General features: G+C 44.0%; 4 protein-coding genes and 1 long non-coding RNA gene across 14 annotated transcripts; 3 read left to right on the plus strand and 2 right to left on the minus strand.

Annotated features, from left to right (window-relative positions):
• Positions 1-2,098: 2,098 nt before the first annotated feature.
• Positions 2,099-28,576, minus strand: UBE2N (ubiquitin conjugating enzyme E2 N). Its single transcript, XM_090042686.1, has 4 exons — positions 28,430-28,576; positions 4,248-4,494; positions 3,906-4,046; positions 2,099-3,251 (listed from the first exon to the last, which is right to left on the minus strand). Exons 1-4 carry the CDS (start codon positions 28,457-28,459, stop codon positions 3,211-3,213), a joined length of 459 nt encoding a protein of 152 aa, XP_089898812.1. The 5' UTR covers positions 28,460-28,576; the 3' UTR covers positions 2,099-3,210.
• Positions 28,577-67,139: 38,563 nt separating this feature from the next.
• MRPL42 (mitochondrial ribosomal protein L42) lies at positions 67,140-76,805 on the plus strand. Of its 3 annotated transcripts, none has more exons than XM_090042688.1 (6): positions 67,140-67,361; positions 67,996-68,204; positions 70,195-70,252; positions 71,361-71,445; positions 74,226-74,389; positions 76,618-76,805. In XM_090042688.1, the coding sequence occupies exons 2-6, from the start codon at positions 68,120-68,122 to the stop codon at positions 76,661-76,663; spliced, it is 438 nt and encodes a 145-aa protein (XP_089898814.1). In that variant the 5' UTR covers positions 67,140-67,361; positions 67,996-68,119; the 3' UTR covers positions 76,664-76,805. The 3 variants fall into 3 exon arrangements, with proteins under 3 accessions (XP_089898814.1, XP_089898815.1, XP_089898813.1); XM_090042689.1 differs by having other exon boundaries at positions 68,011-68,204; XM_090042687.1 differs by having other exon boundaries at positions 67,144-67,361; positions 68,023-68,204.
• Positions 76,806-82,781: 5,976 nt separating this feature from the next.
• LOC149865940 (uncharacterized) lies at positions 82,782-95,547 on the minus strand. 2 transcript variants are annotated; one of them, XR_016441813.1, is made up of 3 exons: positions 95,410-95,547; positions 91,132-91,227; positions 82,782-89,725 (listed from the first exon to the last, which is right to left on the minus strand). It is a non-coding gene; the product is annotated as an uncharacterized LOC149865940 (long non-coding RNA). The 2 variants fall into 2 exon arrangements; XR_016441814.1 differs by lacking the exon at positions 95,410-95,547 and adding an exon at positions 92,214-92,315.
• On the plus strand, positions 94,612-112,871 carry SOCS2 (suppressor of cytokine signaling 2). Of its 5 annotated transcripts, none has more exons than XM_090042690.1 (5): positions 94,612-95,141; positions 95,617-96,025; positions 96,956-97,404; positions 108,499-108,568; positions 109,606-112,871. In XM_090042690.1, exons 1-4 carry the CDS (start codon positions 94,941-94,943, stop codon positions 108,511-108,513), a joined length of 1,074 nt encoding a protein of 357 aa, XP_089898816.1. In that variant the 5' UTR covers positions 94,612-94,940; the 3' UTR covers positions 108,514-108,568; positions 109,606-112,871. The 5 variants fall into 5 exon arrangements, with proteins under 5 accessions (XP_089898816.1, XP_089898818.1, XP_089898820.1 ...); XM_090042692.1 differs by having other exon boundaries at positions 95,845-96,025; XM_090042694.1 differs by lacking the exon at positions 94,612-95,141 and adding an exon at positions 95,371-95,505.
• A 3,086-nt stretch (positions 112,872-115,957) lies between these two features.
• Positions 115,958-225,714, plus strand: CRADD (CARD and death domain containing adaptor protein). Of its 3 annotated transcripts, XM_090042697.1 has the most exons (5): positions 115,958-116,313; positions 118,919-119,217; positions 120,991-121,035; positions 190,067-190,193; positions 223,918-224,054. In XM_090042697.1, exons 2-4 carry the CDS (start codon positions 118,920-118,922, stop codon positions 190,153-190,155), a joined length of 432 nt encoding a protein of 143 aa, XP_089898823.1. In that variant the 5' UTR covers positions 115,958-116,313; position 118,919; the 3' UTR covers positions 190,156-190,193; positions 223,918-224,054. The 3 variants fall into 3 exon arrangements, with proteins under 3 accessions (XP_089898823.1, XP_089898824.1, XP_089898822.1); XM_090042698.1 differs by lacking the exons at positions 190,067-190,193; positions 223,918-224,054 and adding an exon at positions 126,372-127,243 and having other exon boundaries at positions 115,959-116,313; XM_090042696.1 differs by lacking the exons at positions 120,991-121,035; positions 190,067-190,193 and having other exon boundaries at positions 115,967-116,313; positions 223,918-225,714.
• The last annotated feature ends 62,644 nt before the right edge of the window (positions 225,715-288,358 follow it).

The following is a 288,358-nucleotide window of genomic DNA, read 5'->3' on the forward strand; positions in this document are numbered from 1 at the left end:
CTTTACTCCACAACTTCCTTATTCCCAAAGTTCACTTAAGGATTCATTCATTGTTGGTAACACTAAACCACAATACTACACAAATCTTTTTTTAAAGCATTTAGGAATGGATACTTTTAATGGGTTTAAAATTATAGATACATCAAAACTATTTCCTCACAGGTTTGTGTTCTCCAGTTATATAGAGAGAAAGATTTGGAACCTATTCACTTACCAAAAGAACTTTCAACTATGTTCTTAGATGTTTTAACAGCTGACATATGTTGGCTTGTGTGTGATAGAGTGAATTGTACTGTAATTCAATCCTTTATTCCATGTACTGAATGGAGCAAGCATTTTCCCCCTATTCCATTCTATTTTCTGTGCATTCCAATCAAGATATACTGATAAAAGCAAAAAAGTAAGGTCTTTAAACATATCCAAATAAATGCATTTAACTAGCCCTGAAACTTGGGGTAAAGCTATTTGCTGTGATCCATCATTTATTATGTAAGGCTATATGATCATGGTGGGATACATGCGAAGGCATAATTAGCAACTTCTTCACCCTGGGCAACCCTGGTGGGCACTCTCATGCCCACATAATGGCCCTTTCCACCCACTCCAGCAATGTGTCCCTCTTTTCTTCCCCTCCACAGCACCCCAGCCCCTCCCTACTCTGTGCAGATGGCTCCTCTCTGATCTACTTTCCCTGCCAGACTTGTATGCAAAGAGACAATTTACAAGGCCAAATTTGGCAGCAAGGTTAAGTGACAGAGCAGCTGTAGTACTGTGAAGAGGGGTGCAGGAAAACAGTTTAAGAATGATGCAGGGTGGCACACTGAGCCAGAGCAGCCAGCAGAAAGGACCATTGGGGAGAAGGGGCAGGACACAAGAATGCCCACCAGGTTTAAGAAATGCTGAGCAGTAGAGACAAGCAGGGGGACCTTGAGGACACCCCGGGCTTGTACCCTGCTTGCATACCTCCAGTTACACTAGAGCAGTTTCTCAACCCGTGGGTCACGAGAACATATAAAAGGGTTGCGAACAAGCTTTAAAAATGGATTAAAAAACCATGAGAAACCATGGCTTCTCCCTTGCAGGCTGTCATAGTTCCAGCCTTCAAGGGGCTGCTTGGGGCCCACCCCTGCCCCACACTGGGTGGCTGGGCAGGGGCAGTGGATCAGGAGTGAGGGGGACTGGGTCAGGGCTGGCCAATGTTTACAAATGGGTCTTGGTACAAAAGAGGTTAAGAACCACCGCACCAGACAATACAGTATGTAACTAAGCATATCCAAGACAACCATCCAACTAATGACAAAAGAACTTGGCTGACTAAACCTCCGCACATGTTCATTTAATAAATGAGTTTTCTTAATTAAAGATGCCAACTCATCCCAAGTAAAACTACAACATCTGTTACAAGTCACAAATGTGAGCCAAAGTACCAACCAATATAGAAATCACTTTAAAAAGCAGTGTTTAAAAGTTGCATTGAACTTAAGTATACTGAACCAAGTTTTTCTTGTGTTACTATGCAATGCACTTTGGAGGGACAATACCACTGAAAGCATTTTTATGTTGAAAATGTAATTTTAATAGATATTCTTCATCTTACATAAGAGCACAATAAATACACCACATTCTATAGAAACTCCAGATGATACTAGAATGGGGGGGGAAGGGCTGAGAATACTGATGGGCAACATAACCATCACCTTAAATTGCAAGATGAAAAACAAAAAAAACATTCCCATTGCAAGCTGTTATTTATACAATTTAGATTGGCCAATGCCAAAAGCTTTGAAATCAGAAAACAGATCTGAGGGAAAAGGATCCAGTAAAAGATTATGGGAAGTTGGAGAGAAAGAGTAAAATGGGCTCCTGTTAACTAAAAAGAATCAGAGACAGGAAACAGAAAGCTATCCCGATTCACTTCTTCCAAATGAAGAAACCTTTTCAGTGCCGTTTAAGCAGACTGGTTGCTCAAGCGAGTAACTTAGTAAGGCTTGTAGATAACACCAGTGGGAAGTGGAGTTGTATGCAAGTGGTTTAACAAATATCAGTTGATTTGTAACAATTGTTCTGTACATGGTATTTTATATGCAGGTTTCTTTAAAAAAAAAAAAAAGACAGGAATTAAAAAAGTGTAGCCTAATACCTGATAATATTTACCACAAAAATAGACAAATTACACGCATACCCATCATTACTGCTGTCATTTGTTCTGTAAGCCTCCTGCTTAAATGATACTCAGTACTCCATGTATATATACATTAATGAATTGTCGCACCAATTGGATTACGCTAAATGATTACTGTTACCAGAGGCTCATTTTGAAAAACAGCTCTTACTGTAATTTTATATTATTTTGGCCAATTTATCAATCACTCTCATGACACAGGCTATTAACATGAGTCAGCATCAACGAAAGTAAAACACTGTAAATTCAACCTCTTATTTAATGTCAGAATGATGAAGACATGAATCACCAACTCTGGTTTCAATTTTTAAATACGATTGTCACATCAGAGAAATGAAAACACAGCAAAAGAAACCGTACAAAGGCCAAGTAGAATAACAAAAAATATTTTACTAAAACATAAGATTTACAGGAGATCTTCCAGACAAGCCATACAAAATGGTCACAAGCTTTTTTTTTTTCTTCTGAAGGGAGTTTTCTAACACTTGACAGCAGAATCACAATATTATTAGTGAAGGTGATGGATGTTCATTTAATGTTCCCGTTTTTGTTCAAAACAATGAAGCTTGTCCATCTACAGCGTCTAAGTTAGACTTGGCTAGAGGGTATATTCTAAAGTATAACAGGTTAGCTGCTTGAACCAATGCAATTAGCATCACCGTAAAAAGGGAGAAGGAGCCCACAAAATTAAAAACAAGAAAAGCCCCGCAGCTAACCCTGACTACCTTCATTCACAGTGCTTATACTTAAACCATGATGGGAGAAATGATTAAAAGCAGAGATGTGTTACTGCTTTTAAACAATTTCACAAGAATCCAGATGATACTTCTAGCCTCTGCTCATGCGTTACAACAGTGAATTAGGACAAGACACAGATTTGCTAATGTGCATTTAATCACCAAAGGATGTCTGGGCTTTTATTCTGTAATGTTTCTAAGACTGTGTCCATTAAATGCAAACAAAAAAAAAAAAGGAAGAGGTCTTGGCAGAACAGGAGAAGTGATGCACACTTGATGTTCAAAGCGAATTTAAATATTATTCATGGCATATAGCCTAGTCCATGCTCTGGCTGTAAAGAAAACAAAAAGATGAATACATTTAAATAAAGTGAAATAAACCTAACTTCCCAGTTACCTCTATTGTTAAACAGAGGCAACTGAGCATAATTTATGTCATGTTTTATACCACTGCTTAACAAATTTAAGGGATTTCACAATTCCAAATGCAGTTCCCAAAGATGCACAGAAACAGGCACCCCTAAGGTCAGGTGGACTGGCCGTAGATCCAGTAACAGAAAGGTCTGATGTAATCCCCTGACCAGTTACCACAAAAGTTACATTCTGTAATGCCCTGTCACAGAGCCAAGCATGACAATGCTGCAAATCTTTCAGGCTGCTCTTTATCATTCCTCAGAACTATGAAAATTGTTTTTCTTCCTCACTGAGAGGTCATATATTCTCTGGGATTTTTAGCAGCATGGAACTCATAGATAAAGCAGACACCCAGAATCAAGAGATTTACCAGCAGGCATCAACTGCTCTTTTATGCGGACACCATCAAGGACTCCAATACCAACTGAACCAAACTACTGCTCTTGAAAGGTACAGGAACAAAGTAAGAAGTAAGCTTCAAGTTGCATCCCAAAATGTTTAAAAGTTATCTGCAATCTACCTTTAATGTATTTCCACACAATAGTGAAATAGAACCTTGTCTGATACATCACCTGTTTCTATGGCTTGGGCTTCATTGGTCTTCCATTGCTCAGCTACATCATTTGCTAATGGATCATCTGGATTGGGAGCGCTTAACAAAGCCTGGATTGATAGCAGAACTGTACGGATCTGCAAAGCTGGGGACCATTTATCTAAAGAGACAGATTTGCAGTAATATGAAACCCCACTCTCAAACTGCAGCATGCTTCCCTTTCACAGATTACAAGAATGTATGATATAGTCTTTAAAACAAACCAAAATAGAGGTTTATGATCTTTTAAAGATCCAACTATTCAAGCTTAGTACATGAAAGAGAACATTCATTTTTCAACAGTTCAGAAGATCACACTTACCTTTCAAAATATCTAAACATATTCTTCCCAACTTGTCTACATTAGGGTGATAAATTTTGGTCATGAAACGGACTTTAGGAGCTGCCATGGGATATTCTTCTGGAAGGAATAGTTCAAGTTTAAATGTCCCACCCTCAAAGGGGGAATCCTGTGGACCTGCAATGACCACATGAAAATAACGTGCATTGCTTTCATCTGGCTCTGCTTTTATCCCAGGGACTGGTTCTGCCAGCAAACGCTGGGTTTCCTGGAAGAGAAGAAAAAATGCACTGTGTAAAGGAAAATGGAACATTCAGAAAAAAAGACCATAAAACATGCCCAAATCCATAGGAAACTTTCATATTGGTTGAATAGCTTGAAAAATCAAACTAAGACCAGAGCATAATGAGTAAGTATGCATTGCCCACAAGGGTTCTGAACTCAAGCTGCATTCAGTCATATATAATATAAACTAATAGCCAGTAATTAAGCTGTTCTTGGTAATTTTAGCTTCATATGTCTACATTTGTATGACTGGAAAACTAACACTGCCAAATTGCTCTGATATGCAGGAAAAGACGTAAAGTCTCAAAGGAATACCACAGCAACCTCTGCCTGAAAAACAAACAAACAAACTTGCTTCTCCTGTATATTACATAGGAAAAACCTAAATCAGAAAGACCTTGGGTATAATCAATATTTACTATGCAACAGTCAGAGGGTTAAAAGTGGAGCAAATCATTGAAATGGATATCTATATCTAGTTCACTGTCTTAAAACTAATTTAAAAGTACAGATTAAATTAAATATACTTAACCAATCCCATTCTCTTCTGCATTACTGAAGAGAACCTTAAAGGCAATATTAATTTTCAAAGCCCTGTGAGTTAAGCAATTTGACATATTTCTTTCCACATTTAAGATTACTGGAACTGAATCATTAGAAGGAAAAAAATATATATTCCACCTTCAACTTTATGCTGAGTGTTCAAAAGTACTCTGTGAATAACTAGTTCCAGTTTTACCTTTCTGTGCAGATCTTTCACAAGCCAGCATAAGAAAGGACATTAAGACAAAGTACAGGCAGTTAAAAAGCCCGAGCTTGAATCAACTCAATCTTTGCAAGTTAGTCCAAGCTGCAAGTGAACATATGTTCACTTTTGATTCTGGAAATGTAGCCAGATGCCTGCAGTGGCACAGGCCAGAAGCCAGGGGATGCTACAGCACACCTCCCTGCTCGACTAGAGTAGATTGCTTGGGCCAAGTTTAGCACACCCACCCTGCAACGCAGGGTTTGCAGGGGATGGGTAAAGTATCCTGGGATGCTGGGGGACTGAGTTAACTTGAATCTGGAGGGGATCTGGGACAGAAGTTCAATAAACCAATTTAACCTAAATCAGTTAAATCTGCTACAATGTCTATCCAGGTGTATCAGCCATTCTGAAAGTGATTTATGTATACTGAACTTCTGCTGTTTTACAGATTTGAACTGGTTTCCGATCACTTATACCAGTTTATGTGCAATTTCTGTCCCTAGTCAAGGAGAATTACAAACCCAAAAAATGATACCTTTTAAATTAAAATTTAACTACAAAATTTAAAGCATGCATGCACACCAACTTAAGTTTACAGAGCAATGTGCTGCCAGCTGCAAAAATAGGAGCATTACAAAAGTTTGACACTCCAGTAAAAGGGAGAAAATATTCTAGATAAAAATAGGATGCTTTAAGATTTCTTTAGGGAAAGTGTCTTTAGAGCCAAAAGACCATCCATCAACTTAAACAGAAAAGTCTCATTTATATAAAAAGCATCGGGTCATGGACAGAAGTAAAATCACCATGTTCATTAATGCCTACTGATATCAGTTACCAATCTCTGGGAATCCAGATTTTATTTGCCACGGAAAAAACACAGATTTTCTCCTCTACAGGAGAAGGCATTCCAGCCTGCAAGGAGCTGCTTGGGGCCAAGGGGAGGGCAACTGGAGACAAGGGGGCACCACATGCGTGCATGCAGACACAGTGGCAACATATGGCCAGGCAAGGTGATGGGAGCATCCCTGGCAGCTGAATACAGGTACGTCTATGGTGGGTGGGGGGAGAGGCAAAGGAAAGAGGGGGTTGGAGGGCCAGGGCTTGGGGCTTGTCCAGGGAACTTTGCAAGGAGTGTGCACATGTGTGGCAGGGTGTATGGGAGGGGTGACTGGAGGTCAAGAGTGAGAGGCACCAGTAGGGCCAGTGGGAGGGTGGGTTGTGAGGGCACCAGCAGAGATGGGGGGGACTATAGGTTGGGAGCGAGGGGCAATGCCATGGACAGGACACTGCCTAACAAGGCTGTTCAGTGCCACAAAGCAGCTGGAGGGACAGCTTCAGCTAGACCCACACCCTGATGAGTGAAGAGGGCAGGGGGAGCTTGGATTTTCTATAAAAAACCAAAAGCAAATGCCAAAATATATAGGTATTTATAATTTATTTTACTATAATGACCGCGGTACTGGTAGGCTCCCAAACTGCCTGGAAATCATAAATATATAAATTTAACATCAGGTTCAAGGCATACCTATATACACAGAGGTGTTTCATTTGCATTGTGGAAAAACATGGATGGGAGGGGGTGTTAATCAGAGTAATTGGATTTTCTGTCAGAGAATTTGGGATTTTTTAAACTAGGATCCCTGTGGCTGATCTCACACCGCCATTTGCTATAAATACAGTGCCAAATTACATCATCTACAAACTCTAATTTTCTAAAAAGCTCCAAACATATAAAAAGTGATTTATTCAAAGGCTGCAGTTAAGAAAACTCTTACTCATAAGTAAGAATCAATGTTCATAACAGGACAAAAATCCTAAACTGGATGCATTATAGGAAAGCAGGACCAAAATGAGTAGAAGTATCCAAATAAAAAAAGCCTGCATCATAACTACTGAAGGAAAACAGCTATTAAACATTTATAAACAAACACGCACACACACCCTTTTTTTTTTTTAAATAATAATACAGTAGATCATGTAACACTCTCTCTCTATTTCTATTTGAAGGGATTTTATGTGGAACTATCCAATCATTCTGAATCAGAATAATCCATCTTTCAGTTTATATGAAAAAGCAAGTATTTACAATCCAAGTGAATCTGGGTTCACCAAAGCTTGTGCTCTAGATCTCTCTCTTATTTAGTTAATCTATGAAGGTGTATATATCTACCCTGCCTTGAATCCAATTAAAGCCCACAGTGTTTTTAGCTATGAAAATCTGTAAGAATTTTGTAATTATTTTCCATTTCAAAATGTTTTAAAGCCAGCACTACAGGATAGAGAAAGAAAGCCAGTTTGGGATTTCCACTTGTCAGTTCATTGCTGCTTGACAAGCTTGCAGCAATACTATGCCTTCACTGACAATACAATGATAATAGTTATATTTTTGTTCCTCTCAAAAAATCTCATGTTTAATACCTTGGTGTAATAAACTCACTGTACAAATGTGTCTCCACTAGGACTTAGCCACACAATGTTAAGTCTATACCCCACGTCTGGAGTTAACCTTACCAGCTAGCTAAATCCAAGCAAGCATTAAAGAGCCTTGACTCTACCCTGGGTATTTCCATATGACCCAATGAAGTTTGGTGCCACACCAAACTAACTCAGATATTTCTAAATAGCTACAGAGCTCAGGTGCCTAAAACAGCACAGCACTCCATCCCAACTAAGACTTCTCAGTAGTCCCGAGGCATGCATCCTTCATGATCCTGGAAAAAAAGCCAAAAGCAAGATAGCCACATTGCTTTAGAAATGACATACCTTCTTTCAGTATGGAAGATAAGGACTTAATGGCTAGCCTGGTATGTGCTTCAAAGTTGTACCAGTGTCAATAGTCTGGTTAGTTTATTTAAAACAAGCAAAAAAACCCACTCAATATAATTTATACCCAAGGTAGCCAACTGAACTGGACTCAACTTGTGTGCCACATGCAGCAGATTGAGAAGCAGACAAGTACCACAGCAAATACGCAAGGAACAGAACGGAGAGCAGCAGGTCAGGCAAGGAAAGAGGACTGCAGTGGCATTTGGGGAGGATGCAGAGTTCATTTGTGGCACAACCGCCAAAAAGGTTGGCCCCATGACAAGGCAGAGTGTAGAAGCAGCTATTCTGGTATAGAATATAGGGACTGGGGCCCTGGGACCTGGCGCTCCCTTGAACTCCAGGATATAACGCCCCATCCAGTGCACAGAGCCTGTATCTTCCTCTAGGTCAGGCAATTTGGCAGCAGAGGACTGATGCCACCACTCTCTGGCCACCAAGTTTCCAGATCCATGAGGTACCCTGTGGGCAGGTGACATGCAGTCACAAGCCAGATCTGGCCTGCAGCTGGGGGCTAATGACCCCTGAGCTATACCAATAAAAGCAAACCGAAACTGAATCCACACTAGAAGACCACAAGTGTCATATTACTTCAGTGTTATACTAATTCAGCCATAACCTTTCTGTCTTTCTTGAAGTTAATATGCCAGGTATAGACAAGAATAAAGTATATTTTATTCATACTGGTGTCAATTTGTGGATTCTCAGGTTAAACTATATGTACACGTGCGCATGCACACACACAGATTAGCCAAGTACAAAATCAGGCAACAAAAACAACATAGGTTACTTTTAGCAAGTATCACAGATTAAACTATAAAACAAAAGATAACTATATTGCAATACAACACATAAAAAAAACCCACAGCACAACACATTCTCTAAGAGTGAGAAGGGGAAGATTTGATCTTCCACACTAAAAAGTGTTGTTTTACATAAAAAAAAAGTGCTCGTCACTTGATGTCAGTGGTGCTTAACCTCCAGCTTACAGGTCACCCCACAGGTCAAAAACCTTGGCTGTGGAAAAGCAGCAGCATTAATTGTAGTTTCCCTGCTGCCAAATTTTAGTGCTACAGGGAGCATTCTGGGACAGATGATGTGGCCCTGCACCCTAGACTTTGCCAACATGCGATGGGGCTGGGGCATAGGATCACCCCGGATCCAGTACACAGGGTTGGGCCAGCATGCAGCTGAATCTGGTACATGGGGATCCAGCTGGCATACGAGATTGGGCTATTATGTGTGGGGCCAGGCTGGCATGCCCAACTGCAACCATGGACTGGCCCCACACTGGATAAGACCCACTGACTGACCCCATGCACAGGATCCAGCCCCACACCATTCATCCAGCCTGTGCGGCCAGAAAGTTGAGCACCACCACTTTCCGTGTCTGTTGTCATGGACAGAATAAACTTGAGCATCTGCAAGTCCTATTAAAACTTACTCATTGAGGCTCTAATGCTACAAAACACAGTACATCAATAATGCCTTGGATTTCATTGGAATTATTCATTTTTAAATTAAAGCATATGCTTAAGTGGTTTGTGTGATCAGGACCTATGAATTCTAGCACTAATTTTTCTTCTGTGAATTACAACAGAAAAAATGCATTAAAACAGCCAACTAAATGCTTTAAACAAGATTTTTTAAAAGTTGCACTGACATTAGAAGAGATTACTACTTTTTACAGGTACATTGCAAAAATGCACGAAACTGAATCCAATACAGTGGATAGCTGAATTAACAACTTCTCAAAAAGCTATCAATTTAAAGCAAAATGTTTTTGCAATACCTGGAAAAGTGTGATTCTTTGAGACTTACTGGAAATTACGTCACTGGAATATATTTGGAGAATATTTTTCATGCTATTTGCCATAATATTTTTCATAAAATTGTAGGTAATTTAGTGCAGTGTATGGGGAATAAGTGCAGTTTAAAAAAAACACTGTAGAAGTGATATTTGAAATATTTGAGAATTCCTCTGGATCAGTCTGTTTTAGGGCTGGGGTGATGTTGTAGCTGTTTTAGGGCTGGGGTGATGTTGTAGCTGTGACAGTCAAGGGAAATGCAAGGGACAAGGATTTTTGTGGCTGGTATCTTTTACTGCCTAGTTGGGAGGGACACAAATGAGCTTTCAGGTACCACTGTACTCCTTCCTTGGGTTTCTGAGTAGGAAAGAAACCACACAAACCAGACATACCACAACTAAATAACAGAACAAAGCCTCATGCAAAACTCCTGTAAATAAAAACAGGATACAAGAGCTATTAGCAGGTCGCTAACAGACAAGAGAAAAGCAGTAACCTGAGGGCAGCCTGAGGAGTGGAAGAGCAAGACTGATCAAGAGGGTGGTTCGCTAATCTGTCTCGAGTTAACCGAGTGCATCTTCTGTTGCTGCAAGGAACTGCCAGAGCCCATGGACACCCTACAGCTCTACTACAGCAGTGGTACACTCTGCTGGTACCATGCACCACAGGAGCACCAACAGCAAGCAGAAAATATAGATACATCAACAGAGGTGTAGGCTGTAGCCATGTTGGTCTAATAAAATATATCATATTCACCCAAAGAACTTTGTCTGCCTAGCTACATCAACACACACTTTCCATCAGCTGCCAGGCAGCGGCAGAAGCTCTCCGCTGCTCACAGTTGATGTTATTCTGTCAGCAGAAAGGAGGAATTCTGCTGCCATAGGGGAGCTGCTAGCATGAACACACTCATCGTTTTGCTGGCAAAATTATACAGCAGGCTGAAAAGTGATGTTACTCTAAGAAACGAAAGCTTATTGTCCTGGTCAGTGATTTTCAACCAAGGTGTCACCCAGGGGTGCCCTGAGATCCTTTCAAAGGTGCCACAGGGTGCTACACAACGTTAGGTAAGGAAACATGATTCACAAGATAAATCCAGAGATTTTTAAATAGAAATCTATCAAGTTAAAAACATTCCACTATGTTGTGGTCTTTCTGAGTCTTTTCCAACAGAAAAATTGCTCTATTATTTTTCCATAGTCAAAAAATCTGAGCAAAAAACTAAGAGCTGGCATTTTCTAAGGGGTACCTAGAGTCTAAAAAAATTGAGAAGCATTGGTTCAGGAAGACCCTTGCACTACAGATCTGGGAGAGAGATCTTTTTAATTAGTCATCAGGAACAAGTCACAGACCCAGAAAAAGGGAGGGATGCACAAAACAGGAGAAATGTGAGAAGACCATGTCATTTTACCCACCCCCTTCAGGCATGTCTAAGCAGCCTCTCTCCCAATCCCAGGATCACCTCCAAACCATGCCCTACCTATTCACTCCTAGTCAGATACATCAGAGAACAGCAATCACATAAAGCAGCATTTCTCAACCCATGGGTTGCAAGATTTCAAAGGGCTGCCAGCTGTGGGTTGAGAAACGCTGATCCCAGGAAAGCGCCAAGTCTGCAGCAGGGCAGAGTGGCAGGGGGGGAACTGCAAGGGCAGGGTGGGTGCTCGCGGGAGCGGGAGGCTACTCAGGGGGCACAACGGGCTGTAACCAGACTGCCTGTAGGGGCTGCCACAGACCTCCCCTCCTTCCTCCAGCTCACTCTTCTGCCACCCACATGAGCCGCAGCCACCGCGCTCCAGCCCAAGCAGACAGGAGCAGCTGGGAGCCCCTCTAGCAGGGCTGGGGATGGCAGGGGGCTGCAGGTCAAGAGTGAGGGAGACCAGCATGCCGGGGAGGAGGAGGGGCCAGGGATTGTGGGTCATGCACCAGCAGGGCCAGGGGTGTGTGGGTCGGGACAGGCCATAAATCTTTGCAAATGGGTCCCAGTAGGAAAAAGGTTGAGCACCACTGATTAAAACATGTGACTAGGAGTACCCAAGTCCACGCTCCAGGGCTAAGCTCAAACTCTGTTTCTGGGAAGACACAGAACAGCCCCAGGGAGAGCATGTTCTCAAGCTATTCTTCTACCACCCAGCCACCCCCCCACATACACACACACCACCACTATATAGACATGGCTTTAGTCTTTCAAGAATCTTACTCAAAAACTTCCTCAAATCTGTTAAGAACACAACTCAGAGAACCAGTTGGAGGGCTCCAAGTATTTAAAAAGGGAAAATTCTTGTCTGCTGTGGTAATATACCAGTTTGGTATAGCTCCTGCTCAGCTACAATCCTTCTGAAATAAACTACAATTTCCAAGCAAAAGAAAGCACAATGCAAAATGTTGGCAAAATACTTTGATTGGAATGGCAAATTCAACTCTGAATATTTGTAAAACAGCCATCTTTTCTCTAGTAAAAAATACATAAATAAAAATCACACCAGCATGAAATGAACACCCTACAATATGTTATAGCATATACGTCTGGACTAGTAATGACTGAATACAAAATGTACTACATGGAATAAAGAGGTTAAGCAGTTGGGGGTAGGGGAGGACAGTTGTTTGTTGTTGTTTTTTTTCTTTTTTCCTTTGAGATGCAGCTCTGTATAGGCTGCCTGGCTAACCACCAGACACCTACTTTTTTCTATCTAGCACTTGAACACCATGTGGCAAAAAAGGCTGAGTAACCACAAATATGCAAGAGGGACTGCTTTAAAAAAAGTACAAGTAAAAGCTATTATGAAGCTTTTAGAACTTAACATGTATTTAAACAACGGCATTCTTGTTTCAGATTTTTAAAAACAAAAAATTAAATTCTTGTTCAGATTTTTTGCTTAGGAACTCCCTCAAACACAAAACCACCTCCAGTGCCCAAGCTCCCTGGCTCTTGCCAATTAAACTTTGCTTAAGAGTGACTTCCATGCCAAAAGAAGGTATGGACACAAATACTTCTGGAGCCATTTCAAAACTGTGAAAGTTTGCTCTGTGTAGCAGCTGTTACGTTCTGGGTGGAAAACCTGAGGTATACGAAAGTGGCAGAACTGTTCCAAGTTTAACTCTGCTTCATCCAGAGTTGAAGTCGGAGCTGTTTTGCTATATTTGTACTGCGCCCAACTTGTCCATAAGCAGGGCTGTCCCCAGGGTACAGCGAATCAGGGCGAACGCTCTGGCCCCCACCTCTCCTGCAGGGCCCACCTGGTGCTGGCAGCTCTGCCAAGCATTGCAGAAGTAGTGCAGAGAACCCCCTCCTCCAGCATGGGGGAGAACCCAGCCGGAGCCCAGCCTTTCCAGGGGTCCCACAGGTCCTGCACAGGCTGATCTGCCCCAGGCCTCATATCCCGATTATTTTGGGTGAAGGGCTGCTTACTGAGTTTTGGCAAGCCATCGAGGGCCACATGACAGGCAACCGGGGCAGATAAATATTCATTTTCTAAATTTTTTAGGGGCCCTGCAGGCTGGATAGAATGGCCTGGCAGGCCGCATCTGGCCCATGGGCTGTATTTTGCCCACCCCTACCCTAGGGTCAGCCCTGTCCTTAAGAAACTAGAAGTAACAGCTGTTGTATGCTTCTGATCAGGAGCTCCCCTACTGAAACATTTCCCTTTGGAAACTGCTCCAAATGGATGTGCGCCCATTCCCAGAGTTTCTTTACCCAGGTTCCTTACTTTCCACTCAGGATCACACATCTGTTTTCCTACCAAAAGTTTATGTTAATCCTAAAATTTTATGGAGCATCCATAACCACTATTCTTTCTGTGACCAGCTTCAAAGTTTCCTGGCCAAAGTCACAAAAAAATGAATAGTTCAACAAGCAAAATTAAAAAGTTTAGCTACCGAGAGACTACTCATTTCAGGATTTCAGAAGCAAAGAGAAAGAGTCTTCATCCACATAAGTATAGTCCTAAGAAAGACGACATAAATTCCTTATCATACGTGGACATTTAAGAACTTCTTAATATTTAAGAGGACAAGAGCAGCCAATAAGAAGTAGCTTCCTCTTTTTAAGGCAATGTTACAAAGCTAATACTTTTAAAACAGTACTGAACCAACCTGGAGACTAAATGAAGTGTCATATAAGCAACCCAAGACCCTGAGACAAACACTCAACCTGAACACTAAAAAAAAAAAAACCCTCCCGCCTCTCCCCCATTCAAAGAAAAAAAATTGGACACTATTTAAAACATTTTCAAAGCTGCCTTCCCTCCCTTCCTTTGCCCAGATACAAAAGAACGATCTTTCCTTTACAACATTTCTGTTACCAGTAAATACACTGCTGTCAAGACAGGTCAGCCAAATAAGCAATTCAAAATACCCGAATCTTTACAAGGCACACCAGAGAGCATTTCACTAGACATTCTAAGTGGCTTAATATTCTGACACCTTTCGCCAAAAGGAATATTAGCTCAGATACAGGGAAGTGATCAACTGCACTCCTGGGATTTAAAAAAGCTCTGTGCCACAAAACGGCAACGTGCACTCCATCCCATTCAGGAACAGAGCACCAGGGAACAGCAGACCATATCAAACAAGAACACACTGCACTTGGTTGAGTCTTTTGCAAAACAGTACAAGACATCCTGCCCTTCCCCTACCCCTGAAAATTTGATACAGCTTTGCAAGGTTTACAGTCGTGCCCCTCCTTTTTTGCATCACACATTCTTGCTTGCTGTTTATGCAATTTCAAGAACCACCCCTGCTTGCTGTTCACATTTTGACATAACCCAAACAATGCATAAGACACTTTATAACCAAAAAGTACTTTTCTTATACACTTTTAAAAAACTTCAAAAACCTGCACCATGCTTTCTGACAAACATCCCAAATTGGTACTGGCTGAAGATGAGAAAGAGTGCATTATGAAAGAAGAAAAAGTTTAGAAAGCAGTAATAAGAATCCTTTGATTAAGCTGTACAACTCAGCCAGTCTTGGCAAATATGTATGATAGAGAATCAAAAGAATCAGCAGGAGATCTTACTGTGTCAAAAAAGAAATTTTTGAAGAACAAAATTTTTTTAAAAAGCTCTGTATTTAAAAACTACACAATGCAAGTAGTACCAAGAGGGGGATCTGATGGTAGGAGTATACTATAGGCTTTCCTACCAAGAAAAGGAGAATGATCAAGCATTCTCCAGGGAACTGACGGAAACAGCCAGCACCAAAGACCTGATTGTCACGGGCGACTTCAACTACCCTGACATCTGTTGGGAAGACCATTGAGCCAGCTCCAGCAAGTCATCCAACTTCCTGGCAGCTACTGACAACTTGACACAGGCTGTGGAAGGACCAACTAGGGGTAAAGCCACTCTGGACTTCGATGCAAGTACCCTCTTGGCACTTACCATCAAGACATCTAAACTAGGTCTGTGCTTAAAGCAGTGCCAGAATACTGGTGGTCAGGTGTGTGGAGGAAATACTGCATTCCCAAGCTAAATACTTATGCCAACAGAACCCAGGGTAAGTTCAGTGTGGCTTTACCAGCACAGAAGTCCCACTATATATAGCACAGGGGCAAGATACAATCCTTGTTTCTGACTTTTTTTGGTGGTATGTTTAATGTAAAATGCATAAACAATGATGGCACTAGGGAGCAAAACCCAAGACTACCTTCATCCCACTACACAGGAGTGTTCACACCACTAGGCTATAGTCTTATTCTTTCTCATTCTCTTTCTAATTTATTAATCCTGCAATTCTTTTGCATAATTGAACTGCTTCAACAGGATGGTTGGTGAATTTTCCCAGTAAACCTACCTTCTTGGCTTCTACCTGCTGGTCAAGGCACTCTCCAAGGTAGAGGCAATGTATAGGTGGTGCACGTGCACCCCCAGACAGTGCTGGTGCAGCCCGTCAGGCCGCGTTCCCCGTTTAGCTGAAGGGCGGGGGGGGGAGGTCAGAGCACCCCTGCAAGCGCCAGCCAGGGAGTGGGACCACCAGCAAAAGCAGCTGCACTGCTTCTGGAAGCAGCACGGCCACTTTTACGATGAGTGAGATTGACCATATGGGATTCCCCCACCCCCCAAGCAGGATCAGCCGCCAGGGGGACACCCCACTCCAGCCACTGACTGGTGTTGGTAAGGCACTCAAGAGGCACCAGATACCCATGCTCCTAGATCATGGAAGTTATAGGTGTGAACTTTCATGGCCTGACAGCCTTAGACCCACTTTTCACAGTTCCTGTCTGAGCATTTTATCCACCAGGATACTGCAGCAACAGCTGAACACCTGTTATCAACTTCATCTCATGAGAACACCAATCTTTTCAGATTTAGATCTAGCAACCATCGTCCATGCTTTCATAAATTTAAAGCTAAACTACTGCAATGCACTCTGTGTGGGGTTGCCCTTGACCAAGGACCGTCTGGTAGCTGCAGCTGAAACAAAATGCAGAGGCCCACTTCTGACAGCAGTGGGTTGGCCACAAGTGCAGAACTCCAGTGTCTTTGAGTAGCTTCCTAGGAACAATTCAGTGGTGTTGGCTTTGACAAGGGGCTCTTAACAGTCTGAGCCCCAGCTAAGGGATGATGTTCTCACTATATTCTACCACTATCACCATTTTCAGCAGACTTTGTTTCATTACATATTATTTTATTTTAATATGTGTATGTGCTTTTATGATTTATTAAGCTTTCTTTATTATTGCAAAACCACTCAGTCTTTTCTGAGCATATAAACCCACTAAATTAACAAACAAAAACAACCCAACAAAATGATATGCACTACTGCTACTTTCCTCTCTTTATCTGGCTGAGTTGAGAAGAAAACAGTGAGATTTGCTCTGTAATGAGATGAACAGTAGTAGGTACTTATCCTTGAGGAGACTCAAGCTCTAGATTCCAGGTGAACAGAGGCATCTTCCTACAACCTTAATGAGTTAAGTCCCAGAAAGTGAGCAATCAGATGCATTTGTGTACCTAATATCTATTGGCTAGACCAGGGGTGTCCAACCTTTTTGAATGTGGGGCTGGATCATAAACTTTTTATCACCCAATGGGCCGGCAAGCCATATTCAAAGACCTCACAGGAAGTGGTATCACATCAGAAAGTGATGTCACATGACCTTTGACATCAATGAAGGTCTCAAGAATATATGAAAGGGTCACGAGCAAACTTTAAAAGTGGGTTCTCCTTTAAAGGAGAAAAACATAACTGTGGCTTTTCTCTTGTGGGCTGGCAGAGTTCCAGCCTGCAAGGGGCTACTTGGGCCCCCCCCATGCCCCACATACTGGGGCACTGGGGTCTGGAGGTAGGAGCAGTGAGGGACACTGGGTTGGGACTGTGAAAGGCTGGGACTCCCCCAGCACACACACAGGTGCCAGGAGCCCACAGTCACTGGCCCGGCCCCAGGGGACGAGTCGTATTCCTGCCCCGACCCTGGCCCTACCTGTGGCACCCAGGCCAGGCAGGAGATGGCAGAGGCAGATGATGAGGGTAAGCCTGGCCTCCACACTGCCCCTGCAGGTCCACATCACTGCGCTGCACCAGGCTGGAGGGAGATGGAGCCAGGCGGCACCTCGGGGCGCAGCAAGCGCAGGCTCTGCCTGAGCCCAGGGCCGCCCCGCACAGCGCAGTCAATGCCAACAGCCCGGCAGGAGGAGGCACCTGTCTGCACCGCTCAGCCAGTGACCCGGGGCCTCTCGCCTATGGGTGAAGAGCAGCAAGTCGCTCAGGCTGGGAAGCGGTGGCTTCCCCAGATGGTGCTGGGGATGGGAGGAGGTGGGCTGGGTCTGCACTCCTCTTCCCACACATACCGCATCGGCAATGTCAAGCTGAAGCTGTGTGTGTGGGAACCTTGTCCCTTTCCCAGACCTTCAGCAGCCATTAGGAAGTTACCGAGGGGCTGGGGGAGGGACAAGGGGCGGGAACGAAAGTAAACTGTGTTTACTTCCGTTTCCTGTTGCCGCACCGCAGGCCACAGAAAATGCCTTGGCGGGCTGCATGGCGGCCCGCAGGCCGTATGTTGGACAAGCCTGGGCTAGATCATGAAAGCTTTCTACACAATATGTGGATAGTTTTTTTAATCGCCCTTCTAAAGTATCCAAACCTGCATTTTGGATTCCACCCCAAGAACCCAAATTCAGGCATTGCAACAGCAAACCTATGGTCCCCAAGTATTTATTAACTCTACCCCTTTGTTCCTGTTCTCCAAGTTTATCCAAGAAAGGAGAAGCAATTCCTGTATGTCTCAGTCGCTAGTCAGATTACCTGAATGATCATTTAAAGAACTTTTAATTACCACCCACCTGCCACACATAGGTAGACATTAATGCAGATCATCTCTTATCTTTGTCCTGAACTCAATTGCTGACTTCCTGACTGAGTCAGACCCAATTTTCTCCTCCTGTTTGAGTCAAAGGCCCATTTGTCCCAGGCAGCCTCACTCAAGTCACACACTTGTTTCCTAATTTGTTTCCAAATATTTCACTCTGTTACAAAAAAAAATGCATGACCCTCATTCAACCATAAATTGCCTTGAGGATTTCTATTCATTCCTTCTTAATTTCCAATATGCTGCCCAAGTACATTGACTAACGAATCTTATGACAAACCTAACAGTACTGCTGTGGTACTGTGGCAATAAATATAAAACCTGTTTATAAGTCCATTGTCATACGCCCCGTTTATAGTCCCCCCTGTACAATTTTAAGAATCCCAACAGCAGGAAAAAAGCTTTTCATTATCCTGGTGCAGAAAATTCATCTCTTAATGAATTTTCTCCCAGTCCCAAGGAGGTTTGATTAAAGTGAAGGTTACTGTATCCACACTTTACTGTATCCAAGCATAAAGTGTTACTACCACTCTAACACCACCTCATAGTTAGAGACTTTACCTGAACTATATTGATCAGAACAAAACCTGCAACTGCTTGGGGAACTGTTGGGATTAAAAATGAGCGAACATACTGGCATGTGGAAAAGACAAGAATTAAAGATCTCAGCCAACAGCTGAGTGAACACTTGGTATTCTGTCAAAAAGTGTGTGCGAGATAGAGGAAGATTAAACTCTGGAAGGACATATAGACTGGTGGCAGCACATCAACTAGTTACAAGTAGCAGCAACAACATTCAAGATACAGCTACTCTTCACTTAGCACAGGGACGGGCAATTATTTCAGGCGAAGGGCCACTTACTGAGTTTTGGCAAGCCATCGAAGGCCACATGACAGGCAGCCAGGGGCAGATAACTATTAATTTTCTAAATTTTTTAGAGGCCTCGCGGGCCGGACAGAATGGCATGGCAGGACCCATCTGACCCACGGGCCACATTTTGCCCGCCCCTGGCTTAACGTCATAGTTAGGTTCTTGAAAAATACAACTAAGCGAAACAATGTTAAGCAAATCCAATTATGTCATAGTAGTTAGCTACTAGCAAGCAGCAGCCAAACAATATTATAACCCAACATTGTGCAACTTTAAGTGAGTATGTTCTCTAATAGATCAGCAACGTAATAACAAAACAAAGTTAACTGGGATGACATTAAGTGAGGAGTACTGTACCAATAGGAAAACAGTGTTTCTTACATAGGAAGATAGCTGTCTGAGGAAAACGGTCTCCCTATTATACTGGCTTTGACTGGCTTTCATAACAGTGGCGTTCAAACCACTTCTCCCTGCACCCACCCTCAACTCAAGCTGGACAAACACTAAAATCCAAAATAGGCCAAGGAATAGGAAAAGGGTGAGGGGGTGTGGCCACACCCTCTGGTGCACTTCAGCAGCAAGGGGTGGGGAAAAAAAAGAGGGAATGAGCAGTAACAGTGTTCACAGAAAATGAGGGTTGGAAGGGACCTCAGGAGGTCAGCTAGTCCACCCACCTACTCAAAGCAGGACCATCCCTAACTACATCATCCCAGTCAAGGCTCGGTCCTGCCTGCTCTTAAAAACCTCCAAGGATTGAGATTCCACAGCCTCTGTGGGGAGCCTGTTCCAGTGCTGTTCTACCCTCTTTGTGAGAGTTTTTCCTAAGAATCTAAACTTCCCTTACTGCAACTTGTGACTGCTGCCCCTTGTCCCATCATCTGCCACCACTGAGAACAGTCTCACTCCATCCTCTTTGGAACACCCCTTCAGGTAACTGAAGACTGCTATTAAATCCCCCCTTAGTCTTCTCTTCTTCAAACTAAATAAGCAAGCCCAGTTCCCTCAGGATCTCCTAAGAAGTCATATGCCCCAGCCTCCTGACCATTTTCACTGCCCTCCGCTGGACTCTCCCCAATTTGCCCACATCTTTTCTGTAGTGTACTCTAGATGTGGCCTCACCAGTGCTGAACAGAAGAGAAGAACCACTTACTTCCCTTGATATTCTGGCAATGCTCCCACTAATTCAACCCAGTCTGCCATTAGCCTTCTTGGCAACAAGGGCACATTGCTGGCTTATATTTAGCTTATTGTCCGCTATAACCCCCAAGTCCCTTTCTACAAAACTCAAAAGTTTTTACCTAAGACTGTAAACCTCAGTTAACTACTAAGTCAGCTTGAGAGGTCTGTGATTTTCCCAGAAGACAAATGGTAGTATAAAAATACATGAAAATGAACGGTAAAGGTCAAACAAAGGGGACTCCACACTGTTGCTTCTGTAGGCTACAATCGCAGCATATGCCAGCGTCACCTTGTGTCAATCCTTCCACTCCCCCACCGCAAAGCCTCCTGCTCATCATGTGCCACCCTCCATCTTACAGACTCAATGCAATAACCACATCCTCTTCATGCCAGGGTCACCATACATTCCTCTCATTCACCTGTAGTGGTCATTCCACTCCTTTAACCACATATTTAACTTTATGCCTTCTCTGTTCCCCGCTCCTCCCCCCACTATTCTCTTCTTTCCACCTGGAAGATCTCTCATTCAGGGGGGTCAGCTTCTTATACCCTACTAGCCAAATGCCCATGAAGAATGACGGGCAGGGGAGGGGGAGGCAGCCAGGGATAGAGGCTTACACTGGCCCCACTCCACCCATCTTTGGGGCCAGGCCTGCTCCCCCACCTCCCCTCCCCCGCCACTCTGGAGTCTAGACCAGGGTCAGCCGCGCTCCCCCCACTCCATCTGCTGGCCCCACACACCCCATCCACTCTGTCACCACCACCTGAGGGTCGGGGGGGGGGGGCATAGCCAGCAGCACTGGCCTTGCCACCCCCACCTCTCAGTCTACCCCATTTTTGCAGCCTTCAGGAGCAGGGGAAACAGGGCTAGCCCCCCTCTATCTGCTCCGCTGCCACAACCTACAGGGACAGGGGACCAGGGCCAGCACTGCTGGACTGTCCACTCCGTCACCACCAGTTGCCAGGGGAGGAAGGTGAGCAGGGACAGAGGCCTGGGGCCAGGCTTGCTCCCCCCACCCTTACCCTGCTGCTTCAGGGCAGAGGCCACTCCCCCCACCCGCAACCAGGGGGCCAGTAGGGACAGAGCCCAGCTTCCGGCCCTGAGCCCCCACTCCCCAAGTTCAGGCCTGACCCTGTTGTGTCTCCCCACCCCACCCATTTCAGGCCCAACCCCATTCCCCCTGGCAGTTTGGGGCCACCCCCCTGTCCCTCCCTCACTGTGATGGCCCCAGTCCCATTCCCCCCTCCCCCCTACACACCACCTCATCCACAGTGCAGAGGGGGAGGCCAGGCCTCACCCCATCCCCACTGTCATGGCAGTGCTCCACCACCTACTGTCCATAATGCTATATTCACACTCTGAGTGGCTGCCAAGAAGCCAACCAGCGTTACAATAAAGTGTTACAAACAGACAGACTAAGGCTTTTATATATATAGCCTGGGGCAGGGATGCAACATCAGTAAAGCAGAACCCAAATACTTTGCAAGGTTAGGTTCCAAAACCTCCAGACAAGATGAGGGATTGCCAACTAGCTGGGGATGTATACAACCGTATCAAGTAGATGTCCTAGGATTGCTGAATTGCTCTGCTGGTTGACATTCAAACTGCAAAGGGGGCTGTTTCTCTGACTTTCTACACAAGACTAAGGATGAGCTCCAACTGATCAGAAAAGCAGCTCTCTATGAAATAAAAGCAGAAGCAAACAGCTGAGCTGCTCACTTTTGATTGGGCAACTTGGTGTGAAAGCAGCAGTTGAAAACCACCATAAAACAAGTTCTCTGGGTCACACTGCATCATATTATAAAGGTGTTAACTGGTTCTTTGGTTTACAGAGGAACTTGAAGCTGTGCCTCTGCTAAACAGATGCAGGAATTCTATATCCTGCACCGACCTCTCCCCCCCACCTTTTTAATTTTATTTTCAACATTACCAGGGAGTATGGTATTCAGTAGGTACTGTGTTACAGTCCATCAGTTATGCCTATTTCCATCTACAGAACCAAAGACAGAAAGAGTCACCCTCTCAGACAAATCAGCCACAATTCAGATACTTACAAAGCTACTTAATTCCATTAGTACTGTACACACTCCGTAACAAGATGCTCAATTAATATCAGTGCCACTAGAAAAGAGGATAACTCATCACCAAAAATATCATGTTCTGGACCAACCTAGGCCAATCTTTTTGGCCAGCACGCAAAAAATTAAGCCTGCACACTCCGAGTACTACTCCAATCCCCTTCCTCTGCACTCCCTGCCCAATCTGCTATGTGCCATACAAAGCGTACCCATGCCAGAGGTTGGCTTCCCTCATTCTGGACAATTCCTCAGAAATATAATGCTTTTGAAGCCTTGTACATTATGAGGCAAGCTCTATGTGAAGCTTACCCACAGATGGGATATAATAGGTGCATATTCCCTCTGCTGCAAATGCATTGCTCTGGTGTGAAGTGGAGCTCACAAAGACAATTTACTGAACTACACTACAGCAGTGTACTGTACAGCAGTGTATTGGTGCAGCACATCTGAATTAGGGATTTACATCAACATACAGTATGGTGAACTATCTGAATGCTAATTAACCACTCAGGTTTCTAAACAAGCTTTTTTGTGTCCTCCTAAACACTACTGAGCAGCAGAATTTGTAATTTGCTTACCTACACCACTCACAATCCCTATTCACCTCCCAAACAGTTGTAACCATGAGTACAAAACAGAAAGTATGCCATTTTAGCATCAACAGACAAAATTAAACTGTTGATATCTTAGAAGTGGATGCAAAAGTTCCAAAGTTACAAGACAAGCATGGTATGAGAAAGATCTATGTGAAAAGTAAAATGTTGTTTGCAAGTTTAAATCAACCAATTGCAACAACATAGTAACAGCATGGAAACTGGCCAAAAATATGAATTTAAAAGTGGGGGGGAGGGGTTTCCTCTGGAAAGAATAGTGGTAAGTCCATATCTGAACATTTGCAATGAATGGCAAAAGCTACCAAAATAAATTTATTAGCAACCCACCTTGAAGATAAAAGCACATTTACAGAACTTCAAGTGATGTCAGAGCATCTGCAAGCTTCAAACACATAGCAAGAAACTGTCAATTGGCTATCCCACAGTTAGCAAGTTTAGAATTTCCTTTTTAAGAAATTATAGGGGTTGCATACTTGAGACCTGTTTGTTTTTTTTCCAGTAGCTGAAAACATCAAGCATTACTGGACAGCAGCAAAAACTTTGTTTGCCAACAGTCCACACATCATCATTCAATTAAGCTAGGGTAAACACAGCCCACGGGCCATATCTGGCCCACCAAGGGATTTTATCTGGTCCACCACAAGTCCCTTGGCCCTTCTTAGCCCAGGTGCAGGGGGCAGCTTGTGCCTTGGCACATGCTGCTGGTGTCATCACCACCCCTGGGTACACAGCAGGGCAGGACTCTGCAACAGCCGAGGGGTGGCTCCTTCTGGCTGCTGCTGCCATTGCCACCGCTGGACACAGCCCCACTGCTGGGCACCCCCACTCATCCACCCTGCACCCAATGCCAAGGGCAGGTGGGGTCCCCATGGAGACCTGCCAGGACCTTCATGGGTAGGGCACACTCGGCTGAGCAGATGGGATGGGTCCACAGGCAGTTGTGGAGTGGTGTCCACAAGTGGGAAGGTTGGATAAGGGTGAGATTACGGGGTATATTACGGGGTGGTGACAGCATGGAGCTGGGGCCCAGGCCCCAATCTGCTCCCTACTCATCCCTGCCCATGGAACTGGCACCCAGATAGGATCACTTTCCCCAGTTCACCACCCCCTGACACCTGAGCCCACAACAGCTCACCCAAATTCCTAAAGAGGCCCTCCAGCCAAAATAATTGCCCACCCCTAAACAACACTGTGCAAAACTAAGGATGGTACAATTAGGCTGCCAATTTTTGCCATCAACTGTAACTTTTGTTATTCAGTTAACTGACCAAGATGTCATCAAAACTATCAAGTGATACTGCAGAAAAGGAATTCCTACAACTGCCTTCTTGACAATGATACAGAATGAAGGGGAATGATAAGCCACACAAACAATTAAACATGAAAAACTGTTTACATGGTTGCTGATGCATAAACCAGCTTTGTCCACAACACTATGCATACAGAAAAAATTTGGTCCACAGACATTATGGCTGATGAATCAGTTAATGAGGAAGAGCCTGATGAAACACCAAGATCACGGAAATGCTTTGTTACATGAGCAGCTGCAGTGATTGTAACTGGCAATGTCAACAACTGGCCACATGATGATGATGAAATAGATCCTGGATAATAACTAATTAATGAGGATGAGATTCTTGTATCAGTATCAGCCATAAAAAGTTTCAGAAGATGGTGATTCAGTCGAAGATGGCACAACACAGTGCAGCCCATACCATTTGTATGCATTCATGCTGCACTTGACATGACAATGAGATGGTTTGAATGCCAGCCAGAATGAGATGCAACTCAACTTCCCACTCAAGAGGTTACAAGTTAGCAGCATGCAAAAGAATTAGAAAAATAAAAAGATTAAAATGTTTTAATAAAAAAGTTTAAGTTTACTGTCTGTGAAAGGTGAAGACGTCTCTTTTTATTATTAAGTAAGGGATAAGAAAAAAAGGCACATACTTATTTTGTAGTATGCTGAACCATGCTGTACTTTATCATAATCTGAACCGAAGATGATTTGGAAAACTGATTTTTCCAAATATACTGGGTTCTGTTAGTTCCTCTAGTTCAGATAATGCCTAAGAACTAGTTTCAGGCGTAGGTGGTTGGTATTTCCATTGCCAACCCATCTCATCCACATGAAACAAACTAGTACCTCTAGTCTCCCACTCTGAATGTACGGACCCAAAAGCCTCACTATCTTGCTGCCTTAACTCTATGCTCCCAAGCAATACTGACCCATCCTTCCCAAACAAGTTACTAAATTCTGTCCCTCTATAGCATATGCTTGGTAGCATCTCCATTAAAACTGACTTAGGCTGCTCCCCAAAATCCCCAACTGCAGTGACAAGACATCCATAAACAGTTCTCTGTTGAGAGAGAGGGCAGTCAGTGAACCAGCAGGGAGAGAGGCGGGCTGCAGAAAAAGGCTATAATTCACCTGAATATCAGACACTTTTCTGCTGTTGGAAGAAGAACTCTCTCATACTGAGAAGAATGCTGGATTGCTTATTCTATTATAGTCCATAGGCCTGAAATTTAAATTAATTATCTCTTATTCCCCTCAGTCCACTGCAAGTCTTCCACAGACATAAATAATTTACACAAATCAAGGATTTTTTATGCTAATGAAACCATGTATTTAGTCATGTACTGTTGCATTAAATACCATTCAGTGGGAAAATATATTCTCCCCAAAGCCACCACTATTTATGCCCCTTTGCTTCCTCCTGTTGCCATTACTCCCCATCTCACCTCTCTGTATTTCCTTTCCTGTATCTCCAAATTCCCACCACAAGGGGCTTCAGTCCACCTTCTAAAATAAATCAGCAATGGAATAATTAATATCAACGCAAAAGCTAGAAGGTATAGAGAAGTTAACAGAGTTATTGTTTCAGGCTGTCTGCAGACTCAGGCAAACAAGTTATAGTTGGTATATTCTCTTCAGACACAGTAGTTAAGAAATTTCACATATTAAAAAAATAACTTAGATTCTGCACAATACAAGTCACATAAGCTGGATTCAACCTACAGGCTATATGATACTTTCCAATTCATGCATAATTACAACCCTGACCACTGCAATCCATTATATGACTAAAGTTCAAATACATAACGTACACATGGAACTGCACACTTAGCCTAATGCACATATTTAAAATAAATAAATAAATCAGCATCCTCCACAACAGCATTCTACAAGAGACAGATTTGAAATTTCAAGGTCAAGTGAATTTTAAGCTATAAAGAGTTTAAAAAAATTAACTTTGAGGCATTGCATTTTAACCAATCTTAGAAATGAATTATTCAATTTACTATATACTTTGTAAAGTAGGAAGAAAAACAAAAATACAAAAGCACAGGAGGGAAACCTGTGCAACCTTGCAGATAGATCCTTTAATTTTTAGAAGTTTAGATAGTACTCAAAGGCCACATTAAAAAAAACAAACAGAAAATTCAGCTTCACTATAGAGTTTTTACAGGCCTCCAGAATAAGTTGTGTCTAGTATACTGCAGGACATTAACCACCACATGATATTAACCAACTGTAATATTTGCAGTGTTGGATAAACTGCATTGAGATAGCTAGCTAAGTGACATTATCAAATTATATTAAAATTTCTGTCTTTAAAATCCCTTAAGCAATTGTAAACATTAAGAAACTGGTAATCAACTTCACCATCTTTAATATTAATTCTGCACAGTTTAAATAGGTAATATAATAAGAGGGAATAGGGAGGTACAGCCTTACTCACTTTTGTTTACAGACAATCTGATAATACCTTTTACTTCAACTTTTTGCATATCCTGGGCCTTGACGTTTGTAATAGTTGCCAACTTTCAGCATGCTCTACCAAGAGCAGCTTCACAGCATAAGTTGTGCGCCAGATATTCATTCACTTCAGCAAGAAACAATGGTGCTATTATTTCCACTCAGAACTAATGGACCTTACTTTAACAAAGTTATTTTTACAGAACCAATCATCACCAATTTGAGGGCTTGAATTCACATCACTTTTCAAAACTTGGAGCTGTAGCTAATAAGACTAATATTTATATAATGCTAAAAGGAAAGATCCACAATAAAGATCACAGATTAATGTTATGCTGCCTCAAGGAAAAAAATGCATTGTGTTATTTCATTCGCATCTCTTCCTTAAGATGTAGAAGTCAATATAAAAACTGGCCTATTCGTTTATGGTCCACTATCGCTTAAAACTAAACAGATTTCAAAGGACCCATGTTACTATTAAAAAATACCATGAATACAAAGTACTTGGCTGGATCCCCTACAGTAGCCACAAAACCATAGTACGAGCTAAAAATTCAACATGACATAGCTCTAAATCAACACTGTCTTAAACAGACAGCAATGCGTATGCACATAAATACTGAAATAACTTTGATTTAAGGCGCCCGCAAAATTTAGCTTGTCATCATTATATCTTATTGGTAAAGCAGAGAACCTAGTACTTTGCATCTCAACCAGGGTGCTGCAGGGACCTGGGGTGCCTGGAGCTCCAGCCTTATGAGGTGTGCAAGCCCAATTCACCCAGAAATTTCAAACAGGAACCCACAGTGCCAACAACATCCTGCCCTGTGGTGGTCTTTCTGAGCTCTCTGTAAGACCAACATTATTGCTCTGTGATGTTTCCACAGTCTAAAAACAAGTGAAAAGGAAGAGCTGCCACTTCCCAACAGGGCCTAGACTAACAAGGGAGCCAGGGGTCGATCCCAAGAAGGATGAGAACCAGGACTCTAGCACCTGGCAGGCAAACCGCCCACCTTGTTACCCCCTTTTCCATTTCAGAAACAGTCTGACCAGGCTCTCACTTCCTGCTCCCTCAGAGCCACCTCCCCCAGGCCAGCACAGCCTCGGCGCTGCCCCTGGGCGACAGCATTCAAGGAGGAACAGGATCGGGCAGGCCACACGCTGCAGCCACAAACACTCCTCCCTCCCCTCAGTCTCTATTTTTAAAGGACCTTTCACGGGTGAAGCCAAGGCAAGGCCCGGGCCCGCAGCCAGGCCCCTGGCTGCTGTGGGGGGCGGGGGTCAGCGAGCCCTGAGTCATCGGGTGGGCCCCCCAGCAGCGGGGCCGCAGCGCTTGGTCCACTACAGCCCGGCCGCTGGACACAGGGCACGCGGGGGCGCCTCGGCCTCCGCGGTTCCCGACGCTGTCACAACCGCGCCCGCCAGGCCGGGCAGGGGCCAGGGCCAGGGCCAGGGCCAGGGCCGGGGCCGCAAGTTCGGCCTGCAGGAGGCACCCGCGCCGCGGTCCCGTTGCTCCCATTCATTCCCGCCGCCGCGGCGGAAGCCGCTACACCAAGGCCCCGCCCGGGCCCGGCAGCCGCCGCATGGGGCCTCCCTCGCGCTAACCCACACCTGCGCCCGGGCCCGGGCGGCGAGGGGCGCGGGGGGAAGGGCCCGGGCCAGACACCGGAAACCGCGCGCGGGCCAAGCTAGGGGCGGGAGCCGGGCCGGGGCCGCGGGTACCTTGATGATCCTGCGGGGCAGGCCGGCCATCTTGTCTGATCGGGATTCAGGCGCCGCTGGGTCTCAGCTCCGCTCGGGGGCTCGCGCACAACCGGAAGTCTCCCGCGACCCGCTTCCGGTAACGTCACCGCCCCCTCATCCACCCCCCGCGCGGCACGCCGGGAAATGTAGTGCGGAAAGGAGGTGTAATATGGCGGGGCGGGGCCCGCGGCCTCGGACTTGCGGGCTGTGACTTGCAGTTGGGGGGGACCGGGAGGAGGAACGTGGAGAGCCACGTGCACTAGTGTCAGGCTCGCGCTGCCCTTGCGGTACAGTCACGGTGACGCGTGGGAAGGGGCGTGGCCCTGGGAGAGAGGGTCCTCGTGCCGCGGGCGCAGCCAATAAGTGTAGAGCTGGGGAGGCGGGGCAAAAGCGTGGACTTGCCGCCGCCGTACTTCCTGGGCGGGAGAGATGGGGCCTGGTTTCTGCTGCCGCCCTGGAAGCGCTGAGCTGGAGCCTTCGGTCCCTTCGTTCCAGCAGGGCACTGGAGGCTCCCCGGGTGCTGGGCGGTGTTGAGCACTGCGTGAGCTTCCTTATCCCCATTTCGCGGCCGGGGCACCATCTGCCGACCACACGAGAAGAGAAAGGCACGTGGGTCCCGCTGCCTTAGTACTGTGGACTCCTGCTGCCCCCGCCCTTGCTTGTCTTTAGAGAAGTTGCTAGCTGTGGTAGTCTAAAGTCAGCTATAAGGTGCCTTTATACACGAATTAAAGAAGATATGCATATAAACAGGGAGCAAGAACCCGAGTTCACTCCATCCAATGCTGGTTGGAAAAGCTTAGTCAGGGACCGCCCTGCTTGAGCAAGGGGCTGGACCAGATCAGGGTTTCTCAGCCTCTTCCAGGCCAAGACACATTTACATGAATGAAATGTCTCCCTTGCATTCCTTATCCCACTATTTATGATCTCGCTGTAGGCCATTGCCAAGGCAAAATTCAGTGACACCCCTCTTCCTTTGTGATGGCATACCATTGTGTCACAGCCACTAGTTGGGAAACACTGGATTAGGTGACCGCTTGAGGTCCTTTCCAGCTCTACTTTTCCATGAATCTGTTAGAAATATTATTAAAAATGCATTATCAATAGCAGATTTAGAAAAAAAAAAAAAGAACACAGCTGCTACCCATCCTTGTCTCCTTAATGGGAGAGGGAAGGGGGGGGTTGGAAATTGAAGGGAAAAACCACCAAAAGCCCTTTGTACTAAAGGTATCACTCCCTCTCTGTCCTGCAAATTTACTATCTCTTTGTCACACTAAATCACACTTTCTTTCATGACCCCACATTCCTAAGGCTAAGATAAGAGCAAATGCCATTTTTTGCCTTCAGGATGAACCTTGAGTAACCTTGAGTCCCATCCACGCACGCGTGATAACCTAATGCATATTAAGCCTACCTGCCCCGCATACTTAAGTAGTTAATTGTAATGCACATGGGACGTATGAAGCGACATGTTTACATATATGTTTGTATGAACCGGAAATGAGTTGTAAAAATTCCTCCTTCTGCACACGTGGTCAGGAGAGAGGGGATAAAAGCCTGCTAATGATTATGCTCGGGGGGCAGAGGGATTTGATCTTTTGTCTTCTCCCTCTGACCCTATTTGCAAATATATACCTTTTGTATTGCTAATAAAGTGTGTCTGAAGCTGAAAGTTTTTTTCCACCTCCCGAGAAACGAACCATGATTTTTTTAATTCAACAATTGGCGCCCAACGTGGGGCTTCTCGAGGACTACCCCGGAATTCAGTGACGGAGCACCTCCGGTACCAGGGATTTGTGCACACCGAGCCGACTTTGGACTCACCCTGGTATTTGAGGTTTAAGTCCAAATATCCGGGAAGTTAAAGGAAGTATCCTATGTAAATTCTGAGTTTCTGGAGAGGCAGACACACTTTGGAATTTGGATCGAGATCTCTGGGGTATCTGAGTGAGTATACGAATTCCCTTTGCCTAATCTGGTGTACGGATCGAAAACAAAGGATGTGTAAGTTTGCTGAGAAATTCTAGGCTTAGCTCTCATTGTAAATCATCTGTTGTTGAGATCTTTTTGGTATTTGGTGTGCATTGGGCGCATTTTTGTGGGCAAATGGGTACGAGTAGCTCTCGTGTAGAAAACAATATTGATACCCCTCTAAAAGTCTTATTACGTCATTTTAATAAATTTGCAAGGCCGGCCGATTATGGAATAAAAATGAAAAAAGGTGATTTAACTAAGTTTTGTCAACTCGAGTGGCCAACATTTGGGGTCCACTGGACCCCGAAAGGATCCTTTGTGCTAAAAGAAGTGATAGCTATCCATGAAATTGTTATGCAAAATGGGTATTGGAATCAGTTTCCTTATATTGATTGTTGGTTGTGGGTGGTTCAAAATCAGCCACCTTGGATTAAGAATTACTTAGCAAAGTCTCATGTGATGCTTGTTAAGAAAAAGGCTCGGGGGGGCCGCCTGTACTTCCTGAGTCTAATGAGGGGGGGAATTCTGAATTGGCTGAGTACCGGACCCGTGCTCCGGTTGCCCTGTCGGGTAGCGAAGATGAGTCAGACGCCTCCTCGGCATCCAGTCCTTCTGCACCACCGCCCCCTCCCTTAGAGAGACCACCACCGACGTACCAATGCATACCTAATGAGTTAGAGCGTGAGCCTCAGCCAAGTGCCTCATCTGAATCAGGAAATAAGGGTTATTATTTGCGCAAGCCTGTAGAGTCACAGCCGGTGTTGAACTGTCCGATGCGAGAGGTTATTGGGGAAGGAGGCACTGCAACTTTTGTCTACACCCCATTTAGCACTTCAGATTTATTTAACTGGAAAAATCAGAGCCCCTCTTTTCGTGAAGACCCTGAAAAGATGAGGGATTTGTTTCGATCTATTGGGCAGACTCATCGACCCACTTGGGCTGATGTCCAGATGATGCTCCAGACTCTCCTAACCCCGGAGGAGAGGAGATTAGTGTTAGGTACAGCAGAGCGTATTGCGGCAGCCAGAGTTGAGTCAGAGGGTGCTGCTGGTCGTACTCTGCGTGATACCTACCCGGTAGAAGAGCTGGGATGGGACAATCATACTGCAGAGGGCAGAGAGCTGAGTGCACGGTATTTGGGAATTATAGTGGAAGCAATGGGAAAGGCAGTGCCTCGGATTACCAATCTGTCTAAATTGTATGAGGTGAGACAGGGAAGAGAGGAGGATCCCTCAGCTTTCCTTGGGAGGCTGTATGAGGCGTTTCGCAGGTTTTCGGATCTGGATCCAGAAGCCCCAGATAACCAGCGCATGGTAAATCTTATGTTCATTGGTCAATCTGCTGCTGATATCCGTAAGAAGTTACAGAAAACTGAGGGAGGTGCTGGGAAACCGATTTCAGAGCTGGTGGAAATTGCATATAAGGTGTATGGGAATCGTGAGCAAGTGCAGGAGCGCAAGGAGGATAAAAAGGCTCAGCGACAGATGGCAGCACTAGCAGCTGCTATAACTGGAGGGAACCCTGGAAAGGCTGGGATACAGAAGAGGAAGGGAGAAAGAGTGGGAGCAGATGTTTGTGCTTATTGCAAGGAGAAAGGACACTGGAAGAGGGAATGCCCGAAGTTGAGGGAGAAGAGAGAGGGGGAACCGAGAGGTCACCTCATGCGGGCAGAAGACAAGGGTGAGGATTCAGAATGAAGGGGACAGGGATCTAAGACCACTACCCTTCGGGTTGGAGCCCGAGAAGATCCCATGGTAACCATTAGGGTTGGTGGCAAAAACTTTGAAGCCTTGGTGGATACTGGGGCTACATTTTCAATGATTCCAGAAAAAACCCCCTGTGCAGGAACTAGTGAACAGCATGTACTTGTAGAAGGGATTGAGGGAATGCAAACTCGACTCCCTGTTTGTAAACCACTCCTCACCAAGGTGGGAGACCATTTGCTCGAGCACTCCTTTGTGTATTCTCCAAGTTGCCCGGTTGCACTCCTTGGGCGGGACTTACTCACAAAATTGCAAGCTGAAATCTTTTTCAGAGACGATCAGATGGTGGTCCAGCTACCTGTCAAGCAGAGCTCGAACTATCAGATGGCTCTCCTGGAGGACCGACGCCCTGCAGTAAGTCCAGAAGATCACATGACCGGAGTAGACCCCTCGGTATGGGCTGATGGAACCCCTGCGCGAGCTAAGTTCGTCTCCCCGGTAAGGATCGTACTCAAGGAAGGGGAGGGGCCCGTTCGGGTAAAGCAGTACCCACTCAGCCGAGCGGCCAGAGCTGGACTCAAGCCGTTAATAGAGAAATACAAGAGGTACGGATGGCTAGTGGAAGGGTCTTCACCCTATAACACCCCCATTCTTGGAGTGCCAAAGGCAGATGGGGTCTCATACAGACTGGTCCAAGACTTACGGGCAGTAAATAAGAAGGTCCTTTCAGACCATCCTGTAGTCCCGAACCCTCACACGATTTTGACACAAGTACCGGGGGAAGCTGAAATATTTTCAGTGCTAGATTTGAAAGATGCTTTCTTCTCTATTCCTCTTCACCGAGAGAGTCAAAAATTGTTTGCTTTTGAATGGGAGGATCCAGATACTTTCCATAAAGCCCAACTCATGTGGACAGTTCTTCCACAAGGATTTATAGCAGCCCCCCATATTTTCGGACTTGCCCTTCAGAAGGACTTGGGGGAATGGAAGGGATCACACCCCGCAGTGACTCTCCTCCAGTATGTGGATGACCTGCTAGTTGCAAGCCCAAACTTGCAGCTCTGCGAGGAAGCCACCAGGTCACTCCTAAACACTCTGGGAAAAAAAGGATATAAAGTCTCTAGAGAAAAAGCCCAAATATGTCAGCCTGAAGTCACATTTTTGGGATATAAGCTCTCAAAAGGAGTCAGAGCCCTGAGTGCAGATCGCATACAGGCGATTCAAGGTCTAACCCCACCTAAGTCACCCAAGGAGCTGCGAGCATTCCTAGGGCTAACTGGGTTCTGTCGACTATGGATACCAGATTACGGTGGGAAGGCTAGACCACTGTATGAATCCCTGACTAAGGAGAGTCTCACTAAATGGAAATGGAATAAAGAAATGCAGCATGCTTTTGATCTGCTGAAGGCAGCATTAACCCAGCCCCCAGCCTTAGCCATCCCAAACAGTAAAAAGCCATATCGACTGTATGTTCATGAGAATCGAGGGGTTGCATCAGGGGTGCTGACACAGCCATCGGGCCCGACCTGGAGACCCGTGGGATATTATTCAAAGGTTCTAGATCCAGTTGCACTCGGGTGGCCAGCCTGTCTTCGGGCTGTGGCAGCCACAGCAGTGGTTGTTGAAGAAGCCCAGAAGATAGTCATGGGTGCGGATATGGAAATACTCACTCCTCATGGAGTTCCCCAGATCCTAGGGACTGAGGGAGGGAAATTTCTTAACCCCTCCAGACAATCACGGTATGAGATATTTTTGCTCTCTAATCCAGGACTTACTTTCAAACATACTACAGCCTTAAACCCTGCAACCTTGCTGCCAGAGCCAGGGCAACCGACGCATGACTGCCTTGAGGTCCTGAATCAAACCACACAGGTGCGACCTGATCTTGCTGAGGACCCAATTGAAGACCCAGATGTTGAATACTTTGTGGACGGCTCCAGCTCTGTCATCGATGGAAAAAGACGAACAGGATGTGCAGTGGTAACCTTGGATAAGGTAGTATGGAGGGAGTCATTGCCGAGCTCATGGTCGGCACAGGCTGCAGAACTCACTGCGCTCACCCGAGCATTACAGCTGGGGACAGACCAGCGAGTTAATATATACACTGACTCTCGCTATGCTTTTTCTACAGTCCATGCGCACGGACTATTGTGGAAAGAAAGGGGTTTCATTACTGCCTCTGGGAATAAGATTGCTAATGGCCCCCAGATTATCAAACTACTAGAGGCACTCCACCAGCCTAAAGAGGTAGCAGTCATTCATGTGCGGGCCCATGGGAAGGCTGCTGAGAAAAAGCATAAGCTTGGAAATGCAAAGGCTGATGCAGCAGCAAAGGAAGCTGCATTTATTGGGGGAGAAGCGGAAGAGGTATCCAAGCAGGCTATGTCCCATGCCATATGGCCATACGTTCAGGATTTGGTCCCACAGTATTCCCCTGAAGAAGATAAATTTGCACAGAAAGCTTGTGCAGAAAAGAATTCCCAGGGGTGGTGGATAGTACCAGGAGGGAAAGTCATGATACCCAGGCCATTGCTTCGGGAGGTGCTGCAACAGCTCCATGCAAGAACCCATATGGGAGGTTTGGCCATGGGTGATCTAATGATCCGCCAAGCAGTAGCCCCAGGGCTATATGTAGAAGCTCAGCGCATTGCTACCAGGTGCATTACATGCCAGAAAGTAAACCCTCGAAGGAAACCCCCTGTGCCAATGGGAGGTAGACCCTGGGCAGCGTACCCTGGACAGGCATGGCAGATTGATTTTGCCGAGCTCCCACGATCCGGACATCACGGGTTTTTACTTGTCATGGTAGACCAGCTCTCTGGTTGGGTCGAGGCTTGGCCCACCAGGACTGCCACTGCAGCTGCAGTAGTGAAGTATTTGTTACAGGAGATCATTCCCCGGTATTCCCTGCCTGAGTCCATCGAGTCGGATCAAGGACAACACTTTGTGGGAAGAGTGGTTCAAGAAGTCGCACAAGCTCTCAAGGTTACTTGGAAACTACACACACCATGGAGACCACAGAGTTCAGGACAAGTGGAATGCATGAATAGAACTTTAAAGACTTTGCTCACCAAAATCTGTATTGAAACACGCCTTAAGTGGCCTCAAGCATTGCCGCTAGCTCTTACTTGTATTCGAAACACTCCCCGACGGGGCCTCAAATTGACCCCATATGAAATTATGTTTGGCAAGCCGCCTCGAGTCTTACCTCCTGGGATGCGAGAGAATGTAACTTTTGAATTAGGTAATAGTGAACTTCATACATATGTTATTGCCTTGCAGTTTGTCTTGTTTTCTCTTCACAGGTATGCAGCCTCCTTTCAGCGTCTGCCTTTAGATGTACCGGTACATGACTTCTCCCCGGGAGACTGGGTCTTGGTGCAGCGGTGGAAAAAGGAGCCTTTGACTGAGAGGTGGAGTGGCCCTTTCCAGGTACTTCTAACAACCCACACCGCTGTAAAGATTACTGGCCATGATCGTTGGATACACCATACTCGTGTGAAACAACATCCACAAGCGTCAGAGGACAACATCTCCCAAGACGAACTCACTCCGGAAGCTGAGTCGTCTTCGGAACAAGAAGCCAGCAAGTGGAGCTGTGAACCTACTGGTGATCTCCAAGTGCGCCTGAGACGGCTTAATCAAAGCTCAGAAAATTAGACAAGAAAGTAAAAGGGAAAATATGGTGGGAATCTTAATGTGCCTTGTTGTTATCTGCATAATGAAAGAAGCAGAATTGAGCAGCCTTAACCGCTGGCTCACACCCTCGCTTTCCCAAATTGCTCCCCCAGGGACAAATTTGTATGTTGATATGATGGAAAGAATTGCAGGTACTTTTAATCTTATCAACTGCTGGGCCTGTGGGGGGCTTCGGGAGGCCAGAGGCCAGTGGCCTTGGAGGGCTTTTCCTTTGGCCCCGAAATGGCTAGTAAGTAGTAAGGCAGATGTTAAGAGTACTAGTCAAAAATGGGATGAGAACCACAGTTGGGAACTTTCCCAAGTGGCGTTAGGAGAGTATTGCATCAGTAATAATGGTACAGGAAAAAGGTTGGGACACAGCCGTTGCATATGGACTTTAAAAGTAAGGTGGATGAACCTTACAAGATTAGAACGGCTTTATTATCCTAATAGCCCAGGGTATAATCGGCTAGTGTGGCAGCATCCCAATGGAACAATTGTGTGGTTTAATAAATATTGGAGTGCCACAAATCAAAGTGATGATCGGACAGATTGTACAGACAAGAACCAGGATGGGCTATGGGAATGTTCCATGAAAGGAGGCCACGCAGTTGCTGGTCCTTTGGGTCCAGAAGGAGGCTTGGGGTTTCCCGAGATGCCCTATGGTTGGGCCCCTCCAAATGCCACCAATAGAGAAAATAGGGCCTTAAGAGGATACTATTGGATTTGCGGACGACGGGCCTATACAATACTACCACAGGGGTGGACGGGAACTTGCTATATGGGAGTAATTGTACCAGCTTTCTTTTCGTTACCGTCTGAGGTTGGAAATAAGCTAGGAGTCTCTTTGTATGATGATTGGAAAAGGGCCAAGAGAAGTATTGATGTAAGTTTGACACAGGGTAGCTCCCAAAAGTGGAAGAAGGATGAGTGGCCCCCTCAGAGGATTATTGAGTATTATGGACCAGCTACATGGGCTAATGATGGGAGTTGGGGATACCGGACACCAATATATATGCTGAATAGAATCATCCGGTTGCAGGCAGTCTTGGAAGTAATTACTAACCAGACCGCCACTGCTCTCAAGTTATTGGCCCGACAAAGTTCTCAGATGACAGCAGCCATATACCAAAATCGGATGGCCTTAGACTATTTACTTGCAGAGGAAGGCGGAGTCTGCGGAAAGCTCAACCTTTCTAACTGTTGCCTCCAAATAGATGACAACGGGAAAGCAGTCTTAGAGATTGCCAAAGAGATTAGAAAAATAGCCCATGTACCAATACAAACGTGGGAAACCACATGGAATAAGGACTGGTGGTTTCAATTATTTGGAGGACCCTGGTGGAAAAAGGTAGGGTTTGTGCTTTTGTGTGCTCTAACTGGTTTGATTTTTATCCCTTGCCTTATTCCTTGTCTCACTAGATTGATAACCACCACAGTGGAAGGAATGCAGGTCGCAGCAGTCCCTCTAAAAGCACAGACTGCTGCAAAGGTCATGGTCCTCAGAAAAATTCCTCGTAATTATCTTGATATGCCCGAATGAAGTAAAGATCAGAAAGCATCTCGAGGGGGGATATTGTTAGAAATATTATTAAAAATGCATTATCAATAGCAGATTTAGGAAAAAAAAAAAAAGAACACAGCTGCTACCCATCCTTGTCTCCTTAATGGGAGAGGGAAGGGGGGGGTTGGAAATTGAAGGGAAAAACCACCAAAAGCCCTTTGTACTAAAGGTATCACTCCCTCTCTGTCCTGCAAATTTACTATCTCTTTGTCACACTAAATCACACTTTCTTTCATGACCCCACATTCCTAAGGCTAAGATAAGAGCAAATGCCATTTTTTGCCTTCAGGATGAACCTTGAGTAACCTTGAGTCCCATCCACGCACGCGTGATAACCTAATGCATATTAAGCCTACCCGCCCCGCATACTTAAGTAGTTAATTGTAATGCACATGGGACGTATGAAGCGACATGTTTACATATATGTTTGTATGAACCGGAAATGAGTTGTAAAAATTCCTCCTTCTGCACACGTGGTCAGGAGAGAGGGGATAAAAGCCTGCTAATGATTATGCTCGGGGGCAGAGGGATTTGATCTTTTGTCTTCTCCCTCTGACCCTATTTGCAAATATATACCTTTTGTATTGCTAATAAAGTGTGTCTGAAGCTGAAAGTTTTTTTCCACCTCCCGAGAAACGAACCATGATTTTTTTAATTCAACAAATCCATGAAGGGTTGGACAAGAGCAGCAGCATTTCTAGTTGGGTAGTTACTGAGTGAGGCACTTGGCTGTGGCTCATTAGAATCCACCTGTTTCCTTCTCAACCCCACAGGTGTTAACAACCCACCCTCCTTTTTAATGATCTTAATGTTCAGCTACTGTGAGCTATTCTTTCCGTTGCAGTTCTGCTTTGAGCTCTCCTGCTAACCCTGCTCTTGTTTTACTGTCCTCCACAGTCTGTGTAACTGACTACAGACATTAGTTCAGCCCTGCATGGGAGGCACTGCCAAGAGGCTCAACAGCAGTGGCCTTAGAGTTGTTGGGGCCCTGGGCAAGAGAGTCATTTGGGGCCCCTTAGGGGTATGTACTCAGGTAAATATTAACCCACCACAGTTGTCTTTTGGATCTTGTTAATGTTTTGGGGGGAATTAGATTAGTAGTTGAATGTGTAAAATGCAAGTAGAGCCACTTCCTTGCAAAAACTACCCCCCCACGCCAAAAAAAAATAATTGGCCCCCTTAAAGTGTGGAGGCCTGAGCAGTTGCCCAGTCTGCCCTCCCCTAAGGATGCTACTGGGCTCAAGAAGGTGAGATGTTGTTGGATGAATCTGAAAAAAATCTAATAACTATGGGACCTTGATTACATACTGAAGATGCAGGCAAAGTGGTGCATTTAAGCCATCATCACTTAAAAAGAAACCTATTTTGCCTCCCTGTAAGGTAATGTTATAGGTGTTCCTATTAGGGGGTGCACCAATAAAATTTTTTTTGACTGATATTGATGGCCAATTTATTAACCAACCATATTGGCTGATACCCATCTGATTGCCGATATGCAGCCTGCCAGGGTCTGGCCGGGGGAAGCTTGTGCAGGGGAAGGAGCATGGGGGAGGGAAGGGGCTTGAGGGCAGGGGAGAAGATAAGTGCCCCCACAGTGAGGGATGGAGTGGGGCTGGGGCTGCCCAGCCAGGGTACAGGCAGGAGCCATAGATGGCTCATCCAGGGGGTGGGGAAGCGGCTTCTGCCACTGTGTGCGCCCTAGGAGAGGCATGGAGGGACATATGCCCCCAGATTTGTGTGCAGGGCAAGAGTGGGCTTCCTGCTGTGGGCTCAGGGCTGGGGTATGTGCCAGCCTCTCCCTGGCAGGGGAGCTGGGCCAGGGATGCGCTTGGGGTGGGTGGGGGCAGGGTAGGCAGCTACGGCAAATTTTGGGGTGGCTGTAGCCCCCACTCCCAGCACTGCTGCCCATCCTGCCCCCCACCAGCACCAAGCACTTCCCAGCAGGGGGACTAGGCTGGGGTTGAGACTAGCATAGCCCCGAGCAGGCAGCCTCCCCTCTAACCCCACACAAATCTGGGGGGACATGCCTCCCCTGGGGGTACACACACTGGCAGCAGCTGCCCCCACCCCCAAATTAGCCCCCGTGGCTCCATCCCAGGCCCTGCCCTTCCCCAGCCCCACTCCTTACCTCAGTGGGGGAGTGTTAGTGTGCCTTCCCCCACTCCGCTTCTCCCCAACAGACTTACTGACCAGACACTGCTCTCCATACAGCCAGGCTACACTTCTGCCATGTGCATACTATGGCTGCACACATGCGTGGGGAGCATTTATCAATAACATTATCAGCCCAAAAAAGCCAATTGCCGATAATGTCAATTTTCCTTTTATTGGTGGTGATACAATATGGACCAGTATATCAGTGCACCTCTAATTCCTATTGGAGTTATGCGGCTCTGACTTCTGTCTACGTGGATTGTTTGTTGCTATCCCTTTGCTTTACCTGTGCTGGGTTATGCCTTGTGTTGTGTTGGGGTTTATGGAGTTTTACTAAGATGTTAGATCATAGATTCATATTGGATGGTTTGGATAGGGATGATCTTGCCTCAGGCAGAGGTTTAGACTATATCAGCGGTTCCCAATCTGGTACATGTACCACCAGTGGTACACGGACAACCTGTCAGTGGTACACATTTAACAGATTTATTATAATTGCTTTATATGACAAATTGGCTGGTGGTACTTAAGGTGGTATGCAATCTGTCAGAGTTTGGAAACCATTGGGCTGGATGACCTGTGGGGTACAGACAGAAGTGCAGCTCCCAGCCGTAACTCAGAATGCTTTCTGCAAAGTTCAGTGTTGGTTTCAGGGGGAGGGAAATCTAGCTGTGGGCTGGGAGCCTGCAGCCAGGTTCCCATAGCAATGGCCACAGCTCTCTGCCAATGTTGAGGGCAGAGAATGGGAGGGGGGGAAAGGCAATGAGGGGAGCTCTTTCTTGGGGCTCCCTAGCTGGTTTGAAGGGTGGGATGGGTGAACTGGAGTCCCCCCACCACCTCTACCACCTTGGAGTTCCAATACACCTGCTCCACTCTCCAGGGAGGGCCAAAAAAAACCCGGACTGAACTGCCTCAGCTCCCTTTTCCCACCCCACCCCCATTCTGAAAACAGCAACAGGCTGGGTGCTCACAGACGCAAGTTACAGAACACACTACATTTTGTGTGTGTTCTGTATGAAATGAGGGGGTCAGATTTTCATGGGAGCAGCCACTTTTGAAGCTATCTAGAGCTGCATGAACGACGCATGTCCCCGGAGGCTGGGGGGACACAGCGACTGCCCACAGGCGGCAGGGGCATGGTGGTGGTGAGTGGGGAGCTCCTGCAGGTGGCCATAGCAGTGTTGGGAGGCAGAGTGAGGGTGGCGAGCACCAACCAGTGGTCAGTGACCACCTGCAGTCGCTGCCAGCAGCGTTGACAATGGCCAGCAGTGATCAGTGACCACCTGCAGATAATGTTCCCCCTTTTGGTACAGCATGGAATACTTAGTTTCATAGTTTCTAGGGTCGGAAGGGACCTGAGCAGATCATCTAGTCCGACCCCCTGCCATGGCAGGAAAGAATACTGGGGAAAAATGACTCCCTAACCTCGTCTTAAAAACCCCCAGGGTAGGAGCCTGCACCACTTCTCTTGGAAGTTCGTTCCAGACCCTAGCCGCCCTGACCATGAAGTAGCGCCTCCTGATATCTAACCTAAACCTAAACCTACCCTCTGCCAGCTTGTGACCGTTATTCCTGGTCACTCCTGGTGGTGCTCGGGGGAACAGTGACTCCCCCAATGCCTGCTGATCCCCCCTGACTAGTTTATAACAGGCCACAAGATAAACAGGCCTCAGCCTTCTCTTTTGGAGGCTGAACAGGTTCAGGTCCCGTAGCCTTTCCTCATAGGGCCTGCCCTGTTGTCCCCTGATCATACGAGTGGCCTTCCTCTGGACCCTCTCCATGTTGTCCACATCCCTCTTGAAGTGTGGTGCCCAGAACTGGATGCAGTACTCCAACTGCAGCCTGACCAGTGCCGCATAGAGAGGGAGGATCACCTCCTTGGACCTGCTCGAGATGCATCTGTGGATGCATGACAAGGTGCGGTTGGCCTTCCTAACTGCCTCCCCACACTGCCGGCCCATGTTCATTTCGGAGTCAATGATGACCCCAAGATCCTTTTCCGCCTCCGTGCTGACAAGAGGGGAGTTCCCCAACCTGTAGGTATGGTGCCAGTTATTCCTCCCGAGGTGCATCACCTTGCACTTGTCTGTGTTGAAACCACCCATCCTATTCTCATCCGCCCACCCTTGTAACCTGTCTAGGTCTGATTGTAGCCTGTTGCATCCTTCCAGTGTGCCCATGTCCCCCCACATCTTAGTTTCATCAGCAAATTTGAACAGGGTGCTTTTTACCCCCTCGTCCAAATCACTGATGAAGATGTTGAACAGTGCAGGCCCGAGGACCAAGCCCTGCGGAACCCCACTGCCCACGTCCCTCCAGGTCAAAATGACCCATCCACCACCGCTCTCTGGGTGCGGCCCTCCAGCCAGTTGGCGACCCATTTGACTGTGTGGGTGTCTACACCACAGCCCCCAAGTTTCTTAATGAGAACGGGGTGAGAGACGGTGTCAAAAGCCTTCCGGAAGTCCAGGAAGACTATGTCCACTGCTACCCCTGCATCTAATGATCTGGTGATCTGATCGTAAAAGGCCACCAGGTTGCCACTGATGAACCCGTGTTGGTTGCCCCTAAGCATGCAGTCCCCTGCTGGCCCCTCCTGGATGTGTGCCAGCATAATTTTCTCAAACAGCTTGCCTAGGATTGAGGTAAGACTAACCGGCCTATAGTTTCCCGGGTCCTCCTTCCTGCCTTTTTTGAAGATGGGAACCACGTTGGCCCTCTTCCAGTCCTCCGGTACTTCACCAGAGCACCATGAGTGCTCGTAAAGCTGTGCCAGGGGACTTGCAATGACCTCGGCCAGTTCCTTTAGAACTCTAGGAGTTTAGAACTTACCAAAGGAGTGAGAAGCTTACCTCACCCAGGCCAGGCAGCGGGGCCTGGGGGCTGCAGGGCTTGGGTGGGCTCCAACCGGGGGCTGTGGGGCTGACGCGGGCTCCGCCAGCTCTAGGGAACTGCTCCACTCCCCCACATTGCCTCGGGGAGCTAGGAGGCACATGGCGTTGGGGCTGAGGAGTGGAGCAGTTCCCTGTAGCTGGCAGGGCCCATGGAGCAGTTCCCCAGAGCTGGTGGAGCCTCACTCGGGGCAAGCAGCAGTTCCTTCCCGAAGTGAGGCAAGACAGATGGAGGCTGGGCCAGGTGGCTGGTGTGGGTTCCGCAGGCTCCACTGGCTCCGGGGAAGTGCTCCACTCCCCAGCCCTAACAGCATGTGCCTCCTCGCTCCCCAAGGCAATGCGGGGGAGCAGAGCAGTTCCCCAGAGCTGGCTGAGCCTGTGCCAGGCCCCCATCTCCACCTCGCCTCAGGGAGGAGCTTACCTTCAGTAAGTGTCCCACGCCGCAGCTCAGCTCCTGGTGCACGGCCAAACTTTTACTCGTGCGCAGCTGCACACGTGCGCACCATAGAGGGAATCTTGCCCACAGATGCTCCCTTTCCATGCTACAGTGTCTAGGGGAGCAATGTGTTTGGATGATTTTTTGCCTGTGTTTTTTTTTTTAATATGTAAGATGTGATAGAGCAAATTTATATTAATCTGAATAATGTAGCTGTAGGCCACTAGCTCATTTGTAACGCTTTTAGTTTCATTTTGTAACTTGATAAAAGTATACATTTGTTACACCCAAGATGTCTCTGGGGGCTTTTATGTTACCCACAGATGTACAAGAGAAGCCAAAGCAAGTTTCTTCAAACTAAACAGCAGTTTTATTGGGATGTTATCCATCAGGCAGTATTAACAAGAGCAGCTCAATACAGCAGAGAATACACAAACATACAACCTGGTGGCAAGGTCTCGGGCCCTCATCTCAGGGTTTGAGGCAAGTTCCAGACTCCCATACCTCTGCCTTTTTGTATGGGATTTTATACAGTTTGGGTTCAGATTTCTGTATTCCTGCCCATAAGGAGCTCTTGGCTAATTCAGTAGAAAGTAGGGAAACTGAGTCTGTGCCCTTGACCATTGTTCTTTCCTAGGGTATCTTATTAGCAGTGGATGTGAACACTGGTCTGTGTACATCTCAACTCCCTTGAAACAGTCCCTCACAATCCCCTTCTCGCACATACTAATCATTGTGATTTAGGCTGAATTGTTTCTAGATCAGAGTATCTGGGAGGAGGAATGTAGTGATACACCCAGCACAGCAAAACATGGTGAGGAGTGTTCAGGATTCCCCAGCACATTGCGTTTATATGTGATGATGCACCAGATCATCTGAACCCCCTTTTCAAAATCTTAGACCTGCCCGTGTGGAAAGGGTTTTTAAACAGGGCATGTACAGACTGGTCTGTCACCTGTCCCTCTCCCTTAGTAGCCTCCAGCAATCAGAGGCCTAAGAGGTCATAGAATCATAGAAAATTAGGGTTGTAAGAGACATCAGGATGTCATCTAGTCCAGCACTTCTCGACCTGTGGGCCACAACCCAAAAGTGGGTCACAAGAATCTATGAAGGGGTCACGAACAAACTCTTATAAATGGATCAACTAACTTTAAAAATGGATTGTCCTGTAAAGGAAAAAATGTGTAAAACCATGGGTTTTCCTTTGCAGGCTGGCAGAGCTCCAGCCTACAAGGTGCTGCTTGGGACCCCCTGCTCTCCTCACACTGTGGCAGGGGGCAGCAGATTGGGAGTGAGGGGAGTGAGGACCACTTTGATGGTCAGGACTGGCCATCAAAGTTTATAAATGGGTCTTGGTACAAAAAAGGTTGAGAAACACTGGGCTAATCCAGTCCCCTGCTCGGATCAGGGTCATCCCCAGCTATCCCCAATTCTGAGATAGGGCAAGTGGGGACAGAGCTCACTGCTACCAACTAGGGAACCCTCTTGAGGACACTTGTTGGTGGCATGGGTGCAGACTGTATTAACTCCTGTCCTGTGCCCTGCCTGCCTGCTCCACTGCCTGGTCCAGATCTGGCCTGTGAGTCTCGTTGCAATCTGAATTTAGCCCATGAGGAACCCTGTGATCTGGATCTGGTCTCGGAGCCCAGCTGAGCTTGACACCCCTGCTCTGCCAGAGTGGGGTTAATGGTTATTAGCCATAGGAAGGGTAGTTTCTGTTCTACTTGTCAGCCCCACTTGCCACTGTTTTGAGCTCTCCTTCCTTTTCCTGCACTGTCAAATTTGTTAGCACCACAGAAACCATTAGCTTGCTTGGACAAAGTTGCTCCTTGCTGTTTGGTAGGGCAGTGCGAAGCTTTTGGTGGGAGATTCGGCCCGATTCAGTGGCCAAATCTCTGAGTCTGAATAGAGTCAGGGGACCAATTAAAAGGTCCGAATTGATTCAAAGCTCTCCAAATCTTCAGTGAAGATTTGGAGAGCTTTGATTTGGGCAGTCCCCGGTGGCTGCAGCAGGGAGTTCCCTCCCCCCCCCCCCGCTTGGTACTTTAAAGAAAAGCCGTGGTGCTCACTGGGTGCTGCCAGGCGGGGAGGTGATCCCTGCTGTCCCACACTGCATGGGGGGCTCTGTATGAGCCCCCTGACCCTCCCCACCCTTGCTCTCCCAGCCCCCACAAGTGCCCTGCCCAGGCCAGCTCTGGCCCTTTAAAAAAAAAAAAGAGAGAGAGAGACAAGCCCCTGGGATTTACTGCTCCTGCAGCAGCCTCGGGGCTTCAGGGGGCTCATGGCAGAGCCCCCCCACATGGTGAGGGCAGCAGGGATTGGCCCCTGCCCAGCATTACCTGGTGAGTCAGGGCTTTTTTTTTTTTCCTACAAGTGCCAGGAGCTGGGGCAGGCGGGGCAGCCATTGCCAGGCTGGGAGAGGGGTAGGGATGGGCCTGGCCTGGCTAATTCAGAGATTCAGCTGCTGCCGAATCTCCAAATCAGATTTGGCCAAATTGAATCGGGACAGTGAGTCGAATCACCAAATCAAATCACTGTCTCCTGAATCAGCCGAATCCGAAATGAATAGATTTCATAGGCTTTCAGTACAGAGGCGGAAAAGGATCATTGACTCATCATTGACTCCAAGACGAACATGGGCTGGCAGTGTGGGGATGCAGTCAGGAATGCCAACCGTACCTTGCCATGCATCCACATATGCATCTCAAGCAGGTCCAAGGAGGTGATCCTCCCCCTCTATGCAACACTGGTCGGGCTGCAGCTGAAGTACTGCATCCAGTTCTGGGTGCCACACTTCAAGAGGGATGTGGACAACATGGAGAGGGTCCAGAGGAGGGCCACTCACATGATCGGGGGCAGCAGGGCAGGCCTTATGAGGAGAGGCTACGGGACCTGAACCTGTACAAGGGAAGGCTGAGGGGGGATCTAGTGGCCTGTTACAAACTAGTCAGGGGGATCAGCAGGCATTGGGGAAGTCCCTGTTCCCCCAAGCACTACCAGGAGTAACCAGGAATAACGGTCACAAGCTGGAAGAGGGTAGATTTAAGGTAGATATCAGGAGGCGCTACTTCACGGTCAGGGCGGCTAGGATCTGGAACCAACTTCCAAGAGAAGTGGTGCTGGCTCCTACCCTGGGGGTCTTTAAGAGGAGGCTAGATGTACACCTTGCTGGGGTCATTTGACCCCAGTACTCTTTCCTGCCATGGCAGGGGGTCGGACTGGATGATCTACTCAGGTCCTGTCCAACCCTTGAAACTATGAAACATTAGGGCTGGAAGGGACCGCGGAAGATCATTGAGTCCAGCCCCCCACCCAAAGGACAGGAAGTCAGCTGAGGTCATAGGATCCCAGCAAGATGAGCATCCAATTTGCTCTTGAAGGTGTTCAATGTAGGTGCTTGAACTACCTCCAATGCCAGGCTGTTCCAGACCTTGGCTCGGACAGTAAAGAAATTCTTCCTTATGTTCATCCTGAAACGGTCTTGTAGTAGTTTATCGACCTCATCATCCCTTGGGACTCTCTGATGAACAAACGTTCCCCCAGATACTGGTGGTCACCCCTGCTAAACTTATAGGTGGCCATCAGATCACCCCTGAGCCCACGCTTTTCCAGGCTAAAGAGCTCCATGGCTGTTGTCGTAAGGTTTGTTTTCCTGACCTGATTATGCGCGTGGCTCTTTTCTGGACTCTCTCAAGCTTCTCCACATCCTTTTTGAACTGTGGAGCCCAAAACTGGACACAGTACTCCAGCTGTGGCCTTACCAAGGCTGAGTACAAGGGGAGAATGACGTCCCAGGATTTGTTTGAGAAGCATCTATGGATGCAAGCCAGCGTCTTGGTCGCTTTAGTAGCTGCAGCTTTGCATTGTAGGCTCATGTTCATCTTGTGGTCAGTGATGACCCCCCAAGTCTCTTTCTTCCGTAGTGCTGGGCAGCATAGCTGCAGGTTTTTCCTCCCAAGGTGGAGAACCTTGCATTTTTCGGTGTTAAACACCATCAGGTTCTCGTCCGTCCATTTGCTGAGCCTGTCCAGGTCAGCCTGGATCACCTGCCTATCTTCTGGTGTGGATGCTTTGCCCCGAAGTTTGGTGTCATCGATGAACTTGGCCAGTCCACTTCTGACTCCAGTGTCCTCATTGTTATTGAAGATGTTGAACAATATGGGTCCAAGAACAGAGCCTTGGGGGACCCCACTGGTCACAGGACACCATGATGAGTGACTTCCATCAATTACTACCCTCTGGGTCCAACCACAGAGCCAATTCCCCAGCCAGTGGATCGTGGTGGACCCAAGGCCACAATTGGCCAGTTTTGCCAAGAAGTGATCATGGGATACCAGATCGAAGGCTTTTTTTTAAGTCAAGATATTTGACATCAGCCTCTTCTCCCTTGTCCAGGTGATAGGTCACCTGGTTGTAGAAGGAAATGAGATTGGTCAAGCAAGACCTACCCACAACAAGCCCGTGCTGGCTATCCCTTAGGATGTTGGCGTCAGCCAGTCCATTAAGGACGGGCTCTTTAATAAACTTTTCTTAGATCTTCCCCAGGATAGAAGTCAGGCTAATGGGCCTGTAGTTAGCCGGATCCACTCTCCTCCCTTTCTTGAAGATCGGCACCACATTGGCCTTCTTCCAGTCTTCGGGCACTACACCAGAGCGCCAGGAGTTTTCAAAGATCCGTGCTAGGGGCTGGGCTATAACGCTCACCAGCTCCTTCAGTACCCTGGGGTGTAGATTTTCAGGGCCGGCTGACTTGGAGGTATCCAGCTTCTCAAGGTGTTCCTTCACGAGGTCGGCATTAATGGAGGACAGGGGATCACCCTCACCCGGACCTCCCTGTCCCATGGTCCTGGAGCATGCAGCCTCAGCCAGTTCTTGGGAGAACTCCTGGTCAAGCTCTTTCTTGTCTTTGGGTGGGTGGTCTGTAGTAGACTCCCACTGTTGTGTCCCCTGTGCCATGTTCCCCACAGATTTTAACCCAGAGGGTCTCCAGTCATCCACCCTGGTCACCAATATCAGCTTGCAGGGACGCGTAGCTTTCCTTGACATAGAGAGCTACACCCCCACCCCTTTTATCTACACGATCTCTCCTGTACAGAATACTAGCCGCTTCGCACAGGCCTAATATCTGGCACCCTTTGCTCCTGTGTACATATACCACAGGCAGAAGCTTACTGAAGTGTTGAACACGTCCTTGGTAGCAGCTACACATCAAGCTAATCCTCATGTCTGGGCCTTCTTCAGCAAGGCCTCTTAAGCTATGCCTCTGGCCCATGCAGCGTGCCCCCCATCCAAGTTACCCCTTTTACCTCTATGATCTATCCAGCCCTGAACCCCATACAAGGCATATATTTTCAGCTTTTCACAAGTTTAAAATTGTGTTCACTACAGTGCCCCCCTTGTCCCAGTTCTCAGTCAGGGCAAGGAGGGGCTCAGGCATCCCCAGAGGGGAAAAGTCCTCTCCTTTCAGGGCACGCAGGTAGGAGGAGATAATGTGGTCTTGAAAGTTGCTGTCCCTCATTTTTCCTACCACCAAACCAAATGCCCTCTACCATATCCCTTGCTCTATCCCTCCCCCATTCCTGACCTGAACCTCCTCTGCCCTTCTGTTCTCCTTTTTCACCTATTCTTCTTTACCCTCTTTCCATAATGTCCCCATCCTTTGCTGCAGCTACAACTTTTTCTCCTCCTGTTCCCCTTCCCATTTTGGTCCCTTCTATTTTCCTTCCAGCAAACATTCCAGTTGGGAGGGCAATAGAATGTGGTAGAATTATTTTGAAGAAATGCTATTATAAAGGGAAGGACTCTATCTGAGGAACCTTTTGTTCAAATAACCTCAGTTTTGATGATTAAATGTAGGGTGTGTATTTTAGACCACTTAAATAGTTGACCTTTAAATCGAAAATGTTTACAACCCTAACTATAGCAGAAGTTGCTCTTTACTTAATTGGAAACCAGTATCTCTTCTGTTGCAGTCTCCCATAAAAGTAGACAAATAATACAAATGTTTTAATTTGTGTAGCATTTAAAAATATATTTGTTTTCTAAAACTATGTACTTGTTCTGTCCTCAAGTGATTTTACTGGCAGGCGTATTCACCAAAAGAACACACTTTGAGAGACTCCGGTAACTGTTCTTTGCGAGTTCACAGAAAAAAGACTGATTGTAACTGTTTTCTGCTCCAAACAAAATGGAAACAATACGTGCAACTTGTGTGTTCATCCATAACAATCTGAATTCTGAATATGGAAATCTTGCAACTGCTTGTAAGTGAGCTACTGTCCAATATGATTCACGAATTAGTGATTTGACCAATTCTTTCAAATGACACACATTTTAAAAAAACATGTATATAGATTTAACTCATGAAATGAGTTTACCATTTGTTAAATAAGGTCCAAGTCACATAAAGCATTTATTCACCTTTTTTTAGCTTTATGCAAATCAGCATCTGCTGAGTTCACTGATCTCAGTTGGACGACTCATATGTACATGCTTGTCTTTATGTGCAAGTATTTGCAGAGCCAGGGTCTGTTCATTATGAGTTACTCACCCTCTGTTTCCTGTGCTGGTTGGGAAACATTCAATTCAAATCCTTTACTGAGCATTGTTTAAGCATGATTTTTAACACCGTTTATTCTTACAGTCATCGCTTAAAATGTTCGTGGATTTTTAATTTAATTACTACAATTTCGGTCCTGATCACAAAGGTAGAACAAACTTATTTGTTTAGCAACATAACATATTCATTGTATGTATGGCAAGTGGCATGATTGTGGCATCACACATTAGAGCTCATCATGCCTTATTGCCAATGGAAGGGGAGCCCAATCCCAGGCTCTCCCTGCAGCAGCAAGAAGCAAGCTCTCATTTGAGGGGCTCCCAGCTGCATGGGTGTCCCACATATCACTGGGGCTGGGGGATTACAACATCCGTAATCTCCCAGGCTCGGGGGTGTGTGAAAACTCCAGACCCAGGGGAATGCAGCAGCCGCAAACCCTGGGGCCCAGACCTAGGGGTTTCATACATCCACAAACCCTGGGGATTGCAGCAGTCATGATCCCCTGGGCCTGGGAGTTTCATGTTGGGCATGGTACACCCCTCTGGCTCGGAGCCCTGTGTCAGCTGACAGGGCTGCCAACTGTAGGGGAAACCCTGCTACCTGTGCTTGATAGCAACCAGCTATATAGTTAGTATGCATGTTTGAGGTCTATAGCTGGTTGGAGCTTTTTATTGTGATAAGTACTTTGCATATATAGGTAAGGTAATTGTGCGAATAACCAATAAATTGTGTGTTACCTATAATGTGTAGTGGGGGCCTTAGAGGTGATCTGTAACCTTGGAGACTTATTGGATTTAAAGTTTTCCAGCTATGAACAAGCATGGCAGATTTAGTACCATATACACTTTTTTAAGCAAATATTCTTTTCAAAACTTTTTCAGTATTAAAACTAGTATCTTAAGAAACCTTCAGTTAGTGAATTGACTCAGGGAATTGACTTTATTTAGTTAACTGACTTGGGAAATTTGGGAACAATACTTAACATACACTTCCAGCTATAAAAGTTAAATTGTCTCAAGTCTTAAACCCAAATTATAAAAAGGCATAAAGCACAGTTATGGCATCCTCAAGAACTTTAGCATTTGGGACAGGGCTTACAACTGAGTGAAAATAAAATGGAATGGTGGCCTATGTACAAAGATTTGTTTGTCACTGAGCAGCATGGGAAAAGTTTAGAGGATCCGATCACTTGAAAAGCATGGGATTACAGGAAGCTGATCAGGCAAGGAAAAGAAAGGGGTGGGATAGAGAGATGCTTACCAGAAAAATAAAGATTCTGATTCAAAATATCCTGAGGCAGCATGAGAAACTGAGAAGTAATAAGTGTTATTAAAATGTATACTTTATTTGTAATAATGATGTGCTCTCCACTGGTACTTATTTTGAATTGGTGGATCTGTTCATTGTGGAATATGGACTTATTTAGGTTATTTTTTTAGAGAAGTTTTTACTGTGTTACCTAAGCTATATGTAATCTCTAGGTGGCTTAATCAAAGACCAATTTCTAGTTCTTCCATTTTACAAACCCCTTTATTTCTTCTTTCTTTTGGCCATCTTTTTCTGTTCCCCATGTTGTCCAGGGAAGTGGTATTATTATTGGGTAAAGAAGCTTTGGGGGAAAAGTTAGTTTTGTATTTAAATCATAAACAAGGTCAGGCTCTGACCGATTCTTTTAGCTATAAGCTGCACAGCTTGCAGATAGTATTGTAACCTGTGTTCTCAGTCTCACTTTAAATCTAGCTGCAGCAACCCTATGAAGTGTAGGTGAGTTTGATGAATGCTGCACAATAGGATTTTGAATTCCGTCTGAGAGCCAGTGGAATACATAGTGTTTTGTTAATTGTCATTGCTTGATAGGTGGTGTGCCATCTGCTGGGTGAGTTGCGGTTTTCATGCCACACTTGTCCATCATTTTTAAAAATGAAATATTGTATTCTGCTTATTCTGAAGGTGGCAAAAAGCAGCTCACAATGGCAAGGTCCCCATCTAAAAGAAAAGGACATAGGTTCCTGATGTGTGAAGATGGACGTGTTTTGTCAGTATTGTGGCACTGCATATGCAAAGGAATAGTCTGTAGCCTCTGCACCAGTTCTGCTTGCTACCTTAATAGTCACTGGTTGCACAATGTACATCTTCAAGTGAAAGGTGAAGTCAGCGTACCAGGAAGCTTTCCAATTGCTGCCTTTTCCTGCCATTGTCACTTCTTCCTTTCTTGGGCTGCACTTAAACATTCTTTCTTACTTCCTTTCATTTTTCTTAGCTGCATAATAAATCTTGTTGGCTGTTTAGGTCTTCCAGCCAACAGTCATTCAAGGAGCTCCCCAGGTAGATTACCACTGAAGTCCTCAGGGCTGCACAAGTCCCAGCCCAAGTATCTTAGTGTAGGATTGTGGCTTTAAATCTTGGATATTTGATTTCCATATGTACTAATATATATCTTCTGCAAGGGATTTTACTTAAAATCACCCTTTGTTTATGGTATTTTAAAATCCTGCTAAGGTATCTCTTATTTCCTTAATACATATGCAGGTAGATATACTAGTATATTCTTTCATCCTGGCTTTCAAGTTTGTCAGTATCCAGTTGCCCAATTAGTTAATGCCTCTCTGTCTGATGATACCTTTTGAATGGTGTAGCAAAAATAGTAGCAGCCATATAGCCTTGCTGTGCCAGAAATTGTCTCTCTACTGGAAATATTAAGAGGTTTATTGGGGCAAATGGGGAAGAAAGAGAAGGCTTTCACTGTGTGTGTGTGTGTGCGTGTGTGTGCGCGCACATTTCAGAACAACACTTTTAAAAGAACTGCTATCACATTGGTGTCTTCTCTGAAATCAACACACATGTTCATTGTCCTTTTAGAACTTACTATCTTGCATTTAAAGCACATTTTGATTGTGTGCATAGCTAAATATGTTCTTCTCCTTGAACAGCAGGAAGTTTTGTATGGTAGCTGGTAGGCCTGTGCAGAAAGGGAAGTATTCGATTCGGATTCGGCCAATTCAGAGGACAGTGATCCAGTCTGGATCGCTGTCCCAAATTGATTCGGTTGAATCGGCTTCGGAAGATTCAGCACTGATTCGGATATTCTGCTCTAGACTATAATGGGGAATCACTGAACTGCCCGTAACTTTGTCATTTTTTAGCTGATTTGGATAAGTATTGCAGGCATGCTAGGCCCTGCTGAGGCCATTGAAGCCTGCCAGGTTTCAAGAATAGCTGGAGGGGTTTCTGGGAAACTGCACCTCAGGCTGCTGACAAGAGAAACTCGTGACATGGGTGACACTGTGTGTGTGGCGCGTGTGTGTTAAGGCACACCCTTACTGGCGCTCTGGCCTCTATACAACATGGTAGTGTGCCCCAATGAGGCCACCTCCTCCTCTACAGCCTCAGTTCAGTCCACCACTTCAAATAACAAGAGGTAAGCAGTGCACAGTAGCGCTAGCATCTCAGGCAGCCAAACTGTCACAGAGCCTTTCTTTCCTTTCCTTTAGGAGCTTCTTCTCCAGCAGCTGCCAGAGAGCTCTCCCTGCCAGCACCAGCCCTGGGGCTTAGATGTGCCCAGGGCCCTGCGTCCTTCCAGTCAGCTGACCAGCAACAGGTGCTAGGGGTGTTGGTCTAAGCACATGGCACTTGCAGACGAGGTTCTTTGTGTCAGTCTGGTATCTTTTAGTAGACCAACTGAATAGTTGCAGAAATAGATCTTGGCAAGCTTTTGGGTTAAAAAACCCTTTTTTGGGCTGAGGAAGCACCTGCAGTTGGGTTGGGATGGAGTACTGTCACCCAACACCCCATGCTGCCACTGTTCTGCCTCTTGCAAGGAGTGGGGTAAGGGATCTGAGGCCAGCACTCCTGGCCTTGGCTCCCCCAACCTCTGTCCAGTCCTCAGCACAGCATTGAAATCATGGCAGTTTCCCCTCCCTCTTCTCAGTTTCTGTTCCGCTGAAAGACCTGCCTTCCAAATCTTTTTGGTTTTTTTTCCCTTCTCTTCCCAATTCAATTTGGATTCGGTGATTCAGCAGCCAAATCTTCTCTGAATCGAATTGAGGACTGAAGCTTTGCGCCCCCCTAGTAGCAGGCTCCTTAGAAATCTTCGTTACTGAAATGATTCTGAAAGCAAGTTGTGGGATATTTCTTTTTTTTTTTCCTCAATTTTTGTAGGTATTATTCTCCACAGCACCTTAAATGTCAGTTCCATCATGGAAGAGGTCCTCTCTAGAAAGTTATTGCTAGCTTCTTGGGTATGGGGTTATCCTTTGCTTAAATCCATAACAGCATTGTATATTATTCCATTTGCAATTGGAAAACAGGGCTCTGCCCTCAGCAAAGGATATATATTAGTTTAACTCTTGTGAACGTGATATATATAACAGCTCATTGCTGTTATTTAGCATTTATATTATAGTGCCCAAAGATGCAACTAGGTTGTATCCAATAGTGCTGAACCCATCTGAAACAGAAACCTTTCCCCAAATAGTCTTGTTCTGCCTGAATGTCAGCTTGTATCAATTTTTTTTTTGCTCACCTAAGTGTAAGGAAACGGATCAAAAGGATACAGTATTCTTCAGATCCTTGTATCTGATTCTGCAAGGTAGTCCACACTGAAGAAACCCCACTGACTTCATAGAAACTCTACCAAAAGAAGTTAATAAATTTGCTCCAGCAAATACAAGTCTACTATGCCTTTTTCAGAAAAGTGATTACTGTGCCTTGAGGGATCATTTCCGGTAGATCCTGTGTGCAAAATGCTTTGGGATTCTGAACAAGAGGTGTTGTACAAGTCTAAAGTAGAGCTGTGCAAAATTTAAAAAAATAAAGGTTTGTTTAGGGTTGAATTACATGTTTCATTCAACCAGATACTGAAAATCACAGTTTGAAGGACTTGTGATAAAAGCCAGTGATATGGAAGGTTAGACTGATAAAACTGCTGGAAGGGGAGGTGGTAGTAGAGTGACATGCAGCTAGAACCTTATACCTGATAGTTAGTTAGGTCTCTCACCAAGTATATAGCAGATCACAGTTTTTCAATTCTTTCCTTCTTATAGTAATCTGGACCCACATCTACAAGAAAGGCATAACCACAGAATGGGAAGAGTCGCGCTCTTTCTCGGTGATTATTTAACTATTCCATGTGAAATGGAACCATTTCAACAGACAGCTTCCTGCATCAGAATACCTGCTAGTGTGGAGCTAGAGACACTCTCCTGAATGGGAACCAGAATTCCCACAAGCCGGAGGAGTACCAAGTAAATGGGTGACAGCTCCTCTTCCAATTGTGTGAGTATAGCCGTTCTTTTCCCTGCCTTTTATTATGGCATCAGTGCCTGTTCTTTTAGCAGTTATGTAGTCTGATGTTTCTTGCTGAATTCAATGTGAAATTTCTTACTAGAAAATTGTCTCCTGAATTCTCCTAAAATTATCTGTTTTTAAGTCTTTTAGCATTGCCAGCCTAAGTGTTTTCCCTAGTACATATGCAATGCACCACATAGCCACAAACGGAAGTTCTTGTAATGACGTGCAGGCATTCACACCAGTGCTGCTATTACACTAGTTCTGCAAACAGAGCTAAAAGTGCTATGTCATCTATTGCTGGGTTACTCTGCACAGCTGCAATCCTATGGTAGGGAACAAACATAAATAATAAATTGCAATTATGCAATTAGTACTCCGAGGGCAGTCTTGCAATGCTACTGCCTATCCTTCACTGACAGCCCTGGCTTTTGTCAAGTTACTTACTGATTGGCTGTATGCAGGAGTTGAGAGTTGCTGAAGCCCTATTTGATTAGTAGGAACCTACTTAAATTGCAGCAAGACAAAACATTTTTTGTGGTGTGCTTACAGCTTGCAGAGCCAATTTTGCGGGCATTTGGCACCCCTTGGCACTGATTGGAGGAGAGGCCGAGGAGGGACAAGGGATGGCTGCCATCTTGTTTGCTGGCTTCCCTTTGTGCTACCCTGCCCCTTAATACTGATTTTAGCAAAGAAGTCTCGACAGGGGGAGGAGGGACTGTGGCAGTGAAGATTGTGCTGCCAGGTCTAAGGATGGTCTGGGGCTCTGGGGAAAGGGCCTTGAGGATACCAAAGACCTAGTTCTGCGTCAGAGTACTTACCTTGGTGGGAATAAGAGTCAGAAGCACAGGACTTGCTGGAATCACAGACTACACACTTTATTGGCTCCTGACGGCTCTAATTCACTGGGCGCTTGATGAATGACATCAGAAAAGCGTTCCTGGCAACAGCTGCAGGAGAAGAGGAGAGACGCAGAAAAGGAAGAGGCTGTTGAATGAGTATAAGCCCTGGCAGAGGCAAAAGAAGGAGAGTAGTAATTTCTTCCCTTCTGGAGGCTCAGAGGAGTCTCCTTACTTACTAAGACTTCAGTGGTGAGAAAGTGATGGGCCAGTATTCAGAGAGCTGCAGGCTGCCAGGAGCGAGAATACCTGTAGGAATAGAGGAAACACCTAACAGTGGTTGTGTTTCAGGGCTCGCAATCTGGGGAATCCCAAGGCCAAGTACCGTGTTACCAACCTAAGGACTTTTTCTTTGATTTAAACAGACATACCCTGATATGGGGCCCCACTCCTGTAGGAAATTGAGTGGTACAAGCTCAAGGACTTAATCTGTGCTGCTATAAAAAGCTAGCAATAAGCCCCTGTAGATGGAGTCAAGGTCAAGTTTCCAGACCTGTTGTGAAAACACAGCTGTGATCCAAAAGCAGGTCAGAGTGTGTGTAGACTGTACCATTAGGTCGGTGCCAGGCTGGGGTGCATGGGGAGGCAGAGCCCCAAGGGACATCAGTTGGCCAGAGGTGGTGATATATTCTCAGACATGGACTTATCTCAAGGCCATACGGGCTATATTACAGGAACTAAGAAAGATAGGTATGACTGCTAATCCCAAAAGATGTGTGTTAGGGAAGGATGAGGTGAAATATTTGGGATTCTTGGTAGGATGGGGAGTGATTAGAATGCTGGCAGATAAGGTGGCTGCAGTCCAACAATTCAAACCTCCTCAGACACAATAGCAAATGAGGTCATTCCTCAGGTTAGCTAATTACTATCGACAGTTCTTCCCACATTTGGGGGAATTATCCTCACCGCTGACAAACACCATATGCGGAAAGTTGTGAGGTCCAATAGAGTGGATGCCTCAAATGAATGATGCCTTTTGTAAAATCAAGAGGACCCTTTGCAGAGACATGATGGTATTAACTCCTGATTTGACAAAACTTTTTGTTTCATCTTAGTTGATTCTAGCCCATCTCAGTAAGTCACTGTAATTTATAAGGTGTTAAAATCTCCTAAGGGAGAATTCAGTTGCTAAACAAATGTCCCCAGAATCCCTTCTTGCAGTTGATCTCGCTCTGTTGATCTTACCTGCCACGGCTTGATGTTGAAATCAGAGTTGGGAGGAAAGGTCTCTGTGCTGAGAGAGTCCCACGGAGCTTCCCTTAGTATATTGAGGGCACTGCCTTCCCCTTCATCCTTGCCCAGGCCACACCATTATAATATTCATGGTTTCAAAGTCAATATTTAACTAATTTGTAATCAAAATGAAATAAACAAGGGACCTGTACAATTTTCTACAAGGTGCTCACTCTGGCTCTAAACCTGAAGTCTATAGGTTATATCACCGGCTACTGACAACAGAGGGAGCAAGCTATAAGGGCAGTTCTGGCTCCCTGAAGTATTACCACCCATGTCAGGCATTGTATTAAATCCTCCAAAAAAAACAATTACCAGAAAAAAAATATAGCTTCACTGCCGTCGACAACTCGCTATTTCTGCTGTGCTCCCTGCTCATTGCTGTCTGTCTCGCCAAAATTGCTCTCTGCTAGTGCTCCCCTCTCATCTGTCTCTCTCTGCTGCTCTTCAGGCTGTCAGTGCTTCCCCGACAGCCTAGGAGAGAGTGGGGATTACTTCCTGCTCTTCTCTGCTTGGCTGTCACAGCAACTTCCGGTCTGGGGCTTTCAAGTTCTCTCCCCTTTTTCCCCGGTCTTTTCCAGGGATCTTTTTATGCCTATGCTCATGCTTCTTTCTCTTATCCTGAGGAAGCACGGGCTAGAAAAGAGGTCTCTTTCGCACAGCATTTGGCTGCGGCAGTGGGGCTTCTTCAATACTTTTCCCTGACCAGTCCTTCCCTCGCCAGCTCAGGTTGCCTCTTTACTTCTTCACACCTTTTACTCTACAGACAGACACATCTGACTCAGACATGGAAATGGTGCTCACTCAAGAACAGGAAGGAGTGGAACGTCCTACTGCTTACGCTAGTAGGAAATTAAATCCCACAGAGAGAAGGTATGCTACCGTTAAGTGGGAGTGCCTGGTGATAAAGTGGGCAATAGAATATTTTAGATACTACTTAAAGGGTAGGTAGTTTTGTCTAATAACTGACCTTGCACCCCTACAATGGTTATGTAAAACTCAAACTGATAATGCTCACATTACTTGATGGGCCCTGGCCCTACAGCAGTTTATGTTCTCTTATTCTATACAGGCCGGTTATGGATAATTAGGTTGTAGATTTCCTGTCAAGATGCGACACTACAGTGACGATGGCTGGGAGGCTAGACGGACTACACCAGAGAAATGAGGACATGAGCAACACCAGTGGCGGGGGAAAAAAGGTTATGCCCCAAGGTGATTTAAATGGGAAGGATATGTAGCAGTGAAGATCGCACTGCCAGGTTTAAGGATGGTCCAGGCTTGGGAAAGGGCATTGAGGACCCCAAAGATGGCTGGAGAGCTAAGGGCTAGCACTCACCTAGTTTCACTAGGAAAGTAAGCGATTTGCTCCAATAATCCTCTGTTGCTTACAGAGGCAAAGGGGCAGCCTCCATCTTGTCTGCTTTCCTTCATGCTGCCCCACCACCCAGCACCTTCCCCTCCCAATAGTGAGGACCACTGGTTCCCACTGAGAAGCCAGCATTTTATTTTTAAGGGGTTTTTTGGTTGACTTCACAGATTTTGTGGATAATCCTGGCTTTTCACAGATTTTGTGGAAACTGTAAACCACAATTTAAGCAGGTCTCTATTGATTAGTCTTAGTATATTATCATATCCTTTCCATTCTTATTAAAAATCTTATTGCAATTAAAATTCTATTTTGAAAACTGGATACTTTATTTTACCATAAAACATTTCAAAACTTTGTTTAACTCCCAGGTAACATTTTAAACAAAAATTAAAACATTTAATAAAAGGGCCAGCAGAAGCGTAGAGAAGTACATGCAGATATATACACATGCATGCTCTAAGATTCAAATCTAAAAAAGTGTGCACCAGTAATGGGACTCTGGTGGAATTTAGGTGCTGAAGTCCAAGAGAACAGTCCACAAAACCCACTCCACAAAATCCATTTAAGTTTACACCAGTAAAATAAGTTCCCTAAGCACAAAGTGCTGCTCCTACCCACACCCAGAACCGCTGCCATCTCAGCACTTATCTCCTGCCTATACCTGTTTGAGATTCACAGACTTGATGCCTTTGAGCCTATCACCTGCTTCATCTTTCTCCCATGAGTCCTACGTTTTTAGGAGACCAGCTTCAACAGAGAGTGTGGAAAGTGCCCCCACCCTAGCCTAGCCTGGTGATTAAGGTACTTCACTGAGAGATGGAAGTTTGATACTCTTCAAGTGAGGAGGGAAAAGTACTCAGGTCCCATGCTTTCTAGGCAAAGGGTCTAAGCAATTGGCTGTTATATGAAAGATAGGCAGCACCACCGCCATTTTAAAGGAAAAGAGTGAGCCAGTCATCCATTCTCAAAGGCATGACTTTAAACACCTAAGAAAAAATGGGATATGGAAAAAAGTCTTGCATAGATGCCCAACTCAGGGCTCTAGAGAAGCACCTAAATCCACGAGAGAGCTGTGATTTCAAACATGTCCCTTTCTCTAGTTTTTTATATTGGCTATCTTGGGAGTCATTTCCTCTCCTGTCAACCTCCGTTGCTTGCACCCTCACTCAGCGTGTTGGTGTCTCATTTGAGTTTGTGAATTCCACTCTAGAAGCCAGGGACCCAAAAGTTTGGTGTGGCAACATTAAATCCTGCTGTAGATCTGGGTTTAAATTCAGCTATGAATACTTACTCTGGTACAGTGGCATTTCATTAGTAGTCTCAGACCATTTTACTAAGGATGCAAGCACCATTAGCCCCATTTACAGATGGTACTTGCATGCCCACTGCTCATATGCTCACATAATACCACATGAGCACATTCATGGATGGATCTAGGATTTTGAAAAGTGGGATGCAGACAGTGTGGCACATCATCACATATAACAAAACATCCATTTTTCTCCCATTAAAGAGAAACTAGATGCTTTACTATTATGCTAGGGACTTAGCACTCAGTTTAAGATGAAGGCAAAAACAAATACAGCTATTGGAATGTGCATTCGTTTACTAGATTATATGTAAAGCTTATAAAAATGCAGCAAATTAAGCAAAAAATAGTCAAAAGATATTGTCATCAGTCTCATAATCATTCTAGTTAAATGTACTTCTCTTATTCAGATTCATAAAATAAAATATGGCTTCTGAGCATCCTGACAGTGCATCCAATACATCTCTATCAGTCATTTCTACATCTGAATTAATATAACCACATCTGATTTAAGGCTTTTAGCTAGAGCTAAAAATAGTCTGCATGGCCCTGAAACGAAGAGATGTTACCAGGAATGGCTAACACACAGGAAAATTGCAGGAGAAAGGATAGTTTGAATAGTGGAACATAAAAGCCATTAAAAAGGAGAGAGGGTCATTAACACCTACAGAGTGAAAAGAGATTAGCAGGAATCACAGAGATGAAAATGAGCCATGAAGCCAATTGACTCTCTTAACACTGCCTAAATAAAAATGTTGCTGTTCTTCCCAGGCAGCTGGTTTTAAAGTTTGGGTGGAGCAGAAATCAAAGTGGGGTGTACCTGTAGCACTATACCTTCCTGGTTTTGCCCTTGAGCTCATTTATGTTAGGACAATAGCAGAAGCTATAGTGGGAAAGAAAAATAGTGGTGAGTGAAGATGACACACTGTTATAATTGTGTAATTCATTTCACAAAAGTTTGAAAGTTAATTGAAAGTACCAGAGTCTCTCAACTTAAAGTATACAGGCAGTCCTTGACTTACAATGTTTTGAGTTACAACATTTTGCATTTACAACGTTTATAAATTGACACCCTGTTGCAATTTTATGATGTCAGTTTCGACTTCATAGTTTCATAGTTAGTAGGGTCAGAAGGGACCTGAGCAGATCATCAAGTCCAACCCCCTGCCATGGCAGGAAAAAGTACTGGGGTCAAATGACTTACAACGCTTGATCCAATGCAGCGCCACACCAGCGAACAAGTACGCTGTGTCGCTCATCTCCCTGGAGAACATCTATTCAAACTTGCTTGGACACTTTCTTTAAGAAAGCAGCCAAGACTCCAGAAAAACTTGCAGCCAAGACTCCTGAGAAGTCTCCAGACAAGAACCGTTCAAAAAGTCCAACCAAGAGCCTTTCAAAAAATCCAGCAAAGTCACCTCAAAGAAGTCCTTCCAAATCAATATGATTGCTATTTACTATATAAATATGTTAATGTAGCTGTATTACTCATCTATAATTGATCAAATACAAAATTCTGGGGTATTTTTGGTGAAAATAGGGTATCAGGCCTTGGTTCAGGAACCAATCCCCCATTTATGATATTGTTTCTTATGAGAAAATTTGGTCTGAGTTGCAACTTTTCGATTTAAGACATGGTTTTCAGGAACCATTTGTGTTATAAGTCCAAGGACTGCCTGTACTTTGGGAAGGTTAAGGAGCAATGCTTCTAAAAGAATGGCACTGAATTGAAAATATGTGGAATGGGATCAGGTCTGTTATTTTGGGAGTAAGAGCTTATTAATTTGTCACCAATGTTAAGGTACTACTTGAGTTGTTAAGGAACAACTTGGGTTGTTGACAGCCAACCCAAGCAGGGTGCAGGGCCCCGCCCCTGCCCCCACTCCAATCCCACTCACCTCGGACCTGAAGAAGCTGCCACTGCCATCTGCAGCAACGGCATTGGCAGTGGTGGGGATAGTGAGTGGCTGGATGCAAAGCTGGCAGCAATGGCACAGAGTTGCCACAGCTGCTCTGCCCAGCTTCACAGGGCCCCCCAAAGCACGGGGCCCAGGGTGATTGCCCTGATTTGCACCCCTCCCCACCCCCAAGGATGGCCCTGGGTACTATCATAAGATAGACTTATCCAATCATAGATAAGGTAGGATTTAAAATAGTTATATTTTGTAATTATGTGGCATCTTTTCCATTAATGTTTTGATGGAGTCTTAATACAAATTAAATGCAGTTTCAGTCCCCTTATAAGAAAGGGAACTTTTTAACCCATCTCACATATGGGCAAACTGAGTCTCAGGGCAGTGATTTCTCAAGGTCACATAGGAAGAGAGGGAGACGGAACACAAAGGTGTGACCTTCTGTCTCCTCCCATCATTGCTGTTTCCTGTTTGAATGTTGTTTTACTGTTAAATCATTTATTCAAAATGTGTCCTGGTGACATTCTCATCTGAATGCCTAGGAAAGTATAGATGTATTTTTGGTTGAGAAAGGGAGCCTATCTAGAAAAAGACTGATGTTTTCAAAGACCATATCCCTTTACATCGGCCCTGTCATGTCATGCTTAGTGAGTAGCGCAGTGTAGTTTATACATGGCCAACAGAGAATGCGAGATTTTTCTTCTTTGCTCTTCATGATCTGCTGAGGCATGTGAAGCAGTTTGCAGTTATTAATAACCTCATCTCCAGACATATTTGGGTAGTGTATGGTCAGGTTTATTAATGTCCTGAAGCAATTCCTGTCTCTCACCCAGGAAACTGCAATCTGTCAGAACCTGCTTCTAATAATAGATTTGGGGCACATTATCTGTCAGAGGTGGGCGGGATCTCAGATACTGCATCTTAAATATATGTTTACAGGAATAATTAAAAAGAAGTGTGAACATTTACAGAGGGAACATGATTATATTGAAAAATGTTGTAGATATTGCCAATTGTGACCTTCTAGAGTCCTAGGATTATGTTACAAGATTTCTGTCTTCACTTGAAACTCCTAAAAGGACACGTTTCCAAGAAAGGGATCATAACACCAAAACCCACTTAGAACTAATTAGGTAACATGGATGTCAGATTAGGGAATCTGAAAATGCAGTAGAATGGGAACCTTGTAAATAGAATTCCAGAGGCATTGGCATTTTCTGCAAGTAGAATGAATTTGTACAACAGGCAGATTACATTTCTACTGTGAAAACAACTGCATAGAATATGTTCCACCCTTTCTACTTTGACTGAAGATTTTCAGACGCCCATGTGGAATTCCCTCCATAAAAAAAAATCCAGCAATTGATAACAAAAGATATAGAAGGGAAAATAGGCAGTGGCAGGAATACTGGAAACAGCAAGACTGCAAATTCCCTCTCTTTGGGATATATTTGATGAACTGTTTTGTGAGCTATAGAGGAGTGCCACTGAGTTGTATAATCCTAGTGTTAGAGAGAGTGTAGTTCCACAGCTACCCGCTGTGTTCAGCCTCTGACATCAAAGTTAGGTATGTGCGTGCACATATAGCCTCCAGAAAATTCATATGGCAATATTTCAAGATAAAAGATTCAGTTTGTAAAGCAAATGAACTGATGCAACCTGCATTTGTTCTGTATAAGGTCTTGTGCTGCTGCAATCGTTGCAACTCAAATGCCTTTCACTGATATATGAACAAACATATCTAAGCTGTCATGTTGGTTTGTTTTCTCCCTCAAGCTATCTCCATGAGAGAACTGAATGTTCAGTGGAACATTTAGTTTTGGTGGACTTCCTTTATTTTAAGTTTAAATGTATGTGCTGCACCATATAGAAAAGGCAGGTCAAAGATGTACACCTTACACTTTGAGCAGAAACTGGTGAGTCCTTAGCTTCAGGAGAAAATCACATCACAGTGAGAGCATCTACACATGTATTTAATGCAATGTAATAAACTCCAGTGCATATTGTACCAGAGTTTATTGTTCCCAGGGGCCACATTTAAACGAGCACCCAGGACTACAGCACGTTGGGTCGGAGCAGCCCCAGCTGGCAGGGGCCCAGGGGCTCAGCCTGGCAGTCCAGGTTTTCTCTGACACAGCTCAATGTGCTGCGGAGGGGCAGGCTTGGACATGAGCATGCAGCAGCGTGGGACTAGCCTGCAGGCAGCCCCCAACACTGAAACACACTCATGCCCTAGCCAGCCCTGTCAGCATCTACACATGCATTGCTGTGCACTAAATGTCACTGTAGAATAATACTTGTGTTTACAAATATTAACTTACAGCAGAGTTGATTAGTTTACAGCGGCCTAATAGGGCTACACGTGTAGATCCTGAGACTTTACTGTGGAGCTAATTAGGCAGCTCTTCAGTAAATGCTTCATGTAGATGCACCCGGTGCTGTCAAAAAAAGGTGTTTTATACACAGAACAGCTTCACCCTTTTGTGCAAGAGGATCAGAGTTGTCAACCACATCCTTCATAGCAGGGTTTCACACGGTCTTTTAGAGATACCAGGCTAGGCCATAAAGCAGCTTGAAAATAAGATGGAGACCATGAACTTGGCTCAACTTCCCTAAGAGCCATGAGATTCATGGATAGGCCATATTACATGGCTGTAATCCAGACACAAGGTGACAAAGATTTGTAGAACTTAGGCCTGATCATTGTTCACCAGGTTGGGTCAGAAGCTCCAAGCAAGCTGGAAATGCTAGAAACATTATGAGCAGGTCCTGCTTTGTGAGACCTTAGCATTGGCAGAGAATCCAGGACACTCCTACGCTAGATTGAATTGACAAGTTATGCACGTGCACTTTGACCAAAGAAGACCACACCACTTATATAAATTCTTAGGAACATAAGGCATTGGAAGTGACTCCCAAGTCATCAGTGCAAACCCTGCAACCATGATGTTTGTAAATTTTTAATAAGGTCCACCTTAGAAACAGTCAGGTTTCTTGCCCCCAGTACTGATAGCCACAAACCTTCCAATATGTAGTCTATATTTATTCATAGCTAGTTTATAACATTTGTATTTGTGCCAGTGTTGTTCTCTAGCTCATAATCTTCGAAGATCCTTATGATGTCCACCAACTTAATTGTGTCTTACTTGGATTCAGCTTCATCCTGGCTCTGAACACATTCAAGTACTGAGTCATCTTTTTGGTAACAGTACAATCCAGTGCTATGAATGATGTAGAGAGCATCCCTCCTGTATCGAGTAATTGTAGTAACTCCCTGTAACCTGCCTCATGCAGGACTTTAATATCTGAGTCTTCTAGTTCAAATACCACAGAGAGGCCAGGAGGATGTGCTGGCTGTGTGCCATCTACCCATTGACAGGAGAAGATCCTCCTTCAGGGAGGAAGTATTTTGTTGTGGAAACTGAGGGGACATAATTCATAGCTGATGAGTTCTAGTTAAAAACCTACCTGCAGCCTGTTATCTTAGCAATGTGACCTCTTATTCTGCAGCAATGGATAAAGATGCAAAATGAGCTTAGACACTGGTGAGGATGTGAGGTGCCTATGGGTAATTGCACTGAAACTGCTGTTACAAGGATCAAAGGCAAAAAGGTAAAACAGTTTGAAGATGCTGAGTTCCTACAGATGCAGAACAGCCAAGAATCTCGAAGGCTAAGTACAGACAGTCAATAAGCCACATGCCTGCAGTGGCTCAGGCCAGAAGCTGGGGGGCCCTAGAACATGGCTCTCTGGTAGCCAGCATGGGTTGTATGTTTGCTTCCTCTTCCTACTGGGTCTCTGGGATTTACAGTCCAGACTCAAAGCAGCAGGACTTTGCAGGGTTGCTCATCACTTCCTCTTCATGCTTCCAGGTACCTCTGGGATTTGTAGTTCACAGTTGCAGCCAGCACTAAGTAAGCAGGGCAGGGCAACTTCATACTTGGGGGAAGGGAAGTTTAATCCACCTCCCTAGTTCCAGACCTCAGTAGGGGTTTGCCTGGGGGTGGAGGGCAGTGAGGCCAGTCCTCACTGTTCCAGCTAGGCAGCAGAGGGGCGGGACCAGCCCTGCTCTCTGGAGCAGACAGCACAGCTCAGGGCTGCAAAATGCTGGGGGGACTCTGATTTAACTTGAACCAGGAAAGGGTCTGGGACAGAAGTTTCATAAACCGGTTTGACCTAGATCAGTTAAATCTGATACCACATTCAACCAGGTTTATTGTAAACCTGCTTCAGCCATTTAAAAACTGGTTCATGTGCACTGAACGTCTATTGTTACATTTAAACCAGTTTTTGATCACTTAATCCAGTTTGTGTAACTTCTGTCCCTAGCCAAAAAGGGAAAGAAATTCTGCTTTTAAGAGTTAAGAGCTAGCTGACTGCTGGGATCTGAAAAATGAGGGCTATTTCGAACTGGAGGGGACCTGCTGGTTATATTGATTTTAGTTCCTTGCAATTGCAGGCACTCACATTATGTTATCCCTTTCACAAGCAGTGTGCTTATTGATCCTGCTCCCTTTTTTTGTAGTTTTATTATCATTGTAACTATAACAACAGACTATGTGAACTGTACCATGAATGATCAATCCTGCATTTGAGCAGTGACCAGAGAGTGACATTTTTTTTTCACAAAAATATGTTTGGTGGAGCCCCTAGCTGGTTTGCCATAGGCTTAAAGTATCTGAAATGCAAATTCAATATAAAACTCAGCGCAGGAGCACTTTTAACAGAGCTGTCTCTTGTTCCAGAAGCTGATAAGCATGATTGCAACCCCTCTTGACAAAATTACTTTACTTGCTGTCCGATAGAGCAGGAAGGCCAAACATATGGCATACAGACTGATATTGCCTGCAGAACTGCTCTATTCAGCCGACTAGGCTAGTGGGCTGTGGAGTTTGGGGGCGCAGGCAGCAGTAGGCAGAACCTGCTGCAGAATCTGGGGCTCTGGGCCCAGGTGGGTGTCAGCAGGGGGCAAGTGAGGGCTGTGTTTGGGTCCTGTACGTTTGGTTGCTCCACTGCGGTGGCCACAGCTGCTGCCCTGGGCCCCAGGCTGCATCCAGCCTGAGAAGCCCACCCCAGTCTGGATACTTAACACAGTCATCCACAGACCAGAACAGGCTGGATTGTGCTAAATACAGTTTAAACAGGGACTGTAGATTTTTATCTTGGTACTTGGATTAGCTGCTGTGACCCCTTTTCTTCAATGGGCTCTTTACTTGTTCACTTCCCCCAGCACTGACACCCACCACCCTCTCTTCCCCCGCCCCCCCCCCCCCCCCATGCAGTGCTCCCTGCATGTCCTTACGCAGCGTGTGATGGCGTGAGCTCTGCCCTGGAAAGCTTGTGCCACACATGCTTGTATGCACATAAACACACATGCCTAACCAAAGTATATACTTGTGTGTTTGTGTATGAATGTGTATGTGTGTGTGTGTGGATATATATATATGTGGGTACAGGTGTGTGTGTGGATAGATATGATGTGTGCATTTGCGCACATTATTCAAATATGCACATATACATGTGTATGTGTGTAGGTATACACCTGTGCATTTGTGTATGTGCATGTGTAGTGCAGTGTGTGCTTCCCCCCCCTTTGGCTAGTCTCTTTGTGTAATGTCTGAATAGGCCCCTCCTCCGGTTGATCTAGGACCTGCCCCCGCGTTGCTTCCCCGCCGGGGCCCGAGGCGGGTTGCAGGAGTCGTCGCCGCCGCCACCCCGCGCCGTTGCTGGGCAGTGCTGAGGTGTCCGTAGGCGCCGCCTTCCGGCCGAGATCGGAACCTGGGCCCTGCGGCTCAGTTCGCGCGTGGAAGGGGGATGGGGCGGGGCGGCCGTGCCTCTGCCCAGGACTACATTTCCCAGCGTGCCCTAGGGCAGCCCTGGAGGCGCCGGAAGGGGGTGTCGCGCTGCTTCCGGTCCCGGGGTGGCGGCGTGAGGTTGACCCAGGTAGGTGCCGGGCCGGGCGGTCAAATCCGCTGGGCGGCCGGGGGCGTGCCCGGCGCCTTCTGTGTACCTGTGTGTGCACGTGTGCGGGAGCCGCCGGCTCCACCCTGTGACTTTGAGGGTGTGCGATGGGGGTAGGAGACTAGTGGGGGCCTTTCGGCCGCGCCAGCCCCGTGCAGGGACACGAGGGCGAGGACCACGAGCTGGCCTGGGTCCGCCTGACAGGACGGAGGGGTGCCCTTGGCAGCCAGTCATGGCTTCCCCCTCCACAGCCTTCCAGCCCGCTGGGAAAAAATGGCTTAGGCTTTATTTTTAAGGCTTCACTTCCACGTCCCCATGGTCGCGGGATGAAGGCCCTGGTTCAAATTTTTAACATCAAATGAAGAAACCCTGGGTGGACTGGCTGAGTCTGCAACAGGGAAGTGTTTCCCAGCTGCAGCTGCCATGGAAACCATGCTTTGTCCTCTCCACATTCCTGTAAAGAGTAGTTCTTTCCCACAGAAAAGGAATATTGTTTTTACCCGGTCAGTAAATGCAGGCTAGCGCGGGTGTTTGTGACCAACATTCGAGAGCCCTCGTCAAACTGCACAGTGTAAAACACTCTCGTTCTGTAACTTAAAAATCTCTGACTTCCAAGTTGCTGATCTGTCAGTCTCCTGAACAGTGATGAAGCCTGCTCTTTCAGAAGAGTGACCTGCAGTAGAAAGGATACCATCTCTCTCAAGTACTTCTCCAGTAGCCATTTTCTGTTGGCTCGCAGCATGGCAATAGCATGGAAGAGGGCTACAGTGTTTGGCAAGATGTGGCTGCGTTTAGCAGCATTCACTAGACAGGCTACAGTACAGAGTAAGTAATGTTGGTATATAAAAACCTTATATTTAAAAGAATAGGAATGTTTCTAAGATTTTGCTGTTAGCATTTAGTTTGGAATACGATTCAAAGCAACACAAACCTGGAGACGATCGTTATGTGTGCAGACAGAAGGGCCATTTCTACCTTGATCTGGCCATGAAAAGCAGTTCATAGCTGTGACCAAACACCAGTGTAAGCTGCACAGCTTTGAAAATGGCCAGTTGGGTGAAATCCTGACCCCTCATTGCATGAGGTATCTGATAAAGATGTTACAGAATGTAGTGTCTTTTGTAACTTGTGTTTGTGGATGTCCCGGCCTGTCTGTTCTCAGACTGAGGTGGAGGGGAGAGGGAACAGAAGGAATTCAGTCTGGGGGGTTTTCAGCCCCTCCCTGCCACAAGGGTGGGGCAGGCGTATTGCAGCTCCCCAAGGTTGGGGGCTTCTAATTCACCCATCTCAGCCTTCACACCAGCTGAGGAGCCCCAAGAATGAGCTCTGCCTGCTGCCTTTCCCACCCCTGCCCCCATTCTGAAAACAGCCACTGCTATGGGAACCTGGCTGTAGGCTCCCAGCCCCAGCTAGATTCCCCTCTCCCCTGGAACCAACAGTGAACTTCTGCATGGCCCAGAATAACCTTGTAACTTAGAATGCTTTGCAAAAATCAGTCTGAGGTGCAGCTGGGAGCTGCACTTCTGTCTGCACCCAAAATTGCAACTTAGTAAAATTAAATATTACTCATGGAGAAAATATTCTTTGGTGAGAGATTTTTTTTATTTGTTTAAACTTGATTTTCCTTGAGGTGTCTAGTGTCTGCCTGTCAGCTGTATTTGTTATGGGCTTTCTGCCTGATTATTTCTTGGGAATATAAGTCAGCATGTGAAGCAGAGGAGCAGTAAAGTTCCTCTGTGCTCTGGTGCTCTTCATTTTGGGCTCCCTCCAAACTATGCTGGCAAAAGGCAAGTTTTGACAGTAAAATCTTGCGTAGTAAACCGGGCTGAGCTTTTGGTGTTTGTGCTGACTGCTCTAATACTATGTGGGAAGTAAGATACTTGTTTTTACACATTTACTCTTTTAGTAAGAAATGAAATTGTTAGATTAGAAGAGCTATGGGCAGCTAGTTTTTTCATAATCCTCTTCAGAGACTAGTAAGAAATGTGGGACCTTTATTCTTTGGCTAATTTCTCATGATTTTATGTATATCTAAGTACAGTTTTTATGATATTAGAATAATGTCTTGAAAAGGCCTTTATTTAAAAATAAACTTCAATTCATTTTACTGTTATGCAGGCTTTTTGGTGAATAATCCTCAAAATGGCAGCATACTGAAGACATAAATTGTGAAAAGGAACTACAGATGTTGAAGGGTCCATGACACGAGCTATAGAAATTATGAGTTCTTATCCTGTAGTCTTGCCAGACCTCACAGAAAATAACAGTGCACTAACCCATTAATTACCATTGAGCAGCATACAACAGGAGGAGTAAAGAAAGGTTTTGCAACAGCAGCAAAAAAGGAGAATACAATTTTATACTATACCAATACAATTTTTTTTTAAAGGAATACTTGGAATTGAGTGTTGTTTATAATGGATAACAAACTGTTAATATAAGAATATGTCTGCATACGATAACATTCTTTTTTGATCATAAAAGGACCTTATTTAGGGATACAGGATATTAATATGGTTGGCCTATGTTGTTTTCATACAGCCTTTTCAGTACATATCCTTATGCTGTACTAACTCTTGGATACCATTTCCCTGATGCACATTTCTAAAGTACCCAGTGGGATAGTATCACAATAAGATTGAAATACTGGTGAGGCGATTCAGGTGTCTAAAACTGAGCAGTTAAATGTAAAATTGGATCCAGTCATCTCTGGTCAAGAGCTTGCTTAATTCAAAGAACAGATGTAAATTTGCAGGTCTGACTTTAGCTGCAGGTTCACCGGTTTTCATGTGAGTTATATTATTTGTTTTTACAGATGGAGCTGTGCAGTGTGCTCGCCATAAATATTCATTGGTCCCAGAAGACTATAACTGGTACATACTCAAAGCTATTTTTATTTGCTGCAGACTTTTCTCTTGTCACCTTTACTTACAGATATATTTCAGAATAATTTGCTCTGCCTATTCTTTACTTGTGCTAATTTCTTTTATAACAGGCTGAAGAGCATGATATTGGTTTAGTCATTTTCAGAAGAGCTTCATGGTTAGCCATAATATTACAACAAAGTGAACCAAATGAAATGAATTTATTGTCATCTTACTGAATCCAAAGAAGGCCTCAATGCCTTTACTCATGTTTGGTAGTTCTGTCAAAAAGACTAGAAGAGTAAAATTTAAGTGTGGTCAGCTTATCTGCTGCTTCTCCATTTTAAAACAACATTGTGACACTTTCATGCTATAGTTTGCAGAAGCTCTGAGTAACAAAAAGTAGGCACTAAAATTCTTATACTGAGTATAAAGACTCAGTGGGAAAGGAAAGAATAGAATAGAGATCAGCCCCTCTGATTGAAATTACCAGGATCTAGAGAGGAAAGATAAAACTAGCACCTCCCTTCCACCAGCTTTAACTTAGTGTGACATCATGCATGCCAGTTTTTACACAATATGAAAGATAGTCTGACAATCCTACTTCCCTTTCCTTTCCACTGTATTAGAATTAGAGATTGTGGATTTCTTACTAACCATCTGCCCCTTTGACTTCACTGGTACGGGACTAACAGCTTTATAACTCTGTATCTGTAGTTGCTTACGTGTTTTATAGATTTTTTCAAGCTTTCTTTCAAATGCTTTTAGATGGGAAAAATATAGTAACGATGTAGAGAAAAGGAAGATGGCTAGAGACTATTCTACACTTCATCCTTCTACTGAGTACAATTTTCATGGGTACCTAGGCGACTCCAGACCATGAATTATACTGGCTTTTAGGCCACTAAATCACTCACCCTGCTTGGAAAAGTTTATGATCTAAAATTTAAAAAAAATTGTACACTTAGTTATGTACCTTCAGTAATGGGAACCTTTCAACATTTAACTGGTCAGTGGGTCTGTGACAGATTCTTCAGAGTGCTTTCTCCTCAGGGGTGGATCATAGAAGAATTGGGGGATAGGCTGATCACAATGACTTTTCTTTATCTTTTTATAGCAAAGTGGACCTTGCCTTGACTTCAGACAGGAGGACAATTGTCTGCCACCATCCTTCAGTTGAGATTCCATATGAGCATACAGAAGTGAGTTCAAATTTCAACAGTTGTTTCCTGTTCTTGTGAAAGCAAAGGATTCTTACTTGAATTTTGCATTCTTTGGGGCTGTTCATTTATTTACCTTTTTATATAGCATATCACAACACTTTATTACACTATCCTTGTGATGTAAATTATGAATTTTATTACCACTTAAGAGATCTTTCCCCCCCCCTAATTTAACTGGTATGATAACTAAGTGTTTGGATGCTGTGGCAATGGATGCAGTTTATAAGCTTGGCTAGAACACGCCAGTACACTCTTCCAACCTGCTATGGATTCTTTGTAAGGCTTTAGCAAGGTCTCTACTTCTCATTGCATTACAGTTTCTGTCTGAAATTCACTCCCATGAATGCAAGCAGTACAAATCATATTCTGCTTATTCCATGTACCTGTAGCTGTGGTGAAGAAATTTGTATTCAAGGGAGAACAGGCAAGAATACTGTTGAGCTCTCCCGTCCTTCTGGCACCTTTCAGATTCTGTCCAGGACTCTGCAGGAGCTAAACTGCATTCAAAATGTGTTTGAAACGCATCCTTCTTTCCAATGGTTGTGTCCTTTGTGTCTTCCTTGCATTCATTCAACGCTGACATTAGTAAAATAGATTATATTAATGTTTGTTTGGAGTTTCATCTTCCATTTGTCAATACTAGCAAAATGATGGATTGCAAAGTTTTCTAGGGCATGGATGCCTTTTTAAAAACTTGATTCTAAGAAATATTAAAACACTTTTATGGTAGTGTAAGAGTAGTGTTTTAACCATGTTGGTCCAGAAATTGTGCAGGAGGCCGGGATTTCTTAACATAATGTCTTTTATTGGACCATGTATGAAGTTGGGCATCATATTAGCACCTTCCTCTGCTCCTCCACTTCTGCCTCACTGGTCCCTAAGCCCTTCTCCCTCAGGTAGTCTGGCCCAGACCCCAGGGGACTCACCGGTCTAGGTCCTATCACTCTTTTCTTCTTAACACTCAATGCCTTAAAGCAGGGATGGGCAATTATTTCAGGCTGATGGCTGCTTACTGAGTTCTGGCAAGCCATCGAAGGCCACATAACAGGCAGCCAGAGGCAGATAAATATTCATTTTCTAAATTTTTTTAGGAGCCTCGTGGACTAGATAGAATGGACTGGCGGACCGCATCCAGCCACATTTTGCCCGCCCCTGCCTTAAAGGCTGCATTTCTGGGCTCAGACTGCCCCTAAAGCCATGCCTGTGCCTTACAGGTGTCGATAATCATTTATTTCAATGGGCTCTCAGCCCCAAGTCCAATCTCTTGTTTCTCCACTCCCTTATATTTTCAAGTCCTAGTCCTCTCAGATGCTGGGCCCTGGCCCTGCCTCCAATACTTTCAGGCACTAAGTCTCTGGCCCTGGTTCCTGCCTCCTCTAGCTATTTCTGCAGCTTAGGCCTGCTCCAACAGGCTCAAACCTCCCCATGCTTCTGTGACACTACAGGGACCTCTAGACCTCCCTTTATTAGTCCCTTCCTGATCCTCCAGTGAGAAAACAAACTGAAAGTCTGGCTCCCATCTTAACACAATGCACCCTGCCTTGGGGCAAAAAGGAAACAAGGGTATGCTGTCTCCAACTCATACAGCCCCAAGTCAGGTAGTCCTATAGCTGGCAGTAAAACTAGCCAGTCTTGTAGGGCAAAGGAAGCCTGCCAGAGCAACCCACTCCGGGGCTTCTCACCTGAAAGTTCAATACCCTACCCAGGTTCCTTAGCCTTCTCTCTCTGGCCCCATCTTTGCGAGTGGACTCCATTCCTCCTCAAGGCTTCCTACAGTCACTCTACTTCCTGTTCCTCTTCTACCTTCCTCCCTTCCAAGCAAACCCTTATCCCTTTCTTCCCATTATGACCTATGGACAATAACTTCCTGGTCCTCAGGTGTTAGTTTTTCCAATTATGGACTAGCAGTGGCTCCTTTCTTTCTCCCTCTCACCTGCTTTCTGCCTAGCATTTGTTATTTCATCTGCTTATTTACTCACCCAGTGGCCAGTTACAATGAACTTGATCCTGTTTCATAACAAGCACATCAGGCTCCCTGTTACAGACCAGCTAGGTAGAGTTAAGACAAGCTTTTGAATGCAAAATGAAGAATGTCTTGCACTCAAAATCTTGTCTCACTTTAACCCCGCTATGCAATTGGTCCAATAAAAAAGATATCACCCTAAGAAATTCTTGCCCAAAACACCTATTAGTAACTTTTAAATAAAGGTAGCAGCATTGGATCTTAGAAAGCAAATTGTAGCCCAGGGGGAAAAAAAATCCTTATTGTTTATAGTGCTGGCTCTACCTAAAGTGTCCTCTTTAGCTCAGTGTTTCTTTATATTAGCTGATATACAAACAGATAAGAAGAGAAAGTTGCTTCTCCAAGGAGCTTGCCTTCTTGGGGTGGTGGTCAAGGGAATACAACATGTAGGCAGAGCAATTGTAGTGATGATCTATACATCTTGGATGATATTGGTGACCTTTTGGGATTAAAAGATCTAGCAGAGGAAGGGATTTAAAGGAGGCAGACGTGTGGACTGGACTGCTTCTGGAACCTAGTGCAATGGGAGGGGAAGCAGCCTCATCTTTCAAACAAGTAATCTTGCTGAAATCCCAGGATTAAAAGTTGGCTTGAAAGAAAAAACTGGTTGTGGTTTTTTTCAGCAGCAGCAGATAGTAGTGTTAAGTACAGTAGTGACCTCTTGATTTTTTTTCAAACAAAGGAAAGAATGCAAATTTATTAATTCAAAAGTAGCATGTTGACTTTGTTTTCCTAGCCTGTACCACGACCAGACCCAGTGAATAATAAAGAAGAAACACACGATCAGGTATTGAAATCCAGATTGGAAGTGAAGGAAATGAAGAATGATAAAGGTCTTACAATAGAGGAACTCAGCAAAATGTTTTACACAACAAAACATCGTTGGTATCCTGTGGGACAGTAAGTAATTTCTCTCATTTTGCTGGGGTCATACAGAAATGAGACTGTGGTACTGATAATAACAGCATAATTTATTAGATGAGGCATAGAACTGTTTAGCATCTAGACCATTAAAATAATATATGTAGCACCACTTAGGTGCATGCAAATATTGTTTATGGAAAAAATTTTAACTTAAAAAATCTTTGTTGGCCTTCTGCCAAAGTGGGTATTTGTGTAGAAATGTTAAGAGTGATTTTGTTTCTTTCCACATCTAATGAGAGAGTTCCAGCACTTGCATTGTACAAATGAAATCAGTTCAAGAGACTTTCTTATGTAAAATCTCTTTCAACCTAAGGTCAACACCATACTTTGATTAATACTCTTGAGAATTCTTTCTGCATTATCTGGTCCTTTTGAACCCTATAACTTTTGATGATAAAAGTTTATAGACTGCTTCATAGATTTCAGAAACAGCTGGGATTTTTTTTTTTAGAGCCTCATACTTCTGTGAAAAGCCTCATACAGGCCCTTCACCCAGCCAATTACAGGGAATCTGTAATCTGTTATGACAGTGGTGCTCGACCTCTTTCCCCTGTGGGCCAGATGGGCAGTGCCCAGTCTGTCCATGGGCCAGATCCAGCTGGTGTCCCCAGTCTGGCACTTGGGACAGGCATGGCATGGTCCTATCCTACCGTGCAGAGGGGCAAGGGGCAGCCTGGTCCAAATCCAGCCATGGAAAGGGAAGGGCTTGGCCTGGTCCCCAGCCGGTGCAGGGAGGGGGCATGGCCCAGCTTCAACCTGCTGCACAGGGCTTGGAAATTTGGCAGTTGGGGAGCGTGGTGGTATTGATGGCCACTGCTCCCCCATCACCAAATTACCCAACCTGTGGGAAGCCCCATGGACCAGATGCCGTGGCTGCATGGGACATATTTGTTCTGCGGGCTGAGGTTGAACAGCCATGTCTTATACCTAAAGCTTATGGAGGAAATACTGCTGACTGAATTAAAATGTGGAATTATCTGTGGATGCATCTACACATGCAGCAGATGCAACCCAGTTAACTCCAGAGCACTTTGAGCTGGTGTACACTGCACCTGGGCGCAGCATCTACATGTGTCTTGGGAGCAGAGCAGCCTCAGGCTGGCAGGGAGCACCAGGGGTCAGCCCTCAGCTCGAGGTGGCAGCATTGGGCACCAGAGGGGCTGGCTGGGGCATGAGGGTGCAGAACCTGTGGAGCCTTGGCTGGTCCCCACGCTTCGGCACCCTCAGGCCCCAGCCAGCCCCTGTTACCATACTATCTTGCAGCAGAGTTAGTTAATTTACTGTGCCTAATACTGGTGCACATGTAGGTGGTGACACTTTACTGTGGAGTTATTTAGTCTACTCCGTACTAAAGTGTATGTGTAGATGTACTCTGTGTTCAGCTGCACCACTGGAGATGAAGCCTACAATAGCTTCAGTTACATGTCTTCTTTTATCTGGCTTCACGACAATTGAGATGTGAAGCAGATTTTTATTAAAAGTCAGTCATTCATGGCAAAGCACATACGGGATTAAATGAAAATCTATTGTAGAAACCTGTTCCAGCTGAAAATTTGTTCTCTCTCAATAAGCAGCAAAACTTCTCTCCCTTGTCTTATGATTTGATAACTTGAAAAGAGGGACTTACTCGTACTTCTGGTTTGTGTGTCAGTTGGAAAGATACTGTCAGCTTGAATTTTTAAAAATGGTTTGTTTTTTAAATATGTGATGTGTTAGACCATCCTTTAAATAGTAGACTCTGTAGTATTCATTAAAAATGGAAAGGTTTGATATTTATAAGGAACTTTTTAAGGAAGGGAAAAATGACCGTAACATTTACACTGCATATCACAATGCTTCTAATTTTGGGACAGACAGTTTTTATTCACTAATTGCTTTTGGTTTGAGTGATCACAGTTGGTCACTTGTAACTAAAGGAAGTACAAAATTCAGAGGGATGTAAACTTTCAAGTTAACTTTGAATATCATCTGTTGATTGTATTCCTGTTTTGCTACTGATATAGCAGTAGAGAGGGTTGTGTTTTTTACATGGGTAAGATGTCCTGAACATTGGGATAAATATAATGGGATATGTGTGCTTGCTGATGTATATAATCTGCAAAGTACTGGCTACAAACAAATCCTGACATGAAAATCCAAGAACAGCATTTTTTTGTTTTAACCAAATTATTTTTTCACTGCTGCCATTTTTTTTTTTCTTTCAGGTATCATAGACGGCGCAAGAAATACAATTTTCCTAAAGAAAGATGATTAAGAGGGTATTTTTTTTTGTTATGCCTCAATATCTTGTCATTAATCATTATTGGAAACAAGCTACAAAAATGCAAGAATTCTGCTGATTTGTTTCTAAATTAAACTATTATATCATTAAAATATTTTTTTCTAAATTAAATTTGTTTCTGAAATTATTGTGCTGTAACTGACTAGGAGGGAAAAGAAAAACCCATAATTTAAAATGAGAAAATATTTTAACACACGGAGGGTGTGTCTGCACTTCAGAGGACTAATGCATATATACCCCACACTGCATGTTATGTAGTTGTTGGAGTGCTGCTGCTTTGGTGTTCCTTGCTGTGGTCTTTTTGTTGTGACATGATCGGTGGCTGTGTGTTTTTAAGTCATGAAAAATGCAGGTCTGCTGAACAACAGGCAGGAAAGTTGTGATTAAAATCAGTCAGAATTCAAGGCCTAGCACTAGTAGGATATTTGTGAATAGGAAAAAAAGTTCAAGATGGAAACTCCTAGTCACAGAACTTATGCTGCAGGCTTCCTAGAAGACTAGTCAAATAATAGAAACACATGTCCTTGAATAGGTGAGATGAAAAAATATTAGGCTGCTACTGCTGCTCACGATTCAAAGCAACGCCAGTCTTCCAGTCACTACATTATACAAGCCTTACTGGCTAGCTATAGTTAAACCTTGGTTCCAAGGCATAATCGCACACTTCCACAACTGCGAGAAGTTTCCCAGTGTTAAAAATATTATGTTGTGTAAAAAGCCAGCATTCCATAAGAACATATTTAAGAAACATGGGATGTATTGGTTGTAGCTTAGTGAGGGCTGCTTAGTCACGTAAAGCACATGGGACTTTCTGAGGTGTCATATAGAGAGTCCCTGCCCTTTAAGAAGCACTTCACAGAGGATCAAAGTCTGAAAATGTTGATGTGTATATTCTTTCATACCTAGTTAAGGTGTTCAGAAATGCTCCTGAGTGGTTTTTATATTAAGTCCCCTACAACAGCTGCCACCTATCTCAGCAATATAAGGAGATATTTGCAGGGGTTCCTACTCCTGTAGTTGTTTTAGGCGCCAGTCCTGTATTACGAACTGCTAGTATAGATCCTTGAACCTTTTCAGGTTCTGTTAACTTGAGTGGAGTCATGTTTACTAGATCCTGATGGAGTATCAGGCTATTGGTTTCTACAGTAGTTCATAGATTAAAGTAGCACTTAAATGTTCCGAATGAGATCAGAGCCCTCTTGCCTTCCGTGCTCTACAAACAAACATGAGAGTAGCTGCTTTTGAAGAGTTTATAAACAAAACATAATAGGGCTGGGAAGGAAGCGGACAGAGAAAAGTGAAGTCACTTGGTCAAGGTTGCACAGCTGATCAATTGTAGTGCCAGATGCACAACTCAAGTCCTGTCAACATGGCCACAATGCTACTCTGTCACGTTGCCAAGGTGTGGAAACTCGATTTTACTAGACACTGAGTTCAGATGTTTACTCTTTAATTCATTCCAGGCAATGTTCATTTGTAAAAATTGCAAAGTACTGGTTTTTATTTGGTGGGGGGAGAGGGTTGGGGAGGGATCTGGAGAGTTTGTACCTTCTTCCTGAAGTTAAGAGTGATACTTTTTCCCAAAAGACTCATACTTAGGTGTGTTATAAATAACAACCGATGTATTAATGCAAGTCTGCATGCAAAAAGAAATACCATAGATGTTGTATGAAATTGCAGTTCCTGGAATGAGAATATTAGCAAAAAAAATGTTTCAGTTAACCACTTGAACATAAATGAAAGAGGTTTCTTTTCTCGCTCCTTTTGCATGTGCAGTGCCATGTCCTACTGGGGAAAATAGTTAAAATAGTAGAAACTATAAGCACGCTGAACATAAAACAGGCATCAGTCTGGCTGTTCTTTGGCTCATGCTGGCAAAAATGATTTTCTTGCTAGCAGAGCATGAAGTGGTCCCACTTCCCCTTGCTGCTGTGTAATCAAATTAGCCAGGCTGAAAATTAATTTTATACCAGAAGCGCATTTGGGCAGCAAATTATAGTCCACTGAAAACAGCATATAAAAGTAGGCTGCTGTGAAAAAGGCTCTGGTATACTTGTGAAAATAGTTGTTTCTTGCTTCAAACACTGAATGACTTTCCTAAGCAGAGGAGAAAGGGGCATTTGGGTTTTTTTACTTGCCATAATAGTATTCCCATCGTATGCCTCTTAGAAGTGAGTGGTATGTTTAAGTTCAGCATTCATAGTCATTCATATTTCACAGGGATGTTGTTATTAGTTTGAGATTTGGATCTTTTGCCAAATGATTTCAGTATCCTGTGTTGCAAAAGTTCATGCTTCCAAATAACAAAGATTGCAAAGGAGGCACTGTTAAAATGGGGTTGTCACAGTAAGAGAAAAAAGATGCAATTAACATAGCAATACTTGGAAACCAATTATTTTCTCAAAATATTGTGTATACCCTCTCAACAAAGAAACTGAAGCCCTATTATTGACTTTCTTCCTGAAACGCTTCTAAGAACTGATTTTTAATCTGTTCCTCAACTACTGTCATCTATCCTCATTTTTTTTAACTTTTATTATTGAACCCAATTTTGTAATTTCATAAAATAACAAATTGAACACTTAAAAATGTATCCAAACCCATACAATATACAATAGTCAGATATTTAACTTCCATCAACAGTGCTCCCTTAACCCAAATCAATGTCTACAAGCTTGCATTTTCTTTTCTTCCTCTCAATCTCCGACAGTGTTTCAGCTGACATTAAGCTTTTGTGTTTCTTCAGCGCCATATAATAATTCACCCCTCTTTTTCCTCAAAATTTTGCATATTACAGATCTCACTTTCTTATCCATCTGCTTTTAAATTTAAAATTTATTCCAAATTCGTTAAGCATAAACGTGTAGAACTTGCACTTTCCTTAACAATCAGAAATGTTTCTCAAACTTTCTGCTTTGGAGACGGGAGAGGGGTTTTTTTGTGCAAATTCCAAGAAATTCCAAGTAAGAAACTATTCAAATTTTCATTGATTGTGTGATACTGTTTCCCAACACCGTGATTCCCCTTGTCAAAATCCCCTGATAAAAACCTGAATTATGTTTGAGATTGCCTTTCACCTTTCCGTTTCCCATTATATCTAGTTTCCTTGAGTGTCTTTCGCCAAACTTAAACTTAGTGTCCCAAGTACTGGATGCCATAGTGATGTGCATTTTAAGAGTAATCTGCATCTTAAGAGCTGGATTGTTTCCAGTTTTCATTAATCATAAGTGTCATCCTGGTCCATCTAGCTCAGTATCCTGACAGTGGAAGAAGTGGATGCTATAGGAGGAGACCATCAAACTGGATCTCTGTAGAGTGATCTATCTATCCCCCGTTTAATACCCTCCCATTGTTGGTTTAGAGGTGCCAGACAAAACATCTCCATTACTGAAGTTACATCTAGTCATGCTTGACTTGCCCTTAAATTTAAAACTGACTCATCTTTTTTTTGGAGTGATTATTTTATCTACATTTTCAATATTTCCTCTAGCTCTTCCCCATCATTTTTTTTTAAATACTACCCAGCATTATCCTCCATTTTTTTCAAACTTTTTTTACTGAAATCCTATCCTAGTACACTGTGATTTTGCTACCTCTCCCCTTGCATCTCAAATTCAGTGAGTCATTTGAGACACTTTTACAGGTGCCCCAACGCGTTTGGATTGGAACGCCTCGGAGCCGCTTCAATTCGACTGGAGTCTGCCGCAGTGTTCTAATGGGAATGCTCCAGTGTGCTGCAGTGTCTTGTGTGTTCAGCACCCTGCACATCAAAATGGCAGTGAGGGCACTTGAAGTAAAGCTCATTGAACCAGCTTTAGTTAAAGCACCCTCACTGTCAATTTTGAAACATGGGACACTGAAGGCATGAGATGCTGTGGGCGTTTTAATTGGAGCAGCTCTCGAGAGCCGTTCTAATTATAATGCCCTCCCCCACCCCAACCCCGGAGCACTTGTATAGGCACCCTTGGTGGTCTAACATTTTCAATCATGTTGAAATTTTTAGGACTTCTTGCTGTTTTCTAGTAGATGTCTTTGGTTAATATTCTTTATATGATGCAACTAGTACTATCACAAAAGTATTTCTTTTTTTAATTCGCTGGTATTCAGGGGCTAAAACAGGCAACAATAATGTTTCTACTGTGTGGGCTTTTCCCTAACTTTATGATACTTTTGCTTGTTTCTGCTATGCCACCTCATTCTTTCACTCTTTGATTTTTTCAGGCTATATTCTTGTATCAATATCCCTGTTGGATTCTCTGAAATTCAGCTTGATCAGTTTCTTTGTATAACTGATCCTAGACTTCTTTCTGGTTTTCCTCCAGGGGTCAGCAGTCTTTCTAGGCAGTGTGCCAAAAGCACCTGCAACCTCAACATGTAAGAAGATGTTGGTGTGCTGGGGCAGGCAGTGGGGAAGCCTCAAAGGACCCAATCTTTGTTGTGGCAATGCTATCCCAGCCTCTTCCCCACTGTCTGCCCCAATGCATGCGCATTGCTGCCAGCAACAAGCCAGACTGGGGCTCCACAGACTCCAGTGCAGCTGCTTGTAGCCTCCTGGCTACTTGCCACAACCAGCCCAGGCTCTGGGCAGGCCCCTGCCACCCGCAGCAGGAGGTGGGGAGGCTGCAAGCAGCTGCACCAGAGTTCAAAGAGCCCCAGCCCAGCAAGTTGCCAACAGCAGGTATGCACATGCTTCAAGGTGGACAGCAGGGAAGGGCCAAGGCTGCACTGCCACAACAAGGATCAGGCCCCTCGTGGCTCCCTCGCCATCTGCTGCAAGTCGCACATGCCAAGCAAAATGCCTGTGCGTGCCACACTGGCACGCATGCCGGGAGTTGCCTACCCCTGCTTTAGACAGTTGTTTACAGCCTAGGGAGATGCTTTTCTCAGGCATTTTGCTTTTTTCCACTTAGAATTAAATTCTGCCTGATTTCTACTTGAATCCTAAATCAGCCTATCTTCAGCTGAGAAGCAGCCCCAAATTGCCAAAAGTGTTTTGCACTAGTGTTTTGTTTGTAGAAGAATCTGAAAGCAGGAAGGGCTGGTTAAGTTGCAAGTTTGCTATAGCAGTTTGTACAACTTTGAGCAGACAATAGATATATTCTGAATATTTGTATATCCGGCCTTTTTAGTTTTCTTTCAAGCCCTACATCAGCTATATTTTATCCTTTCTATCTTATTCCTCATTTATATGCCTGCTTCAGACCATCTCCAGCCTGTTAGCTAGCCCACAGTGAAAAAAGTTGTTCTTGAGTTTAACCAAAAAGAGATTTGTCCCCAAACTGACACCACTTAAGTCAAATGAATTTTCTTCATCTCTCCATGCAATAGAAGTGGTTTCACCTTTAGTAACTGTCCAAATCCTACAAACACAGGAGACACTGCAGCAAGTCCATAGAGGAAGCCTTTGCCTGTAAATGTGGCCATCTCTTCCCAAAATCTTGAAGCTGCTAGTAGAACCGCCAGAGGGCAGTCTTATACAAGAGCTCAATAAAAATTGTTTCAAACCAGATACATATTTTAGAGTGATGCAATCAAGCACTGTTGAAGGAACCAGGGTGGATGTTTACTTGATCAATTTTATAAAAATTTTAGGCAGAGCCTGGTCTTTGCTGAATCAGCCTTGTGGCTTAGAAATACCTGAAAGGACCACTGTAACAGCAAAGGCACGCCTTTGCTTCTGAGGCTTGAGGCTTTACATGGCATGACTGACTGGATGCTGGGGATTGCTGTACAAACTGTCTGCTAGTTTAAGCTGATTAGAGTTTTGTAATTTATGGGCAAAGAACTTATACTTTGCACAGATACTTAAAATGTGTGCAATATAATTAGTAACCTGGAAGTTTGAAAATTACAGTATGAAAGGCGTAGTGAAAAATAACTTGGCTTCAAGGAGCTTCTTCTGCCCCCAAGCCCAGCACCCTAGGGGAGAGAAGATGACATTCACCTGATTTTTTTTTTTGTGCTGCCAGTCTAGGATCACCTGGAAAACAATTACATTCCCTCCACACTACAGGTAGTGTATTTGCCAAGAGACATTTTTTATGACATGAATAACATGCTTTAGGCTATTTTTAATTCTGTGACCCAACCTTAAGAAAGATTTTATTTTTTTCAACATGCATGGCAAGTTTCAATGAATTATTCATACAGTAATATAGTAAAAAACAAAAAGGACATAATGTCCAATACAAAGAACTTCTCCAAAAATGCAGACCATTACAGTTCCTCCTTCCTTCCTCTCAGAAAAAGCTTGAATGAAAGGTTTTGCAGCATGTTTTAAAATGGAGATGTGAGCTGGGTTGCACCAAGGCAGTTTCAAAGAGGTTAAAGCCAGAGGGGATCATTAGATCATCTAGTCTTGTCTAATCATCACAGAGCATTAAATTTCACCTCTTCAGTTGAGGCCAACAAGAGCTTAATAGAAACATAAGGAGAAGCTGGTCAAATAGATCTGGGATACTTTCCAATCCTGTCATAGAGGGTGTCTTTTTTTTTTGGTGCAGTGCTCCTTGAACAAGCTTTAGATAAAGTGCCCCAGGCTACTGGAGCATGGTAATTACCACACTCCAGCAGACTTGATTAATCTGTAATCAGTAATTACAGCGTATTAGAGCAGCCTCTGCTTGTGTATAGGCACCCATAGATTTGAAACAGAAATTCCATAGCAGTGGTCTGAGTTCTTTGCAGCAGAAAAAACTTTTTTCTGTAGTCAAAAAAAAGAATTAAAATGGTCATTTCCGGGGAGGCAATACCATGAGTTTATCCAGGGATGTCTGGAATCTAACAAGTCTGAGAACCACTGCACTAAATGAAAATAAGGTTGGCCCTAAATAGGCCTTCATTTTTAAGGAAAGACCATTCTCAAAATACAATGTGGGAATTTCCATGTCTATGGAAATAGTATGAAAAATACAGAGAATATTCTTAACAATTAAGCATGGATAAAAAGGAAAACAGCTTTCTATTTAGACTTGTGATGGCATAGTTGTTTTTACTGTTCCTGAGTTTCACTAGCATACAACCCTCATATACTGACCCTGTCACATCTATATCTGCTGATTCTAAACTGTGTTAGGTGTTTTCTCCCACATATTCTTAAAGATAGGTAGGACTTCCCTGCTAACTTAATTTTAGAATGTTCTTTTTTATTTTCCAACACTACAGATTTTTACCATTTTCCACTTCTTTCCCTTTCACCCATTACTATTTACCCTTTAATTCTTAAAGATAACAGATAGTGAATAATTGGATTTTTGTGTTTTAACTTCCTTAAGGTGATTCACTTATAATACAGGATGGATTTTTGCTGTCTTTAGTCTATAGAGGACACAGGGTAATGGGCTCCTAATTTAAAATGTACAAAATAATGAAAAAAATAATATTTAATCCAAGCATTAAATTCAATGAATTTTACTATTACAATTTAGAAAAGTTCTTAATTCTGTTAATGCAATTATAGTATTTAGACTGCTGTGCTTGATGGAAAACATACATAGAAGCTGGTTGTATGAAAAGCATGATTGATCTGGAACTCTGATTTGTTTCAGAAGGAAGAAACAAGTCTGCTGTGCCCTATTTCATTGACTGATGCAAGGTATAGTCTAAATGGGATTTTATACTCTATGCTACAGTTTGTTAGCTTTTCCTATCACAAAAGGCAATGTCATAGAACAGAAGTAGCCAGGAGAACCTGACAGTTCTGTTAGCTTGTTACTATAAAGATCAAATAAGTAATGACAGATACAGGGAATACCTGATTCTTGTGATAAATGTTCACATTTTAAGAAGGATCCCCATCCTTCAGCTGTTATGAAAGTGCACGTATAAAACTCTCAGGAACATACTGCAATAGTTTCATGTTCCATGTTCACAAGAAGCTCTACAAAGAGGCTTCGTAGAAGCAGAATCCAAAGGTGAAATTTGGAGCCTACTGCAGTTAACGGGAATTTTGCCTTTTATTTCAGTACAGCCAGGATTTTGGCCCATGACTTCGCTGTATGAGAATTTATCAGTGTGCCATTAAAGATGCCCTGTTCTTACCCAAGGGCAGGGTGAATTTACACTGCTGTAAAAGGTGAGCCTACAGCTTCTGTAGACATACCCAAGCTAACTTTTTTTTATCCGAGCTAGCCAGTTTAATGACAGTATAGCTGTAACAGCACTGGGCTCAGTACAGGAAACAAATCTCACCTAGTACCCTGACTAAATGCTCAAGCAGTTCACCTGGGGAGTTTAAAGTTAGCATAATTATATCTGGTCAACAGAAGCTGTTGTTGTACATTTGGTCCAAATGTGCATTAACAGCTCCTGTTGACCAGATATAATCACGCTAGCTTTAAACTCTGCAGTGCAGGGCATGTATCTACAGCAGCACAGAGCTCAGCACAGGCTTACTGCTTGAGTGTTTCGTCAGTTAGGAGATGGTGGGGGCAGGAAGCTGCTGTGGGTCTGACTGGCCCCAGATCAGACTCAGCAGTCTTCTCTTCACTCTGCTTTGTATGCAAGTATAAGATGAGAGGCTTTTTTCCCTCCTGCTGAGGGGCAAAAAACCTCAGCTTGTATTCAAGTGAATATGGTATATGTAAATGAGTGGTTGCCTCCCTCACTCCTGTATGAGCCTTTCCAGATTCATTCTAATCCTCCTTAAATGGGGTGCTTCAGCCAAGAAACAGATGTAGAGCAGCAAGTGGCTTTAGGATTGTTCTTTATGCCTCACTTACCTCCCACTCCAACAACTGTATCTGGTAGTACTCACTGCTACAGAAATGAACATCCCTTTAAATAATGAACACCAGTATGAGCAAAATGCAGGAAAGATCACTAGTCTTTAATGTTTTTTATGTCTCAGTCTTCTGAAGATCCAAGGAAGGCTACTATAATGCTCCCAAGTAGACACATCTGAGAGAAAAATAAACAAAGGTTTTAAAAACTTGCTGGAAAAGTAAAAAGAAAAAAGAATTAGATCAGAACTCCCTCTACTCCCTTCGTGGGTATTTCTGAATAGACTTACTCTTGCCCTGATCAGTGCTACTGAAAAGTTACTGATAAGGTGAGGTAGTTAAATAATCTAAGTAGAGAAACCATTTTGGTAATTTTCAGAAAAGAAAATAGTCATTTAAAAAATGAGGCACTGGAACCGTTTTCATGTGTAAAATGCTTTTTCATGTGTAAAATCTTCTGTATACTTTTTTAAGTGTCCTGATTTTTTTTTTTTTTAAGGGTTTTGTTTTTTAAAGAGCAACCCCAAGAATAATGCATAGGCTTTGCTGGCCACACACATTACTTGTTCAATAGGTTTCATTTACCAGTTTCCCCCATAAGTCTAAAAGATTTTCACACTAAGGGCCTGTTCCTGTAGAGAAGAGTTTTGTATGAAGATCCCAGAGCTAATCTATTGTGCAGTATTCAGCATATAAACTATCCCCTGGAGCTTCCTTAGATTTTTTTCATTGCCTGACACAGGGAACTTTGCCACTGATGTAATCTGCTGAAGCGTACAAAGACATGAAGTAGTTATGGATTCTCATGTACAAATGTATAGTGAGTCAGATCCTCAGCTGGTGTAAATTAGTGTAGCTTCCTGGATTTTAATACCGCCACACTGATCCATGCCAGCTGAAACTCTTGTCTGAGTTATCTCTGTATCATTGTACAACACAGATACTTGGATGCCCATAGTAGAGATTCACAAAAAAAAAAGGCTAAAAAGAAAGGAGTACCAAATTAAGCCAAAAGAACAAGCTCTTTTTTCTGTGATTCATTTGTGTGGCCAATAACAGAAGGTTAGGAGTTTCAGGATCAGATCACTAGGGTGAAATCCTGGCTCTACTAATGTCAAAACTACCATCAGCTTCTACAAAGGTAACATTTCACTCCTCAGGTTTTGTTGGTTTGTGAGTTCCTAATCAAAGATAAAGCTGATTATTGAACATTTGTGTTACTCTTTATCTGTCCCTGCAACAAGGGCTATGAACAGCATGAGAAGGGGCAAAGAGGCACAAAAACAAGAAAATCCCTTAGCAAAGGACTGTCTTAACTACATATACTGTGCTTTTTTAAATTCTTGAGATTTGTAGGTATTTGAAAACACTCTATCTGCTTGCAGATGTATCTTTTCCCCCAAAATCAACCCCCCAAAAATTGTGGTGCCTGTCTTAAGCACTAAAACTGATTTCCTGCCTGAAATAGAAGCTCCCTATTTTGATTTCTACTGTACTGTGTAGCAGCAGTAGCCCTACTATTCAGGCAGCTGAGGGAGTCAATTGACTTAATGGTGTATCATTCTTCACTCAACAGGTGTTAACCATAGTCTCGCCTTTTTAATGGTTGTGATGTTCCATGCAATAAGCCGATCTTTGTTTGCCCAATTTTGCTGTCTGCTACCTGTTCCTGGTCTCTCTCCTATTTCACAGCCTTGGAGACTATTTAGCTCTTTTCACTATCAAACATCTATCCAAAACCAAACTTCAGCAGTAGCTAGGGTTTTAGCTTTAGTTAGGCAGGAAAGGGAGGGTGAGTTAGGTGAAATTAGGCTCTGTCCCTGTTCTATGCAGTTATAATCCTGGGAAAAAAATATTTTTTCTTCATTCTGCCTTCCCAGAAACAAGATACAGTAGGTATGGTATATGAGAAAATATGGCACCAAAGTCTTCAGGCATTCCTTCCTTTCACCTGAGATCACCCCTCCAGTACATCCAAAGTTTGTCAGCGTCTTAGGCCAAGCAGTTTCTTCTGCCCTTTCTCTGGTGCGGGTCCTGTGGACATCTGTCAATAATTACACAGAGCATCATCCTGCTCTCAGCATTTCTGTAATGGGTGACTGAATGACTTAGCCATTGGCCCATCTAAGTTAACCTAAGCCTATCTAAACCCTAGATACCTCTCCGTGATGGTACTCCTCCAAAGTATCAAAATTTATTTCCTGAGAAGCTAGTGTTGAGGTGATATTGTTGCCTCAACATCTCCTGATCCAGGAGATGTGCAAAAGGCAAGAATTCTTGTGGGTGGTATCTTTCATTGGACCAACAGTATGGTTGGTATAGACATACACAACTTTTCTGGTATCAGTACCGTTCTTCAGTCCTCTGAAGGGCTTCTGTTTCCAGGGAAGGGCATCTGTTGAGGATGTTGCATAATAGACTGTTCATGCACAAATTTAAACCTGTTAAAAAACCTAACAAAATAGAGTTCCTAATCTGATGTGGAAAGCTTCCTCTCTGTTACATTTGAAATTGGGGAATAGGAGAGAGATTTGGGGAGTGAACTAACTGAAGATACATCTGTTTGACTTCCTCTACAGCAATGTATATTCTTTTTTGTAATGAACACCTAAAGAACAAATACAAAGTTACCGGGACCAGCTAGAGAGAGTGTCTCCGGATGCTGGCACACCTGGGATGATCCTCCTCTGGCTAGTTCTGCCTGAACTGAGTTTGGTTTGTACCCCCAGTAAACATCAAAGCTGTCACAAATCTGGACCAGAGACTCCATTCTTGGCCCCCTTTCAGTCAGAGTCCTGCACCATATCCAACATCTTATGTCAAACAGTTGTTCCATGGTTTAATGCATCTTTCAGCAGTTTCCCAGAATTCAGACTACTCCACAGCAGATGGTGCTGCAGTTTCTTTATGCTTAAATTGATGTGGTCAGAAAAACAATTTGGAAAGTCTGCTTTGCCTTAGGCATCTTTCCAGATCAAATTTATTCCCAAAGGAATAATTTATCAGACAAGTGAGCTCAGAAGAGAAAATGCTAAAAATAGTGCTGAAAGTGTAAATGCATGACAATAGCCCAGAGCAAACAGAAATCTTGCCTGAACGTATATGTATGGCTTCTCATACATAGTGTATGGTTCTCATACATATTGCATGTATGGTTTCTCACACATATTGCTTAAAAAATGAGAGCAATCAAGCACATATCACATGACAGTGCCACTGAATTTGGTTACACTGGACCAAATGGTATCCCTTATTCATGGAAGAAATGGCTACCACAGCCACACATGCCAGTCATGTCTGAGCTAGACAATCCTGGGCATGGTCATGCTGAGTGAGGAGTTCTATACCCACCCTGCAGTCATAAGAAATAAGACTGCTTGACTGTGGAATCATGCAAATGAAGTCTTCACCCATCATAGGCAACACTCTGGGTTCCCACTCTATGGGAACTTTTTTAACATCAGAGGCCCCTTTTTCTTCATTCAGGCTTTCAGTTCCTTCACAGAACTGTCAGCTAAAGGACCCTGGAGTTGGGAACCTCATTCATTTTTTCCCAAGCTGTATATCAGCTGCAAAGGAACAGACCTCCCTGAGACCCAGGAGAAGCACTGGGCAGAAAATAGCACAGATGAACTATTCAGGGATCAGCTGTGTCTTAATACACATAATTAAACAAAAGTACAAACTGTTCAGGCTTGTGAGCATGATATTCCATGTCCAGCCTCTGTTTATAATGAAATGAAGGAAGTAATCCTTTGTCTCCTAAACCATTTGATGATTCACAGCATTCTTGGTATGATCCTCATCTGACTGTCTTTCCATGGTACTGCTCTAAAGAATTCACTGTCAGGAATCCATCTTCAAGTCCAAATAGTTCAGTGTGACTGAAACCATCTTAAGATAAGAATTAGAACAGCAGTTCGGCTTTCTAATACTCTTATTCTGACCAGAGACTAGTGAATCAGATCATGCTATCTCTCTGCTTTGTACATTCAGTCTTTCTTTGGTGCTGCCCGTTGTACATTCTGCTTTAATTCTCCACATTAGCTTCAGAGCTGACTCTTTGCCACCAACCAAATGGTAATTACCTACAGTTCATCAGGGCATAGGAAGGCTGCATGCTCATTATATGCTAGAAAAGCTTGTTTCACAAACATTTATACTCCTTTTATTTAAAAAAATAGGGCTACCAACTGAGACAAAAAGCTTTTGAGCTCCTTCAAGTATAAAGTCTTGCTTTTTTTCCTCTGGCAACTTCAAGAACAGCAGTGCTGAAATATCATCTGACTCCAGCTGTCCTATCTGTAAAATCTGTGGAGAGAGAAATGAGAGTGTGTATATACATATTTCTCAAAAATATCTGAACATCAAGGGAGTGTTTTTCTACAGAGAAATGTGTGCCCTCTTTAACATCCATAAACCAGGTACCTTCTTATGCATTGTGATCTGATCCTTAAAATTCAGTGTATATTTTCCAATGTTTGCTTACAAAGTGCTGTTTCTATTAATGTTTTTGCCAGTGAAGTCATTTGCTAAAATATCACAGAAAGAGAATGCCAGAGGTGAACAGATAGCCAGAGCAAATTCATTTAGAAATGTGAACAAATATTCACAGGTGCTTTCTGAAACATTTACCTATCTTGACTGTGTGTGTTTGTATAGGATTCTACAACATAGAAAAGCCAAGGAACAGAATTTGGCATTGTGTATAGTATCTTTATGCTGTGTAAATTCTATTATTTATATTTGGTTCTCTGTGCCATCAGATTCCACCTTCCATATGCTAGTACTTCTAATTGTAAGTTTATTTTACTTTAAAATGCTAATATATACCCACAAAGCCTATATGAAAATAGCCATTTTGACATGTTTCTATATTAAAAAGTTCTCCAAGTATGTTTCAGAGACCTAAAATGACACTAACCTGGTGATATCACATTATAAAACAGAAAGCACATCATGAAGATCACAGAAAATGTTGAGTGCTCTGCTTTACACATTCACACACTAACTACTTCCAATGCCAAGGCTGAAAAACTAATAAAAGTGATAGAGCAAGATAAAGATAATAGTTACAGTGCTAGACTTGACCCTCCAGCTAACCAGCAAGAAAAACCCAAACAGCAAGAGAAAATAATCCTCATCTATCATCACAATCTTTGCAGGAAAATAAGCTTCTTTCTTGTATTTTATCCTTTAATTCTAGTATCTCCCAATTTATATGTGCATATGTGTTTCCCCCCTTAACAAGTGTCTTTGAAAGCACCAGTGAGTGAAGGTGATGAAGTATACTGAACCACTAAGGATTCTTAGTTAACACAGTTGCATTCTTATTGAACATTAAGAATAAAGAGCAGCCAAAATAGCAGGAAATGTGTTGGCAACAGATTAACATGAACATTGTTTGGTAAAAATCATTGTTTGTTTAATCGAATCATTCTGCTGTTTTAGCAGCTCAGAACAGCAGGCCAATCCCATTTACACAACTATTTGCTTTTCTCTCTGCTATATTTATTTACTTTTTAGGAATGATTTAACTCAATCCATGGAAGCATCAGAAAGAACAAAAACAATCTGTGAAATATACCAACTTTCTGCTTCCTGCAGAGTGAGGCATTCAGTCTTTAAGGGTGTCCAGCACAACCCTTGTTCTCAGCATGCATCTAAAAACTGTTACAATTTGCAAGGAACTGAAACTTGATAAACACATTTCTCACCTCAGAAGATGGGCTGGTTGTTTTGCTGCTGTAAGGAGGCTGTGGCATGATCAGTGGTACTCATAATGTGTGATTTTAATGAGTTTAGCTAAGGACCTGCCAAAACACAGCAAATGATTAGTAACCGGGGATATCTGAGATGCAATACTGAGCCTCTTTAACCAGGAAAAATGTTTTCTGGCCATGGGCAGACAAGGTTCTTTGGGTAAAATGTGATATTTTTTATTAGACCAACTAAATAGTTGGAAAAATTGTGGCCATGGGGTGTTCCAGCAGTTGGAGACTATATCAGGGTACAGAAATGACCTGGCTATGTCCTGTGCTGAGGCTTAAAGAAGTAGGGACAGAGGTTAAGAAAGGCCCAACTACACTGTCTATGTATTCCACTAAGTAGCTGGATAAACCCATTTTATGCCTATTTAGCACAAGAAAACAAATTTACTGTAACCAATAATCTGGACTGAATTCTCTTCACCTCCTCCTCCACTAATTTCATATTACACAAGTAAAACACTGTCCTAACCTGCCAATAAATAGCATACTTTTCAGGAACAAAGTAAAATCATTTCCAGCAAAACATGTTATGTTTTTGCCAAGTGCTGTTACCTCCCTCCTCTGTTATGAGAAAGCATTCTCTCTTTTGTTTCTTTGCTTAAAGGAGAAAATATGAAAATAAATCATCCAGTTCCTCCACCCTCATCTTTGTGAATACATTCACTGAAAGCAAATCAGAAATACCAGTCCATTCTACTTCTGATTTTCAGTAGAGATTTGAACATGCAAGTATTCTCAGTATTCATCGAATATTGCTATAAGGTATATAAATAATTTCAACTAGAGGACAGAGAGCTGGACAGGTCAACTAGACTTATGCACTTTAGAAAGTGCCTGGTAATGGTGACCAGAGATTCCTAAGATCCAGGCTTATACATTTCTGGTTGGACAAACTGTCCTAAAAGCCAACTCAGAAAAAATTCAGAATATTAACTAGAGTCTGTATACTCAAAGAACTGAAACTAAACATGTGCACTAGATATTGCCCTAGAATTATTCCATTAAACTGAGGTAAAATAAAAAAATACCTTGAACCAAAAAGTGAATTAGGTTAAAATCCCTGTTCCTCTCTTTCTCTTCACATCTGTGATTGTTCAGAAATGGGGCAGATTAAAATACTTGTCCTGCCTGCACAAATAAATAGCAAGTCGTAAGAGTGAGTTCACTACACTGCTGCTTTTCTCCCATCTCTTTCTTTTCCTTTCTTCCTCCTCCTCCTCCATTCTTTGTGATTTTCTTACATAGCACAACGTCCACGGCAGACAAAAATTGTTTGCCTCAAAAATATAACTGCCAAAGAAGCTGAAGGAACACTGACTTGCAATGACAGCCCTTTAGCAAGGGAGTTTAAGGCAACTTAACTTACTGCAGTGTATGTGCCCCTAAATCCTACAGGCAATTTGCAATAATTTAATCACATTTTCCTATATTTAAAAAACCCAAAACCTTTTATCTTCCCCATGACTGACTGAAAGACTCATGAAGACAAGGCAAAACATCAGATTAAAGAAAGGAATAGTGAAGTATTAATTTATCCCACTGAAGCTGCAGTACTTACAGAGATCTCAAAAGAGTGGATAAACTTTAACATGTAATGAATGAGTCGCAGTAATGAGGTACTAAAATACGATTTAGAAATGAATTTGCAACTGTAATTTTGAATGTCATTAGTCTTATAAATTGGTCAGTCCCTTAACAGTTTCTTTTAAAATACATTAATTTCTCATGGAAAACTTGCGTGCAAAATACTATTTGAAACATTCTGCGGATTAACGTGCCTTTTTAATTTGTATCTATTGTATAGTGGCATTCAAATGTAAACAAGTTCTTTCTTTCTGAACATTTCCTCTGTCCTTATTTTTACCCATATTCTAGTACAATCTCCTTTTAGTGACATCATAATCATCTTCACAGCAGCTAGTAGTGGTTCAAGTGAGGAAAAAACAGCAGGAGCAGAGGAAGCCTGTCACATACATGACATAAATAAAATGGGAGAAGACATGCATAGAAGATCCGTAATAAAGGCTGCTTTGTCTCTAGATAGAAGGCATTACAAGCTTTTCTAAGATGATCAGAAGGCCTTAAAATGTAGTCCTAATTTTAAAAGCATCTGTATTAAAATAGTATCTCTTGGAGTAACAGATCAGCTCCCTGCATATACTCACTACTATTATTAGCAGCAAAAATACTTTTTTTTTATTGATTTTATTTTCCTTTTGTTACTACTCCAGAGCCAACAGAGCTTTGAAGAGGCGAAATAAATTCAACTCAAGCTCTCCCCTTGAGAGCAGAATTGTTAAATGCATTGGGGACCATGTGGGACATGTTCTTCCCCCACTTGAAAACAAGTGGATTCCATGGGAACAACTAAGGCTGCATTCAAATGCAGACTGCATTTAAAAACATTTTAACTGAACAGATGAAAGCAGGCTTTCACAACCTGCCTGAGGATGCAGGAATCAGAAGGAGCCCTGCTTGGTTTTTAGACAACATTTTGCATTTGAAATATTGGCAGCCAATTTTTGGTTCTGAAACAAAATCCATTTGCCCAAACTCAGGCAGACCTTACAGAAACCCACAATGCCAGAAGTTGCTGGATCATTTTGTGAAGTGTATTTCTGAGTCCCACGAATTGGTGTCATGATTAGCTAACCATTAACACTGGTCATTATCAGCTAGCAAAACTGAACACAACTAACTCTGATCCCTTCACTTCCTCAATATTATTTTTAGAGATTACAAATAATCTCTTTCACCACCTCTGTTTGGATCAGTTCCTCAGACTCTGATTTTGGAAAAACTGCAACCTCAGAAAAAGACAGCGGCCCTATAAAAACGGCCCATCAGGATTTGCCGTTAAACCATGTACGTTTTCTACCCAACTCCTTTTACCTAGTGAACTTTTTAGTAGTAAAGTTCACATCACCTTATCCGTGCTAGACTTCAAGCCTTGACTTGCTTACATACTGGCAGCTGCAGACTATGCCAGAGGCTCCCGTCTATACGATGTGCCTCCCCACAGAAAGGGGTTTTGAATGTCAGGATTAACATTTTGAATTTAAAGAGCATAAAAATTGCCGTTCCCTAGGTCAGCCCATAGGTCCATTTCCTGGTCTCTGGCAGCAAGCAGAGGCTGGAAGGGAGGGGGACCTGAGTTGGGCTGGGGTTTTTTCGCTGTCCCTCTCCCTCCCTCCAACATTCATGGGAGACAAAGCTCTGCCCCTCACTCCCTTGCCCCTTTCCTCCAAGAAAGGTTTTTCTGTTTGTTTGTTTTTATTATTATTATTTGTATCTCTGTCTTGTCCTCGTTCCCAGCGATTGTTTTTTTTATTATTATTATTTGTATCTCTGTCTTGTCCTCGCTGGGTTCCCAGCGATTGTCCCCCTCACCTTTAAATATTATTTTAAGTTTGACCAGGCGTTTCCTCCCAAAGCTCCACAAGTCTCGCCCAGGGAGGGGCTCTCAAGGGGGCTCAAAGGGTCGTGGCTCTTTGTCTGAATGCCCTGCTTTGCTGTGAGGGGCGGGAGGGCGAGCGCTCCCTTCCGCCGAGCCCCCGGGGACGGGGTGACACGGAGGGCCCAGCTCGGGGCCGCCTCCCGGGGGAGCCGGGCGCCCCTCTGCGCGCGCTGCCCTCCGCTGAGAGGGGGGGCTTCCCGCGGCGGGGAGCGGGGCTCGGCGGTCCCGCCGCCCCGGGGCAGAGGAGCGCAGCGGACCCCGCGACGCGGGGGCAGCTGCCGGGCGGGCGCGCTGTCACATGACGCGGTTCCTGGAAAGTTCCTGGAAAGCAGCAGCAGCGGCAGCCGCCGCCGGGGCGGGAGCGGCTGCTGCGGGAGCACTGGCTGGGTGGGGGGAGGAGGAGGCTCTCCCCTCTCTCAGTCCGCGCCCAGAAGCCGGCAGGCAGCCCTCCCGCGCCCTGTCCCGCCCCGGCTGGGGGAGGCGGCGGCGGCGGGCGAAGGTGAGCCGCCGGCGGGCTGACAGGCGCCTCCATGGCAGCGGATGCTTTGTTCTGCGCGCCGCCTGTTCCTCGACAGCGGCTGCGGCGCCCTCGGCGGAGCTCGGCCACCCCCTCCTGCCCGCGCCGCCGGCTCCCTCCTCCGCGCCCGCCTGTCCCGCCCGCGCGAGCTCCAACCTGGATGTGAGGCTCCCCAGGCGGGGGGCGACGCCGCCGGAGCCCCTGCGAAGCTGCGTGCGGCCCGGGCCCGCCTCCCCCGCACAGCTCTTACCTCGCGGTCCGGGTGAAGCCTGCCCTGCCCCGGCTCCACCGCCGCCCGAGTCCTGCCCCTCCTGGACGCGCTGGTGCCGGGCTGCTCCTTAAGCAGGTTTCTCTCAAGGGTTGGGTTCCCCCCCCCCCCAATGCCGTTTCGTTTCTTTTGTTCTGTGGTTTGTTGTTTTTTCTGATTTTTTTTTTTTTTTTTTTTTTTTTGCGCCAGGGATGGTCGCTTCCAGCCCAACTTCCCCCAAAGCGGCCGGGGCTTGCGGCTCCGGGGCCCGATCCCGGCAGAGGCTCCCGGGCCGGCTGCACCCCACAGCCCGGGAGGGTCGCGCCGGCACGAGGCGGGAAGGGCTGCCCCCGCCTCGGCCTCGCCCTGCATGCGGAGCCACGTGTGACCGCGCCGCCGCCCCCGGGGCTAACTCTCTCTCCGTCTCTCCGCTTGCAGGCGGCGGCCGAGTCCTGCACTGCCGGCGGCGCTGAGGGCTCCTCCAAGCCCCGTCCCGGCCCCGGCCTGGACCCCGCCCGCGGCTCCCCCGGCCCCCGCGTCAGCAGCCCGGAGTCGTCGGGGCGGCCCGGGGCCGAGGCGGAGCGGCTGGCCGCCGCCATGGAGGAGCTGCGGCGGGCAGGTAAGCCCGTGCCCGGTGACCCCCTGCGCCCCGCCAGGCGGCTCCCCAAGGCGCCTGGCCGCCCTGAAAAAGCCTGCGTCCTCCCCAACCAGGAGCCCTGCTCCCTCGTAAAGCGAAACCGCGGCTCCAGCTGCAGGAAAAGCCTCGGGCAGCGATTAGCCTGCGGGTCCCAGCGCGGACTGTCGGGGGAAAGGAGCTGCTCAGCCCGGCTTTGAAGGGCTCCCATGCGGCCACACTGGGTGCAGCATCCCTGCCAGTCTTTTCAGCCCCCGCTCGGAAGTCTTTGTTTTTTAGAAACAGATCTTCAAGGCGGACGCTCTCGTGTGTCTCAAGCAAGAAAAAGTTTGGTGGGGGGGAGGCGACCTAGCTGTAGAAGTAGCTGGGTGGGTTTATTTTAGCACATGAGCAGGGGGCACAGAGAAGGACTCCGCAATGGAGGTTTTTTGCCTTGGGTAGAGCCCTCTGAGGAGGCAAACCGGGTCTCCCGGAGCTGCAGTGCTGGGTTTGCAAATCCCTCTCAAAGCATTTGACTTTGGGGCAGACCAGGATGATTAAAAGAAATCTCATTCCTGGCTTCGAGAAATTATCTGGTGGGTGCAGAGTTAGGTTGGACGCTACACAAAACACTCTGATAGTTTCTTAGGTACTTCTTCCATTGCTGGCATATCTTGACATTTAAAAGTTCTAAGCATTAGCTCTTCAAAAGAGCTTCTTAAAGGTGGAAATAGAAAGTGACCAGTCATGACAAGATGACATGCAATGTACAGGAAACTCAATTCAATATTAAAGAAACAGTTAAAAAATGACTATGTTGTGGCAGGCACTTGATCTTTTTAGTGATTTGTTTATTTTAGCACAAAAAATAAAAGTATATACAAAAAATACTGTATAATAGAAGTAAATAACCTTTTTCCTCTCATCTTCTAACAGGGTGGTACTGGGGCAATATGAGTGTTGCTGAAGCTAAAGAGAGATTACAAGATGCCCCTGAAGGGACTTTCTTGGTTAGAGACAGCTCACATTCAGAGTACCTATTGACTATCTCAGTGAAAACATCTGCAGGACCAACAAATCTGCGTATAGAATATCAGGATGGCAAATTCAGGCTGGACTCTAACACCTGTGTCAGATCAAGGCTTAAACAGTTCAACAGTGTGGTCCATCTGATTGAACACTATGTCCTCATGTGCAAGGATAGAAGTGGGTCTGAAACAACGTCAAATGGAACCGTGCATCTTTATTTGAACAAACCCCTCTATACTTCAGCTCCGTCCCTGCAACACCGCTGTAGGATAACTATAAACAAATACACAAGTAAGATCTGGGAACTGCCTTTACCGACGAGACTAAAAGAGTACTTGAAAGAGTATCAATACCAGGTATAAATATCTTTTCTAAATATGCCATGTGAATCATTTTAAATGCAGCTCTTTAAAACCAGCCAAAGAACTGAGTATCTAGCTATACAACTCAGCCTGGAATTCACTATTAAAACAGTGAAAGTTTTGAGGGGAAAAATTGGATTTGAGATGCCACAAAATAGGGCTCTTTGCTGAATAATCCCAGCTTCTTTCTTTGAAGGGATGGAAGGGACTTGGCTCCAGCTCCTTAAGAAGGGACATTATTGGCTTGTGAAGGGTTAGGACCCTGTCCAGTTTGTATGGCCTTATATTGCAAGTTAAGGGCCTAGAGCATTTAGGTCCATCAAATAATATCTGAAGTGTTGACCCACAGGAAATGGAAGAGACTGTGTCATTAGATGGGAGATGTCTCCAAACAAGTCAGTTGGCTGTTGCCTGATGCAAAACTAGTTTGGTGCCGATACTGATATATTCATACAGTCTTAAGGGGATTAGGCTCGTGACTTGCCAAACTTATGCAACTAATCAAATCCAGTCAAAAAGTGGAACATCTCTCTACTTTTTACTGAACTGACAAGCCTGTGCTGGCTTTTTTGCAAGCATAGGAGTCCTGTAATAATCAATTTATTTTTTTTTCCAAAATTCTCTAAAAAAACGGATTTAAGGGGGAATGCTTCATTATTTTTCTTCGGAGTACAGGATGTCACTGGTATACTGATTCGATACACCAGGATCTTTGTTAATTTTTAACAGCTTCCATTTGTTTATATCCATGTTATTGAATTTGGCCTCTCTTTTTTTTGGATGGGGCTTTAATACTTTCTACCCAGCAGCTTTGGAGTTGCTCTATTCCAATGTCTAAGTATGGGTATCAGCAGTTATGGTTGTCTTCTACCATGTAGAATATTTACTTTAACTTGTTTCCCAGAAATGTGGGGAAGTCTTTTTCTTTTTTTTTTTTTTAAGCAGAGCGTTTACTCACTTTATCTATCAGACTGTATTCAATAAAGTGAACCAAGTTACATGAATATCTGTTTTTTGTATATACAAATGTGCCACAGTTCAGAAAGTAATGTGATGCCACAAATTTCAAGGCTTTTCCAACCAATGTGCAAATGACAGCATAAGCATCGGTACAGATTAATGTTACTACTCCACCAATTGCAGAGCTACTTGAAGGTATGAGTGGATTATGTTATGGTTTGGGGCTATGTGCTGAATTCTCAAAATGTAAGTGGTAGCAAGGATACTGAAAGGTGCTAGTTATATTGCAGTAGTGTTCCAAGGTAACAAATGCGATTGACACGCTATGGTGTTAGGTGATCTTCACCACGAATGGTCTTGCCTCAGTCTAAGTCTAAATTAGAAGCTTGTGCAATAAAAGGAAGAACTAAGGTAGAAGTAATACCTGGTTACATGGGGTAAATAGAGTACAACTTGATTCTCAAGTGACACTTAACCCTTTACCTGTGTCAAAGTAGAATACAGCTTCAGCAGGGACAACTGGCAAGATTTGCGTGGGTTTCAGTCAGCTAGGCTTAGATTGCAGCAAAACAAATGTAGCTTTTGTAGTCTGACCTTCTTGTGTGCTACTTCTAGACCCAGTACTCTATTATAATAAGTTCTCTGACAACTTTATGGCATCCAGAATCTCAGTATTGTGTATCCATTTGTTGCAAATCAGAATTGCAGTATTGAATAGAACAACAGGCTTTGTCAATTGGGAAGGAAGGGGATCTTTTGGAATGCTAGACACTGGTTCTGCATTGCTTTTCTTTTGGACAGGGTCAAAGGTGACACTGAGAAGGACTTCCACAACACCTTCTTCCTGACCTCTTCTTACTTGTTTATTTTCAATTCTTTATCCTTCTTTATCCTTCCTCTTGCATTTCTTGAGGCAGAGCTAATGGGGAAACAGTCTTCTCTTCCTGCAGTTTTTTTAGAATTTCAATTTTTTTCTGGTTTTGCACTGAAACAAAACCCCTCATTATGAGGGCATTTGTGGATCTCTTGTTTGCATAAAATAATCAAAGGCAGAAAGACCCATTCTGAAATAGTTAACAGTCTAGTGCATTCACCTGGGACACAAAGAAACACTGCTTTGCCTGAACCCAAGCATTTTATCTCCCTATAGCAGAGGTCAGCAACATTTTTGGGCAGAGTGCCAAAAACCCCCCACAAACTCGACTTCCAAGATGTTGTTGGCATGCCAGGGTGGATAGTGGGGGAGCCACAAAGCGCCCAATCCTTTACAGCCCAGGCCCCTTCCCTGCCATCTACCCCAAGGTGCACATGCTGAGCACCTATACCGGGGGTGCCAACCCTGCCCCATAGGATGACTGTCCTAACCATGTCATTGTTCAGGGGTTGTTGTCTCTGCTGTTGGGAAATTGCCTTCTGGAGCTGAGATGTCTTTCCCAATGAAAATCACCAACACTGGCACATATGAAGGTTTTAGTTTTGATCAGCTGGCATTTTTTGATTAAAAAATAAATAAACCTTGGAACCATGTATTGGAATGCCCATTGCTACAGCCAAGTGAACATAATAGTGCCTCTACATTAGCCATGTTAGTGCTGACCATTTGTAGGAAAGCTGATATCTGAAGTGTCAGGAAATGTCACAGGTCCCAGGCACAAAAGCAATGGACTGAGTCCCTGCACCAAGATTCTACAACCAGTGGACCAAAGTCATAAGACAAACTGGGAATGAGGCAGAGAGACAATTGAGGAGCTGGAAAGAAAAAAGCAATAGGAAGGTCGTGTCTTAATTATGATGAACACAAGTCAGTTCACCACTGGCAGGTGTCCAGGCCTCACAGCAGGGATACGTTCAGAGTTGGGATCTGAAGACAGATGAGGTAGGTAACCAGAGGGAGTTTTGTGGGATGCTTTCCAGCGTATAAGGGCAGCTACTGGTTGAAGGATGGGAATACTAGTGAGCAGAGGTAGTAGTTGATGTTATAATCCAAGACCAGTTAAGAGTGGAAGTAAGTCATAATATGGTCCATGCTTCAGGTAAGTAGACTGCTAAACATGATAGATAAGTAGGTGGAGTGGTAGTTTGTGATGTGTTGGAACCAAGAAACACTATTTTGAATGAATATGAGGGGGACCAAAGCTAGTATGAAATCAGTATAAGCCCAGCTTCTCATGGATGCAGCCCATGGGTTTTGCATCAATGTAATTTATTTTATTCTCTTTACTTCCATGTGCTAGGACAAAATCACATTGCATACTTATTAACAGGCTGTATGGGCTTTGTGAATTTTTCAGCAATTTGTTGATATGTAATGTTTAATTTCTGACTCTTTAGATTCAAAAAGTGATGGTAAACTAAAGTATTGTTTTGAATCTCATCCAGACTGGATTATTATTGTCAACCTGAAATAGGTGACAAGTATTGGTCAAGTCCACAAAAGTCACAAGACTGATTAAGTTATCAGGATTTTTTTAAGTGTTGGCTCTTGTTTTGTTGTTGTTGTTGTTTTTATATTGAAAGAGTCACATTTTTAATTGTTCTCTGCAGTTATCACTGCCATAAACTTTCTCATGAAATGAAAGTTAAGAGCCTCATGATTTTAAAAGGTGATGCTTTTGATGTGGAAAACCAATGAAAGTTCTCAGTTGGCAACACTACAGATGTGAACGCAAACTCTAACTGACGTGTCACTGAAGGTTCCATCTTGGTTGTTTAGGTATCAAGTATTGAAATGTTGCTTGTTCTATAGTGAAGCGAACAAATGGCTCTACTACAAAGTGGGTGGGTAGGGTGGGAATGCAACCAAGCAGCTGCACCCATTACATTAAAGTAATTTAATTTTAATCTGATCTCTCTAATATTACACTAATTATACTTTATATAACCACCTTCTACGTAAACAGTTTCTAATTACCATAGAGAAGGTGTGGAGGGAAAATGGTTCACTAGAAGGTAGGGGGTTTTTATTAGCATAAGTAGCTCACAGCCTGAAATACAAGATTTTAAGTCCTAGTCCCTAAATAAAATGGGAAATGCAACATCCTATTGGTAGCAAGAACTCTTAGTTTATCAAACTTTGTCATGTCTCAGGCAAATTTTCAGCAAGTCATTGTCCTTGCTATTAAAGCTTGTACATGATAAATGAGTTAAATGGAGTTTCTTTCTATTTATTTTTAATATTTTTCTAGATACATGCAGCAGAATATTTTCATGACAATTCCTGTAGAATGAGTAGGATTTTACTTTTAATAGTTTGGATAAAAATGCAGAGAATACAGATGACACAAAAGGAAAGTATTCAAAATTGAGTATTTCATCTAAATAGTCTTTTCACATTTTAAAAATGTTATTACTTCAGGCACTAGAATAAACTCCCAAATATCACATCGATGTAGCCAGAGTTAATGAATAAATTACATTAATTTCTTTAAATGTATTTGGGTCTCACCCTTTTTGTGGGAGGAGAGTCACTTGAATAGCTTTGTAGAAATGGAATGAAATTCTATCGCACACATACATTTTCTGTTTCAAAAAAAAGCAGTTCATCTACAGACCACTAGATGAGCAGAGCTGGTCAGTATACCTAATGGAAGTAGGTATGAGAAGGTCCTTCTACCTCAGTTCAAACCCTGCAAAAGCACTTTTTGGAGTGTTAACTTTTCCATGTTTATAATATAATGGAAAACACTATGCAAACAAACTTGAGAGTATACCTAGTTAAAGAGAAGATACCACCTCACAGCATGATTTGTCTGTATGCCATGATATACTTCAAATTCAGGTGGTAATATGCTGAACATACACTGAAAGAACCTTGAACCAACATCTGTTACCAACTACTGCTGTGGTCATTAATATTGAGCAAATGCCGTAGCGCTTCGAAGTCACAAATAATTTTGTTAAAAAAGGGATCCGTTACACTGTTGGTCCAGCTAGAGCACTAGAACATATTTAAAAAATATTCTGCTTGCTAAGGGGGTGATTTCCTGCCTAGCTTGTGGTTGTCCAGAAAAGACGGCTTGTATTTTCACAGGAACAGAGGAACATCACACCCTACAGTAGAATAGCTACCTATTTACTAGAATCCAAGATGAGGTATTTTTACTCGTTCAATACTAGGGGGTGGGGAGCCTGCAGGTAAGCCTCATCTTGGATTTGAGTACTGGATTGGCCACGTAGCTCCTCTAGCTCCAGCTCCAGCTCCAGCTCCAGCTCCAGCCCCAACCCAGGCCCAAGGCCAGAGCAGAGCTTGAGCCAGGGCCACAACCTTCGCCTGGAGTCAGCAGCAGCTGCACTGGGTCAAGGTCTGGGGCTAGTGGCATAGATTTGATGACTGGCAGCATGGGTCCAAGGACTGGGCAGCAGCATGAGTCAGGAATCGGGTGGGCTGGGACCTGGGGCAGAGTTGCTACTACTGTACTGCCTAGCTAGGGCTGGGGCCAGAGCCACCATGTACCCTGTGCCTTGTGCCAGAGCTGCCACATAGGGCAAGCAGCAGCAGGATGTAAGTGGCCAGAAGGACAAGTGGTGGCAGCGAGATGGGTTGAGGGGCACAAGCTCAGGTGAGCAAGGGGCAACGGTCACACCACTTGGCTCCCCGCCACCTGCTCTCATGCTGCTGCTTTCCCCACCACAGGCGTGGGGGGCATGAATTTAATGTGACCCTCCAAAAATAGGTTCTGCACATGGAAAATGGTAACAAATGAATAATTTTCCATGTACAGGCTCTAATTATTGGATGGGGGAGTCATTTTAAATTCTAAGTTGTTTTGGATTCAGGTAAATACAGTACTCCAAAGAATATTTGCAGATAGAACAAATCTTCTCTACACTTTTCTGGAAAAAGAGTGTGGATGCATCATAGCAGACTTCAGTTTCACATCTATGGGCACATCTACACATGCATGTTAAAACAAAACAATAAACACGGGTGCATATCACACCAGAGTTTATTACTCCCAGGCACCACAGCATGTTGAGCCAGGTAAGTGTAGCCCCGGCTAATGGGATCCAGGGTTGGGGATGGAGGGGGGTGGGGGATCAGCCTGTCAGTCTGGGACTGCTCTGACTGGGCTCAGTGTGCTGTGGAGGGGCTGACTGGTGCTCCAGTATAGGACTAGCCAGCAGGCAGCCCCCACACTTGAAATACCCTCGAGCCCCAGCCAGCTGGGTCAGTGTCTACACAGGTGTGGCCGTGCACAAAGAAAGTCCTCAGCTGGACAGTACTTGTATTTACAAGTACTAACTGGCTACAGAATTTATTAGTTTCCTGCTCTGTAATAGGACCACATGTGTAGATGCCAAGACATTTACTGCAGAGCTAATTAGGCACTTCTGCAGTAAATGTTTTGTGTAGATGGACCCTATGTTAGGTATTTAGAGATTGTGTGGGGGAGGAATCAATAAATTGTGTGCACAATTTTTATTAATTTTAACAAGGAAGTCCTTGTGTAAAACGCTGACTCTTAAGGAAAACTAACATGTGGCAAAAACGTGTCTGTTGGGAGCCAAGTGGTGCCAGAGTGTGAAGACTTAATTGTATTAATTTATCAACAGATATATAAGATATTAAAATCAATTTACTAGGAGTAATTCAACAGAGGAACAGAAGAAAACTATCAAATTTATGGTCTTTGACTTCAGTGATAAACTGCGGGTCCTTGTTGCAGTCAGAAACTAAAAGAAACTGTCTAAAAAGGACAGGATCTGCTTTTTTCTGGAACTGGGAAAAACAGTGGAAAGCCTCTTGTCAATCTCCAAAAAAATTCCAAGACAACATCCAACAGTGCTCTGTGAGAATAAGAAAAAAATGCGAGAACAAAGGCAACTTATTTTGGGATGAGACAAAAGCAGAGATTCTGTGAGGAAAGATTCAGATGGATATTTTATAGGACATATTCCATCTTGACTGACGGTTGAAATAAGAAATAAAATTAAATTTGCTTGCCTTAATTTTTCTTTCATTCATTTCAGATGGTTTATGTCAGTGAATTATTTTGTTTCAAGTCAAATTGGCTTTAAAGGCTGTATAGTAGATATTTAAATTCTGCATCCAGTAGGTTACTAGATAAGTAAATACCTAAAATACACTTGATCCCAGCCCAAAAGGTTGGTCCAAAGCTCACTGTACCTAATAGAAAAAGACTTTATTTACCTTGGTACGCTTTGGATTGGGACGTATAAACTTGACCCAAGAAACTGTGGTATGATGTGTTGATAATGTTGGAAGGTTATAGGATTGCTTTTTATTTTATCATATATTTTAAAATTTATGTTACATATTTACATCCCAGTCCTGCACTCAAATTGTTGTGGCAGAATCTGCACCCATGCAGAGCTTCATTGAAGTTAATGAGAGCCTCTCTTTGTACCGGGTCCCTGTTTATCCCATTTTAGATATTTGCTTTTCGGTACCATTCCCGTTGTGTATCAGTCATAGTTGAATATTTTCTGATCTACCTGAATCTCTTCCAGAACAATTCTGCTTATATATCCCACAATATATAACACATAAACCTTCTATTTGTACAGATCTAATTGCAAGACAGTAGGTACAGTTAATACTATAGCGAGACAACTTTCTTTCTTCTGTCCGGTAAGGATGAACAAAATTAAAATACCAATTTTAATAAGGAATAAGTCACAGATCAATAATTATGTGGTCATTTTTGTTGTGCTTATTGAACTCCTTGTTGATTCATTTTCTTACAGGAAAAGCACTGTTATACAGAATTTATAATATGCTAGAGACAATCTATATGTTCTTATGTGTAGTGAACTTAAATTTTATTACATTATTAACATAAAAATGTTTAAAATAATCTATATTTTGATGAACATCTGACATGTATTTAAGCTACACTGGTGGTATCATCTTTTAAATGGTTGTACTTTGATATGGAGGAAAAAAATTAAGAAACCTAAAACCATTTGTGGCTAGATTACACAAAAATAGCAACAACCCTTCTGTGTGCAGAAATTAATTGAAGTATTATAAATGCATGTTACCTATATGGAAAACTGATTGCAAAATCTCATTGCTTTCTAGAACTAGATGCCATTGTTTTAACCTGCTGCTTTTGTCAAAGTTGTAATTGTCTGTCTTTTACAACACGTTGATTGTCTTGTCGTTTAGCAACCACACACCATAAGGAGTTTCACTGCAAAAGCACAGATGAACTTTTAATGAAAGGAGGGTTTTTTTTATTTTAAATGGAGCTTGGGAAATCTGGAAAGTGACAAAACTCTTTAAAGGATACTTGCAAAACTTTCTCTGAGCTATCATTAATAACTTAAGATTTACCCTGAAAGTTTGTTTTAAAATGTGCTCTATAGACCATTTCAAATATTTGATCATTTCAAGATTGCAAAAAGAAACAAAAGATTACCAGAATAAGGTACTCTTTTTTTCCTTTAAATAAAATAGCTTCCTTGTTTCCTCCATATGTAGCATTCTACACAACTAATTTCAAGTTTCATATACTGTAATTTGTAGGAAAAAAAGTTAGTTTTGAGAGACAACTTCAGCCCTGTCTCCTAATTTTATTAGCCTTATTGTTCAAAGTTAGATTTATAATGTTGGTGTATAATTTAGAATCTGATTTCATGTGTCTAATTCCCATATTACTAAAATGTGAGTTCCATTTAAAATGTGTTAATAAGCCTGACATATTAAACTTTAAGAAGTTTCCAATTCTCATCCAAGCACCAAAAGAACCTATAAAAATCAGCATCTAGATGAACTGCATAAATAAAGACTATTAACATCATAAAAGTTACAAATACTTGTAATAAATATATCTTTAAAATTGAAATGAAAATGGCTTGTGTGAGAAATATCTATTATACTTCGCAAATAACCATTGCAAATATGAATTGCTTTATTTTCCAGTGATTTTCTTCCTGAAAAGATTATGCTTTATTCACATTTGTTCTCTCTCTCTCTCTCTCTCTCTCTCTCTCTCTCTATATATATATATTGCTAAATTGGTGCTGCTTTATATATTTGGCCAGAGATTATATATACCAATGTAAACAGAACTGAGAACAAAATTCTGTCCAATACCATCACTGAAACAGTTACTTTTGTTACTGAAAATAATCATATGAGCATTTCAAACTTTACATACATAAACCCATGTAGTTCAGCACTGAGATTCTTAACTCTCATTGACAAAATATTATAAGGGGAGGGAATTTCCAGAAAAATTCTGAAAAGCATCATTGACATTTTACGTCTATCATTCTCTGGTTTAGCTAGGCTTTCTTAGTTTTCAAAGCTAAGTCTTTATCATTCAAATTAAATGCATGTCTTTAACTACTTTTAACTTAGTTTTCTAGACACACAATGTTCTGAGATGTTTCCTGTGAATTCATTCTATTAATATCAACTTGACTGATGATTTTCTGCTGTATCTTTCTTTTCCCATCTTAGCCTTAGATGTTTTATGATGGATTTAACAAATTAGACGCATTTCCAATAAACAAAATGTAGAGGCTCAAATTTCACTTTTTTCCCTTAAAGTGGAATGCTGTTCTACAGCCAACTGAAAACAAAGCATAGTCCTAATAGATTAAATCTGGTTGCACCAGCTTTAAAAACACATTTTGGCTCTTGTTTATCAAAAGCAACAAATCGTTCAGCATGTAGAAAACAAGGAAAATATGTAAATACTAATGTAACATCTGCCTATGTTTTGGGGGAGGGGTTCTAAGTTTTTAATACACTTTAAAAAGTCACTTTAAAAATACAGTATTGTTATATTTAATAACTTGGATTAAAAAAATGAATGGTATTGTCAGAGTAGGATGATGGTGAGTTTGGTTCATACAGGTTTTGGCTGGCTACCCTTAATCTAAATGTTTAGCCAAGTAAGTTATGCAGAGTCCTCAGGCTTTGCCTTAGGGGCATCTTTTCCCTGTAACTGCAAGTTAAACAGTGTTTTTAGTACAGCTGATGAACTCAGCCAGAAAGCCTTTACTATTTCTAGTTCATGTTTTGTGTGAAAACAAAACTCCAATCTGTGCTTCTAAAATAACTACATGATCAGTTATTCTCATCCTTCCTCACCCCCTCTACTTCTGTTTGTAATTCTCATTTCTTGCATCTATCTGCCTTTAGATTGTAAACATTTAGAGACAGAGACTTCATGGCTCTTTTCAAACCAGTGAGACTTAACACTGACTTCAGTGGAGGCAGGATTTTACATCAAGCATTCTGGGTCTTCAGTGAAGTTTCTGAGGTAGTATAAAAGAAATAATAAAAATTGGCATCATCACAAGCAGATTAAATATAGCTATCAGGCACATGGTGATGTGGCATGGAAGGTATCAGTGTTTGGTCTAGATGATAACATGATTTCTTAGGTCTATATCTGTCTGAGAGAAAAAAGCAGCAACCAGAGAAGTAGGAAATTGTGAAGGGAGGCTTTCATAGATCATGTGATTCAGCCCTGAAAAGTAACAGTATAAACGATCACTGAGTTCCCTGTTTAATGTCTCTTTGTGATTTCATGTCAACTTCACTCTGTTTTCAAGTATTGTATTTCCATACTTCTAGCCCTACAAACTGTCCATAGGGTCTGAATGCTTGAAAAACACCTCTGTGGGTGCATCTACATGGGATGTTTACTGTGGAGTAGACTAATTAGCTCTGCAGTAAATGTCTCGGTGTCTACATTTACTGGCTATTAGGCTGGAGTAAACTAATAAACTCCATGGCAGGATACTACTTGTAAATACAAGTATCCTGAGTTTTTTACTCAGCAGCAGCACATGTATAAATTCTGATCTGACTGGCTGAAGCTCAAGGGTACTTCAGTGCAGAGGCTGTCTGCCACCTAGTCCCACACTGGAGCACCCTTGTGCCCCATTCAGCCCCTCTGCAGCATGTTGAGCCTGGTCAGAGCAGCCCTAGCCCAGCAGGCTGACCCCCTGGACCCTCTGCCAGTTGGGGCTGTTCCAACCTGGCTCAACATGCTGCAGTTCCAGGTGCACATTCAAACAGCACACCTGAGAGCAATAAACTCTGGTGTGATAAATGCCGGAGTTTATTCTGTCACATTTCATATGCACATGTAGATGTGCCCAGTGTACTTTGGTAACAATTACTATATTCTGCTTATATGCCAGGATTACAGTTGTTGATGCACAGGAAAGAAGAACTTGTCCATTTTGTGGTTTTCTTGCATCTTTCATTTAGGTAATGTATAAATCTTATATTCTGACACAATATCTTGAATCATGAATTAATGATTTTTAAACTTGATCTCTATGTTCTTGTATGTGCACGTGAGGTAAAATTATTTACTGGTGTTCAGTGGAAGTACTGAAGTAAGGAGATATTTATCAGTAACTTAAATGCCTTACATATCAAGTAATTTCTCTGGAAATAATCCTAAAATATGTATGTTATTTATGCATGAGAGGATTAAGCTAAGACATTCTTTAATATTTGCCTAATATATAGCATCCCTAAAGAAGTTGTCTGAATAATAAAATGTGTATCATTTCTTTAAACACTTCTCAAATTCAGTATACTTCAAACCTTGTCTTTTAGATAGTAGATTATGTTCTTGCATTAACTTTGCTGTAAGCTATTAGGCACTCAAAAATGGAAGGAAAATAGGAGATTTTTTGGTCAGACATGTCTTCATACTGCAAAATATTGAATGTAGCCATATGTACAGCATATGTATTGTACTAGCTTTAAAAAATATTTCTTTGCTTTGTATAGTCTTAGCCATGTGACAGATGTTCCCTGGGTTAGGTCCCTAGCAAATATGAGAAGAAAGTTTCTATAAACAACTTCAAGTATACTTGTGTATGAGAAATTTAGACTCTATGTACAAATCAGATTTCTTAAGTGGCAAAATTTCCAAAAGCATCAGTAAGAATTACCATTTTTGTTTTCTGAAGGAGAGTCACAAGCACTCAGACCAGATGGCAGTAGGCTTGCTATGACTGCCTACGTCTCTGCCAAGTCAAGACATTCTGACAACACAGCAGCTCTTTTCTCCCATTCATGGTCCCCAGATACAGTATGTGCTACACTTGACCTTAAAAAGTAAATTAGGTTAGAAAAAGCAAACAGATTACGTCCCTGCAGCACATGTGGTATCTGACACCAACACTCACTCAAAAGAAAGTAGTGTCATAATAATATGTGATAGGAAATAACATTAAGTCACACTACTGAATCTGTGTATCATAACTTTCTGTCATTTATTATATTTTCAGATACCTGGAAGTAAACAACTGATGCTGAAAGAAATGCATTCATATTTGATAAGCTATTAATAATTATTAGAGGGTATTGTTTTGCATATGGTATGTGTGGTATAGCAAATGCAGTGTCAAGATACCAAAATATTTGTTACAGGAGTGGATTTTGTTTTACCAACATTGCTCTTTTATGTAAATGTAGCTTGATTTTAAGTTTGATGAAATTGTTTAGTTGAGTGCAAAGAAGCTAAATATATGTAATACTGAATTTGGTATAGTTGTATATGTAGTACAGGAAGACACCAGCATCTGGATGAGGTAAGATACACTTGCAGAAGTCACTATTCTAATGAGTAATGTGTTCAAATATTTCTGTTATTAAAACTTCAGTGGTTTTGAAAGAAAATAACAGAAGAGTAATAACCATTTGAGTTAAGGTTTGATTTGGTTACTTGTTTATAAAAACTCTTTAGCAATAGAAAAAGAACCTATGTGTAGGTAAGGGGATGACCCTGTGTATTTCTGAGCACCATCAATACCCTCAACCTCTTTGAGTGGAGGAAGGCTTTACTTCCTGTAAGGGAGCTCTTACAGCTTCAGGCCCAAACAGCATTGGAGTAACAGTATACAAATGATACATTCATGGATAGTACAAATAACCTACTGAGTAGGAGTGTGCGAAGCAGGCCCTATTCGATTCGGCTTTGGCCCGAATCAGGGACAGTGATTTGATTCATTGATTCAGATCACTGTCCCTGATTCGATTTGTCCGAATCCGAATCTGATGATTTGATGCTGATTTGAAGAATCAGCAATTTGGACACAGACACAGACACAACTTTAAAAGTTTTTTCTACATTTCTTCAGGTAGCATGGAGCATCCCATAAGCCCTCTGTGTGCTTGGCGGCGAACCCAGAAGTGGACTAGAAATACTTCTGGTCCATTTCTGGGTCTGCTGGGGAACGTGCTGGGGGCTCCCCCCAGCTCAGGGATCAGCTGCGGGGAGACCCCGGGTGCCCCCCCAGGCCCAGGAGGCACCAGTTGCTGAGGCGTGGGGGCCCCCCACTGCACGCTCCCCTGTGGACCCAGAAGTGCTTCTGGTCCACTTCCAGGTCTGCTGCCAAGCACACTGGGGACCCTCTTGTGCTTCTGTGGGACACTGAATGTGCCCCAGCATCACAGTGTTCATGAGCCGCCTGCTACCTAGAGGTATGTAAAAAAAACATTGAAAGCTGTGTCTGTCTGAATCGCTGAATCTTTCCGAACCTCTCTGAATCAATTCAGAGGGTTCCGATTCTATATTCAGAGAGATTAAAGGGTCCTCTGATTCCATTCAGATTTGGAGATTAGGCCACTGAATTGGACTGAATCTCTGCCAAATCGAATCAGGGACCAAGGCTTTGCACAGCCCTACTACTGAGCCCAGTGCCTAGAAAAGCACACAGAAAGAATAATCTGCTTACATAAGGGAAATAGTGAAATAAACACTAATTGTACTAGGGGTTCTGTTAGTTATTAGCATAAGCATTATATATATTCGCATTTTGGTTTTACACCATCAGATCTTCAGCACAAACAAATAGTAAATAGGACATCAAGAAGACGTAGGATGAGAAATAACATGCACCCTTTAATTAAGAAACAATCAATTTACAGGGCATTTTGAAAACTTGCCCCGTGTGCTATTAAGAGACTAGATTTATTAAAGTTTTGTATCCCCTATGGAAGGAATCCTAGAGGCGATTTCTACTTAGCAGATATTTTCCATATATTACATAGACAATTCAGGCTACACACTGCATTGTTATTTGCTTCCAAAGGAGGATTTTACAAGTGAAGGTATGTTCAAGTTTCAAGGTCAATTTAAGTAAAAATTCTTTTCACATATATTAGCTCCCTAGCATAATTAGCTCAGACTTGGAAAGTGTTCCCATGGTATGGAATCTAAACAGAAATTTTTGTTGTGAGTGGTTCTAACAAGTTAATAGAAGAAGACAGGGCAAATGGAGAGCTTAAAATAGGGCCTTTAGAATATTTTTTGATAGAGTCCAAAAAGTTGTGTAACAGTTTTCACTTGGTGGAACATTCTTTAATGAAATGTTGTACTAACAGGTAAAGTGATAGATACTTGATGAAAAAATGTTTCTCAAGAGTGAGACATTTTCTCTTTTGTGAGCGTCTTTAAAGATTGGTTATTTTAATTAACTTAATATCATTAGTATCCACTAGTCTGTGAGCAGAATTTTGAGACAGAAGGAAAGAGACATTTCTCCTAGGAAGATTTTGTAGTTATATGTGGCATTTATATTTCACGTTAGAGAAGTCACTTTGATATCAACAGGAAAGGCAGAAGGAAGATCTAGAAATAGTGGATACTAGTTAAATGAATTTTACAGTGTTATTGAAGGAAGGAAGGACAGTTGAAATAGTGGGAAACTGCTTACTCTGTCTTCAACCATTTTGGTTTTGTGTAACTGAAGAACAACTCTGAATTGGACCCCATGGCCTTGATCCTGTACCTGGGTCTTCACAGGCAGACTGCTGGGCCTGAGAAAAAGTTAATTGATTTCAACAGTAGCAGAGTCAAAGAAAAGGAGATATGCAAATATATGGAATTTTGTCCTCGTTGGAGTCAATTATCTATTTGTATAGATGTCTATGCCACTGTTTGCCATGGGCAGGAGTATAAAAGTTCTACCACAACCAACTGCATATCAGCCAGGTTTGAATTACACTTTGCCTCTGGGTGGGGAGGTCTGCAAAAAAATTTGGCTGGGATTGGGGCTGAGCGCATGGGTTCCCACTGGTACCACAGGGCTAGGGCCAGCAGCAGTGGCAGCAGCTGGAAGGAGATAAAGATTTAATTGCTGGTGAAAATCTATAGTAGTGCCTCGCTGTGCTGCCATAGTTTACTATATCTCAGGACCAGACTGCTGCTGTGAGAAGGCAACAGACTGAAGGCATGGATTATGGAGCAGGTATGTAGCTGCCTAACTCCTATTGATGTCTGCAGAATCAGAGCCGTAACATCAGGAGGAACCTGACACCATACGTTACAAAAAATTAAGGTGTTGTGTTACAAGAAAAGCCAGAAATAAGAACAGATGGGGTTAACACACACAACATTTAAAAAGAATAGACACAGGTTTAAAATAAATACAAATAATTCTCCAGTATATAGAAACATTTTCAAGTGCCAAACAATTTCCACTCCACCCATTACAGTACTTGGGAAACAAGTTATATTGACATTATGATCATTCATTAAAACTATTTAAAAGAATAATAATGGCATCCTTGGCATTTTTATTCAGATAAGATTGCTAAACCTTCCCACGCCTAGAAAAACAGATGTGTAAAAACATCCATCATGCAAACCTTTGCCACCTAGAGATGTGTGTGTCCATAGTGAAGATAGCAGTTTGTGAAGACAGCAATATTACTAAGGTAACTCTTGAACAAGGAGGCCCTTGCTACACATTACACTGTGAGCTGCACAAATGTCCATCAGCTTAGTGCTAACTTGCAGTCATACCTTCAATTTAGGCAGCACATCTGTGGGGAGCAGCCACACCTTAAAGGAATAGGAGCTGGATTATACGGATCAAGAGATAATCCTGCCCCGGAGTGGTGCAACTTTGAGCCACATAATGCATGCTTTAAGCCAGTGGTTGTCAACCTTTTTCGTTCCTGGACACATTTGCCAAGATCGACAGCTTATCCTGACCCACACCCTCCCATCCCTGCTGGTGCTTGACTCAAAGGCTAGAGGTGCACTGATACATCGGTCCCATATTGGATCAGCACTGATATAGAGAAAATTGACAGTATTGGAAATCAGCTTTTTTTGCCTGATGTGGCTAATAATATGGCCAGTCAATGCCCTGTGGATTTACACAGCCACAGCATGCATGTGGCCAGGAGCACAGCCCAGCAGCTTGGAGACCAACATCGGGCTGGTAAGTCTATTGTGGGCATGAACGATGGGTGCCCCCGGTGGCTGCAGGGGCACAGCGGTGCTGGTGGCGGTGGGACTGCGGTGGTGATAAGCAGGGAGCTCCCAAAGATGCCGCCAGCACTATCAGTGGTGGGAGGTGTGGGGGGTGGCAAGCACTGACTAGGGGGCGGCAGCCACCCACAGACACCATCGGTAGCAGCCAGCAGCGATCGCTGACCACCTGCAGACACTGCCTGTGGTGTCAGCAGTGGGGGGGGGGGTGGCAAGTGGCAACTACCTGCAGGCGCTGTTGACAGTGTTAGTGGTGCCTTTTCATAGGGGGTGCACCATTACACTCAGGAGGTGCACATGCATCCGCGTGCACCTCCTATGCATCGCCAATGGTTGTCGGGGGAAGGGAAGGGGCATGGGCATGCAGATCAAGGCCCCCACAGTGAGGGAGGGAGGGGGGCAGGGACAGACACTGCTCAGCTGTGGTGCAGCAGGGTGGGGCACAGCTCACTCGGGGATGTGTGGGTGGGGTGGTGGCTCTTCCCCTGCACATACCCCAGGAGGGTATGGTGGGTGTGTGCCCCTGAATCTGCACATGGGGCAAGGGCAGACTGTCGCTGCAAGCTGGGGCTGTGCTGGGCTGTTCCTGGTGGTGGTGTTGAGCTGGGGCTGCACTCAGGGCGGGAGAAGCAGTACGGGGAGGGGATAATTCTGGGGTGGCTGCAGCCTGCCCCCAGCCCCCCTCCCAGCGCTGCCGCCATCCACCCCAAGCACAGCCTGACCTAACTCCCACTGGGAAGAATCTGGTGCAGACCTAGCTCTAGCCCACAGCAGCAGCTCAACCTCGCCCTGCATGCAGATCTGAGGGCACATGCCCCCCATTCCCGCCTGGGGTGCACGCAGCAGTGGGAGACGCTCCCCTACCATCCCACCCCCCGTCCCACCCCACCCTGGCTGAGCAGTGCCTGCCCAACTCCTTCTCTCACCACGGGCCCCCACCACACCTTGTCCCTCCCCCCACATCAGACTTACCAGCGTAATGCTGGTCTCCAAGCTGCCCAGCTACATATCAGAATCGGATTGGCATCAGCCAATATAGCTCCTTAAAAGTCAGCCATTGGTACCGATCCAAAAAAAATCTATCGGTGCACCCCTACCAAAGATCCTTTTTGGCACCCCTCACCCCCAAGCCACAGTCCCCTCCCCCTCCCCTGGCCATGCTGGTACACCTCACTCCTGATCCACAGCCCACTGCCCCACCCCAACCCTGCTGGAGGGGGCCCCTGGCTGCCCGCATCCTGCTTGGGCTGGAGCATGAGCAGTGAGTATGGGCCCCTGTGTGTATGGGCACTGGCCCCGTGCCTCCCACCCAGACATGAGTTCCTCACTGCAAAGAACTGCCCCCACCTCCTTTCCCTGCTGTAGGGCCAGGGGCCTTCTCTTGGATGATCCCCCTGTTCTGCTGTAGCCCCACATCCAGCCACTGTCCCCAGCACCCACCCACACACCCACACCCGCCCCACCACTCCGGACAGTCCCCTGGACTTCCATCGCCCACTCCCCATACACTTGCCTGCATCCAGCAGCTCGGACTGCTCCTACAATGAGGCCTTGCTGCGTGCTGGCCACGTGTGTCTGCCTGCACAGATGCATGCGCTCCCACTGCCTCCAGTCGTCCCAAGCAGCGCTTGCAGGCTGGAACGCTGCCAGCCTGCGAGAGGAAACCTGCAGTTTCACAGGGTTTTTCTGGGACTTCCTCATGACCCTTTCAAATATTCTTGCTACCCACTTTTGGGTTGCAACCCACTCGTTGAGAAATGCTGCTTTAAGCCATTTAGAGATGTTAATGCGCAGACAACTAGGGTTAAGAGCCCCAAGGAGCTGCCCAAAACTAAGGTGGAACAAGGCCCTGAGTTCTGCCTGTCAGCCTGGAAACTACCTGCAAGGGCAGGATGGACAGTCCTCTCCAGAGATTTTCATGTGTGCATTGCACTGTAAGCACCACATAGTCCCACCACCATCCTTTGTGGGGCTACTTGCTGCCACTGAAATGAAGTATGTGCATCGGTCTTACAGCTCCACGTCCTCTGCTACCAGTCATGATGCCTTAAGCCCAGTGCCACCTTGCCAACCTCTTTGGCGAGCCTGCCACAAGCCAGCCTCCCCGAGTGCCTTCCCCACCCCTTCCTCTGCCCTCTGCCACCCAGCTGCCTGTGCCTCCCGGACGTGCCCCCCGCCACACGCACACGGGCTGCCCAGGCCACTGGTGGCCCCATCCCACAAGGGTAAGGCTGCTACATACTTATGTCTGTTTACTAACTAAGACGTTTAATTAAATTTATTTTAATATAAATATTTAATGTAATTGCTTTATATTCAGGGCGGTGGTATGTGAGCCGCAGCCAGCGTAGGCAAAGCGCTACAACCGCTTCCCCTCCGCCAGGCCGGGCAGCCAGCCCTGTACCCCTACGCCAATGACGTACCGCAACGCCACACCCCTGCGCAAGCAGCATTCAAACCCCTTCCAACGCACCTGCTCCGCCGGCGGGGTTTAAGGCACTCAAGTTCTGCCCGCGACCAAGAGGGCCGCTGCCCGCTACCAAGATGGCTACCACCGCTTCTATTTGGAGGCCGGTGCCCTCAGCAAACATGGCCGCCGTGCTTGCCCTCCCACCCCTGGCAGGGCCGGGGTGTTTCCCGGCTGCCTTCAACAAAGATGGCGGTTTCGGTGCGGGCAGGGGCTGGGGTCGTGCGTAGTGTGTAGCGCCCAAGCGTAAGTACATGGCAGCGCGGCTAGGGGCTGCGGGTTCCGCTCCTTGCCAGGGGCCTTCACCCTGGGCGAGGAAGGAGGCGGGCGGCTGCTTGCCTCTCTCTCTCGGTGTGTGTGGTCGGGGTCAGTGACACCTGCCAGCGGCTAACCCCCGTCTTCTGGGCGAGGGGGCTTGGCAGTGCCCAACTGCCCCTGCCCCTCGGGGCTCTCAGGCCGCTGCTCTGTGGCTGAGGGGTTCACTCTCCTCAAGAAGCTGGAGGTAGACCAGCCCCTACCCTCCCCCAGGACAGGGCACCGCTCCCTGGTGCTGCTGCCTGTCCATCGTGTTTGCCCGGCCTCGCCCTGGCACCTTTCAGGGGAAGGATTTCCAGGAGGCTCCCTGCCAGCTTGCCCACAAAACTGCAACACCACTGAGCCCCGGGAGGTGCCGGCGTGTTTGTGCCCACATGGGTGTTTGTGCCGAGAGCCAGGTTTTACTGAAGCACTGGGGCATGTTTCGGTGGAGGCACGCAGCCCTGGGCTCGTGCAGCTGGATGTATATGAAGGTCATGAGCATGTGCAGCCATGCTTGGGAAGATGAGTATTCGATTCTGTCCCTGAAACTGAAAAAAATAACATATTTCAGAGAACTTGGAGGAACTTTTATTTTGGGCTTACTTGAGGGGAGAGCTGTTTTCCAGGTTGGGGGTAAGCTGAGGTTTTATCAATAGACTGAAAAAAAGAGGGTGAATTCTCATGGTAGTAGCTGGTGTAGTGAGGGAGTGCTCTTCATGCCAGCAAAGGAGAGATAAGAGGGGTGAAGGGGGAAGCAGCTTCCTTGCTTTTAGCTGTGGCCCTGTAAACCCTGCTTCCAGGTTGAGTTTGCATCAGAGCCTTATCAGGATCCCAGGTCTGCAGTTTGGCTCCATGTCTCCAAACCAGAATCTAGTTCCTGAGAGCTCTTCCTAGCCTGAAAACTTTTAGAGAAACTCTAATATCTCAAGTGATGCTTAGAAACCATAGAAGCCCCAGGCCTGTGAGTCACTTCAAGGAATACGTCTGTGCTGAGAAACTTCCCGGAGTGCAGCCTTAGCACCTAAGATTTAACTCCATCCAATTCTCTGGGTCAAACATGTATGTAATTAAGGAGGAGAAATGTCAGGTTCCAAATCTGTGGCTTTATAATTAGAATTAAGGAGGCTGATAGTTTAGGGGGTCCAACTTGTGATGCCTTAGAGAGGGACCTGATTTTAAAGTTTCTGCTATCTAAAAGTCAGGCTCCTTAGGGGTGTCTTTTGTGGTTTTCTGGAACTGTCGGTCACTTTTGAGAGGCTTGGTCTAAATTCACATTAAAAGGTCCCCTATAAGCAACTGGAAAAATCTGATTTCCCTTTATCTTAGTGCTGAAGTAGAGCCCCTGCAGTCAATATGCTGCATCATCAAACTATCAGGCCCCTTTTCTGGTTATCAGTAATTAACTATTTAATCATGCTTGCCACACACTCATACTTGGCCTGTGATGCGACTCTTCCAGTTCGAGCTTGAGAGAGCATTTAAATGTGAGACCAGAATTTTCCTTTGCAAATGCCACTAACATGTCTGGGGAAGGACTTGCTAGTGCACTAGATTGGAGACTTGGGTTCATTTCCCAGCTCCTTCAGTAACTTATGCAGAGGTGCTGGTGTAGGGGTTTGCTGTTCAGCGTCTTTATCAGGAAGGAATACACCCTTGATGTGACTTGCAGTGAGTTGCCTTTTTTTTCTGGGCCTTGGTTTCTGTTCTATAGAGCAGAGATAATACTCCTTCCTTTTTCTCCTTGATCGTTAGACTCTGGAATGAAGGTAAGGTAGGTTCAGATTACTTGGGATAAACAGATTCAATGAGTAAACACCAACATGGGAAAAGAATTACTTACATTAAAAGACAATACTAGGACAAGAACAAGTGGGTATAATCTAGCCTTAATACATTTAGGTTTGAATTTAGAAAAAAGTTTCTAAGTATGAGGGCAGTGATGTTCTGGAACAGCCTTCCAGTCATAGGCGGCAGAAGGCCGGGGCTAACGGGGCTTAGCCCTCCTCCCCCCGCAACTAATTTTGTGGCAGTCAGCAACAGCAGCAGCACCACACCCTGCTGGCACAGTGCCATGTCCAGCACCCCCACTGCGCACTCTTCTGCCACCATGTACAGTACCAGAGTGCACCGGCCCCCCAGTGGTCCTGTGGGAGGGAGAGGGAGAAGCAGGGGTCAGGTGGGCAGGCCACTCAGCCTCCCCAAATAATATTTTCTTCTGCCACCTATGCTTCTTGTGGGAGTAGCGTGGGCAAAAACACTAACTCTAAGATGAAACTTGGTACATTTGTAAGTTGTGCTTGTCTGTGATTGTAGACGCTGACTCAGAAGGGCTCTTCCAGTCATATCTGCTGATGAAAACACCTATTATCTTAGTTTATGATGCCCATGAAATGTAGGTAGAAAGAACACGGCTGAATGGTGATGTGTATCCCACCATGATCACTCTTATTATAGTTTGGTTTGCTTCCAAACATAATGTACAATTTCCTGATGTTAAAGTCTGAAACACTTCAATCTCACATCTCCTGTTTCTTTTCTCACAACCTTGTGACAGGATGGATGCCAGAGACAAGCAGCTTCTGCGCTCCCTGCGGCTGGAGCTCTCCACAGAGGTGCTGATGGAAGGACTTGTCATTCAGTACCTTTATCAGGAAGGGATTCTAACAGAAAACCATGTTCAAGAAATAAGGTCCCAGACCACCAGTCAGAGACAAACAATGATGTTTCTTGATATCCTTCCTACCAGAGGACCCAAGGCTTTTGATGTATTTCTGGATTCATTACAGGAATTTCCTTGGGTTAGAGACAAATTAAAGACAAAGCGCAAAGAAATTATGCCTGAGGAGCCTGCAGGTAAGACCAGAGTTTATTGCTGGAACTTTGAAGATTTTCTCCCTGCTATGTTGGTTATCAAGTAGCAGCACTTTGGAATGTACTGTTACTGCAAATAATTCACAGCTTAGGTGACAGTGAGGATATGCCATGTAGAAAAGTGGTTTATGTTGTCCAGAGCAGACCAGAAGCTGCAGTTCTTGAGAGGTAGTAGTCAGTACTTTGTGTACTGTCTAGAAGGAACAGAGGTAGGGTGATCATCTTTCCCGTTTTTCCTGGGACCGTCCTGGATTTTGGAGTATAATCCTGGGCCTATTACACCCTGCTTAAGTCCTGAAAATCATTAATGCATCTACTTTGAAATCAAGCCCTCTATCTTATATTGTTATTTGATAAGCAAGGATCCTGCTTTTTTCTGTTAAAAATCCAAAATTTTCTGTGGCAAACAGAAAACCCAGATCACTGCTGATAAGGAAATACATTGGACTGTAGGTATCTGTGGTCATGCCATCCAAATTATGGACTACTGCGTAATTACACTGGGAGTGGAAGCTAACAGGTATAGTTGCCTAAACTTTTTTATTCTAATAGCTTGTTTTCTGGTACATCTGGGTCTCCAAAATAGGTTACTTTCCATGCTTAAATTGTTCAGGCATGGTCTTTGCTTGAAAGAGAGTCTTTGTATTTTGATAAAATATTTCAACTAGGTTTAAGAAGAAAGAAATTTGTAATAATAATAATGCACCTGTAATCCTGAACTAGGGTGATGCAGTATCTTTTTTTAGTACAATATTAGCATTGAGTATGGCCCTATATGTGATTCACCAGATACACCCAGGAATTTCAAGTAGGAACTCGCAGTGTCAAAAACATGTTTGCAAGAGAAGACTTGTTCTATTTTTCCATAATCAAAAACAGAGTGAAAGTTTTCTGAGGGGTGCCTTGAGTTTAAAAAGATTGAGAAGCACTGCAATAACACTTTTGCCATCATATAAATGTTCTTGCAATACATTTAGAATAGTTGCAATGGCAAAATGGCTGCTGGAGGCAGAATGGGGAGGGAAGCATCTGAAGTCCTCACTAGAAAACACTGCCTTTGAGTCTTCCCATAAAGCTGGCCTGTAGCTGATCATAGTATTGTGACTGATTGAAAAATTGCCCTTTGCAGATGTGGTCTTATGCGAGGTGAGTTTCTCTAAACTTGCAAAGGCACATGGCTGTGGAAGATTGGGTCAGGTGTGTGAATATATATGCATGATCTGGTTTCACTGTGAGTAATATTTAGTGTGTGGTGGCACAGTAGGGGATGCTGTTATGCAGAGCCACCCACCTCACTGTGCCAGGCCTAAAACCACGCCTCAGGAGTCTCCCCCAGGGAGCCTACAGCCAGCCGTCCCCTTTCCTAGAGAACACCTGCCTCTCTGAGGTAATGCTGCCACCACCCGGGCACTGATCTCTGGTACAGCTTTGTGCAGCCTGGGGACACAGAGCCTGCAAGCCTCGGGGGTGCTTTGCCCACAGTAATATTTTGAGGTGCTTCTTTTAGCCCAAAGCATCCAAAGGTAGCATCAGATACTGGAAGAAAATAAAAAGCCAAGCCCAATTTCACTAGCCAAGCAAAGGCCTGCCTTTGCCATCTTTCCAGGAATTCAGCCAGGCACTCTGTAACCTGATACCTTTATTGAAAGTGGGGGTGTAGAACAAGGAGGCCAGAATACCCACTGAGCAAACATAATCAAACAGTCTTGGACATAATAATCCTTTTACAATGCATCTGCCTATATTTATTCCTAGACTTCTGGCTAGTTTCCAGGGCATCATCCAAGCTGGAGCCTGGAGGTATGTTCTTGTTGATTTCAAAATGCCTTTTGGAGGAAGAGAGCATTCCCAATGCTGAGTCAGGGAGGGATGCCCCTGGAATGGCCTAATTGAGAGGCAGAGAGAGGGGATTTTTTCACACAGTGAAGGTACATGGATTAGTGGTTCTCGTTCAATGCACATCTTACATGGGGTAGTCAAAGAGGCACAGCAGATATTGTGTACAACCATTTCTTCATTTGCGGTGCATCTTTGGTACAGGCCTGATTTAAGGGTAACCAAGGTACTCTGGGGTCTTTCAATTAAATGCAGTCGTCCCTAGCTTTCTTTTATTATTGTTATATTGTCACATGTACTTTGTATAAAATCATGGCACTCGTACCCCTGCAGAAAGAAAGGGCTAGCTGGGAGGGTTTGGAAAACTTGCACTGCTAGTTTTCCTCTATGGTTATGGTCAGGTTAAATAGGAGTGTGATTGGTTTCATTCTCTTGAAACTTGGGAAAATTTTGGGAAAAGGTGTACAGTCAGAACAACACTGTTACTAATAAATTTTTTTAAAAAATCAAAGTTCTACGAATGTGTACCTAGGTTTTTAACGGGGAAGGAAAAGGAGTGATAGTATATGGCATTGTTTGAGAAATGGTATGTGATAAGATTTGGAATGATTCACTGCTCATTGATATTGGTATTAGTCTTTTTTGGTTTGGTGACCTGACGTATGATTTACATCTCTGTGGATGAAGTCAGATTTTCTTCTCTTCTCTGAGGTCAGGCTCTTTTATTATACACGCAAAGTGGTAGAATCAAGATTGGGCATAGGATGCAAACTTAAATTTGCTGTGTTCTGATTTTATGTCCTTTTTTCCCCTAGAATAATATGAAAGCCACTCTTTTGTTTGACTTGTGTAAATAATGTTTTATGCTTCGTCTCTAGCTACAGCAATGGGAAAATAGCTTTCATTATTTTTTTACTCCAAAAATCATATATTGTAGGTAGCTTATATAAGAACAGCGAACAAGTCTACTATTAAAAAGTGTTGAGAAACACCTTGTCACCCTGGTGACAACATTCTGATCTTTTTTTTATTTGCCTTAGGTTGGCATGTGTGCATTCATTATTTATCAATTTGTCAGATGAATAATCCTTCCAGTTATACTTACAGAACCATTATACGTGGTCAGCATTGTACAGCTTGGTGCTAGAAGGAGAGTTTCAAAATTTATTATTATTTTTATTCTATAGTGAACTGTTTCTTATTACAGGCAATAATTTGTGAATAATGTGCTGTATGTTCCCAGCAGGTTCTTTTGGTTTTGAGTAGGTTGCCTACACTTGATCCTCCTATTTCCAAACTTGCATGCAATTTAGAAAAGAGCTCTAGATTAGGTTAAAGATTACGATTATTTTTGTTGTGGCAACCCAAAGGCAAAAAACAAGATAACAAGCAATTAGTCGTGCCCTATTTCAGTATTTGGACTTGTAGTGCAGGAACGAGAAAGAGAACATGCTCAATACCTTAAAAAGCAACGAATTACTCTAAAAATATGTATCTGTGTCTAGCAGTATCATCAGGGCTGCTTGCTCATAAACACACATGGCCACATGCTTTGTTTTAAACAACAAATGTTAAATTCTTGTTCATTTAAAAGTATAGAAGGGAAGAAAGAAACAAAACTGGCCAGCTGCACAAGATAGAATAGTTAAGAAGGAAAGTATTTTCCGAGTTCATAGGAGAGAATTACAGACAGTGGAACTCTATAAACGGACTTTACTATGTGACTTTGCATTCCTTTCCATCAAAGCACATGAGAATATGCATGAGTTAAAGTTTGTGAGGAGTCCCACAGAAGAGAGTGAGACTATTTACTTAGCACATAAGCACATGGAAAAGTGCTCTTTGTCGTATTGTTCTAGTGATGTTGTAGCCGTGTTGGTCCATGGACCAACTGTGTAGATGGAAAAGAATTGGACAAGCTTTCAAATGCAAAAGGGACCTGAAAAGGATGTTACCTAAAGAAATCCTTTCCCTTTATGTGACTAAAGGGGGGGCAGTAATATTGTATACTGATGCAAAGTGTACTTTTGTTAGTACTTACTGTTGGCTATAGCAGGATTGGGCTCCGGGAGCAGCTGTGGCAAGTGACCCTCTGGTGCCAAATGACTACTGCTTTACTTGGGTTCTAGCTACCCTTCCTTCCATTCTTGCCTACCACACCTTGGTGTAATTGTTAGAGCTAGGGGTGCACCAATAAAAAATTTTTTGGCTGGCATCAATGGTAGACTGTTAGCCAGCCATATCGGCTGATACCAATCCAATAGCTGATATGAAGCCTGGCAGCTTGGAGACCAGCATCTGGCCAGTAAGTCTGGGGGGGGGAAGAGGCGTGGGGGTGCCAGATTAAGGCCCCCATGGTGAGGGAGGGAATGGGGCTGGGGCAGGATATGGGATGGACCCATGGGCACCTTGTCTGGGGGGCACAGAGAGGTGGGGATGGGTCCGCCTGCTGCACGCAGCCTCGGGAGAGGCATGCGCCCCCCACATTTGTGCACAGGGGAAGGTTGGTTTGCCGGCTCAGGTCCAGGGGCAGTGCCAGTGTCTTCCAGGCTGGAGGGGAGGGGGCTGGGCCAGGGCTGTGCTTGAGGCAGGCAGCAACAGGACTGGGTGGGGGAGCTCCGGGGTGGGGGTTACGTTTTGGGGTCGCTGTAGCCCACCATGTAGCCCCCCCCCTCCCAGCGCTGCCCCCACTGGCCCTGAGTGCAGCCCTGGCCTAGCTCCCCATTGGGAAGAGGCCAGCACAGCCCCTGGCCCTGGCCCTGGCCCTGAGCCCGCAGCAGGCAGTCCACCCTTCCCCTGTGGACAGATCCAGGGGGCACGTGCCCCCCATGCTTCCCCCGCAGCAGTGGGAGCTGCCCTTCTCCCCGTGCCCCCCAGACAAGCTGCCCACGGCTCCATCCCACATCCTGCTCCACCCTGGGTGTATGGGGGAGGTAGGGAACAGGGCTGGCTCCTTGTTACTATGTGCACCCCCAGAGGAGAGGTGCAAGGAAGCCTATCCACTGTTGGCTTGGGGCCAGGGACTGTGCCAACTTCTTCCCGGCGGGGGGTTGGGCTGGGGCTGCGCTCGGGGTAGGTGGAGGCAGTGCTGGGAGGGGAGGCTACAGGATCAGCTAAAGCCACCCCAGAATTCCCCATAGTCACCCCTCCCAGTGCCCCTGCCCTGCCCTGAGTGCAGCCCTGGCCTTGGCCCTTGCCTAGCTTCTCCACCAGGAAGAGGCCAGTGCAGCCCCTGGCCTGCACCCTGCCCTTGCACTGTGCACAGATCTGGGGGGCACATGCCCCTTATGCCTCCCCCAGGGGTGCACAAAATGATGAGGAGCCACCCCCGCTCCCTGCTTCTTCTCTCACATGCCCTGGGTTAACTGACTGATGTGGCTCTGCCCCACTGCCAGTGGGTGCGCATTCACCAACCTGGCTGAGCAGTACCTGCTCTTGCCTCAGCCCCTACCCAACTCTCTCCCTCACCGTGGGGGCCTTGATCTGCCCCCCACTCCATGCTCCTTCCCTCTCCCATGCCCTTTCACCCCCCAGACTTACCAGCCGGACACTGCTTTCCATGCTGCTGGGCTATCAGATTGGTATCACCCAATAAGACTGGTTGATAATCGGCCATCGGTGTCAGGCAAAAAAATCCTGATCTGTGCACCCCTAGTTAGTAGATGGGTCCGTCTGGTCTGTATGTGTCTCAGGGCACCCACTGCCTTATGGGCTGTTCGCAGCCTCCAACCTTCCCTACAGCTTTGCCCATGCCTTGCAGTTGTTAAGCATCCTTACTCTAGTTGGACTTTTGTCCTCAATGTCATTGAGCCACCTCAGGTCTTTACTGCCTTGTTGGGGCCTCGGTCTCCACCCCTCTGCTTTCACTGTTCCCTTAGGCAAGGCACACTGTCCTGGACTTCCAGCTCTGTCAGGTGTCAGTATCTTGGGCCTTTGGCCCTTGTATCTCTGTTTCTGGGCCCCTGGGCCCTAGAAATAAACCTTCTCGGCCACTGGGCCCCTGGCTCCTGGTCTCTGCTCTTCTGGGTTGATCTCAAGCCTCCAGGGCTATGGGTCCCCTGACTGGTTCTCGCTGTCCCTGGTTTATACATCTCTGGTTCTCACCTGTCTAGGGCAATACTCACCTGTCTTTTAATCCTGGCAAGGGTCGAAGTAGTTGCTTGCCCTTTGGGCACTAATGAGGCCTTCAAACCACCCGTCTAAACTATAACAAAATAAAGAAAGGCATACTAGCCTCAACCCAAGCTCCAAGCCTGCTGGCTGTATCATGAAATCCTGTCATGTCCTGGGTGTAGCTCCTTACAAGTCCTCAGTCCCTTCTGCGCAATCTTTCCTTGTAGTAGGAGCTCAGTCGGTTCCTCTGGCCACAGCCGTCTTAGAACAGCATCTCTTCCTTGAGCGAAGTCCTTGCAGCAGTGGGCTCTCAGTCCATCACTCCTGCTACCATCTCAGTGTAGAGCTCCTTCCCCAGCAGCCTGCAGGGCCAACCTCCTCCCTAGCTTCAGGCCTGGCCTTATGCTGCCTCAATCCTGCCTTTCTGGTCATGATGTTCCTCAGGCCCTCCCATCCCTGCTCCTCCCAATGTCTCTGATTAGGCTTAGTTTGCCAGGGTAGCTCCTTGCTGTGGGCAACCCAGTTTTGCCTCTTGGGGCTTAGCTCAGCTGCCTGCAGCTCTGGGCTTTTGGAGTTGCCTGTGGACCTGCCCTGTTAGGCAGCTTACAGATCAACAGTTCTGCTGGGATGTTACTCCCCAGAGCAGCCTTCATCTGTGTAGCTTTGTGACTGCCTGATGATTGGTGCCTAGTTTCTTAGCAGTTAGTCTGTGTTTTGGCTACCTGCCTACCCCAAGATAGCCTAGGTTGCTGCAGCTTTTCTTAAAGGAGCCCTCTGGCTCCCTATTACATTGATCAGAAAGTGATTTAAAAACTTTAGGAACCCAGAGTTTATTACAGGTTATAAAATGTTTCTTTTAATTCCTTTTATGAAATAAGTTTTGATTTGCCTATAATTTAGTTCTCTCTTTTCTGGTCTGAAATATACAGTCTTTCAGTCTTAGTAAAGAAAAACAGTAATAATAAAGACAGATGATAAAACGATTAAATATTTTTTCCTGAAGGACTTTTAATCCTGGAGAAGAGTTTGGGGGTTAAGGCACTAGACTGGCACTTAGGAGATGGGACTTCTACTACTAGAATCAACCACAGACTTTCTGCATAATCCTGTGAAGTCATTTAATCCCTGCATTAACCATTTATTAACTGTTCTGTAAAATTAACATAGCTGCACTTCCCTCCTTCCAGAAAATTCTTTCATGTCTGTGAATGCACAGATACACTCCATCCAGGAAGAGCACAGACCATCTGCAGATGTTTCTCCAGCCTGATGAAGGCCGTTTGTACCCGAAAGCTGGCTAAGAAGAAACTTTCCAACTATTTGAGTTGGTCTAATAAAAGATATTGGATTTACCCAAAGAACCTTGTCTGTCTATGTCCTTAGACCAACATGGCTACAACCCACACCCCAGATACTAAGGAAGCATTGCCATATTTAGTGAGATAAAATAAATGGACTGGAAGAAATGTAGTAGCACTAGCCAGCTGAGGCTGCCTGAAGTTAGTTTCCTATATCAGGAAAGGTTTTCAACCTTTTTTGGTTGGTGTAGGGAATGCCCTGGCCAGTGGACAAGTTGGGGGTGCGGCATTCCTCAGAGGCCAATCGATGAGCATGGGGGTCCCCCATGCACAGAGGTGAAACCAGAAGTGCCGGCAGTGAAAGCGGAAGTGTCCCTGCTTTTCTGCACTGCTGCTGCATACCCCCTGAGGCCTTCCCAAGTACCCCTGGTTGACAACCCCCGTCCTATGTAATTGTCCAGGCAAGGTATTCACATTGCTTAATTATACTAAGATCTTGAATGCCCTGATGAAAGGGCATGCATGGTGTTTTTTTCAATATTATTTTCACTCTTTGTAGCTTTGATTGTATTTGATATATAGAGAAGTGAAAGAGGCTGCCAGTTTTATTCAGGTCTCAGTTCAGCAGAGTACTCATGCACTCAACTCAAAGTACATAAGAAGTCCAACTTACTCTAGTGAAATTATTGACATGCTTAACCTTAAGTCCATGCGGCTAAATGCACTGTTGGATCAAGGCCATAATAAATCATTTAGATTTACTTTTGTGTGAATATGTTATCTCCAAATATGCAGTTGGTTCAATAAAAAATATTGCCCTTGAGAATTCTTGCTTCTTATCTCTGAATAACATATTGTTATTGTTGAAAATTGTAGAAAACCTGTGTATAACAAAAAACTTGCTTTGTGCATTTTAATTTTTTCTACACTGTAATAATGTATTAGATGAACTTCATTTTTGCAATAGACCTACTTTTTAAGTCTCTATTGGTGAGGAAAGCTCACTTATTAAATAGTCCTGATGACAAGATGTAACTACCTAAGTAAGATTTGGTTGGATTGAGTTCCAATCTGCAGTAATCCAATTACAGGATTAAAGGCTACTGGCATGTAATATGTTTTTCCTTTAAGGCAGGTTGAATTTTATAACTCATTATGATTTGTGACTTATCAAACTCATCAGGGCCCGTGAGGAAGATAAGTGATTTGGAGCTGGTCCACTGGCCAGTTCGGGTGCAAAGACTGACCTTGCATACCAGCCTTTTATTTTTATTTATTTATATATATATCTATAGAGAGACGGAGAGATATAGATTTGTGTTCCAGGTCAAATCAGCCAAATCTGTTCTAAATCATATTGACTGGGCAGAACTCAATTGTTCTAAAAACCATATTGATTGAGCAGGCAGAACTCAATTGTTTAAATGCCATGTACGGTGCTACAACTAGTGAGTCTCCTCCATCCCAGACTCTCACCCTTGGGACTTCAGATACTCCCAAATCCATTGGAACGCATCCTGTGTGCCAGGCCAAAGCCCAGACGTCTTGGGATTCGGATGCCCCCTACACTTGATATGACCCAAAAGGCCAGGAAGCGATCTAGTAAATGCTCTTGATTGGCTCTGTATACTGCATGCAGTGTGCAGCACTTGCCAGACCAGCCCCAGGCAACATATGCAGCAACCCAGGGTAAGGTCTGGAACCAGTGTGACTACATTTTGTATGCAGGCTGGTCCAGGACATGCTGCATATGACATGAAGGTCCAGTCTGAGACCCAAGGGCAGCACCTCAAGCCAAATGATAGAGTGCTATGGCTGGGTCTTTGACACCCCTGATGTCTAAGATTGATAAATACAACAGACTTTTCCCTGTCTCTGCCCCTTCCCCCCCAAAAAATGAAGTTTTTTTTCAGAAATTTTAAAGGAAGACCTAAAGACAGAAAGTTTTTAGTGAGGTTTTCTAAAAACCCTGTAATTGCCATTTAGTGGACTGTGTAACCATGCAGTAGAATCCAAAAGTTTGAGTTCTAACCAGAACTGTGCCTTGACTCCTTTGGTCACATCACTGTAAGCCAAATTATATACCAGTTTCTAAATGGTACAACTAACTGTGGTATTAATGGAAGAATACCTATAAGTCAGCAGAGAACCTGGCCCTATAAATCTCTGTTTAGCTATTTGTAAATACACAAAATTAAAAATAGAGTTATTGCCTCAGAGCAAGGGCGGGCAATTATTTTGAGCAGAGGGCCGCTCCCCCAGTTCTGGCAGGCTTTTGAGGGCCGCATGGGTAGCCCTGCCCCCTGGTCACCATCTTGGGACCAATGTCCCAGGGCCACCACCAGTGGGGCTCAAAGCGGGGTGCAGGCTGGCAGGGGTCCATGGTGGGCTAGGCTGCACCAGCAGGGAGTAGGGAGCTGACCCGGCTCCGTAGAACCCCTGCCAGTTGGGACCCTGTGCTTCTGCCACCCTGCTCTGGGTCCCACCAGCACTGGCTCCAGGACACCAGTGCAGGCCCTATGCTTCCACTGGCTCCCCACCCATTCACACGCAGTGCCCCCCAGCCCTGCAGTACAGGTGGGGGGCAGCGCACAGCAGGTTCGTAGCAGGTAGATCATGCCTGACTAATCTAGTCTCTTTTTATGACCAGGTTACAAAACACCTGGATGCAGGAGTAGGGGTAGTTATTGTTTACTTGGACTTCAGGAAGGCCTTCAATATGGTATCCCACCCCATACAGGTGAACAAATTAAGAGGCTGTGACTTGGATGATTACACAGTCCGGTGGGTGGCAAATTGGCTAGAGGGTCATACCTAGAGAGTGGTGGTGGACAGGTTGATATCGACCTGGAAGGATGTGGGCAGTGGGGTCCCGCAGGGCTCGGTCCTTGGACCGATACTCTTCAATGTCTTCATCAGTGACTTGAACAAGGGAGTGAAGTGTACTCTGTTCAAGTTTGCGGATGATACAAAACTGTGGGGAGAAGCGGACACACCCGAGGGCAGGGAACAGCTATAGGCAGACCTGGACACGTTGGACAAATGGGCAGAAAACAATAGAATGCAATTTAACAAGGAGAAATGCAAAGTGCTGCACTTAGGGAGGAAAAATGTCCAGCCCACCTACTGCCTAGGAAATGACCTGCTCGCCAGCACAGAAGCAGAAAGGGATCTCGGAGTCCTAGTTGACTCCAAGATAAACACGAGTCATCAGTATCAGCAAAGCTGACGGCACTTTATCATGCATCAGCAGATGCATGACAAACAGAACCAAGGAGGTGATACTTCCCCTCTATTGGGCAATGGTCAGATCGCAGGTGGAAAACTGCGTCCAGTTTTGGGCGCCACACTTTAAGAGGGATGTGGATAACCTGGAGAGGGTCCAGAGAAGGGCCACTCATACGGTTAAGGGCTTGCAGGCCAAGCCTTATGAGGAGAGACTGGGCCACCTGGACCTCTTTAGCCTTGGCTAGAGAAGGTTGAGAGGTGACCTTGTGGCTGCCTATAAATTCATCATGGGGGCACAGAAGGGAATTGGTGACGCTGTACTCACCAAGGCGCCCCTGGGGGTTACAAGAAATAATGGTCATAAGCTAGCAGAGAGGAGATTTAGACTGGACATTAGGAAGAACTTCTTCACAGAGAGTGGCCAAAATCTGGAATGGGCTCCCAAGGGAGGTGGTGCTCTTCCCTACCCTGGGGGTCTTCAAGAGGTTAGATAGGTACCTCATCTGAACCCAGCACTCTTTCCTGCCCATGCAGGGGGTCAGACTCGATGATCTATTGAGGTCCCTTCTGACCCTAACATCTATGAATCTATGACCCCCTGCTTGCCAGCAGGGAAGAAGCTGGTGCTGAGCATGGGGAAAGGTGGTCCCTTGCCTGCCCCATGGTCAGCACCCCACGTTGCAGGCACTCACACCCCACGCGGGGCTGTCCAGAGCAAGCACAGGCAGACTGCGAGTGGGCGAGGAGCCACTTTTCCACGTGCTCAGCACCAGCTTGTAACCAGCCCCACTGCCAGCCTGAGGTTGCCCGTGCCTGCTCTGGACAACCCCGCATGGGCAGCGAGTGCCTACAGCACGGGGCACTGGCTGTGGGGCGGGCAAGGGGCTGCTTTTCTCTGCTCAGGGAGGGAGCCCAGGGAAAAGCTGAGTATGGGGGGGAATCGGCCCCTCCCCTGTCCCACACCCGGTGCCCCATGCTGCAGGTGCTCGCATTCCACATGGGACTCTCCAGAGCGGGCACAGGCAGCCCCACGTGGGCTGCAAGCAGCTGCAGTGCGGGGCTCCAGGCATGGGGCGGGGAGTGGCCGCTTTCCCCACCCCCGCGCTCCTTCCCTGCCCAGAGCCCCCCCAACTTACCTGAGTTTCCTGCTCCGGGGCAGCCATGTGCTCCCAGCCCAGAAACCCTGGCTGGGCTTCTGGTGGGGCTGGGCCCCGCTGCTGTTGGAGCCTACCTGGCTTCTCCTGGGTCCTACTGCCCTTGGTTCCTGTCATTTTTCCAACTTTTCTTAGGGGCCCCACAGGCCGGATAGAATGGCCTTGCAGGTCACATCTGGACCCGTGGGCCGTATTTTGCCTACCCCTGCCTCAGAGTTTTATTAGTTGAAGCTAAGTTAATATAAAAATCGTAAGGCTGTCTGGAAGTATTTTTCCCTGTCATAAAAAAAAATCAAAGGCCCAAATCCTAAACCACATGAGACGGGGAGAGACTCCTTGTTGAAGTTGGTGACTCACTTGGGTCTACTTGCAGGTGTGCGTTTGCAGCACGGGACCCTAAGGTTTCTAGAACTGAAAGAAATGACAGAACAATCCACATTCTTCTTTGTCCCCCCTCCTCCCTCAAGTTTTTTACTTTATGCATGTAGCAGCACTTTGCATGGAGTCAGTGTCACTGTTCCCTTGTTTCCTCTCTTTTGCATGGGTCAGCCATATAGCAACAGAAAATCATTGTTTAAATGGGGAAACAGCATCATAAAATGGAGGGGAAAAAAGCCAAAGGGCTTCAATTTTACATTTCCAGTGTGAGTTTCTTGTTTCTAAGGTACCTAGCATGAAACAAGGTGAACTAGCACGAGAGCTGTGGTCTGATGACAAAATTGGTAAAGTGTCAAGCTTTGCCCTGGAGTCAGGCCAAAAAGTCTAATATTAAAGAGGTACCCCCCCCCCCCCATCTGGGTTGGGGAATCAAAAGTGCTCGGGCATGATACTAGCCATCTTTCCATTATGTGCCATTAGCTTTAAAAACGATCTACTTTAAGCATGGTAGTTTGAGCCATTATACTTGCTCAGACTTTTAACTTTGACTTTTAACTATAGCCCAATGCCTATAAGTTGTTTAAACACACAGTCAGGCTGTGAACATCATCATTTGAAGGTAAAGCACCTAAGCATTAACAAAAATGTAATGGACTTTTTTTTTCTTCAGAAAAATCACCCCTCCTCTGCATGGACAATGTTATGCCTTTGTCAGACATGTACATCTTCAATATAATATTTATTATTCCTGTGAAAGATTGAAGATGTTGGCAACAAAATGCCATTCTTTCTAGGAACAGCAAATCATTACCCGATGTGTTTATACAGATTGAAAAAATGCATGTTAGGGAGGGGATTGTTTATTAGGCAGAATGTTTTTCTATTTTGGTCTCTCTCTGTTCAGAAATTTCTACTGCTAATTCGATTTTTGTTGTGCTGTATTCTAAGTGTTTGCTTGTGCAAAAGTATTTATTTCTAAAAAGTCTTTAATCCACATCCTTTTTTTTACTGTGGACCTTTTTCTTCACTGAAAATTACAGTGTACCAAAACAAGAGAGAAGTCTGAGCTACAGGACTGGCTACTGGAAATGTGGAGTAGCATTTGCTAGCCTGGTTTTTTTGGCTTATGGTAGTGAATTCTGGGGATGGAACCACACTGGATCAGGCTGAAGAGGCTTTTGTTTTATTTTTGACACAGACAGACAAGAGGTATCTTTTAATACATGGTGTGCTGAAGTGTATGATCAGTGCCCTATGTTTGGGTTTTGTATGTTAGGATGCAGCTTTTGTTTTGAAAAGGTATTTTGGTTTGCTTGGCATTCCTCCCTGTGCATTGAAACAGTATATATCTTTGCATTACAATTTTATTTTCTAGAGTTTCAGCTAAGGCATGCACAGATTTGGTTGCTGATAAAGTGGTCCTCCAGTCTATTGTCCATGTTAGAGCTGTGTTTGGGTTGGACAGTTTGAGGCTTGTAATTCAGGCCACTCACATTTGGGCTTTAGAATAAATCTGACCCTTTGTTGTCTGCTGCTTTTAAATGTTTTTCTCCCTCTTTCTGTGATGTTTTGCCTTGCTGCTTGTGTGTTCAGGAAGGAGGGATGGTCTTTCTCTGTTTCCTTTTGTAGGGGTCCACTCGGGTAAGTGCAGATTAATTCTTTCTCCCCCTTCCGCCCCCCAGCATGGACAGAGGTACATATGTAGCAACTGCACCTGTATGCAAGCCTCTGTTGTTATAAGGGTAATAAATCTGCTCAAACTCTAACCCTGCTTTCTTCAGGGTCAAAATGAGGGGATTCAGCTTGCTTGTATCATTACAAGATCCTGCACACATAATAGCCCTTGCTCTGGAGCTCTCCTTCCCTTTTCTAAGCCACTACAAGTGTACATTTATCCATACTGGGGACAGAAGAGCATATATTTTCTCTTTTCTGTTTTGTCTCCACCTCATTGAAGGGGAAGATGAGGGTCCTTCTCTGTCTCTGTCTCTCTTTCCTTTTCCCACCTTTTTTTGAGGATGCGAGTCAACTTGGGAGTTTTGACCACACAGGGTTAAACTTCATCTGATCAAGGAATGCTGACTTGGTGTGTGACACAGCAAGTCCTCAAAGCTATAGAAAATTTCTGCTTTGTCTTGCAAGGATCAGATATATCCTTGTGAGAGCATTTTCCAGTCTCTTCTCCACATACCCATCTTCCTTGAAAATCAGGTGCAACCTTCACAGCTTTGGTTTTGCTCCTGGCTTTAATGAGATGTATGAAGTCTGGCACACACTGAATAAAACAACTTGTATCATGACATGGACAAGTGATCAGCAGGGATCCGGTTTTCCATTCCCCATGGAAAAGTGGGAAAAAATGAGTATTTTCCCTTTAACTGAGAAAAATGCAGATTTTTCATTTTAACAGAGAAACCCACAGATTTTCCACGTTTGCAAAGAGCTCTCTGCTGGTGGCAGAGTTCCAAGGGGCTCGAGGTGGAGGGTGGCCTGTGCGTGTGCACTCTCGCACATGCACATGGCTGCCAGGCAGCCTGGAGAGCAGCTCCCGCCGGTAAGTCTAGCAGGGGGCTATGGGTGGGGTGTGAGGGGCACCAGCAGGGCCGGGAGGCTGTGACTGGGGAGTGAGGGGCCTGGACCTGCATCCTGGTGAGCTGAGAGGGCAGGGTGATCTCTGATTTTCCATGATAAAAACCCCCAAATCAAATACCAAAATTTAAAGGTACTTAGAATCTATTTTATTATAGTGATTGAGATGCTCATAGACTTCCAAATTGCTTTAAAATTGTAAATACATCAATCAAACATTGTGTTCAATTGACGCCTATGTATATAGTGGCATTTCATTTTAATCACAGATTTTTGGGGGTTTTAATTACAGAATTTGTGATTCTTAAACAGAGCAAACCAAGATTCCTGTGACCAGCTTTCTCAGTACTATGGGATGTTTCAATTTAGAGTGTGTGAGTGCAAATGTATGACTTTGTTTGTAGTTAAAGGAATGTTTGCTTTGTAGCTTTCATGCAGTTTTAGTAAGCAGCTGTGTTTACACTTGTTTCTTATTTGCAAAAGCCTGAAGCAAAGACAGTACCAATGAGAGCTGAAAGAATGGCCTTAAAACATTTCCTTTACGTTATCAAAAAGATAATAAGAAATACTGAGTATGCCCCTGAAAAAACAAATAAAACCATTGGGCTATGGGTGGGAGGTTGGAAAGTTTGTAAGAAAGTGAATTTAATGGTGAAAAGGGTGGCATTTGAGCCTTAGAAACTGAAGTCCTTATTTGCTCCCAGGACAGGTACAACTTGAAGAGCTATGTAAGTTTTTCCATGGCAGCTCCATATACCCTTCATTTCTGATCCTGAAGGGCCTCCCACTAAAGGAGAGAGAGTTGGATCTGGACTTGAGCCTTCAACCTAGGTTCTAGCTGATGTTGAGATGAGTTCAGAACTATAGGACTGTTTTTGTTTAATGAATACAGTAGCTTTGCCCATAAACACAAGTCATCTTGGTACCAGCTTCCTCTCTCCCCAGACATGCTGGTACACATACATGGATGTCAGTGATATTGCCAAGAAAAGCTTTCTTTTGGTAACTTTAAGTGTCAGTACTTTCCACTCACATAGGTCAGAGTGACCCAGAGAACTTCCTGTTCAAGATCTTTTGGAATTTCTTTCATGGACTTTTTCTCAAGAAATATTTTCCTTAGTCATGGCCAGATTTTGTTTCCAGTTCTTTCCATATTGTCTTGGGGTTTAATCCAAAAATCCTTTTTTAATTTTTATATTGCCACTCCTGAGAAAAGGATCAGTAGCTCTCTTAAGTTCAGCTAACAGTATGGACATTTTGTGAGTGCTATTCTTTTAACCTTTTTTAAATGTTTGTAATAAGTTGGGGCTGTTCCAAAGCTAACTCTAGTCAGTGAAAAGGACTACTAAGTACTTCAATATATACTGAATCCAAGCTGTTATTGCATCTGAAAAGCTTATAGTATCCCAAGTTGAACTTGTGCTTCCTTCGAAATCAGTGGCTAAAATCCATTTACTTTTATTGGATTTCACCACCCAAAGACTGAAGGGTTGTGTTCATTCACAGAATAGATGCACTGCAGCCTTCCCTACACCAACATACCAACAACATGCCTTGGCCTTGATATAGAAAGCCATTTCTGAGAATTAAAGAGTAATATTAGTGTATTTGCTGTGCCCATTCAGATTTTGCTCTTTCTGCTGAGGCTGCCAATGGTAATGCAGCCATCTTGCTCCTGGAAACTGAACTAAGGCCACAAATGATTTGACACAGGTCATCAAGCACCCATAAGACAGCAGTAACTATTTTTACATATAAGGCAAGACTCTAGGCCTACTATGCAGTCTGCTCTCATGTTCAGCATGCCACCTCAGCTATGCTTTTTTTCTGGTTCTTTCTTGTATTTGTTTTCTGATTCATTTGATTCATTCATTTCTCTGAAAGAGTGAATTAAAAAGAATGTGATACCCAAGTAATGCATTGCAGTCACACAAGGATTCAATTGCACTTTATCCTGTTAGCAGGCTTAAGGTTTTCTATGTAAAGCTTTTAAACCAATTATCATCTACTTAGCAGGGCCTGTGTAAACATAAAACATATTGTTTTGCTTCTGTGAACCAGTGAGCCACTTTTCTGATGGACTGTCAGTTTTTCTTTTTTTTTCCCTTTCTTTCCTTCTCCTGTCTGTAAATAAATTTGCATCCACTCAAGTCTTGACACGCTGCCATGTACTTCTTATAAGCTTACTTTGAAAAGTACTTTTATTTTCCAACAGCACCAAAAGAAAAGCTGCTTTCTGTTCCCGTTCAAGTACACCATTTGTGGAGTGGTTGGTTTGATTTATTGTTGTTTGTTCTTTGGGGAAAATCAGTGTTAAAGCTAATGGGCTGAATGGAATAAGGTGCCACCTATGCACCACTTCTGCAACTTCTTTGAAGTTGGAGTTTAACCTCTTCAGGTGGGACTATCAGAAGTGCTCAGAGTTGGCCTAAATCTTCTTTCATTGGCTTCAGTCTGGACAGAGCGATCATATGCTAGGTGCTTTTGAAAATCTCTCCCATTGTTTGTCATTTAAGAAATGTAAAGAACAGCCCAGCTCCTCTCTCCCTCCTTTTATGTCTGCAGCTACATGTAAAGTAACATTTACTGGGATATCATAAAGGGACTTCCAACTAGTTTATGGCAGGAATGAAATCCAGCAGTCAAAGCTGCTTTTTTGAACATCTCTAGTAGTACTAAAGGCTCCTTAATGGCTAGCAGCTGATTTTTCTCCTTTAAACTGGGGTATATAAATCCTCAGGGTAAAAGTGCATACAATACCATTCCATTAAGTCAAACTGCCAGGTATATACAGTTACTTGTCCACAGGAGCTTTTAGGACTGGTGTCATAATATATAAGGAATTCCTATAGCAGTGATTGCAACCATGCTTGTATTGAAGTAATTATAGACATGGAATTTTTCATGGTTTGTCCATTTCATTGTCTTTTTTTCCCCTTAAATTTGGCACTGTTACTAGTGTAAATATGAACATCAAGTAATATGAGTCTAAGTAGTTGCTGAGCGACTTGCATAGACTCATAGGGTTGTAAGGGACCTCAAAGGTCTTCTGGTCCAACCCCCTGCCTAAATGTAGAAAATGCCATTTCTTCACTAATCCAGTCTCCTCTTGAAAACCTCCAATGAAGGAGATTATACAAATTCTGGGGCCAGCCTCAGTATTCTAACATAAGAAAGGTTTTCCTGGGATCTAATCTAAATCTGCCTGCTGCAGTGTAAAACCATTGTTTTTTATCCTGCCCTCTGTGAGAACAGTTGTTCTTCTTTATGGAAGCCTTTCAGTTATTTGAAAACTGCTATCACATTCTCCCCCACCACTACCCCCATTTCTTTTTTTCCAAGCTAAACATACCTCGTTCTCTCAAATTTTCCTTGTACAGCTTGCCTTTCAACTTCTTTACCATTTTTATTGCCTGCCTGTAGAACCTCTCCAGCTTCCTTCTTAAAATGCAACTCCCAGAATACTTGCCCAATACTCTCCACATAACCTAACCAGTGGAGTGGTACTGTCACTCTTTGCTTGCAATTATTGAGGTTATTGTATCCACCTTTCTCTAGCCAATTCAGCTTCAGTTTACTCACGGAAATGTTGTATGTGACTTTTATCACAAGCCTTTTTTCAAATCCAAGTATTATATGTTCACTGAATTCCGTTCATCTACTCAATTAGTAACTTTGTTAAAGGAAATCAAGTTGACTTAGCATCATTTTGTTCTTAACATCCATACTGGCTGTTTGTGATCAGCCTTTCCTCCTCCAGATATTTGCAAATAGACCTCTTTGTAATTTGCTCCAGTAACTTCTTGGGTATTGAAGTCAGGCTGACTGGTCTGCAGTTTCCCAGATCCTTCTTTTTCCTTTCAAATATGGGCACCCGGATCCTTTGTTGTGTCTGGTTCTTCAGGTGGAGGCCATGGCCAAGAGCACCTTTCATTACCTCTGGCTGGCAACATGGCTCTGATCCTTTCATTCAGACTCCAGTATGATCACTATCATCTGTGCCCTAGGATCATAGGAAAGTAGGGCTGAAAGGGACCTCACAAGGTCATCTAGTCTAGACTCCTGCTCAAGGTCAAGGATCATCCCTAACTAAACCATCCCAGCCAAGTGTCTGTTCAACCTGCTGTTGACATTACCCAAGAATGGAGATTCCACAACTTCTCTAGGTAGCCTGTTCCAATGCTTGACAAACCTCATAGTCATAAGATTTCTCCTAATCTCCATCCTAAATTTTCTCTGCCACAGGTTGAGTTTATTGCCCCCAGTCCTGTCTCCTACATCCACACTGGAAAGCCAATTTTCATCCTCTATAATTGCACTTCAGGTATTTGAAAACTGCTATCAAATTCCTCCTCAGTCTTTTTTCCAGATGCAATAACCCTAGCTCTTTCAGCCTTTCCTCATAAACCATGCTTCCCAGGCCCCTAATCATTTTTGTAGTTTGCCCTATTCTGTCCTTATCCTACTTGAAATGTGTGGTCCAGAACTGAACACAGTACTCCAGGTGAGGCCTCACCAGTGCTGAATAGAGCAAATCAAGGTACTCAAGTGGCACTCCTGTTGATATGACCCAGGGAGCTGTTGTCTTTTTTTTGCAACAAGAGCACACTGTTGGCTCATATTGAGCTTACGGTCAGCTGTAACCCCTAAGTCCTTCTCTGCAGAACTGCAACCTAGCCTATCATTGCCCAGTCTGTATTTGTGTGTGCAATTATTCTATTCCAAATCCAGGACCTTGCACTTATCCTTCTTGAATGTCATCTAAGAGATCACAGACCATTTTTCCAGTCTGTCGAGGTCATTCTGGATCCTAGCCCTGCCCTCTAGAGCAGGGGTGGGCAAAATATGGCCCACAGGCCATATCTAGCCTGTGGAGGGACATTGTCCAGCCTGTGGCAGGTTCCTGGGTCCTGCCTGGCCCAGGTGCCATCTGGCCTGTGGCACATCCCATGGACCCCAAGAGCATAATGGGGCTGGGGCAGTTCTGTGACCAGACTCTATTTCCCATGGCCCCTGGTGACAGCAGCTCCATCTGGCTGCTGCCAGCCCCAGCCCCATGGAGGCAGCTGGTACAACCCAGGCCCAACCCATGTTGGGGGTTGGGGTACCTGGAGTGCCCACTCTGGACCCACTCACCTTAGCCATGGCGAGCAGTGGTGGCAGCCAGGCAGAATAAAGCAGGACCTGGTGGTGGGCATGGCTGTCTCCCCAGCGCTGCTAACAGGCCCTTCTTGCTGCTGCTGCCCAGAGCCCAAGCCAGGGCTGCCCTGGAGCTCCTCTTTGCCAGGTGTGAGGGCCCAGAGTGGCCCAGAGGCAGTGTTGGTGGTGGCAGCTGCAGCTGTGGGGAGGAGAGCCCTGGTGCGGACTCTGGGCAGCCACAATGAGAAGGCCCTGACACTAGCAAGGGGGAGGTAGCTGCTGCCAGGTCTCATTTTTACCAGGTGCCCAGCAGCACACCAGGCTACTGCTGCTGCCTCTATACCCAGGCTGCCACTGCTGAACCTGGGCAACAGCTTCAGGCTCCAGCTCCTCCTTGGGGTAGAAGAGAGTGGGCCAGAGGCAGCAGCAGTGGCAGCCCTGCTGAAGCTGCTGCCCACGTGTGCCCACGTCTACTCCCCACCTATACATGGCCCCATTTTACGTAGGGAAGTTTGGTGAGCTGTTGCATTGATGGGGTAGGGTACTGACCTGGTTTGCTACAGCTCCCCAAAGTTCCCTATGTGGCCTGCAGGCTCAAATAATTGCCCACCCCTGCTCTAGAGTGTCTGCAACTCCACTCAATTTAGTATCATCAGTAAATTTGCTAAGCATGTACTCAGTCCCATCATCCAAAGTATTAATGAAGATGTTGAACAGCACTGAAACCAGGATGGACCCCTGGGAAATCCCATTTGATACCCCTTCCCAACTAGTCACTGAATCATTGATGACTACTCATTGAGCATGATGAAATGGTTAAATCAAGTTACAGTACTTTCATCTAGTGTATATTTCCTTAGCCTGTTAATGAGAATGTGCAAAGTCTTCCTAAAGTCAAGGTATTATCACATCCACAGAGTCTGTCACCTTATCAAAGAAGGAAATCAGGTTAGTTAGATGCGACTTGCTCTTTGTGAATCCATGCTGACTGTTTCTGATCACCTTGTTCTCTTCTAGTTGTTGTACAGTACACTCATTGAGGACCTGCTCCATTCTTTTTTCAGACATTTAGGGTAGTCTGACTGGTCTATAATTCTCTGGATCCTCCTTCTTCCCTTTCTTAAAGACTGGCACTATATTTGCTCTTTTCCAGTCATCTGGGACCTCAACTGATCTTCATGTGTTAGAATCATAGAAATTTAGGGTTGAAAGGGACCTTGGGAGGTCATATAGTCGAGCCCCCTGTTCAAAACAGGACCATCCTCAACTAGATTATCCCAGCCAAAGCTTTGTCCTTCCTGGTCTTAAACCCCCACAAGGATTGAGATTCCACAACCTCTGTGAATAGCCTGTTCCAGTGCTTTTTACCTTCTCTGTGAGAAGGTTGTTTTTTTGTTTGTTTGTTTTTAAATATCTAACCTAAACTTCCTTTGGTGCAACTTGAGACCATTACTCCTTGCTCTGTCATCTGCTATCACTGAGAACAGTCTAGCTCCATCCTCTTTGGAGCCACCCTTCAGATAACTGAAGGCTGCTATTAAATCCCCCGTCTTCTCGTCTTCAGACTAAATAAGCCCAGTTCCCTCAGGCTCTCCTCAGAAGTCATGTGCCCCAGTTCCCTAACCATTTTTATTGCCTTCCTCTGGACTCTCTCCAATTTTTATACATCCTTTCTGTAGTGGGGGACACAGTACTCCTCCACATGTGGCCTCACTAGTGCCAAATAGAGGGGAAGAATCACTTCCCTTGATCTGCTGGCAACAATCATACTAATACAGCCTAGCATGCCATTAGCCTTCTTGGCAACAAGGACACTGTTGGCTTATATTCAGTTTATTGTCCACTGTAACCCCCCAGGGTCCTTTTCTGAAGAGCTGCTGCCCAGCCAGTCAGCCCCCAGTTTGTACTGGTGCTTGGGATTGTTCTGTCTTAAGTGCAGGACTTTGCACTTATCCTTATTGAAACCTGTGAGATTTCTTTTGGTCCCATCCTCCAATTTTTCTAGGTCTCTCTGAATCCTAGCCCTATTCTCCAGTATATCTACTACTCCCCCCAGTTTGGTCTCATCTGCAAACTTGCTGGGGTGCACTCCATCCTATCTTCTAGGTGACTGATGAAGATATTAAACAAAACTGTTCCCAGGACCGGCCCCTGCGATACTCCACTTGATATCAGCTGCTAACCAGACATCAAGCCATTGATTACTCCTTTCTGAGCCCAATGATCCAGCCAGTTTTCTGTCCACCTTACAGTCCATTCATTCAACCTATATACTATATAGGGCGCTACGTTCATCCACCCTTAGCTTGCTTGAGAGAATTTTGGTGGAAGACCGTATCAAAAGCGTTTCTAAAGTCAATAGCATATCATGTCCACTGTTCTTCCCACATCCAGACTCAGTCACTTCATCATAGAAAGCAATCAGGTTGGTCAGACATGACTTGACCTTGGTGAATCCATGCTGACTGTTCCTAATCACATTCTTTTCCAAGTGCCTAGAAAGGGATTCCTTGAAGACCTGCTTCATGGCTTTTCCAGGGGCTGGGGTGAGGCTGACCGCTCTATAGTGTCGGGGAAAACCAAACAGAATGAATCGGACCCCAAGGTCACGGTGGGCCGGGGTGGCAATCAGATACGGACAGGTGGGATTAATGGCGTAGAGTCAGGAGATACGGACCCGGAGCGGATTAAAAGGCAAGAGGATTTATTTGACTTACGCTTTTGGCGTAGGTACTGAAGTCTTCAGTTACAGTTTGGAACGTGCAAACAACAAGAACAACAAAGGGGTCTGTTGGCCCATGAGGTTCAGTCCGAAGACCTAGTCCTAGGGCTGGTCAACAGCTCATTAATGGGGAACACACACAACAGGACAAAAACTGTAACACGTAAACCAAAGAACTGCGTGACGCCAGTCCAAGGTAATGGACAATCGGGTGGTCGAAGGAGAAAGCCGAGGTCAGAAGCCAGGAGATGATGCAGCGGAGACGTCAGGTCAGTGGAGTGAGCAGAGTCATGGTCGGTGAAGAAAGCCGAGGTCGATGATCCGGAACCGGGTTACAACAAAGTCCAAAGGGTGATCCTAAATCGTAGCCGTTAATCAGTACCGAGGTGAATCAGAAGCCAGGCAAGCGTAGTCAGAACCGTATGGTAATGAGCGATACGAAAACCAACCAGCAACGGAGGCGAAGGAGGAGATCTATAGGCCCTAAAGCCTGACTGAGAGACAGTCCCTGCAGCAGCAGCCTCTGTCCTCAGCTAACGCGATCTCCCCCCGAGGGAGGGGCTCACTGAACCTTTATATGAATTTAGTGGCCAATCAAAACGCTCTCCAGAGAGAAATTTCTAGTCAGATTACCTCATGTCAGGTTCTGACTGAGCATGCGCTCAGTCAGAAGCTGACACAATCTGAGCATGCACCTGTGGGGAAAATAGGTCAACAATGATTGACAGGTCCGCAGGTCACCCAGGGGGCAAGGGCTGGGTGAGCCTTGGAACTTTCCACTCACAGAGTCAAACCGCGCATGTCAGTCCAGCTCTTCTGTGTTGGCGGCATATACTCAAAATTTTGCTCTGACATATAGTTCCCCAGATCTTCCTCCTTCTCTTTCTTAAAGATGGGCACTGTATTTGCCCTTTTCCAGTCATTCAGGACCTCTCCCAATTGCCACAAATTTTCAAAGTTAATAGCCAGTGGCTCTGCAGTCACATCAGCCAACTTGCTCAGCACCCTTGGGTGCATCACTTCTGGCCCTATGGATTTGTACATGTCCAGCTTTTCTAAATAGTCCCTAACTTTTCTTTCACCCTGGCTGCTCACCTCCTCCTCAAACTGTGCTGCCAGGTGCAGTAGTCTGGGGACTGACCTTGCCTGAGAAGACTGAGGTAAATAAGGCACTGGGCATCTCTACACAGGTTTGTTTATTGTGGTGTTGACTAGTTCTGCAGTAAACATTGCGTGTCTACAAGTGCAGCCCTATTAAGCTGCAGGAAACTAATACACTTCACAGCAGGGTACTATTTGTAAATACAAGTACTATCCTGCTGTGGAGTTTTTCAATCCGCAACAGTGCACGTGCAGACACTGATGTGGCTGGCTGGGGCAGAAGAGTACGTCAGTGCAGGGGCTGCCTGCCGGCTAGCCCCACACTAGAGTGCCTGTGTGCCCCAGCCAGCACCTTGAGCTGGCTTCAGCCTTTTCCACATCATCTGGCACTAGGTTGCCTCCATGGTTCAGTAACGGATACACAGTTTCCCTGATCTGCTTGTTGCTGACATACTTGTAGAAACCCTAGCTACTTTTCATGTCCCTTGCTAGCTGCAACTCCAGTTGTGCTTTAGCCTTACTGATTTCATCCCTGCATGCTTGAGCAATACTTTTTTACTCTTCCCTAGTTGTTTGTCCAAGCTTCCACTTCTTGTAAGCTTTCTTTTTGTGTTGTAGCTCACTGAAGAATTCCGTGCTAAGTTAAGCTGGTCTTCTCCTGTACTCACTAGTCTTCCTGTGCATCAGGATGATTTGTTACTGCACCCTCAGTAAGGTTTCTGTAAAATACAACCAGCTCTCTTGGACTCCTCCAGAAGCATAGCTGAATAATTCTGAAATTACCTTAGCCAGTTCCTTCTCTAGCCTGCAGTGCATCCCATCTGTCTCTGCCAACTTGAAAGCATCTAGCTTCTCTTAAGTAATCCCTAACCTGTTCTGCCATTACTGTAAGCTGTTTGTCTCCTTCACCATCTTTGCTGCAAACTGCACTCATCATCTGGTAGCTGCCCGTGTTTGTGAAGAGTGAAGTAAAAAAGGCATTAAATATTTCATCGTTCTCTGCATCATCTACAGCTAGATTGCCTTCTGCATTACTTTTGACATACCTGTAGGATCTTTTTTTATTGTCTTTTGAGATGCAATTGGCAATGGCCATATAAATCATGCCTTAGGCTTAGCTTCTATCTTTTTTCCTGCATGCCTGTGTGATATTCGTATACTCTTCCTTAGTACTATGAGCAAGTTTCCACTCTTTATAGAATTCTTTTCTGCATTTCAAGTCATTGAAGGGACTGTTCTCTAGCCAGGCTTCCCTACTGTTGCATTTCCCATTCTTCTGTTGCATCAGAATAGCTTGTTTCTACATCCTTAAAAAGGGCCTTCTTAAAGTACAGCTGACTCCTTAGCTCTTGAGACTGGTCTCCCAGGGAATCCTGCCCACCAGTTCACTGTGTTTGTTAAGTCTGCTTTCCTGAAGTTCAGGGTCTTTATTCTCCTGCCATCTTTTATGCCTCCTTTTAGGGTCTATGAACTTGTGGTCACTGTCACTCAGGTTGCCTTCCACTTTCCTTCCCATTCTCAACCAACTCTTCCCTGTTTAATAGACCTATAGCTTCTTTCAGTAGAATAACTAGGGGTGGATGAGCAGGGCACCACCCCTGGCTGCCAGTTTAGAGCAGGCTCCACAATGGCAACCCTGTGAAGCCAATGCTGTGTTTTGGGAGCTTTCCCCAAATTGCAGTAGCCCTGTATGAGGAAGTAAGCACTTGGCACCTTCCTCCTTACATTCTGGCACTTGGTACCCCTCTTCCCTCCACCCAGGGCACCAAAATCCCTAGTTATACCTCTGGCTTCCTTGGCCTTTTGTTTCTGACCAATGTGTTTCTAGAAGCCTTCCTTGTCCTTAACTTCCCTTACCAACAAGTGGTCCTCACGCTCTGCTTTTGACTTCCTAATTTTTTTTGTGTGTTTGCAGTTCTTGCTGTTTCTTGGTATTTCCGCCTTACTGACTCACCCTTCCTTCCATTGTCTTTGTAGCATGCCAGGTGCTCCTGGTGTAGCCATACCAATCTACTATTCATATGTTTCCACAGTGCTGGAATTGTTTCTCATTGAACTTCCAATATTATGCCCTTTGGAAACTGCCAGCCCTCCTGGATACCTTTATCATTCATTCAGTCTGGAATCTTATCTGCTGTTTCTCTGAGTTGGTTGAAATTAGCTCTTTTCAAGTCCAATATCTTTATTCTGCCAACTTCATATGCTCCTTTAGAATCGTGAGTTTATTTATATCATTATTGCTTCCTGCTAAATGTCCTCATCTCCTTAACGTTTTCAGCATCATTCCTTAGTGGTCAGATCAGGATCTAAAATAGATTATCCTGGTCACATCCTTAGCTTTCTGGAACAGAAAGGTATCTTATACATACCCTCTTAGGAAGCTCTTGGAGATTTTATGTTCTGCAGTATTATTCTTTCAGCAGATAGCAGGGGTGTTTAAGTCCTGCATTAGTACCATAACAAAATTATCCATAAATTATGCAATCTCCTTCAAGAATGCCTCATCCACCTTACTGACTTGGTAATCTATAGTAGACTCCCACTATAACATCACCTGTTTCTCCTCCTTTCCACCGTTATCTTCATCCAGGTTTACTGCTTTTTTTCCTCCTCGACATGGGAACAAGCAAATGTATTGCTGGTGTTTATTGTGGTACCACTTTTTTCCCCTAAAGCTATCTTGCTGAAACAGAATATGCCCCTCTATTGATATTCCAGTCAGAGTAGTTATTTCACCAAGTCTCTGCAATACTAATTAAATCATAATTTTCTTTACAGACTGTGACTTCCAACTCATCCTGGTTTCCCTTCCCCCCAACATTCTTTGCATTTGTATACATGCATCTAAGGTACTTTGCATTATGATCTACTTGCTTTCCTCTTGCATGGGTTTTTGCTCTTCCATGGCTTCCTAGCCCTTCCTGAGAATTATGCTTCCTCCTAGAACCCCCTTCCTTTTGAAATGAATGCCCTGTGACTGCAGGATTTTGTTCATCTACCATAAACCCTGATTTAAAGCCCTCTGTCACAGGAGCACTTAGGTGCCCTGTGCCTAAAGAGTGATGAAAGGGAGCTGCCAATCTCCAGGGGCAGCTCAGGTGCCGGTTGCTGTGGCAACCAAGCGGTCAGGTGACCAGAAGGGGGCAGAGCCTGGCCTGTATAAATAGCCCAGGCCAGAGCCTAGCCAGCAGTTCCCTTCTGGCGGCCACAGGAGCAGGAGCTTTGTGGGAGAGCTGAGCAGGCTGAGGGGATGGTTGCAGCCTGACTGGCTTCATGATGATATAGAGAGAGAGAACCCTAGAAGGGGCCGTGACTAAGAGCCAAGTGAGCGCGGACTTTGGGTTACAAGCCAGGAGGCTTCTTGTGTTTGGGTTATAGCCGTTTGGCTCCTGATTTAGTTCTGGTTAAGACCGGAGGACCAGATGAGGCTGTAGGGGTGAGAGGAGGCCTCATGGGAGCTCCCCAGTGGTTTGGGGGGTTCCCGGTGCGCTGTGTGGGCAAACAAGTGTTGCCTGGGACGGCGCAGCTGGTCAGTGCCGAGGCGGCACAGCGGGTAGCTCTGTGTGGGCAATAGTGAGAGGCCTGAGCAGGGTAGAGGACCCCGCCCAAGAGTCGTAGCACCAGAATGAAGCCTGTAGGGACTCGTGTTGGGCTCCAGGTGTGGGAGCCACGCAGATAAAAGCCTAGGGTGGGTGCTGTAAAGGTGACTAGCCTGGCAAGGGCAAGTCAGTCGCTATAGAGAGCCTGGAGTTGGTGCTGAGAAGCCGTGGGGCGGGCATGTGTGGAAGAGAGGCCCCAGGTGGGGCACGTGTAATAAGAAGCAACCCCAAGAGGGGTGTAGATTATTGACAGTCGCCCCAAGGGGGGTGCGGGTCTAGAAGGCGTTCCAGAGGGTTTCCAGGATAACAGGAACCCCGAGGAACCAAAGGAGCCAGGTAAGGCTCCGGCCGCCTGAGCCTATCTGGATACTTATTACTGACAGGACCCAGAGGGGCCAGGTAAGGCTTAGGTCGCCTGAGCCTGAGTGGATAAGTAGTATTGACAGGAACCCGGAGGGGCCAGGCAAGGCTTAAGCCGCTGACCCTAGTGAGGCAAAAGACCCAGGCGGTGGTCCAGGGGGCCAGGTACAACTACGGCCACCTGAGTCCCAACTGGGGATAGGATTTGGATAATTATTATTGTCAGGAACCCAAAGGGGCCAGGAAAGGCTTAGGCCACCGACCCCAGTGGGAAGAACACCCTTAGTGAGCCCGATTGGGCTAATCAGTAGTAAGGGGCACTGGTCGTGTGACAGGCCCAGGAGTGCCAGAGAAGGGGCACTGGTTGCGTGGCAAGCCCAGGGGCACCAGACGAAGGGCGCCGGTTGCATGACCACCCCAGGGGCGCCAGAGAAGGGCGCTGGGCGCATGACCAGCCCAGGGGCGCCAGAGAAAGGGTGCCGAAGGGGAAGGACCTTATAACGTCCAGGAAGAGCTGCGAGGCTTGGGGCATGCTGAAGGGGAGGTAGGAGGCATGCATTGCCCATAAGGAAAGGGATGTATTGGGACACCCACTGGAAACAGAGGAACAATACCAGCGCGGTGTCTAGGGGTGATAAGAGGCAGCCTCCCATTTGAACCTATAACATCAAAGACGTGGCGGGCGAGTTGAGGGTGCTGGATCACCTTACTTGACACGGCGGGGGTGCTAGCGAGAGCACAGCCGCTCCTGCACCCCACTCCGTGACACCCTCCTTACCAAGTTAGCTAGTCAGGACTTGAAGATGTTTTTTCCAGTCTATCAGAGGGATTCCATCTCTCAGTAGCAATCCTCTAAACTGGAACATCTACCTATTGATGAAGAATTCAAAGCCTTTACATCAGCACTATTTTCTCAGTTACACATTTACCTCCACGATGCAGTGGTCCTTTAGGATTGATGAGAACAGCACTTTTCCCCAACCCTTTTACATTCTGCCTGGAGTCTCCTCTGATCTGCTCAGGAATATTTCTGGTAGGATTGTTGGACAAGCAGGAAGGGGCAGTAGTCTGAGGGACAGGTGATCTAGCAATCTCTTGGTGATGTCTTGAATTGAGCTCCAGGCAAGTAGAACTCAAAGGACTCCAACACCAGACAAGAAGAGGATGTTTCTGTCCCACTCAGGAGTCAGTAGCCACTACCACCTGCTTCCTTATCCTTGGTATAGTGGTCATGGAACCCCTGACCCAGACAGCTGTGCAGTTCTTGCTTTCTGGTCTGTGAGTCTGTCTAGTTCTTGCCAACCACTGTTTCCCCTGATGCCTTCTTTTCTGGCAGTTCTAATGCAGAGCACCAGGAAACAATTACTTATCTCAAACTCACCTTGTGGATATTGGAGATTCTTCTTTTAGCATTAAAGTGCTGGCACATTTCTTTGCTGTGATGCACCTCCTGTACCAGCTTCTCATGTTTTCTATCTGGTAAGTCTTCACTCTCTCTGATACTGCATAGTATGGATGCTGTCAAAGAAAAATCTTTGATTTCAGATGCCGATGGCAAAAAGGTCAAAAGGTTAACATAACATATTTTGTCATCATAGTTCCATATCCAGCCCTCCCCCAGCTTAAATGTAAAATACATGCGCAGTCATTCTTGCATGAAACCTGAGCAGAAGTAAGAAACACGCAAAGTCTGTTCACAGTCATAATTGGCAGTCCTGTAATTATTCAAACCTGGTGTGTTGTGATTGGCTACCTGAAAACCTATAATTTTGGAAAGATTTCCACCTTCGGTGGAGACCTCCACGCACGCCCAGGAGACATAGTCAGCGATCTGGCCAATCGCTGACCTCTCCCCACCTGCGGCAAAAATTTTCAGGTGTATCCGATTTTGTTGACTCGTCCATTCTCACCAAGAGCTCACGAATGTCTTTGAACTGAAGTTACCTGTATGCTTTGCTGAAAATCTGCACCAAGCAGTTTATAATCTGTGCAACAGAAAAGTATCTGCAAGCTGAACTGAACTTCTTCTTTCTCACTGTGTAACCACGACTTCCTTCTTACGCTGCAAATCTTCTGTAGTGTAAGTAATAATAAATCTTTAACCAAAACACATTTAAACCACCTGACTCCTCTTGCTTTTCTACCTGTACGACCACCGTATCGTACCCGCATCCAGCCGGTCATGCCAACCCAGGCTAGCAGGTCAAGGGTACACCGGTCCTCGAACGCGACAGATGCATGTACTTCCAACCCTCAATCCTCGTCCTCTTAAGATGGACACAAGCTCACACTTTGTACAAGTGAAGTTTCTTTGGGTCTCATTGAGGAACCTGAATGTGGCACATCCCACGCAAGTAATAATTGCTGATCCACTCTCCACTTGGGTCTCCTTGCTTCTGGAGGGTGGTAGAAAAGAAAACGAAAAAAAGTTATACTCAGTCCTGGCTCCCTCCTCAGGTAAACTCTCAGGCAAGCCCTCTTTTGGCATCTCTGTTGGGTGTTTCTATCATTGCAAGGGACTGTCTTTTACAAAGTTGCCTGGCCTAAGTCTGCCAGGTTCTCACCTGGTCCAGATTCACAGTTCAATTAGTTGAGCCGAGTATCTAATGAAAACTCAGAATGCTGATTTACCACCATTACACTACAGTTTATTTTTCCTTTGAATTTCTTTATGTTATACCTGCTTGAGAGATGAAACATCTGGAAGGTTAAGATGAATTGCCTAAATGATCATTATTAGGGGGATGTAATGCATCACTGAAAACCAAACACTTTTTAGGATTAAATAATCAGATCTGGAAAAGATTTATTAGGTTATCCTGTCCTCAAATGGCAAATATTGGCATTTATACATAAGGGTCATCGGTGGTTTGGGAATAGCAAATAGGATATAGTTTCCTGGTAGATTACCACTGCTAATATTACACAATATCCTTTCCTAAAGGATCTAACAAAGCAATGAGAACTGGTTTTCATCCCTGGGAGAATTAATGCCTCTGTATAACTTCTATTAAAACTAGAAATATGCATTAAAATGATTTTCAATTGCTTCATGTTCCATACGTAACTTATTTCCTTGGAAAATATTTTTGTGTAATATGTTCAAATTCAGCAGCTGGAATAAAAGCTTTTGGTGAAGATTAAATGTTTTCTAGCACAATCTTCTGACATGTGCCTGCTATGCAGCAAGTCTGTCATTTGGAAAGAAAGTTGAATTTGAAAGTTCCTGATACTTAGCTGATGAATAAGCCATGTGACTGTAGTATATTTAGTACAGAAGGGAGCTAAATTACTTGTCTGCAGAAGTGTTGTCTTTAAATACTAAAGAAAAAAAGTGAGTGCTTTAAGTAGCACACGATTGAGCAATCTTCCCAGAAAAGCTTCTTACACTTTAAATGCTCAGTAGTTAATAGCTGGAACTTTGTTTCCTTTCTGTTTCATTGAATCTCCATATTATATTTTGCACTATGCAATAACCGACCCTTGCATTTCCTATTAAAATGGTTTATTACATAGCTTTCTGGCTAGGACAGCCATTGAGTTAAAAAAAACTCCATGGATTTCTTAACAACTTGATTTTTTTGTTATTAATGTGCAACTCAGTTGTGATCAAGTGTTTGAATAGTCCGATTTAAGTTCAGGGCTGAAGAAGAATATACTGTATTAAAAATTTGCCTGTGTATCCCAACCATGCAGCTGGCCCCATAAAAGATATTACCTACAAAAATCCTTGCCTCTCACACATTTCCTTCAACACTATCAGATTTAAGTTGTTTTTTCCTGAGTCTCCAGTTCATAGTTTAGCATGCTGAGATTAAAAAAAAAAGTTATACTCAGAATATATTTTGCTTTGAGCCTCATACCACATCATGTGAACAATAAAATTAAAACAAATGGACTGCACTTTGGGGCACAGCCTACAATATATACTATTAATGGCTGGCTAGTAAACATCCAATTTTAGGAGAAAATAGTCGCACAACAGTTTATCTGTATTGGACCATCTTGACAGTTTCTTCCTTGGATGACACTAGCCTATTTTGGCAAAAGGCAAGGTGATACCTTTGTATAAATTAATCTGTTCAGATAGGCATTTGTTTGTAGTCTACCAAAGTTTATGTCTCTCTGAATTACTTAGTCTATAAGGGTGCCACCCTGTCCTGCCTTCTGCCTACTTTCAGTCTAATACAGCTCACTATCTTTCACTAGCCTGAAGTGGGGGGGTTGGGGGGTTGTGACACGTTATGTAAGGGGGTGTGGCTGGGTCCCCGTCTCTCCAGGTTCACTGGTTCTCTGCCCCACCTTTGCTCTTGCCCACCACAACCTGTTGTTCACAGTTAGAGGGAGGCTGAATGTTACAAAAGGGGGAAAGATTCACCTTGCTGAAGGCTGTCCTTTCTGCAGGGCATCCCGTCTCCTACACCCCGCCCCTTTCTACTCAAGCTCTGGCATCTGCTTCTGTGGTCTTAACTCCTGAGCCCAGACCTGCTCAGGAAATAACAGTCACTCAGTACCCACTGTCTGTGACCCACACAGTTCACGTTAGGCAGTGCTTTGTCTCTTGTCTGCATCTCTGTCCTGCTTGAAGGGGCCACTGGAGCTTATCAGATAAATAGGAGTTGGGTCCCTAAATCAGTTTTGCCTACTGAATCTCCAGAAGACTTCATAATTAGTCCTGCCAAATCCACAATAAAGTACCACCAAGCTACTTCCCTTGCCAGGATGGGCCATAATTAATTGGTCAATCCTTCTTGATTGAAATCAATCAATTAATTCTTTCTTCAGGATGTCCTACCGTTACCTAATCAAGTTCACAATGTTAGCCCACCCAGTACATTTTATTCTCCCAAAGTAATAGTCAATAAATTCATCAATGTCTCCTCATTCTAGTAAATCAATTAACCCTTGCTCCCCCCATCTAATCAACAGGCAGTTCATCAATCCCTCACATGCCCAATAAATAATCAAATTAGTAGTATAATCAAAGTCAATTCATTGGTAGTCCCGGGTTGCTGGCAATCAGTTTATCAAATTACTAGAAGTTCCGTCAGTTCATCCGTGCACTGAAACACTGGGCTGGTTAAACTTCTGTTTTCTCTCCCCATCTCAGCCTTTCTGGCCTGTAGTTTCCCCTTTTTCCTCTCTTTAGAAATCCCACTTGTAGCTTACAGTTTCAGAAATTGACCATGTTAGATTCTGTCTCCCTCAGTGTTGTCTTGATTCTTTCTGGGCTTACCAGGTTCAACCAGGGCATCCTAGCTTGGTTGCTTGAAAGTTTCTGCTCCGCATCTTCATGTGGAGTCCACAGCTCTCTGTTGGCTGTGTATTCCTGTAGCAAAGTGGGGATCCCCACCTAGCCAAAGTGCTAGGTTCCCCACTTGCCTTTAGGCACGCCCCCCACCTGACTCACCTACCCAGGGGAGGTCTGCATTCCAGCTCCCTCTTCTGGTCCACCTGCCTCCAGGGGCCAACGAGGGCTTATTCCTCACATGGGTGACCCCATGTGGCTGAGATCCCACTCCTTCCTTGCACCCAGACCTTTTTTCCAATAACTCCAGAGGCAGTATATCACTACCAGACTCCATCCATTCCCCAACCCTGGTCTGTCTCCTTCTAACACCTGGAACAGGGGCTGGAGACAGTCTTGTTACACCTTAGAAGATGATGGAATAAATGGTTCAATGACTATCTTGAGTTGCAAAATATCTCTTCCAGTAAAGTATATTAGAAACCTCTTTTGTACAATTTAAACTGACAACCACCAGATAAATGCCAGCCTCCAGATGGTATACCCATAAGCATTTTACCCGAGATTGAAACTATCCCTCTCTCTTTCTTTCTCTCTCTTCCTCTCTCTTTCTGTCTCTCTCCTTCTGTCTCTGTCTGTTTCTCTCTCCTTCCTTCCCTCCATCCAGAACCTGGCCAAAATTGTAGTAAATGTAACTCTCAGCTGTGGAGCTAGGCAGGAGTTGCTGCCGTGCTGGGCAGGTGGCTGTGTCAGCTTCAGCCAGGTACTGAAGGGAGCAGGGAAAGGAGGGGAAGAGAGAAAGAGATGAGAAGAGACAGAGAGAGATGCTGCCACCCACCTGGTGCAGCAGCAGGTCCTGCTTGTGTCCACAGCTGATGCTGCTGGCAGGTTCCAGGTCAGAGCTCTGGGCAGGAGCTTTCAACATGTCGGGAGAGTGGTGGGTCAGCTGTGGACGTTGCAGGTGGGTTCTGCATTTGGGCTTCTGAACCTGCCCTCTGTGTCTACAGCTGCTGCCGCCACCTGTGCACTGCAGGTGAAGCCCCACCTGAGTCCACAGCTAATGCCTGATGCTGCTGGGCCAAAACAGTCACAGCTGCTTGCCCGGCACCATGTGGCAGCTGGAGCTGCCAGCTGCCCGCAGGCCAGATCCAGCGAGTGGGCAGCCATCCACCCTCTGGCCAGCTTGAATCTGTTGACAGACCGGATTTGGCCCATGGGCCATATTTTGCCCGCCTCTGCTCTAATATTTGCCTGTTCCTATATTGTATTTAATTTTAAGTGGGGTGAGATACCGTTGATATAGGACTTTAAACATATGACATTTCTGTCTGAATCCAGCAACATCCTTAGGTCTCCACAATGCTGTTTTTGGAGCAATACTCAGATTTTCAGAAGTGGCCTCTTAAGACTCCAGTTCTTCAGACACTTCAGACACTTAGGCATATGCTTATTATAAGTTAACTGGATCGTCCACAGGGGTTTACTCATAGGAAAAAAACTAAAACAAAGATCTAAATGTACACTTATAGTTATCCATTCACCATTTGCTTCTTGTGAAGAATCTCAACTTGTATGTTTGTAACAATTGGTTAGGTTAAGCAGCCTGATTTTCATTCATTAATGCAGGGGCTGAATTAATATTCTCCAGATTTCTCTCTTCCAGCATTGCTCACCTGTATGTTTTCCCTCACTTGTCTGTCACTTGGCCTTCCTGAGACCTCCATTCTATCAGTGTTCTTCTTTTCTGCTTTCAGGTACCTTCTTCTTGCCCTCACCTCCCTTCCTTCAGTTGCTATGCTTTTGATTCTTTCCACATGTTTCCTTACTACACTGAACTCTTTTGCCCCTCTCTCCCATCACAAGAACTATCCTGCCAACTCCCAGTCCTGGTTCACCCCCAACATGCCTGGAGACCCCTAACAGGCTAGAAATTCATGCTCTCATTTGTCAATTTTGCCATCTTCCTATCTAATAACAATATGGACCAATGTATTGGTGCACCCCTAGCAACTAATATATTGGTGTACCAGCCATCTTTTCATCACCTGAGACTTGTTCCTAAACGCCTTCCTCTCTCCTGCTCCTTCTTTTATTACCTGAGATCTCACCGATTTCTTCCAAGAGAAAACTGACCAGAGAAGGTGGTGAGACCAATTCCATCCTAAAACCCAATCCTATTTCTATCTGGATCTCTGAACGAGTGCTCCATCCTCATGGCATTGTCAGCCCTGTCATTTCCTTGAAATCTTGCTGTCCTTTGGCTTCCATGGATCTGTCTTTCTCCGTTTATCCTCTTAATCTGTCACTTCCCATTCCATCCCTCCTTGAAAACTTCTCTGTCACTGTAAGCACCACCACAGTTCTGCTCAATATACACACCTTCATAACCAGGCATCATCTTTAATTCTAGCTTCTCTTGAGTTTCTCACATTGAAGGTATGTCTAAATTTTCTGTATGTTGTCTCCAAGCTACAGCTTTTCCTGTCCATCCACAACAGCTAAAACTCTTGTCCGGGTCCTTACTATCTTACATTTCAATTACAGCAATATTCCTCTCTGGCCTTAATAAAGGCAGAGTGTCCTGATTTATATCCACCCTCTTATCACATTAGACATGAACCATTTGTTGTCACTTTCAAGGCTTTTCATGGACTTTCCCCTCCCAAAGTATCTTTACTCATTCACTGTTGAGGGGTCAGCTCGCAGCTCTGCTCAGCTCAGGAGCTCTCCCTAAAGAGCTCCCTGCACACATTCACAAAGGTACTTTGTTATACTTCTTCACATCCCTCTTTAAAACCTACTTTGCTATGGGGTCTATGGCAATGGTTAAGCCACTGGTGTGCGTAGACTGGAATAGTCTCCTATTGTGTTCCTCTCTGTCTTTCTCTCTCCATCTGTAGTGCCTTATCTTACATTTCTTGGGTCAGGGACCCTCTCTTTTTTCTGTCTGTACAATGCTTAACACAGTGAGGCACCAAGGGCTATGATTAGTGATCCTAGGTACTGTGTTAAGACCAAAAACAAAATAGGGACAATAACAATCAGAGTTAGATCATACAGCACCTTCTTTCTTTTTTTTCTTGGGGGGCGCAGGGGAAGGAATCTGTGTGTTGCAGGTACAGAAGACCATTTGAATGAGTGGTACATAACATAGTCTGCATAGATATTTTTCAGGGACTGTATTCATAGGTGATTGTGCTCAGATTATTATCTGGCTCTTAATAATAAATGAAGTGATATGTAATTCATAATTTTTAGAAAGAGTTTGTTCCATTGAAAGATCTTTTGAAGATGTGGTCTAAAATATTAGAAATACAGGCAGGTCTGCTGAAGCTGCCACAAGTAAAAGTGGACTTCTAAGCAGTGGATCTGAACTCCTGATCTTGTCCAGTGAAAACAAATTTAATAAATGTGAGTGTGAGACTGGAAGTCTGAAATTCCTGAATTATTATAATTATATATAGGCTTGCTATGGGATGCCGGGTGGGCAAAGTCATATCTTCTTTGGATGCCAGTCATTTCCTCTGTAAAAAGGATGGCACAAATGTTGCTAATATGGAGGTTGTGGAGAATTCGCCATTCATTCAGTAGCTAAATAGTCCTTTGAACATAGGAAATGCTGTGAATTTGTGTTAAGTTGAGCTGGTTAGAAAACAGATGTATGGCAAACATGTTTTCCAGGGATTTTCTCCTTTCTTTTGTTCAATTCATTTTGAAGGAGGATTTTGGAATGGTTGAAATTTATTACACAATAAAGTGTATTTTACAGTTAGCAAACTATTATTCTGTGATCCTAATGAAATCTAGGTAGTCCTTCTAAAAGCAAGAAAGCTGTATATTTTAGGTTGTGTCCAGTACAAAGCACTTTGTTATTGTTTTACGAATGGGCATTATGGCTACAAGGGAATCTCAGGGAGCCTTTTAGTTTTTTATATTAGGGCTGCTCATCTTCTAAGTGGCCAGGGGCCTCATACCAGGCCATATACCTTCCCTCCCTGTGTTGTACTGCAACATGCCTCATCATACTACCTGGACTACCCTGGGCCATCCTCCAACTTCCTCAGCCACACAGCTTGCAGGGAGCAGCCACCCTTACTACCACCACATATAAGGGTCAAGGGAGACAGTGGAAGGACGAGGATGGCGGGGCGGGGGAGCCTGGAGACACTGGAGGCAGAAGCAAAACAACCATGGAGGCAGCAGCATCCTAGGGCTGCAGGACACATTAACCCCCCGGTTCTGGCCTTCAGGCTGCCAGTTGGACAAGCCCTATTTTATATGACTCTTGTTCTGTGTACCTTTTGAACAAGAAATAATTCAGACCTGCTGTTTGTCTCTATTTCACTTTAATTCCGTATTGAAATAAAGATATTTTAAAAAGTACAACTGGAAGTGACTGTTGAGTCACTGCGAGACTAGAATTTGAAAGGAAACTTCTTTTTTCATCTCAAGGATTATGTGCTATGTAACTGTTAATTTTGCTTTGTTAGGATCATTGTCATGTGTTCTGGAGGAGATGGAGTATATACCAAATAATTTAAAAGCCAAGAACATCTTAATTTTTGTTAGCTACCTAGAAATTATATGATTTTCTTGGAAAGAGGGGCTGTCCCTGTTTATAAAGTGAATAATAGCCTGTATGATCTTGATCTTGCAAGACACTCAGTGAGCATTCTGGTCTTAATCCCACAAAGCACTTAATACACACTTAAATTCTAGCACAAGTAAAGGAATAATAATATGTGTTCCATGTTTTGTCCAAAATAGACAGCTGCAGTTTAGGAAGGATGTGGTAGCGGGAAGAAAATGTGATGGGCAAAAGCTGAAATTACAAGTGGGAACCTAATGAACAATAAAATGAATTATAATGCTCTAGCATAGTGCTGGGCTGCTATATTGGTGCTTAAATTGCCAGGTGTATCCAGCAAAATATACATGCAGTGTTGCTAAGGGAGCAGGTATGCTACAACAACATGACATCCAAGAGACATGTCATCCAAACTATTACCAGTATTTGAGAGGATGTGGTATACTTGGAAAAATCACTGCAGCTAATTGAAAGTCATTATTTTTGTCCTCGTGCTTAGTGAAGATATAGTAGAAATTGGTCTGAACATATCACCAGAGCTCAGATCCAATGCATATTAAAATCAGTGGAAAAAGTATTTTTGGGAGCTGAATAAAGAACTTAAAAATATTCCAGAAACCAAAAATGCAGAGGACAACTGCAAAGATTCAGGGTTTTCAAGAAGATTTCTTGGACAAGAGATGAAGAGATTATTTCATTTGGTAAACCACATTCTTCAAGGAATATAAAGGACAGATGTTCTAACTACAAGGCTCTGTGAGTTGGTGCCTATTAGGAGGAGAAACAGGCAGAATGAATTAACTACTGTAAACACAAATGGCTAATAAGTGTAATAAGTAAATGAATTACATAAGGTCCTGTAAAGAAAATGTTCTGGTGGTAACTGGAAGGAGGGAGTTTCTGACCTCCCTCTTTTCCAGCAGACATACTCAGTTGTAGTAGCCTTGGAACTACTGCTTTGGTACCACCAGTTATAAAGCACTATAAGAAATCCTTTTATTTTGTGATTGCACACTTCAGCTGTTATTCCATTACATAATTTGTTTCATCTAGCATGATGAGGGAAGAAAATTGCCAGTATTAGCCATTAAAAACAGGGATGCTTGCTGTCTGCTGTTGGACATTAGACAAATTAAAGTAAATTTTGTGCACTGTTGGTTTCCTTATGAGGTCTGACGACGCTCCTACAACTGATTAAGCTTCCTCAGTCACCAAAGTCAGTGGGGTTGCGGTGATGTAACTGAGAGCAGAATTTGGACCCCTGTCATAGTAGTTGAGAATTTGTCTAGAAAGTATGAGATTAAATTTAGAAATTTACATGGAAATCCATCAACTTTTGCAGCACGTGTGAAGTACTGGTGCATAGTATGCATCCCAAAGTTTTAGTTTATCTCCCTCTATATCACCTCGTATATTCTGGGGTTGTTTTCTTAATGTGATTACAGCCAAGGCAAAAATTAAAATGAAACTGTCAAGCTTCACATCTGCAAGGGTTTTGTAAAGATTTATTCACACCTATGACACCTATGACTTGGCTAAAGTTTCACTATGAAGTAATGAAACAGAATTAAAAAAGTCACGCCTGTTCAAAGATATCAGAACTCCAAGCAAAACTTTTTTTACTAAAATGTTTGTGGAGGTGCAAAGCTTCCCTGGTATCTGTTTTAGCAAAGCTCAGGAGCAGCATTAAGGCATGTGCTTAGGATTTGGAACCGTCTACCCCACCCACTTGTCCGCCTCTGGCTTGGGTGGAGAGGGAATGAGTGGGTGGGGCATTTTTCTTGATACTGCTGCTGGGCTTGGCAGAGACCTAATAAAAGGTGGTTTATGAAAGGTTTGCATTGGCACTAGTAATAGTACCCAAATGTTTGGCAGTGCAAACACTTTTATAAAACAGATTAATTCAAAATACCAAAAAACTACTCTTCATCCTAGAGGCGAATAATGAAACCTTTGGCTTCATAACCAAAGTTCTCAAACCTGTACTATTAAACTAAACCAGAAATTCTTCAAAGCCTTGATCATACAGAGAAGTCTTATCCTTTGCTCAATTTTTTTATGATGGCCTAAATTTAACATTTATGAAAGGAAATGCAACCAAGTTTCAAAGCATCCTGGCTCAAGAGATTATTTAGCCCAAAGCCTCTGTAGGGTTAGCTTTAGGGCAGAGCACATTCTGGGGTGTATGCCCTTTTTGAAAATACTTTATTTCTGGCTGTGAAGAACTAATGGAGCTTGAGAGCAATCTTGTTTGTAACTTCTGAATAGGAGACATGATCTCTAATAACTTAGTTCCAGATCTATAGCAGGCATTAGAGATTGTGATCAACACTTCAAGTTGTTTTTTAGAAATCAGTAGGTTGCTGGTACAGAGTATACACTTTTTTTTGAGCTCTTGGTTCCGATAGATGCATGATTTTCCTTTAGTGAGGTGGTTTTGATTTGACCATATCAAGCTGTACTTATCCTAATATTTTAACAAAGATAAGTTTCGCAGCTGATCACACATGGTATGCAATTATAATCTGCCTTAATTTGAGTATTTTTAAAAACAGGCACCACATAAATCACTTTTCAGGAACAGTTACTGTTTCAAAGGGTACAGCACACTCTCCCTCTTAATATCTCTGCTATTTCATACTGTGTTTCCATATACAGCTACCATATAAACCCTCTGATTTACAGCTCTTGAGTTTCCTAAATTGCTGCATAATGTTACTCTTCAGCATCTTTAATCTTTAGGATTAGCTGGTTTCTCATAAAAATGTGTTTGGAAAAGGAATGTTCTGTTTCATGTTTTAAAAAAATTATATAAAAAGTTACATTAGCTCATGCTTCTGCCTCTTCTGTAATTGCCATCTGCTCACAAGGACACCCTGAACTAGCTATGGTTATGCACGTAACCTTCTTGTTCCTAAAATAGTGAACATAAAGTGACTAAAGACACCTGCATCTTTTGCAGAGATGCTACTTTTACAGAGGTACTAATGCCTAGATCAGTAGTTCTCAACCTTTTTGGACTCGAGGCATCCCTTATTTGACTCAAAGCGACCTCTATAACTTTTTGTGATTGAGCAGCACCCCATTTTAAGAATTAATGAATTTATTACAATGCTTACCTCCTTGCAGAGGGGCAGGGAAGTGGCTAAGCAGAGGCCTGACCCTGCATTTATCTCCTTACACCTGCTTTTCTCCTTGCACCTTGCAGCATCCTTCAAAAGATCCCATAGCACTCCACACACAGTGCCCCGGCACCCAGGCTGAGAATCATTGGCCTGGACTTTCCAACCACGATTGGCACTCTCGGGTTAGGAACTAAGGAGCCACATAGAAAAAGAGAGCATCTGAAATCCACAGATACTTCTTTGTCATATCTGTTTCACCACTAGGTGGGAGGGAAATCAGAGGCACAAAGTGTTGAAATGATTGTCCCAATTTAGTCAACAGTTGAGCGGTATTGCCAGCCCCAAGCACTGGGTGAAAGGGAGGGGTTCAAGTCCTTTAACATCAAATGTTATTACTATGAATAGGCCATATGGGGAAAGCCCCTCCTTTTTTTGATTCTTTACATTTGTATTTTTTCTTTTCAACAGTAGAAGATATATATATGGGAATAGTTATATTTATTGAAGTGAAAGCTGAGAATATTATAAAAAAACATGACTTTGGGAGCTGCGCCTTTAGGAAGCACACCACATAATGGGAGACATGATAAAATCAAAGAGTCGGCAATGCTGAGTCAAAGGCATAACTGGGAAAAGAACTGGGATCTGGCTCATGGTTCAGACCAGTCCATGTTGCCTCCTATAGTATAGGTCCCTATATTGTTTCTCCCATTCACATGTTTCCTGGCATCAGCAGAATTCTAGTTTGTTTATATTGGTCGAGCTAGATTCTGATTTCATAAAAGATGTATTTGTAGGTCTGATAAACTCAGCAAGGCTTTACTGTTCCCTTCCACTGCTTGCCTTTTAGGTACATGATCCATCTCTTAGTATAGCAGCTTCTAAATTGATTCTGTGGTTTTGTGCACATTTCATTTTGCTTATAGGACTGATCTTAACTGTTTTCCCAAAGTCAGGCAAATATTCCCTTCCCTGAGTGTGTCAGTTGGTTAGGCGGTCACTTCTTCTCCATGATGTCAGACCTAGTTGTGCACTAACCACTGTCACCTACCTCTTACCAGTACAGTTACTATGCTGGGCTAACTTCTGCCTCAAGACCCAGTTGAAAGACACATCTGTGACATATTCTAGAGGTTGACAACCTATGACCCATGGGCTAGATCCAGCCCACAAAGAGGTCTAATCTTGCTCACAAAGATCCCATTGAGTATAGGAGATCAGTGGCACAGTGCTGCTCTGTGTCTCGCATCCCCTAAGCTGGGGGTGATGAAGATACAGCCTATCGACTGAATCCAGCCCATGGGGCCCTGCCGTCCTGCGCCCGGTGCTGCTTCTGGGTCTGAGCAGACCCACACAGGGTATGGCACATGTTGGAACCCTGCTACACATGGAGCCTGCCATGGCCACTTGGGAACTGTGCTACAGGGGTATATAATATGGTTTCCAGACTGGCTGGAGTGAGCCCCATGCTACATGTAGTGTTGCCCTGGTCAGACTATACCTGGGAAATTGCACTTGTGGCAGGCAATACAGAACCTGCACTGCACGTACTTCTCACAGTTGCCATTTGCAGCATGGGTTCCAGACTGGCTGGAGCAGCTGCCATGTGCACATGATGCTAGAGCTGCCAGGGAAGGCACCACGTGTGGTGCAGTCCAGCCAGGATGGGCATCAGGTAACAATGTGGTGCCTGCTCTGGCCAGTCTAGGATCCATACTGCATGTGCTTGCCCATACTGCACTGCCTGTGGTGCCTGTTCCATCCTCTCTGGGAACCAGAATGGTCAGTTAAGAAACCAACATTTAATGACTTATATCAAGAATAAAAGCACAAGGGAGCTATCCTATTGTTAAACTAATAATGGTGTACCCTGTCTTTTATAATCTTCTCTGTCCCAGCTGGTATCTTGTGACAGTGAGTTCCACAGGCAAATGGACCCTTGTAAAGCAGTGGGTCTGAACCTTTTTACACCTAAGGCACTCCTCAGAAAATGCTAGGTCTTAGCTTTCACTCATTTTTTGACTACAGAAAAATACTAGAGGAATTCTTCTGTTGCGAAGAGCTCAGAAAGACCTCCACAGGTCAGAATTGCTTTGACACTATGGATTCCTATTTAAAATCTAAGGCTTCTGGTAGACGTGGGGGAAAAAAGCGCTTTACCAGAAGAAGCAGCGTGTTAGTTGGACTCAGCTCTGCAGTGTTTGTATAGATCAGGCGCTTGAGCAGGGCTTTTTGGCGCCTTTATATAAAGCTCATTCAATCAGCTATTAGCTAAAAGTGCCAAAAAAGCTCCACTAAAGTGCCCAAGCTATACAGACATTGGGTGAGTGAGCTGAGTCCATCTAACATGATGCCTCTTCTGGGCTTGCATGAGGGCATGCAGAGTTTAAAGCGCTGTTTTGGGTTTGTTTTTTTAATGTCTGCAAGCAGCCTTAGGGTTTTTCTTATGAATTGTGTTTGCACGCCTAAAGGGGATAATATTGTGCAACACCTTTAAAAGGATCTTACAGCACCCTGACTGAGAATTACCAGTGTCAAGGAAGCCAGACAGGTGCAGTACATTTGTTACTTTTTCAGGCTAACTAAATGCCCCCCTCTTTTTGAGTATGCAAGGCCCTTGAAGCAGCTCTTTCTGCCTGTTTCTGTCAGCTTCTCCTGTGTGCATCTAACATAGTTTGTTTATAACATGCAGCTGAGGTTTTCTGTATACTGCCTGTTTATGATGCCATCACAGATCTGAGCCACTACTTATCATGCTGCTGTACTCTCTCCATCCCTGATGCCAGGCCAGTTGCTCCAGAACCCATTTGGGGGTTCTAGGCCTATAGAATAAATATAAATATGTATAAATATTGCTCCAAATGGTATGGCTGTTATCACTGGTCAAGTTTAGTCAAAACCTTGCTTTTTGTTTGGACTAGTGTACCCTTGAAATTTCACACTTCTCATTTGGAGTCTCACTATTTAGTCAGTGGTGCTCAACTATTGGCCCATGGGCTGGATCTGGCCCCTGCAGTGACTGGATATGGTCCATGGCACCAGGGAGCAGTGATAGGCATCTTGGCAAGGTGCCTCCCCTTCTCTGACCTGTGTTGTGCCTCTTATCCCACTCCACAGCCCACCCTGCTCTCTCCCACTCCCTTTCCCTATGGCAGGTGCTGTTTACCCAAGGTAAGCTCTCATTCTCTCTCCCTCCCTTTCCTTCCCCTTCCTCTGACATTGGTAGCCACTTCTCTGCTCCCCTACCAGTGGTGGCCCAGCACTCCAAAGGGCCTACTGCATGAAGGGGTAGGGTTTTTGTTTCAGCCTAAGTGTGTACTTCTCCACAGCTGCTAGGTTTCCCACAACTAAATGAACTTATCCATCTTCTCCATTTAACTAATTGACTGTACTCCTGTGTGTTTATGAATTGTGGTCAAGTGAATAGTTCCTGGAGCAGGAAGACAGGATCACCTGAATTTTAATCTTGAGTTACCCTGATTTATTGAGTGGCCTTGGGCAAATCACTACTGTGTCTGCTTCCCTTTACGCGAAAAGCAAGCAATAATACTTATTCATACATTTCCAGAAGCTAATTAGCTGTGCTAAAAATACAAGGAAATTCCTGGGCTCCCAGAAATTGCAGTAACCTAGTTGTACTGGGTATTATGGAGGTCTAGACTTTATTGCCATTCTAAAACTCATAAATATTCTTTTATTGTCCCCTTCTCAGGCCAGATGAATTTGCAGCAAGTTTATGGTTCTAAGAAACGGGAGTACTTCATTTGCACTGCTAGGTGTCTTGCAGAGACAGGCTAAGGGATTCATGCAGCTGGTTCATACAGCATTTAGAAGTTATACATAGCCCAAAGTACCAAAAAGTCTAATTGTATGAATATAGTTCTGGAGGAAGAATGAGGATCTTGCTAATTGAGTTTGTTTCATTCTGTGCATTTATGTGGTTCCCAGCACGCTCGTGTATTGTCAGCCGGCTGTCTAGTATTTTACAGAATTAAACTGAATGCTTCGTGGAAGGTTTTGATAGCTTCTCTTTTCCCATATAAAAAAATCTGTTTCCATATAATTGATTAGGAGCCCACAAACAGTTAAGGGTTACATTCTGTATACACTTCTTGGAGACATATACCCTACCTTATCGACATTACGCACTTTGTAATATAATACAGAACTGTCAAGGTCAAGTATCAATAACGTTCTATAAGCCTTTCTAGGAAAATATAATTGAAACCATTCCAGTCTGTTTGCCATAGCTGAGTCTGCAATATCACATTGACTTCAGCCCTGCTTCTGCAGTGTGCTATTATTATTGACTTCAAGTAGAAGAGTTCTGCCTATTTTAAAATGAAAGAAAACATGCAATCAGATGGTAGTATTTATTTTATTTGCAGTCCAAATCCAAGGATTATATTGCATTGGTTGAAAAACAAAAAGGTGCAGCAGACCTTCCCCTGGTGGTGAAGTGTTTTAGCTCCACTGACGTAAATGAAATCAGAGGACCCAGGACTGCTTATATTAGCTGAGGATCTGACCTATATTATAAAATCAAGCACGTCATTCATTTTCATCCTACTGAGGCTACTAATTACAGCCCTGGTTATGATTTTATTCTTGATATACATTGGCTTGTTTGCCCTCTCAATTTGTTAGTGTGATTTACAGTAGAAAATTCGTTAGGTGGTTTAAAAGACTTCTTTTCTGAGTACCTTATTTTAGTCCAAACGAAGTTGGCTTTTCCAGTTTCCCCGCAAGCAAACAGAACATTTGTCATATCAGATCCATCTAATGCACCAAATCATGTGCTACCCGGCACATACAGTATTCATTTATAAATGCTTGTTATATTCCAGTGAGTTCCTGAAGCCTATCTATTAGTACAGTCTCCTGGAAAGCAATATACTTATATTGTGTTTAAATGAGATGGCATAATACATTCCTGAAATAATTATTTAGTCATTAAAATATGCAGATTTTGAAGATTTATTTTACCAAAATGTATTTTTTTTCAAATCTATTTTTCACACAAACTTGCTATTATATTAATTTGCCATTGGTAAGTAAACATACAATATTTAGTCATTGCTTTAAAAGCACAGATGTTACAATTGCCTAGCAGAAAATCATTTATGGAAATATTGTTTTTTTAGCCATTAGCAACTTGGCTGTCAGTGGATATCTCACAAATATATAATTTCTATTCTAAATTGTTAAAGAAATCAGAATATGATAGATGGATATGATTGAGAAAGAGGGTTATAACTTAGCATTTTTAATGTGCAGTATTTTCTACATACTAAGCTGCATTTGCTTTCAGTTCCCTTGGTGCAGTCTTACTGAAGTTAGCTGTTGTACTGGAGTTAATAGGGGTTTTATTGTTATATGTGAGAGAATCAAATCAAAGACCTGTTTTCCTTTAAGACTCAGAACAGGTTTCTTCCAGCATTGTCCCCACATGTTTCTAGAATATAGTATCTTGAAGACACAATGGTTAAATTGTTTTAACAGCATTGTGCTATGGAATTGCACTGGTAGATTGTATTGAGTATATACTAGAGTAGATTATCAAACTAAGTCAGAATATTACCCATCCCTACAATAAATATCAGGTTGCATTATTATGATTTAAACAGTACATGTGTGAGGCTAGTAGACAAAAAGACCTCTGTCGGGATTTTTTTTTCTTGTATTGAGGTTGGGTTTTTACAGTAGTGCTTTGAAAGTCCTCAGAGGCAGTTTGTCCCATGCAACTATTTTATTTGAATGTTCAATTGTGGATTAATTTAGATGAAAAACAGTAGAATACTTTTTGTTATGTAACTCATTTTGAATTACCTACAGATCCTAAACAGATATAAGAGACATTGCTTATATTTGACTTTCTGAAAAGAGTTTTCAGGTATTTTATTACTAAGTATGGACTATTTCAGGCTGGAGATATTTGTTTAATGATGTAATAATAATGCATTTGTTCTGGTATTAATGTGTTCTTTCCCCGGTGCTAGAATTTACTTTCGTAAATTAGCCATAAGAAAGAGAACAAAAATAAATAATTTTAAGTCTGTATTACTAAGGTCATGCCACTTTTTTCTGTATTATGACTAGCTTTTAAAATGCTTCCTGTTAATGTATGTCCTCTTTAAACAAAAGGTGGGCTTTTTAACTGTTTGCTAGGATGCATCCGTAGAAGAGTTTGTATTGCTGTTATCTCTATTTTTTTTAAAGCTTGTAACCAATTATTTTAAAAACCTGACTCTTTTAAAGACCCTCAGTTGAAGATGTGTAGAAGCCAGGTGTTATCAAAATTATTTGTAATTAATGATTATAAATATGATACATATTTTTAAGAAAGCATATAGATTAGCCCTTCATTTTGCTGTTGGGAAATATATCTCTATTAAAAAGTTTGTTCTGTGTTGTAGTATCTTGATGTGACCAAGATGAAGGTTACCAAAAGACAGCAGAAAAGACAAGGCCATCTTGACTTTATTCACTCATTTTCACTGTATAGTAATCTCATTCTATCACATAACCTGTCAAAGCTGGAAAAGGCTGCATTACATAAAGGTTCTTACAGTCATCCTAAATTACTGAAGTCAAATAATTTTTCTGGGTTTGACATTGTAAGCCCTGTTCTTAGTTCCAGAATGAGAAGCATTTTTGCAATATCTAAAAAAGCAGTTATCTGCAGTAACACAAGCAGTAGCATGCTTCTCAGGATATAAAATAATATTCCCCATAACTTCAGAATGAGTGCAGAAATGTGTGAATGTATCTTAATATTGAACCTTGGGAGTCTGTGAGGATTTTTATGATGTTTTCATGAGTTCAGTAGCATAATGTGTTTTAATGTTCAGGAGTAAGGCAAGCAGGAACACCCAGAAGGTTCCTGGTAAAAATTAAATTCCAAGAAAGGTGATTAATATATTGCTACCAAGAATCTCTTGTTTTTTGTTTTTTTTCCCTCTGTAACAATACTCGATGTCATCGGAGGACACCAAGAGCCCTTATTTCAACTACTTAAAAAATTTAAATATGTGTAAAAGATGTTTCAGATTTTATTCTACCCAGGAGATTTGATTTCAAACCTGTGTCACCACTGGAAACTTCTTGTTATATCAAAGGGACTTTTGCCTGTGTCAGGACTGCAGAATTAGGTCTAGAGCCCAGATGTGTTCAGCCTTTATGTGGTAAAGTCTTTATTGGATAATAATAGGCAGTTGGCATTTAACTGTGCTGACAGTAAATTTTACTGTATATGCACAGACTATCTGTGAAACTAAAATTTACAAAGTTAAATTTGATTATTTATAGCTTCCTATTCAAAGTTGGCTAATGATCTTATGATCAAGGTTTTTTTATGCACAGCCCATTTCTTTCTGTTTTAAATTGTTTGGAAAGCATCAGTAAATTTTTAATGTAATTTATTATGCTCAAAAAGAAAAACACAAGTCACTTGACAACGTGATTAATTTTTTAGATCAACATTAGGCAGACTGCACGTTTTCCAACCAGAATTGTTTTGCAAAGTGAGGAGCAGATGATGATTGTGTCATGGTAATTTTCATGCAAAAATAGACCTTCGGTCCTTCACATGAGCCTTAGTAACAGTATGACATAATGAAGGTGAGAGCAAATTGGATTACCAAGATGCCAAATATTGTGTTTTATTAACAAAAATAAAATACTCCAGCAGCAACCAGTCCTGCAGTGTAATCCAATCTGTTTTAATGCTGAGATTTTTCCAAGAAAGCAGGAAGCAGTAAAGGGTAAGGCTTTCAAACCTCTGCTGTTTCGTTTACAGTTCCCTTGTGTTAATTTAATGTTTCTAGGGAACTGGGACTCTCTTTTTCTTAGAATCCCTTCTCTAGGAAAGGCAGAGTGGTATGGCACTGGGAAGCCGTCAATGGTTTACAGCAGATAAGCCAAAGGGCCTGGCTGCAAAAACTACACTTTTTTGAGAAAACAAACCCAAACACACCACTGTGAGCTCTCTCTAACCTCTCTTGCAGTTGCCATTTCTCTACCTCATGTTATATGAAAGGTACTTTCAAAAGAGCCTGTGTAGGCAACTGTGTGAGATAGATTTGATATTATTTCAGTGTGCCTCTTTGTCTGTTATCAGTGCTACACACAAACTTTACAAAGTAAATATAGGGACACCTCTGTTGAAGCATTACCTAGGGCCTGATCTGTTTTGCTGGGATAAGAATCACACCCATGTTGACATAACAATGTCAACAAAACCAGTTGTGTGGATGTAGTTGAATGTACAACGAAAAAATCTTTCTGCTGGCATATCATATTTTGTTTGGGGAACTGGCATGAGCTATGCCAGCAAAAGCACTCTCACTGCTATAGGCTGGTATTCCTTTTCTTTCATTTCTATAGGTCAGAAAAAGAGGCAATATGAGGCATCTTTGACTGAATAGTTTAGCTGGCTATCCTTGGGGAGATGGTGAAGAAGACTTTTGTCATTGTGTTAGAGAGCATCCTCCAGTAGATCTGCAATGGCAGGTTCCCTCTGGGCATGCATCTCTCCACTGCTATGTAGATAGGAGGGAAGGATCAGTGCCATCATAGCAATGCTTCCACCCTGTCCCACATCACAAGAAGGCTCCTTTTCAGTTCCAGGATTCCATGCTTCAGGAAAGGAGCATAATATGAGTAGGACAGAAGTAAAGTGGAAGGATTTGGTGAAAAAAAAGTTCTGTCCCAGCTATAGGCCTAGCTCCAAATACATCCCTAATTTCTTGGTGCTTAGGTGAGAAAAATAATGTAACCAGTACTTGTAGTATATAGTACAGCTAAAGCTCTAGGGCAGATGAACCCAGGGAAGCCCTTAGGACCATTAGAATTTTGCTGGTGAAGACTGTCAAGGGATATGGAGATGATGAAGAGGACTCAGAAGTGTGGGGAATTTCCACATTGGATTCCTCCCAGAAATTCTTGTTCCTGTCTCAGGCCAAGGTTAAGACCCATAGCAAAATTTGTTAGTGTTATTGTGGTAGGACGTGTTTTGGCTCTGTATTGCCAGCAGGTTTGCTTGATTTTGCATTTGGTGCCCACGTTATTTTGGATTTAGCACCTCTCTAATGTTGAGGAAGGCTGAGATAATAAAGAAGACAGGAACATGTGTTGATTCAGAAGACTGTTTGTGAATGCAGTGCTGTTCAGATCTGCAGCAGTCAGGATTAGCTCATTCCGTGTTCCATGAAACTATAACGTGATCTACAGATTTAGGTTGTGAAAAACACTCTTGATAAAGCTGTATTTCTAGAAGTACAGCCCGTGCCAGTTTTGGAAATGTAACTGGTCTGAAAAATAAGTGTGCTATTATATGTCTTGAATTTGCAAAATAGACTTGCTTTCCTTTTCAGAATTTTCTTCATCTTGCTTCCCACTGTGTATGTGAGCTGTTTGGTACAGGGGCTGTTGTACAAGGAGATACCTACTGTTAACAAATAGTGTTGTCAGAGATCCCTAATATGTTAAGCCTCTGCAACAGCATATATTGTGTGTAATTTTTTAAGAAGTATAATAGGTTAAAAAACCCTCAACTTTTCTGTAACATCATGAGAATGTCATTGAATTCTGGGAATTAAATTTTAATCTGCCTGTTTATTCCATTAGCATTATTTATGCTTTCATAATGCTACTAATAGAGGGGTACTTCTCCCAAACCATTAAGCTGATAACTATCAGCCCTTTTCTGGCAATAGGGGCCATATCCTTAGCTGTGTGGAAACTGGTTAACTCAGTGGTTGTCAACTACTTAAAAAGGTCGTAGGGTGTATGCAAAATGAATGAGAAAAAACTACTGTTTTGTAGAGGTGCACTGATACATCAGTCCTGTAACAGATCAGCACCGATATAAGGAAAATTGACTATTTCGGCAATCAGCTTTTTTTGGCTGATATGGGTGATAAATGCCCTGTGCATGTGCACAGCCGCAGCACAGCATGCAGGCAGCCCGGGACACAGCCTGACAACATGGAGAGCAGCTAGATACAGCTGGTAAGTTGATTGTGAGGTAAGGGGCATGGTGGTGGGGGGGTGTAGATTGCGGCCCCAGCAGTGAGGGAAGGAGTGGGGATGGAGATGGGGCTGAGGCTGGGGCAGAGGCAGGTGCTGCACAGTCCGGGTGGGACATGGGATGGAGCCATGGTTCGTCTGGGGGGATGGTTCCCACCTCTGCATGCATCCTGGGGGGGCATGTGCTCCCAGATCTGTGTGCAGGGTAAGGGCTGGGGCTGGGGCTGGGGCTGGAGCAGCGCGGGGCTCTTTCTGGTGGGGGGCTGGGCTGGGGCTGAGTTCAGGGCAGGCAGCAGCAGCACTGGTAGGGGGAGTTGTGGGGGGTCTACAGCGACTTTTGGGGTGGCTTCAGCCCCCACTCTCAAAAATCCCATTCCCAGTGCCACCACCGCCCACCCCAAGCACACCACAGCCCAGCTCCTGCCGGGAAGAGCCCAGAGCTGCCCCAACCCACAGAGGCAGCCCACCTTGCCCTGTACATAGATCTGGGGGCACGCACCCGCCTCACACCCTTCAGACCAGCCACTCGCAGCTCTGTCTTGTGCCATGCCCTGGCTATTCAGCCCCAGCCCTGCTCCCTCCTTCCCTCACCACTGGGGCCTCAGTCTTCCTCTCCCCCCTCACATCCCTTCCCTTCCCTTCCTCCTGTTAATGGTAACATTAAAAACAAGAAAAAAATATAACGGGGTACATGAGCTGCAACTTTGAGACAGAAAGCGTACACTTGTTAAAAAAGTTTGAACCCCCTGCTCATTTGAGCTGATGGAGCTACAGCAAATTGCACCAGCTATGGATTTGGTCTAATATGCCCATTTTAAAGGCAGTGCACATAGCTTTAAATAAAAAAGGTCCTCAGCCTTGTGCATAGGCAGACTCTGTGATACAGTCACTGGGGCTCTTTCCAGTTTGGGAATTGCCTAGCCCTATTTCTTTGCAGAACTTGGTCCATAATCAGACAATGATGGTATCTGGCTTACAGGGTGATTCCATACAAAAATGAGAGCAGCAGCAGTTTATCATTTCTAGTTCAAGTATTTCTTCAGAGTTAGTGATAGGTGTTGAATAAAGCCTCCTACAGTAAGCTATTTTAATTTGTTGTCATGTACGCTGTAATTTATTAGTTTCTCTGGCATATGCTGCTTAGATTCTTGCAAAGCCTGTTCTTTAGAGAAATAGCTATACAGTAAGCATCTGTGTATGTGGTTGGAGCTGATCCTTCAAATTCTTATTTGCATGAGTAGTCCAGATAGTCAACATGACTGCTTGTCTGGGTAAAGACTTTGTAGATGCATTGCAGGATGTGACTGTATTCATGTGAGTGTGTGTACCTGCAAAAGAAATGGTTAATTGGAATAGAGTGGTCAAGACGCACTTATTTCTGTAACCAGTGGCACATGGGAGTGATGTGTCTAGAGGTTACATCCAGCAGCCTCTGGCTTCTCATCCTAAAGGACCTGAATGACTTCAGGAGTATCATTCATGCATGAGATTAGACCAGATAACCTTTGAGGATCCTTCCAAGCCTGTGGTTCTATGACCAGGTTTCCAGTACAGTAGCTGGTGGGTTGGTTAAGGACATCCATCTGCATGAGACTGGAGGGTGCCTTGAATCATGCCTCTGACATCAGAGTGAGATGCTTTAACTGCTGTGCAACTAGGCTTTGGATGTGTACTTATGATCTAGGCTAAATTGTAATATTTTATTGGCACAAATAACAGGTAACTCAGACCTAAGAATGATTAATTAAGCTCACTCTAAAAATACTAGTGCAGTTTTTAAACACCAGAGTGAACTCTGAGGACCTTCAGTTTTTGTGAAGTGGCTGCTATAGTGGCACTTAACCTATCTTTTTTTTCCCCTATAGCTGAAGGAAAATCAAATTAAAACAAATCCTAAAATAATAATTATTTAAAAGTTACCATTTTAACATTCCTGCAGTGGCCTAGTCAATAGGGGTGGGAGGGTCAGGAAAATGTGAAGAGGGATCTAAGTTACTGTGTGTGGAAGTGGTGGGGAGTAGAGAATCCAAGCCCTGATGGGGAGTTAGATCTGGGTCAAGGATGAGGGGAGTTGAGGAAGCCACTCTTTCACCAGTCCCATTTTGCTTGGTGTAGGAAAAGGCAGAAGTACTGGGATACATTGCATGGCTACAGGGAACAGAGGGAACTTATGCACCTTTTCTCCACTCCCAAAGCAGGCAGGTCTTCACGTGCCATTAATGAAGTGGTATTTCCTCCAGTCCCCTATACACCATGGAAAGTCACCCTTGGATCTAGTTTAGAGTGTAGCACCTTTTTGTAGCCCACCAAGGTGGTTGGACCCTTTGGTAGCCAAGTGTCAGTGTTCAACCATACTTGCAAAGGGTTGAGGTCTGATGCACCCTACCAACAGATAGAAAACTGTGTTAATATAGTAATGTAAGTGCCTGCATTCTGAATGACTGGCCCCATGCACAGCCCTGCTGCACTGGTTGCTTCACTCAGGGTATGATTAATGTGCACTGTGTATATGTAACCACACACATCTGCATAGTTCCTGATGTAGGGCAGGAGATGTGTTCTGTTGTTTACTTCAATGCCTATTCCATTGTGGATGCTGCGAGAATGTAACATTGCTTGGGGATTGCTTGGAAGCCAGAATTTAAGACAGTACAGTTCTGCTTTCTGCATCATAGACAACCAGAATTTGGCCCGAAGTTCCATTTTGTCCTTCACGGACAAGGATTACTGCATCCAGCGGGGGGAGGGCAGGGGAGGGGAGAAAAGAAGAGAGAAAGGAAGTGGGAAAGAAAAACAGAAAGCAAAAAGAGAAAAGGAAAAAGAAGGAAAAGGAGAAAAAAGGGAAAAGGAAGAGAACGAAGGGGGGCTGGAGGCTAGGTCATGTGAGTACGTAGGTGACTTGTAAGTCTGATCTTTGCGTTGAATAATCTGCTGCAGCAGGGACAGGAGAGCAATGAGAACTGGATACGGGAGGTTTTTGTTTGGCCCAAAGCGCACTAATTAGATCCTCTTAATTCAGAGCTGCTGTTTGAAAATTAAGTTGAAACTTACAGAGTTTAATTTATGAAGAACATGGTTTATGTCATCACAGTATTGGCTCTAGGAGACAATAAACTGACTTGTAACTAGCAAAGAAGTAATAAAAAGCAATCAAATTACAAAGCAAAGATTAAACCAACTGTTGTTTTATGCCAGTGATTCTCTCCCAGGGTGCCATGAGATCTTTGGAAGGGTAATGCCATGTGTGAGGAATTAAGTGCAGGCTTAGGCTTCTTCCTTCCTGGCCACTGCCCTGCCCCCAGTGCCTGGCCTGTCTGCGAGGAGGTAAGCACTGCAATAAATTAATTCGTTTTTTAAATGGGGTGCTACTCAATTCACAAAAGGTATGGAGAGGGGCTTTGAGTTGCCTCTGGGATGCCTTGAGTCTCAAAAGGTTGAGAACCACTGTTTTATGCAAATAAGAGTAAGCCTTATTTTGACACAAGTTTCTTAAGAACTGCAGAAGGCTTTGTAGGTCACATTTTAAGGTTCTACTCTTTTATGTTATATTATGAGGCAGTATTGAGACTGTGAACTTCTGGGGTGTCTCTGCAAAGGCTGCATTTGTGTGAAGACCAAAGTCAATGAAAGTTTTGAGTTAAAATTAGCTGCAAATACTTACGCTCATGTCAGGGGATACCAGTATGGCCAAATTTGACCTCTGGATGTTGCAACTGCCAGGTCTGGGACTGTGCCACGTACGGTGCCTCAAGCCAGTCCAGAATGTGAGCTACAACAGGACATCCACTCCAGCTGTCCAGGCTGGACACCACGTGCAGTATGGATCGTAGAGTGGGCACCATGTGCACCACAGTCCTCAACCAGCCAGAGTGGGCACTGGAACCATCGTGCGGTAGGGAGGGCTCTGTGGGTCCCCCGCATGCTGGTTCTAGTGCCTGCTCTGGCTGGTCTGGGACGCATGCTGCATGTGGTGTTTGCTGTGGACCAGCTGGAGCAAACTCCATGTGCTGCTCATGTCCCAATCCAGTCACAGTGGGGTGCCCCATGTAGCACAGTCCTGGACCGGCCAAAGTGAGCACCACAGGTGCTGGATCTGGGGTGTGGTGGCGTGGGGAGGGGGAGGGGGAAAGAGGAAAGGGGGCCTGGGTCCATGCGCCTATGGGGCTGGCCCAGCATCATTCATCTAGGCTGTGGACTGGTCCTGGGCCACTCATTTGATCTGCCAAATGAGTTTGACACCTTGGCTGTCAGAACTGGGACTCCTGTTATGACACCACTAAATGAAGTTGAGAGCCAAACTGGGAATGGGGAAAATGACTTCATAACACAGCTTAGTAAATATCACATTTTTCATAAGCATTTGCTTACGTGTCAAATTGGCTTTGCTTCAGTCATGCTTTCCCTGCTTATAGGTTCATTTCTTGTGGTCTTTCTAGACATTATGTTTCAATCTGACAGATGGCCAGCAAATTTTTCAGTTGCTTTTGTAAGCATTTTCACGGAAAAAGTGCCATACTTGATATGGACCAAATTACTAGTCATCTTAGAAAGGCAAAAGGGTTTCCAAATTCAGTGTCAGAGCCTTGGCACAGAGGTGATTAAATAAACCAGACAAGGAACTAATCCCACACCTACTGCAAATTGGCTGCACATACAATTATTATGTGTGAATGAGATCAGTATACAATTTAAAATGTCCTCTTATCTGTACCTAGTCCACAAAGCCTGTTTTTTTTCTAGGAATGATGCCTCAGGCAAGACATCTGGCTTAAATCATACACATTCATCTCTCTGGGTAATGATATTGGGGACCTTCAGAGCTGAAGGCTATACCTCTAACTAAAGGACTGTGTTCTGCTGGTGGGGTTGTTAGAGGCTCACATCCATCATTGATCAGACACCAAAGGGAACAAACCACACGAATCAGTGGGTCATGTGGGCCTACGTGTTTCCTCTTAGAAATTCAAAGCAAGCCCCTGTGCATCATCTTTAAGTCCTCCTCATGACTACAAGATGACTACAAGTTACATTCTTTCAGTCTGGTTATCAAAAAAAAAAAACAACACCTAACAAAAAAAAACCTCATTTGATTTCTTTGACCAACTGCAACTGAAACAGCTTTAATTTAGAATAATTGTGTTTATTATTCATCTACAGCAGTGGTTCTCAACGTTTTTAGACTCAAGGAACTTGTTACTAGACCCATGGCACCCCTTGGAAAATGCCAGCTTGTAGTTTTCACTTATTTTTTTTTACTACAAAAAGATGATAGAGCAATGCTTCTGTGGCAGAGAACTCAGGAAGACAACAACAGTTCAGAAAGTTTTTAACATTATAGATTGCTATTTCAAATCTCTGGGTTTATCTTGTGAATCGTGTTCATACATATAACAGTGGGAACATTGAGTGGCACACTGCAGCACCTTTGAAAGGATCTGAATGCAGCCCAAGGTGCTGTGGTCTGATCTGTAGAGTTAAAAAAAAACCAAGCTCACAAAAATAGTGTGTGTAAATAGAAAAAAAAATGGTTTGCACAATTTGCCCTCAATAGCAAAACTGTTGAGTTATGGACTTGCTTAGCTCTGGTCTGTTCCATGGTGTCAGTTAACAGTGGAACTCTGTCAGTGACTAGGAGCTGATACACTTAAGCTGACCCACAGAACCCAAAGTCAGCATATTTTGTTTACTGCTTGTGTTACAGCAGTGTCTCTAGAAGCTTATAAATCAGGGCCCTATTGTATTAGAAAGTCCCTACGTAGAAATCTTATCTAAGATAAGATCAGTGATTATTATATCCATTTTTCAGATGGGAAACTAAGCCACAGGGAAAATAAGATCTCCCTAAGCTTATACAAGAGTGTTTGTGTCTGATCCAAAACCAGAAAACAGATCTCTTGTGTTCCAATCTGGTTCTTAAACAAAAGACCATGGACTTAAGAAAGAATTTCTTTACTGTCCAAGCCCCCAAGGTCTGGAATGAAGTGGTTTGAGCACCTACATTGAACACCTTCAAGAGTAAATTGGATGCTCGTCTTGCTTTGGGCAATGGGCTGGACTCAATGACCTTCTGAGATCCCTTCCAGCCCTAATGTCTATGAAATCTATGAAATCTTTCTTCTCCTTGACAAAATGAAGTACTGTTATACCACTCAAGGCTGAGTTGGGGTATATGCCAGTACTGACCTAAATAGTCCAATGTAATATGCAAATGTTCTAGTGCAGGGTTTTCAACCTTTTTTAACAAGCGTACCTGCTACCTCTCTAAGTTCCAGCTCAGGTACCCCTTTATATTTTTTTTTTTCGTTTTTAAGGGGGAGGGGTGCAAATAGAGGCCCCCACGGTAGGGAGGGAGTAGGGCTGGGGGTGGAACTGCACAGCCAGCGCAGAGCACAGGACGGACTCACAAGTAGTTTGTCTGGGGGGCGTGGGGAGGGGGTAGCAGTTCCTGCCAGTGCACTCACCCTGGGAGGGCATGGGGGCATGTGCCCCTGAATTTGTGCATGGGGCCAGTGGGGGATGGAGTGGGGCTGGGGCTGGGGCAGGGGCTGCCCAGCCAGGGTGGGTCACAGGTCTGAGCCATGTGAGGGGTGACTTTTGCAGCTGCATGCACCCCCAGGAGGGCACGGGGGCATGTGCCCCTAGAACTGCATGGGGGAGGGCAGGCTACTGCTGCTGGCTGGGGCCAGCGTTGGGCTCTTCCTGGTGGGGGCTGGGCCACGCTGCGCTCAGTGTTGGCAGTAGCAGAGCTGAGAGGGGGCTATCGGGGGGGCTACAGTGAATTCTGGAGTGGCTGCAGGCCCCCATATCCGCCTCCCAGGTCTGCTGCCATATGCCTCAAGCACAGCCTGGTTCAGCCCTCACTGGGAAGAGCCCGGTGCTGCTCCAGCCCCAGCATGCAGCAGCATCCTGCCCTGCCCCACACAGATCCAGGGCACACACCCCCCACGCCCTTCCGGTGTGTGAGCAGGAGCAGGAGCCACCCCCAACCTGGCTCAGTCTGGTGTCCCACACTGGCTGCCCAGCCCCTGCCTCTGCCTCAGCCCCACTCCCTCCTCCATGGAGGAGGTCTCCATCTGTCCTCTCCCTCCTCCCCGGCCCCTTCCCACACAACATACTTACCAGCCGGACCCAGCTGCTGTCCTGGCCGCCTGCATGCTGCAGCCATGTTAGGTCTGCGTACCCCCTAGGTCCTTTTAAAGTACCCCTAGGGGTACACATACCCCTGATTGACAGTCACTGTTCTAGTGATTGCTGCCCACTTCTGTAATTGTAACAATTGGATGTCTAACATCACCACTAGCCTTCCTCACCAAATCCCTAAAAGCTCGGGTCAGGGAGGTGTACTCCTCTGTCCCTGCCCCCTGCTTCCACCACCAGTATGGTTTTTTCTTTGCCCTCAGGCCAGCCTGGATATCTGTGCTCAGCCATAAAGGTTCTTGGACCCTTTTCCCGCCTTCCTGTGCAGAGGAATTGCGTCCTGCTGCGCTCCAAGGATAGCCTCCTTGAGGAAGGACCACCTTTCCTGGACCCCCATAATAGCTACCACCTGGGCTCCGAGTGCCTCCCTAACTACTGCCCTGAGCACATCGAAGTTGGCTTTCCTAAAGTCAAGCATTTGCGCTGTGCTAGTTACCCTCCCCACCTTTCTCTGAATAGCAAACTGGATCATTTCTTGATCATTGTCCCCTAGCCTCCCTTGTACTAGCACATCCCCCACCAGGTCATCCCCAGAGGCTAACACCAGATCCAGTATGGCGTTTCCTCTAGTGGGGACGAGTACCTCCTGCATGAGGTGTAGATCCTGTACGCATGTCAGGAACCTTTGTGAGTGGCTAGACCTGGCCGACTGCTCCTCCCAGTTGATGTCAGGGTAATTCATATCACCCATGACCATAACATCCTTTGTACGCATGGCCTCCCCCAGCTGCCTGGAGAATTCCAGATCCAGCTCTTCCTCCTGATGTGGTGGCCTGTAGTAAACCTCTAGCACCAGATCCCTCTCCCCCTGCCCTCCTTGGAGCTTGACTCACAGGGTCTCAGTTAAGCCTTCCTCTGGTCCCATTTGGAAGGTAGAACTGGTATACTGTTCCCTAACATAGAACGCAACCCCCCATCTTTTTTCCCCTTCCTATCTCTTCTAAACAACTTATAACCCTCTATGTCTACTGCCCAGTCAAAAGTTTCATCCCACCATGTCTCCACTAGGCCAACCAGGTCAATTTTACTACTAGCAAGCAGGAGAGCAAGTTCCTCCTGCTTGTTCCCCATGCTTCTTGCATTAGTGAAGAGACACTTTAGTCCCCCTGTGGGAGCCCTGGGCACCCCCCCTTCCTGAGAGACAACTGGTCCCTTGATAGATACCTGAGTGCTTACCTGGGCAGGTCCTACACCTGGTTGAGTTGTCTCTTGCTTCTGTGGATCCCCAACGCCCGACGAACTTAGTTTAAACTTAGTCACTGAGCTCTGCTATTTGGTTGCTCAGTTCCATTTAGCTGGCCCTTTGTAGGGCCTAGTGACAAAACAGATAGACTAGCATGAAGGAGAAATGTTGTAGTACAAGCTGATGATGGCATTTGATCTTAATAAACATAGGTATTTATTAAAAACCAATAGGTAACTTCATAATGCACATTAAAATAGAAAAAACATTTGATTTAACGATGGTAATCTATCATAAAATTGAATTTTCAGAAGCATTTTTCTTTTACAAAAACAAGAACAATTTATGAGTCAGTTATTTCTGAAGCTTTTAGAGAAGTCTAATTACCACAGTGAAAGAAAAAGTTATGAAGACCTTACAATGTTCTGAATCAATGTAAAAGTTAAAATCAAACTAATGTTTCATTATGCATTGCAAATAATTTATAATAATTCTTTGGGATATTTATAGCCATAAAATTATTACTTTATTTAATAAGCATATAACTTGACCTTTTTAGCACTGATCTTGATCATTTTAAATTCTTTATATCCTAGGGCTGAGTGCTGATGTGGGGGGAATATGGTTTTAAGCTTTTGAAAAATCATAAAAACTCTCAAAATAAAATATTCTGTGAACAACTGAAGTATAGAAACTTTTATTTATAGATGAGTCCAGTCAGACAGTCAAGTAAATGTCCAAAAACTGCTTTTATTTTTGACACTCCATATACAGGATTGAAATCAAGTAGGTTATTATAATTGTGTTATGACTGTTGTTTTTTGAGCTTTTGCGGTTCTTGGTTTCTTAGTTATTCTTGCTGTTTTCCAGGAATCCTGGAACAGAAGCTTGCCCTACTTTAGAAATTGAAAACCTGAAATCTTTAATTCAGTGGGTGTTTGCACATTTAGAAGAGCAACAAAACATTTTAATGTGTTACACAACATGCTATCTTCAGAACATGTTTAATAAAATGTAATTGCACATCATGTAATCAGTATGCAAAAACCACAAATAGCACTTGCAGATATATTCTTGTCACCAAAAAAACCCACATCACCCATCCAAAAAAACCAGTTATTACAGTTACAGATCATAAAAAAAGGAACACATCAATAAATGTTTTTAATAAAGCTCAATTATTTTGAAGACAAGAAAATAAATTATGTAATATCTTGCTAGTGGTCTTTCTTCTATTCTTGAATTAAACCTGCTTTCTTTTTCATCTTTATGCATTCGGTTGAAGTAATAAGATACTTGTTTACCCTTTTTTCCTACTGATTCTGTTTTTCATGCTAGAGAAGCAATTACTTGTGACTTCCTGCCCTCCTCCTCCTCTTTCTCTCCTCTCTCTACTCTTTGCTTAGTGTGTTCCATCTTTACCCATCTTCTGTTTTTCTTCTACTCTTTGCCTCAGTAGAAGTCAGCTAAGAGGGACCTACCTACAACTGTGAAAATCAGGCCTGCACTGCTCCTGCTTTTAGCAGGCCAGCTTTTATTTCTGGTCAGCATCATGCATACTGTTAGCTTGATTCATGCCACCAAGGTTTATGGGTCACTGATGATGAGAGAACTGGCTGGAGCTTGGTATGGCTACATCTTTACAACTCTCTTCATTCACTAGCAAGCATGATGCCAGGTAGAGCAGGTTGAGAATGCTTGTGACTACCTGATTACTAATAATTCAAAACCTCCACTGAGCCACCTCTGCTGGTGTTGCTTCCATGGACAGTATTGGAATACAGCTGCACTCTGAATAAAAGACTATGCAGTTTAAAAATCTGATTTGTCAGTCATCAGCCACACGGGAAAAACTTAGAAACACTTTCATTCCCGCCACTAGCTGAAAAAAAATCAGATGTTATATATTGCTATTATACAATTACAAGTAATAGTAAAATACTTGGGAAGGGAGGATGGCAAAGTACATACTGAAGAGTGTCAGTATGACACACCTGCAGAAGATATCATGATCCCAATAAGACTCCATTTGCTTTTTCAGAGCAATTAGAATGCTTTGACCAGATTGCTGTGTTGTTTCCTGAGATCTACTGTAATTCATTTGGTTCTGTTTTCACAGCGATAGAAGTTGCTGAAAAAATGATGTGGTGCTACTCCAAAATAATCTGAATTTGACACGTCCATGATAGGAAAGTTCTGTAAAATAAGGAAGTGTTGGATAGGTTTATGAGCAAGTTGTTGTTTTTTCCTGGACTAGAAATTACTCTTGAATGTGAATGGAATAAATGATAAGTCAAATCCCCAGGGAATATAACTAGTTCCATCAAAGCTAAATGATGCTACAACAGTTTACACCAGTGGTATTCAACCTCCACCTTGCAATCCAGATCCAAGAGCTCCCCACAGGTCTGAATATTTGGTGGTGGAGGAGTAATGACAGCTAATGCTACCACTGCTCCCCCCACCATCAAATTTCCAAGTGTGGTGGCCAGACAACTACAGTCTGGTCTACAGATCAACCTCACACCACCCATCTGGCCTACAGTCCAGAAAGGTTGGGCGACACTGGTTTACACCATCTGAGGATCTGGCCAGTATCTGAAAGAAATGGAGAATGGTCCGAGTTGATACTTTCCTGTAATTATGTCAACTGACAGTTCAAGTGCCTATCTAGTAGTTAATGACAGTGTCACATGACTCTTTTAACAAGGCTAGCCTGTAGTATTTTGTAATTAAAAAGTATCAGACTGCATCATGAGGAGCTTTTATTTTAGACATCGTCTGTGAGAGATTAGTTCTGATTTAGACTATTGGTAGCAAAATTGGCTGCCACTGGATGTTGGAGAAGATAAATGGTTTTACCGCTAAGAATGAATTTAACAACTGCTCAGATTCTGAGAGCCGTAGGCCAGAGGCTACAAACCCTTCCTTAAGCAAGTTGCCCACAGAAAGAAGCATTACTCACCTGGATAGTGATGAGATTAGCAAGGTTTTCTTTGTCTTTTAAATATAAAATTCCTGCCAGTACTTGGTTTCTTCATTGGCATGAAATGTGTTGTGTATGTATTGGGACTATTTATCAGAGCAAGCCTTGACTGTGCAGTATATAAAAAATCATTTTATTCTAGCTTTTGCAGAAAGCATTTTAAAAACAAGTGTTACTTCTTGTAAAAGCTTGATTCTGCCTCGTGTAAAAGCTTGATTCTGCCTGATCAATTCTCTGACCTACCAACTTTGTAATTTTCTATATTAAAGATTATTTTCCTTCATTGTTCCTTTTCTTCACTTACATTTTTCCTGGACAAAGCTCTCTCTTCTTCCCTTCCTTGAGTTTCTCCGCTTAGTGCATGTCCACTTCCATTATCTCTCACTTCTTCCCATTACCTGATGCTTGCTTTATATAGAGTACAGCAAAAAGACATGTAAGGTTCTCAGTAATAAGAAAATTACTATCCTGTTGATGTGCATGCGCTTGCTGGGCCTGTTGCCACTTGTAGCTGTGTGAGAAAACTGGCTTGACTCAAATCTTTAGCAGTTACAGATGGGGAGGTGATTTATAGTCCTCTTCTCACACTGCCAATCAGTTTGACTGCAGTGCATTTTCCCCTCTTTCTTTCCTTTTATGAAGCAAACAAAATTGCCTTACACTATGTAAGGCATGTTCACAATGTTTATGTGAATGGCATTTGCCAACTATATTTTTTGTTAAAGCTGTTTTCTTTTGGTTTACCTTTAAGATTAACAGTAGCAAGCAGCAATTAAGGTTTTTCTCATGGTTTCTGATTTTTGTGAGCCAGGTGCTGGTCCCCTGTGCAATGCATACAGCAAAAAGCAACAAAAGTACAGCACTCCGCTTAATGCATCTCAGCATCTGTTCAGCTTGGGAGAGTTGTTGGTGTGGTGGTTGACGTGTCTGACTTCTGACATTCATTTTTCACTGTGATTAATTATCAGCTTTTTAAAATTGGAGGAGGCAATTAAATGTATTCTAACCTATACAGTGCCTTCCAAAGTAGGGGCAAGCTAAAATCTCAAAGACAGTTGTACTGCTCCCAATGTCTCATATGTTATGTTGGCACCTACTGTCTTCCCTGCTTCACTCTGACATATCTCTCCTGAGCAGGTGGTACTTGTGTCATGCCTACTAATCCTTTCCTCTCAGTGGCACTGATCCCCCTCTGGGTCCCTGCCAGAGAATTAGAAGAGGAGACACCAGGCCAACAGGAGGAAGAGGCAGCAGTAAGGCAGGGAAGGAGAAACATCAATCCCCTCTCCTTACTGCCCCAGATTCCTTGCCCTCCCAACAGCCTCTTCCCACAGCTGTGGGTGGTCCTCCCTTTGCTGTTTCTCTTATGGATCCATCAAGCCCCTGTTACCTCAACACTTCCTTTAGGTTTCTTCCTTTTATGGTTTATTTTGGCCCTGTCTTGCTCAGTTTTCCACTGGTCCTAACCCCTTCTATTCATCCTGGCTCCATCTCTCACTATTGCCAAGTTTCCTATCTCCACCACTCAAGCCTCAAAGGCACAGAGTGCTAGTTATCCATCTGCATGCCTGCTTTTCAGAGTGGTGAGCTTTTTTTACTTCTCATTTCTTTCTGGGATTTGCCAATCATTCTGCACATAAATTAGGTGTCCTTGAACATGAAGCAACCTGCAAAGGGAGAGCGAAGTGAAACTGGTAATTTGAAGACAAGCACCTTCTGAATGAGGAATATGTGCTCAAGATAAGCACCTTCTCAAACCTTTTAAAACTAAGCTCCATCTTACTGTTCCCCATATTAGGGATTGAGCCCTGAATGGCCAGAGGAAGATAGCGCCACAGTCCTGACACTTGTTCAGTAGGAGATTTATGAGAATGGATTCCTGTTCCTGCTTTTTTTTTCTTGCTCCTGTACTGCTACCTTCCCACTCATTTTCTCCCAAACAGCCACTCCATGCTATACCCAGCCACCTTTCCCTCCAGGTCTTGACACTCCCACATGCCACCAACCCACCCAACTTTCTTCCAGCTAGCTTCCCTGTCATCTGAGCCACTTCTCACACTTCCTTCTATTTTGCTGTTCTGTCCTACCCCTTTTTCTTGCTCGTTCTCATCTGTGAGAGAGCATGTTAGAATGAGTTGCGCGTGACTTGGCAGCTATACAGCTACAATCTTTGCCAACACATCCATTGGATGAGAATTTTATTTGATGCAGCCATACAATTCCCAGAAGAATTTAGCAGAAACCAGTGACTCTGTCAGCATTAGTCAATATATTTCAAAATCCTGGTTTAAAGTGTTAGCAGAATTCATAGGTAATACCAGGTACTATCTGACAGGGGTCACAACATGAATGCTCCTGCTATGACCTTCTCCAGCAGGATAGAACGATCCAGACAAACTAAAGGTGCGAAACACCTTCTATACAACCATCTTGTAGTGCATAAACATCTGAAATCACACAGGAGCTTCCTCACTGGCACCCAACCTCTTGATGCCATACCCAAGGAGACATTACTACAGATGTAGAACAAGAGCCTTAAAAAAAAGACCTGACAGCAAAAAATGGACATTCTAGCAGCCGAGTCCTTACCACCGAGGGACTGATGAACCGCGGCATGGGTGGTGATGTCTCAACCTCCTATGCACCGTAGTTGGATGCTCCAAGGCAATAGTAAACAAGTGGAGCTATACCATTGGTTCAGTTACCTGTGACTGTGGTACAGAACCTCACTGCAATGCCTGTTGCTTGAAGGCACATGCACAGTGAAAGATCTTGCAATGTACAATAAATGAGTACAAGCATGAATAACAAAATAGTGAAATGTGTTGCAGAGACATGAGAAAAAGGAGAAGAATTCATTGTACTCATTTGTTTTTATATTCTAATGCTAGGTCCTTGAGCAATGTGAGGTATTTCATACTTGTGGCAACAGTAGGATTTTCTCAAAAGCCAATGTTAGTTAAGACATCCTTGAAGCCATGAAAGAATAAGCGGGAAAAAAGATTAGCACAGGTGGCTTAATTGCTGATCTTCTCAAAGCATTTTTTTTCAAATTGTTTCTTTTAATAGCATTTTCTTTCAAGGTCTTCCTAAGAACAATCCGTATTGAAGGTAAAATGCTAAATTCCTCTTATTTTTCCCTAAGGGTTTTTTTTCAGATACGAAGTAACTAGTATTAGGGGACTGGAGGCCCCTGGTTGTTTTGTGTAAAGTAGCAAACTCACAGTTTTGTTGCCCTTATTTTTTAATCATCGTCTCATCAGCAAAAGTATAACTGTGTTTGTTAAGAGACTGGGAAGGACCCTGAAGCTTCTAAAGGTCATGCATTGTACCCATGTATTAATAGCAGTCAACCTCCTGGGGTTGATTGCAAGAGATAAACCAAATGCTTCCCTTGTCACTTGTGCTCACAGTAGAAACAACATTTTAAATATATATCTCTTTCATGAATCTTGGTAGGTAAGTCAAAAGACAGCCTGAGGCACCATCCTTATATTGCAAAAATCAGAACGCTACTTTTTACCAAAGCAACCTGCTCTATTTGTCAAAGAGCAAGGGCAAAGGAGACAGTTAAAACTGCCGTTTCATCTCTCCTAGTGAAATTAAATAAATGAACTCAGTGGACTAGATTCTCTGTCTGTTACAGCAATCCTATTGCAGGGATGTACAGAGCAGAAAAAAAAAATAAAGCTATTTGGGATGCTTTTATACCCCAGAGGATGCAGAAAAGTTTGAAAGCCAATTTAAAAATACTCTTATACATCACCTTTGATTGACCTTTGAGTTGGTATATCAACAAAAACAACTTGTGAGGTAGTATTGAATTAGATCACTTATATAAGAGGGGGGAAATCCAACATCCATTATGCCAAACTTTATTTGTAATCCTGCCATTTCTGATGCATCTCTACTTTTGTTTTTGAAGGGGCAGCCTGAATTAGAGTAGAATTTATAGTTGGGCTTTCTTTTTGGCTTTTTCACTGTTTGATGTTTCAGGTTTGGAGGTTTTCTGGAACAGCTGTAATTTAATTGTCTATTGAACTACTCTAACAGTTAATCATGGATAGGAGTCCAGTCCTATACTGAACTTACAGAGGGTAACTTTGGATCTCTGCTTGTTTAAACTAATCCTATATTTTTAAATCTTAATGTGCTGGGACTCTAATTATGGCCATGAGTGAGTCATGGCTGTGGGTGAATCATGCTGCATAATTAGGCCAAACAGGAATGTCTCACCCACTTCACTCTTTCTAAGGATGTTTCTAATGTTTTATTTAGGTTCAGATAGTGAAGAGTGGGTGGAGAGAATTTTTGTGCTTGATTTCAAGTTAGTAGGTGCATATGTGAACCATATTCTGGTGAGAAAGTTAAAATAAATCAATCTGCTTTCTTTATTAAGAAGCTAGAGAGTAGCTTGATCACAGTATAGAAGAATCTTTATGGGACAAAAATAAGGATACTAAAGGGCTCATGTTTAATGGAGAAAGGTATAACAAAACTAGTGACTAGAAACTGCGGCAGAATTAATTCAAATTAGCAATAAAGCACATTATTTGTAATAGTGAGGGTTATTAACCATTGGAATTGACTATTAAGAGAAGTAACAAACTCCCTCCATCTTGTATTCTTCAGGTAAGACTGTTGGCTCTTTAGAAGATATGCTTCAGTTAAACACAAGTCTACTTTCGTCAAATTCAGTTATTGGGCTTAATATTGGGATAACTGGGTAAATTTTAAGGCCTTGTGGAGTAAGCTTATGGATGTGGGCAAACATACAGTTGTACCAGTTTCAAAAGAGAAGCGGGAGCTTCTGTTCCATCCTGCTCCTTCTTCATGTAAGGTGAAAGTTAGGGGGCATTTACATGTGGGAAGCCTGCTCTAACATGCTGGATTTCCAGCACATTGGAGCAGACTCAATTAATTGAGTCTGCTGGAATACATACATTGTCGCACTCTGACAGCCTCACGCATCATGTGTATCAGGGGCACAGCATGCCTCCACACTGAGAAAATAGCAGTAGCACGCTTTGAACTAAAAGACATTCAATGTACTTTACTTCAAAGTGCACTGCCACCATTTTCTCAGTGCGGAGAACACATGCTTTCAGTGCGGGGCTGGGTACGTTTAAATAGCACGGCTTGCTAATTAAAAGCACCTGGTGCCACATCAGGAGCACATGTAAAAATGCCCAGGGTGATTGAGCTCTCCTGTATCACTGTGCCAGCCTTTTCCTGGTGGGGGCCTGGCCAGGGCTCTGCTTGGGGCCAGAGCAGGTGGTGGTGGCACTAGGAGAGGGGCTATGGCAAATTTTGGGATGGCTTCTCCTGTAGTGATTGCTTCCTACTGCCATCGCCTGCCCTACCCTGCCCTGGCCCAGGTCCCCCACTGGGAAGAGGCTGGTGCAACTCCCAAGCTCACAGGAGCAGCCCCACACACAGATTGGGGGAGGGCACATGCTCCCCATACCTCCCTAGTGGTGCACGCAGTGGCAAGAGCCACATCCACCTGTGGCTCCACCCTACACCCTGCCCCACCCTGGCTGGGCAACCCCAGCCCCACTGCCTCCTTAACCATGGGGGCCTCAATCTGTCCCCCCCCATGCCATTTCCCCCCCAAACAGACTTACCAGCCAGATGCTGCTCTCCAAGCTGCCAGGCTGCATATCAGCAATCAGATCAGTATTGGCCAGTATGGTTGGTTAATAATTGGCCATTGGTATCAGCCCAAAAATCTTTATCAGTGCACCCCTAAAAGCTGTTGTGCGCTCCCTGTTGGCAGTTGTCCATACCCTCAATGACTTAATGGTCCCTTTTGGCTTTATACTCTGTGAACCTATGAGTATTTTGGCAATGCCATATTCCAACTGGTACATTAAGGTTGGGACATTTCTTATGCTCATTCTAAATGTGGAATGAAAATTGCACCATTTTCTTTGCCATCTGTCTAGTATCTTGGATTTCAAATTGACACTGTATTAATCTGAACAATGGTTTATTTTCTTGGCAATGGCTTATGCCAAAAATGTGCTCTTAATGTGACTGAAGAGCTCTCACCCCAAGAGGAGGCTGTCCCTTTATATTTTCTACATCTTAGAAATGTCTCCACTGACAAGCTGTATGCTTACAGACTCAATTAAATGTGTCCATCCAATAGGTAACAATATGAAAACCAGGAAAATGAAAAATAAGGGTGTGGGAGTAAGTTATTCTGGAAATTCTTGTAAATAGGAAGTCAAAAACACTTCATTGGCATAGCATCGTCACAGGAGAAAACTGCAAGAAGCAAGTCTCCCAAAATGAGAAAAAAGGAGGTCTGGTGGTGAAGGCACAAGTCTGGAAATTAAGAAACGAATGCTGTTTATAAAGATCCCTCTGATTTGAAAGCCCATGATCGTTTAGTCTGACTGATGTAACACAGGCCAGAGAATTTTATTGTTCTTTGCTGTTTTTTTTAGGAAACGCACTGTATAAGTAGCATTTGCTGCAACTGTGAATTGCATGCAGAACTTTACATTTATGTATATGTATTCATATTGAGCAAGCTTTAAAAAACATACTAGTAAATATTCTATTAGAACAGCACACATCCTATACTAGAGGTGCTAACCTGAGGAAGGTGTGTATATTTTCAAACACTGACCCAAGCTAGAGCACTTTAACAGATTCCTATCCTCCATGGATTGGTCACAGAATGAAGCATACATCACACGCTGACTGGTGGGTTACAAATATACCCCAAAATAGCAAGTATTAAATGCCATGAAAGTTTCACTGGTTGCAGTCAGTAATCTTTTGCACAAGGGCTGTAACTTTTTTTTCTTTGTCATGCTTGTATCTTTCTTATCTTTTTTCTATATCTCTTATCTTTTTCCTTAAGAAGACCCATAACCTCCTGCTAAGGTAAAGCAGTGATGCCGAACCTTTTTCCCCTCTTGGATGATGCTCTGCCCCTTCACAGCCCAGATCCAGCCAATGGGCCCAGTCCTGCATGGAGGGCAACAAAGCAAGCCTGATTTGCCACCCTAGACGAGGCAGGGCCTGGCCCCAGTCCAGCTGCATGGGGAAGCTTTTGGGGGAGAAAGCATGGCCTGGCCCTGACCTGCCACATGGGACTTAGGAATTTGGCAGCAGGAAAAGAGGTGGTAGTATTACTTGCCACTGCTCCCTTGTCACCAAATTTTCTGACTTATGGAGAACCCCACAGATTGGATGTGGGCCGCATTTAGCCTGTAGGCCTGAGGTTGAAAACTCCTGAGCTAGAGCATTTCTTTGATAAAGAGACATTTCCACATCTGAACAAGTAGCATAAAATCCTTGCCTTGGAATATGTATTGCTAACATGATGATAATACTACTTAGCCACTTTGCAGGTGTTCTTCAATGCTTGTAGAGAACTTTTGGATCCTTTGATAGAAAATACCATGGAAATGTCAGGGATTATTTTCCCATTACCACAGCCATGAAGATTTTACCAATTGAATGAATTTGTGAATTAATGTGCAGAGCAATTCATGCTGTTAAAAACATCGTGAACTTCACATTTTATAGTATACATAACTCTCTCAGGTATTTGGAGTATTGTAGCTATATCACGATCCTCTCAGGACTTCACCCTTTCATTGAAGTCCATTGAGAAGCTGCTGCTGAGTACCTCTCAAGGCAGTGTCTATTTTGTCCAATGCATTAATATACTGCACTGACTGGGATGATTTGCCTTGAGGAGGGGGCTGGACTAGATGACCTCATGTGGGTCTCTTTCGGCCCTACTTTCCTGTGATCCCTGTGATCTGATTGTGTTAGACCTTAAGAGTGACTTCCAATGAAGCCCAAGCGTTTGCCTTCACTGCTTCTATACCATGCCAGGAGCATCAAAATGCATCACTCATTTACACTCCATTCCTAGAAATGAATTAATGTGGCTGCCTTAGAATGACCCTTAGCACACTTTAAACAGAGAGCTCATGTGTACCTCTGGTTGTGTGCTCTGCATTGCTATAAGGTGCCTACATTGGCTCATTTTCAGCATAGAGGAGTTGATGTAACCAGAGCAGGAGTGAGTGAGCAGGGCATATTTACGGTCTCTCTCAGACACGGCCCAGAGTGAAGGCAAGCCAGGTACCCAGCTCCTAATGAAATCCAGTGGGAACCCCTTTGACAATCCAAGTTTAAAACAAGTTCTACGTCAATCACCTGCTGTCATCTGGCCCATTTTCCAGAAATTCAAGCCATGAATAAAGTAGTTCATGCTAATAACTCATTGGCTTATCCACAAGAATACAATCTTTCCTTCTTAGTACAAAAATCAATAAACAATTGTTCCTGGGAAAGATGTTCCACAAGCTCTAAACTCAGGAAAGCAGCTCTGATCATTTTGTCTGGGATGGAAAAGACTATAGGAAATATATGCACTGCTTTTAAGGCCCTGTACATTTGCTGCTAGCATGATACATCATTTGCTTGTAAATTATCATTATTACTTAATGTTGCTATAGTACTTAGCAGCCTAGATAAAGAGATGAGACCACCTTGTACCAAGCAGAGTACAAACACAGAACAAAAAGATGGATCTTAATCCAAAGACCCTATTATCAAGGTCTGATCAGAGGCAAAAGGTGAATTCAGAGTGAGACGGGTAGGAGTCCACAGGAAAAATGGTTAGCATTGTTTGGCTTAGTTGTCTGTAGTTTCAGCAACAGCCTAAACATTGAGTTTTTTGGAGGTTGTGTGGCAAAGGCAGGTTTTAAGGAGAGACTTGAAGAAGGATTATCTGAAGCTAAGAACTGTAAGGTGGCATTTTGCAGAGCTGTCAGATTTATCCTGTTAAAGCTGTTAGAAAGTCTGAGGTGTCCTGTCAAAAAAAGTATTGGGGGCTCAAGGTGCTAGTGTAATGATTCAAGGTATCCAAAGTAGGCGAACCTGGATATCTGACTTTTTTTTTTTTTTTTTAACCTCTTTTAGGGTTCAATCATAGTATGCATTTAAAAGCAACTGGCATGGCTGCTGAAGTATGCTGCACCACACAGGATTGGGCACCATGGCAGTTGTGACTGACTGAGAAGTTGCTGTGATGAAATTAGAGATAAAGGTAAAAACTTGGAGGCCATTGACAGAACTTTTTGAGTTGATGGCTGAATCTTTATTCATTTGTTTCTTTTTAGGAAGATACTTAAGTTTGAGTCTCTGCAGAATATGGCAAAGGGCTCCTTTACTTTGTCTGCTGATTTCCCTGATTGTTTTTAGTTTTCCTGTGATAATTTTTATCATGTATTTGGTCTGTTGAGGCAAGTGTTTCACAAGTAAGTGTTTAACTGGAAGTCTTCATTTGAGAATGGCTTTACTACGTCTTCTAAAACCTTTTTGTATACAATAAACAATAATATAATAAAAAAAATAAACACCATGAATATTCCAAGGATCCATGAAATAGATTGCTGACATGTATCCCCAATGGGGCGCCACACCTGGGAATCTGGCAGCAGCCCTGGCCCCTGCTCATCCCACCTCCAAATTCCCAGTCCCTCCAGAAGCAACTCAGGTTGGGTGGAATGGGTCTGTGTGGGATTCAGCCCATAGGCTGTTATCTTTGATGCCCCTCCTGTAATAAATAGCCTGAATGTTGGCTAATTAAGGACCACGGACAGGGACCCCTCTAGCTAGGAGATCCTGATACAGGGCAGCAAGATGTCCTCCAGAAAAACTTGTTCAAAATGAAAGAGGATGTTGACTTGGATGGCCCAACAGAGTCTGGACCCTGAATAAGCTTCAGACTTCAAATCCCTGACTATCTGTTATATCTGAAACACTCTGGACTTTCATTCTTCTTCATTGCAGTCCTCCTCTGAGTGATCTGAGTTAGTCATCTGCTTCTACGTTTATGCTCAGTTTTCTGTTACTGATAATGAGGTTGATCAAGGGCCTGCTATAAACTTATCCACCACTAAGAGAATCCACTTCTGCCTCTGACCTCAACATTATCCTTTCAAGACTCATGAGTCTTCTCATTTGAGCATCTTCAAAATGTTCTTCATTTCATCTTGCTAGGAAAGTTACCGTCCTGCCATTTTGAGTGAGCAAGCTCAGAGCTCTCATGGGTGACCTTCCCCAGACACCATTTTATAGGGACATGTTGGTGTTGAAACCTCATGATGGTTCATGTCTGAGATATTCTTTGACTTCCAGCTGAATAAGTTGGACAGTACCTGTGTTTTCTTTTTGAAACCCACTCTTCATTGGGAGAGTAATAGCAGTATAGTATAGAAGTTTCAGGTTGTATCTGTCAGTGGTTTTATCTGTCAGATAAAACTCCATTTAGGCCATTTCACAATCTGGATCTGGTCATAATCAGCCATTCTAAAGGTGAAGCTATCTCATCATAAAAAATATCTAAATAAGTAACACAGGTATCTTGAAGCAATACTAATTGGTTGGTACATCTCTTCTACCTGATGCCAAGACTCATTCCCCCAGAAGTCCAGTGATATCTTTTACTTCTTTCAGTAATGTGCCAGTTTGAGATCTTCAAGCTATTTATGCAGAGTAACCTACTGAATTTACCAGGCATTATGCATTGGACTGACAGACTAAGGTCAGGAGGGCAGTGGTACCATCTTTTTTGACTAATGCAACCTCTCACCAGTCATAAGGGATACTATTTGCCAGGCATCTATGATAGGATCCACAATGGCACATACTAAAAACAGAGAGAGAAGGGTGAGTTACCCTACTATAACTGTTATACTCAGAGATAAGTATGTAACCTGTGTGGATCCCATGATCACTCTTTCCTTGCTTTAGAAGCCCTCAGTAAATAAGGACATTGTGTTTACAAGAACGGAGGGATGATTGTGGCTGCTCCACCTTCTCTGCCTTTGCACAGAAGCACAGGAAATCATGGGGCAGGTGCATACCCTGACAGACACTGATGGCAAAAAGGTGGCCTAGCTTTTAGGCACAGGGTTTGTGCACCTATGACAAGACCCACTTTGACTACAACAACTTAAATATTTTTTTCTGAAGGGTAAAATAACTTTTGTTGCTTTCAGTGCTGGCTCATAATTCAAGAATAAACAAAATATCCGTCAACATTGTTTCCACTATCTCATCCACAAAACATGACAGTGATGGCACATCCCACGGACCTGAATATATTCTGTCCACTCCCTGTTTCTCTGTGCCCATAGGCATGCACAAACTTGGAAGATTTCTGGATGTGTCTCAAAGACCGAACTTGAGCACTCTGTGTCCATCATGATTAACAGGAGCCCCTGAGAGCAAGCCTGGAGCAAAATTGCAGCAAAATTGCAGACTTGGAATGTGTCTGCGGGCAGGGTATGGGCTATGTGTGCTTAGGCCACGGGTGGGCAAAATATGGCCCGGGGGCTGGATCTGGCCTGTGAGACCATTCTATCTGGCCCGTGGGGCCCCTAAAAAAATTTGGAAAATTGATATTTCTCTGCTCTTGGTTCCTGTCAAAAATGACAGGAACCAAGGGCAGTAGGACCCAGGGGAAGCCCGGCAGGCTCCAACAACAGTGGGGCCCACCCAGCCCCACCCCCAAGCTGGAAGCCTCAGCCAGGATTTTTGGGCTGGGAGCACATGGGTGCTCCAGCATGGGAAGCTCAGGTAAGTGGGGGTGGGGGGACCCTGGGCAAGGAAGGAATGCAGGGAGGGGGAAGTAGCCCCTCCCCGCCCCATACATGATGCCCTGCGCTGCAGCTGCCTGCAGCTGACATGGGGCTACCTTGCCCACTCCAGACAGCCCTATGCAGGCTGCAAGCACCTGCAGTGCAGGGTGCCAGGCATGGGGCAGGGGAGGGGCCACTTCCCCCGCTCAGCTTTTCCCTGGGCTCTTTCCCTGTGCGGAGAAAAGCGGCCCCTCACCCGCCCCATGGCCATCACCCCATGTTGCAGGTGCTCACAGGCCATGCAGAGCTGTCCAGAGCAGGCACAGGCAGGCTGTGAGCAGGGCGCTGGGCATGGGGTGGGGAGGGGCAGCTTTCTCCGCACCTTCCTGCACTCAGCACCACCTTGTAACCCACCCCCACTGCCAGGCTGGCAGTGGGGGTGGGTTACAAGCTGGTGCTGAGCACGGGGAAAAGTGGCCCCTTGCCCATCCCATGCCCAGCAGCCTACACTGCAGCTGCTCACAGCCTGCCTGGGGCTGGCTGTGCCTGCTCCAGACAACCCCACGCGGGCTGCCAGTGCCTGCAGCGCAGAGCGCTGGCCATGAAGCAGGCAAGGGGCCACTTTTCCCCATGCCCAGCACCATCTTCTTCCCTGCTGGTGAGCAGGGGGTTGGGGCTGTGAACTGCCCCCCACCTGTACCGCGGGGCTGGGGGGCACTGGGTGTGAACGGGTGGGGAGCCAGTGGGAGCACAGGGCCCGCACCAGTGTCCCGGGGCCAGTGCCGGTGGGGCTCAGAGCAGGGTGGCAGGAGCACAGGGTCCCGGCTGGCAGGGGCTCTATGGAGCCAGGCCAGCTCCCCCCTCCCTGCTGGTGCAGCCCAGCCCAGGTCCACGGACCCTTGCCAGCCTGCGCCCTGCTTTGGGCCCCACCGGTGCTGGCCCTGGGACATTGGTCCCAAGACATTGGGATGTTGGTCCCAAGATGGTGACCAGGGGGCAGGGCACCTGTCAAGGGGCGGGGCTACCAATGCGGCCCTCAACAGCCTGCCAAAACTGGGTAAGTGGGCCTCTGCCCGAAATAATTGCCCGCCCCTCACTTACACCCATCCTAGTCAGGACACACCATCCCTGTGATGTAGACAAGCTCTTTCTATCAACTTTGTTTTACGTATAGTGAAACCCTTTCTAGTGACAGTATGGATATTACACAACTGTACCACGTTTAGGACTGACTCCTCTTCCAATTTGACAGAAATTGTAAATGCTTGCTTTAGTTTTCCCTCAATTTTGTTGTGGAAAATTAGACTTGACCTAGAAATAGCCATATATATTGTGAAAGCAAAGAAGAATGTTTTTAGAAGTTTAAAGACAATGGGTGGAATTGTATTTGAGATGCAGGTTATTTTAGTACCACGATTTGAAATGGTGGCTTTGTCTAATTATGTTTGGCCTACTTTTAGCTCAAAACCAGTTTGTTATTAGTAGTTTTCTTTTGGATACTTTGAAACCTGTTAATATGAATGGAAGCATCCTGCCAGTGATGTCAGTAGAAAGATTGGCCCTACATAAACACAGACACACATGTTGTGTTTCCTCTCTTGGGGAGCTGAGGCATAGGAAGAAAATCAAGATGTTTACATAGGTTACATAGGTATATAATTTTATCATAAATCAGTATACCAGTCTCAAGAAACAGCAATTAAAAGGTCATGGGTACATTTAGCTGATGCTGATCTCATTTTAAAAGCTTCTCTTAACAGACAATATTTAGATTTTTATAACAAAACAAGATAGAAGCATCTTTAGGCAGGTCAGGCATAAGTTTGATAAGTGTGCGTTGTGATTGTGTATCTATCTGCATGTGTGCACAAGTGTCTCTTATGGCCCCAGCTAAGAACTTGAGCATATATACATAACTTTAAGAACGTGAGAGATCTTCCTGCTGGAGTAGGAACTGTATGTGTAGTTCAAGATTTCTGGTGCTTTAGCTTTTACATGGAAATAAAGCTAAGAAGATTTCACTCCTTAGCTTTTAAATGTAAATACCACTAAGTAATTTAGAAACTTAACTTTTTTCCCCCTAAAGTTTCTTTTTCCTTTTCAGAAATACTCTTGAAATGAGGGAACTTTAATAACATTGCAAGGAATTGTGTACTAACATTATCCACAACATATAATATAAATTCTCTAAGGAGTCTCTGGGAAATGTTGAAAAATGAGACTTCCAAGTGGTTTAACATTTTGTTAATACTTTCTTTTAACCTTAGTCTTTTAAAAAAATTACACAAAATTGATGTTTGTATGTTGACATGTTTCTGTTATAGTGATATGTGGCTTAGACTGTATAGCATACTTATTTGGTAACCAGATAATTGTCTGACATGTGGGCTAGAGAACTAATCCTTCCAGCCCATATGAACTGCTGTCAGTGTTGCGCTCTTAGGAGCCATCCTCAGACTGTCTGTTAGAGGCACAGCTCTCTGCATAACAGTGCAATAAACCTTAATCGGGTACGAACAGCTAAGAGCAGACTGTTCCAGTAGGAATTAGCAGGCATGCTTAAATTGGCTTAAAGTATCTTTAAAAGTGAAGTTAAATGGCATTTGGCAAATGGCTAGTGGTGTTTGCACAAATGATACTCCTTAACTATGGGCATCTGAAGTGGCTTATACTGGATTTCATATTTACAATCACTGTCTTGCAGATGTAATATACTTATTGGTATTAGATGGAGTCTGCCTGGTCATGAAACTGAATTATTAGCTCAGTTCCAGCTGCAGTAATAATTTCTGCCCTCAGTTACACCTGTCATATTCTACTAAAATAGTTTGCAAAATTGTATTACCACTGTTGTTAAATAAAACAGAAAGAGCATGGCTGTATTTTCTTATCTGAGCTTATTTGCAAGGCTCACACTTCAGAAATAAGCATTCTGTCCATTGTAAACTGTATGAATCTGATCTGTAAATCAGTGAAAGGTGAGAAAGCACAGAAGTATACCATACTATCTTTAATGAGCCAATTTTTAGAGTCATACATTAACTATCTGGGCTTTTAAGTGATAAATGGATTTTTTAGAATCAAACAAATTTAGGAGGACCAGAAATGTAAGTGGAAATAGAAGAAGCAGAGTAACACTTACTATGTAGAGAAAATGGTGGGATTTTGTAAATTTCTATGAAAAACACCTTCAACAAACATTAAGGATGCCAAGGAAGCACTAAAAAATCAGGAATTACTCACATTAAGATTGCCTGTGCAAACTTAACTCTGTACCTTTAAAACTATGCTTTGTAATTCCATCTCAAATTATATGATCACATTTATACATATTTTAAAGCAATACCACTGTATCATTAGAATGAAAATCATGTCTGGGCAGAAGGATGGAATGAGGCTCAAGCTTCACTTAAATTTTATTTGAGATCTCAAAAGAAAGTTTAAGAGCTTTTAAGTGGAAGGATAACATATCTTCGTTTTGTAGGTGATATACCGAACAGCAAAGTAAACAGTATTTTCTGTCTTTATTGATACACTCGCTACACAGCTTCACCTCTTTGACCATCCAACCTGAACTGAACTAAGAAAGAGTAATACATCATTTCAGGTAGTTTATATCATTGCAGAGGTAATTGTTACCTGGGAGACAATAAGTTCAGCATTTTCTGACTCTCTCATTTATCTTGTAAACCAACTGTCCTTTAAGCATGATTATTTATAAGGTATTTCTCAATGTTTTTTGATTAAGAAATTGCATTGTCTGAATCTGTAAGAAAATAGAATGATGTTATTTCCTGAACAGTGAGCATTTAATGTATGTCCAAATTCTTATTCCTTTGATCTGCTTGCCAGTTTGTTCAAGGCAACGTCTTTTATTTAGTCACATGTATTAAATAATTAAAAAAAAACCTTTAATCACTTCAAATGGTACCTTTAAAGTTACTTATCCCCTTTGGGAGAGACTTAGCAAGAGGCTGCAAGAAAGTTTTCTGTAGGCAGACACTTGCTCTCATCTGCAACTTGTAGGACGCTTTAGGAAGAGGCAATCAGAAATTGAATTAGAGCCCTGCACTCTGGTTGGAATTTACTTGAAGTATACTAGGGTATTCCCACTTACCTGTGGCTGAGATGGCCACCTATAAAAGAACCAAAGAGAGAACATGGAGTGGAGATGGCCACCTATAAAAGAACCAAAGAGAGAACATGGAGTGGGGAAAGCAGATGAAAATGAGCATACCCAGCATAGAAGGAGATCCCTAAAGGATCTCAACCCACCAGCAGCAGAGAGGAAAATAGCAATTAGAACTATGATACTACAATGCATGTGCATTAAGTAAAAACAATAAACTGCCCACTTGCAAGGGCACATTGTGAAGTCCATTAACTTAATGGTTCTGATTACCATATTTACTCAAATCCAAGACAAGGTTTTTCTTTCTTCATTTAATATGGGGGGAGGGGGCTCTTGGTCTTGGTTTGGTGTACAAGGCTGCAGGAGGAGTGGACAGCTATTGTGGTTGAAATTCAGGCCCCAACCTGGCCTGCAACCTCAGCCTGCTGTCTACCTTCCTGTCATCTTCCCCACCCCCTGTAGCCTCTGACCTCCCATCTGCCCTCCCCCCCCCCCCCCGCCTCTCCCCTGCCACTGCCTTCTCCATGTGCCACTGCTGCCACTTACTTTTGGGCTCTGGCCCAGGGCATGGATCATGGGGTTGCTATGGCCCCAGCCTGGCCCAGTAGCAGGGATGGCTGCAGCAGAAGCTCTGGCTTCAGGATCCAGCTGCTGCAAAAACTGCTACTAGCCCAGGCTGGGCCCAGAGCAAGCACTGTGGGGAAGGTGCTATGGGGTGCAAGGAGAACAGCAAGTAGCAGGTGGGCAGAGGAAGCAGGCACTGTTGAGGGGCAAGTGGTTGGGGGTGGGATAAGTGACAAGGAACAAGTTGTTGGGGGTGGGGAGCAAGGGGCAGGAGGCAGGCTGTTTGACTCCCCCGCTGCCTTCCAGCACTGCCACCTGCCCCCACTGTCTGCCTCACCTGCTTCCATGCAGCTTCCCACCACTTGCCCCCCTTCATTGCCTCCCCCACCACCACTGCTTTCACTGTGGTGAGGGATGGATGAATTTAAAGTGATCTTCCAATAATTAGATTCTGTATATGAAACATGGTAACATTTATACATTTTCCATGTATAGAATCTAATTATGGGGGGAAGGTGAGGGTTGTCTTGGATTCGGGTAAATATGGTACTAATTTTACAACGTTTTCTGCAACTTTTAGAGAATGAAACTGTGATTATAAGAGCTAAATTATAAGAGCTACGTAGCTTGGGTAGGATTTGATTTTCTGCAACTTTTAGAGAATGAAGTCAAGTGACAGCTAAATCCCAGATCAGGTGTCTGCAAATGCAAGGGAAATATAAGGTAGGCAGGATGTATGTACCTTACAGACTTTTCCTTCACTTTTTGCCCTGCACATTTCTATTTAGCATCTGCCAAGTTTCTGTCCAGATGTGGCTGCATTTCAATAATAAGTGATTCTCATATGTATAATTTGCTCATTGAGCTGTTTGGAATCTTTCATGATGAAAGATGCTCTATCAATGTTACCTTTGGAGTTGGTATACTTGTGTTAGCTTGATTAGGAAGAAAAGTCTTATCAACTTATCACAGGCACCCTAAATTCAGGAATTTTCCTATACTGGAACAGCCTGTCTAACTTCTAGCACATCAGGTTTAGAAATGAAATTGATAGCCAGTTAGCTTTTCTATTTAGAGATCTTGGAATGCTTGAGCAAATTAACAGATTGGGAGGGCTTCCCAAAGAGAAATTACCCAGCCTGGAGTTAGTCCCAAAAGAGTTTATCACCATGAGGAATTCTGTGCCATCTGATAGATCTTTCACCAACAGTTTACATCCCCTTAAATAGAAAGCATTGCCAAACCCTCATGGAGATATTTGAGCTGGAAATGACTGACTAATTAATTGACTGAGCTTCTTTTACCAAAGCCAAAAAATATTGTTGTTTTGTTTCTTTTTTTAACAAGGCTGTTCAAAAAACCTAACAAATTTCTGGCTGTGCGCCTCACTTAATTTACCTGTTGCCTCTCTGGCTACTGTTAGAATTCCTGCAGCAGGAAATCTTACGTACCACTCTTCTGCATTACATAGCCAAGGCCCTTCCCAGTTCTGTGAGAACCATCCAACAGTAGGGGTCAGGCGAGAGAGTTTGGCCCTGGAAATTTTTCGAAATTTTTCCTGCCTGTACCTTAGCTAAATTATAAGAGCTACATAGCTCAGATAGGGTTTGATTCGGCAATAGGCTGTGCACCCTCAATTCCTGTTGAAGTCCTTGGAACCAACTTCAGCATTAGATTCCAACATTTAAGATGGAGGAAGGTCCCCATCCTTTATTCAGGTCTCACGAGCTGGGGCCCTCCTACAGTATGGAAAAGAACTGCATCCTACCCTGGGGGTCTTTAAGAGGAGGTTAGATGTACACCTTGCTGGGGTCGTTTGACCCCAGTACTCTTTCCTGCCATGGCAGGGGGTCGGACTAGATGATCTACTCAGGTCCCTTCCAACCCTAGAAACTATGAAACTAAAACCTTTTAATTGAGGGGCTATTAGCCCACAGGTGTCACCCAGAGAGTGCCCTAACCACCAGACTACAGGAATTCTGGGATGTGCTTCTCAACCCCTTCTGTTGAAGATATTCCACAGTGTGTGACCATCATAAATGTTCACAAAGCAGGGACTGAATTCTCTCCTCTATTCCAAGCAAAGGCCCAAATCACTAGGTTAGAGAGTTACTCACTCGATTGCATACAGAGGTCAACTTCTCTCCATTTTTTATCTTATCCAAAAGTGTCAATTTATCTTTCTTGTCGTTTCTTCCACTCAGTGACATGTCAGACACAATGCCACTCATTGTCTTCTGGGCAGCATTTTGTGCTCAGCTTTTAAAAACTGATTCAGTACCCACTTAGTATATTTCAGAGTTTTCTTCCAAACCAAATCTTTCCTGCTCCGTTGCTCAATGTAGCTGGCTGTTTCATTTTCAGGTAGGGTCACATTTCTCTCTAATATGACACTGCCAAGGAATTGCTGTATGCCTGGGCTGACCTTGGTTAGATGCTGTATCTTTGGGGCTGTTTAAGTCCTAACCTATCAGTTACTTGTTTAGTGGTGCACGTGCCTGTCTCAGAGGTATCTCAGGAGAAAGAGAAAACTGCATTATTGGCTTACTTGTATTGCCTATAAGAAAGGTACTCTAAGGGAGCTGTAGTTAACCTCACATGTAGAATCTGCAGGGATTGTACATGCCTACTCTCTGTTCTAGTAGTTCTAATTATTATCCTTCTTGCCTCTTTCGCTCCATCATTTCCTTAGCATTCATCATGCCTCAATATCTAAGAATAGTAGAGGGAGCCTGAATCAGAATCCCCAGTATAAACACTCCCAACCCTTAGGAAAGTTTTCTCCCATCTCTAATGAGTATACAGTAATGTAACTGAATGTAATGCACTTGAATATTGCTGAGTATTAAGTATGCTGTTAGATATAATAGATATGGCAACTAGACTTATTGCTCCGGATTATCATCATATTTATAAATGATAGGGCTTGGTTTATACAATACAAAATACTAAACTTAATCCATTTTATTTTGAATGTTTTCAAATATTTTCATTAAAGCGCATAATATTGTAGCCTAAACCGATAAGGTAAAAAAAAACCTTGTATGTAACAAACAGCTTTTGGTGCAATATCATCCATTTCAAAAGGCTACTGTCAGTAGTTCAAAAGTCATATCTTCAAACATGAAAGTCCTTTCATTTATTAATAACACAGGTTACTGAAAGTGAAAGAATTATACAAATGCAGACCCAGGCTTAATGGTTGGGGGAGGGGGTTCAGTTCTGTTTCCACTCACAGTTACAGGAGCAGAGCTGTAATTTGGTTTTCATCACTAAGGCTGTTTTATGTTTCATGCACCGTGAACAATGGAAATAGACTAGTCGGTTTCATTTTTCTTTTTTAAAGTCTATTTTTAACGTGTTTCACTTTCTGGCTCCTCTCCATGTGACTTGTGGTACAATGTTTGGGTTACAGGATGCTTCTGGGGACTTTAAATCCAGATAATTCCCTTCTGCCCTGTTTTCATGAAATCTTTTTTGGCTGGGCAATACTTCTCCAATTTTCTTCACAACATGGTTTTATAAATGTACATATACATAACAGAAGGCTCAGGGTTAATAATTGCCCAACATGGGTGCCATTTTTTTTTTCTGAGAGTGGGATGGAAGAAGAGCAGTTAGGATCTCTGGAAGGCTGGAAATCCCTTTCACCAAAAGCAAAATAAATCCCTTCCCTTGTTATAATATCTGAAAATAGACTTTAAAGTTAAATTAATCAATTGATCTACTATTTTCTGTGTATGGAAGCTTACACTAGTAACATCTCCTTGTTTTATGAAGGATTATACAGGTTCATTCCTTTTCAGTATGCTGATGTATTAAGTTTCCTTTCAATTGTGAGGCTGACTTTACACGAGACAGACAAGCTATGGGAATATTCTAAGGGGTACCTTTCTGTTTTGCACAGAGCTTGGAAGGAACAAAGTGAAATATTCAGTATTTAGTGCTAAATACTCAATACATAGGTTGTTATTTGCTGAAGCCACAGTAGAAACGACCCAGTAAGAAATAGAACACCTACTCTTCAAGTGATTAAAATTGACTCATTCTTTTTATTCAAGAGAAAAAAGTTAAGTGGTTGACTTTTAACAAAATGGGTATAGAAGGTGAGGCTGGCCATATTTAGGCACCAGAATAAGTGAGTAAGCTTTCAACAACACTAAAGTTAAGAGGAGTTTCCAGGACTACTTTTGAAAGCTCATCCATTTATTTAAGTGTCTGAAGTAGGTGCATAAAGGTCTGGCTTTAAGGACACTCTTTAAAAAAAAGGCTTAAAGTTTTCCAGAGATTTCTCTTAGTTCTCTGCAGTAGGTTTTCTGTTGGGTGAAAATATAAGGTTAGGTTTAAATATTCATGTATGAAAGTAAAACTTACAAAGTAGCCTATAAATCATGAGCTGGAAAGAAGAATAGATTATTAGTTATTTATATGATATTATTCCTTGACCATGTGTTTGATGATAACTAACTTATAAAAAGACTGTTCCTATCCAGGGGAGCTCTGGGGAGAGTATCGGGTTTATGGAGCAAGTCAGGCAGGGAATTGTGGTGTTGGGGGAAGGCAGCAAAAAGCCACAGATGGTCATTGTAGATTAAGGCCTCATACAGACATTTAGTTTCTCTTGAGAGAATCACTGTTCTCCCAAGAGAAACCACAAGCATACAGATTTTTAGTTGTTTTCTCCTAGAGTAAAAATGGCCACTTCAGAAGAAAAATAACCTGGGAACAATCAGGGTTAAATCACTCTGGGGAGAGTTTCTCCTGGGAGCACAAATGCACAGAGTGAATGTCTGTACATGCCGATACATAAATAGTGTCATTGTGTAGCAGACCAGGCTGATGCACTAAGAAGTTTGGATCAGCAGGGAAGCACAAAGTGATACAACAGTCTGGAGGAAGCCCTGGGGATGCCTGGGGCTCCTGTTGCTTCAAGAAGAGAAACTACAGCCAGTAGAGCCCAGGCAGCTGAATACAGACCAGCCACAAGAGGGAAAGCAGGACTAAACCTAGGGCCTGAGCGAAGTCAGGCAGTCTGACTCCTATAGGCCACAGAGAGGGAGGCTTCTGGTCAGGAGCATTGCAGGAGGATGCCTGGCTGACTTCTGAGCTACCCTGAGGACTGCCAGTAGGACACTGATGACTTGCAAAGAGATAAAACCCAAGGTAAGGAGAAGCCTTGCTGCCCTGACAATGAGCTGCTCTTGATGTTTGGACATAGAGCAGATTTAGTTTGTGTTACAGCCAGCAGGCTTATTCTTTCATTACAGTTTGGGTCAGGATTATTAGGGGTCTGAGGGCACATGAGTGTTTTGAGCCCTGCCAGTGGCTGGGGCTTAGGACACCAGGTTGGCGTAAGCAGTGCCTAAGCAGGGCAGAGACAGGGCCAGGAGGCCCAGTGCCCAAGAAGGGCAGACATTATGGCCAGGAGGCCCACAAATGAATTGAGCAAGACCGGGACTGGAGCCCAGAAGGCAGGTCCAGTGCAGTGGGCCTATGCTAGAAGGCCTAGCAAGAGTAAAGGGGTGAAGGCCGAGGCACCAAGCACAGAGAATGGCTGAACAGTAATACCTGCGAGGCATGGACACGGCCATAGGGGAGGTCAGAGGCTGTAAACAGACCCTAAGGCTACAGGTCCCATGGTGGGGCATGGATGGGCCGAGGGGTCCCACATAGTGTGAGGGCAGGGGCGAGTCTGGTAGAGTCTAGGAGGGACCTGCTTACTGTCAGAGGAACCATGGCTCACTCACTATAGGCTCTATTAGACAGCCTCCCTTTCAACCAAATAATTACATCAAGGCATGGCAGGTAGGCGAGAAGGGGAGGGTACCCTAGAGCTGGAGAAGGGCAAGGGTTGTGTGGTCACCAGGGGGCATCACGGCTGCCCCTGGAGCCTGGATCTGCTGCAAGTTGACATCATTACAATTAGAAGGAAGATGATGATTTATAGTAGCTGCAATTTGTATAGACAGGAGGAGGCACAGAGGGGGAAGATCAGAATGGAATAAGACTGAAAGATCTGAAACAGCCACTTTCTAGCATATCAGTTATGTAAGGCAGGTCTCCTTAATCAATTGTGCTTTGTATTTTGAATTCCTCTTTTATATTGTTGTGTTTCAAGCTTTATAACAATATTGACATATGATCTCAGCAAAATTTTCTCTTCACTGAATTGAAGCACTAACAGCCATTACTGCTCTACACCCAGCCCTTACAGCTCATGCCCATGTTGCACCTGGATACACAGAGCAGAGACTCACCTTCTGGAGCCTCTACTGAGTCCCTTGAGTTATTTCATAATTTTGAAATTAAATCATTTACTTTGAGTCAGACTGTTGGATAAAATGTGCTGTTAATATGCAGTTTGAGACACTGTGTACCTTCTCATAATGGTATTCTTGGTACTACTTTAATGGATTTTTAGAAGTATCTGGTTTGAGTTGATGAATCTGAGTGCTATCCTTTCTGTACTTTTATTATACACTCCTTGGCAATGATAAGTAATAAACATGATTCAGTACGCCAGCCAAGAAAAATACTGCTGTGATGCCTTGAATGTTTCATATTAATATGTTTTTTTTAAAAGTGGGCCTTTCTGCAAATGTCTATTTTTCAATACTTGTGTATTTATGAATAAGTGTTTGGCAAAATATGAAGCATCATATTTTTAAAGCTTGTTGTATACTATTTTTTCATTTTTACAATGGCTGGCTCCCCTGTCTTTGTTCTGTATGTTCATCCTGATCTAACTTGCCCAGGGAATAAATTAGCTCAGCAGCCAGTGTCCAGGAACCTACTGTCCCAACTTTCTTCTATATACAGGCTTTGCAAGTTCAGTCTCCTACTGGCTCACCTTCCAAAATGCTTTAATAGAGGCATTTTAAAACATAGTAGAGGATGAAAAGATGCTTGTAACAGACCTAGTACTCTCTGCCCCTATGCTATCCTGTTTACATATTGTTTTAAAACAGGGATGCCCAAGCACTTGCCTTGGGGCCAAAACCAGCCTCTGGTACTGTGTCATCCAGCTGCAGATTCATAGGGACTAAGTACAGACAGTCAAAAAGCCTGAGGCTGAACTGATTCAGTCTTTGCAGGTTAGTCTAAGATGCGCAGATTAAATTGAAACAGAAGTGAACAGACATTAACTTTTTATTCAGGAAATGCAGTCACATGCCTGCAGTGGCTCACGCCAGAAGTTGGGGGGCACTAGAGCATGGTTCTCTGGCTGTGTGTTCACTTCCTCTTCCTGCTGCTCCAAAGGTTTCTGGGATTTGCAGTCCAGAATTACAACAGCAGGACTCTGCGGGGTTGCTCATCACTTCCTCTTCCTGCTTCCAGGTGCAGCCAGCAGTAAGTTTGAGCGGGGGAAGGGGTGTTTAGCCTCCATCCCTGGCCCCAGACCCCAGCCAGGGTTTGCTTGGAGGAGACAGTCCTGTTTCCCCCGTCTCCCCCCACAGACGGGGCTGCATCCCCAGCCGGGCTTGCCCACCCTCACCCCTACACCCATCAGCCAGCCCTCACTACTCCAGCTAGGAAGCAGAGGCGTGGGGCTGGCCCTGCTTTCTGGAGCAGACAGCACAGTCCTACCCAGGGCTGGAAAGCAAGCTGGGATGCTTGGGGACTGTGATGTAACTTGAAGCAGGAAGGGGTCTGGGACAGAAGTTTCATAAACCAGTTTTACCCAAATCCGTGAAGTCTGATACTAGATTCAGCCAGGTTTATCTTAAACCATTTTCATCCATTTTGAAACTGGTTTATGTACACTGAACTTCTGCTCGGTTACAGGTTTAAACCCATTTCAGATCACTTAAATCAGTTTATGTATAACTTCCATCCCTTGCCAAGGAGCCCCATGGGCTGTGGCCCTTTATACTAGATCAGGCATGCGGAGCTTAATCTGAATGCATGGGGCTAGGCAGAGGTAATGAAGGGCCGTCAAGCCTGATCATGGCACATAGGACTGGTGGAGACTGCATGGGGCCTCAGAGCTTAATCCTGCATATCATGCCAGGTGGAGGAGACACGGGGCCCTGGGGCCCAATCCCAGCCAGACAAAGATTCATGGGCCTGATCCAGGCATACAGGCCTGATCCTGGGGCACAGGGTCGAATCTGGCCTGTGGATCAGCCCCACACTACTCATGTGGCCCACAGAATCATAGAAAATACATGTTGGAAGGGACCTCAGGAGGTCATCTAGTTCAACCCCCTGCCCAAAGCAGAACCATTCTCAACTAGATCATGCCAGCCAAGGCTTTGTCTAGTCAGGTCTTAAAAACCTCCAGGATAAAAATTCCACAATATCCTTGGGTAACCTCTTCCAGTGCTTTACTACCCTCCTACTGAGGGAGTTTTTCCTCATATCTAACCTAAACTCCCATTGCTAAAACTTGAGACCATTGCTCCTTGTTCTATTATCTACCACCGAGAACAATCTAGCCATGGGGCCAAAACACTGAGTTACCACTCTTTTCAAGCATCTGTGTGCACAGTAGATGCTCTGCAGACAAACATGAACACATCACCCCTGTACTCAAAGCGTGGAGTCTAAGCTCAATCGTATAATCCAGGACTTGGGGGAAGGGCTGGCTGCTTCTCCATCCAACCAGACTGGGAGTGCTATAATACCCTCTGTTGTTCTGTTATAAGCACGGCCTCCTGTATAATCTGCCAGCTGTTCTTGGTTTGGCTGATCCCTTGGGAGCAGCTGTCACTGCAGGAAACATGATCATGGGTTTCCATGCAGTAGTGGCTTTTTTTCTTTTCCTGGTGATTGTGCAAGAGAGCTCATTTATTGCTGCCTTAATTCCTGAAGCCCCAGTTTCCTTCCTGTTTGTTGTGGGGACAAGCAGAGACTGGAATGTATGAGGAGCAGTTAAGGGAACAGCTAAGTCCTGTCGGGTTAGGACTGTTTTCTGGTTCTGTGTGGGTACAGTTTAGCATGGTGGGATCCTGATCCATGACTAGCTGGAGAGGGGCTCTTAGGTGCTAGAGTAAAACAAATTAATAATATTAATAAACACCCATGCATAAATCCTGCACCCAGCTACATTTTCTTCCTGGTCAAGGGCAGATGCATCATCAGATCACCCACTTCTAATATGCTTTACTTTTGTCTATTAGGGATTGAAAGGCAATATTAAGATGATAATATCAAATAAGTCTGTTCTGCCTGAGAGAGAGAGTATATAAAGCTACAGGGAACAAACAGTGAAATTATACATGGCTAGTGTTACTGTTTCAAGGGGGTAATCATTTGGGGTCCTACCAGTAGTAGAAACCCAGAACTAAGGAGGTTAAGCCACAGTAGATGTCTAAATAACAACACTTGGTATCTGAGTTATTCTCTTACCAAAAAAAAAAAAAAAAAGCCCACACAACTTTCTTAATAACTGGAAATCATTGGTTTTTCATTTTCCATAACCAGCTGTTATACCATGAGTCCAGTTTACTTTGGATAATGTTGCCAAGCTGACAACCCATAGGTGGGTTTTCTGTGCTGTCGTAACTCATCAAAATGCACTTGAATTAGGTCCATTACTGGAATTCTCTAGAGAGAAACAGGGTTTGAAAAAAACCCCACAATCCATTAGTATTAACAGTTTTGCAATATCTTGCATAATAGGGTAACTTTATTTAGTTCATAGCTTTTTTGTCCCTGTACATACTGGAGGAAATATTTGGGTGCCTCAGTTCAAACTGTTTTATCAATATGGCTTTATTAAATCTCAAACAAAGGGAAGAAGAAGAAGGGCAAAATGAAAACAACAGTGAAGTTCATGAAAATCCTGAGTGCTTCCAGTTTAGGGGAGAGAAAAGAAAGCTGAGGCGCATACATGGAAGACAGGAAGGAATGTTTTGTGGTTAAGGCACTGGACTGGAACTCAGTAAACCTGCACTCATTTTCTACCCTTGTCACAGACTTCCTTCATGCTGTTGGGCAAAGCATAGCCTGCCTGTTTAAGGGCCTCAGCTGTGAAGTCAGTATAATAATACTTCCATGTCTCTCGTCTTTACTTAGAGTGTTAAGTTCTTCAGGGCAGGGACCATTTTTGACTATGCATCATTCACAGTAGACAGATTTTAGTCTTTGTTGGAGCCTTGGGGGACTACAATAAAGATAACATAGAGCACTCGTCTTACACTGCACTGATACGCAAGGTGTTCAGCTACCACAATACGAGGCTTACTCTGAATTTATGTCTTGGATTTATATAGACTAGATAGCTTGGCAGCAGCATGAATATAATGGTTCAGCAAAGAACACCAGGGCATGCAGAATCTTAGCTTATAACTGATTTATTGGTATTCCAAGTAGAACATGATATATAATTTTCCCCAAAACAACAAGAATTGTTATGTACTGTAATTTTTTTGCCCCTTTGGAACTGTGTCTCTCTCTGTTGTTGCTAATACTCTTTCACTAAGTTCAGCTTCATTTTCAAGCTGGCCGCAATATAAAAGAGATTCCAAACAAGATTTAATAAGGTAACCTGACTGGAAAAGTAATATTGTTTATTTTTGGTAGCGCACAGCCTCCTAGCACCTTCCAAGACAGAATAGAAGGCTTGATTCCCTGACTTCTGGAGCATGCAGTCAACCCTTTGTGATGACAGACATGATCAACACTAGGTACTAAGATGCTCAAGTCAGAAGCTTTAGGCATTATCACCCACTGTTTTTGGGGAGGGGGTGTTTTGGGAGGAGGGGGGGTGTTGATTTTTTTGTTGGTTCATGCAGCCAGAATTTTCCACTCCAGATACAACTTATCACATCAAATGTGCATAATTAATTTTTGCATCTGGCCGTTGGCAGTCTTTGCCCTCAATGCCACATTAAATTTGGAAAGTAAAGCTTCTGTGCAACAGAGCAAAGAATCTTGCTGCAAAACTATGGAGAACTGACCTATGTTGTGAGAGTCTTTTTACTCAAGCTGAGACAACTGTATAAAATCTGACCTGTGAAAACATAATTCTAGTGCTGCATCACTGCTGTGGCCCATGGTTCAGCATTTTTTGGTGAGCTGCAGAAAGCTGCAAGGATTTGGTGTTTTCTGTCTTCCACATGCTTTTTGGTAGGCACAGCCACTTTTATGTTTTGAATATGACACGGGCACAAAAGGGCCATAATATAAGGTACATGGCCATAGGAAAAATAATACAGTGTATGTTATGTGCCAGGCTGTTTTTTTAGGGGGCTCTTAGGTTTCACATACAACAGCAAAAATATGTGTAGTTATGGGGAGCTAAGCTATTGACAGTGGTAAGTGTCCATTGTATAAACAGCTGGGCAGAGGCAAGCTGATGCAGAGAGGGTGAATGTTCTCGGTCTTCTAATTAGAACGCTGCAGTGTCACATGTATTCAGTCCCTGCATGTTTTAAAATAGTCATGGGATGCTTTAATTATGCCTCAGTAAACAAGGTTTCGATCAAGGATCCTGCCTGCCCCCAGATCTTCGGGCGGGATGAGAGCAGGCTGCCACTGCAAGCTGGGGCCAGCGGTGGCACTGGGCTCTTCCTGGCACTTAGGGTGGGCTGCTCCAGGCAGTGAGAACGCCTGCAGCGGCAGCCTGCTGTCATCCCACACACAGATCCGGGGGCATGTGCCCCCCAGGAAGAGCCGGGCACAGCCCCCCAACCTGTAGCCCTACCAGGGGGTGCAGAGCAGCAAGAGGCGCCCTTCTCCCCGCACCCACTGACAGTTCCCGGGGCCACTGCAGCAGGGGCTGGGGTGAGTGCGGACAAGCTGCACCGCACCCCATACTGCCCAGGGCTCCGCTTGTCCGCACTTACCCAGCCCCTCCTGCAGTGGGCCAAGGAGCAGCCAACACCAGCTGCCTGGACCACAGCGTGGTGCAGCCCAGGAGCTGGGGTAAGTGGGGACAGGCAGAGCCCAGGCAGAGCACGGTGCAGCCCAGGAGCTGTGGGCAACTGATGCCGGATGCTCCTGGGCCTGGGGTGAGCGGGGCTGTGGCCCCATGGCCCTTTCCCCTCCCCCCACAGACTTACCTATTTGGGCAGGGGGGAACCTCACATATAACGAATTATACGTCTAAAAATGTTCATCTCATAAGAGCAAGTTCACATATACAGAACTCACATAAATTGAGGGAAACCTGTACTTTTTATGGTAGCAGTGGGCCCCTTAAAATATATTTTTAATGGATATACAGGCCTGGCCACCTCATTTATGGCACCATAGTTGAGAATCATTGGTGTAGGCCCTTGCATTATTTCATCTGCTGTTTGGAAAATCAGGTTTATTAGTGCCCAAGACAACCAAGGTGAAAAGAGTGTTTGTTAAATGTGGAGCATAAAAAGGTTTGTAAAGTTATTTGTATAATCCAACTGGTAGAGAGAAGCATATTTAATATTCTAGGTGTATGAACTAAAACTGTGGGGGGGAGGATTTACTCTTTCTTGCCTTGGTGAACTAGAAAGCATTTTTTATTTTGAAACTGGGTAAGCCAAAAACTCCTAAACCAACCGCATTAGCTGTCTTGGACTAACCGAACTTAATCAAAGCCTACTCTTGCGTTGAAACCAACCCACCACTGGTTAAGATAGAATATTCATTGGTTCAGTTCCCATCCGTGATTCTGTCAGCCAAACCCGCACAGAATTTTGCTGGTGCCAAAGTCATTTAAAAGTCAGTAGATCTCAGCACTGCCTTCTTGTCCTTAAAGCATCACTCCCTCCTCCCCTTGCCACCCACAGTGTGGGAAAGCTGCTCACACCTCTCCCACGCTTGCCAGCGCCAGCCCTTGGGTCTTGGTTTGGTACTTTTTCTTCCTCTATCTCTAATAATGTGTGGAGAGAGTGGGTGGGGTACTGCTGTGAGAAAGGGGGTGGGAGGGAGATATAAAGCAAATTGGCTTATGAGAGTAGCACAAGAAAGGCCTCACACTGAGGGACTTAGCTTTATTTAGCTTTGCTAATTATCCTCTGCTCTAACATATATGTGTTTAAGACTTCACAGAAGAAATCTCCCAGTGTTGAGATTAAAGTTAGGGTTTTCAAGGGAACCTAAAAGAGCTGGGCAACTAACCCAGACACACACACACATCCAGCATGCACACACGCTTTTTAGTAAAGGGGTGTGTGTGTGTGTGTGTGTGAGGGTGGGATGGCATCACCTAAATCAGGGGTTGTCAACTAGTGTTATGCTTACCCCGCACTGCTGTCTCACAGGAGCAGGGCCACACAGATGCCGTGCTGCTGCCGATCCCGGGCTCACCACGTCCCCACTCCACATCTGGTTGCTCGCGCCCACCCTCCCCTCCCCAGGTACACTTATTAAAAAAGGTTGAAAACCCCTGACCTAAATATTTGCTTGAAATTTTTTTGTCAAAACGTGTTTCTGATATAAGAAATTGTTTTTAAGCCCAGTTGATTATTTTGCTTTGCAAAAATATTGGATTTAGTTGTAATTTCCCAATTTTATTTTTAAACAAAAATCTGATGAGGTATACGCTAAAATACATTTGCGGGCCCAACATGTGGCACAATTAATTTAAAACAGTAGAGACAAAAATAATGAATAATTTGGTCTATGATAGTCCATGATAGTCATTGGTGCATTTTAAAATGCCTTCTGAATAAAAGTATGAACTTAAAAAAAACAGGTATGCTGTTGTCATCTTGACTGTGTTGATCAGGAGGGGCACCTAGAGCTGTGGGGAGTGAACAGTAAGAGTTCTCCTTACTTCTTAGCTCTGTGATTTCTCCAGGGTTTCAGTCTTGCTGTAATGCGTACATGCAGGTAGCAACAGCACTTCTTGTCAGGCCCAGTGAATGATGGGTACCAGGGTTGTCAAGACTGTTTTTGCTGACTCCTGCTGTTCCTACACATAGCACGGATCTTTTTTTTTCCGGTAAACATTCTCAAATTATGTTTCTTTAAACTGCTAGTTCCTGAGGATTACACAGCTACACTTTTTTTTTATAATCAGAGATTCTAGAATATTTTTCTATTATGTTTTGAAATGTCCTTGTTTAGCTTACGTGTGCCTATTTCCATACCCCAAAATGATTGTTTCTTTGACCACTTATATAGTATTATCGTCGTTTAAATGAGTATATTTTTACTTTGTGGATGTGCCAGGAGCTGCAGGATCCATAATGCAGTACCAAAAAACACTTTAGTCTTCTTTGTCTGGTTTACAGTCCAGGCCAATAGATCACAATTTTTGTTGCGCCTTTCTAGTAATTTGGGTCTGAATTTTTAAAAGTGACTAGTGATTTGGGGTAGTAATAGAAGGCCTGCTTTTCAGAGGTGAGTTCTCCAAACTTTTTTAAAAACAAGGCCTCTAAGGTATCTTAAATTAGGTTTTGATAATGTTGTAGCACAGTCCTTCAAGGTGTGGTCATAGAAAGGCATAAAAGTATGGCTGGAAGGAATGGCAGGAAGGCATCTATTCCAAACTCCTGCTCAAGGCAGGTTCATCCATCCAAGCCAAGTATTTGTCTAACCTTCTCTTAAAAACTTAGAAAGAGGGAGATTCCACAAACTTCCTGGGTTGCCTGTTCCAATGCTGGCCCACCCTCATACTGAGAAAATTCTTCCTAATATTCAACCTATCCCTTGTAACTTAAAACCATTGCTCTTTGTCCTGTCTCCTGAGGCTGCAAAGAATAGTCTCCATCTTCTTTATAGCCACCCTTTGGGCATTTGAAGACTGTTATTAAATCCCCCTTCAGTCTTCTCTTCTACAGACTAAATCATTTCAGTTCTTTCAACTGGACTCTTTAATTTGTCCACATCTTCCTTGAAGTGTAGGGTCACAGACTGAATGCAGTACTCCAGGTGAAGGCTCAGCAGTGCTAGGTTGAACAAAAGAATAATGTCCCTTGATTTGCAAATAACATTCTTGTTAATATAACCTAGTTGGCTTTTTTTTAAATAAAAGCATATTTTTGGTTCATATTCAGTTTATGGCCCACTATAACCCCCAAGTACTGCAGCCTAGCAAATCATTCCCCAGTGAGATTGTGTGCATGAGATTGTCCCATTCTAAATGCAGGACTTTGCATTTGTCTTTGTTGAATTTCATTTGATTTATTTCAGATCACTTCTTCAGTTTATCAAGGCGATTCTGAACCCTAGTCCTGTCCTCCAGAGTATCTGCAACTCTGCGCAGTTTGGTGTCATCTGCAGATTTGCTAAGTGTGCATTCCGTCACATCTTCCAAATCAGTATCTACTTTATGGCACTTTAATCAAAAACAGTGGTGCTCAGTCTTCTGGGCTCACAGGCCTAAGGGGAGAGTTAGTCCATGGACCAGATCCTGTGGGTAGGGTCAGTTGGTGGGCTGGATCCAGCATAGGGTTGCACATGTGTGGTCAATCCACCTATTTCAGAAGAGGGCTGATGCTTCATTTGGGGATACATTTTCTACCCTGGTCTAATACAGAAGTCAAGAAGAAGGGGAAGTTCATTGTGTAGAAGGGTTTATAGTCAATTCCTTCAACAGCAAAAGTAAAGTAATCCTTTTGATGAAGAAAGGAAGGGGAAGGAGCTAATGCCAGTTTTTGCATTTGCCCCTTTAAAAAATATCCCTGGTCTCTAGGTTCATGATTTTAGCTTTTTATGAAGTTAGATTTTCATTTTGAAAAGCATTCATTTTATATGTTCATATTTTTTTTTCCTTTATTCCCTTGCACTGATGGTAGCTGCTATGTCAATAAGAGAGAATAAGTAACCACATGGGCACCTTGATACCTGGATTTCTGAATCTTTGTTCCTACACAGCATTAACAGCATACTTTGCAGTTGTTCTTCACTATGATGATATAAAATGGCCTCTTTGTGTTTGGCGTTTCATATTTCAAACATTTTCAGTTTTATTTCAGCCTGTAAGTTATTCGAAGCTGTGCTAAAACCCCAAATCTAATGGGAAAGAACTTTTTATAGGATGTCTGGTCATCTGACCCTATTATTTTTATATGTTGTGGCTTTTATTATGTATAAAAAGGGGACATGACAAAAATTCATTTTCCAGGTAACATTCAGCAGAGCGGGTGCAAATGCTTCCGAATGAAGACTGTGGTAGGATTTTTACATTTGCTTAGCATGTGTGTAAATGATTAAACAAAGTACAAAGCAGTGGAGCACAGGGTGTAATGACAGTGCACTTCCATTTTGCTTTGTGTGGCTGCTTCTATAAATTGCATTTGTAGTCAGAAAGGAATGCAGTCTCACTTCACGAAAATCTGACACTCAGTAGAGTGCAGGATGCGCAATATTAATTTTGGTTTGACACCTGCCTACTGAGAGAACGTCACCAGCCAAACGCATTCTTTTCAACTGAGGTCCGTCTGTTGCACACAGTTTTAATTCTGAAGTTCTAACTTGAGTAAAAGCCAAAAGAGTAGCCAGTTTTGAAAAAGGAATAAAAAACATCTCTGTGAGGCATGAGAATTTTATGAAAGCTAAATATTATATTGAACAATAATATTCAGTTCAAGTCTGTAAGAAGAAATGTAAGATAAACTATGTTATATAACAAAACAGCTTTAATAATTGGTGGAGATATTTTTGTTGTTTCAGGAAGTAAAAAACCTGTAGCTAATACCAAAGCACATGATTTTATTGTTGAAATACCATTGTCTTTGGTAATTTTCCTCTCAAGGAATATCACTAATAGGAATTTCTTTCTCTCTGTGCTTGTGAGAAGATTTTATTTCTTCCTTTGATTTGGGAGATAAACACACAATGGATTTATCCTGATTTTTCTAGGCAAAAAAGCAACTGAATTAGTGCTTGCTCAAAAGCTTTGAGAGGACTGCTTCATCTATCTGAAATAAGGAGGGTTCGAGGTAGGTTATGTTGTGAAGAAGTCATTTCCAAAGCCCAAGCAAAGTGACATGATGCACTTGTCACATAACTGAGAAAATAATTATGGCCACTTCAGTTTTCCCGAATTTACTAACTGTGTGGGGGAAACACAATTTCACTGCCTGCCTGTCTACCAGGTACATATTTGCTGATGTTGGGTCTGATACCAGTAGAGCTCAAAGAAGTCTAGTGCAAAGTCTTGTTGACAATTATGGCTTCACACAAGTACCTGCTGACTACTATTATTATTTATTATTTGTGTTGTGGTAGCTGCTGGAGTGGGGCTGGATGGTTTGGAGGGCGTTAGGATTAATCTGCAAATAGCTAAACACAATTTAAGCACCTTCAAATACTGTCAAATTCTTCCAGAGCTGAAGAATGTTCAGAATTAAATACAAGTCCATTGATGTTTTATGGGCAAAGCTGTTGATTAGCTTTAATGCAGTTAATCATAGGTGCAACTAACAGCATCTATAATTTCCTAATTTTTGTTTATGATCAATTTATAAGTAAGTTAGCTACAAATTGTTCACTCCCCCTGTAATCAGTTGTACCTACTATTGGTTTTGGCTTTTTTAAAATGTGGTCCTTTGTATGCTGTATTCTGTAATTTTACCTGTCACATTTGCTAACTTTGAAATATTTTTTTTATAGATTAGTATGTATATGAAAAAACTCTTTAAAATAATTTCTAAAAGGTCATATGTTTCTCAGAGCATTCAACCCTAGCTATCACCAGCCACTCCCTTTTTTGTGGCTGCATATTGTTCTGGGTTGATCCTGTTTATGCCCTTTTCAGTCATGCACACTTCAGGACAATGGTCCCATTGTAGCTGCAAGCAGCAATGCCATAGCTAGCAATACCAGTTGAGAGCTGGGTCCAATTCTAAAGTTTAGCCCTGCTGTAGAACCATTGTAATCCATCATCGTCACTTTTAATTTGCAGAGCAAGTAAGGTGCTTTGCATAAATCACATTCCCCATACAGGACTGCCAAATGTCTTGCATCTTAAATGACACTTGCACAGCTAGCAATCCAGCCATGTGTTTCCTTGGGTGTGCCTCAAATTTAGGCAGGTGGATGAGCTATGGAAGGTTGTCTATTTGCCTTTGGTTCTGCTGGCTAGAGCCAAGACTACATAGGAGCTGCCTAGGAAAGGTGTTAGGGTAACAGTACAAAGGGGAGGCCAAGTGATGCTCCTATGATCCCCCAGGCTACCACATCCCTGGCAATCATCCAATCCCAGGAGGCTCAATACCTTCCATTCTACCCGCACTGTCTCCAAGGATCCGCTTTCCCCAACCATAGGAACACAGCAGTCTCTCTTGCCCCCAGAAGGCTTCGAGCCACCTCTCCCCTGCAGCCAGGGCACCAGACCAGGTAACTCTTACCTCCTCAGGGAGTTTCCAAGGCATAGCAGCTCTAAAACTCCCTAATCTCCTTGTGCCATCAACCCCTGCACACACCCTGTCTGAGCCCCTGATGACATCTGCATGCACATCGAGCTCCTATTCAGATTCTCTATGACCCCTAGATACCAACAGAACCAGTTGCATGCCTACTTGTCCCAACCAGAGCTGCCTAGTTTTGTTCCATATCCTTCCTGAGCTCTGCCATTGAAAAGCGCAAGAGGAATTAACCCTAAATATAAGTTTGTCTATTTGCAAAGTAACCTGATGATATACATACTAATTAATTCACTAATTTGCATAACATGACACAGAGTGGAACGACACCTCACAATTATGCCTGTGCCCTTTTGGAATCTACTGCGTAGATATGTGATGCACTCTGCTAGAAAAATGCATAGGAACATAGAGGGTTGCAACAACTGTAATTTGGTGCTATGTTCCTATAATCCCCCCCACCCTTCACCCTCATGCTTCAGATGTGATGGGCTGCTAGACCATGGGCTTTGCAAAGTGGGCGGAACTGCTGTGCCATCCGTACCAGAGACTGTGGTGGACCCAGGGTTAGGGGATCTGTGGTACAGTTGCACTTCCCCCCCCATTTTGATTCCCACTTGTAGTAGAACCAGGTCCCAGGGAGAGCTGTGATACCCCCTGGTGGCCAGGCAATTCCTGCTCTACACCATCTCTTCAGGATATCTTTTCATTTTACCTTGCCTGCTGCTCCTTGATGGAACTTTTATGGTGTTTAGGGAGCCTTTCCCAGGGTCCCAGAGTGAGCCCCCATTCATTTTAGCCAGCTGATACTTTCCATACCCAGCTGGCCCCAGTCTTGCCCTTGTCTGCCTCATGGCAGCAGTTGCCTTATGGGCTATATTCATGGCCTACTTTGTTCCCTGTAGTAATGCCCATGCCTCGCAGATGTTACAGCAAATTCATTTGGAGGGTCCCCCCAGCCCCAAAGTAGCTTTTGGCCCTCAGGCCTCAGCCTTCTTGACCTTGGCCCTTCTATTCTGACTACACCCATCAGTTCAGGTCCATTGCCTCAGAGCTGGGGCCTAGAAGCCAAGATCTATTTCATGTTCTCCATTCCCCTGGACCTGTCTCATGCTGTGGCTCTCAGCCGTCTGGGTCCCCGACCCCAGGCTGGGTTGCTGTTCCTGTACTGGCTCTTGGTCCTCTGGGTCTCTGACCTCAGGCAGAGTTGTATGTCACAGAGTGCCCCATCAGGCACCCCTCTGTGGCCCCTGTACTAGCCAAAACCCAGTCCTCTGGTATTAGGCTTAATCACAGCATAAACGCAAGCAAGTTGCTTCACAAACTAAATAACTCCCCCACTCTGGGTCAATGTCGCCTGTAAGCCATGCTTTGAGCTTGCTCATTTCCACTTTTTTGGGTGGCTTGGGTGCCAGCCCATCTGTCTCCAGCAACCCTTCTTTCTCAGGAGCTCCTGTCCCTGGAGCAGGCAGGGCCAGACTGCCCACCTGGTCTTAGGCACTAGGCTTATGTGCCCCAAAGCCCCACCCCTTCCTGTCATGTGGCTCCCCAGCCACACAAAGGGGTTTCCACTTGGGCTTGATAGTCAGCCTGCCCTCAACTGCTGCAGCAACCAGCTGCTTTCCCCTCTCAAAGTAAGAGGGGCCTGCAGTTTTTTGTCTATTTGCCATTCCTAGTAATACCTCTCTTCTGTTTCATAGCCCTGCAGACTGTTTTGAACACTAGCTAAAACTCTTAATTCAGATATGGTAATATTAAGTCAGGTGTAAAAAGGACTGACAATGAAGTATTGGAAGTACTGTCAAGCTGCTCAAGAAGGCAAGATTTATTTTGTGAATCTGAATAAGATGTAAATTGAACTCAAGTGACTGAAGGACTAACGAAACAATATCTTTTGACTATTTTGACAATTTCCACCTAGTTTGTGTTTTTTAAACTTAGTGTATAATCTAGCAAATTAGTGCAAGTTCCAATAAAGCTATATTTGTGCTTGCTTTGCTCTTCAACTGCATTATAAAGCGGTAGGCCCTGAGCATGGTAGTAAAGTGTTGAGTTTCTCTTTAACTAGAGAAAAATGTGTTGTGTTATGTTATAAGTGATGACATGCCACATTAACTGCACCTCCTTTTTCAAAATCCTCGATCTGCTCTTGAAACATGCTACATTTGTGTCCCAGGGTTTCTTTGTGGAACTCTGGCACTTTGCAGAGAACTGTATCCTTAGTGCTTGGGGTCAAAGGATTGTCATCGCTGAGGTCAGTGATACATTTGCTTTGAGCTTTTTTGAGACTTATGGGCTAGGTCCAATAAAGGACATAGACACACAAAACATAGTGCCCAAAACTAAGATCTCCAAAGAGATGCTGAGTGCTGAGCCCAGCAGCTTGTCCAAGACCAATTTTTTCTGGAGCTTTACTCAAGATGCACAATGGTTCCTCCAACCACTTGGGACCTAAAGCTCAGGGCCTTCTCCCCACCTTATTATATAATAGTCTAGTGGAAGGCTGTCCAACTTCTAAGCAGCTGGGGACAAAATGCACTATGGGCTGGGACTATCTGTCCTGTGGGTTATGAGCTACGGGGCCCTGAGCTACAAACCCTACACATAGCACGACGCTGTGTGTGTGGGTGTACCCCGCATCAGGTCCCTGTACCATGCCACACTGTGGGCTCCACTTGTACTGTGGGCTGCACTGCCCCTGGTCCCTGGGATGGGAGCAGGAAACAAAAGCTGAAGAAGGAAGGGGGAGCCTAGAGACCCTACTGCACCAGCAGCTGGAGCAGCAAGAGGGTAGGAGCCTAAGGGCTATACATTAATCTCTCATGTCACATGTCAAAGCTGGACTGCTGTGCAGCCACGAACACAAGATTAATGGGTCTAAGAGTAAGATGGAGACTGACTTCATAGCTGAGTAGTTTTAATACTGCCCCTGGTTTGGAAGGGGACTTATTCCAGTAACTTCTTCAAGGGCCGTTTCTGTGTTTTATCCAACAGTTGTTTAACATATAGTACAGATAGTGTAGAGACTGGGACCCACTTTCCTGAGGTCAGTGCTTGTAGATGATAGCAGCAGCTGAAACTATTTTATGAAGAGCTTAAGCCTGCCTGTGTCTGTCACATGTTCTAAGAACATCTATTGGACTGAGCCACATATGGAACTTTGGCAACCCTTAGGCTCATGGGGAAGTTTTAAAACACAAGAGCAAGGCACCTATGGAGTTTAAGTACCTCCAAGGTGAGGCACCAGCTGAGGAGTGGCTCTTAGGATCACAATTTTGGATATTTTGTTGTGCCTAAGTCTTTTATTGAAGCTGGCAAGTGTGAAGGTATAAGGTCTGAGCCCTGGATAGACTAACCAAGTAGTTGAATAAAAGTCAATAAGAATGACACAGATGCTCAGAGTTAGGCCTGTGAGTCAGGCTTCACAGGACCAAGTTGTTTAGTCCTTAACAGTTTGTTTGGATACAAATACAGAATAAGGGAGCCATTTCCAATATCATTCTCCTATCTTTGGCAAACCTATTATAGGCAATGATTGTATCCTAGAATTATAAGTAATCGCTGAAGTTACTACAAAGAACTATCTTAATTACTTTTCCAGCGTGCTTCAATGAGCCAGGTCTTGGGGACATATGGAACATTTCATCCTTAACTGAAATGCACCTTCTTTTGAAAATAATAATAATAAGCCTTAACAAGCTTTTTATGTAATTTTGCTTTTTGTGTTATCTAGAATGAGCTATCTCAGTATTTCTAAATAAAAAATAAAACAGTATTTCTAAATATGCCCAAATAATATTCCTCATGAAGTTAGTAAGCATTTCTTTCAAATATCTTGGCGAGTATTTATTGCCATATTTGAAAATGGGTAAGCACAGAATATAGAATAGGGCGAAAATAACAATGCTTTGTGTTACATTTACTGTCTGGCAAACATCCCAGAACTCTGAACACCCGTATTAAATTAAGATGCCAGTGCCAGATGAAAAGGTTTCCTGGATAGGTTTTTATTTTTATTCTTATTATTAAAGAGCTGATAACATGCTGAGGGCAAAATACTTTTTGTAGTAAAACCTGTCTAATATCAAAGACTGGAAGGGCAGGCTAACATGTATTATTGTCAAGCCTCCCTGCTTGATCACATTTCAATGTCAGCAGCTTAAAATTGTCTTACTGCTAGTGAGCAAAAAATGTAAACATCTTGGTATGACAGCAAAGATCACAGGAGGCTTGCAGATAATATTACTTTGGGGAGCAGTGTTTTACATTTAATTGCTACTCATAATAAAAAAAATCCATTTTTCTCTTACCAAAGTCTATTATTGGCTAGAGTACAGTAGGATCACGTTTACTTTGTGCTGTGTTTATCTCTTTTTTTTTTTAATTTTAGGTTTACTTAAATATTTGTGTTCATGGAGGGTTCTGATTAACAGACCTAAGGACAGAAGTCCTGCATTTAACCTGCAGAACTGGGAGTGTCACTGTTAGCAATCCTTCCAATACTGTCCTGGCCCTGTTTTGGAAGGACTATCTCAACACGCAAGAGAATTTCAAATCCTGGATTGGCAACAAATAACGTGACCCAAAGTCCATTAAAATCAGTGGAAAGTCATTGGATCAGACAGCATGTAGTCATTTTTTGGAAAATGTGATGTGAATTTATGTCCACTGTGACCTGATTGTGCCCATATTTGTGTCACATAAGCCATTCACATGGCCAGCTGGCAGTTATGGTCTGACACTATTGACTTGGACTGGGTTTGCATTGCTGACGTAAAGAAAGAAAGTTCTGTATTCTATTATCAGTCCCTGAACCATCCAGTCCCCCAGAGTTCCATTAACAATCTGGAGATGTAAAGATCAAAAGAGTCTAAAATGCTTTTCAGAAAGCAACCATTCCTTTATTCAAAACAGCCTTTTATAGCTTGCATCTATAATCAGCTTCGAATGGCCCAAACGTCTGCAGGATCTGGATATTTTATGCAAAAAAAAAATTAAAATATACTTCTGGAGGTACAAAGGGGACTCTGCTTTTTCATTGTTATTGTACTGCCTTGATGAAGACTTAGAGCATGATATTGAAACTAAGAATTAGATTTCACAAAGAGGCTCTTCTGTGGGGAGCTGGCTGCATGTGCTTGCTGAGATCAGCAGGTTATAATTAGTGCTGTCTTGAGGGTATTTATCTTTCATTTTTATGCAGTGCTTGAGGCAACAAATGTGGCAGATGAATTGCTAAAATACTCTGGCCCTTATTATCCTAGTGTGATCACCAGAGACTGCTGGTATCTAAAGGCAATACAATTCAGAGTTATCTGATACTTTCTTTTTATTACAATATTTTAAAAATATCTAATTTGGACTGTGACTTTATAGGCAAAAGACTGAATGTATTTCTGAGTAGTACATTGAAATCTCAAGTATCCTCAACCTTTCACCTTATTTGGAACTACCAGATTAAAATCAAGATTGTATGGGGAGCCCACATTCAACTCCCATACCATTTTTTACACTTTTAAATAGTGCAGTCGATATGCTTTCACTAATAGCTGTATGGATGATAGTTATTTTGGTACTGTAGTCTGTGACTCTGGACCCCTGTTCACATTCTACTTAAGGCGTTAACCAGGTAATCACTCCTTAAGGTTTGACCCAGCCACATGTTCAACCAATTAATGGCCTGATAAAACAAGCAATCGGCTACAAAGGTATTCTACCAAAAATATGTAAAAACTTTGTAGCGTGTTCTACTCGGGTCATGAATTGAACATGTGGCCAAACGCTCCCCTATGGCCGGGAGGCCCATCAATTGAGAGGCCCCCAGCCATCAGGCTGCACCACCTGCTGCCAGCCTCACAGGCTCATAGTCGGGACAGTATTCCCCATGTTGCCCCTGCTGTGAGCCTTGCTGTGGCGAGAACATTGCACACCCCCCGCCTCCCACAAGCCTCATGAGATGTGGGGGTAGCACCGGGAGCGCTGCCACTATTGAGAGCCTCATCAGCTGTGGGCCTCACAGTGGGGACAGTGGGTGCTCCGGGCACTGCCCCCGCTGCAAGCCCCACACCTGTGGCTCATGGCGGCAGCAGAGCACTCTCCACTGTGAGCCCTGCAGCTAACAATGCTACAATATGTTCTGTGGTAGTTCAGGATTTGGGGTAGCAGTGTGGATCGTAGACAAAATTTTGAAGGTTGTGACAATGCTGTTTTCTTCCAGTATCTTGGCAGAGATTTGAGAGAAGCTGATGAACACCTGAGTCATGTAGATGTCTGATTTCGTGGGGACCACAATAGGTGATAAGAGGGATTAGAAGAAATAATTTATATTGGAAAGGAGAATGTGCATAAGGAAAAACCAGTTTAGTGTGGTAGGGAGGAAAGAATGGGATTTTGCCTGGCTGAGATAGGGAAAGGGGTAGTATGGTGAAATTTGATATAAAAACTGGCAAACTGATCAATCTAAAACAATAATTGCAAATGAGGAATTATCCAGTGGGAGCATTTTTTGTGGACTACAACAGGGATCTTTTCTGCTCCAGTACTATTGGATATCTTTGTCACTGATAGGGAAGACATTATAAAATTATTTTTGGTTAAGTTTGCAGATGGCACAAAATTGAGTGTAAAATAACAGTAAGGACAGGTGCATCCTACAGAGCAGTCTTGATCTTATGTGAAGCTGGGCTCACATGAGCCCTATTTCAGTACATCTAACTGCTAGAAAAGTAGACCTCATAGAATATAAATCAACCTTATAGAATGAGGGGATTATATTTTGGAAAGCAGCAAGTCATAAAAAGCCCCAGGAGTCAGTTTTGAACAGCCAACTGAATAGGATCTCAAAGTGCATGTTGGTGGCTAAGGAAGCTCATATGGTATATAAACAGGAAGACAGGATAGAATGAAAGGGTGTAATTACCACTGTGTATCACATTAGAAGGGACCTACCAAAATTGTTGCTAGCTAAAAGGTTTTTCAGGGCCCACTCATCATATGCAGAGCTGATTTTGTGCACATTTTGTGGCAGCCCTGCCACTGATTGGTGGAGGGGCCCACAGGAAGGAGGGGGCACCTTGTCCGCTACCCTGGCAGCCAAAGTCTGCCTTTCCCAGCAGCAAGGATCTCTGGCTCCCACTGGGGAGCCAGTATTTTATTTTTATTAAGGGTGGGGTTTTTTGTTGCTTTCATGGATTTTGTGAACAATCTTGGATTTTGCAGTTTCCGCTAAATCCACAAAACCACAAATTAAGTAGGTCCCTACACATTAGTGAGTCATCACTGGACTATGATGATGCTTGTCACATCTACCTTTCAAAAAGGATGCTGATGATTGAGCAGGGATTTGAAGTTTAAAAAATGGCTTAATATGAGCAACAAAAGATGCTCAGCTTACTTACCTTAATAAAAAGATAGTTAAACATGGGAGCATAGGAACTAGAAGGGGCCTGCTAGGCCATCCTCTCAGTTCATAGGCAACCACTTACCCAGAGTGGCCAAGAACCACCACTTCAGCATGTCACACACAATTGCAAGGGTGACAATCACACTCCATAAGTATCTCCAAGGGGCACACAATTCTGATAGTAGTGGGATCTCTAATTTAGCAGGCAAATGCATATGGCAAGGTCCAAAACTGGGGGGCTGTAACTGCACAAATTTACATTAGAAACAAGGTACATATTTTTAACAGTGAGTGACTAACTACTGGAACAGGCTCCCTAAGGATGTAGCAGATTCACCATCACTAGAAGTTTTTGCATTTAAATACTGGGTATTTTTTCTAAAAGATGCTTTCTCCAGAAGTTATGGCTTTGATGCAGGGATCATTAGTGAACTTCTCAGGCTTGGGTAGACTGGATGATTATCATGGTCCTCTTATGCCTTAATAATAACAATACAACAAGCTCCGGCCCAGATTTTCAAAGGTGACTCATCATTTTGGGTGTCTAACATGGATGCTTGATAGGAATCTGATTTTTGCAACTTGACCTCTCCATCTGAAAATCTAAGCCTCTGAGCAGAATCCCAGTGTCTAAGTTACTGTTATCCAAAATCACATAGGTTCATTGATTCCTAGTTTTTATGTAATTAATCCTTTGGGTTCTACATGTATTTTATTCCCTAAATTAATTCGATCTTTAACCCTTTTTTCTCCTTATTCTCTTGTTGTTTTAGGCTGCGTTAGTTTTGCAACATTTTGCCCAAACTGCTATCTAGAGACATGTACATTTTTTTTCTTTTTTCCAGGTGGCAGGATACTGGAAATTCCACCACATATTTTGAAGAGCTCACCAACAGATCAGCAAATTAACAAACTCGCAGGGAAACTGGGACCTGAGTGGGAACACATTGTACTGTCATTGGGTTTGTCACAAAATGACATATACCGATGTAAAGTCAATCACCCTCACAATGTTCATTCACAGATTGTGGCTGCATTTGTCCTTTGGAGGCAACGTTTTGGGAACAAAGCAACAATCCAGACTTTGTACACCAGCCTGACAGTTGGAGAAGTGGATCCCTCTGTAATCCAGTGTATGCTTGAGTGATATCTTATGATTGATTAGTGCCTTTTGAGCCCCTCACTAAGACTATAGACAGACATAGCAATTGCAGCAATATCAAAGAATACCAATACAAACAACTGTTACATCTGCACCATTCTGTAATGACACAAGCCAGCAAAAATGCTCCAACTGTAACCCTTCTTCATTCACGAGGAAAGCTGAGTGATTAAGTTAACTTGTACTACAGGATCATGCAGTAACATCATAACAGTAACAGCATAACAGCTGATGCATGCAGCAATTCCCCTTCTCCTTTTAAAGCAGCTAAAATATACATTTATGCATACCCATTACTAAATAAACTGGATATGTCAAAGTTCTGATGTCTGGAAATATCAGCTGAGCAATTTGATCATTCTGTGAGTCTAGTAGTCCTTGTAGGTTCCAGCCTTCTGGGAAATCTTTTGACTTTTATTACTATTACGTGCATCTCAGATCAAATTTTAACAAATATTAAGAAATTATCATTCCTTTTATTCACTCTTGTGCTTCTTCCAAGTAGGATGTCATCAAGTAGATGCTGCAACTTCAAGTTTTGTGGAGTCCTTTCAAGCAGTGGGTCACATCCTGAGGTATAAAGCTAATATTAATGACTAAGTCCTACATATTCAATGTCTCTCACTATTGCTGTTTTAAGAAAACTCTTTAGGATGTAGAATTATTTCAGGGATAATTTGTTATCATGTTAAGTGTAGGTCAGGCAGGGTGAACTTTGTAAGAAGTAACAAGGGGTAAGTAGCTTATAGTCTCTTTTCATCTCCTTATCAATCAGCTGTAAAAATGTCATCAGGATGAATCAGGTTTTATCCTACAATGGGTTTCCTCTTCCATTCCTAGCTACAGGCATTTCTTTCTGCCCTCAGGAATCATTATGCCTCTGCCTCATTAGGTATCAGTTGTTTCTAGGGGCAATGAGAATGAGCAGTGAAATCATAAACTAGTGATGCAAAGCAGAATACATTTTCACTCCTGTGCAAATTAGCTTCAAGGGAAGAACCACACCCAAAGATACTACAACCACACCCCTGAGGAATAAAGTTGGGCTTCCAAATGACAAGTCAGTAGTCGGTTTCCCCCAAAGAGCCAATGCTGATGACACTCAGCCTCCAGATTCTGTTTCATATATTTAAGCACCCTTGTGGTTTGATCAGATTTAGAGAAAGAGGTTTTTCTCTTCTATACCCCTAATTCTCAGAGCTTTAAGGAAAATTAGCATTCTTCAGAGCACCTTGGTTACCCAGCTGGGCATTTTTTTCTGAACTCTAGGAGCTTGACAGTGTTTCCTTATAGGATCAGATCTTTCCAGTCCAGAAACAATTTGCTGTTATGTTATTTTTAGTTTTCCATAATACAGTGCTGACATTCAGTAATTCATGATCCTGCTATACCTCACTCAAATCTTAATTAATTGTATTGTCTTATGTTTACTGAGAGTGTAATTCTATTATGAAGTTCTAAGTAAAAAAATCATTTTGGACATTGTATTTCTTTATTTTGCTGTTTCAGGCTTCTTTATACCAGTATATTCTTTCTGTTTGCAGCCAGTCTTAGTGCTATTTATGCATATGTGGTTCTGTGAGTTTAAAATTCATGTGCTACTTGAGTCAAGTGTGGCCTGGAGGAAGGAAGTGCAACTGCTTAAAGCATGGGCGACTGGTGCTGCCTTAGTCACGTGCTCTCTCCCTCCAGTGACCAGTCAGCTACTGGAGGGGGGTCCTCCCATGGTTGATCACGCTGACCAGGGGGAGGATCCCTTGTGGCAAAACTTGCCGACCGGTGAGCAGCTGTGCTGCTCCTGAAAATGACCACAGCTATAAGCAGTCTACACCTGGCATTCACAGTCCCTGACCAGCTCTCGTGGGGTGGCACCAGCACTCCTGTCTGTCTCCCTTGCCTGTCACCTGAGCAAGGAGCACAGTCTGACAGGGGGTGCACTGGCACTCTCGGGGGCTGCTTGTGCACCCCTGTGTACCTTCTATGCATTGCCACTGGCTACGCATTACCACTGGGCCAGTCTCAGCAGTTATATAAACAGTGGAGTGAGCCAAATGCCCAGTTTAAGGGGCAAAGCACAGCTGCTTGTACCAGCTTGAATGTGGAAGGTGTTCAGAGTGAAGGAAACTTACAGATGGACAATAAAAGAAGTTATTAACAAGAGCATGATTTTAAAAAAACCTTCTTATGCAGATGCATATATGGGCATCAACTAATCCCATCCTACCGTTCTCAGGGCCCAGGTGAAGTCCCACCATAGTTTGGGACCCGTAGTAATAAGTTGTGCCCACTTATCCCAGCCTGCCTTTGGTTCTCAGGGAATACAAAATCACAACAAGTAGCAAAATAATATAGTGCCCCCCTCCCACCCTCTTTTTAGTGTTGTTATTGAATTTGGGCTCCTGAGTCACTGTGGAATTAATTATAAGGAAAACATCAACATCATTACATTAGTAATGATTTTTGTAACCAATGGGCACTGGAAGAAATGGGGTCAAGTTATCTCCTAACTGCCTGGGGTACAGCTGTATCTTTTGTAAAACAGTTGGTGTTGACCACTGCTAGAAATGGTGTTGGGTTACTGGTTGGATTCAGTATAATTCCTGTTCAGTCTTTAATAACTATCTCCTTACTTGTTTTACAGACAAGGAGCTAAAACTTTCTGTTTAATACTTGGAAAGTTGATTAAATAAATGACAAGAGTTACGTTTTATGAAACAGACAAATCAGAATAACAAGAATTACGAAAAATTATGATGTGCTTTTCTCCCTGTTGTCTGAAGCCTATTAAGTCTGGGATAATGCTTCTTATTTCAGAGGTTCATCACTTTAATGTATGCACTGAACCAGATGCCAAAGCTATAATGATTATGAACTAGGTTGATTGTTATTATTTTCAGGCTGCCATAAAAACATTATCATTATTTTATGTGATCATTTTTTTGCTTTGTAGGCAGGGTACATCTGCATCTGTGATTTTTAAAACCAATAGCTTAAAGTCAAGGTGCTAGGTACGCATTTAAGCTCCTAAAACAACAGCCTAATTTTTAGTAGCACTGAGAACAACGACTCCCACTGAAGTCCCTAGCTGATGCTTCATATGTAGTACATTTACAAATTAGTACTCTTGTTTTGGAGCCTAACCTTTAATCACTTCTTTTTGACAATCCCTTATATAATGACAAAGCAATAAGTACAGGCAGTCCTTGACTTACAACATTTCAAGTTACGTTTTGCACTTACAAAGTTTATAAATTGAAACCCTGTTTCGACTTTCTGACGTCAGTTTTGACTTCTCAGCGCTTGATCCAACGCAACACCACGCCAGCAAACAAGTGTGCTGCATCTCCCATCTCCCTGGAAAACAGCTGTCCAAACTTCCTTGGACAGTTTCTTTAAGAAAGCAGACAAGACTCCAGAAAAACCTGCAGCCAAGATTCCTGAGAAGACTCCAGCCAGGAACCCTTCAAAAAGTCCAGCAAAGTCACCTCAAAGAAGTCCTTCCAAATCGATATGATTGCTATTTACAATAAAAGTACATTAATGTAGCTATAATACTCATCTACAGTTAACTGAGTACAAAATTCTGGGTTATTTTTGGTGCAAATAGGGTATTGGGCCTTGGGTCAGAAACCAAACCCCCATTTATAACATTGTTTCTTATGGGAAAATCGGTTCCGAGTTACAACATTTTAACTTTAGACTCAGTTTTCAGGAACCAATTGTGTCATAAGTCTGAGGACTGCTATAGTTATCTTGAGCAGATTGGTTTGTTTACAAAGTTGGTGTGCTTTATTGTTGTCAACCATCACAGGAGCTGACTGAAAGCAAACTACTAACTGGTGCTGTAAAATAAGGTGGGGAGATCTAGAATGACTCTTGCAGTCTCTGTCACTAATTATTTTGTTGCTAACTACAACCATCCAGCTACTTCTGGGAGACTTTGGACTCATGAACAGAGCTTAAATAGAAAGCTGTTTGGCCTCATTACTGAGAGATTATAGATTCAAGTAAAAAACCCATCAGCAATCCCTTTTTCAATTGTTATGTATTGATTTTCATACATTCATAGGAGTTTGGGTCGGAAAGGACGTCAGCAGATCATCGAGTCCAACCCCCTTCCCTGGGCAGGAAAGAGCGCTGGGTTCAGACGACCCCAGCCAGGTGCATGTCTAGTCTCCTCTTAAAGACCCCCAAGGTAGGGAAGAGCACCACTTCCCTTGGAAGTCCATTCCAGATTCTGGCAACCCTTACCATAAAGAAGTTCTTCCTCATGTCTAACCTAAATCTGCTGTCTGTCGGTTTGTGGCCATTGTTCCTAGTGACTCCAAAGGGTGCCCTGGTAAACACAGCATCACCTGTTCCTTGCTGCCTTCCCCTGATGTATTTGTAGGCAGCCACAAGATCACCTCTCAGCCTTCTCTTGCAGAGGCTGAAGAGATCTAGGGCCCTCAATTTCTCCTTGTAGGGCCTTACTTGCGGCCCCTAACCATACGAGTGGCCCTCTGAACACTCTCGAGGTTGTCCACATCCCTCTTGAAGTGCAGTGCCCAAAACTGGATGCAGTACTCCAACTGCAGCCTGCCCAGTGCCATATAGAGGGGAAGTATCACCTCCCTGTATCTGTTTGTCATGCATCTGCTAATACATGATAAAGTATGTTTAACTTTACTCATCGCTTTGTCATATTGATGACTCACATTCATCTTGGTGTAAACAGTGACTCCAAGATCCTTTTCCACCGCTGTGCTGCTGAGAAGGTCCTCCCCTAACCTGTAAGCATGCTGGTAATTCCTTCTCCCTAGGTGCAGCACCTTGCACTTGTCCTTGTTGAACTGTATCCTATTCTGTTCCGCCCACTTTTCCAAACTGTCCAGTTCCGCCTGGATTAATTCTGTACCCTCTAGTGTGTTAACTTTACCTCAAAATTTGGTATCATCTGCGAATTTGTACAGAGTGCTTTCCATGCCCTTCTCCAAGTCACTGATGAAGACATTGAACAGCACAGATCCAAGGACCGAGCCCTGTGGGACTCCACAGCCCACATCTTTCCAGGTTCATACTGACCTGTCCACCATCACTCTCTGGGTGCGATCACTCTCTGGGTGCGATCCCTAACGCCAATTTGCCACTTACCTGATAGTATAATCATCTATGTCACAGCTGCTCAGTTTATCTGTGAGAATAGGATGAGATACTGTATCGAAGGCTTGCTTAAAATCCAAATGGATTACATCTACCTTGATTCCTGCGTCTAAACATTTTGTGACCTGGTCATAAAAGGAAACAAGGTTAGTCAGGCAGGATCTACCTGCTGTGAATCCATGCTGGTTGCCCTTCAGCATTGTTTTTTTCCCACTGGACTCCCACAGATGTGATCCTTAATAACTTTTTCAAAGGTTTTCCCAAGGATAGAGGTGAAACTAACCAGTCTATAGTTACCCAGATCCTACTTCCTCCCCTTCTTGAAAATAGGGAACACATTGGCCCTTTGCCAGTCCCCTGGGACCTGACCTGAGCACCAAGAGCCCTCAAACAGCCGCGCCAGTGGTTCTGCTATAATGCTGGTCAATTCCTTCAGCACCTTTGGATGAAGATCATCCGGGCCTGCTGACTTAAACACATCCAGCCCCTCCAAGTGTCCCTTCACTAAGTGCTAACAGTTGGTGGGCTAGTTTCCCTTTTGTGACTGTCTATGGTCCAGTTGAGAGATCTGTCCTGATCTGTGTTCAGGAATACAGAGGCAAAACTCATTGAAGAGCTCAGCCTTGTCCCCCCTATCTGTCACTAATTGTCCTATGTTAACCTGTGCCTTCTTTTTACTCCCTATATTATCTGAAGAAGGACTTCTTGTCTTTAATTTCTGTTGACAGCCTAAGTTCCATTTCTGCTTTGGCCTTTCTGACTGGCTCCCTGCAAGTGTGGGTCAAGTAGGTGTATTCTGCCTTGGTAGCTATCCCCTGCTTTCACAGCCTACATGCCTCTTTTTTTGCCCCTAGTCTTTTCTGGATTTCCCTTTTCAGCCAGGAGAGTTTCTTGGTCCTTTTGCCCCCTTTCCTGCACAATGGGATTGTCTCCTTCTGCACCTGTAGGATTGCTTCCTTTAGGAACGACCACCCTTCCTGGACTTCCATCTCACCAATGCTCCTGTTCTTCAGTGCCTTACTAATTAATCTCCTGAGCACACTGAAGTTAGCCCTCCGGAAGTCTAGCACTTCTGCTCTACTGGTTATCTTTCCCACCCTATGCCAGATGGCCACTGTCCCCTAGGTTACCTTGTGTCAGTAGATCCCCGACCAAGTCATCCCCTGTAGCCAGCACCAAGTCCAGTAAGCAATTTCCCCTAGTGGGATTTGTAATATGGTAGCATGTAGGACCTGTAGTCTTGTATTCAAGGCTTCATTGTGGTTGGTGCTGTGTAAGTACGGCTGTCCCCTGATGTCTTCTCCACAGTGTAACAGGGTTCAACTTCAGGAGTGGCTGTAATGCCCCTGGAGCCACCTCAGCCCTTGTGAACCTGACTGTCTTGGGCAATCTCCCTTTGTTCTCCTAACTGAACCCTCTGTTCTCGAGGCTACGGATCTCTGACCCTGTCAGTCTCTGGCTGTGGCCCTCCTCAGCATTTGGCCCCTCTCTTAGCCAGTTGAGATCTCCAGGCTCCGTGGTCCCAGCCAGTCTCTGGCTGTGATTCTTCCTTGACCTTGGGTCCCCTGAGCCCCGGCCTCCACTCTTGGGGTCCTCCGTTCTCTTGCTGGGCTCTCTGGCTGCCTTCTCCCTGGATTAGCTGGGACCTTCTTACCTCCCCTTAGTCCCTAATTGTGCTTGTACATGTGCCGAGAGGCTGCTCTAATGTGCTGTAATTAGAGCACTAATCACAGCACTAATTAGCATGCTAATTAGCTCATTCAACAAGCTTTAGATAAAGTTCCCCCACCACCATTTTGAAGCATGGGGACACTGATGTACAGGATGCTCCAGGTGCTTTAATTGCCCATCCCCTCCCTGAGCAAGTGTAAAAACACCCTAAGATTGCCTAGCCCAGATGTACTTAGTGGAAGCCAGAGTCAATGTCCCAGCAGCTTGCTCAGGAACTCCTTCCCTGTCAGTTACCTGGACGAGATGGTCTACCTGGCCCTGGTTTTATATATACCTCAAGCCTATCCCCTGTAGGTCAAATTGCCTCCAAATTACCCCGTGGCATACCTGCAGGCTGCTTCTCAGGCAGCCTGCCTTCTCTTACAGTAGTAGGAGCACCAAGCCTCCTGCTACACAGAAAAATGAACTTTGTTTAATTCTAGGCCTTGCTGGTGATTGTTTCTGTGCCACCATTTACGAACAGATATTTGATGTCTAATTTATGCTTCTTAAAACACTAATCACGTTTCATAAAAATCCTTTTCTACTTTGCAAAGTAGAGATATGACTTGCAGCATAGTGATAAATAGGAAGAAACAAAATTAATTCCCACCTTGAGAGAGCGATCTTGAATATTATGAAAAAAGGTAAAAAAGGAACAATCAGTCCTACAAGACTTCAGATTCTTATTTGAACAGGGTTTGGGAATGTGTGTTAAAATGGAAATGCTCCAGTGTTTGATCTGTCTGTCCTAGATAAATTGGAGGAAGCTTCCATCGAGTCATTTGTAATGACAGTTATTGATCTATGAGATACAACAGTTTTCAAAAGGCTAGAAAAATAAGCAAAATCATCTCACTTTGCAAAGAATACAAAAAGCCTACTGATGTGATTCTGAATACAGATGAGTTGCCAGTACTGTTTCCTAATGGAAATAACAACAATCTTTGACTATTAAACTATTATAAATGTCATACTATTAATAACTATGGACTAATTTTAGTAGGTATTATGAAATTGGACTCAAACTACACCCCCTAGAAAACTGGTTTTATAATGAATGCTTAAATATTTTGTTCATCTATCATTAAATGGAAAATTGCTGATCTTCCAAGGTGCCTTTCTGTCAACTCACATCAAGTCATAGAAAATATATCTAGCTGCTTGGGCTTTTTAGCCTGTTTCACAGTGTCTTTAGCAGAGTTCCTAGGAAACAAGAACATTAGCATAATGTTGTAAAATGGCTTCTTGAAAAAAGAGAGTTTTCCATATTACAGCCAGGATATCTTTTTAAGTCTGGTGTTGGGAGTTGCAAACTAAATTATTCAGAAAACCCTCTTCGGAAATGTGAAAGATCACAGTACTGCAGTTCAGAATCTCCTAAATGGGTAATGAACAGGGAATAAATGGTGTATGATTGAATCCTTCCTAGTTTCATAGTTGCTAGGGTCAGAAGGGACCTGAGCAGATCATCAAGTCCGACCCCCTGCCATGGGCAGGAAAGAATGATGGGGTCAAATGACCCCGGCAAGGTGATTATCTAGCCTCCTTTTGAAGACTCCAGGGTAGGAGCAAGCACCACTTCCCTTGGAAGTTGGTTCCAGATCCTAGCCGCCCTGACTGTGAAGTAGCGCCTCCTCATCATAAAATCATAGAAGTAGGGTCGGAAGGGACCTTGTAGATCTTCAAGTCCGACCCCCTGCTTGGGCAGGAGAAAAAAACTGGGCTCAAATGATCCCAGCTAGGTAGGCATCAAGCCTCCTCTTAAAGACCCCCATCTAGCCTGATATCTAGCCTGAATCTACTCTCAGTCAACTTATGGCCATTATTCCTTGTTACTCCTGGTAGTGCTCAGGGGAACAGGGTCTCTCCCATTGCCTGCTGGTCCTCCTTGGAAAGTTTCTAGACAGCCACCAGATCCCCTCTCAGCCTTCTCTTGTGGAGGCTGAGATCCTTTAGCCTCTCCTCATAGGGCTTGCCCTGCTGCCTCCTGACCATGCAGGTGGCCCTCCTCTGGACCCTCTCAATGCTGTCCACATCCCTCCTGAAGTGCAGTGCCCAGAGCTGGATGCAATATTCCAACTGCGGCCTAACCAATGTCTCATAGAGGGGGAGGATCACCTGCTCATGATGCATCTGTGGATGCATGACAAGGTGTGGTTAGCCTTCCTGACTGTGTTCTCACATTGGCAGCCCATGTTCATCTTGGAATCAACAATGACACCAAGATCCTTCTCTGCCTCTGTGCTGACGAGAAGGGAGTTCCCCAGCCTGTAGGTATGCTGCTGGTTCTTCCTCCCCGGGTGCAGCACCTTGCGCTTGTCAGTATTGAAACCCATCCTATTCTCATCTGCCCACCCCTGTAACCTGTCCAGATCTAGTTGTAGCCTGTCCCTCCCTTCTAGTGTGCCCACTTCTCCACATATTTTAGTGTCATCTGCGAATTTGAACAAGGTGCTTTTCACCCCCTCGTCCAAGTTGCTGATAAAAATGTTAAACAGTGTGAGCCCGAGGACCGAGCCCTGGGGAACCCCACTGCCCACATCACTCCAGGTTGAAAATGACCCTTCCACCACCACTCTCTGGGTGCAGCCCTCCAGCCAATTAGCGACTCATCTGACTGTGTAGGCATCAACGCCACTTAATGTTCAATATATGGTGAATGGGCAAGACATTAGAATATCTCCATGTAGCAGAGAGCCTGTTTCACATGCTGCTTGATCTAACTTCTGATGAAGTCAATACAAATAATAGCTCCTTTTGACTCCAAACAGACTTTCAGTTAGTCTTGTGGTACTCTGTCATTGCAACCTACTAAAGCATGGTGCTTTTACTGGAGCAGAAAAGTAGAGCCTTCTAGCTAAAACAATTAATATCCTCCTGGATATTAGTCTGTTTTTAAGACCATCAATAGTATCTCATCCTCTGACTCTAAATACCCACTTAACAGGAGGGACTAGATGGCACAGCAACTTTGTAATGGTTTCATAATGGATTTTTTTATCTTGAAGGCAAATGTCCAAACCCAACCCAGCTCAATGTTGACTCAAAATTGACACAGTGTGATGCTATCTAGTGGTTATGTGAAATGAGCTTCTAGTACTTCTGGTCCTGTCCTCAGTGGATGACTGAACACCACCATACCCATCAGGGCAATCGCTATCTTTTCTGGATTATTCACAAGAGAGGATGAAGTGGGCAAGCAGCCTGAAATACACTTTCACCATATAAGCAGTGCCTCCATTTTGGAGCAAGACACAGTGGCAGGACAATAAGCCTAATCTTTATTTCTCCCACCCTTGCTGGTGGATAAACAGAGGATGTTGGCTTCAGGGCTGCCAGTCAGGGGTGACTGACCTGAAGTAGGTGTGCCATAAGTGACATGGGCAGCTTCGATGTGTGGCATATGGCAGGTTAGGGAGGGGACAGGCAGCACAACAGGAGAGGAAGCAGAAAGTAGAGCAGCAAAGTGTGCAGAAGAAAAGGATCAGAGTGGCACTTAAGGAGTGTGCAGGGCTGATTTATAGCACACCTACCACAGATGTTGGCTCCCAATGAGTCCAGCATCTTTCACACCAGCAGCCAATACACCCACACAAAAAGTCACATCTGGATTATTTCATTAATTATTTATTGCTGAGTATCAGTAATAGGCTGGAATATATACAGAAACTAAACAGCAGTTTTAAAATAAATATTTTGGCTGTTCAGTTATCTTTTGTGAAATATTTGTCATGCAGACTTTGCAGTGCAACATATTCTTTCTTTTGAACTGTTCTATTGGTCAATGTGCTTGGGGATAGGTTGTACAGTTCTGTTATGCTGATGAGCACTCACTCACAAGAGTAGGCCTATTGTGTCCATCGATACTGCTCATCATAGCGTACGATCTAGTCCTACAAGAATATTACTTAAAGTTTCTATATTGATGGATATCCTGAAAATATATATGTGGAATGGTGAATTTCTAACTACATCTTTTTTTATTCATAGGTGATTCAGGGGCCCTTCTTTAGCTCTGTGTTATTTTCTGGCTGAGTTAATTTGGCTCCTGTACCTGATTATCCTTGCATTGCTTATTGGTCTTCATTATGGTATACAAGAGGTGAGGCAGCTAGATGATCATAAAGTTCCCTAAAAAAAATCTATGAACTTCTAGAGCATCTGTAGTTTTTTAATAGGTTTTTTTTGGTCATTTAAATGAAAATCTAAATCAATATACCTACCCAATCTTCACCCTCTTCTATAATTAGCTTTGAATAGTTTGTTTAAAGGAAATAAATTTGCCTCTTCTTGAAAATTGTACTGATTATTTTTTCATTTGTGATGAGTGCCACTGTAAAGTAAACACAGTACTGTGTTACTATCTTACCATAGTAAGTTCTGTATTTAAACTGCTGACCTTAATGAGGTTTCTTTAATGCACTTCGGTAAGTATTTCTTTTTCAAGAGTGACCTTTCCACTGGAAAGTTTACACTTTCTAATTAATGCAACATAATTCAGGGCACCATATGCCTACAAATTTCAGTTAGCAAAAGACAGAATTGTCCTGCCTGCATCTTCTTTGAAACTGCAGCTGGTAAGTAATTGTATTTGGCTAGTGCTGAACTTTTGAGGATGTCATTGTACAGCCAAAGGTTGACTGGTGACTGAGACTTCACAGAAATTACATAAGGCAGCACTTGTTGCTGAAATCTAAGGGCATGAGTGTGTAAACATGGTACCATAAGGCAAAGGAAGAGAATGCCCCTGCATCACCACAATGAACAGTGTCTTCTGTCCTAAATATTGTTGCTCTCATTTTTAATGACACTTTTGTTTTAGCTTTGTAGCATTTAATTTTATTTATATATTTTATATCCTATGTTACTTGATGTTAGTCCTAACTCAGCTGTACAGAAGTCACAGCACCTTTGTGGAGGAGTCTCTATAGATAGAAATAAAAGGATGGCTACTATTGCCCTTATATGGAAGTTTTTCCTGCAGTGACTGTGAGCTTGCCTTTGTGGGGAGGAGTTCTGGAATAGCTATTTCACTTTAAATTCACACAATTTTTTATCTAAATTAACTTTACTGTATTGCAATCTATATGTTTAAAGGCTAGGGTGGCCTGTCCCAGATAAGACCCCTTCTCCATGAAAGACACCAGGAGGTATATTGTGTTCTAGATATACCCTTCACAGGTTTAAATCCTCGTGGGGCTGCCTATGTGCACTGCAGCAAGAATCAGTTGACAGCCTTTTTCAGGGTGAAGCATTTTCCTTCTCCCAGCACAGCCAACCAACTTGGCTGCTTGGTGCATGGGACAGAGAACTTCAGCTACTCTCCATTCATTCCCTTCCTGCTTGCTCCCTGTAGGAAGACCTGATAGTCTACTTATGCATTTCCCTAGCATCTGGATGCAAGTCCTAGGTCTCCCTAATGTGGCCATGTGCATCTGTAGAGAGAATCCCTACCCTCCTATTTCCTACACAGTCACATTAAGTCCCATCACCAGAAGTACTGGTTGAGGGTGGTAAGTTAGAAGGAAATGGCATTATTACCACTACATTCTCTCTGATCTTGGGGCCTTTCTATGAAGTTCCAGTGATCTCCATTCCAGTTTCTCTTTCCCTTATTCTCCTCTTGTTTCTCTTGTATAAAGCTAAACTTCAGTTCTTCAACGCAAAACATACCAAACTGTTCTCAGTCTAAGAAGATTTTATATTATTCAGTCTATTATTATGCAGTCTGCCAGTGTGCTACTGATCTGCACAGAAAAAAGAACACAAGGAACATCCATGTACTTTTACTCTGCACCCTTTCTAGCTCAGCTCCCTTTCTAGCTCTCTGCATATAAAAGTGTAGGACTTCCATTTTTAGCTCTCTATTTTAAGACAACTTGACTGCAAGTGACGCAAATCTTATTCAGTCTCATGAAAAATGTTACTGTCCTTCTGTCCTATCAAAAAAATGTCCAGCAATAAATGATAATGCTCTATGCTCATTTATTAGCAGCCACAGTCTGTCTTAATATAATTCCTTTCTTGTAGAAGAGCCCAGCAAGTAAGATGTTTCCTTTCTCGTAGATAAGCCTACCTTCAATTTTCCTACTGAAATCTTCCAAAGGGTTCATTTTAATGTTGTTATTAGTTGTACCAAGATCACCAGTGCTTCAGTATTTGTAAAGAAATAATAATATTTAGTATTTGTAAAGAAATAATTTAAATGTAAATGATGTGTTGATTTTAGTGACTTGCTATTCATGGGGTTGACAGCTCTATAGGTCAGTGGGTTCAGGGCTGACGGAGATTATATCATTGGGGCTGTGAACTCTGCCAGGGATGGGAGTTAGGGGAAGAGCACTGAATGTATAGCAACAGAGTACCCTCTACTGGGTAATCTGGATAGCACTGTTGCTTTTGTATAATAATATCTTGGCTTGAGTTTCCGACTGTGTATACATTTGCTAAGGAAGTGACTGACAATGCTGCTGGTTGCCCAAAGACAAGCTATTTGGGGGAAGGATGTTAACTGGTCTTACCTGTATAGCCTTGTGCTAAGCAGTGTTGGGGGTAGATGATGATACAGCTCCTCTTAAAAGCCCAGTAGGTACCAAATGAGGCTGAAGAATTGAATATAAAAACAGAGCATATTTTGTTACTAATCTCAAAGGAGAGACATAAAGGACACTTCACTGTTAATTACAGTAAGAAGACAGACCTTGGTGATCTACTGTTTTATGGGGCAATTAGTTTTTATAGATATCTTTCTACTAGACCTTACTGAAGTAACCCAAGCAAGGGAATGAGTGTAATTTGTCCGGAGTCCAATAAAAGTTTTGCTTCAAGGTTGTTAAAAAAAATCAGCTGCACAACAGGTGCTCAGTCATTAGTCTTAAGGCTCATTAAGACTCTCCTCCCACTGGATTCCAAGAAGCGGTGTACATTCCGTGCAGTGCTTCTCTTTGATAAAGGTTTCTAAGAAAACATCAGTGTTAACAGACAAGCCATAGAGGAGCTGGCACTGTAAATCAAGCTTACTGCTGGAATTTCATTGAAATCTCTTAGAGCTATATTCTGCTTTGGATTCTTACACAGAACTCCCATTGGGTTCAGTGGCAGCTCCGGCTGTGAAACAATCTTGAATAACTAAGTGTCCTTTCTGTCTGTTGCTGTTACTCATCTAGCAAACTTTGGGAGTCAACATCATGCTGTGATTTATTAAATGATTAGATGATTCTTTATAGACAGACTTCCTATAGCAAGGATTTGAGTAAAATGTGACAAATCCTAGGGGATTAGCTTAATAGATGTTTGGGATTTGCTGCAGGGATAAGCAGACATTGCAGCCAGAATAAAGTATGCCAATATGTGCCTTTTAGCTTGTATACAGAAGAATCTCGTCATTTTACACATTTTACTTGCCTTTTGCAAGCTGTTTAAAGCCATGCAGATTTCCTTAAAGAAAGATAACTAGAACTGTCTCTGTAAAACAACCAAATTTATGCCACAAAAATGCAGAAGACTAATGCTGAAGATCTGAATAAAACCAAAGGAGCAGTGAAATTTTGAGTCTGGGATACCAATGCATTTTTAATTTGGTTTGACTTTTAGTTTCATTTTAAAAACAGACCAGAGTGTTGTTTAGGATTTTTGCATCAGTTTAAACTGCATATGCTTGGGGCTTTATGGTGTCTCAGATTTGTATTGTTAAAAACAAGATAGTATTTTTTTTAACCTGTAAGAATGAGGGAAGCAAGGAGAATAAATGGAAAAGGGTACATATCTTAGGAGAAGGTGAATGGAAGAGGCCATAGAGTAGGGAGCAAAGGTGAAGGGAACAAGAGAGGAATTAAATGAATCCATGAATTAAAGATTCCTTACCAGTTCTACCATCTCGGCTGCACTTAGCTGCCATAAAATCGTGTAGAACGAAGTGGTCCCTGGGCTGTGCAGGACAAACCATTTAGAATATTTTTCCAAGGGGTCAAAAATAACACATTCAGCTTCATTCCAAATTCAGCTGCTATCCCTGTGCAGACAGTAGGACATTGCTACAGCAAATTTCCTATAAAGAGCACAGTTCAAAGGGCAGACAGGTGCAGTTTCCAAATGGTTTTCAACATGCAACTATACAAAAGAGGCAGAAGTGTATTCCATCTGTTAGGTGCATAAATGGGCTTAAGCACCTAAGTATAACTCTGTTCTACCCAGTTGTAGTCCTTGAGATGTGAAAGGTTGGTAGGTTCTTTCCCTCCTCACTGCTTTTTTGCGACTCAGCCCTCAGGGTCACATGACAGGTGTTACTAAAGTAGTTATGGTAATAGATTTTTAGGGACTTGAATAGAGTTGAACAGCATCACATTTAGGTAGGCACCTGTATCGATTTAGATCCCTAATGGAATAGTACCTGGTCTCTCCGGCATGGTACAGTAGTGCAAGGTGTGACTGGATGAAGCCAGCTTAACCCCTAAAGGAAAACTTCTGTGCCAAACACAGTTGGCAAAAAGCAGTCCTGGCAGCCACTGGTGCCTGCCCAACAATTGCATTGACGGAGATCTAATATATAAAAACCTCAGAGATGCACCTCATCAGTCAGAGGTACTATAGGATCTAGTGTTGCATCCTCTAAAACAGTGATTCTTGACCAGGGGGCTGCACAATATTAGCTCTGTTAGGTATGTGAACACCTATACACAATTTGCAAACTAAACCCTGAGATTTCAAATAGGAATACTCAGTGTTAGAAACATCCTTATCTGGAGTGGTCCTTCTGTGTTCTTTGCAACAGAGGAGTTGCTATATTGTTTTTCCATAGGAAAAAAAAGGAGTGAAAGCTAAGAGCTGGCATTGCCTAAGGAGTGTCATGAGTTTCAGGGGTGCCTTGAATCTAAAAAGGTTGAGTACCACTATTCTAAAGTTAAGGGTAAGGCTCACACTGATATAATTATTGCTGAATTAGTTCCATTATCTTGGCCTTTCTTTCCCTCAGCTTTTAGGCCCCAATTTACAGAACCACCTGAAGAGGCGATTAAGTCTCATCAGCTTCAACTCCAGAGAGCCATAGAAAGGTTATGGAATGGTCAGATTCTAAAAACATTGACCTTAATTATGCACACTCGCTACCCTCCCCCACAACAACCAGTAAAGTGAATGTGTGAGTGCTTCTAAAATAATGGGCAGACAAGGTTCTTTGGGCATTTGTGATATCTTTTATTTGACCAACTGAATAGTTGGAAAAAATGTTTTTTGCAAGCTTTCATGTCTAAAATAATAGGTAATTATGCCACCTAGTTCTTTGAACAACTCAATGAAAAGTTAGTAAAAACAGTGACTTGTTTTTAAAACCTCTCAAGGGTTGTTTAGGTCAATGATGTTTTATATAATTAAGGTATGTTGAATTCTGGGGGGAAAAACTGGTATCTTGGGCACTGTGGAGATGAGAAATGGGAGAAAAGCTGAACGTAGCAAATATCTGAGTCCATATGTGCCCCATGGGAATCTGAGAGTGTGGCTCATACTCCAAAGCCCCCTCCTCCCCCTTCCCCCTGTGGAGCACCTCATAATAGCCACAAATGCATATCATGACTGTGGTTTTAGACGATTTTGAAGCAGTTCATCAGGCATGAACGTCTGTCCCCTCACTGTTTGTAGTTCTTCAGAGACACTTGGAGTGCTTTAGACAAAATGTCTGTCCATTATCTGAATTACACTGATCCCCTATATACTCTAGTTGAGCCAAGTGATGTTTCATTAGTGGTCTATTGGGGTTGAATTGTGTGGGAGACAATAAATTAACTTTTTTGTCAGACAGCAGTGGTCGTCACTGAGAAGTCAATATTTTGCACTCCCTTATACCCAAGTATCTGCCAGCAAATACTGATGTTTTATGGGCCACCACTGTAACAAGCTATTAGAAGCATGGCTTCCCCCAGAGAAATAAGTCAAAGGTGCAAATGATCAGAAATGACAAAGCAAGGAATGAAGGGAGCAGCTGATATGCTAACCATAGTTACCTTGGCCAGAGACCAAAAGAGAGAAAATATACTGACTGCAACGCTTGTTCTTAGTGGTGACTCTAAAACTGTAGGGAAACTGTGCTGTTGAAAATCTGGCCACTCTAGAGAGATGTAGTGGTAAATAGTTGCTAAGCATAACAGAGTTGCTCACCTTAAAAATAAGGCAAGAGGATAAAAACTTGCCTGGAAAAAAACAGGAATTACTCTTCTCAGGGCATTGTGCTAAGTGAAGTAGAAGATTTGTAAATAAGAACCTGACAGAATCGGTCAGTGTCAGCCTGATAGGATTTTTAAATACCAACTTTAATAGGAGGAAGAAAGGACACACCTTCATAGTTGCTAAATCAACAACGGACCCTTAGAGGAGAAGGTATAGAAGGTATGGAATAACGCAAAAGACTACATTTGTTTAAGGATGAATAAGGTTGCTGCACCAAAGGAACATGTAGATAATGACAACAGCTGTTTAAGAAGGATTCCAGTGAGTGCGTATGATCACCCTCATAGGAGATTTCAGCACCATGGCCAATGAACAACTGGATTGGAAAGTGATGCCAAAAGCTGTTTTGTGGGGTAGCATCTTAAGAATTTGCCATCTCGTAAAAAGGGAGTTAGTGCCTTCAAGCATTTAACACTGAACCCAGAATAGATATTCTAGGAAGTAGAAGCCTGAGTGGAATTGCATTGATCCCAGCAGAAGGACAAAGTACACCTGTGCTCCTCTCTCCCTAGATTCTTGATATGGTGGGTGAGGATATACACTTGAGAGAATGTGATGTTCTGAGAAAATGAGGACCTACAGCTGCAGTAGGGGATTTCAAAAATCCCTACACTGTTTATAAAATATTTTTCCATACCTCCAAATTGCTATCCAAACAGATAGAGAGATATTAGGGAGAAACTGTCTTATGTGAGAGGCCTTAACAACCTGCTTTCATGGAATAATAAATGGCTTGCATGTCCAATAAAAAGGAAATGAAGCTTAGTAGACAGACTTCCCTGGAAAAAAACCCTCATCTTACATAAACAATTCCCACACAGCAAAGCTTTAGAGATTCTGGAGTGCTGCAGTTCAGTCACAGACATAGCTGTGAATAAAACATACAGTAGCGTAGATCCTCCACTTTAAAGAGATTTTTTCACAGAGCATACCAATAAACCTGAGAACCTCCTACAAAGGTCATAATGCCACCAAGCAATAAACTTTGTTTCTACCTATACAGTGTCATGGAGTGTGAAACTCCTGCTTTCTGCAATGGGTTTCCCACCCTACCCCGCCCCCCGCCCCCTGTCACAGCATTTTAAAAAGCTTGAATTGAGAATAGTTTTGCATTTCCTTGTGAATATTTCTCACATTTTGGGAGCCATTAAAATTCACAACACGTAATAAAGAAGCAGCTGCAGAGGAAACTTCAGGCATCTGTTTAATATTAATTGTGCATATTCCTAAAAAGTCGTGGCATGTTTTTAAAATTTCTCCACACAGCTGTGCGTCACTGCTTGTTGTTTTTTAAGCTTTTTCTGTGAGTCACTCGCAGATTCTCAACCACAAGCTGCACAGACAATATGAGCATAGGCAGAATAGGGCATTTCTAAAGAGATTTTTAAAAGCTAGGATTAAGTAAGAAAACTGGCAGTCAGTTGAATAGTAGAAGATGCTGTATTTACAGGCTGTATAGGAAAGGAAAGCAGGTCCCACAGTTACTATGTGTTTTGTAATAGTGTATTGTAGATGTAGCCTACCCAAAACTACAAGCTTGGATTTCTTAATAAGACAGCAGTCAGCTTGTCTCTAAGAGCACTCTTGCAGTTGTGCAAAAAAAATCTAAATGCTACTTGTATTTCTATAATCATGGTTTCCCCAAATTTAAATTTTGGCAGTCACCTGTTCAAATGGAGGGTTGTACAGGTGGTTTTTAAAAGACCAGGTTAATCTTCCATTCTTCCATACGCACACTTGGTTTGCTTATTGCAAAGTGGGGGGGAAGAATGCAGCAACACATGCCATACAGTTGTGCTCATCTGGAAGTGGCCTAAATGTCAGGGGTCTGGGGCTTTTTGTTTTTGTAGCTCTGCTTATGACTTTGGAGTAGTGATATAGGACCAGATCATATTCCACTTACTGGCATCTAAGTGGATATAGGTTCCTAAGGGTGATCTTATTGTACCCTGTTCAAGTCCCTGAAAATGCATAAATGCATCTACTTCTGTACCAAGCTGCCATTAGACCCTTAAGACTGAGTCACAAAAAAGCAGCAAGGAAGTAAAGGGCTCTCCCAGCTTTCATACTGATAGTTTCTCAGGGACCTAAGCAGGATGGAATAGGATTGCACTTAGGTGCCTTAGTCCATTTTTGTACCTGATAGGTGGAATAGGATTTGGCCATGAGCCTTTCCATGCTCCATTTCCTTTATCTCTAAAATGTGGATGATGTTTCTAACCTATGTTTGTAAAGTGTTTTGAATTTTTTATTTTGAAGTGCTATATGGGGAGAATCTTACATTTTGTAGCTAGCTATAAATATAGTTTTACTTTTCATAGTTGTGCCTAACACCTAAATAGATTTAGATGCATGTTTTGCCTTGATGCTTTTACAGATATTGAAGGAATCAAGTTCCTTGCAAACAGCATTTATATTACTTGTAGGTCAGAGTCAAGATTAGGCTCAGTAAAGAGCTGTATTCCTAAAATGCAGTATACAAAGAGAGGTTGAGAGGGAAAAACATGCATCTTAGGATAAAGAAGTTAGAATGTAAGTGGTTAGGGAAGGGGACTCCTGGAATCTAAGCTAGCTAAAGTTTTGTGATTGTCCCTTACTTTCTAGAATTTCTCTATACCGCTAGAAAGAAGCAAAGGAGAATTTTGTGGGAGTCGAAAGAAAGAGCATTATGTTGTTCTGATGCTGACACAACATTAACAGAGCTGTGCTGATACAGAAACAAAGATCCTTTAATATGATAAGGTGTTATATAGGTCAAAGTTAAACCTGAGAAGCCATTTTAATGCTCTTTGAATATGGGTGCAAACAAATCCACCATTTGTTATATATTAGAAGCACCCAGCAGTACCTCTCACCTGTGTAGAGGGAGCAGAAATATTCTCCAGGTTGTTCTGTAGTGTCAGAATACCCAAGGCCAGAGCAAAATTCTATATAGCAGATGTAGAAGACCAAGGAAGAGGCACACTTGGTTGGTCCTCTAGATAGAAGCACCATATAACACTGGCTAGTGCCCAGATATTGCAGTAACTAACACATTAATTATGTCAAGACTGATGAATAGCTGCTGCTACACCAGGGGTGGGCAAAATGTGGCTCGTGGCTCGTGGGCTATTCTATCCGGCCCACGGAGCCCCTAAAATTTTTTGAAAATTAATATTTATCTGCTCCTGACTGCCTGTCATGCAGGTTCTCTACCCGAAATAATTGCCCACCCCTATGGCTGGGGAGGCTGGGTGAATCCCCTAGCTAGCGGACCACATTCTCTCCAATTTCTGCCTGGGGGCCTGCCTGATGGGTAGCCCCATTCTGGTGCTATATCAGAATGTTAGATAAAGATCCTGCCCTAATTTTCACCTGTGTGTAGAAGTTGTCTCTGCCTCTTTTTTTATGCAGTACAAAATGCCAGGATCTGGCAATAGTACTAAAGGAGAACGATTGTCCGTTTTATTACAAACAACAGGCAGTAAAAATATTAAAACAGCAGCAACCTCACAGGGAGCTTTGTTTTTACTCATTGTTAATCATTAGCAACTTTAAGACATGTTATTAGAATCAGTTATTTCCTCAATACTATATAGAGCAGTAGAATACTGCAAAAATCCAAACTCTGACTTCCCAAAAATAATGTAGGCAAGTGGGAAACGTTTTCTAGAATACACTGTATTGGAGTGTCAGAATTCCCTCTGGCTTTCCATTGCATCAGTAGATGTCAATGGTTCATGTTGTAGTTTACAGTCTGAGGCTGTCTATCTTCATTTAGGAGCAATTGCACTGGCAGAACAGTTATGGCTGTGCTGCCAGAAAGGAAATGAGACTCAAAGAATGCTGAATTGCATGAGCCAATTTACTGCAGATAATATTCTGTGTAGGACTGCTGCACAGCAGCACTTAAGGGCTGAGCTGCGATGATCATATAGTAGTGTTTGGGTCCATAAGGGTGCTATGGTAATATAAATAATAATAGCAAAGGTAGTGAGCAAAGCATGGAGCTCAGAACAAGATCTGTTCAATTCCATCAGTCAGCACTCTCTTCCAGAAGATGACCTATTGAACATTTCCAGGAATAGCTGTGCCAAGCCTGTCAACTGTTTCTTGGAAATACACTCAAGAAAAATGGCTTCCTTCCAGTAGGGATCTGCAGAAACCCCGGACTGGATCAAGGGCTATATTTAGATGCTGAAAGAGATGAAGCCTTTTCAGTTGTTGCTTCAGGAAGGCAGACTGTATGTGTTCTGGAGTGCATATTTTTGATATTGCCTATTACAGGGAGCACTAAATATAAATAGTTAGAAAGGGAAAGGCATAATTTCTTGCAGATTGACTCAGTCCACTGTTACTCTCATCCATGATTTTCAGTATAATTATATATGTGGCCCTAGTTTGTTGTCAGGAAATAAGAGTGAGGTCCAATGCATTGTTATACCTGGGATATCTTTCAGGTTATTATTAGCATTGGCTCTCAAGAACAAATGGCAATAACTAATTTTGACTGTTGGTATTTTGCCTCCATAATCATTTTCTTATTGGAATTAATAGAAATGTAGGACTGGAAGGGACCTTATGGGTCACTGAGTCCCATCCCCTGCAGTTATGAGCAACCACGTCCTTAAGGGTCCACAGGAATGTCCACACCAGTCTTTTCCAGGCACCTCAGCTGTAAAAGCACTCCTGAGCACCCCAGGACAAATGTAAGGACTTCAGTACAGGAGCCAAACTAAACCCAAAAGGCTACCATGTGCCAGAGCAGGACAGCAGAAGGGACAAGGATGCCACAAATACTTATAGAAAAGCTTGATGAACATTTTCTTTTGTGGTAGGTTTCATTCAGGGCAACAGTGGCTGCATCAGAGTTGCATAGGGGAAAAAAATCCAACTGGTTCTGGTTGGTTACAGCAGAGTAACTTTAAGTAAGACATGACATTGTGTACATGTCAGGAGACATCACTATTAATACATGATGCTCAGTGTTTATGTGACCTTTCCAAGTCCACTCCTCTTGCTCTGATTGGAGTCAGCGAACTGCAACCAGAATCAAATGCCAACCTAAATTCACAAGTTAACTAACTTTTATTTTTTGCACACTATAACATGGCAATCATCTGGTGGCTGCCTTCCAGCAGAGAGAAATTCAAGTCTGCCTCAGCTTCTCACCAGTCCCCAACCCACCTCTTTTATACTTTATCTCCTGTTTTTTGAATATGTGACAAAAAAAAAGGAATAAATCCCACCCAATAAGCGATCTGACAAGCCCCATAGGCCAGATTCTGCTCAGTTACACTGGTATCAAATTAGAGAAACTTCACTGACCTCAAAGGAATTATTCTGGATTTACACCAGTGGAAGTAAATGAACCAAAATTGTGGTATTTGGGATGGTGTAGCAGATTATTAATGAGATATAAAATCCTTCACTTTTGGGTCACTGATACAGTCCAGGTCTGTAGCAGCTAAATTTTTTTGCCATCTGATAACCGTTTGATAGCCTATATAAACTGGATTCATTAGTCTTAGTCCAGACCCCACCTGAAAAGTATGGGCCTTGTTATATGTTACACTGTGAGCCTCATACATGTTGAGTGGTTTAGTGCTAGCTTGTAGTCATACCTTCAATTTGAGCAGCACATCTATGGGGAGTGCCCACACTGTACTGGAACAGGAGCTGGGTTGTGCGGATCAAGAGATAATCCTGCCCTGGAGTAGTCCAACTTTGAGTCGCATAACAAGTACTTTAAGCCACTTAAAGGTATTAATGTGCAGACAGTCCAGGGATTAAGAGCTCCAGGAACTGCCCAAAATTAACATGTAATAAGGCCCTATCTATCACCACATGTGGCATTAATCGACACATTTACCAAGTATCTCAGATAAGAAGCCAAGGACGGGATGGACCTGACTGAGCCACTGTCTCATTCCCTGAAGCTGGACTCTCTTGAGAAAGGCTGAGGTACACTGGCAGCCAGCATTGTTTCTGTCAGCGCTGTACTTGTTCTGTGAATAAGCAAAGGATTTCAGTCTCTGGGCCTGCCTAGCAAGCACTTTTTATAGCCATCCAAGTTAATTCACCCATATGTAAAAATCCCACCTGAAGTCCATCACTTTGCTTGTAGCTGGGAAATTAGGGCTTGTATGGTCTGTGCCTGGGGAAAAATTTAACCACAAACTCACAATACTCCTGTAGACATACAGAGATCTAGCACCTTGCAAGTTGTCTGAATTTTTTAAAATGCCCTGCTGATTTACAATCCTTTGAATGGTTTTGGCTTTGTGAGGAAAAAAGGGCTGTCCTGTTTTCTTTTTCTCTGTAAAATCCAGTTAGCTGGCAGCCATGTCATTTTATATAATTAACTAAAGTTGGCTTTTTTTTTCATTTCCTAAAGGAATATTTTCATATTTCTTTCAGAAACTTCTGGGTGTGGTGAGATTTTTTTGGCAGTGTTTCTCTGAGCTAAATTGTGTGCATCTGACTAATACAGCAAGCAGGCCAGTACACCAGCTCTTTTTCAAGGATGATTCATTTCATACCATCAGATCACATCATTCATAATTGCTCTAGTGATTCCAGAGAGGTCCAGAGTCTGATACTAAGATCACACTAAATGTATACACCGGTTCCATGCTCGAAGGGAAAATTCTGTGAAACCAGTCTATGAAGTAGAAGTGCTGGAAAAGGCTCTTCTGCTTGGGTGGTATGACTGTTTGTGGCATAGCTTTGCACAAATGGATTGCCTGTGGTCCTTTGTCATATTCCTACCAAAGGAACTATGTCACTGTGATTTTGATTTATCTGTATGGTGTTGCTGTCTCAACCCATGGTGATAGAGGCACAAGCATTTGCATTTTTAAAAGAAGTTAATTTGTGATTCTTCTAAAGGTCAGATATGGAGCCTTAGAAGCTGAAGTCCTTCCTCTACAAAATAGGATATATAATATAATAGCTATACTGCCTCACCAGTGTCCTTCAACCCCAATCTAGACAGGTTATCATCACCCCCAATATTACTATAACCTATACTTATTACTATACTCAATACTACCCCCAATATTACTATAACCTATCAGCAGCATAGGGATGCAGCTGGGTTCCTGGACCACAGGGATGGGTGGCAACTTTTGCCATCACACAGCTCCTACAAACAGGTGCTTTTGTTTGGCCTTCCCCCAGTTGGCTCCCAGGGTGGTTGCCTTGTTTGCCTCACCCTGGTTATGCCCTTAGGCCTAGTGACAAAAGTGCCGCTGTTATGGCTTTTATAATATAGCCACTTCTCTGTACATACCTGAGAAGGCTGGTTCTGTTAATCATATGTTGGATGCTGAACAGCCTTCTCTCCTTTCCCCCTCCTCAAATCACACTATGTTGCTGGACCTCAAAGAAGGTTGGAATCAGGCCCTTAACTTTAAGGCAGATAAACAAGAGTTAAATCATTGAAACAGAACTAGGGGGCAAACACACGGTTCTCTCCTGATCATGAGGATGTTTGAAGTCTATTTCCTTACGGGATTTATTCTTTGTCTGCCATCAGTAGTGATGACTAACTTTTCTGTGGTAGTGGGGATTGTGCCTCCAAGGGCTGAGTTTTCCATGTTGAGGCTGGGTGGGGCACTCTGAATTAAAGAGAACATGTTGGAACCAGACAGAATCAAGCAGACTCCATGGAAAAACCTTGAGGACTAAGTGATCACTGAACACCATGTGGCCGTGGAAGTACAAAGGAACTAAGAATGAATGAAGGTTTGAACAGTTAAAAGCCCTATTGGAGTGCACCTCTTGGCAGGCAAACTTTCATATCAATTGAAGGACATCTTCCAAGGGATGGAGAAGCTCTCATAAAGGTAGAGACCAGCAACCCGGCACCACTGCTGGCCCCAGCCCCAGCCCTATCCCGGTGCTGCTGATGGCCCCAGCCCCGAGCAGGCCCCAGCCCCGAGCAGGCCCCAGCCCCAGCTGGGCACTGCTGCCAGCCTCAGCTCTGTGTGGGCCCCAGCCTCATGCTGGCACTGCTGACGGCCCCAGCCGCAGTTGGGCACCACCACTGGCCTCAGCCCTGCGTGGGCCCTGAGCCCAGCCCTGCACAGGCCCCAGCCCCAGCTGGGCACCACCACCAGCCTCAGCCCTGCACAGGCCCCAGCCTCAGCCAGGTGCCACTGCCAGCCTCAGCCCTGCATGGGCCCCAGCCCCAGCCTGGTGCCGCCAGTAGCATCAGCCCCAGCTAAACTGGTAGGATCTGCATTTCCATTTAATTTTAAATAAAGCTTCTTAAACATTGTAAAAACCTTATTTACTTTACATACAACAACAGTTTAATTATATATAGAGAGAGACCTTATAACACTAATATGCCGTGCGTCCTGCTATGTACCCCCTGCCCTCATTTTGTTTTTCTGACATGCCGGCACTCCGGCACCTTCCAAGGTAGACATTGTGGTTTTTTCGGCACTCCAGCCAAAAAACATTGCCTACCCCTGGCCTAGAAGAAGGCTCCTTGCTCTGGGAATTGTAGAGTGAGTAGAAAATTCAGCAGACAGGGTAAAATTGCTGGCCCTTGTCAAAGAACAAAGAATCGCTTACTTGTAGAGGCCCCACCAATTACATAAATGTGTAAAAAGGGAACCTTTTCCACTTCTTACAGGAGGAAGTTTGAAGGAGATGACTGCTATGGAGAACTTCTGTGTTCAATGTGCCAGCAGGTCCAGCCAGTGACTTCAGAAAAAGAGAGGATTTATCTATATGGATTTATGAGCCCCTTTCAGAGACTGTTTCTATAGGCTGTTATAAGGTTGTGATGGACACTCAGTGTTTCACTGCTGTTTTTGATGATATGGAGGGTTCGCAAGAAAAATAATAGAATAGCATGACCAGAAGTCCCATGCCAGTCTGGAGTGCATGGGAGCTGCAGGCTAAAGTTACACAAGCAAAAATGTGAACTCCATGCAATGAAAAGAATATATCTGGGGGAGAAGTGACCATAGCATGGTGCATGGATAGATTGCAGTAAGGCTGAGACCTTCATGAACTTGCCTGCCCCAGCCAACACAGAAGAGGTACACGGATTCTTTGGAAAGATGAACTATATGGGGAAATGGGGCCCAAACCAGCAACCTCAGAGCACTTGCGTGCAAAGATGTCCCAAGGACATCAACATAATTATCTTATTATAGATTTTGAGGAGGTACTTAAGAAGGCTCCATTCCTGAGGGATTTTGACAGTTATAGGAAAACTGAACTGTCCACAAATATATTGAAGAGCCTTGGGGCAGTTTTCTTATGCAGTATGCTCAAAACTGAAAACCAATAGCTTGTATGTCACAGTAAAATCCCAGTATGAGTTTGCTCAAATTGAGAAGGAGACTTTAGTCTCAGGCAAAGGCCTTGGGAGGATGCAAGGTTACAGCTTCTGGACAGAACAATGCATCTGCTGCCTGCTGATAAGCAACAGAGCTCATGCTCCAGGGAAGATCCACAAATCCATGTGACAGCACCTTAAAGACAAATTGAACATTGTAAGTAAGGTTAATTATTAGGTATTTGTAAGTATAGGTGATAGTAATATTGGGGATTTAAATGTTATTTTTATTAAGTTTTGGCTTCGATGGGAAGATGTGGCATTGGGGTCTATGCTGTTTAAGCCTAAGTCTAGGTAGGGGCCTTGAAGTTGTATCTCATCACAAAAAAAAAAAATCTATTGCAAGCACTGCAAGCACTCAGCAATCATTGAATATTGTGTGGGGCCAAGGAGCTGACCATTCTTCCTGAGAATTAATATTTTTGATTCTTTGAAAGTCTGGACAGAGATTAAAGACCTGGTAAAAGTCCTGTCTTTATCAACAGATCACAGACAACATGTATAGTGTTCCTCTTCACATACCAATAATGTGCCTGAAGCCTCTTCTGGAATGGGAAAGTACAGTTGTGAATCCTCTTTTTACTCTGGTTTCTACTGTGTTGATGACAAAGCTGTCGTTGATTTTAAATTACAGCAGGCTTCCAAGGGTGGATGCTAGTTATACCAGACATAGTGATTTTTTTTGTGATAAGGTCACTTGACCATAAAGAACTGTACTAGAATTAGAAACTCACTTCCCGTAGGCCAGTAGCTTGGGAAGTGAGCCATCACAGCCATCTAGTGAAGACTTGTGGTCACTGCTAACTGGGGTTAGAATTGATCATCACAGACCAGCAGCTATGCCACTGTGGCCCATATCTCACAGGCTGCATAATATTGCTCTGGACCAGTACTAGATGTTTCAAGGAGACTGTATCTCTAAATGTTGCAGGAAATGTGGGTGATTCAGGAGAAAGAACTCTGATATTTGTTCTCCATTTTGAAAACATGGAAATTATTATAGAAGCCCTAGATGTTAACTTTGGTTAATTCACTCCTGGCACAAAAATACGAATAATGGCAAGTTGTCCATTAAGAAGTGGTAATTCAGGGGGGTAGGCCCTGGCAGGGAATCTGAAAAACAAGAGTTTATGTAACAGTGGCAAGTTATGCAATAAGTAAATTAACCCGAGTTCACTATATCACTAAACAGATGCCTCATCTTTGTATTAGATGGGTATTGTACAGTTGGCAGTGGCATCTTATGAATGACATATTAAGATCAAGCCCTGACCATTTGTTAACATTTCTAGTTTCTGTGGCATGTCACTCCTGATATCCTGACCAAATCCCAGTTCAGAAATGATGCAATAGTGCTCTTCGTTTCCTGTCAACTGTTGCGCAGCATTACTGTTCGCTCTTAAATAGAGTGTCCATACACCCTGGATTGGCCAGGACAGTCCTGAATTTCATAGGCTGTCCCAGGGTCCTGCCCACTGAGAAAACTGAAGCAAAAGTCCTAGATTGGCAGGAGCCCACCCCCACGTGCCCAGCTCCTGACTGACTCTACTGGGCAAGTGACTCCTGGCTCACAGCCCAGCGGAGCTGGGACCGAGGAGCAGCGGCTGCTGCCACTTGGAGTCCAGGTGAAGATGGGGCTTCCTGAAGCGGCGTGGGGCTGGCTTGGACTGCTACCCTCAGGGGAATGGAAGTCCCTCCTCCCTGCCCACCCAGCTGCCAGGGACCCGTGTTGTGGGGGGCGCAACTCTGGAACTGTGCCCTGGCCAGCTGCTGGTAATGTGGGGAGGCACAGTGTGGCTGTGCAGCGCAAGTTGGTGGATCCCAGGGGGCACTGCACAGGGGCCATTTCCTGCCACGTCCAGCCTCTGCATATGAAGGATGGAGCCTAGCTGTGGGCCTCCACACTCTCCCACCCCACCCCGCTTCTGGGAGCCACAGGGCTGGGGGGCTGAGTGCCACACTATCCTGCCTGGCCCTGCTCCTGGGAGCCGTTGGGGCAGGGGTGCATGCTGGCACCCCCTGGTGCCCCCTCTCCCAGATTTCCCTAAAATGATTATGGTCACCCTACTCTTAACTGCTGTGTTTCTCCAAAGGTAGATGCTTTTCAGTAGGGGAATGTGATCCTGGTCTGCCCATTGCTTTTTACACATGAATGTTTTCAAATTTTGTGAGCTCACTGGATGAAGGATGCTACAGAAGTGCCATGCATTGTTTTTTGAACCTAAGGGTAAAGCTGTATTTCTTGTTAGTATCTGCTGAGCTAGCCAGTTTGACATTTTCTTGTCACTTAGAGGAGGTGGCTAATTCTTTTATTCAGGCTACACCCTTGATTGGAATTCTAACCTTTATCATAATCTTTCCTACAGAAAACCACAACTGCCAGATTGCAAATTCTTTGCAAATGAAACCAAGCTTTTTATTTTCTTTAGTCCTGCATCTGCTTACAGCTCCTGCTGGCTGATTTAGAAGGTTGTTTTTTCATTTTGCACTATTTCTGACATTCCTCAGACTTCTCTGCCTAGCTGCTGTTGACAGCAAGCCATCTGCTACTTTCAGACTGTAATCAGTGGAGTCAAGTTACTATTCTCTGCCTACATTCAGATTGTGGTGTTCAGGGATCACTCTGGGCCCACATGGCCTGAAAGAAATCTTTGTTCGCTCATGGAGTCCTAACTGTTTCTGTTTAATTGAACACAGTCTTCTATAATGCCTCTTCCTTTTGTGCATCTTGCGTCTGGGGAGCTAAACCACTTAACAGGACTGTTCCCAAAACTACACAGGCAAGTCATTGTTCTTCCCTTAAGGAACCGCATCAGAAAATTACATTATTTATAATACCACAGTTTAGTCTACTTCTTAAATAATAGCCACTAACTTTAAAGCTTCCTTGTCTTGCTTGAGTTAAGCATGATTCACCACACGAGAAGCTTAAATTGTAGAATTAATGGTAACCTGATGGCAGTTTACTTGGTGATTATTCATTTTGCCCTTCCAGTTTTTTTATGAGTTGAAACGGCAGTTTTAAAATGGCATTGTCATCCAGTACAATTATATGACCATATTTTACCTAAAGTAACTGAGGGAGAACCATGTGAAGCCATGCTAGCAATAAAACAAAGGTTTTCTTTATAAACACTCATGGACTGAAAAGATAGCAGTACAAATGCTCTCAAAGAGAAAAACAGTTCAGACTTGGACAACTTTTTATGTTACAGTGGATAACTTTCGTGTCCAGCAAAGCCTGGACTCAGAGTAAAAACATGATACCATAGGAGGCTTGTGTGATAAGACCTTAAGCTACTTTGTAAAGAGCCCCAGGTTTGATTCTGCAGTTGTGCACCACTGACTTTCATAGCATTACAGAGGTGCATAAGAAAAGTAACGCTGTGATTAAATCTTCACAGATTCTCTCTTTGTTTCAAGAATAAGAGATGAGAACTAATTTGTAACATAAACAGTCCTCTTACACTGAGGTTACGGTTGCTAAGAATATTTTAGCTCTGGTCCCTCTAAATAGGTTGCAAAGTTTGAAGGACTAAATTCACTGTGACAAAGAGTGCACCTACGTGTGCGCTTTACTGCAGAGTTGACTGATTATGCAAGTACTAAATGACTGCGCAGTTGTCTGTCACACGTCTGTCACACGTATAGACGTGGCCCTGGTGAAGCACTATACAAACTTTCTTGCACATCAGTTGCAACCCTTTCTCGCAGTCCTCTTATGCATATTGCTCTCTCCCCATTTCCCCCCTTAAGTAAACTGACACAGTAGTTTTGATACAAACTCTGTCTCTTTGCAGGTCATTGGAGCAGATGACCCTTCCAACCCTATGATTAAGGAACTACTTATTTTGTGGCCAGAAAAGGAATTTTCATGGCTTGGTCATGGCACAAAGAGCCAATTTTGTGGGCCTTTCCCAGAGGCCCCACCCCTCACTGCTGATTGGCAGAGAGGTGCCCAGCCTGGGGAGGAGCGATGAGGAGGCAGCTGCCATCTTGGCTCCTGGCTGCCCTTCATGCTGTCCTGCCAGCTAGTTCTTTCCCCTCCCAAGTAGGCTGCAAGACAGCTGGGACCACTGGCTCCCTCTGGGGAGCCAGCATTTTATTTTTCAGGTGTTCTTTCTAAGTTGATTTCACATACAACTGTGGATTTCATGGTTACTGCAAAATCCACAAAATTGTGAATTAAGTAGATTCTTATCTATGGTGCTGTGATATCTTTTCCCGTACTAAGGATTTGTGATCCCACATGGCTGTTAAAAAGGAAACGGGAAGAAACACACACACACAACAAGTCAAAACCAAAAAACCTGAACTGATTAGCCTGGAAAACAAACTGATTGCTCCTACGTAGGGCCATGGCTGCCAAGGAGAATTCCAGTTCCATGCAGGACTCCTGTTAGGTCTTTCTCAGTTCTGCTCATAGACTATGGATGGCCACTGTCTTCATGAGAAGATGAAATCGCAGCAAGGTGGAGCCCACTGGACAGTCAGAGCTTGGGACCTGACCTGGGACAGAAATGCAATCTGGCAAGCATGTGGTCTTTGCTCCTTTTGGTAGCGAGTTGACCGGGTTTTTTTTCCATTTAATTCATCCTCCTTTGGGGCTTCCTTTTCAGCTGAGCCAGACTGTGGCAGTGATGGGAGTTATTTCTAGAGCTCATCTTGCTCTGCATCCAAAGGTTATGTGATCTAAAGCAGTAGTTCATTCCCTATCCTCACATGGGTTCCAGAAACACCAGCCACACTAAAGCTGTTTCATATGTTTCCTGGGGAACCGTTACCTGTCTATGAACAGGCCCTGAAGAATAGGCCTATACATGTGTGGAGATGGAGCTGTATAAAGGACAGGGGGACACTTTGGGCATCCTGTGGAGGGTTTCTGCGTAGGGTTCCCGCACAGATATAATATTAGTGTTCTAGGGAATCAAGTATTGGTTTATGTAATCAATGAAGTTGATATTTTTATAATTTTGGAAGGTATAAGAGAAAAGGTAGGATGGACAATATGCAGTAGTAAAGAAGATTGTTTTAATTACTTTTGATTGTTCCTGTTTAAGATAGATGAATGTCATTTGTGTGGAAAATGACACTGTAGACACAGTTAAATGGCACTGATAAGAAGAAAATTAAAATCAGTGTGTTCAATTGCACTGTTAAATCCACTATCTTGACTTGCTGCTGCTGGAGAAGTTAAACACCCATGCCTCTTTCAAGTACTTCATGAGCCCAAACGGTGTTAGTGTGCAAGGTTTATATGAAATTAACTGTGAACCCATTAAGAAACGTACAATGCTGTTAGCTGTGGCATTTTTCCAGTAAAGCAAGAAGGAGTTCCTTAGATGCTGAAGAAACCACATGAAAGACTGTTTCAGAAAATAACTTTTACTTCTCTAATCCTTGGGAATTAACAATGATTTCTCTTTGATTGTGCAAATTCTTAAGAGTACACTCACTAGTTCAGACAGGGGTGCTCAAACCAGGGCCATGTCATCCAGCTTACAAGGCTACCCAGTGGTCTGCAAATTTGGCAGTGGAGGAGTAATGGCATGTAAATTGCTGATTCCTTGCTGCCTAATTCTGGATCCAGGGGGAGCCTTGTGAGATGGATCATGTGGCCCTGAGTGCAGGATCAAGCTAGTGTGCTGGATCACATGCAGCTCCGTATGTAGGCTTGGCAGAATTCAATTTTTATTTTTCTGTAATTATGACAGTTAAAAACTATGTTTATTTTAAAACTTTGTTCCGATTTGCATCATTTTTTGTCCATTTAGATTTACAGGATTGCACAAAATTAGGGACATGGCGGGTAGGCAATTTAGTAATGAAAGTATACAGTTAAAAGCCTTAAAACATCACATGTTGAAATATATAAAAGTAAATATCCATAAATCAATAAAGTACACCTGTTTTAAATCTTTCTGTTCATTCATCGGGAAAGAACCAAGTGGGCAGGGACCGGAAGAGGAGGCCAGTTGCACTCTGAAGCTTTGGGAACATGGGGAGACGCTGTGGCCATGCAGCCTAGGGCAAGAAGCAGCACCCTGCTCCCTGCTGCCCCTTAGGGGGTGAGCCCCACCTGGTGGGCACCAGTGGAGGGGTGACCTGGTCTCTTGACAGTCATGGCTTCCTGCCCCTCTGGGCAGCATGGGAGCAGTGGCTGGTCCCCGAGGGCACCCCTGCATACCCTGCCCTGAACATGCATGGGCCAGGCTGGGCAGGAGCTCTGGGAACATGGGAAGAGGCAGCATAATTAGGGCAGGGTGTATGGGGGTGCTCCCAGGGCTCAGCCTCTACCCACACTGGCCAGAGGGGCAGAAGGCTGTAGCTGTCAAAGGTCTGGGCCACCTCTCTGTTGGTGCCTGCCAGGCAGGGTTTCTCCTCTAAGGGACCGCAAAGGAGTGGGGAGCTACTTCCCACCCTGAGCTTAGTGGCCACTGCCTTATCCCATGTTCCCAGAGCTCCTGCCCAGCCCAGCCCAGCCCAGCCCCTGCATGATTGGGGCAGTGCCCAAACTCCTACTGAGCCCAGTCTGGCCTCTACATGATCAGGGCAGGGACCAAACTCCCAGTGAGCTGCCATCACACAGGAGTCAGCCTTGGCTCACCAGAAGTTTGGCACCTGATCCCCAGCTGGGCTCTGGGCAGAGTGCGCCTCTCCAAGCCTCCTTCCCAGCACAGCTCCCAACACCTGCAGTGGCTGCCCCTGCTGCTGCCAGAGAAGCAGTGTGCACATCTGGCCCCCTCCCCCAACTTGACCTGCAGAAGCTACTGTGTGTTTGTGTGCTCATGCCTGCCTACTCCCTGCCCCAGATTTCCTTACCCCATCCCAATTTTTTTTTTACATTTACTTTACATTTGATTATGTGAGTGATAGGTGAATCTGCTGTCTATCAATGTTTATCAATCAAATTTGAATCCTGCCAAGCCTACCTATATCCCAACCCTGCGCAGGATCCAGCCCACAGACCAAATCTATGTCCTTATTCACGTGGGCACCAATGACACAGCTCGGAGAACCCCCAGCCAGGTCATGAGTCGCTACAGGGATTTGGGAGCGGGGCTTAGGGGTCTGGGAGCTCAGGTGGTGTTTTCATCAATCCTCCCAGTCTCGGGCTATGGGCTGAGGAGAGAGAGGAGGATCCACGTAGTGAACCAAAGACTGTGGAGCTGGTGTCATCGGGAAGGCTTTGGCTTCCATGACCATAGCCTGCTCTTTGGCAAGAGAGGCAGTGAGCTGCTGGGAAGAGATGGCTTCCACCTCTCCCCCCTGGGGAGGAGGCTCTTCTCAGCCAGGCTGGCTGACCTGCTCCACCAGGCTTTAAACTAAGCCCACTGGGGGTGGGGGGACTACTGCCACAGCTGGCCCGCTGAGCAACCCTTGCAAAGCCAGCAGGCCAAGGCACTTAAGGGAGCCCACCCGTGCCCCAGCCCTGGCACAATCTGTGGGCAAGGCAAGAGCCCCCAAGGGGACACTTGCCTGCCTATACACTAATGCCAGGAGCCTAGGCAACAAGCAGGAGGAGCTCATCCTCCTGCTCAGTGCAAAGAATTATGATGTCATTGGGATAACGGAGACCTGGTGGGGCTATACCCTGTACAGGAGGGATCGTGTTGACAAAAGGGGCGGGGGTGTAGCTATCTATGTGAAGGAAAGCTACATGTCCCTGCAAGCTGATGTTGGTGACCAGCATGGACAGCTAGAGACCCTCTGGGTAAAAATTCGTGGGGAATACGGCACAGGGGACACAACGGTGGGAGTCTACTACAGACCTCCCACTCAAAGTCCTGAGCTTGACCAGGAGTTCGCCCAGGAACTGACTGAGGCCGCTTGCTCCAGGACCTTGGTTGTCATGGGTGACTTCAATTACCCGGACATCTCGTGGGAAGATCACTCAGCAAAATCCGAGTGGTTGCAAAGCTTTCTCTCGTGCATGGATGACCTCTACCTGACTCAAGAAGTCTATGGGCCAACGAGAGGCAAAGAGCTGCTCAACCTGGTACTGGCTATGGGGGATGACCTAATTGGCGACCTAGTGATCAATGGGAAGCTGGGTGACAGTGACCATGAACTGATCACCTTCACCATCCGCTGTAAAGCTGGCAAGTCAGTCAGCAACACAGAAGTCCTTGACTTTAGAAAAGCCGACTTTGACAAGCTCAAGAGGCTTGTCGGTCAGGCCCTTAGGGACTATGACCCCAGGGAGATGGGAGTTCAAGAAGAGTGGTTGCTTCTCAAGGAAGCGATCCTCAGTGCACAAGCTAAATCTATTCCAACACAGAGGAAAGGCAGCAAGAAGGCACAGCAGCCCTCCTGGCTCTCCAGGGACCTAGTGGACCTCCTACGGCTAAAAAGGAAAGCCTATAAAGGATGGAAGATGGGATTCACCTCCAAGGAGGATTATTCTGCACTGGGCTGGTCCTGCAGGGAGCAAACCAGGAAAGCCAAGGCTGCAACTGAACTCCAACTAGCTTCAAGCATCAAGGACAACAAAAAGTCCTTTTTCAGATATGCGGAGAGCCGGAGGAAAAGCAAGGGCAACGTTGGACCCCTGCTAAACCAGATGGGGCAACTGACAACTGACACCCAGGAAAAAGCCAACCTATTAAATAGGTACTTTGCGTCAGTCTTTCATCAGTCCCATGGGACGCCCATGCCTGCTATGGGACAGGGAGATCCGGGTGATGGGGATCCCCTACACTCCATAAATGCTGACCTCGTGAAGGAACATCTTGAGAAGCTGGATACCTTCAAGTCAGCCGGCCCTGACAATCTGCACCCCAGGGTACTCAAGGAGCTGGTGAGTGTCATAGCCCAGCCCCTGGCACAGATCTTTGAAAACTCCTGGCACTCTGGTGTAGTGCCTGAAGACTGGAAGAAGGCCAATGTGGTGCCGATCTTCAAGAAAGGGAGGAGAGTGGATCCGGCTAACCACAGGCCCATTAGCCTGACTTCTGTCCTGGGGAAGATCTTAGAAAAGTTTATTAAGGAGGCCATCCTTGAGGGACTGGCCCAGGCTAACATCCTAAGGGATAGCAAGCACGGGTTTGTTGCGGGTAGGTCTTGTTTGACCAATCTCATTTCCTTCTATGACCAGGTGACCTATCACCTGGACGAGGGAGAAGAGATTGATGTCATATATCTTGACTTCAAAAAAGCTTTTGATCTGGTATCCCATGATCACCTCTTGGCCAAACTGCCCAGTTGTGGCCTTGGCTCCACCACGATCCGCTGGCTGGGAAATTGGCTCCGTGGTCGGACCCAGAGGGTTGTAATTGATGGCAGTCACTCATCGTGGTGCCCTGTGACCAGTGGGGTCCCTCAAGGCTCTGTCCTGGGACCCATATTGTTCAACATCTTCATTAATGATGTGGACATTGGAGTCAGGAGTGGACTGGCCAAGTTTGCCGATGACACCAAACTTTGGGGCAAAGCATCCACGCCAGAAGATAGGCGGGTGATCCAGGCTGACCTGGACAAGCTCAGCAAATGGGCAGACGAGAACCTCATGGCGTTTAACACCGAAAAATGCAAGGTTCTCCACCTTGGGAGGAAAAACCTGCAGCATCCTTATAGGCTCGGCAGTGCTACGTTGGATAGCACTACAGAAGAAAAAGACTTGGGGGTCATCATTGACCACAAGATGAACATGAGCCTGCAATGCGATGCTGTGGCTAGTAAAGCGACCAAAATGCTGGCTTGCATCCATAGATGCTTCTTGAGCAAATCCCAGGACGTCATTCTCCCTTTGTACTCGGCCTTGGTGAGGCCGCAGCTGGAGTACTGCGTCCAGTTTTGGGCTCCGCAATTCAAAAAGGGTGTGGAGAAGCTTGAGAGAGTCTAGAGGAGAGCCATGCGCATGATCAGAGGTCAGGAAAACAGATCTTACGATGATAGGCTGAGAGACATGGGACTCTTTAGCCTGGAAAAGCGCAGGCTCAGGGGTGATCTGATGGCCACCTATAAGTTTATCAGGGGTGACCACCAGGATCTGGGGGAACGTTTGTTCACCAGAGCGCCCCAAGTGATGACTAGGTCGAACGGTCACAAACTCCTGCAAGACCGTTTCAGGCTGGACATAAGGAAGAATTTCTTTACTGTCCAAGCCCCCAAGGTCTGGAACAGTCTGCCAGCGGAGGTGGTTCAAGCACCTACATTGAACACCTTCAAGAGTAAATTGGATGCTTATCTTGCTGGGATCCTATGACCCCAGCTGACTTCCTGCCCTTTGGGCAGGGGGCTGGACTCGATGATCTCCCGAGGTCCCTTCCAACCCTGATGTCTATGAAATCTATGTTCCTTATCTGGCCTGTGTGCCAGAAGATTGACCAGACCGATCTAAACCAATAAGTCCAATTAGCGTCTGCTGCCAACTCCTGTTACCTGCTTGAGAAAATACCTAATAAGTAAATAAGAAAAACAAATAACATTTTTAACTCCTGGGAATGATCAAGTCCCAAAATACTGCTTGTGACTCCTGTGCAGAAAAAACAATTTTGGTCCCAAGAGCTAAGCTCAATTCCAGGCTCCTAGAGATTCTTGGTGTGACCTCAAGCAAGCTATAATCTCTATTCACTCAATTCCTTATTACTAGCATAACTCTAATGCTTTCTTGTCTTGTCTTGTCTTGTCTTGTTAGAGTTCAAACTCCCCAGGTTGGGGACTGCATCTGACTAATGCTTAATTGCTACGCAGTTCAATCTTAGCAGGTGGTGTACTAACATAAATAAATGCTGAGAAGCATTAAACCTTCAAATTCTGTCCATCTATGAGCTTCTCCATCTTTGTGGCATCATTCTGCTGCTTTTACTTAAGGGAAGTATGATCCCATGCGTGAAATCTAGATGAGGAGAAATTACTGGAAAGTGACATGACCCATTTTAGACAGGAATGAAACATAAAACAATCCGTGTAGGCCAGAGCCTCAAGTGCCCTTAAGTCAGCTCCATTGCATGTCTCCTCTTATTTCTGGGGTTCTTGATTGCAATTATCCAGTCCAACCCGCCCAGTCTCCTATTAGAGTAGTAATGTTAACGTAATTCTTTTGCAACAGGCAGTTGGTGCACACAATGGGCAACCTTAAGGAAGCTCTAGATTTCCCCATTATACAATGCCACTTAATAAACTGGCTACTTCAAGTTGCATCTGCTGTAAAATTTGGCTTATAAATAGTAGTTATAGAAAAAGCTCAATAAACACTGATTGTTTGTTAGTACTGAAATAATAGATAACAACATAGATGATTTATGGCATGTCAGTTGTTTTACAGTAACCACTTTATGTGTCTACCCCAATTCAGCAATACTAGAAGTTAACCTGGGCCTGCTTACCCCTGAATGATACAGAAATTGCAAGAGAACTAAGTCATTCTGAATAAGAGAGAGGTGGCTGCTCTGGTTTAGCTTTTCTTTGCTGCAGGACAAGAACACAGACATGCAGCTAGCATAGCACAGCTGATGCTCAGTAAGTCATTTTAACTTCTTAAGGCTATGGACAGACATTCAAAAAGTCTGAGCCTGAATTCAATCTTTGCAGGTTAGTCTAACCTAGGATGAACCAGTTTGTAGCTGGACAGACATTCTCTCCGGACTGAGGAAATTCAGGCACATACCTGCAGTAGCTCAGGCTAGAGCAGCCCTCCCTTTCCTTCATAACAATCACAGAATCATAGAGCTAGAAGGGACCCCGAAGGACCATTGGATCCAGCCCCCTGCATAAGCAAGAAAGACATCTGGGGTCAGATAGCTCCAGGTGACCGTCCAGTCTTCTCTTGAAGACCTCTAGGGTAGATAACTGTATCACCTCTGGGGGAGCTTGTTCCATAGTCTGGACACCCTAGTTGTAAAGAAGTTTTTCCTAAGGTTCAGTCTGAAACTATCTTCCAGGAGTTTGTGGCCGTTGTTTCTAGTTTTCCCCCAGGGGGTCCTGGTGAACAATTGTTCACTGAGCCCCTGAAGTATGCCTCTGCTATAGCACTAAGCCGCAATCAGGTCCCCTCTCAGCCTTCTTTTCTTTAGGTTGAAAAGTCTGAGATCCCTCAGCCTCTCCTCATATGGCTTGCCATGCAGGTGGCCCGGCTCTGGACCTTCTTGAGCTTTTAGCATGTCCTCATTGAAGTGCAGTGCCCAGAACTGGATGCAGTACTCCAGCTGCAGCCACACCGATGTTGAGTAAAGTAAAAAAACCTCTCCTTTGAATTTACTGGAGATGCAACACTGAGCTGAGGGGGGGCATAGCCAGGCCCCAGCAGGACTCTCTATTTAGGGAGGGGTGTAACCCCCACCCTGCCTGCACCATCCTAGCCTTTTCCCTGCTGGCTACTCAAAGGGCAGTAGTGTTTCCAAACCCCAGTCCTCTGCTAGCACTTTGAAGCACAGGGATGTGTGCAGTGCATGTATCTGCTGATGATATGGAGTTTTTCAATCTCCTTCTCCCTGCTTATTTATACTGTCTGCAGCGAACTGAGAGGGAAGCAAGCCAGCTGATAACAGCATTTATCACCTCATCAGCAAAACAGTAGCCTCTCTCCATTAGTTCAAACTCATCTTAAACAGCTTAACAGCTGACCTGTTGATTAGCTCCAAAAAGCCCTAGGCAGTTACTGTTTTGCCTGCCTGTCCCAGTGAAATTGGAGACACTCACACACAGACACCTCTCAGCATTAGCTAGCATACCACATGCCTAGGGTCTGTGGGGCTGGGGGCTGTGCTGTGGGAGATAGGAGGGGAGGTCCCTGTTTGTCAAGCTTCCCATGTGCTACTGGGGACAGGAGGGGCCCGGCTGGGTCAGCACCAGCCAGCAGAAGTGGTGGCAGAGCCATGTGCTGCTCAGGACTGACCAGTGCAGGTAGGGGGAAAATGTAGCTCAGCCCCTGCTGCTCCGGCCAGGCTTGTCCCGTCCTGAGTGGCACACGGCTCCACTGATGCTTCTGCTGGCCAGTGCAGACCCGGCCAGGCTCCTTCCATTCCCAGCAGCTTGTGGAAACCCGGCTTCGGCCACATGCTGCTCCAGATGGGATGGACTCAGCCGGGTCAGCACTGGCCAGGAAAAGCGGCATGCAGCTGAAGCCAGGTTCCCATGTGCTACTGGGGATGGGAGGAAGCCCGTCCAGGTCTACATCGGCCAGCAAAAGCAGCGACAGAGCCATGTGCTGCTGAGGATGGGACAAGCCCAGCCAGAGCAGCAGGGGCTGAGCTGCATTTTCCCCCTGCCTGCACGGGTCAGTCCCAAGCAGCACATGGCCCCGCCACCACTTCTGCTGGCCAGTGCCAACCTGGGCCTGCTCCTCCCATACCCAGTAGTACATGGGAAGCCAGTTTCAGCTACGTGCTGCTCCGGATGGGACAGACCTGCCCAGGTCAGCACCAGCCAGCAGAATTGACTGCAGAGCCATGTGCCACTTGGGACTGACTAGCACAGGTAGGGGAAAAGCGCAGCTGAGCCCCTGCTGCTCTGGCTGGGCTCATCCTGAGGTTCATTTAATGTTTGTAAAATGCTTGGAGAGCCCCACATAGATGCACTGCATAGAAATGCAAAATATATTTTGACTTATTTGGTTGGCACCTTGGGCTGAGATTCTCAAAGCTGAGTCAAAAGGCCAACTTCCATTAAAATGAATGGGATTTAGAGGGCTCCAAATCTTTTATGACAACTTTGTAACATGCCTATCTACCCCTTTTTGCAAATCTCAGCCATATTTTGGAAGCTCAGCCAAAGAACATAAGAGCTTCTGAACATAAGAACATAAAAAGTGCCATGCTTGGTCAGTCCCATGGCCCACCTAGCTCAGTATCCTGTCCTGAACAGTGGCAGAGGTGGATGCTATAGAGGGAGAGTTTTGAACTGGTTAGACCCATTTCATTGTCACTTCCTGCAACTTCATTGGTTCAAAGGTCAAGTGACATGACTTCCTGATGTGATACTAATTCCTGTGAGGTCTTTGAATATGGCTTGCTGGCCCACTGGGTGATAAAAAGTTCATGATCCGGCCCCATATTCAAGAAGATTGGACATCCCTGGTCTAACACCTTTATTCATGATTTTCTGGGGGGTTACATTCTTGGTATTTAGAGGCACTTATGTGTCCCAAATTGGTGCATGTACATAGCTGTGTACCTGCCTAGCCAGTGCAAAGCCTACTGTACATGACTGGTGTATGCTTATATGCTTAAGCATCCACAAAATAAGAGAAATAGAATCACAAACTTTGTGTAAATTCCAAAAGTACCACTTGCATAACTAGGAAGCTGCCATTTAGGTGCACAAGGGGAAGTAAAGTTCTTTCCTCAGATTTAGCTGTGAGTGTTTGCATTTATATACAGATATAGGGAGAGAAGGACTCTAGAGGACTGAACTTTTTGGAAAGATAGTATGAACAGTGCACTGGGCTGGGACTAAAACCTTGATGTCAGCCAGGCTCCTGGCCTCCTATGTGACCTTGGATAAATAGTGTCTACTTCTCATTGCCTGTACTTCCCCTCAATGCCCACTCCCCTCCAGTTGGTTTAGACCAGAGGTTCTCAAATATTTTCTTATTGCATACCTGCTTCCAGATTTACCAGCTGACTGTGTACCCCTACCAGCATATGCTTTATACGTTAACCCCATAAATGCCAATTATTATTATAATGAAAATTAACTACAACAATACACAATTTATCCCATTTACCCCCCAGAGATGTCTTGTGTACCCCCAGGAGTGCACAGTCTGGGAACCCCTAGTTTAGACTATAAACTCTTTGGGCATGCACAGTCTCTTACTATGTATATATTCAGTGTCATAGGGACTTAGTAACCTCTTTAGCAATTACTAGGATATAAACAAGATGGAGCTATAATCTACTAGCAAGAAAGTACAGCTGGAACAGCCTCCTGTACCCTGTATGTCTGGTGTTCTCACAAATTATGTTTTTTTCTCATCACTCAGTAAGCTCACTGCTGGCATTCTTGGCTGACATTTTCATGCTTACCCATGAGACATCAAAGCAAACAAAATGGTAATCAAATAAAATCCAGATCACTCTTGAGTGCAGTTGCCCTTCTTTTCCTTTCTTGTCACCTCACATTTTGTGGGGGTTGCGGCTGTTACTCATTATGGTTTTTGTGCCAGAGACACAGTCTCCGCTCAGAAATCTATAAAGCACCCGTCTTGGTGACCCTAACTAATTGTTAAGGTAGCAAGTAACAGCACTCTTAACATTCCTCAGGTCTGAAAGATTATACTTATTCTTGTAGAATCCCCTGTTTCACTGATGTAAGCGCTCTCTGGAATGGGTATAATCTTTCAATTCAGTAGCTGAATTACTGATATTGTTTACTATAGAAAGGCTTGTAGGCATTTCTGGCATAAGTTCTCTGAAGCCTTTTCTTTCTACTGTTCATTTTTAGTCCTGATTTTAAGAACTCATTTCACTACATTTTCTTCCAATCTCATCGCCTTTTCTGTAATGAATGAGTTATTGCACAAAATCCCATTGGTTTTTAATGGCATCTGCATTTGTTTGTTGTCATTTTAGGATGTTCCAGGGGTGAGAATTTGGTCAAGATGAGCTCTGACAAGTAGTCGATGCACAACAACGTTGCGAGGTGGAAATCCTTTCATTTACAGTAGCATGAACTAAACTACTGCATTGACTATAGTAGAATTACTCTGGATTTACATTGAGGTAGTTTATCAGAATCTAGCCCTACATTTAGTCAAACCCATCTGTAACAGGGGGCCTGCCTGGGGCCAATCTCAGTGTGGCCCACCCCCCTGTTCCTGGGCTAACCGCCTGCATTCTCACCCACCACGCCTTGTTGTTATAATTAATTAATGGATGTTAATTAAGTGGGAGGCTGCCCATTTTCTGCACCAATGCCAGGGGACACTATCTGCAGCTCCTTTCCTCCCCTACACCACAACCCAAGCTTCACAGATGGCATCTTGATGTTCACATAATCACCAGCCCCCTCTCTGGGCCCCAGAATCCTACTTTTGGACCCCACCTAGATTCCTCCCCTCAGGTGGCCTCTTCCACCGTCATATCAGACAACGTATCTCCCTGAGCTGGTTCCCCTTCGGGTGTGATCCCCCCACCGGGACCTTCAGCCACTAGCCCTGGCCCACCTCCAGACCAGTCAGGACCCCAGGCCCTCAGCTCTTGGGTGTCACTCACAGTGGGCCCCCAACCCTTCCAGTCCTGTCCCCAGCAGGGGAAACTCAGACAGGCCAGAGTCTATGGCCCTTTCCTCATTCTCCGAGGGTCCAGCCTCTGGGCCCTCCAAACAAAGGGGTAACCCACCTGGTCATGGGGGCTAGGGGTTAAGGCACCCCAATCTGCCTTTCACCAAGGTGGTAATTGGCCTGGCATTTCCTGGGGGCTGTTGCACCACTGGGAGCCCCACCAGGCTACCCACTGCAGGGTGCAGTTTTAGGTTGTACCCAGGACCAGGAGCCTCCTATCCATCCCCTACAGCTCCTCCCTTACCTCCAGATGATATCAGCAGCCAAGCAATGTTGTTGCCTGGCTTCTAGCAACAGAACTGCCTTGCTTATATGGGCAGCCCTGAATCCAAAATGGCTGCCCTCATCAGGCACCTGGCAGCTGCCAGCTCCAGGCCCTTAAAGTGGCAGGCACACTCAGTGGCCTGCCACACCATCACAAACTCAAAGGGAGAACCATTGTAAACGGCACATTATTTAAAAGTAGTTTTCTTTTTTAGGACTCTTATAAAGCCATTTTAACACTGCTTATGGTGTAGAGTGCATTTGCTATCTATATACTTGCAATATAGATCTGGTTTGTTACCTGTCGTTATTGTTTGTTAACATTAATTGCTTCCTGGGGCATTCAGAACCTGCCTTCCATTTATAATGCCACAGTATAACTTTAGAATGCTATATAATATATTAATAATGCCTGAAGCTTCAAGGGATGGGACGGGGTCTGTGGAGGGGGAAATATAGTTAGGCTAAATATAATTCCTCCTTGAAACTTAAGCAGACAAATGACAGCTAAGCAGAAGCATAGCCCTTCACACCATGTTAAATAGATGCCAAGAGTAAACCTCACGACAGTTTAAACAGCTGTGTAAAATATAACCTAATACCATGGGGTTTCTTGTGCCTGTGCCCACAGTGCATCTTCCTGCCCTGTCTCAAAAATATCTGATAACTTCTTGCCAAAGACACATGGACATGTCACTGACAATATATAGATTGTTGTCCATCCACTTTGGTGACAGCTAAAAAGAAAGAAGCAAATGATCCTTCATTATTACAACCTACTGAACCATATGTGCATAACTGATCAGGCCTCTGGATAGATCTTTTCTCATCTTCAAAACATGCTTATAAATAGCTGCCTGCATGCCTGTCTCAATAAGGTATGTCATTGATTTGTGATTGCAGTAGTTGATATGTTGAGCCTGGCAGTCTCTGAACCATTGGAAGGAGTAAGTTGTTTTAAAAAATAATATTCTATCAACAAGGCAAAAAGTTCTGTGCCAAAGACTTCATGCCACTCGAGTATGAAGGCCAGATTGTGCCATCTTGTTCTGGGGCATCCACTACTCACAGATGTCCCCTACGTCTGCAGAAAGGATATCAATTTGAAATGCTTTCACAGCATACATTCTTTATCTTGTTCCAAGAACCACAGAGTATCCTGTGAAGAGTCTTGTATCAGGGCAGTAGGAAGGAGTAGGCAGGAAGGAATAAGGGAAACTTCCCACTCATTCTGTTCTTCCCCAAGAAAGATAACACCCTTCATCTCTGCTGCAGTGATCTGGGAATTCCCCACAAAGGGACATATGCACTTTCCACATCAAGAAAAGGAAAGTGAGCACACAATGCAAAGGGGGATCAAAGGGATGTCAACAAAACTTATGTTAATGGGGGATTTTACCTGTCTAAATATAGGTTGGGCAAATAGCTTACAGAGTCCAGTTCTTAATACTTGAATTACTTCTCAGAATACTTACTCTAGAACATCCCAGAGTTAAAGACGTTCTTGATTTCATAAACAGGAGATAATTCCAAAAGTGCCACTAACTAAGACACCACAATTCCTTATTCCTGCAGCCCTCTCAATGTTTTCTAAGACCCCATTCTCTCTGGGTACTGCTTCATTCCTCTGGCTCTGCATGGGCTCTTCTGCTTTATGTCGACTGTCAGCTTTGTTTGTTCAGTTGAGTCTCCTTGGTGGTCTCCCATAACATTCCCGACTTCTGGGCTTGAAAGTCCTTGCTGCGTTTTCCTATGCCCGTCTGAAATTCTGTGTTCCATTCCAGCCCCCAATGTGCACTGCCAGTTTCTCTAGGCCCGTCATTCTTCATTATACTTAACATTATATTATGTCACAAGTTAGAAATCTTGCATCTAAAATCCCTGGTCTTGTGAAAGTCAGTTGCAAAACTCATTAATTTCAATGTAGCTAGAATGTCACTCAGATTGATCACATCCAGATTTTGATTTGAACTCATTTTTGTAAAATGAATTTGAGAGTGTTCAGATGTTTGCAACTTCAAAGCAAGCCTTGGTCCCTTGATACCAACATTATTTTTTGTTTTAAATATTATATTAACATCAATACAGTTGTTTTCCATTGAATGTGGTCCAAGAACTATCTTTGTACAAATAAAGCCCGTTTCTGCTCTTTTTTCTCCACTGTGATTAGAAACCTGAGCCACATATTCCTTTCTAGTATTCAATCATTGTATATACCTTTTATAATCCAAGAAGAAAGCTCATTTCACAAACTAATTTTTGTTCTTATTTGGAAAACATCCATTAGGCCTGAATTCTGAAGACACTTACCACAAAAATTGATTTAATTTTTGAAAATGTCCCTTTCTGAGTATTAAAATCAACCTGTGCCACAGGAAAATCTCAGCCTTTTTTCTCTCATCTGTTTTTTCTCTCATCTGTTACTTACATGGACAACATGACTGGATGGGTGGAAGAGAGGGGTGAGAAGGGGCAGAATGAGAACTTTGTTGTTTATTAGGAGCATTGTGCTTGACAGATCCGACCTTTGTCACAGGGCTGTAGGTCCCTGAGCAGGCTGTACTCCATAGACACACCGTTAGCATGACCTTGAAGAGCACTTGGAAAGGTAGCTAATGGAAAATCAGCAGCACACTGGGAGTGCACTTGCACTTACTGTTTATTCTAGTTGCTGGTAGATCTTCTATATTGCTAAAATGTGCTAAAGTTAATGTTGCTAGACAGAAAACCATGATCAACTGATAAATATGCAAATAGCTGTATAACAGAACCAATACTGGTTACATAACAGGTCCAGTAACAGGGTAAAGCTGAGGTGTCCAAATAAAGCAAACTTGACCAGTAAATCCACACTAGGTTTCACTGTGGACAGTAAGATTTTTTGCCAAATAACTTATGACACTGAACAATATGCTGTCATATTGCACATTCTCAGTACAGTAAAGGTGTTGTACCATACCTGCTCCTCTAGAAACTCCGTTCCCCTCTAGAAAGCGGATTCTAGAACACTTTGTGTATTGAATCCAAGAAGTTTGCCTTGCATGTGTAACTAACTGTCTGTCATAGAAATGAAGATGAAATCACATGTGGCCCAAAATTAAGTGCCTCCTTCACAGGGACACCAGCCACTTGTCTCTTGACAAGGGCACCATCTTCTGGACAGCAGTACTCAGGCTTTGAATACAGAACCACGTGGGGCAACCATCCTCAGAGCACTTTATTGGGAAACCTGCTTATCCTAATGGGAGCAACGCTTGCAGTTTCAGGAGCTAATAAAACACATGTTCACAGGCAATAAAAAAAGAAGCGTAATAAAAGCAGACCACCCAGCATAGCTTTGAACTAGGATGTTAGAAAGTGACTAGGAGGCTACAATTTAAAACAAACAAACCCCAGAACAAGCTGGTTAGATATGCTGTTGTAATTAGATTAATTATATAAAGATGGTCATTTCCAAGGGGCATTCAGAATGCTAAAATGTCAGTCTTCAGTGTGCAAATGTTGACTGACTTGTAGATTAAGTAAAGCCCATTGCCATGGTGGGATAGAAAATGCACAAAGCAATGACAAGATGGGAACTCTACATCAGGCTGATGTTACAGAGCTTGCTTTGAACATGGCATGCCATTGCCCAGGATGCAGCTTCTGTTCTCTGTTGCTGTTTCCAAGGGGCTGTCAGCTCGTACTGCAACACAGTTTGAGTAGACAGACACAGCGAATGCAAATAGATTACCTTTCTTTACCATCAGCTGGATGTTCAAGCTGGCCAATAGAGGGGATAGATTTGAGGGTACATAGATCCAAAGGTTTTCATAAATTGTGCATCTTTTATATATACAGGGATACATAGTTTACAGTTGGATTAACTGTCACACGCACTGGTTACCAAGTCAGATTAGTAAACAGATGTGTACCAAGCCTGGTCTCCTAACTGAGTGATATCTAGTACCTAAACTGAAGGTGACACCTTTATTTCTTAAATCTTGGTGTACCATCATTTTAACTTCTTTGTTATAATTCTGTTATCCTATCCAAAACTAAGAAACTAGGCAGACTAGGCTTATCACTACCCTAAACCTCTTTAATTCTTTCCAGCCATATATCAGATCTCTATAGTTAGTACTAGCAGTTGCAGCCTACCCTCAATCAATCAATCCCACGTGCTCTGTCTTCATGTGGCTTTTCTGATTTTACCCTGTCCAGCAAAGTGTGCATTCTTGTTTCTGGAGGCTTGGACTCAGGTGCTTCTGAGAAGGACAGCACCAGGCAATCCTATCTTGTACAAGAGTCTTGTCATGGTGGAGAATTATGAAATGCCAAAAAATAAATTGCAATAGTGAACCAGGAAGTTACCAAAGAGAAGGTGACAATAGTAGCACCCAGGAAACAGAGGAAAAAGCAAATTTTGGAAATTGCTAATTATGTTTCAGTGGTGCTGGTCTTAAGGAAGGGTTTTTGCTTTGAAACACGTATAAAAACACTAAAGGTAAATTTCCCAGAACATTTCTAGGCAATTTGTTTAAGAATAAGTCTGAGTATTTTCCAAAACTAATTTTGCTCTTATTTTGAACAAAAACTATATTAAACAATTCCATTCCACTGATTTACATCTTTCTTTTATTAATGGAGTCTGGAAAAAATTGCAGCTGCAAAAAGGAACTTCTGACTTCCTAGAAAGTCAAATAATTAATGTTGTTTCAGCTTTTGTGTATAAGATTAACATCAGATTGACAGATAAGGTTGAATGAACCACAAACCAGATGTTTGAGCACAATGGAAAAATTCCATGTCGATCATTTTGAGGTAGGTCCAGTCATCCTGTGGCTCTGTCAGACGCTAAAATCTGGACTTTGTAAATGAAATGTGGTTTTTAAAAATGCCATTTCTGAGAGACTAATGAGTGTTTCAGGAGTTTAATTTTATTTTCCAGCACAGATGTTCTCATCCTAACTGCCATATTTTAAAATCAATTATTCTAACATACGTCAGGTGGCTAATTAATAAGAGGTGGTGCAACCCTAGAATTTTTCTGGTGATGTTACTCTCTTTGTGGTTTTTCTTGTGGACTGCATTCAGAGACAAGATGTAGCATGTTGATGGGACTATGAACATGGGAAGAGATGGTTAACTGATGAATAACAGCCATTTTTTTCCCATTTCAGTTTTAGGCACTAAAGCTCCAAGAAGATTTTGATTTAAACAATGGATAAAGATTGGAATTAGCTAAAAACAAGTCCTCACTGGTGAAACACCTAGATATAACAGTGATTTAGTTTATTCAACTTTTTTATTACTGTGATACCTTCAGATTATTTACTGCCAGTTAAAAACAACTAAAGGCTGTTCTGGGTGTTGTTTCTCTGTGGCATAGACTGTGCAGCAATGTTTCTTTTTAACCACCACACTTAAATACTTAGCTTTTTTTATAAGAATACACAATTTGTCCAAGTTCACCATGTTTCTTGCTCTGCCAGGTGGTGGTGTCACTAACTTCTGTTCCTACTTAGCTGAGAAGCATCACAACAATAAATCATTCTTGCTCTGGATCATCTGAAGGTGCCTTAGGCCTGGGCCCTCTGTATCAGTGGTTCTCAACCTTTTTTGTACCAGCACTCATTTGTAAACATTGATGGCCAGTCCTGACCCAGTGCCCCTCACTCTAGACCTACTGCCTCCCGCTCCCAGGCTCCAGCCCCCCAGTATGTCGGGCAAGGAGGGTTGCAGGGGTGGGAGGGTGGCAATCAGCCCCTTGAAGGCTGGAAGTCTGCCAGCCTGCAAGGGAAAAGCCACAGTTTCCCATGTTTTTATCCTTTAAGGGAGAATCCATTTTTAAATTTTGTTGATCCATTTTTAAAGTTTGTCTGCAACCCTTTCAAATATTCTTGCAAACCCACTTTTGGGTTGCAAACCATGGGTTGAGAAATGCTGCTCTATGTGCCATCAAGACTATTATCCTGGGTTTGTTTACTTTATCCTTTTATAAGACTGTGGATAGTTAATTGTATAGTTAGTTAAAATGTGGGAGTTAATTGTATAGCAAAGTGACCAGCATTGAGGCAAACAGACTTGCAATATACATTGATACTGGTGGCGTAGGCTGTCACTGAGCACCCAAGGTAGGGTGGTGTGGGGAATACCATTCTGCCTACCCCACTTGTTCCCGGCCTCCCAGATACACTGTTTGGTGCGGTGCTGTGCTGCACAACTCCTATGGCTGGGTAGAAGCATTTCAGGGGTTTCTGCACCACAGTAAACGTTCCTTGGGGGAGGGGCAAGGAGCATAGTTCTACTTGCTCACTCACCTCTCACCCACCAGATATACCGAGTGGTATGGCACTGCCCTGAGTGGCTGTTATGGCCTAGTAGGGCCACCACAGAGCCCTGCCATGCAAAGACTAACAGCAGGAGTGATCCCTAGCATCCCCTCGTAGTTGGTGTACCCCTACTTACACTACTGGTTGATACCGTTAGATTGCTAACAATAGATCCTCGACCCAGGTTGCCCAGATTCAGGTGGCCCAAGGTTGTGTCTGCCACTGTTTCAGCTGCAGAACTGGTCATGAGAATTAATGAAATTGCAAATACTGGTTTGTCTACCAAATTTTTAATAATATGCTACACTGCAGACACCAGGGTATGATTTTTCATTTTAAAGGCCAAATATGGTTGCTATTCATCTAGAAAATTAATAAATAAAGGAGCTTTGACAATGATTTTTTTTCCCATTAGCCAGTGTAGTAATGATTGGAGATTGGCCTCAAAATGAGATCCTTAATCAGATCAGGAATTCTTTGTAATCTGGTTTGAGAATCCATATCAACAGTGGAAACACATGACACAAGATACAATATTCCATTAAGCCATTAAGAATCAGCACTAGCATACCTAGAACAGTTGGCATTTTTACACGTGCTCTGGTGAACTGCACTAATTAAAAGCTCCTGCACGTCACATGTATCACCATCCCCATGCTGAAAAAAAATGGTGTCAGGGTGCTTTGAACTAAAGCTCACGAATGTGTTTTATTTCAAAGTGCCCCCGGCACCATTTTTTCAGTGCTGGGACTCACGGGGACGCTGATAAAAGTGACATGGAAATCTGCCGAAGCATGTCAGTTTCCGTGCTCCGGCACACTCAGTTAATTGAGTCTGCTCTGACATGCTGGATTTCCAGTGCATCGGAGCAGGCTCCCCACACATCTGTAGGAGCCCAGTGTCTTTGAAGTATACTGATAGATAATGATACATAATTAGATACATAACTAGGACTTCAAAATGGAGATTTTAAAGGATGTGAGATTCTCTCCCTACCCTGCCCCCCCTGCCCATTGCCTAAGCAGGGAGCGCTGCCTGTCAGGGGGTGCACCAGCACTCCCAGGGGGTGCACATGCATGCCCATGCACCCCCTAGGCATCATGACTGCATGAATCTGCAGAACTCTCAGTGGACATTATAGCTAGTTACAGATGTTCAAAAAGCCAAAAGCAGAATCCTTCTAAGTTATGCAGTTTTCTGTTACTGGCGTAGTTTAGATTAGTAGTGAACAGAGCACACATTCACCATGTGGTGAAGGGAGCATATCTTAAACCAGGTTCTGCTATTTTTAAACCAGTCTATGCATGCCGAACTTCTGTTCTGTTACAGGTATAGACCAGTTTCCGATCACTTCTCCCAGTAAAAGTGTAATGTTTGTACCTGGCCTAGCTGCTGGGGTTTTTTTTAATGTATGCTGTATCCTATGGTCACAATATTTTTATACTTGTTTGTACAAGGCTTAACAGAGCGCTGATAATCTAGTAACCCTTTACATACATAAGTTGACCAGAATAAGTTAAGAAAACAAATATAAAGGTTTAAATTGCAAACTTTTCTAGATATATCTGCAGCTAAAAGGTCATGTCATGAGATCTCAGATTGCATGCATGAGCATGTAGAATATTGCATCAGAGGTTCAGCTGATGCTTTTGAAATGAGGTTTTAGGTAGGGCTGTGTTGCAGCAGGAATTCTGGAGGAATTCTGTCTGACAGATTGCTTTCCTAGAGCTCCAGGAGGAAAAAGCTGGAACAATATGTACTACATGTTCAGAGAACATGGGACTGGATGTATTTAAATCAGCTGGTCCAGAGTGCTGAGGGAATTAGTTGAGGTCATTGTGGGACCCCGGCATGGTTTTATGAGCACTCATGGTGCTCTGGTGTGGTGCCAGAGGACTGGAAGAGGGCCAGTGTCGTTCCCATCTTCAAAAAGGGAGGAAGGAGGACCCTGGGAACTATATGCCAGTTAGTTTTACCTCAATCCTGGGTAAGCTTTTTGAGAGAATTATTTTGGCACATGTCCGCGAGGGACCAGCAGGGGAGATTATGCTTAGGGGCAACCAACATGGGTTCATTAGAGGCAGGTCCTGTCAGACCAACCTGGTGGCCTTCTGTGACCAGGTCACCTAATTCTTAGATGCAGGGGTAGCAGTGGACATAGTCTTTCTGGACTTTCAGAAGGCCTTTGACACTGTCTCTCACCCCATTCTCATTAAAAAACTGGGGGGCTGTGGTGTCGACACCTGCACAGTCAAATGGGTCACCAACTGGCTGGAGGGCTGCACCCAGAAAGTGGCAGTGGATCGGTCATTTTCAACCTGGAGGGACGTGGGCAGTGGGGTTCCGCAGGGCTCGGTCCTCGGGCCCGCACTGTTCAACATCTTCATCAGTGACTTGGACGAAGGGGTAAAAAGCACCCTGTTCAAATTTGCTGATGACACTAAGATGTGGGGGGATGCAGGCATGTTAGAAGGAAAGATAGGCTACAATCGGACCTAGACAGGTTACAGGGGCGGGCGGACGAGAATAGGATGGGAGTTAACACTGACAAGTGCAAGGTGATGCACCTGGGGAGGAAGAACCAGCAGCATACCTACAGGCTGGGGAACTCCCTTCTTGTCAGTGCAGAGGCAGAAAAGGATCTTGGCGTCATCATTGATGACAAGATGCATATGGGCAGACAGTGTGGGGATGCAGTCAGGAAGGCCAACCGCACCTTGTCATGCATCCACATATGCATCTCAAGCAGGTCCAAGGAGGTGATCCTCCCCCTCTATGCGACACTGGTCAGGCCGCAGTTGGAGTACTGCCTCCAGTTCTGGGCACCGCACTTCAGGAGGGATGTGGACAACATGGAGTGGGTTCAGAGGAGGGCCACTCACATGATCAGGGGGCAGCAGGGCAGGCCTTATGAGGAGAGGCTACGGGACCTGAACCTGTTCAGCCTCCACAAGAGAAGGCTGAGGGGGGATCTAATGGCAAACTGTTACAAACTAGTCAGAGGGGACCAGCAGGCATTGGGGGAGTCCCTGTTTCCCTGAGCACTGCCAGGAGTGACCAGGAATAACGGTCACAAGCTGGCAGAGGGTAGATTCAGGCTAGATATCAGGAGGCGCTACTTCACTGTCAGGGCGGCTAGGATCTGGAACCAACTTCCAAGTAAAGTGGTGTTGGCTCCTACCCTGAGGGTCTTTAAGACAAGGCTAGACAATCAGCTTGCTGGGGTCGTTTGACCCCAGTACTCTTTCCTGCCATGGCAGGGGGTCAGACTTGATTATCTGCTCAGGTCCCTTCTGACCCTACTATGAAACTATGAAACATATTGCATGCTATGGCTAACATAATCTGGAGATTCTGCAAGATTTAAGGTGCCCATAGATTCTGATAGTGTGTAGGTTGCTCTAGGGAGGACAACAGAGACCAAAAAAGTCTTTGTACTTGCATGATTACAGTTATGAATAGATGGTAAGGGCAACTGAAGTATGTGAATAGCTACAATAAACCCAGTGGATTTATTCAATAGGCATTATGCCATGTCCTTATATTATGACTGATCTTTATCTTGCATCTCTTTAAGCATGTGAAACTCCATTGACTTCAGGAGGATTACTCCTGTTTAATCACTCTAAAGGCTTGTCTACACAGAGAAAATAGTGACCTAAGTAAGAATTTACAGCATGCTAAAGCTTTTATAAATGCTTTTAATACATGGTAGCTTACTTCATAAATAATCTACTTCTCACCACCACTGTTAAGTGAGTGACAGTACCTTCTGTGCTTCATATGGAATTAAAAATCTCATGTTCTAACCAAGTTTTTTGTAGGCCCCTCACGGGAGTTTAGGTGGTGCCCACCTCCATTATGGATCTCAGTACAGTTTGGCAGGAATTATGTGCTGGCAGGCTTTCAGGGGTTCTGCTCATGTGTGTATATCTCACTTTAGGAATTGAGGGATCTTTGCAGTCCAACATGGAGGCACCAAATGAATTTTGACATTGCGGGAGTTTCTTCTGACTTAGGTTCTTCACCTTCTTCCTATATCCTATTTAGGCCCCTTGTTTACCAGCTGGGATCTAGCCAAATGTTTCTTAACTGTGGGAGGATAATTCTTCTGTGTAGGGGGAAATCAAATGTATTTCTTAACTATCTTGGGTGTGCACAAATGACAGACAAGTTAGAATGATAGGCACTTTAGAAATGTGGGAAATTATGCCTCCTGGAATGGCTTGTTTAGCTAAATCTGGTTTGACTGTTGATAATGCTCTCATCAGAAGGTACTTTCAATCACCTGTCACACGTTCGTGCAAATTCACCCAGCTTTTGAATAATAATTTCAAAAATTCTCACAGCGCTTTTGAAACATGACTTCCATTCTCTCCAGCAACTGTTTTTCTTGGCCTTGTTCCAGCTCAAACAAATTTACAAAATACAAGTTAAACCTCAGAACTTTTAATAAGTTCTATTTAATATGCTGACTTTTGGCAATCTTTTCAGTAAGACAGCTGATCTTCAAAAATTAAAAAAATGGGCTGATTGAAGTTTAGCTCCATGACCATTTAAAAAAAAATCTCCACTTAAGCATGTGCTTAAGAGAAGATGGAAAATGCATTTTACACAAAGGAACCTCTAAGTATACTAATAACACCCTTGCTTCATTCCCTTTACAGATTCTGTGGTGTCATGATTAATTATTGTTGGTTTTAAAAGTTTTGAATCAGCTGGCCATCCAGAATTCCCTGTTTAAATAGTCTTTAAGAGGCACTGGCAGACTCATAACTACTTTGTGGAAGAGACAGATTGAGCAGCTGTATGTTGATCTGCCACACTGGCATTTCTATGATGGTATCATCAGCTTTTACAAAACTTAACCTGGCATTTAAAAAAAAATGCTTCTAACTCTGTAGTTTAAGAAACCTGACTATGAACTAATTTGGCACTGCCTTCCTGAGTCTGCTCATATATAGACTAAAAAGAGAGCCTTGCACTGATTTCACTTGCACAGCAATTTTACATTAGTGGAATCACTGGATTTCATTGGAGTTTACAGTGGAGGAGGGAAGGGTCCAGTAGCTTTGATAACTATTTCACTGCTGAACAATCCTGGCTACTCTTGAGATGAGGAATGGGCCAGCACTTCAATCTATAGATGTGCCTCCTTTTTCTGTCTTTGGAGAAGCAGGTGCTGCTTTTGCAATTTTCCAGAAGCAGTCTTTGTGCTCCCTTTGTACAGACAGCAATACTGCTGAGCCCTTGTGCAGGTAGGAGATAGCGCTCCTTGTACCCTTTCCCTAGTTGTATGCTGTGATGAGCTGAGGAATCTTTCTGTGTAGCTTATAATATCAACCCATGACTGAGAAAATTGCTGTATCTTTGAACGCCCCTATGGCATCCACCCTAGACTGGGGGATTGTGCCATAGCTCTGCCAGACAAGAGGAGTAGTGAGTTCTTTGAGGTAAACAATGATCAAGCATCAAGGACAACAAAAAGTCCTTTTTCAGATATGTGGGGAGCCGGAGGAAAAGCAAGGGCAACATTGGACCCCTGCTAAACCAGATGGGTCAACTGGCAACTGACACCCAGGAAAAAGCCAACCTATTAAATAGGTACTTTGCGTCAGTCTTTCATCAGTCCCATGGGATGCCCATGCCTGCTATGGGACAGGGAGATCCGGGTGATGGGGATCCCCTACACTCCATAAATGCTGACCTCATGAAGGAACACCTTGAGAAGCTGGATACCTTCAAGTCAGCAGGCCCTGACAACCTGCACCCCAGGGTACTCAAGTTGCTGGCAAGAGTCATAGCCCAGCCCCTGGCACGGATCTTTGAAAACTCCTGGCACTCTGGTGTAGTGCCCGAAGACTGGAAGAAGGCCAATGTGGTGCCGATCTTCAAGAAAGGGAGGAGAGTGGATCCGGCTAACTACAGGCCCATTAGCCTGACTTCTATCCTGGGGAAAATCTTAGAAAAGTTTATTAAGGAGGCCATCCTTGAGGGACTGGCCCAAGCTAACATCCTAAGGGATAGCCAGCATGTGTTTGTTCCGGGTAGGTCTTGTTTGACCAATCTCATTTCCTTCTATGACCAGGTGACCTATCACCTGGACGAGGGAGAAGAGATGTCATATATCTTGACTTCAAAAAAGCTTTTGATCTGGTATCCCACGATCACCTCTTGGCCAAACTGGCCAGTTGTGCCCTTGACTCCACCACGATCCGCTGGCTGGGAAATTGGCTCCGTGGTCAGACCCAGAGGGTTGTAATTGATGGCAGTCACTCATCGTGGTGCCCTGTGACCAGTGGGGTCCCCCAAGGCTCTGTCCTTGGACCTGTACTGTTCAACATCTTCATTAATGATGTGGACATTGGAGTCAGGAGTGGACTGGCCAAGTTCGCCAATGACACCAAACTTTGGGGCTAAGCATCCACGCCAGAAGATAGGCGGGTGATCCAGGCTGACCTGGACAAGCTCAGCAAATGGGCAGATGAGAACCTCATGGTGTTTAACACCGAAAAATGCAAGGTTCTCCACCTTGGGAGGAAAAACCTGCAGCATCCTTATAGGCTCGGCAGTGCTACGTTGGATAGCACTACAGAAGAAAGAGACTTGGGGGTCATCATTGACCACAAGATGAACATGAGCCTGCAATGCGATGCTGCAGCTAATAAAGTGACCAAAACGCTGGCTTGCATCCATAGATGCTTTTTGAGCAAATCCCAGGACGTCATTCTCCCCTTGTACTCGGCCTTGGTGAGGCCGCAGCTGGAGTACTGCATCCAGTTTTGGGCTCCACAATTCAAAAAGGATGTGGAGAAGCTTGAGAGAGTCTAGAGGAGAGCCATGCGCATGATCAGAGGTCAGGAAAACAGATCTTACGATGATAGGCTGAGAGACATGGGACTCTTTAGCCTGGAAAAGCGCAGGCTCAGGGGTGATCTGATGGCCACCTATAAGTTTATCAGGGGTGACCACCAGGATCTGGGGGAACGTTTGTTCACCAGAGCGCCCCAAGGGATGACTAGGTCGAACGGTCACAAATTCCTGCAAGACCGTTTCAGGCTGGACATAAGGAAGAATTTCTTTACTGTCCGAGCCCCCAAGGTCTGGAACAGTCTGCCAGCGGAGGTGGTTCAAGCACCTACATTGAACACCTTCAAGAGTAAATTGGATGCTTATCTTGCTGGGATCCTATGACCCCAGCTGACTTCCTGCCCTTTGGGCAGGGGGCTGGACTCGATGATCTCTTGAGGTGCCTTCCAGCCCTGATGGCTATGAAATCTATGAAATCTATGCCAGAGGTGCTCAATCTCTTATCCGCAGGCCAAATCTGGCCTATAAAGCCATGGCATCTGGCCTGCAGGGCTCCCCATGGGTAGGGAAATTTGCCATGGGTAGCAGTGACAATTAATATTCCCACCCTCCACTGCCACCAAATTCCCAAGACCTGTGCTGCCAGGTCAGGACCATGCCATGTCCCCTTCCCTTATGTGGCTGGATTAGAGCCAGGCTGCCTCCCACTCCTCTACTTCCTCCCCTGCCCTGCTCCATGTGGTTGGATCAGGCCCTGCTGTGCCTGCCCCATGCACCAGATCAGGCCCACTGGTCAGATCCAACCTATGGAGGGACTGGGTACAGTCCATCTGGCCCATGGGGCAAGAAAGTTGGGTACCACTGATCTATGCAAGTTGAAAAGCCTGGGGATACTGGCTAGGGCTAAGATTTAGAGAGTAGGAAATTTCCAAACAGAGAATGAAGACAGCAGGTTGGCAGTGATAGCATTTAGAAAGAGTGATGGAGAGGGAAAACTCAGACCTGGAAAATGTAGTACAGGGAGGATGGAAATAACCATACATTTGGGGGCAGGGTGTGGCAGACAGGGCATGGTAGGGCTTGCTATGGGACAATCAAAATCTAAGAAGGAAGCTGGGCTGAAAGTCTCTGTGATGGAGAAGCTAACCATGTGCTGTAGCAAAAAGATCCTAAATCATCCCAGAAAAGCCTGCTGTTACCCTAAAGAATGAGGAAATTGAGTGGGGCTTTTGCATAATGGGGCACATTGAAGCAAGGGAACTACACCTTTTTTAATAGATTTACACCCTTGAGAACTCAGAAGGGCAGGGTGAGCTAGAGAGAGGCACTGTTTTCAGGGCATTTGTTGCTTCCCAAATAACCTGTATGTTCTTGTTTGCTTAAATAAAGAACAATGGTGCTAGAATTCTCTGCAGAACTGATAGGTGGATGTCTGTTGGCTCACAAACATGGTGTGCCCTGCAGGAGTAAACTTTAAACTGGGGGGCTCATACCTCCAGTGGGATTCTGGGAAGGAATGTATTTAAACTATGAGGGGAACAGTACTAAGTGCAGGAGGAATAGGCAACTAGCCTGTGGGGTCCAGCTGCTCAGAGTAGTTACTTGATAAATGGTCTGCCCCTAACAGCATGTCTAGAGACCTCAAGTCTTGGCAGTGTCTGGAGTCCCTTTACTCTCCAGAGGCTTGAGGTCCAAATCAGCATCTCATGACAGTAGTTTGAGGAATGTCTAAGAGTGGAAATTAAGCCAGACACAGTTACAAGTATCAACATCAAATGCCATCTGGCCTAAGGCTTAAATTCAGGTTAGTCATGCCATTGCCTTGAATGGATGCTGGACTCCAACAGCTAAAATTCAAGTGAAATAGTTAAAAATTTAAGTAGATTTAAGATTAAGTAGTGAGTACTTAAGATTTAAGTAGTGAGCTGGCAGCTACAGCTTTCCCATGAAGTGACAGGATAAAGGGCAGCCAAAAATATGCTTCTACATTACTGAGAAGATTTTTGTTGGCAAGAAAGAATGTGAGAATACTTCATAGGGGTAGACAGCAAAGGTAGAAAAATAACACCGTGATCATTTGCCTGATAACAGCAACAATAATTCAGTTCTTTTGTTTTTTTAACCTGAAAGCATTCTTTTATAAATATCGTAAGTAACATAACTTGAAGCCTGCATGCAATATTAGACCACTGTTTTTCCCTTAATGCAAGAGGCTTCATTGACTTAACTGAGTTCTGCCTCAAAAACCAAGGAAAAGCAAGTAGGCCCTAACCTACTTGAAAGGTTATAATAATATGTACTCATTTCTGTAGATAGACCCTTCCTTCTGTACATCTCAACTTGCAGATGGGAGAAACTAGAGCAGAATGGGGCTAAATACCACATTTACTTGATTAGAAGAGGATTCCCCCCGCCATTTAACATGGGGAAGAGATGAGAATGAGGGGGAGAAGGGAAATAGCGGGAAGGGGGATGGGGACCTGAGGCTATGGGTGGCAGAAGCAACATAGAGAGGAGAGGAGTGGGGAACAGGGGAAGGGGAACTGGGGCAACCTGAGGCTGCAGGAAGGCCGGGACAATGAACAGACAGGCAGCAGAGGAAAAGCTGCCTGGCTCTCACTGCCTGCCCCCACCACCTCCACACTGCCTGTACCATTACTGTCCTCCTCATCACCTCTGCAATAGTGAGGGAGGTGAACTCAAGGTGCTCCTCCAATAACTAGATTTCATACATGGAACATTATTATACATTTATAAATTTTCTGTGTGTAGAATCTAATTATTGGGGGGTTGTCTTATATTCAGTGTCATTTTGTATTCAAGTCAATACAATAGCTTGCCAAAGTTTGCACACAGAGAATAGAAGTCAAGTGTCCTGTCTTGGCCCAGTGCCTTTGTACATGCTGCTTACCTTGACACAGCTCCTTTTGTAGAGAAGCCAGGAAACCAGTATACACATACTGTACATGATTAACATTTCAGCTTACTTATTGACAATTTGAATAGTTGTGTGAGGGTTATCTTAGTAGAGATGGTGGGCAAACATGAGTGCTTACAGAGGGAAGGAAAATAGGTGCTCAGTGCAGCTTCCAGAAGTTGCTTAATGACATGATGTGAGAAACTTAAAAATATGAGAACAAATGAAAAGAATGATGTCGCAGTGAAGAGCAGTTGAAACATAGGGCATAAAATGAAGTTGTGAAAGTAAGCATGGAGAGGGCTAGTACAGAGTCTAACAGAGCACATATGTCTGTATTGTATAGTAAATGGCCAGAGAACAATAGTGTTACCTTGACACTGGAAGAAAAGCAGGACCAAGGACAGCAGGGAGTAGATGTAAGGATTGAAAGAGGAATGGAAAGCTTTGTCTTGAAACTATCTAAAAGTACAAATGATTGGTCCTTGGTGCTGTGCATTTCTAACACAGCCTGCCCTCACCCTGTCTTGCAGTGCCTTATTTTACAATAGGTGCTGATTCTGAAAACACATTTCTAAATGAGTTGTTGGCTTGTTTAAAGTTAAACAGCAGGGCTTAAGTTTGTAAGCTCTTCCAGTCATATACAGTCTCCTACTTTCCTTTTGTGCAGGCCCCTGGGTGTTGTGCTGGAGTAAATAAGAGCAGTTTCTGGGCTACTTTAACATACATCAGCTGGCTTTGATTCCTAAAGCACTGGCTGAGAACTGGTAGGCTGGAGTGGTGCTCTTCCAGCACCCAAAGTACCTGCCAGCCAGAATGAAGGGTGTTAGCTTCCTGACAGCTGAGAGCTTCACTTCCCTGGTAAGGGAATTGCCCATTGTGATGCTGCCCTCGGTCACTTACCTGATGGTTTGTGCATATGGGGAGTTAGTGCAGAATAAGCTAGGGTGTGAATTGAAGGCACAGTACCTGTGTGCGCCTTGTCACAGCTTATGCCAAACTGTTTCCAAACTGGGCAAGGGTGTGTTTTTAATTTGGAACAAAACTGTCTACACACAGAAGTTAGTCAGAAATAGCTACTTCATTTTAAACTTACTTGCTCATTCTATGCTAACATTCCCATGCCCCATAAGCCCTGAATCCACATAAATGCAGAGATTGAATCTGACACGCTGTCATCAAATTGCTGCTTGATCAGAAAACCACAAAGGTGTGGGTGGATATTCCTGAGCTTCAGAAAATGTTCCAGATAAACATTGTTTGTTTACTTATTTTATTATTTGATTCATATGCTGCCCTTCCCAACAGAGGCTCAGGGTGGCTTACAACAGGAGAATGGAATAAATTATAAAATAGAAAAGATGCTTATAGAACAGGAGAAAAAATAAAACAGAAAGCCATTAATGTCCCACCCTAGCTTTATTTGCTGAATGCCTGCCCAAATAGTCTTACAGTACTTCCAAGATGCCCAGGGTTGGGATCTGGTAAGTCCCAAGAAAGAAGAAATTCCAACGGGAGAGTGACTTCCCATGTGTTTTTTGCCAAGCAGATTTAGCACATTGGCAGTACTTGAAGGAGGTCACTCTCAGCTGACCTTAAGGATTGTGATGGAGTATAAGAGAGAAGATAATCCCTTAGGTATGAAGGGCCCAGAATGTTTAAGCATTCATAGATCAAAACATAGGTGCTGAGTACATGGGAGCCTGAGGGCCCTGGCTCCCCTCAGGAAGAAGGCAGGGTGACCACCTGTCCCTAATTGGGGAGTACAATCCCAAAATGGGAATGTCATGTCCTGGTCCTGGGCTGCGTCACTGCAGGACAGCATTTGTCTCAGAATCCCGATATCATGCAGGGATCTGGGTTTTCTGTTCGTTGTGGAAAAATGCAGGAAATGCTGGGTTTCCACTTGCATACTGCAGAGTTCCAGCCTGCAAGGAGCTACAAGGAGTGGGAGGAAAGAGGCACTGTGTACTTGTGTGCACATGTACACACACACATGGCCAGGAATACAGCTCCAGGCAGCGGTGGAGAACAGCTGTCCCAGCCACTTGCAAGCTCAGGACTGATTGAGGCCGCCATGGTGTGGGTGGGAATCAGCCTGAGGAGCACTGCCCAGCCTGGGCAGTGCATGGGCCCGGAGCAGGGAGCAAGACAGAGCCATGGGCAGCTCATCCAGAGGTGGGGGAGGTGGGGGGGGCAGCTCCCTTCTGCTGTCCACACTCCTGGGGAGGGGGACATGGTAGGTCATGTATCCCCCACATTTGTGCATGGGGTAGGGACTGAGTGGGCTGCCCACTGCAGCACAGGAAGGGTGCAGAGTTGTACCCCTGCTGCTGCTGGGCGGGCAGAGGGCACCTTACTTTGGTGGCACAGGGCTCCCAGAGGGAGGATTGCAAGGCAGGGAGCCCTGGGCCCACAGCCAGCAGCCTGTATCCTCCCCTGCCCCCCTTGGGCTCTGTTCAGCTCTGCTCTGGCTGTGCCCCTGGGGTGGGGATCATCTTGGGCCCCTTCCCAGCAAAAATAAAAGTCGGTGCCTATGGATCAAAACTAGCAACTTGAATTGCACACAGAAAACTATTGGAAGCCAGTTCAGACAGGAGTTGTATGTTCCTAGTGACCCACCCCCATCACAAAATGGGCTGTGTTGCATTCTGCACCAGCTGCAGCTTCCGGAGGATCTTCAAGCACAGTCCCACATAGGAAGCCTGGCAGTAGTCTAGCCTTGAGATGACAAAGGTATGGGGGACAATGGTGCAGCCAGATCTGAACTGAAAGAAAGGGTCACAGCCTTCTAATCGAAATTGGTCAAGGCATTTCTAGCTGCTGCTGCCACCTAAAGATCCAGGTCAGGTATAGCAGGAAATCCAAGGATGCAAACCTGAGAGACAAGGGGAACCTGAACATATGCACCTAAAATTAGAAATCAAAAATAAAAAGCTCCGTCTCCTTAAGAGATTGTCTTGGTGTAACATTAGGATCCTCCTCTTGGGGATAATCTCTATGAAGTATAAATCAGAGTGAATATTTTAAGCCTTTGAACCCTGTCAAAACTAAAAGGAATATACCAAGTACTTTAGACTTGCTTTTAAGTGGCCTGCATAGATTAAGAGATTTGGCTGACATAGTTTTATTATTATTATTGCAAGGACATTAAACTAAATGGCCTTTGAAGTCCCTTACAACCTCATGATTATATACTGAAGGTGCAAACAGAGTGGCACATTCAGACCCTCATCCCTTAAAATGAAACATACTTTTTCTCCATGTAAGGTAGTGTTATATGTATTCCTGTTATAGCCATATGGCTCCAATTCAAGTAGTATGTCTACATGGATTACTGGGTGTTGTCCCCCTGCATTACCTGTGCCAGGTTAGGGTGTTATGCCCTGTGTTGTGTCGGGGTTTATAGAGTTTTGCTAAGAGATTAGATTATGGATTTATATAGGATGGTTTGGATAGAAATGACCCTGCCTCAGGCAGGGAGTTAGACTAGATGATTTATCCTTTCCAGCCATAAGCGATGTGTAGTGGACAAGGGGGGGCATGTGCCCCACCCTGAGATTGGCCGCCACCAGCTTCTGTGGGCGATTGCCACTTGCCAACCCCCCACCCCACCCCTGCTGCCAGCGGCTGCAGGCAGTCCCTGCTCACCGCCATGGTGCCCCCCCACCCTTGGGAGGCATCAGTTGTTCATGCTTCTAGCTCTCCTTTTCTATGATTCTGTAATAGCTACTGTCCATGGAAACCCACTAGATGATACCAACTTTTATGAGTTATATTCTGGGTTGTAAGGGTTTATTTCAGTGTTCTTTTACCCCACTGTAGGGGTAAAATGATACGTTTTATTTGAAACTACCTTTCTATGTTTTACCATTGTCTTGTTGATTTTTAATTGGTGACTTAACAGGAAATTACAAGGTCATGTTCCTGTCACATGTTATATTTAGGGTATGATTAAGGTGTTAATTGTGCCATAATTTGTAACTGGGACCCCTGTTAAAGCCAGTTTATGAAGTGATATATAGCAAATGAGCTACAAAGTTCTCACACATGTGTAACATCTCTGTGGCTTGTTTGTATCATGTCTTAAATTGAACACTGTCAGGGCTGACTCAGGACAGGTGCCAACACACAGCTGAGCGTAGGGATCCAGCATAGGGCAGTTCAGGGTCTGGAACACAGATGTCTGCTATCCAATTAGTAGGATCAGGTTGGGGGCATCAATGGGACCTGGACCTGGTACCTCTAGGCGTTTGTACATGCTATGGGGATTTACTTCAGTTTAATTCTCCCTAAATTGAAGTGGTGGGTCTTTTAAAGACACTGCTTTAATTTAGGGCAAAATAAAGCCCCGTGGTGTGTACACAAGGGTCAGGCCTGACCCTTATCTGCCTCTCCGGCGGTGGGGAGGGGAGGGTGACCTACCAGTGGGCTGAGTGGTCCCTGAGCTGGTGCTTCCCTTGGTGACAGTGGCAGTACCCCCCAGGCAGCACCCAGCCGCAATCACCTGGCCCGAGAGGTACACCACAGCTGTAGAGGAAAGCAGCAGGCCCTCATGCAACTCAGGCAGGCAGGCAGGCTCTGAGGAAGAATAAAAAGAAGATCAGGCTCGCTGCTTTCTTTTTTTTCATTCAGTGGAGCCTGCATGCACAGGTTGCTGCTGGGCTGCCTACATGGCCTGCCTGCACAGGCTCTGAAATACACAGCCAAGGTCCCAGAGGCAGATGTGGAGAGGGTGCCTGAGGCTGATATCAGGGAGCATCTCCCTAACATCAAGCTCGGTGCACCGCAGACCTTTAAAGATGGAGCCTGCAACTGAGCTGCAGCCACCTGTTTTTTAAAATTCTCCAAGTGCTCAGACCTAGACAGTGCAGGGAGAGGCTCACCAGACTCTGGCTTCCAGCTCCTGGGGATCTTCGAGGGTGGGCTGAGGCAGCTTCTCTGCTGGGGAATTTAAATTCTGTGCCTGGCAGCTCTGACTAGGCTGTCAAGGATCAGAGGCTTCTGGCAGAGTTTCCTATCAGGGGGAAGTTCTTTTGTCTCCCCCACCCCCCCAACCATTTGCCAGGAACCTCTGGTCCCCTGTACCCAGCAGCCCAGCCAGATACTGGGCACCAGGTTTTGACAATGAGCTGCTTGTCGACCAAGTGCCAGACGGATGGGAGTCAGTTTGAGCCCCCA

Source organism: Crocodylus siamensis, chromosome 4 (assembly GCF_052110815.1).
Source record: "Crocodylus siamensis isolate JL-2025a chromosome 4, ASM5211081v1, whole genome shotgun sequence".
Lineage (NCBI taxonomy): Eukaryota > Metazoa > Chordata > Crocodylia > Crocodylidae > Crocodylus > Crocodylus siamensis.

Bases quoted from the DNA above. Each gene is read 5' to 3' on its own strand.
- CRADD (XM_090042696.1), top strand. From the start codon at position 118,920: ATGGATGCCAGAGACAAGCAGCTTCTGCGCTCCCTGCGGCTGGAGCTC. The intron at 119,218-223,917 runs GTAAGACCAGAG...TCTTTTTTCCAG, and splicing joins TATGCCTGAGGAGCCTGCAG to GTGGCAGGATACTGGAAATT.
- SOCS2 (XM_090042690.1), top strand. From the start codon at position 94,941: ATGACGCGGTTCCTGGAAAGTTCCTGGAAAGCAGCAGCAGCGGCAGCC. The intron at 95,142-95,616 runs GTGAGCCGCCGG...TTTTTGCGCCAG, and splicing joins GGCGGCGGCGGCGGGCGAAG to GGATGGTCGCTTCCAGCCCA. The intron at 96,026-96,955 runs GTAAGCCCGTGC...ATCTTCTAACAG, and splicing joins GGAGGAGCTGCGGCGGGCAG to GGTGGTACTGGGGCAATATG.
- MRPL42 (XM_090042688.1), top strand. From the start codon at position 68,120: ATGGCAATAGCATGGAAGAGGGCTACAGTGTTTGGCAAGATGTGGCTG. The intron at 70,253-71,360 runs GTACATACTCAA...ATCTTTTTATAG, and splicing joins GTCCCAGAAGACTATAACTG to CAAAGTGGACCTTGCCTTGA. The intron at 71,446-74,225 runs GTGAGTTCAAAT...TTGTTTTCCTAG, and splicing joins TTCCATATGAGCATACAGAA to CCTGTACCACGACCAGACCC.
- UBE2N (XM_090042686.1), bottom strand. From the start codon at position 28,459: ATGGCCGGCCTGCCCCGCAGGATCATCAAG. The intron at 4,047-4,247 runs GTAAGTGTGATC...CTGTCTCTTTAG, and splicing joins ATGTTTAGATATTTTGAAAG to ATAAATGGTCCCCAGCTTTG. The intron at 3,252-3,905 runs GTGATGTATCAG...TTTTCTTTACAG, and splicing joins AGCCCAAGCCATAGAAACAG to CCAGAGCATGGACTAGGCTA.